At 39.7% G+C, this 243,793-nt stretch overlaps 3 protein-coding genes and 1 pseudogene across 5 annotated transcripts; 2 read left to right on the top strand and 2 right to left on the bottom strand.

Moving 5' to 3' along the window:
- The first annotated feature begins 5,350 nt into the window (after positions 1-5,350).
- On the top strand, positions 5,351-9,114 carry LOC127623215 (forkhead box protein L1-like). Its single transcript, XM_052097548.1, has one exon. The coding sequence runs from the start codon at positions 5,512-5,514 to the stop codon at positions 6,631-6,633; it is 1,122 nt and encodes a 373-aa protein (XP_051953508.1). The 5' UTR covers positions 5,351-5,511; the 3' UTR covers positions 6,634-9,114.
- A 7,874-nt stretch (positions 9,115-16,988) lies between these two features.
- On the bottom strand, positions 16,989-42,053 carry LOC127622638 (uncharacterized protein KIAA0513-like). 3 transcript variants are annotated; one of them, XM_052096652.1, is made up of 14 exons: positions 41,988-42,037; positions 35,214-35,284; positions 27,973-28,464; positions 27,067-27,166; positions 26,813-26,886; positions 26,572-26,642; positions 25,730-25,934; positions 25,591-25,631; positions 25,109-25,187; positions 23,380-23,457; positions 22,875-22,904; positions 19,140-19,220; positions 18,788-18,882; positions 16,989-18,635 (listed from the first exon to the last, which is right to left on the bottom strand). In XM_052096652.1, exons 3-14 carry the CDS (start codon positions 28,344-28,346, stop codon positions 18,586-18,588), a joined length of 1,278 nt encoding a protein of 425 aa, XP_051952612.1. In that variant the 5' UTR covers positions 28,347-28,464; positions 35,214-35,284; positions 41,988-42,037; the 3' UTR covers positions 16,989-18,585. The 3 variants fall into 3 exon arrangements, with proteins under 3 accessions (XP_051952612.1, XP_051952611.1, XP_051952613.1); XM_052096651.1 differs by lacking the exon at positions 35,214-35,284 and having other exon boundaries at positions 41,988-42,053; XM_052096653.1 differs by lacking the exons at positions 22,875-22,904; positions 35,214-35,284 and having other exon boundaries at positions 41,988-42,053.
- Positions 42,054-42,792: 739 nt separating this feature from the next.
- LOC127623014 (cocaine esterase-like) lies at positions 42,793-47,470 on the bottom strand (annotated as a pseudogene).
- Positions 47,471-54,580: 7,110 nt separating this feature from the next.
- On the top strand, positions 54,581-179,735 carry LOC127622671 (zinc finger protein ZFPM1-like). Its single transcript, XM_052096695.1, has 9 exons — positions 54,581-54,964; positions 120,211-120,354; positions 126,502-126,633; positions 159,786-159,919; positions 172,325-172,427; positions 172,521-172,739; positions 174,071-174,301; positions 174,455-174,682; positions 175,273-179,735. The coding sequence occupies exons 1-9, from the start codon at positions 54,925-54,927 to the stop codon at positions 177,660-177,662; spliced, it is 3,621 nt and encodes a 1,206-aa protein (XP_051952655.1). The 5' UTR covers positions 54,581-54,924; the 3' UTR covers positions 177,663-179,735.
- Positions 179,736-243,793: the final 64,058 nt, after the last annotated feature.

Here is a 243,793-nt window from a genome sequence, read left to right as displayed (position 1 = left end):
CCTCCCAGGGCTCTTCCTCTCGAGCCTCCTAAGGCTCCTCCTCTCGAGCCTCCCAGAGCTCTACCTCCCAAGCCCCCCAGGGTTCTGCCTTTCAAGTCTCTCGAGCCTCCCAGAGCGCCGCCTCTCAGGGCTTCTCCTCCCGAGTCTTTCAAGGCTCCTCCTCCCAAGCCTCCCAGGGCTCCTCTTCTCGAGCCTTCCAAGGCTCCTCCTCCCAAGCCTCCCAGGGCTCCTCCTCTTGAGCCTCTCAGGGCTTCTCCTCTCGAGTCTTTCAGGGCTCCCCCTCCCAAGCCTCTCAGGGCTTCTCCTCTCGAGTCTCTCAGGGCTCCTCCCCCCCCTCAAGCCTCTCAGGGCTTCCCCTCTCGAGTCTTTCAGGGCTCCTCCTCTCGAGTCTTTCAGGGCTCCACCCCCTTCCAAGCCTCTCAGGGCTTCATCTCTCAAGTCTTCCAGGGCCCCACCTCTAGAGCCTCTCGAGTCTTCCACAACCTTTTTCCCCGAGCCTCTCACGGCTCTACTCCCAGAGACTCCAGAGCTTCCTAGGGCTCCGCCTCTCGAGCCTCCTATGGCTCCGCCTCCCGAGCCTCCCACGGCTCCACCTCCCGAGCCCCTCACGGCTCTGCTCCCAAAGACTCCAGAGCTTTCTATGGCTCCGCCTCTCGGGCCTCCTACGGCTCTACCCCCTGAGACTACAGAGCCTGCCAGGTCGTCGCCTCGGGACTTCCTGACCCTCTCCCTGTCCTGTGGCCTCTTCCCTGGCCTCTGGACCCTATTCCTGTCCGCTGGTCACCTTCCAGACCCCCGGACCCAGTCCCTGTCCTCCAGTCGCCTTCCAGACCCCCTGACCCTGTCTCTGCCCTACGGCTGCCCCCTAGATCTCCCGACCACCCGCCTGTCCGCTATGTTCCCCCAGACCTTGCCTTGATACTGCCCATTGACCCCATGGACTGTCTCATTTCCCTCTGTGCCCCTTGGACTGCCCTCAATTTTGTTTGTGTGTTTTGTGGGTTGTCTGTTCAGGGTTTTTGTTTGTTGGGTTCGTCCAGCACCACTTCCTCGCAACCGAGTCGCGGCCGTCAGGAGCCGTCCGTTTTAGAGGGGAGTACTGTCACGAACCCCGCTCCCTCCGCCCCCTCGAGCTTCCACGCTCGTTCCGCCCCTCGAGCTTCGCGACGCTCTTTTTGCTCGCTCGAGCCCTCACGCCCACTTTGCTCCTACTCGCTCACATGCTCGTGAGGCAATCTCCCTTCCTCGAAGTTTCTCACGCGTTTCCAATCCCCCAGAACATTATGACCACCTGCACTCACGTCATCTGCACTCCTGCACATTAGTTTCACCTGCACTCGTCTCATCACCTGTCATGGTTTACACCTGCACTCGCCCCTATATATATCACTACCCTTTCGTCCTCACGGTTGTTGGTTATTGTATTTAGTTTCCGTATCTTTGCCCCCGCTAGTCTCGTCTAGTTTTGACCTCCTCTCGTTCACCTCTTAGCTTGCCAGCTCCCCTTGTTCCCCTGTCTTTTGCTCCCACTAGTCTCGTCATTTTCCTCTTGATTCCCCGGCTTTCGAGGTCCCCTTGTTCCCCTGTCTTTTGCTCCCTCTAGTCCCGTCTCGCTGATTCTGATTACCCCGGCTTTGACCCCCTACGCTCTCGTTGACCACTCTCTCCTGGATTTGCCCCTTTAACTTCTTGATTCCCCGGCTTCGATTTAACGCTCACCCTGACCATTCTTCACTGGATTTGCCCCTTGATTGTACTTTTGCCTGCCTGCAATAAAATGCAGTTTGACTTACACTGTGACTGTCTCTTCTTGTGCGGGTTACAGGAATAAACAACCTCTTTTAGTGTATTAGCCTTCATCAACAGGAGAAACTACTTTAACACAGTCTCATGCTGGCAGTTGTCAAAAACTTTATGAATCACCATATTTAGAGGGAAAGGACACACTTAGGAAAAATTTTAAGATTATCCACAGAAACCTCCAAATGGGTAATGCAATCACAGGCCAGCTGTGTGCACTTGTGAAGTTGTTATAATCCCTCTCGTCCCTATAAACAGGAAAATACATAATATAAAGCATCATGCGTGCATCCACAAATAATACAGTTTATCCTAACATCCTGCCAAGTTTGCCTTTTTTGGAAAGCACTGCTCTTTCGTCTATTGTCAGCAAACTGGTTAATTTTTTTATGTCATAAAATAAACAGACTACACTGTAAAATCTGTTACATATATGGCAAAATACCGGCTGCTGTGATTGCCAGAAATTTGCCATACAAAATACAGTAACCATTTTTTCAGGTATGAAATATATTTTGATATCTTTATATTTTATAAAGATATCAAAATATGGAGTGGTGGTGGTGTAGTGGCTAAAGCACAGGGCTGTTAATCAGAAGGTCACAGGTTCTAACCCCACGGCCACCACCACCATTGTGTCCTTGAGCAAGGCACTTAACTCCAGGTTGTTCTGGGGTGATTGTCCCTGTAATAATTGCACTGTAAGTCTCTTTGGATAAAAGCGTCTGCCAAATACATAAATGTAATGTAAATGAAATAAACTTGATATACTAAGCTTCTAGAACTATAAAAGTCTGCTTTTCACTTTAAAATTTATTGCTAATCATCGTAGTTACTACAAAAGGTCACATGATTACAAAGTTTATCAAGATTATCCCTACCAGGAGCAAGAATTACACATGTAGAGACAGTGCACAGATTCACTCACCCAAACACAAAACACCATCAATACATAACTGATATTGAAAAATAAAAAGAAGCATAACTATTCCCATAAAATATAATTAAATGTGATGGGTCACACAGGGACTTGAACACCCTATTACAGTTTTTACCATAATTTTAAGAAGGTGTGACAGGGTGGAGGGTGGGGCCGGGTCGTGATGCTGCACACCCGGCCCCTAATCAGGCTAATCAAGCCTCCGATAGGGATAAAGGCTGACAGGAGGCTGCAGTGTGTGTGAGAGAGAGAGATTTACAGGCAGCTGTCTGACACATTTGTGTGTTTGTCTTTTTGTTTAAGTTCCTTATTAAAATATTATTTATATTGTCAAGCCGGTTCTCGCCTCCTCCTTTCCATTAATCCCTTTACTCTGGTGCCGAAACCCGGGAAGGAGGAGAGATGTCCTCTTAGTGGACCGTAGTGAAGTTCTCACCGCTACCATCCACCCCAAAGGAGCATTTCCGCCGGAGGATGGAGGAGCCCGGCTGTCTGGAAGTGGAGAGACTCCCAACCAACTGCCTGGAGCAGTTACTGCTGCCAGGGGCGGGGGAGACCCCTACCGTCCATCAAAAAAACGGCGGGGAGTTCTGTCTGCAAGGGGCCGGAGGAATGCCTCCGATCCACCTGGTGAAGCTCTGCTGTCGTCCGCTAGAGGGTGGAGGAGTGGCCGAGGACCAAGCTACGGCATATCAGTGAACCGGCTTGACAATATAAATAATATTTTAATAAGGAACTTAAACAAAATGACAAACACACAAAGGTGTCGGACAGCTACCCATAAATCTCTCTCTCTCTTGCACTGCAGCCTCCAGTCGGCCTTTATCCCTCTCGGAGGCTTGATTAGCCTGATTAGGGGCCGGGTGTATAGCATCAAGACCTGGCCCTGCCCTCTGCCCTGTCACAAAAGGGTTTACCATAAAAAGCGCTTGTATTTTAATCAAATTAATATACATTTTTCCCTTGAATTATACAGTAAAATCATAATAAATTGTTTTAACAATAATTTACAGTAAAACGACTTTGTCTTGTTAAATATACTATAATATTTTTCTGTAAATGTTAAGGTAACTGCCATTTTTACTGTAGCATGTTGCAAATGGTTACAAATAACTGAAAAATCTGTCTACTAATACAAACAATCTTAAAGCAAATTCCTGTTCTTGTTCTGAGTTCTACAGCCTACTTCAGTGATGACAAATTCATGTTGCATTAAGACAACTGGAGCAAACTGTTGACATCAGAGTGTATTTAATTGCAGTTAATCATTTTTAAAGCTGCTAATAAAGACAATAACATGTAATATGGAAAAATAAATGCATTCAATCTACTGTAGACCAAATAAGCCACACTCTTTCTATTGTAAAAAGAATAAAACATTATAGGAAGGCAATTTTTGCAGGTTTAGCCATATTCACTGTAGCATTTTTACATAATATTTTTGTTATCATATTCTGGAAATTTTTTTTTTACAGTGTGCAGAAATCAAGAACATACACCGCCATCATTTGTGTACAGACAACCACTGCTTGACTTTGTTATTAAAGATTAATTTGAAAAAAAAAAAAAAAAAAAAAAATATATATATATATATATATATATATATATATATATATATATATATATATATATATATATATATATACTTTGCAAAAGTCTTAGGCACATAATAAGTTTCACAAAAGCATTTGTCTTAAGATGGTTATTTATATTTTCAATTTTAGTGTTTCAATGGGAAATATACATTTTAGAAAAAAATTCCTTTTGCAAATATAATATAACAGATTAGAAGAACAGGGAGCCCTGCAACAGATGACATGGGCCCCCACAGTGCCCATCACTGAGCTTTGAGTCAGTCTGGGATACATAAAGAGACAGAAGCAATTGAGACAGCCTAAATAGATAGAAGAACTGTGGTGAATTCTCCTACAAGCTTGGAACAGCCTATCTTCAACAACCAAGAAAAACTGTGTCCAGGTCTACCCAGGAGAATTGGTGCTGTTTTGAAGGCAAAGGTTGGCAAACTAAATATTGATTTAGCTTTTTTATGTTCACTGGACTAGTGATCAATGAAAACTATTTATGGCATTACTTTCGAAGAAATGTTCACTATGCAACATTTTTCACAACTGCCTAAAATGTATATATATATATATTGGGCAAAAAAAATGTGTGAATGGGATTTGTGATCGTTTTTTTAGCTGCAAGGGGAGGGTGATACTGACACTAACTTATAAAGAAGTTTAAGTTATTTCCCCTTTACATCGCCCGCTTTGTGTTCTTTTCTAGTAACCCAAAGCAACTCCCAGAAAGAGCTCTGTCATGTTTGCTTGTTCTCTCTGTGCGAGCAACTTTCAGCGTTAAGGGTGGACGTGATATTTCAAACATCAGATCAGTGCGTTTATGTATTGAGTGCCCGGAAATTTTTCCAAATAAACACAGCTTGATTCAACTTGGGTGGGCAGACTTATCAACAGACTAATTCTATAAACAAATGAAGAAATAAGCGAGCACACCATTGGCTGGTAGGAGAGGGACACGCGGAGGGAGAGAGAGAGTCGGGGCTTTCGGCAAATGAACATTTAATTAATGTGGGTGGGCTGAGAGAACACAACGAGTGTTTATCATAGACTATTTATTTTCCAGCGCTAAGTCAACATAAAACAGCAATACGGACAACAATTATTTAACATTTTAGATTCATGGAGCGTTCAGTCACTGCTCAGGCCTGCCGGTGATCTCCACAGACCGAAACTGTCCTCGCTGCAGTCATGAGTTTATATCGCAATCAAGTGTCCCAGCCGACCGGCGTGTCTTCAACTCTAGGCTTATCTAATTCCTCCCTAATCTACGTGTACGGGGGCGAAGTTGGGGGCATCATTCCCGCTTTGGGATTCGCGTCCACCCGACAGGAGCCTCCGCAGAAACCTCCCTACAGCTACATCGCGCTCATCGCCATGGCAATTAAGAACGCGCCGGACAAGCGCGCGACGCTCAGCGGGATCTATCAGTTCATCATGGAACGCTTCCCCTTTTACCACGACAACAAGCAGGGCTGGCAGAACTCAATCCGCCACAACCTCTCGCTGAACGACTGCTTCATCAAAGTGCCCCGAGAGAAAGGGCGCCCGGGCAAGGGCAGCTACTGGACGCTGGACACCAAATGCCTGGACATGTTCGAGAACGGGAACTACCGGCGACGCAAGAGAAAGTGCAAAAGTCAAGAGACGCGCGTAACCAAAATGAGTCCTAAGAGAATCCGAGGTGCAACACTTCACCACAGCGTTCACTTGGAAAAAGAGGACTCACGTTTAGTAGCGAAGCAAACGAATACGGACGAAAAACTCCTCGAAAGAGAGCAGTCGCACAATGCAACTCCAAGTGTGGCCACGCGCACCGAGTTTTGCGCGTCATCCGACTCTACGAGAGACTGGTGTTTGACGCGCCCTGACCCACGATGCCCGAAATTCGAGTCGCTGAACCCGACAAATCGCACCGACACACAGACAGACCATCGAACGCTGGTAACCGTGGAGCGACCGGACGTCGTTTTGACAGCTGCAAGTGGGAGCGCGCGAACTGGAGACGCCAGATCAGAAGACACGCATGCTGAAACGCACCCTAGAAAAACGACAGACAAATCGAAGGAGTTTAGCATTGACAGTATTCTATCGAAAAAGGAGAATCACCACCAACGGAGGTGCGATGCTGCTGCGGGAGCGCCGGTGGCTCTTCTGGAGTCGCGCGGTTACGCGCTCACATCCTCACTGATCGCGCACGCGCACCCACAGCTGTATCCACGCGGAATCCCGCTCTGCTCGTACCTGTCTCTCACCTGTCCTGAGAAAATGCTGAACTTTAGTGAGAAAACTGGCGAAAAAATATTCTTTTGACTGCTCGAGGCTTTTATGGCATGACATCAGACTGACGCAAATAAATTAATCAAAGATGCATTGTTATGATTAGACAAGATAGGCTGCAATAAATTCAGCCCAGTAACATTCACAATTCTTGTTAATGGCAAATAAAATAGCCTACAATTTATAAAACATTTACGAGGGATTAGGAATAAAACTGTTGTTATTATTGTAATACTGTTGTTATTATTACGGTTGTTGTACTCATGGGATTCAACATGGGTGGCCCACATACAGAACAGTAACAGCAGTTAATTCTTATGACGTAGGCTATACTATTATCAAGATGGGACTCTTTGCAAACAATCCATAGCACAGATGTCTGACTTTGTTAAATGTTAATGTTTATTTGAACTATGGTTATACTGCATATACTCCTCCCTGCACATTTGAGAAAGAGAAAGACAAACAATCTAGATAGTACTGTTGTTCTGGTCCTTTCTTTAACAAATTTATACTGTAGATCGCAGGGGTCATTTACGGTTGGGACAGGTGGAACATCGACCTTCCACTTTTTGCCTCTGCTAATTTTGTCCCCACAATTTTAAAAAAACAAATAAAACACTTTAGTCAGGTAAGTGCATTATGCAGAAGAAACATCTCCAGTTATCAGTGGTGTTGAGTGGCAGCAGGCTGCGATGGTCGCTAGATGTCATCTCTCAACAGAATTCTCCCTTCCCTTTCAGACCACAAGGGGGCACGCTATAACTCTCTCATTGAGCCGTTACAGCTGCCTGAGTCTTACTGGCACCTTTTAGTAAAATACAATTTAAAAAAAGACCTCGCTTTGAGGGCCCCTTGGTGGCTCGAGGGCCCTAAGCGGGCACTTATAGCGCTTATAGCTAGAAATGTACCTGCGTGTATTTATTCACAAACTCAAAAAATTATCAAAGTTATCAAATTAATGATGCAAAATATTTATTGGAGTGCTTGAATTGTTCATTAAGAATGACTATTTATCAAAACAGTCAAATATTATTTGACATTGTCTGCACATAACCTAATTAATATTAATGAGTTTCAAACAAAGTTATGCCCATGCTGTAGATACTCAAACAGATTCACATTGGGGCAAAACAAAAACCTGATTTGTACCGTGGACATATGACCATTTACTTCCCCAACCCAGTAAATATCGGGTTGAATTAAAAACACATTTCCTTAAATAAACAAGCATGTGTGAGAAAAATATTCAACACATTTCTACAAATATTCAAATTCCTTAAATTTCAAAATAGCTTGAGTTGTGCTTTTCAATCATTCTGAGCCTATTAACTGAAACTTTAAAACCCCAAGGAATGCTGTTTAATAAATGTAGATTCCCTTATTAACATAAGTTTTCTGTTTGTTTTAATTAATGAACAAGTGCTTGGGCATGTGGAATTCTGAGTTTTGAGATTTCTTTGAGATTTGCTAAAACTCTGAGAGATATAATTAAAACCCCACTAACAGTATATACAGTATGTACCTGAATCCCAGTACATCTGGCTAAATATGACTTACTGATAAATATACAGCATAACCACTCTAACAGCATAGAACTAAGAATAATGCTGAACTTTGAAACTAGTGTCCTGCATGTAATCCTTGCCACCATATATAGCCATAAGTGGTTTTTGAACTGAAAGGTTTAAGTCTCAGAGAGTGCAAATCAGGAATGTTGTGAAAATAAATAAGCTTCCCCACATTCGAGAAGAGTAACATCCACAAGCATTTCCTGTGTATAGGATTCTTTTGGTCAGAAGTGTAAATAGAACGTCATCCATCCGAAGGTTTGTAGAGAGAAAGAGACTACATCTCTCAATCTACTGCCTCCATCTGTCCTCCTCTTCACAGATGGACTCCTTAGATGGAGCAGTCTGCATTTCCATTGGACTGTACCACAGCCATGTACTTGCCATACATGATTATAATGAAACATTATGATCCCATTGGTTCATTTTACACTTAAAAAACAACCAGTCCTCAATATCATATTTTCATCACTTGAAATCAGCTGAATTATTCCATAATTATACCTTTATTTTGTATTATTAAGACTAATTTTTAAAGTCTAAGTTGAACAAAGGTTCATTCGGTATATTCAGTAAATGTAATTTATAGATGTTTTTGCACTGTATTCTCACACTTGGGACTAGATATATCATAGTCCATTTAAACACAGTAGGCTACTAAAGAAAACTGCAACAAAGAGCATTGTGCCCTCTAGTGTTGTCCTTTAGTACAACAGAAAGTACACCATGCAGGCCTTAACATACACATGCATTTTTAAAAGACATGATTAAGAAAATATTTGGATTGATTTAAATTTTAAGTTAAGTTACATTAAGATTCAATTATGTAATAAGGATGTATTGCTAATTATTTAAGAACAAGATATTTGGACAGACCATTCTGTAAAATCTTTTAGATCTTTTTTTGTAACCACAAACAATTTCACATGTGGCAAATGTTTTTCTCAACAGCTTGCAGCAGATGGACAACAGAGTTTGTGTTCTGTTCTGTCCTTCTCAAGTATTATATTAAAATAAACAAACTGGAAAAATTATCTTCTTAATTGTAAAACAAATCTGCACTCATGTTTAACAGGGAAACTTTGCCTCATTTTCATTTATTTTAATTGGAAATAGAGCACACTTTCTGTGGTCACAACTATAAGTGCTCTACCGTGAGAGATGTTGCCTTGAATGTAGAGCACATTTTGATAAAAGCAGTTGTCTGAAACATATAGTTTGGCTCACTTAAAGTCATTACTCACTCAATTTTGTTGTTTAATCAAACTGACAATACCTTTAATTGATTCAAGTCAACAAACAGCACTTTGCCACCCTCTCATGTCCCAATACGCTTCAGACCTATGTTTCACCATAATAAAGAATTTACCATTGGTCCAGTCATGTAGCGTTCCATGGTTCATAACTTGGATCTCCTCTAATAACTCATCTGAGACAGAGTTGACAAGGCCTGATAGGTCTGATAGAAGTCAAATCAAGAATGAGAGAAATGGAGCCAGAATGCAAAAGTGTCATCACCCTTGTTTCATGTGCAATCAAATCTCCAGGCAACACTTAATCATACCATCTCAAACTGCTTGCATCAAAAGAGTTTTAATCTTTGTGTTTATTATATATTTTCACTCCTAGCGTAAACCAAACTCACTTGTCCAAATATGCTCTCAGCACTGCGGGAGGGGTGGAGCTTTAATGAAGATTGATGGTCCCTCTGGGAGGAACATTAGCTCCTAATCAAGTTATGTTTCCTGGTGCTCCGTTTTATTCATAGACATTTGCATGCAGAGAGCACAAGACCCATGTTTGCCATCAGGTTTGCTCATGAAACACACTCACACACACAATGCTGTCCACCCAGTCATGCATGGTTAATATCATTTAGATTTTTTAATTTAGTTTTTATTTCTATTCTATTTTTAATTTGTCCTTTCAATTTAGACTTGCTTTTGCTCAACAGCTGTTACTTTTAGTATTTGTATAGTTGATTTCATGCAAATTAAAAAAAGTATTATATATAGTTTTTTTCTTTCCCTCACATTTTTCTTTCTCCTCCTTGCCCAGGAGGTGGTGAAGAATGTGTGAAGAATATGAATCAGCAAAGAAACAGAAGCAAAAGAACGTGGTCCTCTTGTGAATGTGCATAGGAGGGCTGGTAAAAGTGTAGATTTATTCAATTTATTCAAAAATAGTCAATTTATCTCACCCACACCTATCATATTGCTTCTGAAGACATGGATTTAACCACTGCAGTCTTATGGATTACTTTTATGCTGTCTTTACAAGCTTTTTGGAGCTTCAAAGTTCTGGTCACCATTCACTTGCATTGTATGGACCAACAGGACTGAGATATCGTACACATCTGGGATGACATGAGGGGGAGTAAATGAGTATTTTCATTTTTAGAAGAACAATCCCTTTAACTGAAATTAATTAGAAGCCATTTTTATTTTATTTGAGTAAGTTTTAGTGTCAAAAAAATATATATTTTTTTAGTTTCAGTTAATTATTTTTTTTCCCTTTAGCTTTAGTTTTTGTTAACAATGCTAACACTCATACCAGTATTAGGAGATGCTTTGTTGAATAAAATAGTCACTGTGTCTAATATTAATGTGAAGTTTAGTATATGATTATTATATTGCAGGGCTGTCAGTGTTGGTAGAATGTTTCTGTTTCTTTTCCCTTCTCTCTCACTCTCCTTTTCTGCCTAATGCTCACCAACATCCGCACGCACATGCAAATAAACTGGACTTGAGGTAAACCAGGCTACCCCTCATTTCATATGCACAGTTTTACCACAAGCACTTATTTGTGATGCTGTTCAGTGTGTCAGGCATATTTTGGGAATATGAGGTTATATTGGCATTCATTTGGAACGTCCAGGAAACCTCAATGCTCCATACAACCATTTTAAAGGTGAGATTCAGCAGAGCCTTACACTGAATTCAAGCTCTCTCATTAAAGGTATACAGTACAGCAGTTTACCCCAAAATGTAAATTCTGTCATCATTTAGTCACCCTCATGTTGTTCCAAACAATGCGACTTTCTTTCTTGCATGGGACACAATAGGAGATGTTAGGCAGAATGACAGTCTCAGTCACCATTCACTTAGCCTATACTTTTGGTGTACCAAAGAAGAAAGTTTTGGTTTAGAACAGCATATGGGTGAGTAAAAACCAACATAAACTTACCCTTTAATAGCCTGACGAGGCATACTGAGTAATGCTCACGTCAACCGAATTTGCACATGACGCATGCAAAACACAGATGGATGCACATGTGACCCGCTGCGCTTGAATTAAATGTAAAATTTGCTCATTGAAATGGAACAGCATCATGAAGCATTCACTGATGATTGTGTGTTTACATATCTTTTCAGATCCCTGGCTGAGAAGCTGTAATAGGAGGTTAGCACAATAAATATCTCTCTCACCTGCACAAATGGCAGAGCACAGTAATTGACATGATTACTCATGTGACTCGTACCGTGAAAATAAAATTTTTGAGGGAATAACATAGAGCCATTTAGAAATAAACTTTCAAGTGTTGTTCCACGGGCCAAACTAAATATTACACAAAATCAACATTTCAGTGGATTATGCACCAGCTGGCTTGGCTATAGTCATTTTCCTCCAGTTTAGCTCACACAAACCAAGGAATTTAAATTGACTAACAGCTGCTGAATGAGCACTTTTAATACCAAATTTCCTAAAGCCCACCCTTATCCTTCAAAATTCCAATCATTTAAATCTAAACTAAATTAAGGGCCAGTGGTAGGACTACAGTTTTTTTGGTGCTTCCTATGTCAATGCCTGATTGCACCTGCATTTTTAAAACGAATGGAGTGGATTTTTTTAGAGTGGAAAACAAATTCTTCATTTGGTGTCCTCCGTTATATTCTGTCTTTGCCAAAGATCATAAAATTCAGAGAAACACAATTATGCACAGGAATTTTAATTGAGTTATCAGTATGATACAGATCCAAAAGTCAGAGACCACATTAAAAATCTGTGATTCAAAATCTAATTTAAACCTGTGAATAAACAGAAATTTCAGGTGTCTGAAAAAAAAACAAAGAAAAGTTAAATACGTAAAATTTAAAATACATAACATTAAATATTTAAGATTCTGCGATTTTAGGATCCTAAAAAAATAATCAAATAGGCATATTTGTGACATTTACTGTGTTAATGCATTTGTAGAAAAGGTCAGAATGTCTTGCATCCACTGAAGCCCACAAGATGATATTTTGGAACATTATCAAATCATGCTGTACTTGTGGAGTCCATGTCAGCTTGAGTGCATATTGTTATTAAAGAAAAAAGTGCAACATACCAAATACAAAGAAATTTTTTTCAATTAAACTTTTAACTCAGTTTTGTATGCTGAAAATATAACTTGTAATGAAAACATCTGTATTGGTCTGAAACTTTTTGACCATACTGTATATGGTGGAGATCATGATATATGATCAAAACAACTAAAAACGATGTGATGCTTCCACTTATTTAACTAGTGCTTGTAAAATCATATTATTTGAGGATGGATATAAAGTTAAATGTATTATGATTGCATTAAGATCCTTGTGTAACTCTAGCTATGAAATCAGACCTTAAAAGCCACAGCACATTAAAAGAGAAAATTTAAAGAGATTACTATGCACTGATGGGATTATCACAAAAGACCTACATGTGTTACACACACTTCCTATAATGAGGGATCTTTTCAAGCAACATAAGCTATCCTCAAACAAACAGTTCAAGTTCTAAAAGCCAGATGTGCCGGCCAAATGTTGTCTGAATGAAAGTGTCTATGTATGTCTACACATGACTTTACAGTTGAGTGTGTACGTGACTGTGAAAGCTCCCAAGACCCATTAGCGTGGGTTTGTTGCCCCTGTTATAGACCACCCAGCTGTCTGGTTCACACTTAATATAGGGAGAGAAACTTGACTCTAGTTTAGCCTCCCAAAGAGGGCTTGAAAAGTGCACTGGACTCAGAGGTCCACTCCAACTGACCGACTATATAACTGTGTGTAGATGACCAGCCAAGCATCACACACAGACACAGTAAGAGGGTGAGTATAACAAAGAGGGAATAAGATAGGGGTTCAAAGAGAGAAGCTGACCATCTTTATGAATGTGAGGGAGGATACATGTGTGGGAATATTCTCAGAAAACTACCATACTGCTGTATTTGTGTCCCATTTGTGGTACTAAAATAAACCCTGAAAAATATTCAATGTTACAGGGTTGTCAACACAACATGTTTTAATGAAAGAGATATATCATTGCTGTTATTGCTGTCTTTTTTTTTTAATTATAATGTGTGGTGATTTACAAGGCACATAAAAACTGAGTGACCAACAAGAAAGTAGTCAATTCAAATTTTAAGCTTGTGTAAAGGGGTTGAAATTAAGTACACTGAAAAATTTTTGAGCAAAAGAATGTGCTTCATGTGGTAACATCTAAATTAACTGGCTTGATAGACATTAAAAATATTATTAAACATCACCAAGTCACCCTTAATACATTAAATTAGACCAACAAAATGAATTTAAAGGGTTAGATCAAGTAGAAATAGCTTCTTAAGGTCACAATTGCAGGTTACATCTTTTTATAGTGTAGTGCTTTAGGCTTAGTGTTATGAATAACAAATAATGAATTGTACTTGCAAGGTTGTAACCACATATTTAGGATTGCAGGTAAGAGTTGAATAATTTGCAATTGAAAAACCCATATTTTGACCACTAATCTGAATATATGGTGGTTTTCCAATGTTTATGGAAGTTGTAGCCCTGGTACTTTTGGTCTGAGGTGGGAAAATATGTGTGACGAGGAGGAGGGTGGAGCCGGGCCCATTTGAACCCTCCTGCAACTCCACGAGAGCGCATCCTTCCTCATTCCCGGGTTTTGGCACCAATGTAACGGGGTTAAATGGGAAAGGAGGAGGCAGGAACCGGATGAACCATCAAAGTAATATTTACTTTAAACAAAAAGACACAAACATAAACACACACACACACGGCAGCTGCGTGTGGCTCTCTCTCTCCCGAACTGCCGCATCTGGCTTGTCTTTGTACCTCTCCTTGTCTGATTAGCCCGATTGGGGGGCGGGCGTTGGTACTCACGGCCCGGCCCAGCCCCACCTTCCTCCTTATCACAATATGTTTTTTTTGAAAGTTCGTCATACTTTAACATTTCAAATGAATAATTATTACGAGGACAGCAACAGCAACAATAATAACCCTGACATTTCTGGTGTAAATTACCTGAGACTGACCTATAAATGGAGATAGGTAGAGAAATAAAGTAGTTAAGAGCGAGAGACAAGAAAAGTTAATTTTAAAACCAAAGAAAGAAAGAAAGAAAGAAAGACAGATGAAGGTACACAAGAAGGATGCAATCATTTAGTTACTGGTTGAGATAAGAGTATCACAATTGTTGTACGGGATCTGGCATTAATTAGCAGTAGTAGAGCTCTCATAGTGTGACACCAGTGCTTGGCCTTTCACAGCTCATTACAGTGTGTCCAATCAGTGTAGACCAGTGTGACTGCTGTTTATTTACACACACAGCCAGCCATGGCAGCCATTTGGCAGCTTTCTCCACCAAGGACCCTTAAATACTCCCACATTGAGCTGAATCTGCACAGACAAATTCAGAAACACATTATCAGACACGCTTGGAGAACACACACCATCACTTATGTTAACCCCCCAAATACGCAAGTCTAAAAGGTGTACCTCAACACAGTCACCAAACATTATAAGTGCATATCCATGATCATGTCTGTTTATTTCTAGAGTACTTAAAACTTTTAATTTGCATTTAATTGGCCACTGTGCCATTACATTTACATTTATGCATTTGGCAGACGCTTTTATCCAAAGCGACTTACAGTGCACTTATTACAGGAACAATCCCCTGGACAAACCTGGAGTTAAGTGCCTTACTCAAGGACACAATGGTGGTGGCTGTGGGGACCGAACCAGCATCTTTCTGATTACCAGTTATGTGCATTAGACCACTACACCACCACCACTCCGTTTAGGTTACTTTAGGCCAGGGGACAGTAAGGTAAGTAAAAACAAGTTAATTTGAACCAAAGCTAAATTTAATTTTGTAATGTTCAGTTAATTTATTCAAGGATATTTCACCTAAAATGGAAAATTCTCTCTTTATTTACTCACCACATGCCATCACAGATATGTGTGACTTACTTTCTTCTGCAGAACACAGAACGAAGATTTTTAGAAGAATATCTCATCTCTGTAGGTCCTTACAAAGCAAGTGAACTCATAAGGCCCAAAAAGGACATAAAGGCAGCATAAAACTCCAGTGGTTAAATCCATATCTTCAGAAGCATTATGTGGGTGAGAAACTCTCTCCAATATTTAAGACCCTTTTTTTATTTTTACTATAAATCTCCACCTTTGACCAGCCCCAACCATTAGGGGCCTGAATGTGAAAGTCACTTCCACACCAGAATATGGAAGTGAACATGTAGATTTACAGTAAAAAAGGACTTTAATATTGATCTGTTTTTCACCCACACCTATCATATTGCTTCAGAAGACATGGATTCAACCACTGGAGTCTTATGGATTATTTTATGCTGACTCTAAGCGCTTTTTGGACCTTCAAAGTTCTGGTCACCATTCACTTGCATTAAATGGACCTACAGAGCTAAGAAAACCATCTAAAAAATCTTTGTTTTCCTGCTAAAGAAAGAAAGTCATACACATCTGGGATGCCATGAGGGTGAATAAATAATGAGAGAATTTTCATTTGCGGGTGAACTATCCCTTTAAATTGTGAGAGAGCCCACATCCCTTGGATGAAAAGCAACCCCACACATGGATGGTCTTAGGATGCTTCACTGTTGGCACGAAACAGGACTCTTAGTGTTCACCTTTTCTCTGGACTATCAATTTTCCAGATGTCCCAAACAGTCGGAAGGGGGCTTCATCAGAGAAAATAACTTTGCACCAGTCTTCTGCTGTCCAGTCCTTATACTTCCTGCAGAATGTCAGTCTATCCTTGATGTTTTTCTTGGAGAGAAGTGGCTTCTTTGCTGCCCTTCTTGACACTAGGCCATTGCCCAAAAGTCTTCGCCTCACAGTTCGTGCAGCCTGCTGCCAATATTGAGCAAGCTCTGCACTGGTGGTGACACAATTCCGTAGCTGACTCCTCAGGAGGAGACGGTCCTGGTGCTTGCTGGACATTCTGGGACGTCCTGAAGCCTTCTTCACTGCAGTTGAACCTCTCTCCTTGAAGTTCTTGATGATCTGGTAAATGGTTCTTTCAGGTGCAATATTCTTTGCAGCAATTTCCTTGCATGTGAGGCCATTTTGATGCAAAGCGATGATGGCTGCATGTCTTTCTTTTGAGGTGACCATTGCAAACAAGAACACAATGATTGGAAGCACCTTCTAGACAGATTTCACCTGACTAGTATTCGTTTACACTTTCCCAAGTGCTGCTGATATTAGTGAAATTATGTTAGCTGGTCATTTTGTACCAGGGCCAATAAAACTGTGAAATTTTGGTTTTTGTGATAAAGTAAAATTTTTTTGGCCAATGAAGCTTTTTGCAATTATTTAAAATGTTACTGCCAATACTTTTGGCCACGGCAGTGCAGTCGTCAACCTTCGTGCGCAATACATATGGAAGATGATCAATGTTCGTTTGTGAGGATGTCAATCTATGACGTACAGATGTTAAGGATGCTTTCACACTCCACACTTATTTTGATCCTAGAATGGAGGGGACTTCATAGAAATGCACATAACGAGACAAGAAAACAAGTAACATTTGTATTTTTTTTATTATAAACAATATACACATTAGAGACAGAAAAACACCTCTCTCATTGTTTTTCAGGTATGTTCCAACAGGAAATTCAGGGCACTTGGGGAAAAATATAACGCAGACCACAGAGCTAACCATTAACATACATTTACATAGTCAGCACAACAGTAACAACATAATTTGAAATGCAAATACCAGACCAAATCAAACTGGATCCAGCACATTCCTGATATGACATGCACTCATAAACAACAACACACACAGACATCAAATAAATAACTGCCTGGAAATCTGATGATCCCTTTAAACCAGCATATATTTAGCATGGGATTTATCAAAACACTCTGTATTTACAAACCAAATATATTAATATTTTCTCTCCTCACATAGAGTACAAATAAATCAAAACAAGCTCTTGAATGCCCTACTTGGTGGTTGACATTCACCTCCACTGATCTACAGTCAAAGAAGAGGGTTCTGATTGCCATCTATTGGATTGAAATATAATTGCACAACAGCATACGTTAATGGTAAACAATGCACATGCATTCACAACAGACAACAACAAAACAGCTCTGCTTAGAGAGCCACATGGTACTTTTCAATAACTGACTCTTAATACAAAACTTCAAGCATTATGCAAACACAAACACATCTACATATGAGCACTATGCCAGTAACAGCTTGTCTTGTGGAGATGCAAATGAGGATAAGAGCATGCTGACATCGTTTTTTTTGCACTAAAATGGACCAGGGAATATCACTGCTTATTAATTGACCAAAGGCACTTTGAACGGAAGGGAATAGACAAGTCCTTTTCCTCATGTATTAGGCTTTCAAAAACACTATTTATATTGAATCTATCCATACTGGAAGAACACAAAACAAGCAAGGTGCGAAAGCTAAGAGCATATGACAGGAACAGGCCTAGTGTAGTACTTTGCAGATCAGATGGGTTCATTGATTTGAGGGAAAAAACAAAATGGCCTTTGTCCTTTTTGTTCAGTAATGTTTAGTGTATTTGCTCAATGAACACATTAGTAATACATTTCTGAAGTTCTGTAAATGTACATTAGACTAAAAAGTAAACCAGAGAATTTTGACAGATCTAAGAGAGTATTTTAACCACCTGGGTCTGTGGGTATATGGGACCTGTTAAACAGAACCACATTGTCTATGGTATATCTATTTGAGAAAATAACAACACTAACTTGTAACATCAAGATCACGTCACACAATATAACTCCATATTATATAATATGACTGAGATACTGAATTGCAATGATGCACGAGGACTTAAGATGATACAAAGTTAAGCTATATTGCTATTCCAGTATATGTGCATATTCCGTAATATTAGAATAAACTGTAACTGAACAACAATTAAATGTCCACACGGCAGCTGTGCACTGACGAATCATGGATTGTGACTGATCTATGTCACCAGTTTGTGTATCATACATTTCTAAACTGTTTGGTAGTAGGGTGATAAAAGAGGTGAAGCCGTGTTGGCATTTGAGGAATACTGATCATTAGAGACTGAATGGTGAAAGTTGAATTGATGTGGGTGGTAGAGTTTGGATTGTATCTGTCTTTGATGTTCTGTTCACTCCGCAGCCATTTGCTCAATATGATCGCACAGCAGCTTGTATTGCTCTGAATGAGAAAGATAAAATATGTAAATCATACCTACAAGGAAATAGTTACGGTACAACCTATAACTTAAGAATGTAACTATTCAATTTGGTGCAGAAAATCACAAAAAATATTTAAGAAGTATTTTATTTTTTATGGAAATGACAATTTACCTTCATTAAGATTTCCAATGACTGCCTGCTTCTTTAAAAAGTCATTGCAGAGTTTTTTGCTCAGTCCAAAAGCAACCATGTTATGGGTGAATGTCCTAGACAAACATAAACAAACATATGGTAATAAACATAAATCTGTAAACATACAGAAGCAAACGTAAACACAAACAAACATACATGAAAGGCACAAAAGAAGTTGTCTTATACCCCATTTCACATAAGCATCAATAAAAATTTTAATAGCGCAAAATAAATAAATAAATAAAAGGACATTTTAAAACATGTTAAAACATCACCTGAAACTAGACATTTATATCAGCGAATATTGTGAAACCAATGCCATGCAACTCACCCCAGCTGACCAAATGTAATGTTTTCATCAAATCTGGAGCTATCCTCTTTCTCTTCCTGGGTCATATGACACCATTTTTCTCTGAAGGTACAAAAGAAGAGGTCAAGGTTCACTCACATTGTCACCTGTTTTCTTTCAATAGGCATACGAGAAACCATCAAGAACCAAGGATAACATGATACATCATTTTTAATGTTAAAATATTTAGATTTAAAGTAGCATCTAAAAATACAAAAAAATGGTAGATTATGGTTTTAAAAGGGTGTAATAATCATACAAAGGACATGTGTGTATTCACCAAACATAATGCTCATGCATATTGCAACAACATGTCAGAATATGGTTTAGTGATTAGTCAGCTGTAGCCAAGGTTCACAATCAAACAAAACAAGAGACAAAAATGTAATAAAAAGCATAGGAGCAACACATAACCACAGCATTGATCAGTTCACAAACAGGACAAAATGCTCAGGCAAACTAAACAATGTGTGTTTTAAGTCAATGTACAAAGCATTCAGTGCAAACTGCAAGTGGGCATGAGTGTTTGGACTATCTGTGGGTGTCGGCACACAAACGTGGTGGGTTTTGTGTGTTAATGAAGTAGAGCAAAGCTGTTTCATTTCGCTAAGATGTTTTGAGAAGCACGTTTGTTTTCAGAGCAAAGTCTAAATTCAGTTCCTACAATTGCAGTTTGGCGATTCCACCAGCAGGTAGAAATAAAGTTCATATTAAAATTTTGAAAATATAGTGGAACATTAAATTATGTCCCTGACAATCACTGTTTACCCGTTTTAGGAAACAAAAATTTATAAGATTAGAGTAAAAATTTCTAGAGGACATAGGTAATTTTTCAATTATAATTATGTTTTTATTTATAATTGTATCAATGATCTTATTTGATGTTTTTATTTATAATTGTATCAATGATCTTATTTGATGTTTTTATTTATAATTGTATCAATGATCTAATTTGATGTTTTTATTTATAATTGTATCAATGATCTAATTTGATGTTTTTATTTATAATTGTATCAATGATCTTATTTGATGTTTTTATTTATAATTGTATCAATGATCTTATTTGATGTTTTTATTTATAATTGTATCAATGATCTTATTTGATGTTTTTATTTATAATTGTATCAATGATCTTATTTGATGTTTTTATTTATAATTGTATCAATGATCTTATTTGATGTTTTTATTTATAATTGTATCAATGATCTTATTTGATGTTTTTATTTATAATTGTATCAATGATCTTATTTGATGTTTTTATTTATAATTGTATCAATGATCTTATTTGATGTTTTTATTTATAATTGTATCAATGATCTTATTTGATGTTTTTATTTATAATTGTATCAATGATCTTATTTGATGTTTTTATTTATAATTGTATCAATGATCTTATTTGATGTTTTTATTTATAATTGTATCAATGAACTTATTTGATGTTTTTATTTATAATTGTATCAATGAACTAATTTGATGTTTTTATTTATAATTGTATTAATGATCTAATTTGATGTTTTTATTTATAATTGTATCAATGATCTAATTTGATGTTTTTATTTATAATTGTATTAATGATCTTATTTGATGTTTTTATTTATAATTGTATCAATGATCTTATTTGATGTTTTTATTTATAATTGTATCAATGATCTTATTTTATGTTTTATTTATAATTGTATCAATGATCTTATTTGATGTTTTTATTTATAATTGTATCAATGATCTTATTTGATGTTTTTATTTATAATTGTATCAATGATCTTATTTGATGTTTTTATTTATAATTGTATCAATGATCTTATTTGATGTTTTTATTTATAATTGTATCAATGATCTTATTTGATGTTTTTATTTATAATTGTATCAATGATCTTATTTTAGGTTTTATTTATAATTGTATCAATGATCTTATTTGATGTTTTTATTTATAATTGTATCAATGATCTTATTTGATGTTTTTATTTATAATTGTATCAATGATCTAATTTGATGTTTTTATTTATAATTGTATTAATGATCTTATTTGATGTTTTTATTTATAGTTGTATTAATGATCTAATTTGTATTCATATTCTTTCACCAGTTGTCTTAAATCACTGCAAAAGTGGCCAGTGGAAGAAGTTGGAGAGGGTAAAATGTTTGGATTTGTGGAGGTTATTATATTTTTTATATATATATATTTTTTACCACTCTGTCATCTTAATTACATTTTAATAAATATTTTTGGATTTAAGTTTTTCGTATTTCAATAAATGACTAAAATGTTTAAAGCAAAAAAAAAAAAAAAAAAAGAATAAAACGATCCTTCGATCCCCAACCTAACTTGGAAGGCTGATACATTCACTGTTAATACTAGCCATGATTTCTGTCACTTCATCAATATGATTAATAATACTTACATTCTCTATAGTTTAACAGAGCCTACAACCAAAACCTGACGAGAACTACATTTTCCATGAATAACAAGGATGCAGTTAATGCACAAAAGATCTCAAGCCCATATTTCGATTCTTCTAATTAATTGCATACAGAATTAATTTACACTACTAACTTCATATGAATGTGCAGTCTTTGTTTATATTGTTAGTGCTTGAGGGAATGGACAATATAATAGGATACAGATGGTAAAGAAGAACCTCAGAATTAAATTGCACTTGACACAGTCCATTAGTGCTCTGCGCACACTGATTCCAAACCCACTTGTGCCTAGACTTAGCGTATGCTTGCAAAAAAAATACCAAAACTTCATGGTCATCATGCCCTTTCACTTAGCGCTTATGATTTATCAAAGTGCTGCACTTAGCACTCTTAAAACAGGGCCCCACATGTCATACACTCAATAAATAAATGTTACAATATTCATCTATTTTAAAACAGTCCATACTAAGACTTTCATGATATTTCACTTTATTTAGATTTTACATATTTAATTGCGATATTTATAGAATAGAGGAAAGATCCATGCTTCAGAACTTACATTTTTCATCTGAAAAGTGCTTGCTAGAGACAGCAACGTAAGGGCTGCTAAAATCATGAAAAGGATTTTTAGTGAAGAAATTGTGTGTGATGCTTGTCCATGCAAAACTCCCGGCCACGATGCTAGAATGATGTGGGTGGTTGCCAGGTCATTGCTATGGGGTTCATTAGGTGACAACTAAATATAATGTTTCCATCTAATTGCCCCATTTAAATTTTGAGCTTGTACATACACAAGTACTTCTTATTGAACTTGCAGTCATGCATGATGTGTAGGCTTGAGTAAAAAGTCCACAATGCGTTTGAGATCAGAAATTAAAATTGTGTAATGCAGACATAAAATGGACTCAGAGAATTGCACCAAAGTCAAATGTAACCAACATGAGTCAGTGCTTTTTTGGTTAAACCTTCATGACCTGAGGTTTCCTTTGCAAAGTGATGAAAATGTTATCAGAATATTACATAGCTTCCTGTCTGTATACAGCCCCAATACTGGTAATTGTGACTTTCAAGTGAAATGCATCACAACCCACAGTGTGTGAATATGAAACTCTGGCCCAATTCTGTCATGTTATAATCTCTTAACTTCCACCCCATTTATCCTGTTTTCATTCTTTACACGTTTACTCTCCATTTAGTTCCAAGTCATCTAACTTTCTCCATCTCTCCTTTTGTATATTCCTATTTCTTGCCATTACCATCCCTGTCTAGTAGTGTCAGCAGACCGAATGAAAGACAGACCTTTCATCTTTCTCTTCCTCAGCCGTCCGCCTGCGTGAGGCAGCAAGTCACAGGGAGATAAAGGGTTAAAGTCACATGTACAGAGAGACAGAAAGAGAGAGTCACAGAGAAACAGAAAGGCAATAGGGAATGATGAGCAGCGTGGAAGAGTAAAACACACAGCATAAAGCTGCAGATATTTCCACTTCAAATCCTCCGAAACACTGTCATGCGGACCAGGCACGCAGTCACACACCTCAGCTGAAATGCTTTAGCAGTTTATTGCAACATCATTAATGTCGTCATTCATCTAATCACAAACAATTTACAGTAAATGCTGAATCTCCCCCTCTGGCTCTAACAGACTCACAAACAAACAGTCTAAACAAACACACAATCTATCATGTTCATTAGGTGCAATGCAAAGCCTATTTTATTTAAAAACACAATATATTAGGAATGAGAAAAGAAGAGCTTTATAAATATAATTACAGTAAATAATTTGAAAAACGTTGCACTCGCTCACCTGGTGGTGGGAGATCTTTTATTTCTTTCACAATGGACGGCATCAAAAAATGCAGCGTTCCAAAACCTCAAAGTGTGCCTTTAGAAAGAGATAAAACAGATATGATCAGACCACAGAACTGCTTCAGAGATTTCTAGCTTTAATATGCAGACAAACCTGGTACATTAAACCCTCATGCCCGCTTTTCTGTTTTAAAGACCATAAATAATGTTTTTTGCATTGTGTCATTATTTTCATGACAATTAATCACCTCCTTCCATTCTCATCACCATAATAAAATAAAACGTCGCATTACCGTAATGCCAAACAAACAAACAAACATACATGCATACATACACTGTATAACATTTAAATTATACATTATTTATACATAATTGTATTGTTATTAAAGGTATAGTGGTTGCTTGGTTTGAGGACTGAATGTGGTATGGAGCATTTTTTAAGATCTGTAGGGAGCGCTTCTTTAGCAGCAGAATATGCTTGTTCATTTCCTGGGATCCCACAATGGCCAGGTACCCAGCAAATGTATATATTAAAATTCTGAGCCTCAAGAGCAAACAGTTTGAATAAAACCTTTACAAGAGCTGGATGGTCATTTTTAGTGATGTGAGAGCTTGAAGACATGATTTTGAATCTGTTATTATTAAGAAATGTCTCTGTTGTGTGGTCTTAATGTAATCCAGAGCTAAGATGATAGCATTGGCCTCTGCTGTAAAAATTGAGATTTGACTGGAGATCCTTATGGTACTTTTTTGGCGATTGCATGCAAAAGCACCTGACACATGTTCTCCAGACTTTGATCCATCTGTATATATAAGAGTGTGTGATGGAAAAATCTCTCTGGTAAATAGTTGTTCCAGATGTTAATTCGGATAAGTTTAGGATTTTTTTGTTTCTTGTTATATCCAGGATTATTTGTATTTTTTTGAGGTACCAGGGAGGAATATTGCAATAGCGTGTCTGTTCCAGTAGACTTAAATCAGCTTTTAGGTTCTACAGCAAAAAGTTCTTAAAGGGAAAGTTCACCCAAAAATGAAAATTCTCTTATGAGCAATATGAATATGAGGGATGAGAAACAGAACAATATTTAAATATTCACTTTTTTTTATTTGAAAGTCACATGTTGTGCCTGTTTAGTTTCACGGTCACATCTGAATGTGAAAGTTAAAGTGGAGATTTAGCGTAAAAAAGACTTAAATTTTGTTCCGTTTCTCACCCACACCTATATCGCTTTTGAAGAAATGGATTTAAACACTGGGGTCTTATGGATTATTGTTATGTTTCCTTTATGTGATATTTGTAGCAACAAAGGTCTGATCACCATTCACTTGCATTGTATGGACCTACAAATCTTAAATATTCTTTTAAAAATCTTTGTTTGTGTTCTGCGGAAAAGAGAAAGTCATACACATCTGGGATGGCATGAGGGCAAGTAAATGATGAGGTGAAATATGACCTAAACATTTCTTTGAGAGATTCACCTAGTTATACATTTGAAACAGTGTGACTTTTGTAAACATTTTGTAAAAATGTATTAATGTTGCTACCAGCATTCATCTAACCTGAGGGACAAGATCAAATCATTTCCATCGCAATTGACAGTGAGTCACAAATGCTGTCCATAGAAATTAAGTTGTAAATAACATGAAATACTTGGATAAATATGGATTACTTAATGGAAATGAATACATGTGTAACAACTTACGCCGTTCCTTTTTTGACAACCTACCAAATAGGCTGCTGTTTGAGGTGTGTGTACAGGTAAATCTTCTCTTCTTCCTTCCTCTCTGGGGAAACTGGGGCAGAAACTACAGTGTACACAAGCAGAGACAAGCACAGTTAACAACTTATTTCTTTCACACACTTGTAAACATTATTGCACTTCTAAAGTAATTTTTTTTTTACACCCGACACAATCATTGTGAAGCAACCTAGGCTTAAGTATCTTGCTCAAGGGCACAAGTGTGGTAGCACATGAACCCACAACCTTAGGGTTACCAGCCCATTTTCTTAACCACTAAGCCACACCTCCACTATACACAATATAACTTTGATTAAGACATTTAGACTGGTATTACACATGATGAGAGGCTACAACAGGTGAGAACGGAGAACCTAAGCAGACTTTAGATTTTGTCCAAAAGAACATGTACAAATAGAATCAGTAAAATCAAAAAGGCATTAGTAAATTAAACTAATGGAATAAACTACCGGGAGTTTTGGTCTTCTGCACAGCTGCTCTCTCTGTGTCCCTGGGGTGAACGTGATGAGAACAAGATGATTTAGTAAGGAACAGTGCCTTCATAAATAAGACAAAATGATTAGGACAGAGATGATGAATGATGCTTACTCATTCTTTTGGCCCATGGGTCCTCTCAGTTTGCTTTCAAGACCCCCAAAGAACCCTTTAACATCGGTCTTAGTTGAGGTGTTTTTGAGCAGCCGCTCTGCGATATCCTTCTTCCCAGAGAGCCAGACCTTTCCACTGCGCAGGAATGAGTCAATCCCCCCACTGGGCCTCTCCAGCAGCTCTGTGGGAGACAGCTGGGATTTACCTGTCACACACACATATTTTAATGAGAAATTGAAAATAGAATTAATTACAAAGTCATACTGGGCATACAAACACTGTACATTAGGAGTGTCAATCTTTAGGTTGCTAAAGAGAAAGGAGTCACAAACTGATTCCAAAACTGATTTAAGTTGTCTTGATGCCATCGTGTCCAAAAATTTCACAATAAAGCCTAACTAAAATGTTTAAGATGACCAACTCACATAAATAATTCTGTGTGAATTAAATGCTGTATCAAAGTGGCTTTAAATTGTGGAATTGCCAATAAGCACTTGTTTTGTTTTCAAGGTTTTAAATGTTTGATATATCACGTTTTTGTGGATCGATACAGAGTCAGTTGAGAAAGAATCACGATGATTGGTGGATACATTTTTCCCCCATTCCTAGAATATACACCAGGTCACTGTGCTGACACAATCAAACTTCCCTTGAAAGCATACTGAAAATGCAATTGCCTAATTGGCTGTTATAGAAACACCAAGAGGCAGCAAACCCTGCAAGTTACATCTGAGTCATCATTTGTAACAGGAACTGGGAGGAGGTCAGGACATTTATTCATCAGATTATTAAATTGTACACAATATCACAACATGCCTGCTTAACATTGCAGACAGTCTTACCCATGTAGTAATATGTGAAGCACATAGTCATGAGATGTTTGGCGGGGCTATAATCATCCATCTGGTAACATCTGTCAATAAATTAAATCTGGGTCACATGCGAGCATAAAAACAGCATTAAACCTGACTCTCCAGGAAGTCTACAGAAAATTGTTGGAGCAGCTCTCAGTCAGACTGTTTGGAGTAGCTTCCAAGTAACATCAAATATAAACACCAGATATGTCATCGTTGATGTACTTACTCAAACAAGACAACAGCAAAGGACTGCACCAGCCTGTAGAATGTCTGTTCGCTCACACATTTGGAGTGACAGCGCTGCAAACACAATGCACTGTTATCATCGCAACTGTGTGTATATTAACATATATATGTTATTATACAGGAAGTCTTTTAATCTTTGGACAAACTGAATGATCTGGTACAGTATACACAGTAGTCTATTTGAACTGTTTAAAATGTGCTTGATGTCTATTAGGTTGGTTATTGCTTTTTTACCTGTGCACTGACATATTTGGCAAACCAGTCCCTGCCCTTCCCGTTCTCTCCAGTGCACAACCCTCCAAAGTGAGCCTTCTCCTCCTGATCAAAGTCCTCTCTGTGTGTGTGTGTGTGTGAGAGAGAGAGAGAGAGAGAGAGAGAGAGAGAGAAACAAGAAGTAGTGTCAGGGAGACAGGGAGAGAAAAGGAGAGAGCTAAAAAAGCAACAAACGTTTAAGATCACACTACCCCCCACACATTAATTCACTTTTGAATTGAATTTGAATTCAGTGGTAAATTTAATTTAAAAGATAGTTCATCCAAAAATGAAAATGAGAACCTAAAGTTGCTTAAAACTGTCTTTAGTTGGACAGAAAATGAGATATTTTCCAAAATGTTCATGTTGTTTGTGTCCATACAATTAAAGTAGACAGTGACATTCAAATTCGAAAAAGGACAAAAATAAAAAAGTACCAAAAAAGTAGTCCAAATGACTCGTGTGCTATTTTCAAGATTCATGATTGCTTTGTGGGAGGAACAAACGTAAATTTAAAAGTTGTTATTCATGTCAATGACATCAAATGTCATTGGTTCGCAAGTACGTATCTCATGACCTATAGAGACATGCCAGGTTTGAATATGCACAAGCGATTTGAGATCTAAAGGGAGCTGTGGCAAAAGAGAAGGTTTTCAGTCTTGGTCTGTTCCTCACACAAGGTTATTGTAGAGCTTCAGAAGATTTGGAATATAGTGCATGAGTAAAATGGACTACTTATACGGTGCATTTATGGAGCCGTTTTATCCTTTTTGGTGCATGACAACCTCTTGTCACCACTGGTCGTTGTGTTGGAAACATGCAGCAAAATCTCCTTTTGTTTGTGTGGATGAACTATTCACTTTAGCTGTAGTTTGTAGTGCACATTACCTTTCATGGAAGAGCCTGTGCACATAGGTTTTCATGAATGCTCGAATTTCTGTCTCCTCTGCGTCCTCTGCACTGTGACTAGAGCAGGATGAGGAACGCCGTGTGCTTGAGACACGCGATGGGGATTCTGTGCCCTCGTTCTCACTGTCGGCAGATTCGGTAGCGTCACTGACATTTCCTTCATCTTCTCCGTGGTTGGTGTGTGTGGGGACCATAGGCTCTGGTAGAAGGGGCTCCATGGTGGTGCCACTCATAGGCTCAGGAACGAGAGGCTCAGCTGAGAAAAAGTCAGCCCCAGGACCAACATAAGAGGGCGCTGTGCCTTCTGAGGGTGAGTCAAAGTCTATGAGGTTGCTTACCACAGCACCCTCCATGATGTGTTATGGGGGTATTACAGTCACTAAGATGAGCTATGGTGATGTCAGTACAAAAACCCACAGAGGGTACCCAAGTTTCTACAGTAGCTCCAGAATCTCTTCACAGTAACTGGACCTGAAATGAAAAGGTTTTCTTTGAAAAAGGAAATAATAATAATAATTTAAAGAGGTCACAACATGTCCCTTTTTATTAATTGAATATGTTTCTTGAGATTAATTTATGATTTTAGTAGTGCTGTCAGTCAATTCAAATGTTTAATCATGATTAATTGCATATTGTTTCACGATTTTTCACGATTAATCATATTAATGTTTTTCAAACAAAGCATTCCACAGTATAAAGATAGAAATTCACTAAAATAACACCAACTCAAGTAACATTAAATGGTTTGTTTACCTAAAAATTTAAATTATCTCTTCACTTACCCTCATGATATCCCAGGTGTGAATGACTTTCCTTCTTCACCAGAACCAGAAAAATATCTTAGGTCTTTAAAAAGGAAGGAGATGGTGATCCGACTTGAGAATCTCCAAAAAGACAGACAGCATAAACATCATCCATATGACTCCAGGCTAAATTAATGTCTTCTAAAGAGTCACGATCACTTTTGGTGTGAAAAAGATCAATATTTAAGTACTGTTTAACTCTAAATAATCGCTTCCGCTCAGCAGCGGTATGTGCGTGCCATAATTGCATTGGTGTGTGAGACACGCAAGAACTGACACATGTGCGACACACCTGGAAGTACAGCGCGGCTTACAACAGAGTAGAAGGAACGCTGCACACAAGCTTAATTGGTTTTGGTTTAGATCTGTAATTGTATCTGTTTCTTTACTCACAATGGTGCATTTGTGTGCCTGGATGTCACAACCGAGAGAAGAACATGAGATTAAGTCTGTAACATGCCCAAGCGAATGCGTCACAAGAGCACCAAAAGCGATCATATCACTTTTGAAGAAATTAATTTAAACCACTGGAGTCGTATGGATGACGTTTATGCTGATTAGCAGTTCTTTTTGGAGCTTCAAATGTCGAATTACCATCAACTTGTATTTTGAAGACCTATTGAGCGGAGATATTTTTCTAATTTCGAAGCAAGAAATTCATATATTCTTTGGATATAATGAGGGTGAGTAAATTACGAGATCATTTTTATTTTTGGGTGAATATGGTTGGCTATCCCTTTTAATGTTTCCCAAAGTTTAAGTGGAAGGTTGACTAATTAAAAGAACTTGTCCCCATGGGTTGTGTATTCATTGCAATGGGCATTAAATCTCTTAAATGCTAATCCTCCACAATATTAATCGGCTGGCAGACTGTGGCAATCTGCTTTGTTACAGTAATCGTGAAGCTGCATTCACAATTTGCATCACGGCATCACCAGCGTCAAGTGTCACTATGAACTCCACATGAAATGCGCTTGCAGACAACGTCTTACTCTGCATTTTAGCGATAGAAAAAATTTAACGTGAATCTGTGGTCATTAAATAGCAACTTACAGGAGCTGAAAAGTCCCATCTGGGCTTGTTTTGTACAACAAACAGCACTAAGAGGCCTTTTCTCCATCACTTGATCAATGACAAGGAATCGCTGTATTGTGTGTGTGTGTTGTAGTGTGTTGTAGTGTGTATGTCAGTGTAATGACTCCAGGCGGATGCCTCGCTAAATTTCCACCCTACTCCAACAAGTGGTTAGAACTCACATGAAGCTGGATAAAATACCAGAATCCAATGTGAACCAACATTTTTTTTTTTTTTAATTTTGATCAATACAAATTAATGTGTTAACCATTTTAAATTAAATCGCATGCATTAACGTTTCAACTTTGACAGCTCTAATAGATATTTTAATAGATATACAGTATCTATGGATATTTGTTTTTTGCACAAAAAAATTTCATATATTTGTAAAACATGATAATTTTCCACCCTCATTCTGTTATGATCCCGTGTTGTCCGTCCCGTGTTTTCTGTTTTCACTTATCACGTCCCGTGTCACGATCCCTTGTTGTCTGTACAGTGTTTTCTGTTTCACTCATCACCGCCCTCTCCGTGTTATTGTCCGCACCGGTTTGTTATTTTGTTATCACCATGTCCGTCTATTTAAACCCGCTTGTTCCCCCTTTCCTCTGTCTTTCGTTGACGCTTGTATGTTGAGATTACGTTACATGTTCGCTATAACCTCTCTCCCTGTTGTTCACAGTTTATTTTCGCTGTCTGCGTGTTCTTCCGAGGATCTCCCTGCTGTTCGTGTTCCCCGCTGTTAACCCGTTCGTGGATCTCCCTGCCCTCCGTGTATGTTTCATTACCCACACCCCGTCTGTATGTCATCTAGTCTTTAGTTTCTTTTACCCATCGTGGTCCTTTTATTTTGCTCCTGTTTTGTACTGTTATTAGTTGTTTGTCAATAAAGAAACCGCATTTGGATCCACACTCCCGTCTGCCTTCTCCTACTTCCACAAGTCATAACACATTCTGACCCTCTGTCAGAAACACTGTTTCGTTACTGCTTCTCCTTTAAGACTTGACAGTAAACGCCCACTGTTATGATTGGCTCTCTGCTCTTGACTGACCTGCTCTCTCTCCTTGCCATCTCACTGCTCACCACTACTGGCAGACTACTGGGTGGAGATACGGAAGTGATAAAGTAAATTAGGCTTAGATGTGTTGTGGAGGCGGTCAAATGTAAATATATACCACAATGAGAATCTCCAGACATCTTTTAAAGCCAGAATGATGCTCCGATCAGCATTTTTGGGGCCGATCACCGATTACCGATCACCAAAATCATGATCTGCCGATTGCCGATCACAGAATGGCAGGGGAATGGGAATCTTTTATCAGTAGAAATATGCTAGAGTCAAGAAAATCTTAAAGAACCACCAATGTTTATTTGATTGTAGTTAGAAAACAAGATAACATAAGGCTACTGTATGCCATCTTTTCCAAATAAGGCAGAGTAACATTTTTCAAAACAAAGAGGGGTCAGGCAGACTACAATGGATGTAGCTGAGGAACTAACTACATCAGATCCAAAAAATAAAATAATGTATAGCTAGATTAGCTACTGTAAGCCAATGCCATCCTTCATAAATAACAAGGCAGAGAAACAAAAGGAGGCCAAGCAGATAGTTACCAACCCACATGAACTTGGGATAGGATGAGGTCACATTTAGGCCCAGGCTACTTGTAAAATGTAGTGTTTTTTAATGTAATAAAATTAAACAATTGGCCACAAAATGTTTCAAACAAAAACTTGCTTGGCCTCACAAAGGACAAAATCATTCAGGTCTCAATCATAAACTAAAGGCAAGTTTCTCTTGATGACTATGAGCATCTCTGCATTTTTTCATGCTTTCTGCATGTTTTTGGCGTTGTCGGTTAGAATTGTGAGGATTTTCTCTTTTTGGATCCCCCATGACTGAAACATGCCGCTAAATGCGTTCACCAAAGCCTCCGCAGAATGTGACCCCGTGAAATCCTGACAGTGTAGCACAATGTTGTGTCTTTTGAAGTTTGAGTCAATAAAGTGCGCTGTTAAGCTTAGCAGGGACATTGGACAGGCGTCTGCACTCCATATATCGCTTGTGAAGCTAATATGTACGCTATCATTCAGAAGCTTGTCAATGTGTGTGTGTGCACGGATTTGTACAACGCGGGGAGACACACATCAGGTAGATATTTCCTGCCTGGGGGGTCGTATCGTGGATCAAGTCAGGTTAGCAGGCGACGGAACCCTTTATCCTCCACAACGGATAGAGGTTGTTCGTCGAGGCAAATTAATTCCATGATACTGGACGTGATGTCTTTCCATCTCTTACTATCCCGGCTGTATGGTTCACGTCGTTTAAAGGCATCACTCACAGTCGGCTGATTGAGGGATGGGGATGTTTGCGTCGGCTGGTTTAGTCTCTCATACTCTGCATATTCAGCTGTTGTATGGCGTGTTCGAAGATGCCTAATCATGTTGGTTGTATTAAAATGCCGTTGGTGTATTCCACCTCGAGGGATTTCAGCACGACATGTATTGCATATGGCTAATTTTATGTCTTTGTCTGACACTTTGAAAAACCTCCAGACGGGAGAAGGAGAAGTCATTTTGCTGCTGTCTAGCCAGCTCTGCTCTGCTATTGTGTTCCCGCGCGCGCCACATGCAGAAAAGTTGCGCGAGTTATTTACATCACGTGATCGGCTTTTTTGATCGGCGCTTTTGGGGGTTGCCGATTGAGCTATTTAAAGCCAATATCGGCCGATCATGATCGGCGGCCGATCAATCGGAGCATCACTAGCAATTAAGTGTAATGCAATGCAATAGTGTCCTCCTCAGTCAGACCACAGCAGAGAAAAATGTACTGAGAATAATTTGAATCACTTGTGAATCAATAAAAGCCCTCACGCAAACCCAAAATATCAAAACCCTCACACTGAATATGATGCATGGTAATCCTAATTGATTTGGTAACATTAATACAGCAAAATGTAACCTTATGAAGACTGATGAAGTATTTCATTCTGCCCCTGAGAAAACACCATCTGCTTCTTATACAAATCACTAATGTTTTAGCCCAATGACACGTTTCCTTCTCATACTAAGAGGCAGTGGGCCTTGCAAGCATTTCTACTATGACTTGAATTGCAGCTTTGGGAAGTCAAATTGAAAAAAGAAAAGCCTATATAAATTCTGCAAGTAATCATTAAAGTTATACCTGCATTGTAACAACTCTTACTCAGAAAAGCCCTGAAACTAGGCATGTTACATCAAAACCCTGACAAATGCATAAGGATGGATAGGACAGTTATGTAATGCAGTGTTGGAAGAGCGTGACTTGGCTGGCGCACGCGCACGCGCACGCACGCACGCACGCACGCACGCACGCACACACACACACACACTCTCTCTCTAGGCTGGACTCTGTGAAAAATTATGCCTGCTTCTTTGCGTACTAATGAGAGGCACAATAAGGGGAAACATTTATTTATTGTGTTATTGATTATCCAGTTTCAAAATTCTAATAGAAAAAAGGAAGATTACAGTAACTATGAAGTGCTAAAATCAATATCACTCATATACTCATTACTCAATATAATTTTGTGTCAACCCAATCAGAGATCCCTGGCTAAAAATTTAATTTGTGATAAATACATTAATGAAGATGAAAGCCAAAATATGAAATGCCATTAATCATTATTAACTGATTACTCCATTATTTCATGAGGGGGCTTGATATAGGTAGGTTTTGCACTAACTGAGTGTTGCTTATTTTTAATAATAGTGTATTTTTGGATATTGTTGTTTTTATGTGAATAAAAAAAAAGGAACATTTAAACTAACATTATACTTCAGAACTTTGTTTTGTTAGACAAGTAAAACAATTAGACGTGATCTACATTTGGATTTTGACCATTAAAATGTGTTACGTTTGCTATAAAGCATATTTATGCATGAAGCCACATTGGGAGCCCACATCTCTGGGATTTAACCATATAGATTTACATTTGAACAAAATCAGAAATAAATATAAATTGTTTATTAGGCTATTGATTTATTGTTTATTTATCTATTGACAATTGAAAGATTTTGAAACTGACTTATTAACAAAACAAAAAATAAGCAAATAAGGGGCAGTTCATCGGCCTGGCAGATACATATTTGGTCTATCACCAGCACATCACCAGCATACACAGCTCAGTTTAACACATTTTACCATGTTTAAATTTATGTGGTAGAATTACAAAGATTTCCCCCAAAATCAGCACAAAAAACATGAAAAAGTCTACGGATTCTGTCTGGGCCTACTAATAACTCAATACCACCTTTGGGATCCCATCTAGAAGATACCAATCTCTAACACATAACTGCCTCTCAAAGAACACAGCCCCTTGTGTTGTGTAAATCTCAGCATTCAGCAGAGAGAATGCCAAAGCTGCAATATTCCTGCTTCCATGAGCAGAAGCAGGACCCCCCTCCTCCTACTGTATTCCATCCATCCATCAAATGCCCCCTCACTGTGAGCCTCAGGCCCAGCAGAGAGGATCTGCTGTCAGAATGACACATGAGAGCAAGATTGAGTGAGTCCACTGGTTTAAGAAAGTAAGAATGGTTAGGGTTACAGACTGCTGTAAATTCAGTGTCAGCAGTGCAGAGAGAAAAACAATTAAACGTGTGATAAATGTCTCAGGAAGGCAGATGGTAGGTCGGCTCGTGTGCAAGGTCAAGCTGGACGAAAGGGGATCTAAACATGTAAAACAAGTGAGTTAGAACCCTTTTTTCCACTGTAATTCCAAGCAATGTCTGTACTACAGAGACTGCATCAAATTCTAGTGTAAAACCAAATAGTTCTGATGCTAAATTCTGATTGGACAAGCCGTGTTTGTAGTGGTTTTACTGTACCAGTGACCGCACATTTTATACTGATATGCCCACAGCCCAGTTGCTGTGTTGCTGTGTTGCTTTGCAATCACAAACTTCTACAGTTAGGATAATGAACTGTATTGCCAATTATTATTAATAATAAATTTAACCGTTTACTGAACATTGGTGACTTTTAACATTTTGTTTTTGCCACCTAAGCCACGCAAATCTGTTTTTTGCACAGCCTCTCATGACTTACTGCTTTAAAAAAAAAAATTCAGATCAGTTCTGAAGATAGATCACAAATATATCAGCTGTGAAAGGTTATTGCACTCTGAATGTGAAACCAAGGGCACAAAGAGTTTAATTTACTGCTGCTTCCTGTGCATTGTTACGCAGCATTCCATCCCTTTTCCTCCAGGGAAACCATTCGTATTTCTCACAACATCAGACACTGTGAATTTAAAGGAATAGTTCAACCAAAATGGCAAATACTCTCATCATTTACTCACCCTCATGCCATCCTAGATGTGTATGACTTTCTTTCTTCTGCAAGAAAATCTCAGTTCTGTAGGTTCATTAACTACAAAAAGAAAAAAGCATATGAAGGCATCTTAAAAGTAATCCATACGACTCAATGTTTTTAATCCATGTCTTCTGAAGCGATATGATAGGTGTGTGTATTCATGCACTTTACTAAAAGTTTTTTATACATTTATACCAGCCCCAACCAGTAGATGACGATATGCAAAGAATGTGAATCATATTCTGCTTCTTTCGGTAGCTCCCTTAAGGGATCACCACAGTGGGCCATCTGTGATCGAAGAATGTGAATCACCAAAAAACTAAATAAGAATGTGTAAGTGAAAGTCAAGATTTATCGTATAAAATTACCTAAATATAGATTTGTTTCTCACTCACACCTGTGTAATCAGATATTAGAGGTGGGGGGGAACATCGATATGTTATAATATTGCATATTTTTCCTCACAATATTGTACTGATATTCACATGCCAAAAATTATATTGTAAAAAAAAAAAAAAAAAAAAAAATAATAATAATAATAATAATAATAATTGTACAACAGTCCCTTATTTGGTGCAGTTATTATGCTTTACCACTGAAACAGAACGGAGCTCCTATGACGTCACTCACAACATGGAAAGGTTGCTGACAGCATGTACGTTTCGGAGACTATTAAAAATCTGCCTTCCTCTTTCAAATCCAGAGTTTGGTAGAATTTTGGTTTGTCAAAGATCCAGAATTTTTTTTTGTTTATGTTGCAAGTTAAAGTCCACATTACCAGAAGTGAAGTGATCGCTCTTTTGCAACACAGGGTGGCTGTGACTCAGGTGGTAGAGTGGGTTGGCCACTAATCGCAGGATTGGTGGTGTAATGCCCGGCCCACACGACTCCACGTGCAGAAGTGTCCTTGGGCAAGACACTGAACCCAAAGTTGCTTCCAATTGCAGGCTAGCGCCTTGCATGTCAGCTCTGCCGTCATTGGTGTATGAATGTGTGTGTGTGAATGGGTGAATGAGTCACAGTGTAAAGCACTTTGAATACCGTTAACGTTAAAAAGGCACTATATAAGTGCAGAAAACTTAAAAGCAGACCATTTAGGTCATTAGTGCACTTTCCAACAGTTTTCTGAAGTCCTATGAATAAGAATGAAAAACAGTGAGTAAAATATGATAAATAATCACAATATATCGTATATATATCAATATATATATTTTTTTAATGTATCGTAATTATATTGTATCGTGGACTAGATATAATATCATATCGCCATTTACTTTGTGATTCACACCCCTAGTACACATGGATTTAATAACTAGAGTCATGTGGATTACTTTAATGGTGCCTTTATTTGCTTTTTGGTTCTTCAAAGTTTTGGTAACCATTCACATGCACATGCATGCAACTACAGAGCTGAGATATTCTACAAAACATTTCTACAAATCGTTGTGTTCTGTATAAGAAAGAAAGTCATACACATCTAGGATGGCATGAAGGTGAGTAAAATATGTGAGAATTTTCATTTTGGAGTGATCTATCCCTTTAAGACTGTCATTTTGTAAAATAAAACCACACAGAGCATGATTAGCTAGCCATTGACTGAGGCACCCTATCACAAGACATAAACAAAACCTAAATGGATCAATGCTCTTAACCAGAGTGCATCAGATTCAATAAATTTCAAGTAAATTACCCTTTTATTGAGACATTCCAATAAGTCTACAGACTGAGAATTGCTGTTAACAGTGAGCTTTTCATCAAAGGCCTGCAGTTAAATAGGACTAGAAAAATGATCCTCTACTTATTTGAGAACAAGGGCACTCTTTTCTCCATCCTTTAGATTTGACAAATATGTAGCCATGTTCAATAGCCAGGATTCCAATTTTATCAGAGAAGACGACTATAATATAGCACAATTAGAAGGGAAAATATACACTTATTTTACAAGGTAATGCATATTCCCAGAATATACTGGTGTTAATGGTTCCAATTAACACTCACAATGCTGCAAGACACTTCTTTTTTTACGATTTCTTACAATAATAAAGCAAAAACATGTATACATAAAATCAACATTTAAACCCCACAACCACCCCTCCCCCTCCCAATCCCAATCCCAATCCCCAACCCTGCCTCGACCCCCAACAAACATCTCAGTGGTCACACACACACAAAATAAAAGCAAACAAACACACAAACAAAATACACACACACACACACACACACACACACACACACACACACACACACACACACACACACACACACACACACACACACATATATAAAATCATACTAAATTAAAACTATACTACTCTCTCCACGCCCCACCACGAGAGCCCTCCAAAAACGAAATAGTTGCCCATTTCCCAACAAACAAATCCAAGTTAACTTGTCTTCCAAATGACACCTCTTCAAAAGCTGCCACCCTCCCCATATCCGTGCACCACTCCTGAAATAGGGGCACACCTGCTGACCTCCAACCCCTCAAAATAATATGCCTGGCGATCATCACACTGGTCAGAACCCAATTCTCTATGTGACTATTCCCTAGATCAATGACTGCCCCATCGCCAAAAACACAGAGTCTGGGGCAAAATGAAACCAGAGTGCTCAACATGTCACACACAAAACTCTGAACCTTTAACCAGAATTCCTGGAACTCAACACCACCAAAAAACATGGACCGTGTCTCCATCTTCCAGTTGGCATTGCCAGCAGGTGGGAGTGTCTTTAAGACCAAGCCTATACAATCTAATCCAATCCAATAAAATCTATGTAAAATCTTGAACTGCATAAGGCGCACCCTTGCATCTCTACATGCAGACTTGACTTTTTTTAAATCCTATCCCACACTACCTCTTCCAATACCAAGTTTAAATCTTTCTCCCATAATCTCTTGAGAGAAGCCGAAGCTCCATCCCCCAGACTCTGAATTAGTAGGGAGTAATACACTGATGCCTCTCGACCTTTTCCAAAAGCAGTAATCACCATTCCCAGAGTATCTGCCGCTTTAGGGGGGCATATGCTACTCCCCAAACTAGTACGGAGCAGGTGACACAGCTGTAAATACTTATAAAACTGAGATCTGGGAATCCCAAAATGTTGAACTAAATTTTCCACATTTAAAGATCTCAACACTCCACTGTCATATAGGTCACAGAGCATATTAACCCCCCTCACAATCCACTCTGTCCAGCAGAAAGGGGACTTATTAATACATAATTTAGGGTTCTGCCATATGCTCGAGGCAACATTTAAATAAATGTCTGAGTTAAACACTCACTTTTGTCCATACCATGTGCAAATGTGAGATAACGGGGTGTAACTTATCTTCTCCGGTAAGTTTGATAGAAAAGCTTTGCAATGGCAATATATTGGCAAGAACTTCCTGTTCAATACAAAACCAGGGAGGGGCTCTCTCAGGTGGAAGCAACCAATGAGTCAAATGTCTGAGACCGAATGCATAATAATAAAACAAAATCTTGGATAGGCCTAGCCCACTTTTGACAATCAGCCTATGTAACTTATTGAAATGTAATCTGGGACACTTACCATTCCAAATGAAGGACTTCACTATGTTATGAAATTGCTTGAAATAAGAGAGAAGGACATCTTCAGGGAGAGATTGTAGTAGGTATTTCAATTTTGGAATACAGTTCATTTTAAGAACATTAACTTTCCCATTCATAGCTAAATGTTATGAAGCCCACATCACTAAAAAATTTTTTTATTAATGGGTCAAAATGAACCCTAACTAAATCAGACAAATTTGCTGGGCCACTAGAAGGTGCCTGGCTGAAAAGCCATTACTAAGCAGTACGCTATCAGAGCCAAATCTTCAGATTTACACCAATTGACTCTGAATCCTGAGAACTTAGAAAAGGAATGAATAATTCTGTGGAGACAAGGCATAGATCTAGAAGGGTCGGAGATGAATAATAAAGTATCATCTGCTTAAAGCAAAAGCTTATGCGGCATACCTCCCACCACCACCCTTGAAAAATCATCCTCCTTTCTTATTTGCTGCTAATGTTTCCAGGGCAAGACAGAACAACAATGGATGCCCTTGCCGGATGCCCCTATCCAGAGTAAAATAATCTTGAAATAAATCAATTTGTTTGTACCACCGCTAACGGGTGTCTATAAAGTAACTTAATCCATTCAATACAATTTTCCCAAACCCATACATTTCCAAAATCTTAAATAGATAATCCCATTCTACCATATCAAATGCCTTTTCAGCATCAAGTGAGACGGCAGCGACCGGAGTCTGATCATTTGCCACTGACCACATAATATTGATGAAACGCCTAAAGTTATCAAAAGAGCCACGGCCCCGAATAAACACCACCTGATCTATACGTATATGATATGTCATAACTTAATCGGTTAGCCAGAATTTTTGACAAAATTTTAACTTCTAGCTGGATCAGGGGAAATTGGACGGTAACTCTTACACTCGCTTGGATCTTTGTCCTTTTTTTATCCCCTTTTCTCCCCAATTTGGAATTCTCAATTCCCACTACTTAGTAGGTCCTCGTGGTGGCGCGGTTACTCACCTCAATCTGGGTGGCGGAGGACAAGTCTCAGTTGCCTCCGATTCTGAGACAGTCAATCCACGCATCTTATCACGACTGTGCATGACACCGTGGAGACTCCCAGCATGTGGAGACTCATGCTACTCTCAGCGATCCACACACAACTTACCACAAGCCCCATTGAGAGCGAGAACCCCTAATTGCGACCATGAGGAGGTTACCCCATGTGACTCTACCCTCCCTAGCAACCGGACCAATTTGGTTGCATAGGAGACCTGGCTGGACTAACTCATCACACCCTGGACTCAAACTCGCTACTCCAGGGGTGGTAGAGCTGAGCTACCAGTCCCCAAGATCTTTGTCCTTTTTAAGAATCAGACTGATACGGGCTTGTGTCATGGTTGGCGGAAGCTTTCCATTCTTTAATGATTTCATATAAACTTCTAACAAATGTGGAGCTAGTTCTGTAGCAAAAGATCTAAAAACATCAGTGGCAAAGCCATCTGGCCCCACAGCCTTGCCTGTAGGCAACGCCTTAATTACCTCACCAAGCTCCTCCTAGGTTATCTCAGAATCATGATAATTGTTTTTCTAAGTCATCAGTTTAGGCAGTTCTAAAGGTTCCACAAAATGTCTAATATCTTCATCAGTAGACAAAGGCGTGAAACTATAGAGATCAAGCTAGAATTATATAAAAACATTAATATCAATGGCAAAGCGTAAACATTTCACCACCAGCAGAGTGAATGGTAGAAAAAGACTCTTTTCAAAACAGCTCCGCTGTTTTGACCCCCAACTCAAAGTATGACTGTCTTTCCCTGAACATCCAAAACTCCACCTTCCCTGACAAAATAGTATTATATCTGTATTTCAACTGGGTAAATGATCTGAGGCCATCAGATGACATTCGGCGCATCAGCTCTGCCTTGGCACTTTTAATATTCACTTCCAACTCCACGAGTTCTTGTGCTTTGGATTTTTTGGTGAATGAGGCACACTGTATGATACGACCCCTAAGAACCAGTTGGTCTCCATATAAACATTGATTTCAGCCTTTAATATTTGTTGGAAATCAGGATTTTGCAAAATGGATACATTAAAGCACCAACTATATGATGTATTTCACCATATGTGGCAACACTTCTAAACACACCAGGGTGTGTTTTGAGGCCAAGATGTTTCCTGCAAGCCACTTCTAATTATATCTCAACAATAATTTAGTCAGGAGCCAAACCTTATAATGCAGTACCAGACAGTAAAAAGAAAAGCAAACTTTTAAGAATCTGAAAAGGAACTACAATATATTCCTTGTGCAGTTCCTGGTGAAACCATTCTGCTCTAGTTCTTTAGACCCTTTCTTCAAGTTCTGTCTAAAAAATAACACCTTGTAAAACACCAGGCTAAGCAAAAGACAACCCACAGGCCCTGCCAGAAACCTTTCCTCTATAATCTCTTCTAGCTGGACCCCAAAGAATAACTGCATATTAACTTATTTAACTTATTTGAGCTCTTATTTAATTACCCAAATTGTTAAGACTGCGTCTCTAGATGCTTGTCAGTGATTGAATTAGAGAAGAACAGACAAATATGAATCTGACAGTATCTGTGTCTCAATACTTAGAAAGCTCCATAACAAGACAGCATGTTTTAGAATCCTGAGCGCGAGATATGTCCAAAAATGCTTCTATAGATAGGCAGCTCACTAGGTTGAGGCACAACCAATGTATTCGAGTCTATTTATCAGACTATTTAACCATAATATGGTTAAAATTCTAATGGCCTTTTATCATTCATAATGTATTCATACCAGCACTCTACGGTTTACTTTACTCATGCAAAATGAAACCTTTCCTCCACCTTCCTAGTGTAAACAACAATGTGCAATCATATGTCACACAGATGACTTTGCTGCGGAAAATAAGGCGGAAAAAACACGCGTGAAATAAGTGCGTGAAATAAGTGCGCGAGTCTCGTTCATTTTGTCGTTCACTAAATGCATCATTTGGAATGGAGCTATGGTTTGCATACTTTGGATTGCATACTATACTTATAACTGGTATCCACCTGCCACGCAATGCATATCTATAATAATACATTTTTATTGACAACACATGTTCAAACGCATTTGCACTAAAGAAAGTAACGTGATGGAACTCAGGGCACATGTGTTCCTACTGTTAATGTCTGGTTTCCTAAATAAATCGTGTAAGATTGATACTTACCATGGATGTTCCAGGTACAGCTGCGTCTTTACAGCTCGCTTCGTTTTCCAGGCTGCTCTGAAGAAGTCGAAATATGCGCATGCGCTATACGATAGCTGGATTTGGATGGGGGAATCCAATGACGTAACTTAGCAAACACGTGACTACACACTGCGCATTTTTTTAGGGTTTACAACATTTTACAGTGAATAGCTGCCACTTAGTTGCTAATGGTTGCTTATGCATATTTATGAGTGTTTTTTTAAAGTGTAGAAAGAAAGCTTACATTTGTTTTATGCATTGGATCTGGCAGATTATTTGTGAATGAGATTTGAGTACTATATTTATCAAATAAAATTGTGCGTATTAACCTTTCTTTTGAAACTGAATTGTAAATATGTTATAGATAAGGAATACTTTTTGATTTGACATAGACTATATTATATATGAAATTAGACTATACATATATATATATATATATATATATATATATATATATATATATATATATATATATATATATATATATATATATATATATATATAGTTATATATATAGTCTGTAATGTTGGCTAAATGTGTATTCCTTACTGTATTTACGTGAACACACAAAAAGTGTTTACTCTCTCTCTCTCTCTCTCTCTCTCTCTCTCTCTCTCTCTCTCTCTCTCTCAAAACATCTTTCCAACACACATTCACACCAACTGTTATCCATGCATGCATGCAATATTACTGGACTCGGGGAAAAATAGATAATAATTCAAGCATAGAAGTGTGTTTGCTAAATTTATTGTACAAGCATTATGTTTATTGGTGTAATGGCTCGTTAGGCTGTGCTGAGTGCGGCAATCTTTTGAGGTACTTCTACACTGATGAAGTGCAATTTGTCCATCTTTAGACCTTGCCCCTCTGTTTGCTGCAATCCCAGGTTCAAATATTTATTAGACTGGTCGTACACAGGCCAATACACTAGGCCGGTCCATTTGGTGAGCTGTAGAAATGAAATCATTATTTGACAGAATAATACATTTTTGGAGAACTGGCTCCCTCTCATCAAATCAGTTCTTACACTCTTAAAATAAAGGTTCAAGTTAGAATCAAAAAAGTTTTTAAACCCTGATGCTTTTTAATAATTATATTTGAGTTCCACAAATAACATTCTATGTACTAGTTCTTTGTAATATCATCTATGTACTGATGATTTAAAGAATCCAGAAACCAATAAGCTGATCTAAAGAACTTAAAATATAACATTAGGAACTTTTAGTCTCCAAAGAACCATACAACCAACAGAAGTTTAATGATACAGCCAAATATGTTTCTTGCAAAGAAGATGAGCTGCAAAAAGAGTAAACTTTTTAGGAGTGTAGACTGGTCTCTCCAGTTTATGCATTATTTTTTATTTTTGTTTATTAAGTTTGTTAATGGGTCAAAATGGACTCTATTTGGAACTGAAAAAAAAAAAAAGATCTTTAGTTGCATCCCTTGGATACAGATTGTTGTGCAGCCAGATTATGTGCTCTGCAAATCATTTACATTTATGAATATATTTTATACATTATGCTACATTACGTACAGAAAACAATGCAAGGGCTGAAGGATCAGTAAAAGATCCTTGTGCTCTAATGTGCTCACCCATTTCGATTAAAATTTGCCCAGTATCCCATGACTGTTTTGCACAGTTGGTTTTCTTCCTCACTGAAGGTGCCTGTGGATGATAAAGAGTTAAAGATAGGTAATGCTGTACATCATTTGCATGGTCATTTGTGATGACTGTCAATTGTATAACCACATGTTCTCAGTTGAAATCTTGAAAGACATGAGCACTTCCAACCACTTCAAATACTATAGTTGAAGGGATAATTAAACCAAAAATTGTTTAGCCACTTGCTTGTTGTTTCAAACCCCTAAGATTTTCTTTTTTTAGTGAAACACAAGGAGATGTTATGCAGAATGTTAGTGACTGACAACCTCATTGTATTATAAAGAGCTGTGTCAACGTTCTTCAGACTTTCTCCTTGTGTATTCCAGAGAAAAGAACGTCATACAGATAAGGAAAGACAGGGGATGTAAATGATTATTTTTCGGTGAACTATTTCTTTAACTGTCAAGAATAATTCTCTTGTACCAAATGATTGTTTTGTCAGTGTTTAGAAATACATTCTCAGATCTGCATACCTATGATTTTGATATGGCCGTTCCAAATGCAGGCCCCAAACACAAAACCAACATCATCTGCATGGTCTGCCTTTACAAAGCTGGGTCTGACATCTTTAAATATACTTGGCCTATGTTGGAACTCATACATATACACAGGCACTCCAGCATCTGTGAAATTATAACATTGGGTGATGGAAAATTATAAAGCCAACCAACAAATAAAACTCACAAAGTCAGCCTATTAGTGAAGAGTATTTTGCAAACAACCTCTGTGGTAAGCTGCAGTTTTAATCACAGGGAACACCATAAAAAGATCTCTCATCTTCTCAGTAAATGCGTTGTGAATGTCCTCTGGAGTCTTAGCATCTTCTAAGTATTTATCTGCTATGATTTCATTGGCTCCAGAAGACTAGAATTAATGTAAACACCCAGTTAATTACACACAGACATCAGGACAACAGATTCATTTTGACTTCAAATGAATTTCCTTACTTGATTTTATACGCTATGTCCACTAGATGTAGACAAATACTAACATATTTTCCCGCATGCACTGAGTCTGAAATAAATAAGTGTTTTCAAAGCTTCTACGCCTATTTCAGTCCGAATTAATATAAAACAATGTGAAAAGAAAGTCTGAAACATTTAAAAAATGTAAAAAAAGAAAGTCTTGACATTTACTTGAGCTAAATGTAACATGCTCAGCACTGCTATCACTGATGGTCTGTTCATCCCTTTTTCCCATCCTGGTGAGGCAAAGGCCTGAAACACAAATTAGCACATTTTACAGGGCATATAAATCCAAGAATGTAACATGAATGACCGTTCCATAGGTTACACATTTTATGTGACTTACCTGAGTGAGTAACCATCCAAATTCATGGTTTGTCATACCCATAAGAAAAGTCTTTGCGCTTCATTACCTCATCTGCTGTGTCTTTAAGAAATTCCCCACCAGCTGTTGCTCCAAAGTAGATCTTTTGCTAAGAAACTCATTCAGTCAAAGAAATTGATTATTTTTGTTTATAAAAAATATAATCAACAGATTAATGGATTGTTTATATCAACTACAGAAGAGATCTAATCTAATTTTATTCACAAATGATCTACTTCTATACCTTAATAGATGCATTAATGATCTGTTCCTGAGTCAGTTCTTTCATGCATTTGACCAGCACTTCATTAGTAACATTCGCCACCATCTGGTCAAACATAATACAAACAAGTTTTTTCTTTAAAGGTCAAAATAATGATACATCAGATCATTTTATTATGCCAGTTATGCACATTCGACTGTGATTGATGCTAAACAATGCACTATTCACATGATAAACACTTGCACACTTCTTGAAGTTCAAAACCGTATGAAGTGTAGTTTTACAATAAAGTTCGTTTTATTTGGTCTATATACCTTAGCATACACCAGAGGTTCTTTGGTGGAGAAACTTTCCACAGTTGCAACCCCACTCTGAAAGATGGCCCGGTGAAACAAACCCTTGGCTATTTCTGACAATGTCTAGAAGATTTCATTGCATAAGAATAACATTGAATTCCACCTAATCAGATTAAGTAATGCATACGATTGTATGTTGTATAAAATATTTGAGTTTCAGCAGTTCACTTTTAATTACACTACAGTAGATTATAAGTAATTTCTGACTGGGTTGACCAGCATAGATACACTGATTCCACCTGCAGACTCCCCAGCTGGTGACAGATTGAGGGTCTCCTCAGTCAACTATAAATCTGATGGGCGAAATGGCACATAATTGCACATAATTGTCTTGCTGCACCATCAATGAATACATGAAGTATCCTAACATTCCAAGTCAGTATTGTATAACAATCACAACTATGTTCTCATAGGCCGCCAATGGGGATCCATCAAACATGCAAGCTCCACCTATGATTAGGCACGCTCCATGAATCCAAACCATGACCTATTAGATTGGAAAGATTTCTAAATGATTTTGTCAGGAGTTGTGGATTAAAGAAATAAACTATAATAGATTACCTCCTAAAAGTATAGAATAAATAATTTACAAGAAAATGCTCATTAAAGTTAAGTAATTTCTTGAATTTGCATGTCAAAGTGTAGAGTATTTGATCACTACATTGTAGCAGTGCGAGACCGTAGAGTTCAAAGAGGCAGGGAGAGTAGCCATTATTCTATACTCACTGGAAGATTCTCTGATTCTGATCTTTGAGAAGGGGTGTAAAGATTTAGATACAAACAGTCTTCTGAGACTCCAGTGGCAGTTAAATCCAAAGACAGGTTTTTTGATACAAAAACCACAGTGTCTGGGTTTTTAATGCAGCTATATGCCACAAGAAATTGTGTATTCATTAATAGGTTAAAATAAGACAGATTTCTTGTGAACATGCAATCATTGAACCCAAAGTGTTATAGGGACCTGACCAAACCTGACTATAGAAATGGTAATCTTGAGTACTACAGTGTATATAGGGCAAACATATAGGATATTCATATAGTAATGTTTCTTCAGCTTTGTGCAATTTCATGTCCCAGGAGATGAGCTTTATTAAAACAAAATGTCAGCTTGTTATATGAAGGTCTTTTTTAGGCCGGTTTTGCCAAACTGAGCAAAAAAGTATGAATATGTGAGATGTGGTGAAAAGGATACTGTTGTGGGAATTTTCATGACTTTCAGGGGAAAAAATGGCTACTATTAGACATTGTTGGAAGACAAATAAAAAAAGAAGTATTGAGAGTGTGAACAAAGTTATAATGAGATTTTACTGTATAAAAGTCCACAGTGCTAAAAGTGCCCAAAGTTAAAGAAACACCCAAATATTTATATGTAAAAGTTACTTGACTATATTGCTGTACTCACATGATGTCACAGTTCCCCCTGACACTCCCAGTGCACACACGCCACGATCTCCCTCTCCCGAATTCTAATCACCTGCACCTGAAGCTCGTTCCCACATTCATCAACCTCACAGTATTTAAGCTCCACTCCCCCGTCACTCTTTGTCTGGTCCCAACTACTATCACAGACTCACTTACCTGCTTCCTTCTGGAGACTCTACGTTACATCCCTAACTCTCCTCTCCAACGAAGTCCAGTTCCAAGCTCTACTGCTCCTTCGTCCAGTTCCAGTTTACTCGCTATCCAGCGAACTGCAGTCAGCACCCAGGTTTACTCGCTATCCAGCGAACTGCAGTCATCACCCAGGTTTACTCGCTATCCAGCGAACTACAGTCATCACCCAGGTTAACTCGCTATCCAGCGAACTGCAGTCATCACCCAGGTTTTCTCGCTATCCAGCAAACAGCAGTCATCACCCAGGTTTACCCACAATCCAGCGCACAGCAGTCATCATCCAGGTTTACCCATTCCCCTATATCCCTCGATAAACTACACCTCCGGGTTTAACACTACCATCGAGTCTGTGTATCTGTTACAGAAGACCAGACCAACAAGACAATCATGAACCCGGCAGGACCCGATCCCTCTGCACCTCCATTAGCTGCCAGTGCTTCCGCTATTCCTTCGCCTGGTTATTCCATGACACCCGTTGCCAACCCAGCGCCCTACTCCGGAGTGGCGGAGTACTGCAATGGTTTTTTAACCCAGTGTTCGTTGACGATTGAGATGCAAGCACATCGTTTTTCCACTGACCGTTCTAAGGTGGCCTTTGTGATTTCCTTGTTAACAGGACAAGCGCTACAATGGGCTCAACCGCTCTGGGATACGAATAGCCCTGTGACCCAATCCTTTGACAGTTTCACGCGACACTTCCGGGAAGTTTTTGGGTTTCCTGCAGGGGATACTTCGCTTGGTGAGCAACTATTTAATCTCCGTCAAGGAAAAGGTTCTATCAACGAGTACGCCCTGAAATTCCGCACACTAGCAGCCCCCAGCGGATGGAATGAGTCAGCACTCCTCACTATCTATCGCCTGGGGTTGGAACCTCCACTGCGCTTACACCTCTCCTCCTTTGATGACACTATGGGTCTTGAACGCTTCATCCAACTCTCTATCCGGGTGGCTAATCGGATGAGGTCTTGTCTTGCGGAGCTACCTGCCTCATCCTCTAGCTACCGCTAAACCACCCCCTTCTCATTCCAATGAGCCTGACAGTGATGTCATGCAGCTGGACACCTTCCGCCTGTCCCCAGCAGAGTGCCAACGCTGGTTGACCCAGAGGTTGTGCCTGTACTGTGGTAAAGTGGGACACATGATCTCTGTGTGTCCCATTCGACCTCCTTGCCCTATGGTGAGTTACACACTCCGTGAGTCTGCTCCTCTCCACTCTTAACTAGTGTTTTGCTTACTGTCTCTGATCTCTCTTTCTCAGTATCTGCACTCCTCGACTCTGGGTCAGCAGAGGCCCTGCAAACCCCACCTACAGATCCAAACCATAAATGGAAAACCCCTAGGTAGGGGGTATATCCGTCACTGGGTCGGACCCATCAAGCTACATACTGGATGCCTGCACACGGAGCAGATCACCTTCCTGGTACTCGACAATTCCACTACTGATATCATCCTAGGCCGACCCTGGCTCATCCGTCATTCCCCTGTCATCTGCTGGTCATCAGGTGATGTTCTGAAGTGGGGAGCCCAATGCTTCCCCACCTGCTTTCCTGAACTTCCTATTCCTCAACGCCTTCCTACTGCCAAAGAACCCCTGGTCAAATTGAACACCACCACGATCGAGAGCCCGACCAACTCACAGTCCGTAGAGGTCCCCTCCTACTACTCGCACTTCAAGGATGTTTTCTGTCCCCTTCAGGCCTCACGGTTACCACCTCACCGACCCTGGGACTGCGCCATCGACCTCTTTCCAGGCGAACCGCTGCCCAGGGGTAAGATCTACCCCCTCTCAATCCCAGAACAAACCACCATGAAGGAATACATCAAGGAGGCTCTATCCCAAGGGTACATCTGTCCTTCCACTTCCCCTGCTGCCTCAAGCTTTTTCTTTGTGGCTAAGAAGCATGGAGGCCTCCGCCCCTGCATTGATTATCGCTCCCTCAACAAGATCACAGTAAAGTACCGGTATCTGCTTCCCCTAGTACCTGCTGCCCTGGAACTGTTGAGGGGTGCGACAATCTTCACAAAACTAGATCTACGCAGCACGTATAATCTGATTCGCATCCGAAGGGGGGACGAATGGAAAACAGCATTCATTACCCCAACTGGCCACTACGAGTACCGGGTAATGTCGTATGGCCTGGTCAACGCCCCATCAGTATTCCAAGGCTTCATGAACGAGGTTTTCCGGGAGTACCTCAACCAGTTTGTCATCGTCTACATTGACGATATCCTTGTGTTTTCTGCCAATGAATCCGTCCATCGTCAGCATGTCAAGCTAGTGTTGGGTAAGCTGAGGGATCACCATCTCTACCTCAAAGCCGAGAAATGCTCCTTTCATCTGAGGACCCTCCAATTCCTCGGGTACCACATCAGTCCAGAGGGTATCCAGATGGATGAGGGCAAGGTGGAAGCAGTGCGAACCTGGCCCACTCCCACTACGGTTAAGGAGCTCCAACGCTTCCTGGGTTTCTCCAACTTCTACCGCCGGTTCATTGAGAACTTCAGCTCCCTCTCTTCTCCGTTGACATCACTCCTGAGGTCCAAGTCCAAGTCCCTTGCCTGGTCCCCCTCGGCCTCACTGGCATTCCAACGACTTAAGGTAGCTTTCACTACGGCACCCCTTCTCTATCACCCTGATCCCGACAAACCGTTCCTAGTTGAAGTAGACGCCTCCACCACCGGCGTGGGAGCTGTCCTCTCCCAGCAGCAAGGAAAACCAGCCAAACTCCATCCGTGCGCCTACTTCTCCAAGAAACTAAACCCTGCGGAACTCAATTATGACATCGGTAACCATGAGCTTCTGGCTATTAAGTTGGCCTTAGAGGAGTGGTGGCATTGGCTCGAAGGAGCAAAACACCCTTTCCTAGTGCTAACCGACCATAAGAACCTGGAGTATCTCCGTGAGGCTCACCGCCTAAACCCTCAACAAGCACGATGGGCACTCTTCTTCTCCCGCTTTGTCTTCTCCATCACCTATCGCCCCGGTGACAAGAATGTTAGAGCTGACGCTCTCTCCCGTCTCTTTGCTCCAGAGGAGGCCCAAGAGGTTCCAGACACCATTCTCTCTCCCGACATCGTAATCAGTCCCATTCAATGGCCTCTGGACGAGTACATCGCGGAAGGGACTACCACTGACCCAGCTCCTCCAAATTGTCCCGCAGATAAGACCTATGTCCCCTCTTCCCTACGTTTAACCATCATCGATTCCGTACACTCCTCCTTGGGCACTGGTCATCTGGGGAGTAATCGAACGCTCTTCCTTCTCCAGGACCGATTCTGGTGGCCACGCATGGAACAAGACGTCCGAAGATTCCTACAAGGATGAGTTGAATGTGCCATTTCCCGTACCCCGCACCGACTTCCTGCTGGCAAACTCCTTCCTCTGCCCGTTCCTCGTCGCCCCTGGTCCCATCTGGGAGTGGATTTCATTACGGATCTACCCTCTTCCGAGGGTTATACCTGCGTCCTGATCGCAGTGGACCGTTTCTCCAAGGCCTGCAAACTTCTCCCTCTCAAAGGACTCCCCACCGCCCTAGAAACTGCGGAGGCCCTCTTCAGTCAGGTTTTACGCAACTACGGAATTCCTGAAGACAGCGTTTCCGACCGCGGACCCCAGTTTATCTCCCGAGTCTGGAAGGCCTTCTTCTCTCTCCTCGGGGTAACCATCAGTCTCACCTCAGGTTATCATCCTCAGAGTAATGGGCAGGCCGAAAGGAAGATCCAAGAGATCGGTCGTTTCCTCAGGACCTTCTGTCACCACCGCCAAGGTCGCTGGGCACGTTTCCTACCTTGGGCAGAATACGCTCAGAATTCCCTTCGTCAGTCCTCCACCAAACTTACCCCTTTTCAATGTGTTCTGGGTTACCAACCTCCGTTATTCCCATGGTCCGGTGAACCATCTGAGCTGCCAGCGGTCAATCACTGGTTCAAGGAGAGTGAAGGGGTTTGGGACTTGGCTCACCACCACCTGCTACGAGCAGTACGCCGCCAAAAGGGTTCTGCTGACACCCGCAGAGCACCCACTCCGACCTACCTTCCAGGACAAAAGGTGTGGCTATCCACCAGAGACATCAGACTGCGTCTTCCTTGCAAAAAGTTAAGTCCCTGTTTTATTGGCCCTTTCACAATCTCTAAACAAATTAACCCTGTCACCTTCCAACTCCAACTCCCGCCAGAATTCCGCATCCACCCTGCTTTTCATGTCTCTCTGTTGAAGCCTCATCATCCGTCTCTCTCTCTCCGTCCCTCGGAACCGGACCCTACTGAGGTCCCTCCCCAAGCGTTAATCCTGGAGGACGGCCCGGCCTACGCAGTCCGAGATATTTTGGGCTATCGTCGCCGGAAATACCTTATCGATTGGGAGGGGTACGGCCCAGAGGACAGATCTTGGTTCCCCGTGATGACATCCTGGATCCCACCCTCCTCTCCCACTTCCACGATACCCACCCAGATCGTCCGGCCCCTTGTGGCCATGGGCGCCCTCGCTGCCAGGTCACACACCCCTCTGGAGCTGCTCCTGGAGGGGGGGTAATGTCACAGTTCCCCCTGACACTCCCAGTGCACACACCCCACGATCTCCCTCTCCCGAATTCTAATCACCTGCACCTGAAGCTCGTTCCCACATTCATCAACCTCACAGTATTTAAGCTCCACTCCCCCGTCACTCTTTGTCTGGTCCCAACTACTATCACAGACTCACTTACCTGCTTCCTTCTGGAGACTCTACGTTACATCCCTAACTCTCCTCTCCAACGAAGTCCAGTTCCAAGCTCTACTGCTCCTTCGTCCAGTTCTGGTTTACTTGCTATCCAGCGAACTGCAGTCATCACCCAGGTTTACTCGCTATCCAGCGAACTGCAGTCATCACCCAGGTTAACTCGCTATCCAGCGAACTGCAGTCATCACCCAGGTTTTCTCGCTATCCAGCGAACTGCAGTCATCACCCAGGATTGGCCGCGAAACGTGCCGAATGGGAACAGACAACAAAACGGCACCGCAATTATCAAAAAATTGCACTCTTTCATTATTAAGGATGTTCGGGGCTCAGATTTTTTACAGGTATAGGTTAATAATTCATGCCATTTCACTATTGGCAGTTTTATTGAACAGAGTGCTGGCAAGAAAAGCTTAAAGATTACAAGGCTGAGTTAAAAGCTGTATCCAATGAACAAACCCACTTTGCAGCCATTCTCCTCAAGAACTTGTTTAACAAGATCTAGGTTGCTAATACAAAGGTTGCAAATTCAATGTCAAGAGGGAGAAGCCTAGAAACAGCGGTAGTATTAACATCTCAGTTGTTTCTTTTTCCCCATCATGAAACAACAGGTGTCTGCAAAATTACAAGGAAAAATGTGGCTATTGCTTTAGTCTTTCAAATGCCACTTCATTTCCAATGAAGAAGCAGAATAAATGCTGTCAGTTTACTAACATGTGAACTTAATGTTAGTTTTTACATCACACTTTATTATAGAAATTGAATTATCCTACCCAAATCTCACATAAACAATTATCACTCTAATAATTATATTATCAATTTATAATAATAATGATGATAATAATAATAACAATATTGATATCATAAATTGCTGTAAATATTATTTAGTCACAATTCTTTTCACCATTCTGTTTGATCTAAGTATATTTGACCCTTATAGTTCCACCTTTCATGAAAATTATGAACTTTAAATTTTTTAATTTAAAGCCATGGTTCATGTTTCCACTAATCTACACTGTTTCAGTCCAATTATTTAATTTTTTATCAAATCAAATTATGTCTGTAATTTTTAATTAAGTGTGCAGATTCCTTTTTGTTTGTTTTTTATATTAATTTTGAATTGACGCACCCAATTACTATTTACTCTTTGTATTTTATTTATTTATCTGGCGCAGAACAAATTTATTTCTGTTTTTGTGTTATCAGGGTGGCTGTCATTGTTTAGGGGTTAAAGTGAATCTTCTAGATGTGGTCATTCAGGCTTGTTTTGGTATTGACTCCTAGAATGACTACAAAATCTAATCTGAGGTGACAAGGTCCTAAAAAGTTTTTCAATATGATCATGATCAGCATCAAAAAGGCAAAATATTACAAACCATGGATTTTCTCCTGCAAATGTTTTACAGTAAAAACAAGATAACCTTCTATAAATGCAGCATGCACTATAGAGTAAACGTGCATCTTTGGAACAGGTGTTTTACTGATGGCTATTAATTTCAAGTAAGCATTGTGTATTGTTTTATTAAAGTATTTCATTATTTATTGTCAAAGAATTAGTGCATCACTTTTTAGGGTTTAATTCTTGATTTCATCATGTTTAATCATGACAGGATGAACACTGTTCCTCCACCATCAAGAATAGCTAGATCAAACATTCAGATAAAGCAACCCCAGAGTTTGCTCTGAACCTTCTATGACAATGAATGTTGACAAATCATGTGGACAACACTGAGTGTAGAGCACCATTTTATTCTGATATTTGCGGTTGCTCCACCACAACCTGTTTACCTGCTGATGTATTAGACATGATCAATTTATCTGACTCATATTCCATTTTTTGTGATCTGCGAGGAATATCACTCATTATAACCATGGCGGCCTCTTTTGTGAGGGATTTTATTAGTCACTAGATGGAAGTAGTGAGTTTTTTTTGTTTTTTTTAGAAAGATCCAGCACTTTTATACCACAGAAGAGTTACTGTGGCACCATTCTCTCTCCACTGTTTGGTAACCATAACACTATGTCTGACAGCTGTAATAATATGACTTCTGCATTTCAGAAAAACACCACCTACCAGTTTCCATGACAATGGACACATAAACAATAATAATAAAATAATAAAATAAATTAATGTAAGTAAATATATTTATTTAAATAATAAAGAAATTAATTAATTACTAACACTCTAGAGTAGAGCAAATTTTAATTTATCCTGGTAAATAAGGGTGTTAAATTGATTCATTACAATTTGCACATACAATTTGCATAAATATATACAGTAGGGTGTACAAGAAGAAAAAATACATTTACTAATTATATAACTAATAACGTAATTTACTTGTATCATTATTATTATTCATAATAATAATAATCATTAGTCCTATTAATAATAATTATTATAATAATCATTATCCCACTTGAGACCTTTTAGAATTTCCCGTTCATGCCAGAAAATTATTGGACATGCAGACCAGACATAAATGTAATGCCTTGAATAAATGGAAATGTGATGTTTGGAAGGATCTCAGAGCTTGTTGAACGCGCGGGCGCAATGAGGAGCGTGCGGCATGGCATCATACGCAAGGGGCGTGACGGAGGCGTGTCATAACATATCAGCGCCGCTGTTTCATGTGTCGATCGAGCCCTGTCCACATGATTTGTCAATGTTGATAACTGCCTTCTGTCTCTGCGCTTCAACGGAGTAGACCTAAACAAATCATTAAAAGATAAAGATTTTGTTTTCTTCAAAAGCATATCCTCTGTCAGTGTTACGCCGACAGTGTTTATGAGACACGCGCATATTGTGGCAAACGGAGAGGATAGATCGCTCATTTGGGAAGACGACGAAAAGTACTTAAAAGGCTCACTCGGCCACGGGTAGCTCAGCTCTGAACATCAAAGTACAGGTCATGCGGGTGTGTTCGGACAGGAAGAGAACTGTGATCCAGTGCTGCTGCTAGTCGCCCCGGTGGACTGATCGCTTTTGGCGCGAGCTGAGCAGGAACGACGGAATAAGTATGTCCCGAAGAAAACAGAGCAAACCCCGACAGATCAAGCGTAAGTGTTTAAAGTTTCACTGGTCACAGTGCTGTTGTAATGATGGTGACACCTTGTAAAAAGTTCGTGACATTATTCATAAGACAGGTGTCATATAAGCGCAGTGTAGTTTTGCCATTTAACAATTTCGTAGAAATGACACGCGTTGTGTGAGTGCGCTCAGATAATAATCATTGCATTTTATTAGTTTTTTTTTTTTAAATATCTTTAGGCAGTTCCTAGTAGAAGATTAAGAATGTTTAAATACTTTTTTGTGTTACAATTGCCATAGTAACTAGTTGCTTTTAGAACGCGCAGTTAACTTAAACATATACAATGTAACGGCACGAGCGACATATTTAAGTAGCACTGTCTCAAACTCGCGCGCTTCCTTTTTCTAGTTCAATGGCGATAGTTGTGCATAATAAACGAGCTGTTCAAACTGCTTATATTGAGTTTTCTTTCTTTTCTTTTTTTTTGTAGAAAAAAAGTGTTTTCGCCAGCTCCATAAGCTAACTGAAGTGTAACTGTGGCTTCCTGTTTAATACTGTTGTGGAAACGTCACTGTTCTCTGAAAAGACGATATGAGTTCAGATAAACAGCGATCCGATCCCAGTCGAGATAAGGATTCAAATTGGATCTTTTATTTGTTTAATGTCAGTGGCTGCACCGAGGCTGGTGTTGCATTTTCCTCCGGCTTTTCAGTTCTCTTTCCAGAGATGAAGCGTCAGATAGCGCGCCAGCTGATCTCTCCGAATGATAGTGGATTACAATTGGATCTTAGAATGTTCAGGCACCTCTCAAAGCAGACCGTATGCATTCATATATTAGTTTGACTTAAAAATGACATTTCTACTGACTACATGCAGGCTATAGCTACTGGACGTTTTTAACATTCTGTTTTAGTTCAAATTTATTAAAATACAGTACATTTAAGCCTCTCTCTCTCTCTCTCTCTCTCTCTCTCTCTCTCTCTCTCTCTCTCTCTCTCAAAAGAACCAACAGCGCTGAAAAGTCGTTTTGCTCTGGTGCCAGGCGCTGTTTCAGTTCTTCATCCAGAAAAGATGCTTTGAGCCGATAAGTGCAGTCGCAATATCTTGGAGGTTGAGTTTGAAAGGGCTGCTCAAAAAAATAAATATTAATGTGTTTCGAAGGCAGAAAGCGACTCTTGAATAGGAAAGAGAAACGATAAGGCAGTATTAGCATATACCACTGAGTGTAAAAGGGCCCTATCAAGGTTTTTTTTAAGTGACTGCAGAGTTATACAAGCACTTTGGGCAGTAATGCCTGTGATCTGATGACCCATGAAGTTGTCTTCTTAATTGAGATATATAAGGCTTATCTGTTATCAATCTCTTGTTTCTGTAGCGCTCCTCATTTTCTCACCCGGTGTCAGCTGTTGATGGGTGAACCAGCATTACTATGTCAGGCCCGGGCACACTGCATTCATAGCTGATGTTTTGAACAATCCAGAATAAACATTTCTTATCTTTCCTTAAAATTGTGAACCCCATGAAGATGCCATATCTTGTGGCTTTTGAAGCACACATTGTTACAACTTCAGAGTTTCATACAATATGTCACCCAGCATTGATGCTGATTAGACTAATGAAGATGGTGGAAAATAATCTTAGATTCAGCACTAGTTAAAGCCTCTGCTTACACCAACATGTAAAACAGAGGCGGTCCCCAGAGGTGCTCTCACCCCCCAGATGTTTGGCATAGGAGTGTCTCCTCACTCTCTTCTCTCTTGCATGTGTAAACGTTCAGACATCTGTGTATAATAACTGGGTGTGCTTGTATTGTTTTGTTACACTCCTACTGGAAGGATTAAGTCCTGGCCCGTCTAAAAGAAGGATCCGGTATCATGGAAGTCTATGTTGAGAGGAAATATTTTTGTTTGTCTTTTGTGCGTCACTCTCCCAATGGTGAAGATCTCTCTGATAGATTATCCATCCCTCCCTGATGTAGAGATTAGCTCACGGCCTAGTGAGGCCACATCCTAGGCCTTATATTTTGGCGGTTGAGATGGGAGACGAGATAGGTGAAAGGCAGTGATCGCTCTGCAGATAGTGCCAGCATTAAGGGTGGGGGTTGGGGGGAGAGATTGGGATTATAATTACATTTGGCTGAAGCATTCCCATCTTTGTCATGTTTATGTTGTTGTTGTTTGGGATTGGCTGGGTGTATCTCTAGATAAGTTTAAAAAAAAAAAGAGAGAGAGAGAAAAGCTGATAAGGGGAGAGTAGGATAGCAGGGCTGATAAGAGTTAGGGAAGAGAGGCAGAAATACAGAAATGGTAGATGGATGTATTCTGCGTTTTAAAAGCAGCAGCCTCAGTGAGATAGTGGAGGCCGATAAGGCAGCCGCTGAGATGATTGGTAGATAACAAGAGAAGAGATCTCCGAGATAATGGTAGCTCTGCTGCGAGTGACATCATTCAAACTGCTCAGAGGTCAGGTCAGCGTGAATTATTCACGAGGTCCCAGAATTTGGAAAAAGCAGCCCTTGGATGTTTGAGAAGCAGGGGCCACTGTGCTCTAGACAATGCACTTGTATGAGTTACCACCTCCTGTACCTTGGGGCTGCACTTTTGAAAGTGTGGACAACTGATGGGATCTCTTCCTGTTTTTGTTGAAACTGTTCTCAGAAGTTTGCTGCTGTCAGGTTCAGCTTCTCAGGGTCATTTAACTTGAGGGTTAGTTTAATACTCAGCCAAAAGTATTGCACAGAATGAAAAGAATTAGAGATCACAGGCTTGCGCACACATATTTTCACACGTTCACACAAACACACACACCCTTGCGTGTTATTCGCTTGTGTGTTTTTCCTCTTTGTTCTGCATTTAGCTTGATGTGAACTTTTGATAAAGCCTGGGGCCTGATCTCCGGTACAGATAGAGATTGCCAAATGTGATAAGAGTTGTTATCAGCACAGAGCAGGCAGGAGCTGAGGCTTTGCTGCAATAACAAAGCTACACGAAAGAACAGCAGGACCCTGGACCCTGGCAATCAGTTCCAGCCCTAATATGATTAATGTTGTTGTATAATTAGATGATAGGTGTGAATGCATTTTTTCCCTCTTAGTTACCCCCAACCCCGGCACCCTCTTCCCACCCTTGTGTGTTTTTTTTCTAACAACCATTGTAGTAGATTAATTTAATTAAAACTAATTCCTCATATTACTCACTGTAGATCTTGCTTTAGATAGCTTTGAGATGCAGGTTTTTTTTGTTCCTTGATGGTAATCTGTGGAGTGCTTTTTGGTAAAAAAAACAGTGGAAAAAAGCATTCAGATCTTTGCCTTGTGAAAGGAAACAAGAATGTCGCATCAGCAGTATGGCTGTTGATTTGCAGTTAGATATTAGATACTGAGTGATAGTGCATGCACTGAACACTATGAGAAAGTTATTACATTTTTATAACCTATTGCAAAGCCAAGGACGGTTTTTGTAAATTTGATAAAGACTTATAATTTTTCTAGGATCTGATCATTTTTAAAGGAAGGTTGTTAAGGCCTTCAAAATCAAGTCTTTCCTACTTTTAATTATGATTTATAATTGTGCTTATACATAAGAATAAAAAATGAAAAGTCAAAATTGTAAATAATGTTTGCAGAATTTGACAGGTAGTCGTCCACCATCTCTGAGATTTTCATATTGTTATATAAGAGGTGATGAGGAGTACATTTTTATCTGACCTACACTATTTGTAATGGACAAGAACTTGTAATGAATATTTTGTGGTTAATAACTCTCAATAACTCAACAGGTTAGACACCGCTCTACTGGCAATGTATGGTTTATGTATAGCCTACAATGCATTTTATTTTCTGCTCATTTTAGGGTAACCACAAAAGGTTTCCAAGTGAGCCAACAGACATCTCTTAATCTGTTGATGTAAGGATTTTTTATATCTCTTTGTCTTTGTTGCTTTCTGTAGCCAATCTTTAACAGTCAACTTGCTGAAACAAGTTTTAGTTTTATTCTTAAATTTAAAACCTTTTTATGTGTACACCTTATCCAGTTATTTCTTTCTTATTAAAAGTTGTTGAAGGGCCGATCGGTTGTTCAGTCATCAAGCTCTCCAGATTGGACGAGACAGCTTGGGCTGTGTGAGCTGAAAATTACGTCATAAAGCTGTAATGGTTGATTAGAATTACTGTGTAGGAAGTGCCTGCTTGTTGCTAGGGTTAACTGAAAAACTTTTAGCTGTTTTGATGAATTATTGCTCTTTCCTAATGTTTGCGCAAAGGGAAGTCAGAGTGACTAATGATGACTGAACACTCATTGACCCATTAGCACTCCTAAATCCTCACTACTTCCTTTTGTTATGCAGGGCCATAAAAAGCTTGAGTGACAAACAGACTGCATGAATAAAGTTTTATCTAAGATGAATATGAAAAGCAGAGATAAATACATGTATATTCAGTGAAAACACAACACTTACACACAGAATCAACATTTAACTTTTAACCCTCACTAATATCCCTCCCCAAACACCAACCCCAAAGAACACCCCTGTGGTCATAAATAATACACACACAAACAAATTAATAAAATATATAATAAACATGCATCATTAAACTTAACTTCATTCTCCTCCTCTCTTCCACAAGAGTCCCCCAAAACCGGCAAATACCTACCCCACTTCCCGAAAAACATTTCCCAAAACCCCATTCTTCTTCCTGCCATCTCCTTAAAAGCTGCCACCCTCCCCATCTCTGCACACCACTCCGGAAATGATGGTCCGCACCGTCTGACTTCCAACCCCTTAAAATAATTTGTCTGCCAGTCATCATGCTAGTCTGAACCCAATTTTTATATTTTTGTCCCCCAAATGTATGACTGCCACATCTCCCAAAATACAAAGTCTGGAGCAAAGTACAATTTGAGTGCCCAAAACATCACACAAATTATTCTGAACCGTTACCCCCAAAATGTTGGATCTTAACACATCCCCAAAAGGCATGGGTTGTGTCTCCAAATTCTGATTGGCCAGCAGGTGGGTGTGTCTTTAAGACCAAGCCTATATAATATAGATGGGGTCCAATAAACTCTATGTAAAATCTTAAATTGCATAAGGCGAACCTTTACATCTCTAGATGCAGGCTTGACATTTTTTTAGAATCCTAGTCCACACTCCTTCCCCAATACAGAGTTCAAATCTTTCTCTCATAATCTCTTGATAGAAGTTAAAGCTCCATCCTCCAGACTCTAAATTAGCAGGGAGAAATATACTGATGCCTCATGACCTTTTCCAAAAGCAATAATCACCTCTCCTAAAGTGAGGGAGGACAGTACAGAGCATCTGTAAATACATATAAAACTAAGATCTGGGAATCTCAAAATGATGACCCAAATTCTCAAAAGTTATCAACACTCCACTCTCATACATGGGGCAGAGTGTAGTAACCCCCTGCACAATCCACTCTGGCCAACAGAATGGGGACTTGTTGATACATAATTTAGGGTTCAGCCATATGTTTGATGCAACATTTAAAGAAATGTCCTAAATAAATACTGGCCACTCTTGTCCATATCACATTCAAATGTGAGATAACGGGGTGTGACTTAACTTCTCTGGTTAGTTTGATAGAAAGTAGGGATGCACCGATCCAATACCTGGATCAGTATCGTCTCCTATACTGACGTTTTTAAATGGATCGGGTATCGGTCCGATGAGCCAGATCCAAATCTGTTACTGTGTGCTAGTCATGTTCGTTACTGTCAAGCTCCAAAAATGACATAAGAACTATAAAAACACAGCAATAGTGCAATAGCTCTGTGAATCACAAAAAGCTGTGTTTCATAAGTAAATATATGAAATGCACGCGCAGCTCCAGCGAGTCATTGAATGGCACTGCTCGGTTTAATTTTTTTTAGCCTTCACGCGCTGCGCAATATTTGAGTGCTACTCACGATCCACATCTCAGATGTAGATGCTCGAAAGTTCGGTTCACTTATAATATGCATTTAGAACGGCACCTGAGGTGCAAAAAAAAGGGCTTCTTTTCTGCTGATGAATTATACTGTAATTACTGTTAATTTTGCTGCTACATTATCCAGTATACTAGTTAACAATAAAGTTTTTCTTAATAAGCTATACATTTATATTGAAATAATGTGTAGTTACAGGTTTGTGTTTCTTTACATATTAAAGGGTACACCCACTTATTTCCACAGAGTAATGTAAAGATATTCTACACTGATTATGAAAAAAACCCAACAACAATGGTATCAGATCAGGATCGGTATCGGTCGATACTAAGATTTCCGATATCAGATCGGAATATAAAAAGTGGTATCGGTGCATCCCTAATAGAAAGGCTTGGTAATGGCGAAATAGGGGCAAGGAATTCCTGTTCAATATGAAACCAGGGAGGGGCTCTCTCAGGTGGCAGTGACCAATGAGACAAATGTCTGAGACTGAATGCATAATAATAAAACAAAATCTTGGTTAGGCCTATCCCACCTTTGTCAACCGGCCTATGTAACTTGTTGAAATGTAATCTGGGACGTTTACCGTTCCAAATAAAGGAATTCACTATGCTATCAAATTGCTTGAAATAAGAGAGGGGGACATCTACAGCGAAAGACTGTAGCAGGTAGTTGAATTTTGGAATATAATACATTTTAATAACATTAACCTTCCCAATCATAGATAAATGTAATGAAGCCCACCTACTGTCATCACTTGAAAAACTTTTTATTAAAGTGTCAAAATTAACTCGAACTAAATTTCACAAATTAACTGTGAATAAAATGCCCAAATACGTAATGCCCTGTAACTTAATTTGTTATTTATTTTAACTAAAATTTCAAATGAGACTGGTAAAAAAATAAGTGTGTTGTTCAACTATTTGAAAGATGGCTTTACAACATTTGTTACCATTTCTCTGGAAAATATCCTACTTCATCAGTGCATTCTATATTGGTCAGATATTTCATTGTCTGGGGAAATACATCATGTGTGTGAAATACATTTGTTTTGTTACCTCCTTCAGGATAGTTTATATACTATATATATATATATATATATATATATATATATATATATATAATCGCAATATCCAACTTCCTCAGTCCATATGTTTTATGCTTGTTGTGGGTGTGTAAATATTTTGGTATCCTTTGTATCTATTCTCAATTCTCAAACATCAGTGCAAAAGCAATCTTCCGTTGATGTAAAAGTTTCTTGCATTCCTTGTATCAATCACAATTCTCTCTTGTTGAATTTGCAAAATCTGGGAACAAGAAAATGCTGTGGTTTTTCCAGGAAAGCTTTCCTTTGCACCTCGCCTCACGCAACACGAGATATTTATTGGATGATCTCAGAAATTTGGCCAGAATTGATCAGGTCTCCCTCAGCGGATCTCCAAGCCGGGACTCTCGACGTCTGACAATCTTGTAACCAACTCCGAGAACTTCGTATCCATCACTGTAATCGATCAACGTATTACAGCGTGATCCTCCAAGACAGCAACAACTTTCATCAGAATCACTATCATTCTGGACATTTGATGCTGGATTCCTCGCGCCGCACTGTCCAAACTGATTCCCTGATCCGTATTTCCGTCAGAGGTTTCAGCTTCAGCACACAAGTGTCTTTTAATATCTCCAGAGCCTGAGGATTTTCACTTCTTTGCCATGTTGACTTGAAAGTACAGATATGTAACCAGGTGTATCGGATCTCACCAGATTATAACATAAAAATGATTAAAAACTAGCAAAGTGCGCAGAGCTCGTCGTTCACACATCCGCTCCTGGCATGGCGTCACCTGACTCCCAAATTTATTCATTCTTTAAACTTTTGCTTCGAGTACAACTAACTCACAATGATCAAGTAAACAATTGCGGCTGTGTGAAATACCTATAAGCCCTTGCGCTTGAATAAATTATGTAGAAATTGCTTTTAGTTTTTTAAAAATATACTTGTAGTGGAGGGTGATTAAACCACATCATAAACCCCTGTTTTCATTCGTAAACAAAAGTATAACTAGATGTCTATATTTTCTATAGAATATGTGAGTGATGTTGTGGGTGGTTGCCAGGGCATTGCTATGATGTTAAGGTGTTCTCATTGTATTTGACAATGTTGCCTTGTGATTGCTAACTTGCTGTTACGATTCAGACGAAGGTAGATGAGGAGTGAGGATCCAAATGCAGTTCTTTAATGACTGAAACAACCGGGGAACAGGATAACTCAGAACGAGTGAAACAAACGGTGAACAGGATAACTCAGAATAACTAAACAACACTGGAACAAACAAAACATCCACGAGGGGAAAACGAAACATAAACACGAGGAACATCCACGGAGAACACGGGCAGGAATACAATCAGGACAACCATAACATTACCATTTGGATTTGACGAACGACAACAAATGAACAAACAACAGGGTTGAAATACAGAGGGATGATGATGACTAAATTACACACAGGTGAGAACAATGACAGTCCAAGGGGGCACAAGGGGCAACCAGACAGTCCAAGTGGGCACAAGGGGCAAAGAGACAGTCCACGGGGGCACAGAGGGCAGGTAGGCAGTCCAGGGAGGCCACAAGACGGGGACTGGGTCAGGTGGCCTGGGAGGCGGCCACCGGACAGGGACAGGTTCAGGAGGCCTGGGAGCTGGCCACAGGGCAAGGACAGGTTCAGGAGGCCTGGGAGCTGGCATAGGGCAAGAACAGGTTCAGGAGGCCTGGGAGGCGGCCACCGGACAGGGACAGGATCTGGGGGCCTGGGAGTTGGCCACAGGACATGTTCGGGAGGCGGAGCCGCGGAAAGCTCAGGAGGCAGAGCCGTGGAAGACAAAGCCGCGGAAGGCTCGGGAGGCGGTGCCGAGGGAGGTGGAGCCCTAGGAAGCTCTGGAGGCGGAGCTGGAGGAGGCTCGAGAGGCAGAGCCCTGGGAGGCTCGGGTGGCTTGAGGGGCGGAGCCCTGGGAGGCTCGAGAGGCGGAGCCCTGGGAGGCTCGGGAGGCGCTGGCTCAGGGACGGTCGAGGCTACAGGCGCTGGCTCGCTGACGGTAGGGGCTGCAGGCGCTGGCTCGCTGACGGTAGGGGCTGCAGGCACGGGCTCGCTGACGGTAGGGGCTGCAGGCACTGGCTCGCTGACCGTGGGAGGCGTTGGCGCTGGCTCGCTGACCGTGGCAGGCGTGAACTGGGGAGCGGAAGCCCTTCTTCTCCTCCTCCTTCGGGCGGACGAAGCTGGCAGCACTGGCTCTTTGACCATGGCTGGCATGAAGGGACGAGCCATGGACGAATGGGAGGTTACCACTGTGGGAGGAGAGGCAGGGTCCTCCTCAACGACGCCCACAGTAAACGGCGAGGCGCAGGCCAGCAGGGTCTCCTCAATAAAATCGCAGAGAGTCCAGCCGCGCGTCTCTGGTGGCAACCGCTCCTTGAGCACACCGTTCAGGTTGGCCCGGAGAAAACCCACCAGGAAGGAGTCTGGGAAGTCCGTGACACTCGCCAGCTCGAGGAAATCACGGATGTGGTGCTCCATCGGACGGTTTCCTTGCATTAAGCTGAGCAGACTACAGTTGGCTTGTAGAACCGCTGGATCCATTATCGGGTCGGTCGTTCTGTTACGATTCAGACGAAGGTAGACGAGGAGTGAGGATCCAAATGCAGTTCTTTAATGACTGAAACAAACGGTGAACAGGATAACTCAGAATAACTAAACAACACTGGAATAAACAAAACATCCACGAGGGGAAAACTAAACATAAACACGAGGAACATCCACGGAGAACACGGGCAGGAATACAATCAGGACAACCATAACATTACCATTTGGATTTGACGACCGACAACGAATGAACAAACAACAGGGTTTAAATACAGAGGGATGATGATGACTAAATTACACACAGGTGAGAACAATGACACTGGCGGTGATGAGGGCAGCGGATAAACACAGAGCAGACAACGGGGAATCGTGACACTTGCTAGGGTATTCTGGTTATTTGCTTGGGAGTTGCTAAGTGGTTGCTAGGTTGTTCAGGCCCTAGATATGGCTTGTGTCCCTACTTTAATGCAAGCCTATGGGATTTTTTACCCCATTCATCATCTGCCTGGCAAATTTAATTTGATTAGTTTTGTTAAAATCACGCTAGTTTGAGCTCCACCAACAAATTCAGCCAAAATTCTTTTGAGTCAGATTAAAAGCCGATGCCACTTATCAAGGAGCAAATCATCATGATCTTTTGTCATTGCAGTTCTGCATCGCTTGTGCAACTATCAAGCAAACCACAATTTATTTTAAAGTTCATCTGTTGTGCGTATGTAAATCACTCTTGAGAATGATGCCACCTTGAACTGCTGTCTGGGTTTATCTGTTCCAAACGTCTGTATGTTCAAATCTCACATCAGTTCCACAGAAGTTGTGAGACAGTCTTTCACCCCTACCAACCACAGCCCTGCCAAGTGTCAACCGGCAGACACTCCTAAATGCAGCTGGATGTGATTCTACTGGTGGATGAGAATAAAATATTAAATGTTATTAAGGATCCCGTAGCCTCTGGCCCAATGCAATTAAAAACAAGATGGGAACAAGGCGGTAATCTTTTAATGCACTGTTATCACCGCATCTTATGCAGAGGACTTATTCTTATGTGCTGATTGGAATGAAGGTGATATTTGCCATTGCAGGATGGCAAACCCCCCTTGAAAGCTGTTGTAATGGAGTTTTCTGTGCTTTTTGGTTAGAGTTAATGAGTTGCTTCTTAAGGAGAATAGAGATATGATAATTTGTCTGATGTGGAGGAGCCATACTTGATGTGGATCATGGCTAATGGAGTGGCGGTTCCTTTATTGTTTTAGGTTTTTAGCCAAATTTTTTGTTAGACCAAGTTGAGATAGGACAGCAAATCGAGGGTAGAGAATGGGATGAGAACATGACCCAGGACAGACTCAAACACCGGGTCTCCCACATGATAACAACCACTCTGTATGTCAGAGCATCTGCATTCTCTATAAGGCCACAGCTCAGGCTCTGTTCTTTTCTTTAAAAGGATCTTGAGGGAAATATCTCAAGGGGGATTTTATGCAAACAGTTGAACTGGGTGCACTTGTCTTATCCATAAGGCCATAGATAAAATCTATAGGCCACTTTGCAATGGCATTAAGGTGAGTTTCTTTCACAGAGTGTAAAATATAACTAACTGGGCAAACAGTCTTGACTGGCTTATAGGGGTGTAACGGTTCACCCAACTCACGGTTTGGTTCAGTTTAAGATTCTTTAAACTAAGCCTGAATCAAGAAGAGTTAAGATTGAAAGTTGTATTATTATTATGTTAAAGACATATAAAATTAAGCACTGTTATTAAAAGCACTGTATTATCCATTAGAGATGTACTAGGATTAAAAATCAGACCAGGACAGGGCAATGGTGATGATGACACCAACTGGAAATATTAGCTAATAATTTTTCTTACTGAAAATACATAATTATATTAGATACATGTGCTGCATACTAGAGGTCGACCAATATATCGGTTTTGCCGATTAATCTGCATCGTTAACAGATTTCTGGAACTATTGGTTATCGGCAAAAATCCACACCAATAGTTATTCCCCATTGCGTCCAGTGCTTGAGTGGCTGGGGAGGGTCCGCTGTCGTTATATAGTATGAGAGCAGCCTCTAGAGGCGATCACTTCACTGATGCCTTGTGGTGTTTGTTTTGACATGTGTGACACTCTGCATGGAGCGGAACAATTCAGATGTGGATTTAAAACATCAACAACGAAAAGTTATGTATACAGTACACATCATTATAAAGTAATTATTTTGCTAACTAGATGCTGCAATAGAAAAGAACATATGTTTGCCAACAAGGCTGAGAGGACGCTAACATTAAAGCTAACCTCAAGTGGTTAGAACAATGTGACAAAAATACACACAAGTCCTACCCAAATGTTTAAATCTCACGATTGCTACCACCTATTTGCATTAGTTTATACCCAGCTGGTCACATTTATGCACTCATTAGCCAGCTAAATTGCATATTTAAAGCTAGTGGTGTGAGAAAGCAAATTAATATCTTCATGCAGCCGAGAGAAACTTATAAACAAATCAGAAATGCATCTGAAATTGTATTATCCTCACTGTAATAATATGATTCCAGATCGATCACATTATTGCGCTAAAAAGGCTAGACACAACGCAAAGCAGTTGTTTCAAGATGCTTTTTACATTTTTTTTTAATTAGACACAGCATCTAAAAAAACAGCTCTCTGCACGAGACGCTGAATAAACGAAAACAAAGAGAAGCAAAGACGTTCGTCTAATGCACGTTAGACGTGTCGCGTTCGAATCCAGACTGTTGTGTTCCGTCTGTTTGAAATGCTCCTAATCTGAGCTGCTTCACCACTGATTTCAGCCAAATATCACTGCTGTCTGTAAATATTGGTACTCTACATACAACTGTACTGAATAAAAACAATGTGGTTTTCACTGTTATTATGAAGTTTGAGTCTGGAGTAGTAGGAATTAGTACAAGTGTAACACCATGTGAACCGTCTAATGAAGAGTTTTCCCCCCTCATTTAACTTTTGACTTAATATTTGAGAATATGGACCGACTAAAACTTTACATTCATTTATTTTACGCACATTAATTGAATATTACTTTATAGGCACCCAGTAGTAGTGGTACAAATTAATGGATTCATTTCATATTATTTTACTCTGGATAGGGGCACCCGGCAAGGTTGCCCTCTTTCCCCTTTATTGTTCTGTCTTGTCCTGGAACCATTAGCAGCCACGATAAGAAGGATGGATGATAGATGGATGAAAAAAATATTAGAAAATGGAATAATCTTTTTTTTTTTTTTAACAGCCAGGATAGGAATGTTCTATGCTATAATATAATGGTGCTGAATGGTTTATCTATTTATTGTGCCCTCTTGTGGACTAAGGAATCTTCTTCAATTTAAAAATCAGCTGACTTTAAAATTTGAATATTAGTTCATAAATATTCATATTTATATATTTATTTTATTTAAAAAAGTACAATACATTTCATGGTTCAGTCAGTACTGTTTAGTTTTGTAATAAAGTTAAAGCACTTTTATTTTGAGTGTTATTTTTTTAATTCAGAATCCATTTTAAAAACTATAGGTTGATTAATCAGTTATCGGCAGGTACTGCCCAACTTGGTTATCGGTATCTGTAAAATCCACTATCGGTCGACCTCTACTGCTTTAATTCTGTCTCTGATTACATCTGTATATTATTTTCAAAAATACATATTTAATGGAAGTGCATGCTTATCCAGTTAAATAATGTCCCTATTTAAAACCCTACTGAAATGTACTGATTAAATCAAATCAGATATGACATCAGACATTTGACATATAGGATTATTGTGCATATTTAGCATTATACATGTAAATTAATATGGCGCTATCATTAAACCGCTGTAAACGTTTTGTGCAGTCAGAGCAGGTCACTCTTGTGCATCAGATGGACATTCAGATCCCTCCTGCCTAAAAAGGCTCTTCTCTCCCACTCCCTGTATTACATTAGCTTTCATCAATGTTTCCCAACCATTACGACAAGGCACACTTGTGTGCCATGAAAGATTGTCAGGTGTGCCGTGGAAAATTGTCAGATTCCACTAAATAAATCAACCCAGATGAGTCAGTGCTGCTCAATGGACAGATCAGCGCAGAGACGTGCATTTACACATAGACCGGTCTCGAGCATTCAGCCATGCAGATCATCATAAACAGAACTTCTGTACCACAACTTCTGTGGAACTGATGTGAGATTTGAACATACAGACGTTTGGAACAGCTGCGAGAAGCACAGGCAGGGGAATTCGGCATTGATTATCTGTTTAAAACCTCTATGAAAGCTCATAATGCCATAATTTGTTTTATGGTTACTGCTAATCATGATTTTACTTATAATTTTGTTTACTATGATCCTATTGCAAATGCCACAGTTAATATTATGGATACAATGGAACTTTTCTTCTGTGTAAAATTTTTTCTAATTCCCTCTGATTGTAGAAAAAGGCTTTGTTTGTCTTAAGATGACTGTATTTTAATCATCAAGATCAGGATAAAAAGAAACCGTTAAACCAGTGCAACTCAAGTGCTGGTGCGACCATTTGTAGAATTTAACACCGGTGCTATCACTCTTAAATGTTAGTCTGGAGCCATGTAAATAAATAGATAAATACTTTTTTTTTTTTGCTGTGGCATTACAATAATTAATTTGCAAGAACAAATTTAAAAATAAGAAAAGATGCAAATTTGTTGTTTTATTCATTACCCAATTAGCACTCTTGCCAACTGTGAACTCCGTACCTACGTGACTTCCTTTTTTGCACAGCTGAATTTCAATCATTACAAGTAAACACGCAACTTAAAGTTCTTGAAAAGAAAATCTATCAATGATGGTTATGTGGGACAGTGGGATAGAGGTGTGCCATGGGATTTGTTTGATTGTAAAAAGTGTGCCGTGGCATAAAAAAGGTTGGGAAACACTGGTTTCACTTTCAGTTTTCACAGATTCAGCTAGAAATAGCATTTTAGAGCTCCTTGTGTGCATGAAGCAATTTCTATGTGAATGCCCATGTTACGTATGCATAGGATGTTGCACGTATTGGATAGAGATGCATGTAATATTATAATAAAAACATTTATTAAATCCCACAATGCGTTGTCACATTTTTGAACCACAATGTATTGTGCCACCCCAACTGATTTACTTGTTATGGCTGTCAAGAGCTTCTTCACAGCAGAATCCTTAGCTAACTGTATCCAAGTGCAGTAAGTCAGGTTATTTTTATTTCTTTACTGTTAGTGCTCCATTTTCACTCATAGAAATATAAACAAGGGATTGGTCAGGAATAAGGATGGTCGACATGTCCATCAGCTGACTAGCCAGGTAATGAGTTCAACTAGATGTTTTTGAAAATATTTAGTTTGCACTGTACCTATGACAGTGTGAAAGATAATAAGACTAAAGAACACAATTGGCTCCCTTTGAGTTAAGAGAGCTCAGGCTTGGGTGTTATATGGCAGACAGGAGGCTCTTGTGGGAAGGGAACACCGGGCATGTTTCATAAGGAGAGGCGGAAAGAGAGGAGATAAGAACAGAAGGGCAGCTGGGACAAAGGCCTTAGAAAGAGGAGAGGTTAGACTGCCTCCAGGGAGCCACCTCTGAACAGAGGTGGTCAAGACCAGAGTGGCTCTGCTCTCAGCTCTCACACACTCCACTTGGCCAGCTCTAGAAAGAGAAGGGAGACTGCTCTAAATCAATCCTTCCACCCTCTTTCTGAGAGATGTGTGTGTGGTGTAAATGAGCCTCAGGATTGGTTAGCATTTTGTGTAAGCCATGTGAATCATTGATTGGTAGCTGACCTAATTGTCCTACTTAATCTCATTCATAGGTATTCGTAGAGAAAGTGTAAATTGTTTCACGTTTGGATTGACATACTGTGCATTCAAATTATACATTTTATCAGTTTGTGTGTTCCCTGGGAATAGAACCCATTATCTTGGCATTGCTATTACCATGCTCTACTAGTTCAGCTTCAGGTACACCTAAAACTAACACCTAAGACTAAAACGCATGTAGTAGTGCTAGGCGATGAAACAATCTAAAAATTTATTGTAAAATTTCATAAAATAGTTTTAGATATTTAGCCTATGCTGTACATCTAGACGACCAGGTGTGTGTTGCCTAAATGCAAGCAGTTTTGCAAAGTTATACAGACAACTAGCTAACGAATCACAGTCACGAAATCAGCAGGTTATGAAGTGTTAGCTGGCTAGCAACCAGGGCTGGACTGGCAATCTGGCATACCGGGAATTTTCCCGGTGGGCCGACTCACTTTGGGGCCGATCAGGGGTGAACTGGCCAGCGGGAGAACCGAGCGGTCCAGTGTGTCGGCTGCGAAATGAGCCAAATGAGCAAAAATGAGCCAACCCTATGCTGAAAAAACACCCACCCCCTCAACAACTTTTGGATCAACCCTTTTCCAGAAAAGCATACAGTCACACACCTACAAGAAGGTCATAAGGATTGTTTTATAGATAATATATACACTCACCTAAAGGATTATTAGGAACACCATACTAATACTGTGTTTGACCCCCTTTTGCCTTCAGAATTGCATTAATTCTACGTGGCATTGATTCAACAAGGTGCTGAAAGCATTCTTTAGAAATGTTGGCCCATATTGATAGGATAGCATCTTGCAGTTGATGGAGATTTGTGGGATGCACATCCAGGACACGAAGCTCCCGTTCCACCACATCCCAAAGATGCTCTATTGGGTTTAGATCTGAGTACTCATTGTCATGTTCAAGAAACCAATTTGAAATGATTCGATCTTTGTGACATGGTGCATTATCCTGCTGGAAGTAGCCATCAGAGGATGGGTACATGGTGGCCATAAAGGGATGGACATGGTCAGAAACAATGCTCAGGTAGGCCGTGGCATTTAAACGATGCCCAATTGGCACTAAGGGGCCTAAAGTGTGCCAAGAAAACATCCCCCACACCATTACACCACCACCACCAGCCTGCACAGTGGTAACAAGGCATGATGGATCCATGTTCTCATTCTGTTTACGCCAAATTCTGACTCTGCCATCTGAATGTCTCAACAGAAATCGAGACTCATCAGACCAGGCAACATTTTTCCAGTCTTCAACTGTCCAATTTTGATGAGCTCTTGCAAATTGTAGCCTCTTTTTCCTATTTGTAGTGGAGATGAGTGGTACCGGTGGGGTCTCCTGCTGTTGTAGCCCATCCGCCTAAAGGTTGTGCGTGTTGTGGCTTCACAAATGCTTTGCTGCATACCTCGGTTGTAACGAGTGGTTATTTCAGGCAAAGTTGCTCTTCTATCAGCTTGAATCAGTCGGCCAATTCTCCTCTGACCTCTAGCATCAACAAGGCATTTTCGCCCACAGGACTGCCGCATACTGGATGTTTTTCCCTTTTCACACCATTCTTTGTAAACCCTAGAAATGGTTGTGCGTGAAAATCCCAGTAACTGAGCAGATTGTGAAATACTCAGACCGCCCGCCTGGCACCAACAACCATGCCACGCTCAAAATTGCTTAAATCACCTTTCTTTCCCATTCTGACATTCAGTTTGGAGTTCAGGAGATTGTCTTGACCAGGACCACACCCCTAAATGCATTGAAGCAACTGCAATGTGATTGGTTTAGGGCTGGGATAAACGATTATTTTTTAAACGATTAATCTAGCGATTATTTTTTCGATGCATCGATTAATCTAACGATTAATTTTTTCCAGTCCGATTCGATTTCGATTCGATTAATCGACTTGTGACAACACCGGTAATACCGGTTTCATCGGGGGTGGGGGTGTATAAAATGTAAAAAAAAAAAAAACATTTGCTGGGAGTTTGATTGACTGGCGATCTGATCAATCAATCATAATACGCCATTTTTGTCCGACAAAGTAGTCAGGAGAGAGAAGATTAACGTCGGTGAATTTGAATAATGGATTGTAGGCTACTGTACTGACATCTTTCCGTGGTTAAAACAACAGTCCTTCTGATGTAGGCTACATTCATGTTTAGCCTATTTGATGCTATAAATTAACCAAGGAAAAGATGATCGGTTCACGAGCAGCTTTAACTGAGGCAATCTGTCACGACACATTAAAGAGCCACAAAATAGTAGGCCTATTTATGGTTTAATTTTCTTTGAATGTCCAAATTTGAAAGTTGAGACTTTATTAAATGTTACCTGCTTGGTCCTGTCTGTCAGTGCGTTGTCAGTGACCTCTATGTATTTTTCACGATATTCATAGCTATAAGCTTATTATTAATAGCTATAGTTTAAAACTTTAGGTGTCGACAACGTATTATAGCCTACTCCAACATCGAGTGCAAAGTGGGGAGTTGAAAAAAACTTACAGTGCTCTGTCATCTGCGGCTGCTCCCGGGTGGTGCTAGAATGGAAGGCCATCTCCATTTTGCAAAGACGACATATCACGGAATTGTTTCCTGTTAAATTAAATAATTCCCATACTTTAGAGGAACGAGTGCATGCCGCCTTGCACTTCTGATAGTCTGAGGATCCACTCGTGTTGGTGCCGGCGCCGCCATCTTTGTTTTGGGTCTGACAATTCGACGCGCATATTTTGCGTCGACGTATTTTTTGCGTCGACGTCATCCCAGCCCTAGTGCTGGTGCATTGCCGTGGTGCTAGAATGGAAAGCCGTCTCCATTTTTTAAAGACGACATATCACATAATTTTTTCCTTTTAAATTAAAGAATTCCCACACTTTAGATGAACGAGTGCGTGCCGCCTTGCACTTCTGGTAGTCTGAGGAGCCACTTGTTTTGCTTCTACTCTCCGGCGCCGCCATCTTTGTTTTGGTCTGACGAATCGAGGCGCATATTTTGCGTCATCGATTACGTCGACGCGTCGTCCCAGCCCTAGATTGGTTGATTAAATAATTGCATTAATGAGAAATTGAACAGGTGTTCCTAATAATCCTTTAGGTGAGTGTATATGCTGAATTGAAATGGCTCAATGAGGACTTTGCTGTGTTGTTTAGGAATGTATTGTTTGGCCAAAGCCTATCATCCATTTTTTACATGTGTAATCTTTGTGTTGCTCTAATTCTAGTGCATAGTATCAGTCTCTTAACGGTATCTTAAATTAAATCTTGCCTATCAAAGGTCATTATCCATAGGGAAATCACAATGAAAATATAATTTTTTTGGAGATGATTTTACAATAAGACTGGTGGTATTAAATCATCTGTGGTATTAGTTTGATGGTTGTGATTTCACGATTGTCGATGATTTAGCCTAGTATTTTGGCCTTCCTGAGTCGCTTGTCTTGAACATTGAATGTACTCCATTCTATGTCAATCAATATCTTTTTTTTTTGTGAGTAACATTTTTTTATTGATTCCTACAGTAAATAAAGAAAAGAAAAACATATAAACATAGAATCAACATTTAAACCCCACATTTACCCCACCCTGACCCTTAACAAACATTCCTGTGGTCACACATTAATATATGCGCACAAAAAAGCAAGCAAACAAACAAACGGAAGAAAAAATGTAATAAATAAAAATACAGAGGCTGGGGCATAATTTAATTTGAATGCCCAATATGTCAAACATAAAACTCTGAACCTTCAACCAAAATCCTTGGATCTTAACACACCACCAAAAACATGTCTCCATCTTCTGATTGGCATCGCCAGCAGCTGGTTGTGTCTTTAAGTCCAAGCCTAAACAATCTAAAGGTGGTCAAATAGAATCTATGTAAAATCTTGTTTTGCATAAGTTGCACCCTTGCATCTCTACATGCAGACTTGACTTTTTTTTTATCCTATCCCACACTCCCTCCTCCAGTACTAAGTTTAAATCTTTCTCTCATAATCTCTTGATAGAAGATTCAAGTTCTGTACCCCAGTCTCTGAATTAGCAGGGAGTAATACAGTGATGCCTCATGACATTTTCCAAAAGTAGTAATCACTATTCCCAGAGTATCTGCTGCTTTAGGGTGTTGTATGCTACTCCCAAATTAGTACAGAGCAGGTGGTGCAGCTGTAAATACCTAAAGAAGTGAGATCGGGGAATCCCAAAATGTTGAACCAAATTTTCAAAAGATCTCAACACTCCACTCTCATATAGGTCACCAAGTGTATTAACCTCCCTCACAATCCACTCTGTCCAGCAGAAAGGAGACTTATTAATACATAATTTAGGGTTCAGCCATATGCTCGAAGCAACATTTAAATAAATGTCCAAATTAAACACACTGGACACTTTTGTCCATACCGAGTGCAAATGTGTGATAACAGGGTGTAACTTAACTTCTCCGATTAGTTTGATAGGCATTGCAATGGCAAAATAGGGGCAATAACTTCCTGTTCAATACAAAACCAGGGAGGGGCTCTTTCATTTGTACAATTCTGTATCTCGAGAAATTAGAAAAGAAATGAATAATTCTGTGGAGGCAAGGCATAGATCTAGTAGGGTCGGAAACGAATAATAAAATATAATCTGCGTTAAGCAAAAGCTTACATGCCATACCTCCCACCACCACTCCTGGAAAATCCTCCTCTTTTCTTATCACGGCTGCTCTGGTTCCAGGGCAAGACAGAACAATAATGGGGAAAGAGGGCAACACTGCCGTATGCCCATATCCAGAGTAAAATAATCAGAAATTAATTTATTTGTTTGTACCACCGTTACCGGGTGCCTATAAAGTGTTTTAATCCACCCAATAAAAGTATTCCTGAACCTTTACATTTCCAAAATCGTAAAAATATAATCCCATTCTACCATATCAAATGCCTTTCGGCATCAAGTGAGATGGCAGCAACCGGCAGCCACTGACCACATAATATTGATGAAACGCCTAATGTTATCAGAAGTGCTATGACCCTGAATAAACCCCACCTGACCTATATGTATAAGATATTTAACTTAATTTGTTAGCCAAAATTTTTGCCTGTAGGCAAGGCCTTATTTACCTCGCCAAGCTCCTCCAAGGTTATGTCAGACTCAATATAATTTTTTTGCTCAGCTGTCAGTATAGGAAGTTCTAATGGTTCCACAAATTTTCTAATATCCTCATCAGTAGATGAAGACTTACCTGCAAAATTACAGAGTATTTTGGTGTGACTTGCTTCTGTTTCACAAATTTGTTCAACCTTATTAACTGATTAGTTCAGTGACCCCCTTCTGGGATGTCACTAGGTGGCGACAAATAAGCATGTATATGCTATAAATGAGCGAGTCATAGAATAATTTTGAGTTGTTCACGAACCAAAATCTACCATGACACTTTATAGTGTTTATGCATTGAATGAAGTATGAATTTTCATCCAATAAGACAACAATAACAGTCTAATAATATTAATGAGTATCAACAACGATCTTAGCTTCTCCTTCATAAAAACTTCCCCTCAACTCAATGCCACAGTGCCCTCCACATGACAAGCATTTTTGAAAGCATCATGGAGGGGTGACTTTAGTAGTTTGCCATGTAAAAAAAGGAGGAGATGTGCACAATAAACATTGAAAACATGTATTTGGAAGAGAGAGAAAAAAATTGGCCGTTGCTTTAGACTGACAAATAGGACTGTGGCGGTAATTAATGGGAAACACTGTGATAAGGCTGGTAATATTAAAACAACGTGGTAATAGTTTGATGGTTGTGATTTGGACTTAAGTCTGTCTGGCCTTGCTTATCTCTTTTCTTACCAAGAATGAGTTTTGAATCTCTGGTTTGAATGTCCAGGGTACTTCTCACTCTTTCAGTCAAAGTCATGACAACCTGCCCTACTCCCACCCTTTTCTCTAAGCCCCTCCCTTTCATTGTCCCACTCTGTTTTTTTGCTCTCATCCCCTCCATTTCTGTTCCTCTTTCCATTTACCCTAGCTCTTTGTCGTCCCCGATATTTACTGCCATCTCACTCTTCCTCTCTCTGTACCGTATCGGCGGACTGCCCCTCCCCCAACAACTGTCTCCTGTCTCTGTCTAACCCCCCACCCCCCCACCCCGGTTAGACCTCTAGGCTCACTGAACCAGGTCTTAGTGGTATGATAATGTGGAAAGTTGAACTGGCCCCATTACAGCTTGGCTGATGGCAGAGCTGATAAAACCCTTGATAATGGGTGCAGATAGAGCTGACACAGTGGTCCAATAGCCAGCCCTCTCTCTCCCATTATCATTCCTGCCCACCGATGGGCTCCCAGTGTACTATCTGCTCTCCATTTCCACTCCTGCAACAGATAAGAATGGAAATACTGACTTCATAGCTGACTGATTAAAGTGTAAGCCTTTCTTGATAATAGACAGATAAATTATTATTTTTCTTCTTTCTCTTTTGCTCCTTTCCTCTGTCTCTATCTCTCGTTCCCTCTCCTTCTCCCTCTATTTTTTTCACTCCTTCCTCTGCTATCTAGAAAGGAGAGAGGGGCGGCAGGGAGAAAAACATCTCCTTCATTAATATCTCTTACTTTGTAAGTTTATTTGAGAAGGATAGAGTAGGAATGGAGTGGGGGTTACGTGGAGAGATTGGGAGATGGTGGAGTTAATAAGAAAGTTTAAGAGGGCGGGGGAGAGTGCTCGGGGTGAGATGGGGGAATGACTCCATTTAAGTGCCTCTCAGGGACTATTAAATTTGAAATCATGTCGACTGACACTCAACAACGTGCAATCACATCACCATCTGCGTAAACAAGCACTGCCTAAACGCTTACTTTCCTCTTTGTATCTCTCTCATTGAAACACTGGATCACCCGATATTGTTTGCAATGTTTCTGGGCAAGTTTAGTGTTATTAGAAACGGGAAGGGATTGACAACGCTAGTAGCCATCTGACCTGTGATTTCCCACTGAGATCAGAGGAAGCAGCCGAGCAGTGCGTGGGCAGCCCTATCCCCGTCTATGACCTCTCATCTGCAATAACATGCTCTTCCAGGGTGTATTTTTATCACTGATGGCCCCATTTTGATACTGTACTGATCAAATCAAGTCCTGTTTCTACAATAAACATGTATAACTTCTCTCTCTCTCTCTCCCTCTTTCCATCCTTAGTGTCTTAGTGTTCTCCTCTTTTCTCACCTGTTTCTTCCTTTCATCCAGGAATTTCCAATGGGAATTTCCTGTTTCGAATGGTCTTCCTGGATCACATTGCTGATGGTCAGAGACATTTTTTATTTTTTTTATTTATGATTTAATTGTTTTCCAATAATCCAGTCAGAGTATATTGGGGATTTCCCCGCTTGAGCTGTGTTAGCTGAAAGAGCTAAAAATCTGTATAAAGAACTTTTACTATGAGGCTAAAAATCCCACTCAAACGCATCCTATGTAAGATTAATCTGCTATATCCACATCATAAACTTAATATTACAACTTACATCAGCACAGACAATGACGCGAATGAACATGGCAACTTCAGTTATATGCAAGTCAGAACGTGTAACTTCTGCTGTAAAAACACTACATCTTTAAAAATGCAATATTTAAACTCTAAATGTGAAAGTAACTTCTTAAAGTAGCTAGTAGTTCAGTATATACATTATATTTTATTATTTCAAAGCTCAGGTTTTCAGGACCGTTTACTCATGTTATTTAATCTTTCATATTAAACATATTAATGTTTAAATATGTTTTATTTATGTTTAAATAATAGTAGTTAATAAATGTTTTTCAAAATATTTTTATATTTTGTTCAAATTAGATCCATTACACTTTGATACATGTTTTTGTGATTTTGCACATTATCCTCAACTACAATTTTGTTTTTGTTGACTAAAATGATATGCCATTTTAGTCCTAATTTACTAAAATATAAAGAACATGATTTGATGAAATATTGACTAAGTTTAAAGGACATTTTCTATATAATATAATGAAGTATAATTATAAAATATAGTATAACTGAGCTGCCATTAACAACATAATCCACTGTACACACCATTTGCTTTACTCAGCTGAGGTAGTCCACTTTATTTAGAAACTATTGAAATCTATTACGGAAATCTAAAATCTCGATAATTGTGTTTTTGCTCAGAAATAACAAAATTTTTTTAACATAAGAATCTTTTAATTCATCTAAACCATAATTGTAGCCAAGTAAATTCAATTTAAAAAAGTTTTAATGAACTGTATTTAAAGATAACGAAGGCATGTTTTCCACAGTTTTTCACTAAATGAACACAAGAAAGAATGGTATTTAATTTATGATATAATAAATATGATTTATATGCACCAATAGAACAGTACAGTAATACAAAAGCACAATAATTGAATTTAAATATAATAATCACATACAGTATGACCATATAGTCATTTGAATATTGTTTAGGTTAATTGTAGCCCTGAAGGATAGTGAAATTAGTGTAATGTTGTGCTGGTTAGGAAACATAGTGGCCAAATAAAAATGTAATTAACATCACAATATTCACAATATTGCTAAATTTGGTATCGCCAAGCAATCATCACAAAAATATTTTCTAGCTCTCTTCAAAAATTTCAAAAAATGTGATTGGTATGATTTTTCACAACACCTATTTCAGTGAGATCTATCCAGTAATAGGGATTTTTATGTGTGGTATTCCAAAAACAATAGCTAGTTTCAGCACTTTCAGTGGCGGAAGTTTTGACTGATCATCAGAGAAATTCTGTGTCTCTGTCTGTTTTACTGTATAAAACCGTCTATCTGTCCTTCTATCTTCCTGTCTTTCTGTCTAAGTGTTGGTTCTCTGCTTACATAGAGAGCTTACTTAAACAACGCAGTATTTGTTCGGGGCACTGTAACTGACCTTGATAGATTACAAAGCCCTTTTTACATTCTGTGAGAGTATGAGTGCATAAGGCAGGAATTAATCGTTTGTGTCTGAAGCTCATTTGTTTTGTTTTTTCATACCAGCTTTTGGAATAGGAAACAGTGTTTTATTTTAATGGTATTCTGCTTCTAATATGTTTGTGAATAGCATTTGCTCCAAACATTTTGACACTCCTGACTGAGCTATGCTCGCGCAATCTCTCAGCCGCGTGTCCCAGCGTGCTGAATTATTCACATTAGCGAGCCTGTGAAAACCCTGCATAAGGTTAATTTGATCCCAAAACCTTGCCTAGATTTTTAAGGGTAGTAGACCTTTTTCAGTTGGGCTACAAAGAACAGGGAGTGGAGGCGAAGAAAATAAAAAATAAATAAATTGAAAGCATGATAGAAAGCCCTGATAAGAGAATGACTGCATTGTGTAGGAGTTGATATCAATATTATCTATCTCTCTTTTTCACTCTCTTAGTCATTCTGTTGTTTTTTATGCCTTATCTCGCTCTACCAAAATGCCAGGAACAAAAAGGGAGAAATAAAAGAAATTACTCTTTTAATTTGAATACAGATTATTCATGAGGCCTGCTGATAAAGCAGGTGATGCTGCAATTAAGAATATGCAAAGCTATTAGGCTTCTTCCAATGGCAGTTGTTTTGCAGGATTATTGTTTTTAAGGGAAAATCATGGAAAGATCAGTTTGTCTGGCTGTTTTTTTCTCTATCTCTGTCAAAGAGTGAGTGACTGGGCTAGACTTAACCCTTTCTGCTGTGTTTCTCAAATGACATTCATTTCCCTCACCCTCCCCTACACCCTCACGCACACACACACACTTCGGCACATTTTTAGAGCTGCTGGTCTCTGATAAGGCTAACTTCAGACTGACCCAAATAAAGAGGCCGAACACAGTGGACAGGCGTGTTGCAGTGGTCGACAGGAGTCTGTTGCTGTTGACGACAGCTGACTGGATGATCGTTAGGGTGCAGAAAAAGAGAAGGAATGGGTTATTAGATGTAAAATTCACCTCGTTTTACAATTTAAGCTAGTTTTGGTGGGCTCAGTTCAATGGCTTAATTTTAATATATTACTTATTAATTATGAATTAATTAATAATACTTAGACTGTTGTGTTATTATGGCTCAGAGAAATGAAGCACTTGGGTTTTTCTTGCATTCTGATCGGCTGTTTGTTGTATTGTTTGTTACAGTTTGTGTGTTCTGCAATCACAGATTTCTTTTATGTCCAATTTCTGTATAGCTCAACTGGTAGAGCATGGTGCTAGAAACATTAAGATCATGGGTTCAATTCCCAGGGAACATACAAACTGATATACAGTAATCGTATACCATGAATGCACAATAGATAATTAGTCGCTTTCGATAAAAGTGTATGCCAAATGCGTAAATGTTATGTAATGTAAAAGAATTGAAAACAGTAAGTTATTAATTTATGCATTGGGTTCAATATTTCTGTCTGTGTAAGTGTGATCCAGACAGGTGCTTATTATTTGTTAACTCCTTTTGATTTAAACTTGATCCTGTTTTTGTTTTAAGTCATTTATTTATTTTTTAGCCAAAGGTCAGCTGACACTCTAGTCCTACACCCTGAGGCTACTACCGATTTACTATTTTTTTTGTGCCTCAAGGTGCGTACACACTGCCAGCGACATCGCGCGCGACAGCGACTCAATACCATTCATTTTCAATGGGAGCACAGCGACTTCCGGCGACACGAGCTGTCGCGACCATTGGCGCTAGATGTGGGCGTGTCCAGCGACGCGACAAAGTTGAGAAAAGTTCAACTTTGGAGCGACTAACGGAAGCGACAGCCAATAGGAGAGAAGACGGGAGAGCTCACGTGATCCTTCTCTCTCTCTCAGCTCCTGCAGTAACGGAAAGATGGATGAAAGGCTAATTCTTGCTGTTAGAAATTTTCCAATGCTCTATGATATGTCTCTTCCCACGTACAAGGACATTTTTAAGAAAAATACTGCGTGTAAAGGTGTATCTGAGATCGCGGGGATTTTGTGGACCCAGACAGACCGGCATTTGCATTTTCACCGCAGATAAACAGCCACTCTGGCAAACAGCACACCTGATTTCATTCATCTTTGATATAAAGCATTTTATGTACTGATTCCATTTATATTTAGTCTTTTTCCCTCCAAAAACTTTGTTTTTAGTGGCAAGAAAAGAGATTCGCTGTCAACAGCAATGGAATGGCATCCGTGAATGTCATTTATAAACGTTACTAGGCAACCAGTAGTGGGAACACCCACTAGCTACTTCACCGCCAGCCACTGGCGACTTGCAGCGACAAAGTCGCTGGCAGTGTGTACGCACCTTCAGGCTGTTGTGTGTGTGTGTGTGTGTGTGTGTGTGTGTGTGTGTGTGTGTGTATGTTGGTTTAATTTGACCATGTGAAGGCACACGTGTGTATAATGAAATGTGCCCAGAACTGATTGAAAATTTGCTTTTATATTTACACACCTGCGTTTGTATATGTACTGTATACAGTATGTACATGTAGACACATTTTCAGGGAGGAAACTGATTTTGCTAGATTCTAAGAGACTGTAATTTGAGCAAAGTTTAGAGAGCAGGAGTTTGGATGTAGGAACCAATCAGAGATTAAAGATATCAGAAAGGAGAGGATTGAGGAAGGGTAAAAAGAAGGGTAAAAACAGAAGGGTAAAAAGGCTAGAGAGTGTTGTCAATGTAGACATTGTTTTTGTAAATCTGTTTAAACAATTATTTGATTTTGAGCACAAAATTTGACTGTGTTTTAGCCATTTGTGTTTAAAAGTTGAATTCAGAATTAGACTGTGTATGTAAACAGTTTAAATATACTGTATCTTACACTCGTTCAACAGAATCTGAGGTTTGTTTTTGATTACCACAGAGAATAATTTCAACTTGTTCCTCAGTTTCCATCATTACTGTAAATGTGTGTGTGTGTGTGTGTGTGTGTGTGTGTGTGTTTTAATTGTTTTATTTTATAAACTGTGGGGCAAGTCAGTTTTTTCTGTGGTAATTGAGGGCTGGGCAATATGCCTTAAATTATATCTCAATATTTTTTAGCCTATTGAAAATTCAATATATATCTCTCTTATTATGTATTTGCCCTAAAATGGCTCAAATGTTTCTCTTTCTTTAATCAGAGGAACCATCATTTCATCCAAATAGCCATCAATTAGATTAAAGATTAAAGTTTTTCATTAAAGAAACACAAGGGAGAATGAAATTCAATTATTTTCATTGATATGCACTTTATATCATTATGTATGAAATATAAATGTATAGTAGCTTAATAAAAAAACATTATTTACCTTCAAATGTCACTGACTTATGTCACTGAATCCCCAGTTGAACATTGCATAATTAAAAAATATTATTGTAGGGAAAGTCAGGTTATTTATTATAATACAATGCAGAGTTGTTATCATTTTTTCAGATTAACAATTTTTTATTGATTCACATAAATGAACACCGTAAAACACAGAATCAGTCTTAACCCTCACTATTACCTGACCCCAACAACATCACAGTAGTTTCAAATGATATAAACGCATGCACAAAAAAATAGATAAATAAGCAAATAAAAAATATAATAATAATCACATATCCATAAATGACATATACCTGCCCCATTTCTCCATGAACATTTTGTACCTCCCCTTCTTCAAAATGCCCCTTCCTCAAAGGCCGCCACCCTTCCCATCTCCAAGCACTACTCCTGAAAGGAGGGTGGTCTAGCCAACCTCCAGCCCCATAAAATGATCTTCCTGGAGATCATGACATTGGATAAGACCCAACACTTTATGTGTCCATTTTCAACATCGCCCCATCGCCCAAAATAGAGTCTGAGGCAAAATGATACCTGAGTGCCCAACACATCGCCAACCAGACTCTGAACCTTTAATAAAAACTTCTGTATCTTAATACCCCCCCCAAAAGACATGGGGTGTGTCTCTGTTCTGTTATTGGCATTGCCAGCAGGTAGGTATGTCTTTAAGACCAAGCCTATACAATTTAGAGGGGTTCCAATAAGAACCGATGTGAAATCTTGATGCGATGTGAGATCCCAAAATGTTGAACCAAATTTTCAAAGGATCTCAACACACTACTCTCAAATAGGACACTGAGTGTAGTAACCCTCCTTCACAATCCACTCTGACCAGCAGAAAGTGGACTTATTAATGCATATTTTGGGGTTTAGCCATATGCTCCTGAATTATCATTATTATTCTGATTATTAGATTTGCATCATACAAAAGTAATATATTTCTGTCCCGTTTACTTCATCTTCACCTGGGGGCTTTTATTTTGACACAGAAAGTGCTGCAGTATTTACTTCAACTTCACAAGGAGCTTTTATTTTGACACAGAAAAGGCAATAGATCAATAGACGCTCCAGGTTTTGGAATGTGTAAGTAAATGATTGCAGGGTAAACTTCAACAGTACTGAATGGGAGACCAGAGCAAATATTATTTTCACTTACCCATTTGCTCCAAGAACAAAAGAACAAATCCACTATTACATTTGAATGACTTTACTAGAAAAAAAAATAGAAAAGAAGCAAAATTTACTGTATGTGACAAAGGATGCACTTATCTGCTGGCAAAACAGTACATTCTTTAAGGTATGCAAGTAGTATGAATAGATTTCTGACATACTTAATTTGGGTATGTGGGCATTGTCTCGTAACCCGGATATAAGATACATGATATAACAACCGTTAAAACTTTCCATTCAGGTTTTGTTAAACAAGCACCATTTAAGCACAGGGAACAATTATCTTGGTATATGTAGCACTTACAATGGAGAAGAGCCGCCTGACTTCACCAACTCTCTTTTAAATCCAGCATTTTGAACGTGACGTTGCCTCAGCTGCTGAGGGATTATGGGATTGTAAAGTGTTCAGTCGATCTGCACTTCAGAATATCACCGAAATAGTAGGTTATACATTCCGGGTACTTCAAACCTTCTGCTTCATGAATACTGTGGATTCGGACATACTACTCCATTGACACTGGTTTAGGCATACTATATAGTAGAGAAGTATGGATATTCAGACGCGGCATCTCTCAGCAGCTGTAATTGATACCGCCTTGCAGCTGTAATAATTCGATTTTTAAAACTGATTCCAGGGTAATATAATACAAAGCATATATTTATAAACTTGCTCTCATTATTTCATATAAAAAATGTTTGCTAGATTTATGCTGCTAAATAAGGTGGAAACGCATCATCACAGTCTGTGAAAAAGGTCTGTGTGTATTTGACAGTTTAAAATGTTCTGGATATCCTGAAATGCTGTAATCTCCTCCATTTCTGCTATTCTGTGCACGTTTGTAGATTTGTATAATAACTTGTAGCGGTTACTAATGTTTGGAATTGCACGAGTGCTTGAACCTGCATTACTTTGATTTCACAATGCACTTGAACTGATCTGAGAGTGCCGCCATGCATGTGCACACAGACTAGCATGTCACTGCTTTGTTCTGTATCACCAACTTGCAATTTTGATGTTATTTTGTTTAATTGTGCAGCCCTGAAGGATCGTGAAATTAGTCTACTGATGCTCTCTTTATAAAACTTTATGGCCAAATGAAAACCCATTAAAATCATCGCGATATTGATGATATTGGTCAATTTGACCTCATCAGCAAAATTTAGATTGTAACGTTAATATTCGATATATAGCCTGGCCCTAGCTATATCAAGCAAAAGTTATAATTAGCCTGGAATATTCATTTAATGTGTTGTAGATCATTCTTTTCTTAGTAAAATCAAAGTACTTCTTTCACAGTAATATAATTCTTAAATTTCATGTTAAATCAAATCAAATCCCTTTAATCCCCTCAAATCCACTCAACGATATACACAAGTGTAACAGTGGGTGAAAGTCTTGGGTGCAGTTCCAAGCAACATAGCAGTCATGACAATTACAATAAACACCTGATTTACACAGTTTACACATCATGTTACACAACACAATATACACTTAATAATATACAATATACAGTATACACAAAATAAGAAGACTGTATACAATAAAAATACACTGTACCCCCTCACAATTTGTAATCAGTGGAAATAAATTTAAAGTGTTGAGTTGGCACTCAGCTGTCGGTTTAAAGTCAGTTGCCAGTGTGTTATTAAGAGAAGTATAAAATGTGAGTCCAGTCTAAGGCTAATAAAGTACGGTGCTGATATGTATTGTGAATGATCAATAGTTCAAAAGATTTGTTGGGGGAAGAAGCTGTCATGAAGTCGGCTGGTGCGGGTCCTGATGCTGCGATGCCACCTGCCTGGTGGTAGCAGTGAGAGCAGCCCATGGCTCGGGTGGAGTCTTTGATCCTTCAAGCTTTTTTCACACACCGCCTGGTATAGATGTCATGAAGGGAGGGAAGCTCACCTCCGATGATATGTCTGGCAGTTTGCACCACACTTTGAAGGGCTTTGTGATTGAGGGCGGTGCTGTTGCCGTACCAGGCAGTGATGCAGCCAGTCAGGATGCTCTCTACAGTACTGGTGTAGAACCGTGTGAGGATGTGTGGTTCATTCCAAACTTCCTCAGCCATCTCAGGAAGATGAGGTGCTCCATTGATGGTGATGGGGCTGTGTTCTCTGTCTTTTCTCCTGAAGTCCACCACAAGCTCCTTGGTCTTACTGATGTTGAGGGAGAGGCTGTGCTCCTGGTGTCAGGAGCACAGCCTCTCCCTCAACAGGGTGTCAGAGTGTGCATCTCCTCTCTGTAGGCTGTTTCATCACTGTCAGTGATCAGACCTTCCTTCGTCATATCATCAGCAAACTTGATGGCATTGGAGCTATGTGTTGCCACACAGTCATGTGTGTACAGGGAATACAGGAGCGGGCTGAGAAAACACCCCTGCGGGGCTCCAGTGTTGAGGGTCAGTGATGAGATGTTGCTGCCCATTCTAACCACCTGGCATCTGCTTGAAAGGAAGTCCAGGATACAGCTGCAAAGCAAGCTGTTTAAGCCCAGAGCCCAGAGTTTCACATCAAGCTTGGAGGGCACTATGGTGTTGAATGCTGAGCTGTAGTCTACAAACAGCATTCTCACATATGTGTTCCTTTTTTTCATGTGGGAGAGAGCAGTGTGTAATGCAGATGCAATGGCATCATCAGTGGAGCGGTTGTTGCAGTAAGCAAACTGCAGTGGGTCCAATGAGTCAGGCAGCACAGAGCAGATGTAATCTCTGATTAGCCTCTCAAAGCATTTGCTGATGATGTGTAATGAAGACTCAAGTGGGTTGAGATCCATAAGCGGTTTTATTGGACAGAGGAATAATCAAACGTACAGGCTGGGTCAAACCACAAGCAGACAGGAATATAGTAGGCAGGCAGATACGATATCAGAGCAGGCAGAAGATCGGGGCAGGCAGCAGACAATGGAGATCGATAAACAGGCAAGGTACTCACAGGGCAGTGGCAATCAAACAGGGTCGGAGAACAAAGCAAGGTTGGTACACGGTAAATCTCAGAGTAAACAGGATAACGCTTGGTAATGTAGCCGGAGCAAACAAAACTTCGCAGTGAAGTGGAAAACAGACATGACTTAAATAGGGAAGAGACAACAAGGCACAGCTGGAGCATAATCAGACCTAGATATGTGGGTTAATGGGCAATGTGGTTTTACTGGTTAATACACCGGTGAACATGATCTCCGATGACTGAAGGGGGAGGTGCCCTCACCAGTGTTCGTTACAGAGCCCCCCATGTGAGCGGCTCCTGACGCGACCTGCGCCGGGGTCTCCCCCGAGGTCGAGGGGCCGGTTTCTCCGGGTTGATCCGATGGAACTCAGTGATGAGGTTGGGGTCGAGGATGTCGTTAGTACTGACCCAGGATCTTTCCTCCGGACCGTACCCCTCCCAGTCCACCAGGTATTGGATCTGACCTCGGTGTCGTCGGGAGTCGAGCAGGGTTCGCACCAGGAAAGCTTCCTTGCCACCCACAGTCGGGGGGGGGGGGGGGGGGGTCCAGGGGTCACCTCCTCCTCAGCCCTCGGAGCATCGGCTGGTTTCAGCAGGGAGACATGAAAAGTGGGGGAAATACGGTAATTAGCAGGGAGTTGAAGGCGGAATGAGACAGGGTTAATCTTTCTTAGAATTTTAAAGGGACCCACATACCTAGGACTGAGCTTTTTGCATGGTAAGCGAAGACGAAGGTCTCGGGTGGAGAGCCAAACCCATTGGCCCGGGAAGTAATCTGGACCGGGACGGCGATGACGATCTGCTTGTTCCCGGGAACGGTTTATTGCCCGCTGTAGGTGGACGTGAGCTTGGTCCCACACCGCCTCACTGCGCTGGATCCAATCGTTCACTACGGGGACTTCCGAAGGTTCGCCGGACCAAGGAAAGAGAGGGGGCTGGTACCCCAGGACACACTGGAAGGGGGTCAGGTTGGTAGCTGGTTTGAGGAGGGAATTCTGTGCGTATACGGCCCAAGGAAGGAAGCGGCTCCAGTCCGACTGGTTGTGATGGCAGTACGCTCGGAGGAACTTGGTGATCTCTTGGTTCAGGCGCTCCGTCTGACCATTAGACTGTGGGTGATACCCTGAAGTGAGGCTGACGTTAATGTTCAAGAGCCGGAGGAAGCCCTTCCAGACTCTGGAAGTGAACTGAGGGCCCCGGTCCGAGACGATATCCTCGGGAAGTCCGTAGTAGCGGAAGACATATTGAAGCAGCTGCTCGGCGGTCTCGAGGGCTGTGGGAAGCTTGGGTAGTGGTATCAGCCGGCAGGCCTTGGAGAACCGGTCAATGACGGTGAGGATCGTGGTATGGCCTCGGGAGTTGGGTAAGTCTGTGATGAAGTCCACGGCGATGTGCGACCAGGGGCGCTGAGGTATGGGTAGTGGCTGGAGCAGACCTGCAGGTGGTTGTATTGGGGTCTTGGCAATGTTGCAGGTCTGACACCTACTCACGAAGTCGGCCGTGTCGGTGGCCAGCGTCTCCCACCAGAAGCGGTTCCTTAAGAGGCGAACGGTAGAGGTGACGCCAGGGTGCCCAGAGTTAGGGGCGTCATGTACCCAGCGCATTACCCTCTCCCGGATGCTGGGAGGCACAAATGTTCGGTCGGGCGGACATTCGGGTGGAGGCGGAGCCATGGCCTGGACCTGGGAGATGTCAGATAGGAGGTCCCACTGGATGGGAGCTAGGATCAACTCAGAGGGAATTATGGGTTCGGCAACGGGACTTTGAGGTTTGGCCTCGTACAGTCATGAGAGTGAGTCGGCCTTGCCATTCTTGGATCCTGGGCAGTAGGAAATGGAGAAGTCAAAGCGAGTAAAAAACAAGGCCCATCTGGCTTGTCTGGGGCTGAGTCGTTTGGCAGAGCGGAGGTACTCCAGATTACTGTGATCCGTAAAGACCAGGAAGGGATGTCTGGCTCCCTCCAACCAGTGTCGCCATTCCTCCAGCGCGACCTTCATGGCCAGTAGTTTGCGGTTGCCAACATCATAATTCCGTTCGGCCGATGTGAGTTTGCGGGAGTAGAAGGCGCAGGGGAAGAGTTTAGGCAGGTTACCTTGGCGCTGGGAGAGTATGGCCCCAATGCCTGTGGCAGAGGCGTCGACTTCCACCACGAAAGGGATGTCAGGGTTGGGGTGATGCAGGATCGGTGCGGAGGTGAAGCGTTCCTTCAACTGGTCGAAGGCCTGAAGAGCATCGATGGACCAGAGAAGCTTCGTTCGACCCTGCTTTACCATGGCAGTGAGTGGTGAGGCGACGGTGCTGAAGTTCCTGATGAACCGCCGATAGAAGTTGGCGAATCCCAGGAAACGCTGGAGCTCCTTCACCGTGTTGGGCTGAGGCCAGTTTAGAATGGCTTGAACCTTATTGTCGTCCATGGCCACCCCCTCAGGGCTGATGATGTACCCTAGGAAGGCGACGGACTTCAGGTGAACCTCACATTTCTCCGCCTTGGTGTATAGCTGGTGTTCGATCAGTCGCTTCAGTACCTGTCTGACCTGGATGATGTGTTCCTCGAGAGAGTTGGAGTAAATTAAGATGTCGTCAATGTAGACGATCAGGCACCGATTGAGCATGTCTCTGAAGACATCGTTAATGTGGGACTGGAACACCGAGGGGCTATTGGACAAACCGAACGGCATGACCCGATATTCATAATGCCCACTGGTGGTAGAGAAGGCGGTCTTCCACTCGTCCCCTCCGAATCGCGGATCAGATTGTAAGCACAGCGCAAGTCCAGCTTAGTGTAGATCTTCGCTGACCTCAGTTGTTCTAGTGCCGCGGGTACCAGGGGCAGGGGGTACCGGAACTTGACGGTGACGTCATTTAGGCCACGATAGTCGATGCAAGGACGAAGAGAACCATCCTTCTTGCCTACGAAGAAGAACCCGGCTGCCGCCGGAGAAGTGGATGGACGAATGAATCCTTTGGCCAGCTCCTCCTCGATGTATGATTTCATGGCGAGGGACTCGGGTTCCGACAAGGGGAAGATTCGGGATGGTGTAGTACCTGGCTTGAGCTCGATGGCGCAGTCGCTCGGAAGGTGAGGCGGAAGTAGTGACGCCCTGGCTTTGCTGAATGCCTCACTCAAGTCGGCGTATGCTGGGGGTATCAAGGGGAAGGCATCAGACCCCTTTAAGACTTTGGTAGCCCCCACGGTGGCAGGTAGAACGGGTTTCATGCACCTCGCCGCGCAGTCCGGACCCCACCGCGTGATTTGACTGTTCCGCCAAGAAACTTGTGGTTCGTGTAATCGGAGCCAGGGAAGACCAAGAATGACTGGGTTGTGGGGGGAGTGAATGACATAAAAGCGTGTGGTCTCAGTGTGTAGTACACCCACCTGCAGGAGAATATCGATGGTGGTGTGACACACTCGGCCGGATCCCAGGGGACGACCATCTAGTGCCGCCACTGTCAAAGAAGGAGTGCAAGCCGTCAAGGGAATGTGGTAATGTTTGCAAAAATTTTCATCAATGAAGTTGCCCGCAGCCCCTGAGTCTATCATAGCATGCGCACCGGTACTGGACGCTAGGTAAATGAGCTTAACGGGAACTCGAGGCAGGTTTTAGACAGCGTGGAGGAAATTAACAGACTCACCCCAGGCCGTTGTGGTTGTGGTGGACGTGTCGGGCAGCTGGCACGTTGATGTCCAGCTTGGCCACAGTATAAACAAAGGTGGTTGGAGAAACGGCGTTCTCTTTCCTCGGGAGAGATGTGGGTTCGGTTGACCTGCATAGGCTCCGATGTATCATGGTGTTGGTGTCCCGTTGGGAAATGTGTGGCCCGCCGGGCTGGGGGCCACTGAACTGGACGTCTGGAGCGGATGAGGCTGTCAATGCGGATGGCCAGGGAGACGAATTGCTCTAGTGAAGTTCCCTCATCGCGACAGACCAGCTCGGATTGGAGTTCCGCATTCAACCCCTGCCGGAAGAGGAGCTTATGAGTGGACTCCACCCAACCGGTTTGTGCGGCGAGGGTGCAGAAGGAGAGTGCGGAAGGAGAGTGTGTAATCCGCCGCCGTGCGGTTTCCCTGGCGGAGAGCCAGGAGCTGTTCGCCGCCGTTCTTACCGCCCTCGGGGTGATCAAAGACGTCAATCAGTCCCTGCCTGAACGAGTCAAAGGAAAACTGGGTGAACCCCTGGTTGGTCCAGACCGCGGTGGCCCAGTCGAGGGCTCTCCCCGTGAGTACGGAGCTCATAAAGAGAATTTTACTCTCATCAGTGGGATACAGTGCCAGTTGTTGTGAGAGGAAAACCGAGCACTGCATGATGAACCCCTTACACCTAGAGGGCGTACCGTCAAATTTGTCGGGTAGCGTGAATCGTGGGCTGGCGGATGTGAGAAGATGAGGATTGACAACGGCTTCCGCGCTGCTTGAGGCTCTGTCGGCGCCGGTGCAGGTACGGGCTGGTGGAAGGCTTGCATGGAGCGCATCATCTCCTCTACCGCTGACATGAGCTGACCGAGTTGGTGTTGTTGTGTAGCCAGCAGATTAGCTTGCACAGAGAGTTCTTCGGCCATGCGTGAAATCACCGCTGGATCGGTGTTTGGCGAAGTCTTCTGTAATGAAGACTCAAGTGGGTTGAGATCCATAAGCGGTTTTATTGGACAGAGGAATAATCAAACGTACAGGCTGGGTCAAACCACAAGCAGACAGGAATATAGTAGGCAGGCAGATACGATATCAGAGCAGGCAGAAGATCGGGGCAGGCAGCAGACAATGGAGATCGATAAACAGGCAAGGTACTCACAGGGCAGTGGCAATCAAACAGGGTCGGAGAACAAAGCAAGGTTGGTACACGGTAAATCTCAAGAGTAAACAGGATAACGCTTGGTAATATAGCCGGAGCAAACAAGACTTCGCAGTGAAGTGGAAAACAGACATGACTTAAATAGGGAAGAGACAACAAGGCACAGCTGGAGCATAATCAGACCTAGATATGTGGGTTAATGGGGAATGTGGTTTTACTGGTTAATACACCGGTGAACCCGATCTCCGATGACTGAAGGGGGAGGTGCCCTCACCAGTGTTCGTTACATGATGGGGATCAGAACAACAGGATGGCAGTCATTTATGCAAGTGATTTTGGATTGCTTTGGTCCAGGCACAATGGGAAAGGTTGAAAATGTCAGTTAAAAACACCAGCCAGTTGGTTTGCGCACACTCTTATGACTCGGCCCGGAATGCCGCCTGGATATTCACCAGCTCAGACAAAGGGCTCCGCTGGTCGGCATTGAGGTATTTAAAGTCCGGTTTTAGGTGTGCTATTGAATAACCAATGTCCAAAAGTGTTTGTCTATTGTAGACAATAAGGCAGACCACATCCAAGACGAAAAAAACAAGAATTGTAGACGAAACAAACAAATAACTGCAATATTGAGTTGGAGCTTACAGCACAGCAGCCATTTGAAGAAACAAGATTCTTTTTTGAAGAACAGGCGAAAGAAAATTCGCCGATGCATGTCCGATTTTATATGTGCGCACTGAGCTCTGCTGTTCAGCACTTCTCCTAGACATGCACATTCATAGAGTTCTGGGCCTCATTTCCAAATAACTATTGATCTTAGCTGTTAAGAGCATTTTCTACAAGAGATTTTATGAATGTTTTATATGTGCACCCAGGGTGTGATTTAGTACCCGCAAAATGCAACAAGACTCAATCCAGTTTGCAAACTACTTGTCCAAATATATTTCATGTGCAAGTAATTTTGCTCTTCTACCCGCAACAGGTGGGTGACCTGAAAGATGTCTCGGAGTGACACATGACAAGAAAAGCTGTTAGTCATATAGACATGCTTGAAGAAATGCACTTTATGCATTTGTTTTTAAAAACAGACAAAAGAAAAGCTGTCAGTGCTCGTGTCTGATTTTCTGTTTGTTGAGGGATGCAACAGGACCCTGTCTTGTGGAACATGCACATGTAAAGAGTTATCACTCTTTTGGTGAAACCTGTTTGGAAAAATAATGTAATCTATGAGATTGCTGCAAATAATCTCTGATCATCTAGTGAGGTACTGTGAGTTTTGCTTTATTTCCACAGAGCAGTTCGCTCTTACACATTGTGAACGCAACTCTGCAGGTACAGTAATATATAAAGGTATCTTTGTATTAAAGAAACAAAGATGAAAGTGATTAAATCATAAAATAAAACAAGACACGTTCACCTTGAACCTAAAATGTATTTCTATATTCTTTTATTTAGGCAGCATAAACTGTATTACCAAACGCAATACAAACACATTCGATAAGAACACACATTTATTAGCATTTTTGTGAACACAATTAGGCTTATTTATTGTTATGATTATTATAATTATCTTTACATTTATAATTGTCTTTAGTTCTTAATTTGTATACTATTAGTAATTTTTCACCTGTTGCCACATTCTGATACTTGCGTGATGGCAAATGTTTGGATTTGGGGTGGTGGTTATATGATTTTTTAAATCACTTTGTTATTTGAATTGCTTTTTTCATTTTGTTTAAAGTGCAATTTAGAAATGCCTTTTTAGTTTTTCGTAGTTCAATAAGCAATTTTATGGAGACCTATACAAACACGTGTACTCAATTCCATATTGCAACATGTTACCTATTCATTTTTGCATATTTGTTTGTTTTTGAGTACCGGTAGTCTATGGGCAATATAAAAATGTATTTTATTGAAAAACTTTGTTTTTGAAAGTTATTATAAGCTAACGTTTATGCCTCTTTATTTGTATAGTATAACTGTAAGTTGTTTAATTGCAGTGTGCTATACTTAAAATGTATGTTAGATTAAGTTTCTAAACATGAAACATGCTTCAACACTTTTAATGTTGAGATTTTTAAACAAAGGCAATATGCAACTTTTGAGTTTCTGTGATACTGTGCATTATTAAATCAGATTGTGATGTGAAAGGAATGTATAATCTCTAAGAAAACTGTCATTTTAAACCTGTGCTACTGTTAAAGCCCATTTTTGATAACAATCTCTTCTTGAATATCCCTTACACACACACACACACACACACACACACGCACACACACACTTGGCTCCTTTGCCCTTTCCTCTTTGTGCTCATTCTCTCTCTCCGTTCTGCCTCCATATACAGTGAGTCTTGACTAAGTATTAGTATTAGAGGCACCAGTGTCCCCTGAAGTAAAACAATCTGCTGTAATCTATCAGTGTGTTATCGGCCCTATCTGAGAGCTGGAGCGAGCCGGGCCGGGGCCATGGCGCCGTGCTCCGAGCTGATAAAGTTTCAAGAGTCCAGCGATGATAAATGTTAAGAAACTACACCCTCGTTAGAGAGGATGTGGACTTGGCAGGGACCATAGAGGGGGCCGCACATGAAAGAGCAGAGAGAACACAAAAGGTTGGCACCCGCACCAGTCACCAGGTCAAAGGTCAAGACCCTGTTATTGCACAGACAATTTCACCTTCTTAATTGTCTATTTTGGTAAAACAATCTTTTGCTATATCACCTAGACTGCCAGTCACAAGCTTTGACACACCCAGTCATTCTTTATTATTACTATGGTCCACATTTTAGATTGTCTAAATTCATGGAACATGTATAGTAATATCTATTTCTATTACAATTTCTAATGCTCTTTGTGACTGCCATCTCAATAAAATGTTTTTTTTTTTTTTTTTGTCCTCAATTCTTATCCAGCAATAACAAACATCATGGAAATTGATGGTATTGAAAGTGTTCCCTTGTAGGACTGCAACGATTATTTTGATAATCTACTAATTTAACAATTATGCGGTGGTTATTGCCACGATTAATCATTAGCTTTTTACCAACAATTCAACTTGTTCACCAACTTGAAAGGTTGTAATACACTTGCTTGCTAACAATAAAGAAGACAAAATCATCTTTTAAAAATATTTCTAAATGTCATTCACTGAATTAAAGGGAAAAAATACTAAATACTTTTTTTTAATTTAATACTGTAAAACATTAATTGCAAAAAATCCCATTCTTATCAAGTGTTTTTGTCTTGTTTCCATTAAAAATGGTCTAAAAATAAATTTAAAACAAGATACATTTACTTGAGAAGCAACATATAAGAAATATAGACTTGATTTAAGAGAATTCCCCTTAAATATACAGTAAGTGTATTTTGTATACAAGTGTATTTTTTCACTTTATTCTTCTGTGAGTGCAGTAAAGACAAAATATACTTCTATTTAAGATCTATTCTCTAAAAGCAATTCTAAATATCTTAAATGCAGCTTCTCAATCTTTTTTTTAAGTATTTTTAGATATTTTCAAATATTTGTAATTTGTATATTATATTTAACATTCTCCGATAACAATTTTTTCTTCTGAAGTATAGCTGCTAAAGTAAATGTACATTGTTTTAAAGGAGTTTTAGATATTTATATTGGGAAAAAAGCCAAACAAAAACAAATCAAAAACGTATTATAAACGTATAAATAAAATGTATATAATGGGGCGAAGACTACCCTCTCTCACCTTTCTGTTCAGTTCAATCAATCTTTAACTCACAATAAAACAAAACTGTCTCTTTTGTGTATTGGACATTTTCTTCATGATAAGAAATGCACAGTGACACATATTATGATCAATAAGTCGAGAGCCATCACGTTATAATCTAGCTGCAGCAAGCGTGCGTGAGGGACGAGAGTCCCCGCGACAGCGTGCATCAGCCAGGTGCAGTTTCAATCTCTCCTGCCTAGATCGAGACACTTTGTGCAACTCGTAGAAGAGGTGCTAACCGCACAGAGAAATGCCAGTTTCGTATTTATATACATGACCTGCTTCATTATTATTTTAACTTTATTAAAGCTAAATATAACTGCATTAAAGATGTAATGCCAGGGTGTTTCCTTTAAAGATGCTCGACGCGCAGGTTTTGCTTATGCGGAGCGGCAGCTCCGGCTCCACATATTCCACGACGAGCGTGCTCCTGTATTTACATATTTTGTATTTTTGTATAATTCCCTCATGTTTTGCGATCTACATCACCTGAAGCTGTGAAAGTAGAGTGCATCTACACTATGAGCTGTGTCATCTTCCTCTCCTCGCTCATCTGCGAGCTGCAGTGCTGCTCTAGTGCACCATCAATAGTTTCATATTTAATCTCATGTTCCGTTAAATGAGATCAAATGACCATTCATTTTTTTTTAATTTTTTTTTTTTATTGTCGACGATGTTGATAATGTCGAATAATTGTTTCAGCACTATTCCCACGTATGCTGGAAACTTGTTGGCTGCCTTTCATTCTTTATCTGGTCTAAACTTGTTTTGCATAGAAATTCTTACATAGGCACAATTTATATTTGGCTACAAAATGTATTTCAAGCATTTAAGCATAAGCCTTTAGATCAAACTGTTTTGAAAATCTTGAGAAACATCAGTTCAGTCAAGTGTCTCCAAACTTTATCTTGATGATTAAGTTCTCTTTATTTCTAACATGTTGCTGTCAGCTGAAGTTAGGAAGTTCGTAGAATCTCTCATAAACTAGTATCTAAAAAAGCAATAATTTTCCTCAGGAGAAAGTTTACAGGGAACCATTGGGTGTTGTCCATTTTAACAGCTGTGTTATCCTCTGTCATGTTACTAGCTATTTATTTTTTGTTTGTGAAGACCCAGCTTCTTCCAGACTGCATCCCCCTATAAAACTGCAGAACTGGACCCAGACCAAACATACAGCGTGTCCCGGCCCATTTGCTGTCCTCTGTTCCATCTTTCCAGTGACCTCTCTGCCTGAAGCCAGCACATCAGCTGCTCAAATCTATCAGACTGTGTGTCATGCCTCAGAGTCCCCTGATGACGATGCATTTGATAAGAAAACAGTACTCAGAAGTTCACAGTGCAAATAGCTGATAAAGCATTATATTCCTGATAGATATTAAGTGCTTAGAGTTCAGGCGGAAAGCTTTTCTAAGTCTTTACTCAAGATTTTTTGCAGTGTAACCAGAATAGCTCAGTCTTGAGAGAGATACACACAGGGGCGAATTCACTAAACCGTTATGTCACTTTTGCGCATGGTATGTCAGCACATAAATCTGCGTCTTATTCACTAACATGCAATTCGGTTTAACCAAGCACTAAATGCACTGCACCATGAGTATGTAAACTCTCATGGTACTCTCATGGTCCCACACATCCACTCCCCATGCAAAGTCATTTTTAGGTCTTCTCTGATAAATAAAAGTCTTAAAAGCTCTTAAAAGATGTCAGTACCATTGTGATCACGACAAAGTTCATGAGCGTATAATGGCAGCTAATGTGACTGCAGGGTCCGGGTAGCTTTGTTCGCAGAAGTGCAGAGCTTTTAATAGAATCTGATAGGCGTCTAACTGAGGCGTTAGTCCCCGGGCCCAGAGGACGGAATGGGGACCACGTGCTCATCAAGGAACTCTTTGCTCATCAAGGGAGTCGGGAGTGCTCTGAATGAATAATTTGTCAATAATTGGCCGTGTCAGTCTCGTCAGACATTTGATAATATTCTGTTTCTTTAGGGTTGGCCTGGCAAAATATCTCCAATTGAAAGCAGCGTGTGGCAGAAGATCTCTGCTTTCGATAGCACCATTAAGGGCTTTAGAAGTATTTTAGCTGAATTCACACAAAGCAAAAATAGATAAATAAATAATGAAAAAGAAAAGTGGAACATCAACTGTCAGGGAAGCGATATGGACTATAAAAATCATTGGGGAGGGTTGAGAGATAAAAGATTATCCTTTTTTTTTTCTGTCGCCTTATTGCCTCCTCAGCCATCACTGACGCTAATTCGCTTACTCAAGCAATAGAGCAGACTTACAAAATGCTTACTCTAGCACTGTAGTATGATATCTGACTTTACTCTACAAGTGTATGAAAGTGTGCAGCAAAGGTGCGTAAGTTTCTAATTTCTGCAGCACTAGCATTGAACAAACAGATAGTTCCACCCCAAACTCCACTGGTCAAGCCAATGTTGCAATGGGATGCTCAAACAAAGCCATTTTTTATATTGCCACAGTAATTACAGTCTTTGGAGGAATCATACTACAAATGGCTTACTGTTAGTTGTCTCTGCATATTAGGTTGGGTAGGAGAAAGTGTTCTATCATCCAAAATACTGTACTACATGCATCACCTTGTGCATTTTTTTAATCTTAATTTAGTCATGGGGAGTCTTTATTTTGCCCACCCCTGCCAAATCTCAAATCACTTGAAGTATGGGATTCATTAACCCTTTGGAGATGCTGGGCATTCCTTTCTGTATACATATGTGGGAACTTCTATCTTTGAAATATCTTAGAATAGCTAACCCTCATCAAATTGCCCAAATCCTTGATGGCAGCCACATTTCAAAGACATGTTCAGGTCTTCTTTGCTTTCTTTTCAGAAGAGTAGCAACATAGTTGATGGGGAAACATTTTGACAAAAGCATCTCTCTTTTTTTTTTTTATCTTACACTGACCTGCTTTGATGTTTTTATGTAGTCATTTTCCAGGCTTGTATCTAAAAGAATGCATGGTATCATATTAATCTACAACAGTGCCATGAGATTGTCAGAGTTTGTCTGAGGTCCACATGTGGACAGGATCTCTCGCCTGGCCGTAGTTTTGGAAGGTGTCCCTATGTCTCTGTCAGAGCGAAGATCAGCCTGATACTAGCTGTCAAACCCTGCTCTTGTTCAACCTGTGACCTTTCAGTCAACTGGGCCCAGTTTGCAAGCACTGTTGCTCTTTCCCTTTTATGCAAATACACTCTAAGAGGTTGCTGCGTGGAAACTGAAGGGTGTATTTGTTTCAGAATGGACCTGAAGTTAAACAGTGAAGATATAAGTTTCTCAATAAAGACAAATAAAACATAGAATATGAAAATATACTTATTGGAAAGCCTATGTTTTTGTTTTCCTTTACTTTTCGTGAAGTTCATTGTTGATTACTATCTGCTAACTGACCAGAAACTCAATTAGAATGGAAAGTGATATTGGCCTCACAAATTTGCATCTGCCTTTATCGCAGAACAAACTACTAATTCATACCTTTTCTCATGCATCTATTCTATATTTTATTCTTATTCTCACATATTTCTATTGATATATTTAAGATTACCAAAGAAAGCACTTATATTTAAATGAATATTCCATGTTCAAAACAAGTTAAGCTCTATTGACAGCATTTGTGGCATAATGTTGATTACAAAAAAAATAAAAAATAAAGTTTGACTTGCCCCCTCTTTTCAAAAATCAAGGTTACAGTGAGGCACTTACAGTGAGAGTGAATGGGGGCCAAATTTTTTTAACTTTAAAATACTCAAATGTATAGCCACAAGACATAAACAATATGCATTTTAATATGATTTTAGTGTGATTTAATCACTTTTCTTACACTTTTCTGTATAAAGTTATATCCAATTTTAAAACATTGTTGGCCTAACGTTGCAATGTCAACAATCCCTAAACCCTAATTTATACAACTTTACAGCTCAATTATTTTTAACAGAAGAATTAATGTAAGTGCTTTTATAAAGTAATAATCTTCACATTTCTGCTTTTAAATCTTCCAAAAATTGTAAATTGTAAATTGTAAATGTCCATTGTAAATGTCTCACGTTCACCTTGATTTTTACTTATTTTTAAAAAAATTTTTTTAAAGAAAAGGAGGGACGAGTTGAAATAAATTTTGTGGTAAGCAACATTATGGCACAAATGCTGTCGCTTGAGCTTAACATACCTAACCCCACTCTAACCCTAACGTAACTCCAACTTTTGCAGGCTCTAAAACATACATTAATTAAAATTATAAACTAAAATCTTGTTGATAAAATGTTGAAAAATTATTTAATTTGACATGGGGTGAACTATCCAATTCCATAAATCTTTCAAAAAGAACCCAAAGGTCCCTCATCCTATTGTCGCCACGCAGATGTGTTCAAAATCCAGCTATGACGGGGTTACATGCTAAATGAATTACACATGTATGTTCACAACTGCTGTTATGGATTATGCCATGTTCTCATATAAAGTAGGAAAAACTATTACTCTCATTGGGGTGCTGAAGTGCTGGAGTTCATATTAATCAGAAAAGCGATAAGTCTTTAAGAGATAAATGAGGGGATTGCGAGTAGAGGGCTTGGCTTGGGGGGAGGAGAGAGACAGAGGCATTAATATTCTCTCTCCCTTGAAAGTCCTTCACAGATAAAAGGGAAAAGAAAGAAACGAGACATCTCACCCCGCGCTTTTATTTCCTATTGCCTCATCTTAAATTTCCATTATTCACTGCAAAAAAGCCAAGCCTATTCACAGTCCTCTCTGACACTGAGGCCCCCCCAACATTCACATACATTCACTTCAACCAAACACCATTATTAATCATCCCTATCAGTTTCTTCCATCTCCCTGCTATTTGCTGTTTAATCACTAAAATAATATCAAGAGGGGGGTAGAGGGCCTGTTACCATGGTGACCAAATGGAAAAGGTCAGGGTGAGTTTATCTTATCAACGATAGAGAATGGTTACTAATTACAGATAGGTACTACCAGTGCTCAGTCCACAGGGCCCTGCCTTAAAATGCTATCAGCAATCCACACCAGCCTGATATTAAAATTATCTACAGTCATCCACATTCACAGACACACCTCATCCTGGCACACATTGGATGACGTGGGCCTTAGCTTTCTCTAATGTTAGTTAACACAACTAACTCGTAAATTACAGTTAATACTACTGATAAAAAACTGCTATGAAATTTTACTTTATGGCTGGAAATCAGCAGCGATACAATTATGATAAAATTTGAATTGTAAAATTATGATTAATTATATTTTGTATATAGTTATTGTGATCTTTTTCTCACTGGATATTCTTTCATCTGTATTGGACTTTGGTGCTTTGCACAAATACTATTTAGCTTGTTTTGAGTTTTATCTAACACAAATTATTGAGTGTGATTCAATGCATTAGAAATAATGCTACCTCTGCACACACACACACACACACACACTCACACACACACACACACACACACACACACACACACACACACACACACACTCTCTTAATCTGAGTGGTGGTCAATCTTCAAATATCCATTTGAAAAAAATTATGACAAATTTTGATTCTTGGCTTGAGAATGTCAATACAGTATCATAAGATAAAACATTGCAATACTTTGATATATACTTTTCCCCCACCCCTTACCTAAACAAATTCTGTTTGCTGGACAATGGCTCAAGCTTTACGTTATCACACTGATCGTCTTGATTTATGACAAGACCTCACATAGATACTGTTAATGTCCCACGCTAATGTTCAAACCTTTATCAGTTCAAATAAAGCATCGTCAAATAGAGGCTTTATTAGTATAATTGCTGTGAACCTAATACCTAACATCCTGACAACAGAATACTGTTCACCAGTGACAAGATGTTCTGTTCCCCAGTCTACTAAACTGGCTTTTGTAACCACTGAACTGTTGACCCAAACTAAAGCAAGAGTGTTTCTTTTAGTTGGTTCAGCGGTCTTCCTTCGCAGTGAGTTGACTCGCTAATGTTTCCTTAGCATCATTCGCCTTAATGGCAAACCAGTTGTAATTAGATTTAGTGAGGCTGCAGAGATAACAGCACTAATTAATGGAAGGTGTTTGTGTACGTGCATCGGCACACATAATGTTAAACGTGTGAGGGCGGATGTCTTCTGTTACACAGTATCCTGTGTAACTTTAAAGGATTAGTTAATTGAATAAGGAAATTGGGTCTGAAATTCTTTGACCGCAAAAGATGAATTTTTAAAGAATATCCAGTCCACTTTTTCCATAAAATGAAGTTGAATAAGAACTGGGGCCTCCATAATGACATAAAGCAAAAGTGGTCCATACAAATCTTCTTTCTGAAGACATATGATAGCTTAAGAGGAGCATACCAAGAATTGTCATTATTCACTGAAAAAATAAACATCCACCCATCCTTTGAATGTTCATGAGAGAATTAGTGATGCCAGATCTGTGAACGATGCCACCTTTTGAGTCATCTTTTCAATGAATCGTTTGACTCAGTTCACAAAAATGGTCAAAGGATTAATTTACAAATCGGACTGATCTGAATCAACTCTGGTCAGAATGACATATAGGGTAAATAAATGATTGCCGAATTTCCTATTTTGGGTGAACTAGTCCTATAATCCTAGCTTTCAGTTGCAAAAAGACATGTTCTGTTTGTTCGCATCTTAGACATGCACATCAGAGTGTGCTGGTGTTTCCATGCACTCCTTCATTTATCATCTTTGACATTTGGCTGTGCTCTCCCTATCTTCCTCTCATCTGAAAAGAACACATTTTTCCCATCAGAAATCCTGCTGTGACTTTTGCGTTCGAGGGGTGCTGATACTTCCTTTTGCAAACGGCATCTCTGTGTGTATCTTTTCCGGGCTGCGTTCCCTCATCTCCCCCCAGTCCTCTTCTTCTTCCTCACCCCTGCCCCCACCTATTCACACATTCTCACTCTTTACTTCTCAACATGGATGTTATCAGAAATAGTTAGGGTTCTGGTGATGCCCTGCCTCTTGAAAATACCCCATTTCTTCTCGGCGGCCAGCTGTATGGTGGCTAACATGCCTACTCCATTTGCCCTCACCACCCTATGTTCTCCACACTTACCTCTTCCACTGTCACACATTGTTGTATTTGAATTTACTTTTAAATGTTTTGCCTGTGCGACAATGGTGCCAGATTTCAACCACCATATTCGCATCAAGTTCCTGCTTTATTCCCTCTCTTGTGTACCTCAGATGTGGCACATACATAAGTTAAGTCTTTGGCTTGTGAATTCTTTCGAACAAGGTTTCTGTCAGCAATGGTTGTGGTGGATGTGAACAGCCTGAGGTGACTTGAACTACAGCCTTTTAAATGAGTATGTATTCCATATATAGATAAGTAATATTCACCATTTTGAAATTGGAATCGGTATAATAAATATAGACTTCCAAAGTTCTCACTTAGCAAACTGTGATGAACATGGTCGCAAATTTGTCTCAAAATCAGCTGCAGATAAGTAGTTTTGTTTTACAAGGGTTGCGTTATATTTGAATTGAGGTTTTCTAGACATTCTCCTGAGAGCATTTAATTTAATACTCTCTAATATCTTATCTAGCTTGTTTTTAGAAATGTAAATGTAAGGTGAATGAATATTCAGTACTGTATGTTTGTAATAATTTACTGGAAATTTTTATCAGGGAGAGGACCGATCATGCTGTATTGTTTTGAGGCAGTGCTGGGCTGGCTGAGGAAGACAGCTGAAGTGTTTTAGTGTGTGTGAGTGTGTGTATAACCTCTGTGCGTTTGAGTCGGCTCCTGGGCAGTAGCTCACTGTGTTGTCTATTTTATGTGCTTTTATGGTGATTAAGTCATAACAATTATACTAGAGCCATAAAGGGCTTTTCACTGCCTCTTTACTAGGAGAAAAGAAATGCATGCCTTAACGTCTTTTAGCACATTAGATCTTTTGAACACATTTGACAATTACGATTTAGTAAAAACTAATTACACAACAGAGTTGTGGCCTGGTGTCAGACACACTGAGCTGTGGTGATCATATGAAAGACACCGGTTCGAATCTGCAATTATGATGCAATAAAAAGTAAAAGGGCAGTGCAGTTACCACATGCGCTTCAGGCACATTAAGTCATGGTGCTTATACGGAAGACAGAGGGTGTTATCCCCTCTGTACAATCATTATCAGTAAAAAATGGCAAAAAGACCCCCCAAACAAATAAAATAAATAAATAAAAAATTGGCCCATATTCTAAAGTCCCAAAGGCCTTAGTCTAGGCAGCACCCTCTGCTTCTAGGGGACACCTGGTGCTCTAGTGCCCCAGTCGGCATGTTTGTGTGATCTTCTATTTAGTCTTTAGTCTGGGCAAGCACAGCTGGAGATGTGTCTGCAGGGGGGAGCTGGAAGATCTGCACAACCCTTTGTCTTCATGAAGCTCTGATCTCAGGGTCAGAGTATGGATAAGCAATGAAGGCCGTATTCCTGTGTGTGTGCGAATCAGTTCTAGTAGGCGGTTGATGATGGATATGCAGTGTTCTGTCTGGTTAGAAAGTGAATGGCATGATGGAATGATGAAAAGAGGGAGGCAAAGAAGAATGAGAGACCTCTCCTCCACATACCATCCCGATGACCATCTCTCCCTTTCTTCTGAAGCATCTCAGAGCCGTTCTGGGTGAAGATGAGTCCTTAAAGGGATAGTTAATCCAAAAATGAAAATCGTATTATAATTTGCTTGCTGATTTCTCGATGTTTTTCCAAACCCGTATGACTTGCTTTCTTCTATAAAACAGAAATGGAGATGTTAGGGAATGACAGCCTCAGTCACCATTCACTTTCATTGCTCCTTTTCCATACAATTAAAGTCATGCAGGTTCACTTTCATTGCTCCTTTTTCCATACAATTAAAGTGAATGGAGATTGAAACTATCAGTCCTTAACATTCTGCCAAACATCTCCTTTTGTGTTCCAAAGAACTAAGAAAGTCATACCGGTATGGAACGTCAAGAGGGTGAGTAAATTATGACAGAATTTTCAGGGGGATCATTCTTATCCTTCCTCTACTCTTTCAACCCCTCCGATTCACTGACGAATTCTCTCCCTGACACATTTTCGCTATTAAATATTGTATAAAACAAACAAATTGCAAGAGATTAGTATGTGCAAACATGCAAAAATATCTTAGAGGTTACGGATGCCTTGATATTAATGCATACTTTTGACATGAATTTAATCTGTGCTTGCTTCTTTTGTTGGCTCCGCTCTTTTAATTGAAGTTTTCATGGGAAAAGAATGTGTCTTAATATTGCTTCAGGCTTATCCAAGGACAGCTCATATCAATCAAGTTAGGGCCTGATAGCAAATGCAACTTTGAGAGGCTGTTCGTCAGTCCTTTGGGAGGCTGTTTTACCTTGTTCGGTATTTGATAAGGTCATTTAAGAATACTTCTTCCCAAAATGAAATTTATTCATATATAATATAATGCTATATAATGCAATATGCAATATAATGCATTTATTCATCCTCATGTTGCTCCAAACCTGCATGATCTTTTTTCTTCTGTAGACTACAAAGGACAAATTTGGATCAGTATTTAATTCCTTTTTTTTAATTCTATAAATTATCCTCCCTGCCTAGTAGGTGGCAATATGCACAAAGAATGCAAATTGCCAAAAAGAAAAGAAGAATGTGAAAGTGGAGATTTATTGGAAAAAAGGACTTAAATATTGATCTTTTTATCTCCAAAACCACATCGCTTCTGAAGACATGGATTTATCCACTGGAGTCTTACGGATTACATTTATGATGCCTTGAAGTGCTTTTTTGGATCTTCGAAGTTCTGGCCACCATTCATTTGCGTTGAATAAACCAACAGAGATGAAATATTCTTCTAAAATTCTTCATTTGTGTTCTGCAGAACAAAGAAAGTAAAATGTTGATGAGAAAATGATGAGAGAATTTAAAATATTTGGGTGAACTATCCCTTTAAATGGATGACATTTTCAGTTTAAACATGAATGTATGCTAACATTCTCAGACCAGAGTGCCTGTGAGCCTGTGTGTATTACACTTGAATGTATATTAACAGGTTGTGACCCCCATTTAACCCCACACTGCTGTTTGCCCTGATGCTCATTATTCAGTTAGACGCGTCTCAGCAGCTGTTGTCCTGCCCCTTTTCATAGACAGAGAGCCTGATGCTGCTTAAAGACTTTATCTAAACACACATGCACACATTTGTGTATTGATCTGAACCACATTTTAGTGGTAGGATGGTGGAGAACAATGAGGGGTGCTTCTTAAAAAAAACAGTCAAAAGAACTGTCAAAATGTGTGTCAAGAAGATTAAACATGACAATGCTTTGTGTCAATATGCTTATCAGATTCTTTTTATGGTGATTAGTTTTTTTGTCAGTGTCACATGACCACAATTTTGCACTCTTTCTCCATTCTGCAATTAATAGGAACATTTTCTAATTTCGTGGTAATTAGGGTGATATCGCATTACAAAATCAAATTTTTTGCATTTAGCTGATATTTAATATACATCTCAATATTAGCGTATTTGCCCTGAGATGGCTTATTATGTTTCTTTTCTCCAAACATAGACATTTAAATAAGTAATTGTTTTTTTTTTAAATAATCAAGACATGTTTTTAAAGACATGAATTGAAGGAAGAATGATATTTAATAATTTTCCTTTATTCGTTTATGCATTTATTTAACTTTACATGTTAATAAACAGCATTATATACCTACATATAGGAACAATTCAGGAAACTTAATAGTGAAATATTAAGCGCATTAGGGCTGAAACTAATAGTCTGCATATCGACAGCATCTGCATTAAAAAAATTTTACAATTTCCTTTGTCAAATAGTCATTTGGTGTCATATAACGTAACATGAGATCATATGAAACTCTCTTGATTGTGCACGAGAGCAGCACTGCAGCTCGCGGATGAGTGCGGAGAGGAAGAAAACACAGCTCACAGTCCAGATGCACTCTAAACTTTCACTGCTTCAGGTGATGTAGATCGCAAAGTATGAGGGAATTATACATATTAAGTAAATGCAGAAGCACTCTCGAAGCACTTCTTGCGAAATAAGCGGAGCTGGCACTGCTACTCCGCTGAAGCAAAACTTGCGTGTCGAGCGTCTTTAAAGAGCCCATATTTTGCTCATATACAGGTTCATAAATTACTACTAATTTAGGTTTACTAGACTACTAGAATAGGTTTACATGCTTTATTGTTCAAAAAACACATTATTTTTCTCATACTGTACATTGCTGCAGCACCTCTTTTCACTCTGTCTGAAACACTCTGTTTTAGCTCCTGTCTGTTTTAAAGACCCTCTTTCCAAAAATCCCAGTCTTCCCTGATTGGTCAGCTGGCCCAGTCTGTTGTGATTGGTCAACCACTTAGAGTGTGGGTCAGAAATGTAACGCCTTTTACCATAACCGAATTTCAGCTTAAAGTAGCCCTTAGGCTGTCATTATGCACATGTTTAACTTAGTGACATAGCTATGTCACGGAACTGATGGCTGGGCCAACCTGATCTCATGAAAATTCGTAAATAATTTATGAGGTGGCTATTTCGTGTGATGTTGCATGATTTTGTTCTCATGAACTCCTACAACTTTATCAAGTGCAAGTTCCCGTATGTCTAATGCAGAAGTAATCGTGAGTTTCACAAACGAGGCGTTAAGGACATACTTATTAATATTATACCCTTACCCAAACCCCTTATCTAAACATAAATGGATGTAAACGATGTCCAATGACATCATTCAAACAAGTGCAGTCGCATGATATCATATGAATTAGCCAAATTTAGAAAAGTTGTACGAACCCTGATGATTTCGCTGTGAGAGTGTGTTGGGCTGGACTGCAAACCAGGCATTTCTGGCAGTTCAGGAGCAGTTTTTTCTGTGGGAGAGAGTAACTCCCTTTGGCATGGACTTTGTGCTTTGTAACTTTGCAGACCTTTTACATGCACAAACAGCTCTATTACACACTAAAGGAAAAAGCATAATAGGGCCTCTTTAAAGGAAACATCCTGGTGTTAAATCATTAATGCAGTTATATTTAATGCGTTATAGCTTTAATAAAGTTAAAATAAGGAAGCAGGTCATGCAATTAACTACAAACTCCCAAACTGGAATTTCTCTGTGCGGTCATTGCCTCATCTATGAGTTGTGTGAATATCCCGATCTAAGGGAGAGATTGAAACTGTACCCGGCTGATGCACGCTGTCGCGGTGACTCTCGTCCCTCGCGTACGCTTGCTGCAGCTAGATTATAACGTGATGGCTCTCGACTTATTGAATCATAGTATGTGTCACTGTGCATTTCTTATTGTGAAGAAAATTGCCAATATACAGATTTATTAATAAGAGAGTTAAAGATGGATTTAAGTAAACATGAATGTAAGAGAGGGTAGTCTTCGGCCCATTATACACTGCAAAAAAATACATTTTGATTTGTTTTTGTTTTGGCTTATTTTCCAAAAATAATATCTAAAACTCCTTTAAAACAAAGTACATTTACTTAAGCAGCTATACTGCAGAAGAAATAATTGTTATCTGAGAATGTTGAATATAATATAAAAAATTAAAAATATTTTAAAATATCTAAAAATCATTAAAAAAAGAAAAGCAGCATATAAGATTTTTAGACTTGTTTTTAGAGAATAGATGTTGAATATAAGTATACTTTGTCTTTACTGCACTCACAGAAGTATAACAAAGTGAAAAATACACTTATAATTAATATACATTCTCTTAAAGCAAGTCTAAATATCTTATATGTTGCTTCTCAAGTAAATGTATCTTGTTTTAAGGATTTAGACAATTATAAATGGAAAACAAGACACTGTTATCAAGCACATTGTAAGGGGGTTCTGATGGGCAAGGAGGAGGCGAGAACCAGCTTGTCAATATAAATAATAATTTAATTAAACTCAAAACAAAAGCACAAACATACACACACACACATACATGACGGACATGCCCGTAATTCTCTCTCTCTCGAACTATCGTCACCGGCTGCCTTTGTCCCTCGCGCGCCCCATCAGGCCAATTGGGGACCAGGCGTGCGACATTCTAACCCGGCCCCGCCCCCCTCCGCTCCACATACATTAATATACAAGTCGGGGCACAAGCTGAATATTCAGTTAAGTGCTAATGAGTAAGTTAATAATAATTGTTAGTTGCAGCCCTAAAGATCATAAAATTCATTACAATATTCACAATGTTGCTTAGTTACAGTATATATATTGGCAGCAAAATCATGTATCAGTACCAGTGATTCAGGGGAGGAGAGAATGAATTAGGGGGGAGTGAAGTTGCCAGGCAGCCAGAGTGGAGACCCTGGACTATCGAAGCCAGGCATGCAGACAAGAGCCAGCAGATAAGCTGTCTGATAAAAGATAGAAAATAGCAGCAGATTTCAACTTTCCCACTATCCAAGATCCACGGGCAGAAGGGGTGGCTGAATCAACTACTTCATCCATCTGTATCTGTCTCGCACCACAAACAACTTGCAAGGCTATTGAGATGGCACACATACACACACACACGTTTAATTTCAACGATGGGCATTTCATACGTAATGCATACACATGGTTCCAGACTGCCAACATCTTTCCTGACCTTCAGGAGAAAAGGCTTCTCTGCATTCCATACTGAACAAGAAATAATTTTTCTTGCACACAAACTCTGCACAAAGTTTGTCGCAATTAGGGCTGGGTATCAAGTTTGATACATTTTAGGCATCGACTGAATTGCCTCTAAACAATTGAGTATTGAAAAATGTCATGACGTTCGGTAACATATTTCGATACCTAATGGGTTAATCTCGTCAACGTCAGTGATAAGCATATAGCATGGTAGATGTGCCCAAATCTAAAAGTGCCGGTGATTCGCTGTTTAGGCATCAAGGAAAAACACTAGTTTACACCGGTTAAACCCAGCGGCTCACATGTGAGACTGTAGTGTGTATGCATCCCAACACCCATAGATGTGAAAGATGTGGAAAAGATCAAAAGTGTGGCTACATTTCACCAGGCTCAATGCCAACAGCGTACGATGCAATATTTGCGAAAAGATAATTGCTGCCAAGACCGGCAATACGACAAATCTGATGAAGCAGTTGACAATGCATGGAATAAACTTAAGAGCAGAAAGTTGCTTTGTCTTCGACTGCAAGAAGACCGAGCCGGTGCAGTCATCCTCTCAGCGTCCTGCCACAGAGCTTCCTTCAGAACTACTGATGAATGCAGTGGCGCTATGACTGGGACACAGACAGTTAAGGTTAACATTTAGCAAATAAACCAACAAACAACATTGGCTAACTTGTAGTGGTACATGCTTGTGTACTTGTTAAATTAATGTTTCTGTGCGTGGTTACGTAGTCCTGTAAACTGGGACCTACATAACATTAGATACTGTTTGGATGTATGGCTATAAATAACTAGCTAAATCGATGCTAAAAATGCTTTTAAGTTGACTGTAACTGATCAAGTTTAACGTACATTAAACTAGTTATCTTGTTAAAACTACTTATCCTTGGGGTTGGCTGAATTAACAGTTTAGGTGTCTTGTTTTTTTTTTTTTTTTCCTCTTCACATTAATGTTATAGCCTCTGCCTCTGCCCCTGCCGACCCTGGCATGAGGAGACCAGAAGGCTCAGGAGATGAGTCTGAAAAAAAAGTCAACAAACTGCAAAAATAAAACCAAATCTTTTTTGAGGTAAGGTTTGTAATCTTGTTAAAACGGATTTAATAAAATTGGTATCGGAAAAATTATTGTTTAGGAACCGGTATCGAAGTCAAGGTATCGATATAATTTTTTTTTTTAAAAACCCAGCCCTACACGCATTGCACATGCAACTAAATATTCGCTTCCTTTTTTCTTCCTTTTATTACTCCATTGCTCTCATTCAGTCTCAGATGCTCTTTTTGTCAAGAGGGGTAAAAATTATCTGAAAAGTGGGGGGCACAACATAAAATCTGCTCAGTTTTCTATCATTCTCTCACACTTTCCTCCATTCTAATCATATCTTTCTCACTCTGCAAACAGACATAGGCACACATGTTCAGATAGGAGTCTATGTACTCACACATATGATCTGTTTAGTCTATTCTTGCTGTTCTAGTAGTGGGAGGAAGTTTGGAGGTAGAGGTCTGCACGGGCAGTTTCCTCTATGCAGCCTGAACTTGTTCAGAACGTTGAATCATTGTGACAACTTTGCTAAATACAATCTATACGCAGTGTAATGAATGAAACGAAGCACAGGTGTCTCGATATGAGTTTTTGAAAAACAAAATGTAATTTGAAGTTAAACGGTGCCGGCCTCCTGCTTGAGACACTGAAGAATCAGCGAGACACGGTGCAACAGTCAAAGACATTTGTCCAACATGTGTTTACATAGGAAAACAATGGGAAAACAGAACAGACATGCGCAAAAACACGTTTGGTGTGAACAGCCCACAACTCGTCTGTTCACACTTGTCTGAGTGTGAGCACGTGCGTGAAACAAGTTTGGTAGGCTTGTTTACTTTTTCATTAAGTCCTACTTGAAAACTGACCTGAACCCGGCCCGAAACCCGCCAGGTTCTCAGGTCCTGTCGGGCCTGGGTCGGTTGGGGGGGGGGGGGTGAATGAAGGATGATGTGGCTTAGTGCAGAACTTTAGTCTTTCAACAGGACGTGTGTGTGATGAGATGCCAGCTGTAGGGTGTTGAGCGCTGTCTCTCAAGAGGGGAAATTTGTCTCTCAGCTCTTCAGAAAATAGGGGCCAATCGGTCCTTCTATTTCTCAGAGAGAGAGAGAGAGAGAGAGCTGTGGGGCGCCTAGTGGCTTTTGGGTTTGAAAGGTCTATCTATTGTCATATTATTAGATTGAGATTTATGAAGTAAATATCATCATAGTAATGCTTTCAGAGATCTGAGAAATTCAGCCTTGATGCTCATGTGTGCAATGGGAGTTCGAATCTTGCTCAAAAAATGTCTCGATCCCAATCCCCTTTGGGTTTCCTGGCTTCTCTTCACTGAATGAAATTATGAATGATAACACTGAATTTCATATATGAATGAAAGTGGCAAAAAATCTTTTAAAAATTAAAAAAAATATATATATTTGTAAAGTTGACCTTGTCATGTATAGAGTTTCCACCATCATGGAAAACCTGTAAATATCAGGGAACTTTATCATTGTGATTTCCAACCCTGGAAATAAGTAATGTAAATGAATAAAGTCATGGTAATTTGTATAGTGAATAATTTTTTTTCTAGTTATGTTCCACTGTGTCTGTGATCACTATAAAATTATAAACAAAAATCATTATGCTATAATTGAATTCCTATTTATTTAATTCCTAAAATCCTTATCTTATTGAAAGCTGTGTGAACCTTGCATGTAATCATGTTGAGGTTGAAGAAATGTTCCATGTTCAACACAAATTATTGTAAGCTCAATCGACAGCATTTGTGGCATAATGTTGATTTCCACCGAAAATGATTTTGACTCATCCTTCATTTATTATTTGTTATTCAGTGAGGCATTAGTGAATTGGGAAAGAACATAAACGCTAAAATGCATACTTTAAAAGTTTGTCTTAAGTTTTAAAAGATTTGCCACAAGACAGAAGCATTATACATGTTGTTGACAGAATTTAATGTGTTAAAATTATGTTAATTCATGTCCAATAATACAAATCAAATCAAAATCAAATGAAATCACTTTAATGTCACACAACCATATACACAAGTGCAACAGTGGGTAAAAGCCTTGGGTGCAGTTCCGAGCAACATAGCAGTCATGACAGTGATGAGACTGTTTTATTGAATTTACAATAAACATCAGATTTACACAAAATAATATGCAATGTACAGTACACTTACAATATAGAATACACAGTATACAATAAAAATAGTATATATAAACTATATAGTAGGATGTATTGTGCTGTATTGACATTCAGGCTGTCGGTTGATGGTCAGTTGCAGGTGTGTTGTTAAGAGAGAATATAATTTATGACAGTCCAGTGTAAGATTAATAAAGTGCAACTGCGTGGTCCTGAAGACATAATGATGGTAAACGCTGTAATGCCAGTAAATCCCTGATGCATCACACTTAAATTAAGTTAATACGTATTATGTTTGTGTTTTGTGGCTACACTTTTGAAACCGTGTGTATTTGAACATTTATGGACATTCAATTCCATCGTAAGCGCCTTAGTGTAACCACAATTTTAACTTCTTTTTATTTTTTTAGTAAACAAGGGACAAGTCGGAGTAATTTCTTGTGGTAATCAACATTAGTCCACAAATGCTGTAGATTGAGTTTAACTTGTATTGAGCCTGTAACATTCCTGTACAGTATATTTTTCAACCAGAATGTGAAGTGTATGGTGTTGTGATATAGACAGCAGGTCCCTATCAGTACAAGTGTTCAAACCGGGAAAAAAGTCATCAGACGTTTTTTAGCTGGGCTTTTTTCTCTGAAGGAGGGGTCTGATAAATGGATGGGAGCAGGTTTGTTGATCTGCACTTGCCGGGGTAGTTTTTCTTTCAGATGGGCATGAGAAATACTTTCAGACGTTCCATTTATCTCTATGGTGACCCGGCTAGCTTGTAACCTTAGAGATATCATTGCCAACAATCGCACCTGTCCTCTGTGGACACAAAGAACAATTTCCAGCGGGGGTCTGGAAATCTGATTTTTCCCTATTCCGGGTGAATCCATCTCGCTGTTTTTATTCGTTTGTTCTTTCTTTCTTTCTCTCTCATTCTGTCTCCAAGCTTATCGCCTCTCCTTGACCATTATCTGGCAGACAGCTCCTGCTCATTAAGGAGTTAATTTTCTCCTCTCTATCTGTGATTAGTATAGTGAACCTAAAGCACTGTGAATTCCTTAAATTTTCCCTCACTGTTATCAAAAAGAGAAAAAGGGGAATGGGGGATATTTAATCGTATAAGTAGTCTTCCTGGGGAACTGGCGTTCTATTTTTTCCCTCCCTTCTCTTCCCAGCAATGTAAAGAAATCCTGCAAAAGCCGCCCAGCTCAGTAATTCAGTTTTTAAAGCATGAAAAAAAAAAAGACTTGATGAAATTCCACTATCAGCTCCAAACCAATATGCAAAATATCTTGCTAGAAATCAAATAGCTATTATGTTTTCATTTCCACGTCGGCGTATTTGCTTAATGAAGAGGAGACAGATCAGACCGGTAGAGAGAGTCTGCAGAAGCCGATAACCGGGAACGGCTCGCAGCTATCCACACAGAGTGACGCTCCCAGTCAGAGAGAGAGAGAGAGAGAGAGAGAAAGAAAGAGAGAGAGATGGAGAGTGAAAGAAAGCAGAGAGTACTGGGGAAAGAGCAAACAGACAGTAAAGTGATGGAGGGAGGTAAAAGGTAAAGCAGAAATGGAAGGATAGAGAGAATAATGCAGATAAGGGAATAGAGGGATGTCTTTAAAATGTGCCTCGTTGCAGTGGCCTGGGCTCAGGCCTGTTTGAAGTGCTTGGATGCCCAGCACACATGAATATCATCAGCACTGCATATTATCACCTTACAATAATCAGTCATTATCATAAGTATTGTAATCACTGACTCGTGTGATTTGACTGATGAGAATTATAACACTGTCTTCCTGCTCTGCTTACTCTTTTTATTTCATTATTAAGAAGACTTGTCGAGTATAACTATACTGTTTGTTCTGTGTTCATGTGAGTTTTTGATTAATTGTGCTTCATTGTTTGGCTGAAGTTCTTACTCTTTCCATTCATGCTTTCAAGGTTTTTAATAAATATATTGTAGTCCCAGCAGTTTATTTTATATCTTTAAAAAAATATAAAAAATTCTACAGGAATATTCTGGGTTTAATACAAATTGAATTTAAAGTCAGTGTGTCATTTCTGTGCCATTAGCAAAAATAATTTATCTTGTCTGCCATTTGGTTAAGCAGACAAGACCTCAAACCCATTTCCATTGGTGAAGACTAGTGATGCACTGAAATGAAAATTCTGGGCCGAAACGAAACACAAAATTCAGGATGCACTTGGCCGAAAACCGAAAATGACATTATTTTTTTCCTTCCCCATATTAAAATAGTTTTTTATTTATTTATATAATTGTATTAATAGTATACTTTTTAATTAATTTCATGAATTTAATTCATCTAAATTGAAAAACTACAAATCAATAAAATTATCACACTTTTTTTTAAAGTAACACACCAAAATTGGACAGAAAATATAGTATTACAATATTAAATATAATATTCTTTATTCGGTTCTTTTACAATCAAATGTAAAAAAAATTTAAGATTATTTATTTTTTTACCAAAAACATAAATTTAACGTTCTAGACAACTCTAATAATATGCAAAACAGCAGTCAAGTAATGAACTTAGCAGCTCTAGTATAGCATCTTGCAAATACAAAAAGTTTAAATATGCTACCAAACTGAACTGTAAACGACAGATGTGTCCTCAAGTGAAGAACAAAGTTTTTCAGGGCTGAACAAATTTTACTGTAATTGCTAAACACAAAGCAAATTGGACTGCTTTCTCTTTAAGTAAAAGTGTCAGGTTTCTGGCAACTCAAGAACATGAGATGCTGCACTGAATACTCTCTCTCTCTCTCTCTGTGCTGGTGCTTGGGCAGATAAATACCTGCGTGCAATCTGCACAAGTAATAGAAAGCGATCTTTGTTCATGCCCCAGTAGTCAAGAGGATTGTCGCGTTCGCAATATGAGCGTGAAGCGATCGACTGTGTTCCGCAACTGCTTTCGGGTCCTTGAATAACGTATAACATGCGAGGAAGGGCATCCGGTGGACTTTCTGGTGTCCTACTAGGGAAAGATTGTACCCTCCTAGGGAGTTGGTGCCCTACACCGACTGCGTAGTACGCGTATAGGTTGCGGCGGTACTGCTTATTAATATTATATAGTATTTCTACACCACTGACATTGGCCTTTGCCTGGCAGCGCCGTGATTATTAGATCGTTTGAGAGTGAAACTTGAGCATTGAGGGGCAGGGAGGCATATAAATTGGCTCATATTTTCAGCCTTTTTTCTATTTCGGCCAAAAACGCCATTTTCGGCTGAAAATTTCCGGTGGCCGAAATTTCGGTGCATCCCTAGTTAAGACAATGTCACTCTGTTGGACTGGTCAGGATGCTCAAACAAATATGATGCAATTTGATACCGCCACAGCAGAGAATTCACTTTGCACCTGGTAAAAGTGAATTTGTTGCATGCGCTCTCTCTGCTGATTTAGCCCCTTATTCACTTTTTATGCAGATCAGGCAACAGTCCAAACGGAGCCATAAAATCGCTGCAGAGCACAATTTGCATGCACAATTCTGAAGTTGCGGGCCTATTCTGAGCACTATACAGTATAGCGGAGGATGCAGCAGACCACCGTGATCTGAAACATGCTTTACTCCATCATTTAATAATTATTTGAAGAATTACTGCTGATGTGATTGGAAGAAAATGTACAAAACATCTCTTAAATAATTAATAATTATTAATAATAATTTTACCGCCTGCTTTCATTTGGTGGTAATAGTGCAATGTAAATCGGGCTGGGCATTTCTTGCAAATAAAGCGTAATCTATAATAAGCCTAATTTACATAGTAAGAAAGCATGTTTGGGCAGAAAGGATTGACAATGATTAATTGTCAATCAATACTTAATTTCAATACTGAAGATGCAGTGAAATTTTGGATTGGTTAGTGAATAAGACAATTTGCACTAAAGTGTTCACTAAAGTGATTAGTAAATTCCTCCAAAGTATTCATACTTTTTGTAGGGGAATCAACCTACAAATGACTTGCTTACAGTTTAATCTGCTCATTAAACTAGGATAGGGGACAGTATTTTAACAAAAATACAAAACAATTGCTTACCTCAAAGCTCTATCAAAAGAGAATAACGAATGTAAAAGAAATGCGCTGTACTGTGTACTGTCGACACTTTTAATGTTTGTTTTTACATACTGTGGAATGAGTCATTATTATTTTCTACAAACCTTGTGTTTCATGCTGAATCTTTCATTTTATAAAAGTTTGTTTTACAGCTGATTGATATTGTATGGGTTGGAGATTCCACAATAAAGTTAAAGCAAAATTATGTAAAAAATAAATAAATCAATTTAAATACTGCCTCAATTTCATGCACTGTTCAAAGGCCTGTTTCTTATTGTGAATAGTGCCTTGTCAAAGAAGAGAGTCTTTTGCCTTATGTAGGTGAAGTCATAGTGCTCCAGTTTTCTGAATGAACACAAGGATGCTAGTCAGTACATCATTGTAAGCTTCCTGCTCTGGATGGTGGAAACAAAGTTTGTGTGAGTCTTGGCAAATCAAGTGAAAATCCACTTGTGTACGCAGGTGTCCGCAGAGCTTGTGCCTTTCTGCCAGTGAATCGTAGAAGCCCTGAGGCTCCCAGCTTATCTGTGACTCCAGCAAAATACTGACTCCATCCAGGCTTTTGTCTCAGCACTACACTGGCTCATCAATCATTTCAGCACGTTTTCAGCTTGCAGATCAATTCTGTTTTTTGATTTTCAATTGTATTTGTCCAGTGCTTTTCACAGTGCACATTGCTCCATAGAAGCTTTACAAAGAACAGTGCTTCACAAACTCCCCTCAGTGAGCAAGCCAAAGGCAACAGTGGAAATGAAAACACCATAAAGGGATAGTTCACACAAAACTGAAAATTCTCTCATCATTTACTCACCCTTCCCAGATGTGTATGACTTTCTTTCCTCTGCGGAACATTTTCAGAAATTTTTTAGAAGAATATAGAGTCAGCATAATCAATGGCTTCTGTAGCGATATGATCGGTGTGATCCTTTTTAATTATAAATTCTGCTCCCTGCTCACTCAATCTCCAGTTTCACTTTCACATTCTTCTTCTTGTTTTTTGTTGATTCACATTCTTCATGCATATCACCACCCACTGGGCAGGGAGAAGAATTTCTAGCAGAAATGGACTTAAATATTGATCTGTTTCTCACTCACACCGATCATATCATTACTGAAGATATGGATTAAACCACTGGAATCGTATCGATTACTTTTATGATGCCTTTGGGATTTTTTATGAATAATAATTTTGGCACCCATTCACTTGCATTGTATGGACCTAAAGAGCTGAGATATTCTTCTAAAAATCTTAATTTGTGTTCTGCAGAAGAAGAAAGTCATACATATCTGGGCTGGCATGAGGGAAAGTAAATTATGAGAGAATATTCTTTTTTGGGTGAACTTCATAGTTCATCCCAAACTGAAAATTCTGTAATGACTATTCGTATGACTTGATTGGAGTGATGGGGATGCTATACTTTTCTTGGATCTTGCCAATTAATATTAATAAGATCGTATTATTGCCCTCAGCTCTGATCAATATGTGTTGCCACTTGTGCATGAAATTACACCACAGTTCAATTCCGGTACCACAGTTACCTGAACGCGCACACATGCAGAATCTTACAAAGTTCTCACTGCTCTCCTCGAAGTATCTTACTTCAAGTCCCTGATTTCCTGATACATGTGCTGTTCTTTCTTCTGCTGAATTGGGGCTGTGTGGTAATGTGGTGATTAATGTAAGGGTGAGAGAGTCTGTTAGTTTAATCAGGGCTCAGGTTTGATGTGTTGTCTCTTAGTTTAATCACTGCCGCTAAGCACACTGGTTTGATGTGGACGTGTCTGCTTAATAAAGCCCTATCTCCTCCGCCTTCATCAGCCTTTTCACTTTGTTCTGCATGTTCGAGTGCCAGTTAGGACTCAAAAGTGTCCGTCTCTCTTTCTCTCTCTTTCAGTCCGTCTTCTGCCTATTTTTTTTTAAAGTGAAACCTGTCTGTACATACAGAGTTTTAGCAAGTTGAAGGTGTTTTAGTCTCTAAACATGGGGAAGCAAAAAGTGAACTGCAAATATATAGCAGAAAACTCTCACATTTATTAATGTTACTTAAAATATTTTGGAAAAATGCATCCATTTATGGCAAACAAGTTGTCTGCTGACATTTTGAACATAACTCTTTATCTATGTTCAGTTCTGTGAAATGCATATATTATTCCTCCCATAAGATGACGAGAGAGTGAGTGAATGAGGTTTTTTTTCTGCACATTTGATGTCTGAAAGCAGCGATGCGGTGATTTACTCATTTAACCAGAGCCGTAATAGGGAAAGAAAATCATTAATTCAAACTCGCATTTAAACAAGTTGGCAAAATGTAATTGGAATTTTAAACTGAGAAGTCCCTTTGTACAATTATGATTAAAGGAAAATTAATTGTATGAAATGTCGCCACAGATATAGAAAATTAGATCTAGCAAGGCCCGGACTACATTCTAAAAATATGGCATGTGTGATCGATCTTTTTACTTTTCTCTCTCGCGTCCTTTATTACTAAGGTCCAAACCTAAGTGTGTTCATTTTATCTGAAATAACAATGAACCATGCAGCCATGGAAGTTGAAATTAGCCTAAAGATGTTTCATTTACAAAGACAGAAACACTTTGTCTGGGAGTGATTGTTTCCGAGCATTATCTCCGCCTCGTTTTAATTGCTTTGGAAGTGAAATTAACAGAATTAGAAAAATTGCCTTTGCCTTTTTCTACAAGGCTCTTTATTCACGGGTATTGTTGTGTGCTTTGTATAGATTATAAGCCCCTTTGTTCTAGGAAGTGTAAATATATATGCCTCCAGTCACGGCTTTAGCTCCGAACAATCCCCTCTCCGTTCATCACAACTTAATGAAAATCAATTTACAAAAAAACGATGGTAAAATCCGATTTTCCAACCCCTGGTAATTTGCCTTAGATGCAGATGCATAAAATAGTGGGTCTCCTCGTTTAGTTAAGCGCAATGAGAATTTAACACATTGTAGTTTTCTTCATCTTAAACCTCATTAGAATAACAATGCAGACGGCATGGGTTGAATTAACATGCAAACCGCAGTGGTGTCCACAACAGCCCAGACTTTTCTGTCACGGATTGCATTATGATGTTAAAGAAAGGACAATATTCTTAGAGAGCTTGTTCGGAAAATATTGTACTGTTTGTTTTCTTTAAAAGTAATGAAATTAAAACGGCTCATCATACTTCAAAATAATTGTTAGTTGATGCAGTGTCTGTTTTATGTCAAGACCTAAGCTAAACATCACTTTATATTAATAGAAATATCTTTAAACATTTTATTACAGTGTAATTCAAAATGATAAACTCTGGAGATATGGTTATTTTTAGATGAACATTTTTTAAACATTTCTGGAACTTATCTTAGTTTCCTCATCATGGTTGGATAGTGTACGGTTTTGTTCATCCCCTGCCAACTGGGAATGTATTGAGTTATACAAATGAGTTAATCACCCTGCTCACTGATACAACACATACACCCTGTTCATTTACTTCCTTGTGTTTGGAAGCTCTGGGATTTCCAACCAATTAAATCTGTAAAAAGCATGTAGCAAGAACTAGAGGTTTGAAATTAATCCGAAATGTCCTCTTAATAATAGACTGTATCGTTCTGTATTCAAAGAACCCCCAAATCCTTTTAGAAAAAACAAGGCTTATTCACACAACCTGAATCCCTCATAGTGGCCTTTCTAGATTGAGGCTTTAGCATGATATGAGATCTTTAAAAATGCCCATTAATATTAGAAGTCTTTTTTTTTTTAATGCTTATTACAGTGTAATCTATTACAGGTATGTAGAACAACATATTCCAATTTAATGACTCCTCTCTCTTTCTTATTATAATGACATTGGTTTAAGGTGGTTTTGTTTTGTTATTTGTTTTTTTTTGTTTTTTTTATTATCGTTTAGTTTTTTCTTTTGTTTTGTGTAGACTTTAAAAGGTCTGAATAGATGACATTTTTTTTGTGAACTGACAGATTTAATAAAGTGGTGTGTTTTATACTCAAAATCTTTTTCTCTCTTTCTGCGTAGGATCTATTGGGGATCTTAATGGGAGTGAAGATCCATCTGATGATGTAAGCATATCAGGAGAGGAAGGCGGAGCTTCAGACCAGGAAGACTCTGCTGAGTGTGACGGTTCAAGTCCACCTTCATGCACACCACTTTATAATGAAGGTGAAAAGACACACACCAAAACATAACTGTCATATTAAATCTGTCTAAAGCCATCTAAAAATTCCATTTAGTCAGTATGCAGTCTGAAATAACCTGTATTGTTTTGAGATGAAACAGTTTTAACACTAAAATCTGTTGATAACAGGAGTCTTAGACATCTAACTTCTGTAAAATAGGTTCCTTTGGGCCTTTGGCTTAAATGAAATATATGTGCTGTTCAGGGAAAGGAAATGCTCACTGGATAAAGTCGAAAGCTTTGTTTAATCAGGTGTCCTCTGAAGAGATTCCAGATAACTCAAGATTAGATTATTTTGATACCTGGTTTAGTTCCTGGAAGTGTTATATATTATCTTTTTTTATATTTTGTAGACTTCAATATTCAAACCAGTTGTACAATTTCATTTATGTTATTTTATTGGGATTAATGACGAGGGAGAGCTCATTTTTCATGCTAATTTAAATAAGGTGTAATAATTGTTTTTGGTTCTTGCATATATTGTGTTATATATATATATATATACAGTTGGGTACAAAAGTCTGAGACCACTTGTGAAAATCGTTCTTTTTGCATCGAATTTTGCATTCGTAATTTGTTTTTCATGACAAATTATAATTTCACAAAAAAAAACAATTTCATAAAAATCTTCATGCATGCCCTCAAGCTGGTATGGACTCCATGTACAAAGGAGTTAATAGGTCAATGTCACAAATGAGCTTTTTTGATTAACAATTCTTCTTTATTTTACGTGTTAAGTTTTGTTTGTTTTACATTTTCTAAAATCCTAAAACATTCTTTTCGTTTCCAGGTTTCAATAATGAATATCCCAGATTTCCAATATGGTCTCAGACATTTGTAACCTCTCTACATATGGTTCTCCTGCTGCACATTGTGTGCGTTTTTCCAGCCATTCAACATTTAAGCCACATTCTTAGTTAGATTTCTGTTTTTCCCCCTTTTTTATCTGGAAAATTCCTGTTCTTGTGAATTTTGGGTCTGAAGAGATAAGAGCGGGCTTGTTGGCTGGTTTTGATAAATGCACGGAAATTCTGTCAGGTGCTAATCGTGACTAGTTTGGAGATTGTCCTGGTTTGTTTGTGTGTGTCAAGTCAAGTGTTTTTTATTGTCGTTTAACCATATACAGTTAGTACAGTACACATTGAAATGAAACAATGTTCCTCCAGGACCATGGTGCTACATAAAACAACACAGGACAAACACAGAACCACATGAGACTACACAGACTAAATAACATACATATATAAAGTGCACGTGCAAACGGGACAGTACAATAAATTACTAAAAATGAACAGGACAGTGGGCACAGTGAGAGACAGTGCAGCGCCGACCAGTACACATCAGTGCAAAAAGATAACAGTTTCTAAAAATGCCAAATGTAAACAACATACTATGAAATAGTGTTCTATGCACATAGCAGTTATTGAGTGTGTGTGTGTGTGTGTTTAGACACGGATGTGAGTATGCGCTGTTCATATTTTAGTTTGATTTTTGTCATTGTTTTATTTTACTATATTCCTATGTGAAAAGCAAGCCTACGCCAACATTTTTAGCTGTATTTTTCTCTCAGTCTCTCTCACCCCCACCTCTTGGGGCTTCACTGTTGCCCGGTGCTGCTATTATCAGCCTCTGTAAATCAGCCATGTTTGATGAACCTGCTCTTTCAACCTCCGATCAATACCAGGTCTTTATCAGGCCAGCACTGGCTAATAAAGGCAAGCTCCCCTTATCCACCATCTGGGAGAGAAAGACACAGGCGATAACCAACTGATAACTGCCTCAGAAAAACACTCAACCAGTCACAAGAGACACACTACTGATAACCACCTGTAAAATCTAAATATAAACTAAAATACCATGCTTTATAAATGGAAAAATGCTCATTAATGGCAAAGAAAGTGCTGATATCCATGTAAAGAGTCAGTCTGAAGTCATGTATACAGTATGAGATCTTTCAGTGATATAGGGAATATCTGATGGTGAAACCCTGGAATTGATATGGTCCTTGTCCATATCAACAAACACGTCACATCTTGGCAGAGCTGGTGAGGAGGTCTGATCTGGGCCTGATCTTGCTTACGATTTAGCCAGGGCCATAATAGTTAGCCGACATGTGATTAAAGGTATAATTTACATTCTGTCATCATTCACTCACCCTTATGTTTTTCTAAACCTGTATGACTGCGATGTTAGGTAGATTACATCCTCATTAACCTTTCACTTTCATTGTATAAGAAGATGATGCAATGCAAGTGAATGTGACTGATATTAACGTAGTCAATAATTTTTTTTATTTCGGTTCGTTCTGAGCAGAAACAGTATTTTTTTCATTCTGGTTCGGCCGTTCCACAGACTTTTCCAAGTGGTTACCGATTAGAACAACAACAACAAAAAAATAACTGTTAATAACATTCTTTAAAAAGTGACTGTACTCTGCACTAAGGGGTGGGTGAATAATAACAGTGGCAGTGTTGCCAGATCTCAAAAGAGAAACAAGCGACCTGGTCTGGAAAATAAGCAAAAATAAGCAATTAAAATGTTTTTCTGTGTGGTGGATTTATCAGCATTGAAATCATAACAAGCATACGGTTTATTCAAGTATTATTTTAATTACAGACCTGCTTCTCAGTCAAAGCCCAGCAGCATCAAATCTGTACTAATGCACCATATCTAACAACAATTCAGTGAAGAATTAGAAACATCTGAGAAATATATATTTTACCTCTAATAATGTTTTCTTTGTGTCTGGATTTGCCATGCACGTATATCTGTAGTAATTATACATAGTTGTTAAAAAGGTCTTCGTTCACAGAATACGACATCCACAACGGGCAATTAGACATAGAAATGTGTGATGCAGCAATTTCCTTCAGGATCAAAGCACATTTAATTCTTTCAGGCTACATGAAGTGGTGTAATTCCAAAAATGTACTGTGATAAAACCTTTGGCCTTAAGTCTATTGAAAACATTTTTGGAACAAAAATGTACTGGTTTAACCGGTTACCAGCATTTAAAAATAACGTTTTCACTCCGGAATACTTGAAAATGTCTTCCGTTTTCAGTTTTCTTATATCATATTAGTGAAAATATATTGGCATGTTAAGGCCCGGGCATACTTTGTTTTTGTGCATTTGATCACGTTGCTTTTTAAAGTATACTTTTCTGACCACGAATAAATACAAACACGTTCCACACATGCACACTATTTCTGCTTTGCGATACTCTTTTAGTACATTCAAAGGCAGGCACATGCACCAACGATGCGCACAGTCGAGGGACAGTGCGTGTCGAGAAAATCTGGGTCTTGGCCATTCCAGGCTGTGCTGATGACAACATTTTTGTAACTGAGCAATCACCAATGTGGACAACAGAATTATCCTTTTGGCCTTTAAACTTGCAAGTTACAAGTGACCTATTTAAGTCACAACTTTGGACTTAGTGGTCCACAAGAAACAATCAGAGATGAAACGCTTTAACCTTGTGTACCTTACAAGAAAAGATCTTGACCCTCCCACAACCACTTGTTTGTGAGAATGTGAAAAAGAGAGAAAATTGGAAGAAAATGACTTTATAAAAAATTAGGCCAGCCAGGAAGAATGGAGCAAGTTGGGTGACTTTGCCCTCCAGGTGTGACAAGGGAAGTTGCTGTTATCAGATGAAGGGAGGTTGTTGGGTTGGAGAAGGGGTGTGTGTGAGTGTGTATGTGTGTTTGCATGTGCTTGTAGAGTAAGGAGACTGCTGAGGAGCCAGGCTGGTAGGAACCCCCCCACCCCGCCCTCCAATCCTGATACCTGCCGTCTCTGCTCAGATGATACGGGAGATTATATTGATAATATTAAATGCAATAACTGTGGCTCCAGCTCCTCTCCCAATGCTGAGCGCTGCAGGATAAAATCAATGTGCCATTCAATGTGATTTATAGCTGAAAATAATAGAGCTTCTTTGGCAGGGAGGGGGTCGCATCACAGATCGGCATGCACTGGGACAGACCGAGAATGGCGGTTTGGCCTAGGTGGAAGTTGGGCTGACGATAGGGGCGTGTGCATTTGTGATTCATTTGATGATTAAGATCTAATCTCCAACCTGTTACATTAATAACCGCAGCTCTGACTGCATCACGTGGACTGAGATTTATGGTTGGTATTGATCGGCAGCTATCACTGTTTATCGCCACGGGAATGCAAGGGTAAACATGCCCTTTGTGCACCACAGATGAGCTGTAATCTAGGCGGGGTGATGGGGAAGGGGAGAAGGAGAAAGATAGAAAAGTGTGTGAGTGTAGGGGGCATGAAGAGTGACCATTCCCGCCATTCCATCTTAAAAGGAGAGTTCACCCAAAAATTAAAATCTGTCATTATTTACTGACCTTCATGTTGTTTCAAACTCATTTTATCTTCTTTCTTCAATGGAACACAAAAGGAGAGGTTAGATAGAATGTTACAGACTCACTCACCATTCACTTTCATTGTATGGAAAAACGTAACATTCTGTTTAACAGAAGAAAATAAGTAATATGGGTTTAGAAGATCAAGAGGTTTCATATTTGGGTGAACTATCCCTTTAAAAAAAAGTCAATTTATTCATCTACATGCTATAGTGTCACTCAGCCAACTGAGAGATAAAGAGACATGGCTAACAGCAAGGTGATCACTTTGATCAAAGGGAATTGCTAATCATTGGCATCAATGCCTGGGAGATCTGCACTCTGCCTTTCACACTGATGAAACAGATCAGCCTTTATAAAAGGAAGACGCTCACCATCTGTTGGTAGGGGTTTTTGCTTCCAATTCTTGCTTGGCAAATCAAAGGGGTGTATGTTGCTAAAATACGTGGGCCTCTCTTTCAACTGCCTTTGATCTCCAGAGCGGGACCACCGCACATTAACCACCCCTGTGTGATAAGAATTTCATGAAGAACCCAAACTTGATATAAAGCGTTTTTCGGTGGCAATGTAACATCAAAGTCATAGAAACTTTTAGTAGTTACACTTTACAATAAGGTTCTATTCATTAACATTATTAAATGTATTCGGTATCATGAACAAACAATAACAAAAATATATTTTTGACATAATTTATGAACTTTTGTTAATGTTAGTTAATAACAATATAATCATTCATTGTTAGTTCATCTTACAGAAGTTCATAGTGCATTAGTTATTGTTAACAAACACAACTTTTGATTTTTAAAATGTGTTAGTATATGTTGAAATGAACATTAAACAAGATTAATAAATTCTGTAAAAACATATTGTTCGTTGTTTGTTTATGATGAATGTATTAACTAATGTTAATGAATAGAACCTTATTAATAATAATAATAATAATAAAATAACTAAAAGATTCTTGTTGCACTGGGATTAGACCGTCGTGAGACAGGTTAGTTTTACCCTACTGATGATGTGTCGTTGCAATAGTAATCCTGCTCAGTACGAGAGGAACTGCAGGTTCAGACATTTGGTGCGTGTGCTTGGCTGAGTAGCCACTGGTGCGAAGCTACCATCTGTGAGTCTAAGTCAGAATCCCCCCCTAAACGTAATGATACCGCGGGACTCCGATTGGCCTGGGATAGCCGGCCCGCGAGGGCTGGCGAGGAGAGCCGTTCGAGGCGGTCGAATGAGTGCCGCCCCTCACCCATCACGCACTGTGGAGGACCTGGTGCTAAATCACTCGTAGGCGACCTGACCTCTGTTTTGGCTAATACGTTTCTGATGCTATTGAATATTGTAATGAATATTTTAATGCAGTGCTTTTTGTTCTGCTGTCTCCTTAAGATGAATCACTTATGTTTCTTCCTTATTTTGTAAGTCGCTTTGGATGAAAACGTCTGCTAAATTAATACATTTAAATGTATTCTGCTTATTAAACAGCTATTTTACAAATAAGGAAATTGTCATAAAATATTGATTTGAGTTGAAATAATTGTATTATGCGAGAACAAACGGTGAAGTGCTATGAGAGATCTGAAACTAGCACAGCTGTGTAGGAAATCAGTTGCCTGGGACTGCTGTGCAATTCAAGATAATATAGCACAAAAATCTAAATATTACATATATGGGCTCAAAACATGATTAATAAACATATTAAATATTAATTCCAAGCCGTCACATTCTTCCTCTGGCCTTCCACAGAACCAAGAACGCACGAGTCTCTGGCAGGGCCGGATGAGGCTGAGGAAGATGAGAAAGGATTTAAACACTGTACTGAAGATGAGGAGGAGGAAGTTGGAGAAAGGGAAGAGGAACCCCAGTGGAATGGACCAGGTCAGTCTCTATCTGTCCCTCCTGTACGAGTGTTTAATTGATGCATGAGTCACTGGCTCCTCAGGAAGGACCAGCCGTAGCCAAACGGTCAGCTACCAGCCATAAAACATGACTTAATCATTTCTGTTTTGAATGTAATGCTTGATAAGGCCTCAGCTGTTCATACATTTTGGAGAAAGCACGGTCCTACTCATATGAGGCGATGTAAAGAAGAAATTGAATCAACTGGACCTATTTTGCTTGGTAAAGCTACACTTCCTGACACTTACTTTTTCACATTTATTAGACAAAAAAGAAAATGCTTTCTGAGATGGTCCAACACAACCCTATAGAATCATTCCTGTGGTATGCACAATTCAGCCAGTTTAGATAAACTTTCTGATATGGTGCCTTGTTGAACACAATACCTTAACTTCAGAGTCAAATAACGGTATCATGTAAATTGATGGTTAACTGAAAAAAAAAAAAAAACCTCCAGTGCATATATTGCCCACACAATGACAAAATAAAAGTCTTTTCATTTACATTCTGTCAGAAAAAGAGACTGATCTGCAGTAAGATAAGCAGTGCAAATGGATGCACACTAAGCCATTGTAATACTGGTCACTTTTTCTTGATTTGTGGTACAAAGTAGCTAACAGTGGCACAGAGGCACAGTTAGTCCTGTTTAAACTTAAAAATATATTAGAAGTATTAAAATACTTGAACCTATTCCAGAGAAAACTGTAGGTAAGCAATTGGTAAGTTGATTTCTCGAAAATTATTAATACTTTTACTCTATAATATTCTCAAAATATTCCTCTATACTAGTGCTGTCAATCGATTAAAATGTTTAATCGAATTAATTACATGGTGTTCCGATTAATTAATCGTGATTAATCACATATACAAATATTTGCTGAGAAAGCCCCTCATATAAATATAATTCAATATATAATGATGAAATAATGATACTTAGAACTAGGGCTGTCGATTTAAGGCGTTAATAATGTGCGATTAATTTGACAAAAATTAACACGTTAAATAAATTAACGCACTTTAATTGCAATGCTTAACTGAGAAATGCAAGCTTGTAGTACCACCTGTTTACTCCAGAGGGCAGTAATTGAAATTCCAGCTGTGTGAGCAACACACAGTTTATACAGTGAAGAAACAATTTCTTGCGTTCAAAACACTTGATGGAGCGCAAATGCGATCTTTAAGGGATCTTAAGATGTGTTTAAAGATTGAGTATTAAACTATATTTAACTCGACACAGTGACCTAAACATTTTACTTTTATGACGCAACACACCCGAGACCGACACAAGCATGTCTGACACAGGTCGTATGGTCTTTAACTCATACATATTTAATTACCAACGAGGTTAAGGAGGTGTCCTTTAAACTGTTACAGCGTTTTTACCCAGTCAATCTTTATTTAAGAAACATGCTCCCTGAAATAGATCCACTTTGCTGCTTCTGTAATGCTGTAGATGAAAAGTTTGTTTGTACGTACCTCTATTTTAACTAGTTTTTCTTTGCTTTATAAAGACGTTTTATTTGGTTTTCACAGATTTGATAACTTAAGTTAATATTTTCTGATTAATCTGTTTATTGTTCTTGCCAAGTTTTTAATACATAAGTGTAAATGTATGTCTATAAAGCCCCTATTTGCACTTTTTTGTAAAGACTTGAAATATTATTGAAATACTCTTTGTACCTCCAACAACTCCAAAGCATTGAAAACCATTGCACTATGTAATGAATATAATGTCTTGTTATTATTGTAAAATACATCTATAGTATTGTGCACTATGTACCCCTGGCTTGTTTCTAAAACAAAATGTCTAATGCAGGTGTAAATTGATGGTCCCTAAACAAGCCCTCATAATAAATATCCAACTGATTGACAAATCAGTCAATGGATTGCTGTATGTCAGTGATTGACTTATGATCAATAATATGGTAGTAAACAATAAAGCTGCTTTTTATATTGTCTTATCAATGATGAACTCTTCTGCCACAAGAATGTAATGCATTTTAATTGTCTGAATATTTGTTTATTTTATATATATATATATATATTTAATTCTTTAATATTTAAAGATACCAAGTATAATTATTTCATCATTATATATTGAATTATTGTTATATGAGGGGCTTTCTCAGCAAATATTTGTATGTGCGATTAATCGCGATTAATTATTCGGGACACCATGTAATTAATTCGCTTAAAAATTTTAATCGATTGACAGCCCTACTTAGAACACATCTTGAGGTCCCTTAGTTCGGATTTGCGCTCCATCAAATGTTTTGAACGCAAGAATGTAACGCATGTTTGTGTTGTTCTGCTGCTCAAGGGAGTTTTTCTTCACTGTATAAACTGCGTATTGCGACACAGCTGAAGTTTCACTTACTGCCCTCTGGAGTAAACAGGAGGTACTACAAGCTTGCATCTCTCAGGAATCTTCCATATCATTGCGGGCATTGCGATTAATTGCGTTAATTTTAGTCAAATTAATCGCACTGAATTAACGCGTTAAATCGACAGTCCTACTCTATACACATCCCGACTAAAACAACACAGCACCATTGTCTCAACCAATGGCACTATATTTTCTTTATCTGTTTGTCGACCAATAGCAGATGATGGGAAGTGTTTGGGGAACCTGTTTAAAAAAAACAAATTATGATTTTTTGTAACTGGACAATGTTTCAAAACCCCCACCCACCCCCAACAACATCCCTAGTCCCAGTAGAAAAGTTGTGTTTGCATTCCTGCCCCCAAACCAGCTGTATACAATCTGAAACATCCTAAGGATTTGTGTTGACAGAAAGATGCTGTTTTTACTGACTGCTGTTCGGTAAACAACAAATTGGCAATCTTTTATATCTGTCTGGATAACATAATAGGGGTTTCGCTATCTTTCTCCTAATCTTTTTCTCAGGACCACACGCCTGAGCTACACAGCATAGTGCTAGTGCAGATCTAATAGAGTATGACATGATTTAATATGAAAGGCATTTTCTTTATCTAGAATATTTAGAAATTGCCTAAATATGTGTTTTAATTTTTCATGTCAAGGATGTGTTTATTATCGTTCTGTTCCAGCCTGTCCTTTTAACAGTAATTGGAGTGTTATTAATTGCTGTGCGGTTGCCGCCTGATGACAGCACTGACGATGTGAGCGCGATAGGCATTTTTTCCCCTGTTGCAAACTAACTGCCAGGAGAATGAGGAAGAGAGGGAGAGGGGAAGAGAAAGAATGAGTGGGGGGCAGGAGAGAGATAGGCCTTCTATCAGTACTGGAGCAGGCGCTGCCTTTATCAGAAGCACGATTGGCAGAAGGGAAACTTAGACTGGTCTGAATTTTTCCCTTATCATCATGACCCCCCAACACACTCACACACATCCCACCACCACCGGTCTCTCCATCACTACTAACAGCCCCTACCGAATGCAGATGTGCACTTTTCCTTTCTTCTTATTTTTCTTTTCAGTGTCATAAGTGGAGTCGCAGTGGACGGGTGCTCATTCATTTGTTTGATTGATGTTTATTAGCCATTTTAAATTTGGCTGTATGGAAAAGCTTTTTAGCAGTTAGTGTTTTCTCACTATCACTTTGCAGATCTCTATTAAGGACCATTCAGAGAGGTTTGGGCAATGTCCGATGATGTCACATCTTCTTTTACATTGGTTCTTCTTACTTGAGGGCTTTGGATGATCTGATAGAGGTCTTGTGGCTGTCTGCATATTTATCAGTCTTTCTTGTTCTTTATTTGCTATCTCAGTTTTTACTCATTCTGTACATGCATGGTTCCCACAGTCATGGGAGAACCTGGAAATATCAGAAACATTTACAAATTGTGATTTCCAGGCCTGAAAAAGGTCATAGAAATTGGTAATAATATAACGTTAGTCTAATGTTGCCCAAATGCTCTATTGTATTTGTTTTCAGCTTACAGGTTCTCAGGCTTTTTCTGACAGTATATTTAAAGCTTTACTGTCCATGCATACACAAACACATAGATAAAGAGATATAGGCCATACAAAAAGAACACATGCCATAAATGAAAATTTATGCTTTCTTATAAATTCACATTTAAAAAAAATAGCTATTTAGTTTAGCATGAAAGTAGGTACAATTTACTTTGTATTCTAAATGTAAAAGAACAAAACATTTGAAAAGGTACAAATGTAAATTTAAAATGCTTTTCCTTCTCCATATATATTAGTGCTGCACGATTAATCATATCGCAATCGCAGTTATATGATGGCAAAATACTGCGATTATATTAAATAAATAAGCGCATGTGTGGACGTGACAGCCCATCCTATCTGAGAGCTGTTTGCCCATTTTCTACTCCGCTAATAAAAAAATGACCAGTCAGTCTCAGTTTAGGGAGTGGCATGTGTGGTCATGTCATGTCATGTCACTTTCCGGTGTGCAGCGTGGAAATCAGGTGAAAATGGATGCCGAGCAGACCGACACTGAACTGGTGGCCAGAAAAAAATAACACAGATCATAGCTTGGCGATATATCTTTATTTCATGCTTGAAGTTCGCTTCAACCAGTTGCGGAAGAGAGACACAATCTGAGCGGGAGTCGAGACCGGGAGAGATTTAAAGTTCTGCCGGGTGGTGCGCACTCTAACACGGAGACGCTCGTCTCTCAACCCCGCTGTCTGCAGCGCAACGTGTCGCATCATTGATGAGATCATCATGATAAGATCAATCTTATATATATATATATTGGTTTTATTGGTATATTGGTTTCGGATAGACAAGATTGACAAATGCTTATCAATAATACTCTTATGGCTAAAATGTTTACAGTGTTCAGTGGCTAAAATATCAATATGACTAAATGTTACTAAAATATGACTAAAATGTCAACAGTTTTCATTGACTAAAACTACATTAAAAAGCCCAGTAAGCCAAACAAAGCACAATTACAGATGTGTTTGCGAGTGTCATATGACAAGTCTTCACAGAGATATAAAAAGACATGATGCACCGTTAGCAAAGTGGGATTTCACACACTGGACAAGAGGTACCAGCGATAAGTAGAATTTTTTAGAAAGAGAATTTGGAAATACCAGTTGGTCATTTAAAAAAAAAAAAAAAAAAAACACAACAGCAGTTTTAGTGGTTTGAGTGAACCACACTTTTATATCCAGTTTCCTTTTCAAAAGAGTTTATACAAAGTAAATGTTGCATCCTGATTAAATGTCCCTGTTTGTTTGGACAATCTTATTTTCATGAACATGTGTATGTTCTTATTTATTGTTCCATTTTATTTAGGTGTAATATTGAGAAAATATCAAGTTTGCAGTAATGCAAAGATGTTATTATTTAATTTTGTAAAAAATATTATTTTAATTTGAAAACACTGCATTTATAGTTGTTGTTGTTGTTGCTAGTTTGTATGTTTGAGTTGAGAAATACACATTTCAGATTTATCAGTAATCTATTTGTGCATTTTCCTTGATAACCAAGCAAGTTGACTCATGATTCTATTTGTTTATTATATCGCAATATTAGCCTCAATAATCGCAAGATGACATTTCCCCCAAATCGTGCAGCACTAATATATATACATTTAGAACTCTTGCTCAAAAATAGGGCTACAATGATTCTTTGAATTAATTTTTTTTTTTAATCATCAAAGGATTGGGGATGTCGCAATCCAAAACCTTCCACTGCTTAAATTACATGGATGGTCTATCCATGTCTAACATTTGTGGAAAACTATTGCTTGTTGTTTGTTAATTGCTATCATGTCTTTATAAAATATTTTTCAGGGTGGGGTTCTGTTGAATGGATTGATAGGCAGTGGTGAGGCTGAAGTGTCAGGAATGGGTTGATATAGCGAAGCAGCTTTTTAATCTGTAGCGTGTCCTGCTGCATGATATGCAAAATAAATTATCATGAAAAAAAAATTATCTTCAAAATGACCTTGCTGGCTGGAGGGTTTGATATTTTCCTCTCTGCTTAAAATTCTTGATATGCAAATGGTCGTCACAGTAATCCTTTCTAGTTGGCGGACCGTTGCTCCTTCATTCTCCCCTTCTCCCCCTCTTTCTGCCACTCTTTCTCTCTGTCTTTCTCTTGTAGAGTTTAACAGGATGGAATTAGACCTTGACTAAACTAGCTCCCACATTATAATGTTACTGCCTAGCCAGCATTCTCTCCCCACTAGCATTCCTTATCCATGCAAGTTATTCAAATGACTCCAATAAAACATTATAATGGCAATGATAATGACGATTATTATTATTTACCCGGTGTGGTGGGATTTTATCATATTTAATTATAACGGATCAGAGGGAGCAGTGTGTGCATATTATCAGAGGCATTTAAATGCTGATAAATTATTTGTGGGAGCAGGAGCTGGCATTGATGAGGGGGCTGCAGGGACGCTGATAGACAAGTCAAGTCATTTTTATTTGTGTAGCGATTTTCACACGCATAGTTTCAAAGCAGCTTTACAGAATACCAGACATTAACAGAAAATGAAACTAATATCTAAAAAATCTTGATGTCAGCATTGTATAGTTTGATTAAAAATGATTGTAAATGGGGGGCCTGAGTAGCTCAGCGAGTATTGACGCTGACTACCACCACTGGAGCCGCTGAGTGACTCCAGTCCGGTTGCTAGGGAGAGTAGAGTCACATTGGGTAACCTCCTCGTGGTCATGATTAGGGGTTCTCGCTTTCAATGTGGCACGTGGTAAGTTGTGCTTGGATGGCGGAGAGTAGCATGAGCCTCCACATGCTATGAGTCTCCGCGGTGTCATGAACAATGAGCCATGTGATAAGGATCGCAAATTGACTGTCTCAGAAGCGGAGGCAACTGAGACTTGTCCTCCACCACCAGGATTGAGGTGAGTAACTGCACCACCACGAGGACCTACTATGTAGTGGGAATTGGGCATTCCAAATTGGGAGAATGTATTTTTTTTTGTAAATCGTGTATAAAAATGTATAATTAAATACTAATTGTATTTAGAACCCCTGTGAGCAAGCTGAAGGTGACTGTGGCAAGGAGCACAAAACTCCATCAGATGTTGGTTAATGGAGAAAAAACCTTTGGAGAAACCAGACTCACTGTGGCTAACATCGTGAATATAATGCCAACATTGGTTATTTGTGTGCAGTGCAAGTCATGGTTTAAAATTTGTAAGTGTTAAGGGCCAATGTTTAAACAAAAATTTTGTATGAACTGTAAGATTAATGACTAATGTCTTTTGAAGTCCATCCTAGATTAACTGCAGAAGTTCACATAGATTCATTGCCCTTTGTTAGTCTGCTGATGACGGCATATGTTGGCAATGAATTGATAGTCTATGTATTCCATTTCAAGAGTGTAGTCCATCAATAGATCAAGGTGATGCAGGCAGAGTGAGGTACATTGCAGTTCAACCAGCGGCAGGTCATTCCGGTGAGGTCTATCCTAAATCCCAGGTTCAGACAATGGCATATGAAGTATCCCATGTCTTATGTTTGGAGTTGGCAGCAGTTCATCCTCTTAAGTCCATCGTAACAGACTGAAGTGATGTCTTGCGTCGTCATCACTCAGAGACATGTAGCAGTGGAGTCCGACACCAAGCAGGAACGAAGATGGATCTGGCCAGCTCTGGTAACCTCAAGATAAGAATCTAGAGGTTGAGACAGTGAAACAAATAGAATAATATTAGCGTAGATGCCATTCAATTTTTTTGCAGCGTTATAGAGCATAATAAATGTTTCTAGTTCCAGCAGACCTAACTAAAGAAGCCTAATTGTGAGTTGATGGATAAATTAGGTGTATGCCTGGCTGAGTCTTTAGTCTAGATTTAAACTGAGTGAGTGTGTCTGCATCCCGAACAGTGTTAAATGTGGATTTTGATCTTCTAGGAATTATTAACAGGCCATAATTTTGCTATAGAAATGAACGTGTGTGTGTGCGGTAGAAGGTCACTTAAGTACTGCGTAGCTAGAGCATTCAAAAGGTTTGTATGCGGTTTGAAATTGAACAGGTAGCCAATGTAATGATGATAAAATGGGGCTAATATGATCATATTTCTTGGTTCTCGTCAGCACTCTGGTTGCTGCATTTTGAACCAATTTAAGTTTATTTATTGATCTTGCTGGACATCCTCCCAGTAATGCATTACAACAATCTAGTCTTGAGGTCATGAACGCATTAATTCGTTTTTTGGCATCAGCAACAGAGAGCATGTGTAACTTAGCAATATTTCTTAGGTGGAAGAATGCTGTTCTACAAACATTGGAAATTTGATTTTCAAAGGACAGATTGGTGTCAAATATAACACCTAAGTTCTTCGCTGTAGAAGACGATGTAACAGTATATCCATCGAGATTGAAATTATATTTTTTTGATAGGTGCCAAGGTGTTGGCCAGGTTTTACAGCGTCAGCAGAGAAGAATGAAAATATGCATAGACCTCCTGAAGAGTCCTGAGCACTGGAAAATTAAAAACATATCAGCACAGCTTCAGCTAGAGAAAAGAGGTGCCACAAATGTACAACTAAAACTACATTTAAATGTCATGATTTGTTCCTACATATACAGTACATTCAGTAAATAATTGCTGAGGATGTTACTGAAAATTATTTTTTTTTATTTTTGAGAAAAAGCCTTTTTTTTTGCAAACATGTTAAAGACGAATTAAAAAAATACAAAAATTAGATAACAAATCTGTTACAGTTAAAAAACTCATGGTAATCAGATTACAATTACATGAAAAAATGGTATAACTGTCATATTATGATTTTAAATTTTTGACTAAAGTGATACAGACAGCAGTTAGTTTAGAGTGCGAGATGGTTTAGATGCGAGTTCTCTCAGGAGCCAGGTTCACCTCCCACTGTCGCATGTGCAAATAACTCCTGTCTCACATCAACACTCTGCTCTCGAGGCAATCAGCTGCTTCATCACGATGGCCACGGAAGCACATGCATTATTTTCTTGGAAATTCCAACATTATTCACTCTTTAAAAGAGAAAAGTTAAACAATGTTAAAGTTCAGTGGAATTTATGCCTTCCAGCTGTGAAGATGCTCTCATTATCCAAGGACCTGAGAATTTGAAGGTAATAAGAACCACACAGAAATCACATTAGCAAGGTTAGCTAAAATGAGTTAATATAAAAATGTGTCAAAATGAGTTTGTCTTGTGCGCAAAGAAATCAACCCAACCGTGGATACAGGTAATTTTAGGCCTAGAACCTGGAATTTTTCTAAATCTTCTATTTCTTTTTTCCTTTTTCCTATGCTAATGTTGTATTTATACATTGTTTTTAAAAATGAAGTGTGCAATTTCTAAGCCTCAAGCAACACCAAACTCAGTTGAAAAAAATAATAATATTCTAAGGACTCCCCTGTCTGTAATTGGTTGGACATGCAGATAGTCCCACCTTAAACTCAGGCCATTGGCTGAGCCAATGTTGCTGTGTTGGGCTGTTGAGGATGCATGTTTTGATTGTGCCACAGTGTTAACACCTCTCGTAGAAATCAACCTACAAATGGCTTACTTATTTATATTTGTCTGCATATTAAAGGGATAGTTCACCCAAAAATTTTAATTCTCTCATCATTTACTCTCAAACCCTCATGCCGTCCCAGCTGTGTATGACTTTATTTCTTCAGCAGAACACAAACGAAGATTTTAAGAAGAATATCTCAGCTCTGCAGGTCCATACAATGCAAGTGAATGGTGATCAGACATTTGATAGCTCCAAAAAGAAGATAAAGGCAACTTTTAAGTGATCCGTAAGACTCCAGTGGTTTAATCAATGTCTTCTGAAGTGATCTAATTGGTTTTGGGTGAGAACAAATGTAAAAATGTAACTCCTGTACATCTTGACGCACGCACGCAGCACTAGGAAGTGTAATCGAGCTCAAAATCAAGATAGCCTAGGAGACTGCCGATGTCAAGATTTATAGTGAAAAAGGAGTTATATTTTAGTCTGTTCTCATCCAAAATGTATTAGATTGATTCTGAAGACATGGATTCTTAACTTATTCTTAATATTTTTCCTATTCTTAAGACTCTGAAGTCTTATGGAATGCTTTTATGCAGCAAAAAAATTACACACTTCAGCTTTAAATTAAATGTAAAAAATTTAAAAAAGAAAATAACTACTCAATTAAGTGAGGTTCCTTTTGAATTTTATTACACAGAGTAGCGTGTGGTAGTCCTTGTTGAACATATTTATATTGTTCTCAGGGAGACAAAAGCACCTGCAGTCTTTGGCTTTATCAGACGTGTCTACAACACCCGACTGCAAGAGTGAAATGCTCTGCCGAGTCATTCAATCTCAGCCCTGGACCCATTGTTTCGCCGCTGAATGAGGAACCTTAGATCAGAGTGCCACAGTGTATGGATATTATATCCAATTCTGCTTCGCATTTCAAAGTGAATTCAAAAGATTCATTCACAAGTTTATTTTGATCTGCTGTCACTCTTACTGCAAGGATATCGTGCCACTGATGCTTTCCTAGACTTTGATGATCTATCTATATCCTATAACGCACAAAGCTTCTTTCTTACTTTTGTTCTCTGTCTCATTCTCATTACTTGAAAGTCTTTTGGTAACAGCTCTGCTGTTATTGTATATGCTAAATAATTTAATGGAGACCTGCGATCACAAATGGTGGAATCTGTCCAAACAAATTCAGCTCAACCTGTTACCCAAGCAGTCCCTCCAGGCGTTTGCAATCTTGTGATTGCAAGAATTCTTGCAAATTTAACCAATCTCTGCATTATTTGCAGTAGCTTGCAATTTTTTTATAATTACCGTAAATTTTCTGAGGGAATCTCATTGCTCTCCTTTATGCTTTACAGCAGCGAAACACATGCTTGAAAATCTTGAAGCAGTCGCAACATATTCAAATACACAGCTGCCAATGTATCATCTCCATAGTAACGGTGTAAGCATCTCTACTCATTGTGTGTTCCCTATCAAAATCCTTGTCTAAAATTTGATGTGACCGCAGACAGCACACATACATCACAGCTAGCGTTTAATCTTCACCCTGAGTGCTGCGAATGAGACACAAAATCCTGCGTTTATACAAGAATCCCTAACATTCACTTCAAATCCCCATTAATGGAGTAGTAAAATGTGATTTGAATTTCTTTATACAGTAAGCTACGAATCTTAAAATGGCAATTTATGCTAAACACTTATATGCTCAAAATTAATTTTCATAAATTATTTTTACTGATATAAAAAGGTCACTTGTATCCATACAGTATATGCAACATACAGTATATTTCAAAATAACAACCTTTGCTGTTTTCATATATGTAACATGATGTTTCAAAAGCACTTGTGGAATTAAATTTTTTTACATAAATGCTCAAATACATGAACTATAATTGTATTTGTATGGCCATATATCAGATTTCAATATCAGACAATACAATAATTGCAACAGGCCTAATTATTGAATCCTCATTTGTGTTTTTAGTTTACAGATTTATTGCACACCTTTTTTAACCTTATAGAAGTTTTCTTGCATTGTCTGATGCAGAACATTTTAATACAAAAATAGCTCCAATACCCACAGGTTTCACCTAAACGTGTGGTATTTTTGTGTGTAATTTGTGTTCTTTTTTTCTTCTTGCTAACTGCATATTCAGTTATTTTACACTAAAATATTTACATGAAATTGCATTTACAATGTAATTAGCACAGTTACGGAGGTATATAATGATGATTTTGGAGTTATCACTGCAAAACAACCCAAATAAATGCTGAAGGTTGCTTTGAATTTGCTACGGCTTTTCTCAAATTTTGCAGTCATTTTGGGCTACCAAAATTAGGAAAAAGTGGTCCAAATTCGTGGTGGGACTTAAGTGTTAATAATATTGACATGCTGTCATACTTATCAGTTATGTGGTCAGTGTAGTGAAGCTGATTCTGTGTTGTATTGTTTTGGTTAAGAAATACTGTATAGTTCATTATTAGTACAACTGGTAGAGCATGGTGCTAGGTTCGATTATTAGGGAGTACATTTAACTTTTGTTAAATCTGCTTGCCAAATGCATTCATGTAAATAAACGTAGTGGCATTTTAAGATGATAATCTTTAGATTTGGAGATTAACTTGCAACCTTTTACTTTTCTTCAAACCCTTTTGCATAGTAAAGGAAATTCTGATTTTATTGTATTTTTTATAGTTCAGAATTGTATACTACATATAGGGACAGAAGACCCAAAAAGCTATTTGTTGTAATGGGTTCATGGGAAAAAGCAGCATTATAGCAGATGTTTTGAGAAAATAGAGAATGTTACACAAATTTTTTTCATATAGCAAGAATGTTTTGGCAGAACAAGCACATCAGAATGACAGCCTAACACCTTGCAAAGTCGATGGTTTTCAGTTATTCTGATTATCTTGCTTTCTTTTGCAATCTTTCATTATTTCTTCCTGAGATCAGGCTGTGGTTGTTCTGCTCTATGAGGGACTCAGGCGGAGCTGTTATCTGAGGCTGAGCAGAGCAGCACCAGTGTCAGACCGTTAACTTCCATTCTCACTCTCTCTTACTTCCCCACACTACCCTGTTATAAAAGCACAGCATGTTCCCCAGATTCCTGACCTGACATGTGGGAATCAACCTTTCTTCCTTCTCGCCTCGCTCATTGGTTGTCATCTCGATTCCTACTATTTCGGCATGTATGCTTATTTAACATTTCAAAAAGAGTATAGAAACGCAATTCAGCTCTGTTGTGTTTCCAAAAATCTAATGATCTGATGCACTTTTCTAGGTTTATTTAAAGGGATAGCTCACCCCAAAACAAAAATTCTCTCATCATTAATAAACCCTTATGTTGTTCTAAACCTTTGAATTCTAACCCCACAATGCATTGCAATCTTTATTTGAACAATCTCAATATTGATTCTTAAATCCCTAGTTCTTTTATTCTATGTGCAACCCTTTACTACAATTAGTGAAAATCACTTCCATTTGCTACCAAATTTCATGCTATGTGACTAATATGTCTGTTATCAGCCAATGGCTGGTAAATGTTCAGATTTTACTAACCAGTGATTGTGTAGTATAATGAGGAATAAGTTAAGATCGAGAGAAAAATTTTGGTTTGACTCGATCAATGTAATGTGTGTCCAAAGATGAGATCCACACCATTTGTCAATGAATTATGTCTCTTTTAATACCCTTTCTGTTCTTTACAGTAAGTTATTGGTCAAAAACAACAAAAAAGAAACATTTTATTCTAATCACGCATAGCATGGATGAGGTGAAGCCATACGAGTCCTCTCTCATTAACATGCTCATTTACAGACACTCTTTTCAGAAATGCCGGTTTTCTTAAAGAGACAGTAGGTTTTTAAATCACATGTTCATCAAATCATTGTAAATACTTGTAAATAGTACAAATTATGCATGAAAACAATATTAATGTTACAAAATGTAATATATGCAATATAATATATTTATTGATTGAATACATAGATTTGTTTACCATTTTAAAAAGCTAAAATGTAACCAAAATGATGAAAAACGAATAAAATATAATTAGTAAAATTTATATTTTCATAATTTTCCTAGCAAGAAGGTCCCAAGCAGGGTTGAGAGGGTTACTTTTGTTTTTTGTTGTTTTGTTTTATTGTTAAATGCAATTTGTAACATATTCTGTTAGATTAGTAACATGTTCTAAATACTTTGGATTACTTCTTCAGCACTGGCAGATTTTTTTCTCTTGTTTTGACTATAAAAATTCTGCCAGTATAGTAAGACAAAATACACATTTTAAAAATACATTCTCTGAAAAACCTAAATATCTTATCCAGTGTTGTTTCTAAAACAAGATCAATCAAATGTATCTTGTTTCAAGGATTGTTAGATATTTTTACAGGAAAACTAAAATTATTATCAGGAATATGATTTTTTTTTACCTAATATCAAAGGTTTTACTAGAAAATATTAATTATGATCCAATGTGAATTTTCGAGATAAAAAATATGACCGTCCCTGGTAACACGTGCATGTAAAATGGCTAGAAATCTAATTTTAGCTTAGCATAAAGGTTTACACAAGGTTTATTTCTATTTCTTCTGCAACAAACGTACTACTTTGTCTGCTCGTATGAATGTAACGCATCATAAGAAAGTGTTTCACCGCTGTTCAAATGCACTCTGGATTGCATCATTTATATTTATAACTTTTTCCATCTGAAAGGACTACATATTAAATGAAACAAATGACAATAAAATACAAAGTAATCTCTTCAGTAATAAAAATACTTTTTGAATGTAACTGTATTCTAAATACCAATTATTTTTATTTTAAATACAAACTCCTTTACTCGTTACTCCCCAACCCTGGACACAAGTATAATTAACAGCATTATCTGGGAATACAAAGTAGGCATTATAATTTAAATATACCCATATGAATTGATATTGAATGGAATCAAGAGTTTGTGAATGGAATCGGAAATCTGTATTGTATCAATACTTAGCCCTAGTGGAAAACAAAAGAAGTTGTTCAGATGAATTTGACCTTTCACTGTATGGAAAAAAAGAGAAGAACTATCCTTAAGATTCATATCGTTATGTGTTACAACAAAAGAGTAGGGGTGGGAATCAGTAGGGACCTTGCGTTACATTGTAACATTTATAACTGTTTCACAATATGATAATATTGTGATTCGTTACGTTTAGTGAAATGTGAACATTGTGATCTTTTACTCACTTGTTTTCCATTCATTTACATTGAACTTTGCTCAACGAGAACTTTCAGCTTCATTGTAGAGCCGTAGAAATAGCATAGAGGATAGGCATAGTAGTGTCACTAGAGTAACAACATAAGGGGATTGCACACCTTGGTTCCAGTGTATTTATCATCACGAAACCCTTGCAGTCTATCACACTGTACGTATAGAGATCCATACAAATGTAACAAGTTAGAACTTGTTCTGAGCTGGTAGAATAGAAATAATCAAATGTTCAGCTTCTCACATGCTTGATGCTCAATCTTTTTATTTCCTAACAATATGAATGTGAGAAATGTAACCAAAAATATTAATTCTTGATGTGAGAATATCTCTACAGTGTTGTACAGACATGTCATTTTTCCCCCACTAAACGGTCTTAGTTTGTCTGTTCACATTCTCTCACTGATTCTGTGAGTTGTATCTCTTTTTCTTTTTCTTGGCATGTGTCCAACACACACCTGCATATTGCTAGAACTTTATTTCAAACAGTGGGCTGTGGTACAATCAACCCACTCTTGTGGTTAAACGGAGCTCAACGGCAATCTGTGATACTGTACGTCACATGAAAAACTGCTTTTGCTTGTATCTCCGGCTGAAACAATTTATGTTTTGAAGGATTGGCTTGTGTGAATGAGTGAGCGTTCCCCTTCCACACAATGATGATTGACTGTAGGAAAGTTTATCTGTAATTAAGAACATACTCTTCCTTCTCTGTCTGTCACTCTCTTCCTCTGCTGATGATTGAGAGGTGTGGGCTTTAATCTAGAGTAACATTTCTCACTGCCGTCCCCATTGATATCTCTCCAGCTGTTCCATGAGGCCCACGAACTGGTGGCTGTAGCCAGGACACTGGCACGGTGATTACCAGCCCTATCAGATGCCTGGGCTTTTCTGCTGCTTCCTGTCTCTCTCACTACCCCACGTTTCGGTTGGTCTTTCCTCCCTCTTGCTGTGTCTGTCTTCCCTCCACCAGGCTCTCGCCTGCCTTTCACTCTGTCTCTCGCAGACCTGCACTCATTGTGTGCTTTCTATATGCTGTTTACAAGCATGATTCTTAGATTGAAAACTGTATAAAAAAAACTTTCTTGAAGTGTGTAATATTTGCAATATTAAAATATTTTCTTCTGTTATAGTTTATTATGCAGAGCCAACTAAATAATGTCCCTCAAAAGCTTTTATTTATTGCTCTGTTTGTTTGAGTATCTTCACCAGCCCTACATAGCAACATTGGCTAATCAATGCCTTGAGTTCTTTGACAAATGGCTGATGGTGTAAGTGTTCATTATTTTGCAATTCCATTTGGTGATGCTAATGGGGTAGAAATTGTACACTTCAAAGTGTGAGTGGAAGATACTATAATTTGTATATCGTCACCTTCCTAAAATAATGTCCTAAGTCATTTTTTGACCAAAATGATTTTTTTGCCTAAATCATCTCCTCATGATGCTGGCCACCTCTGGTAAAAGTTCTGGAAAAAACAGAAAAAATGACTTAGGACATTATTTTAGGAAGATGACAATATTGAGTCTTTGTCTAGATTGGCGGTGGATGGGCCATTTAGTGGAATTTGGAGATTTTTTTTGGCATTTTATTTTAGGAAAGTGCAACAAAGGGCTGTTTTGTCACGTCTCCTAATTGCAGTGGATTGATGTTTGATTACTAATTTGATTAAATAATTGCTTGGTTTAATATTTAGACAATTTCTTCATAGACTTGCAGTCATAGTTTCCATTTTCAGTTTGTTTATAAAGAACTGCAAACACATTTTCCACTTCTAAATATATTTGAATATACATGTTACAGCACGTTATGTTTTTAGTGTTTAAATTCTCACACTCCCGTATTTAGTTTCTCATATTTTATTTTCAGTATCTGAATCTTTATGCCACTATCATCAAAAATGTCCTTTTTCCTGCCAGAAGGAGTTGCTAAAGTAGACATGAAATAATTACTGAATTAATTATCAAAGTCACATACCGTACAATTAATTTGATGGCTTTTCCCGGAGTCTTTTCCCCTGTCTATGCAGCGAGAATGTCAAGAAACATTTTCTAATTAATTTATGTGTGATTATCAGGACAAGTTTCTGGAAGGTCCTCACTTTCAATTTGTGAAAGGGTAATGGTGGTGAAGACAAGGAAATCAGAACGCACACACACACACACAAGCTCAGGCCTGGAGTTATATGAAAGATTATAGTTCATCTATACAGTCTGTTAACCAAAAGACATTCAAATATATTAATTAACTACAATAGCAGCATTAAGAGGCAGAATTATATGCAAAAATATTCTCCCAAAGCAACATACCACTTGTTTATTACCTTAACAAAAGTAATGCATCATTAATCAATTTCAAATTTGTATAATACTCACAAAAAAGAATGATAGCTTAAAGGAATATTTCAGGTTCATTTGTTGAGCTCAATCAGTTGCATTTTTTAGCATAATATTGGTTATCACAAAAAAATATTTCCACTTGTACGTCCTTTTCTTTTAAATGTAGGTTACAGTGAGGCACTTACAATGGAAGTGAATGTGGTACATTTTTGAGGGTTTTAAGGTAGAAATGTGAAGCTTAAAATTTTAGTAGTTGTTTCTTCTGCTAAAAATTGTGTATTATTTGTGCTGTTAAGCTATACAAATCAACTGTCATTTTAGGGTTTACAGTGTTGCATCATCATGGCAATAGAGTTGTAAAATTGGATACAACTTTACACAGAAAAGGTTAGTAAGCAATTTTATCACACTAAAATCATGTTAACACGCGTATTGTTAATATCTTGTGGCTTTACTTTTGAAAGAGTGAATATTTTAAGTAGGGCTGAAATGATTAGATGACATTAAAAAAATGTTGACCAAAATGTTGTCGAATAGTAATTTGATCTCATTTAACTTCAAATAAGATCACATTAAACTCTAATGAGGGCGCACGAGAGGAGCACCAACCACAGCTTGTGCCTCATTTAGGAGAGTATGAAAACACAGCTCACAGTCTATACTTTGCAAACAGCTTCAGGTGATGAAGATTGCAAAGTAATGGGAAATAATAATAAAAAAAAATAATAATAAACAAGTAAATACAGAAGCACTATCGTTGTGAAATAAAGCAGAGTTGCTTAAGCAAAACTTGCATGTCAGAGTGTCTTTAAAATAAACACATTGTCGAGTCATTATATCTTTAATGCATCTTTTATTAAAGTTTGAATAATAAGGAAGCAGGACATGCAAATAAGTACAAACTCCAAAACTGGCATTTTGGCAAACTATGAGTCGCATGAAGCTGCTCCCGGCTGATGCACACTTTGACGCAGAGATGCTTGTCCCTCGCACGCGCTTGATGCAGCAAGATGAAAACGTGATGGCTCGTGACTTATTGAATCATAATATATCTGTCACAGTGTGTATCTTATAATAAAGAAAATCAACAATGCGCAGCTTTATTAGGAAGAGAGAGTTTGTTTTTTTGGAGATAAAGATGGATCGAAGTGAACAAAAAGGTGAGGGAGGGTAGTCTTTGCCTCATTATACATTGCAGCATTTTATTTGTTTTTGTTTTGGTTTGTTTACCAATATAAATATATAAAACTCCTTTAAAACAATGTACATTTACTTTTACAAGTAGGCCCTCATGGTGGCGCAGTTACTCACCTCAATCCGGGTGGCGGAGGACAAGTCTCAGTTGCCTCCGCTTCTGAGATCTTATCATGTTGCTCATTGTGGATGACACCGCGGAGACTCACAGCATGTGGAGGCTCATGCTACTCTCCGCCATCCACGCACAACTTACAACACGCCCCATTGAAAGCGAGAACCACTAATTGCGACCACAAGAAGGTTACCCCATATGACTCTAGCCTCCCTAGCAACCGGGCCAATTTGGTTGCTTAAGAGACCTGGCTGGAGTCACTCAGCACGCCCTGGATTCGAATTCGCGACTCCATGGGTGGTAGTCAGTGTCAATATTCGCTGAGCTACAAAGGCCCCCTAGTATAAAATATTTAAATATTTTTAAATATCTAAAATTCCTTAAAACAACATACATTTACCCAAGAAGCAACATATTACATAACATCATACAAGATATGATTTCAGAAAATATATCTTGAATAGAAGTATATTTTGACTTTTCTGCACTGACAGAAGTATAAACAAGTTCAATAATACACTTATATTCAACATACATTCTCTGAAAGCAATTCTTAATACCATATATGTTGATTCTCCAGTAAATGTATCTTGTTTTAAGGATTTTTTTATATTTTAAATGGAAAACAAGACAAAAACAATAGAATTGTTTGCAGTAATTTTGTTTTTTTTGTGAATTCAGTGAATGTCATTTAGAGGTATTTGTAAAATATGATTTTATCCTCTTTATTATTAGTAAGCACGTTTAATACAACATTTTATGTTAAGGCACAAGCTGAATAGTCGATTAAGAGATGATGATTAATCGTTTTAATAATCGCCCGAATAGTCGAATAATCATTCTAATAATTATATAATTATCAAAATAATTGTTTGTTGCAGCCCTAATTTTAATGTTTACGGATTGGCCCCTTTCTGTACCCTTGGTTTTTGTTTAAGAAAAATCAATTTTTGTGGTAATCAACATTATGCCACAAATGAGGTCGCTTGAGTTTATCTTGAATTGAACCTGGAATATTCCTTTAAAAATTGTCCATTTAATTCATCTTGTCATTAAGTCAAATGTGAGAAGGGTTTTAGTGTTTGTGGCCCAGAGTGAGTTTTGCTGCACCTTAGTTTTAAATCTCAAAGTCACAATCTAAAAACAAACCCTACTGTACAATTTTTCCTGTTGAAATTCCCCCCTTTTGGTTTGAGGTAATTGGGTAAAAGTGGGATAATCTAGTACATCTAATTATCTGATCATAAAACGGTTTATTTAGTTAGTTCTGCCGGTAGTTATCCCCTTCACCTTCCACAAATTATTTCTCAAGTCCTTGGTTTCTTGTTATTTTATCATGATTAAACTTTATCTACATTTAAAGCGGTTGTCCACCTCAAAACTACAAATTCTGTTGTAATTTATTCACCCGTTTGTCATACCAATACATTATGACTTTCTTTTGTGGAGAAAGTTTTGAGAGCATTGATTGATGTTGCTTTTTTTCCTCCACATAATGAAAATGAATAGGGACTGGGGATGTCTAACTGATCTAGATGATGCCAGAATTAAATGGGTGAGCTATCCCTTTAAATGTGTTTTCATTGCGCCAATCTCACCTGCATTTCTCTCATTCCTGTTAAAAACTTAACACCAGAAAATAAATGCTTTAAATATCTGTGTTGACATAAAACATACAGCATGCTAAGTCTTTTATTTGTTTCTCCAGGCATGTGTCTTCAAAGACACATCTTTGGAGCGTTGTGGAACACTTTTGAGCATAGTTAATCTTCTCTACTCCTTTGCATATTTGCTGTTCGGCATCTGCCCTTCTCCGGGTCTTGTGTTGGTCAGATAAAAGTTCAGAAGTACAGTTAAGAAAAATTAGTTGTGTAAATAGTAGTAAATGTCAATGATAAAGTTCTGTAGAAGCTCATCTGATGAGAGTGGCGACACAGGTGTCTTATCTCTACCCAGCAAAAGAAGGGTAAAATGTAAATGATGTCGTGTTGAATGTGATGCGTATCCCAGAAATTTGTATCTTAAACTAACTATTTTGAATGATTGGGTGAGTTTAGCTGTCAGGGACTCCATGTGTGTTGGTATGTACGTGTGTGCGTATTAGTTGATCACTGCTGATGAACTATAAAATAACAATCCTCCAGTAGTGAAAGCTTCTAGCATTGCAACCGGTTTCATTTTAAAGAAACAGTCTCACATATTCTTTTGCTGTCATTCACACAACACAAAAGCTTGAGGTGGGGGAAATTTTTTTTTTCACAGTATTTTACCTCATAATGCTATATTTATATTCTAATGCCAAGAATTGATATTTTTAGAAAAAAAAATTCACATGAATATTTTTTTTTAAATGCCCTTTGCCACACTTTTGCAAGTTATACATTTATGCCCCACACAGTAACATTATGGTAACACTTTACAAAAAGGTTCCAGTTGTTAACATTATTTAACAACATTACTGCAGTTAACATGAACTAATTAACTTAATTTTAGTTACAACATATACAATAACATTTTTAAAATTAAATGTTTTATTAGTTAACATTATTTAATGACTATGAACAATTGTATTTTATTAACTAACATTAACAAAGATGAATAAATGCTGTAAAAATATAGTGTTCATTGTTTGTTCATGATATAATGCATTAACTAATGTTAACGAATGGAACCTTTTTATAAAGTTACCAAAATGACATTTAATTATGAATGTCTAACATTTATTTGAATTGAAAACCGTTTTGAATAGTTCTGTTGTCGATATCAAAAGGTCATTGTGACATACTGGTAACCAAAAACCATGAGAGCATCACACACTGCAAAGATACTTTCAAAAATAAGAAAAACTGTCTATCCCATTACAAACTCTAAAATGGCTCCAGTGAGAAATCATTAAAATCTATGGTTGGTTTACTGTCTTTGGTGTCTTGTTGTAACACAAATCACTAATTATTAAGCAAATGTGTGAAGATCCGGTGCCGCTATTGAAGGTTAAACAGTTAAATCTTTTATTAGTGGTATTGTGACTAACATTAATCTGATTTAAATAGGAATCCTCACAGAATAGCACTGAGATGAGTGACTGATGAGATTTTGAGAGCAACTGGAGAGGGTGCATATTGATTGACACCGTGAGTGAGCATATTGAAGGGAGTGAAGCTGAAATTGCTCTCTCAGCGCTCTTTGACGCTCAACAGAATACATTACAGCACGTATACTCTGATTTGTATACACCCGATTATTTGTTGTTTAATTCGTTTTTATACCCGTTTGCCATCTTTTTATCCTCTCCGTGCTCACAGTGCAGTGAGTCAGAATTACTACCGTAATGACTCTAGAAAATGGGCAAATTAATATTCATACACATGTAATTCCAAATAGTAGTAATCATCTGAATAGCAGCATCTGAAAGTTTAAATTTGTGAATACTTAGAATTGCTAACAATTCACCCTCCAAACACCACTCTGTCATGCATCCAGTGCTGAGAAAGTACTCATTCATAAGAGTAGCAGTGTATGTGCGATTCTCTCGTGCTGCAAAAAAGAACAGCCCTGATTCTAGGCACGATTGGCAGATCACAGACTTAAGAAGAAGATAGACCGATTTAGACCAGTGGCCGATTGATCGAATAGCACCCCTATTTTATTTGTGCATACAGCTAGACGGCAAGGGTTTTTATATAATGATAAACATGCTGGAACCAAGGTACGTTATTTACACACAAAGGTTTTTTTTCTGACATGTGATATACGCTACTTTATGGCTCCATGATAAATTAAAGCAGGAAGTTGCGCACTTGTTGCGCAAAGCACTGAAATTCAATAAAGATAAATGAGAAACATTCAGTGAGTAAATATTTTCACATTTTTAATTGCAATACACTGGATTTAAACAAAGACTAATAATATTATTGTCTTCACCAGGCTGACATTCATTTAAATAGGTAAACATGCCATGTTGCTCTTTGCACTAAAGAAAAAATGCAGACCTCTGATTTGTAGATCAGTGGTTATATGGACCACTGATCATTTGACTGATCACTGCTCATTTGATATCAACAATAGTCTTTTTAATAATCAATTAGTCCTGATCGAGAAGCCCAAAGAGCCACAAAACACTAGGGTGGGGCCAACTGGGTAACTACACGCTCCACTTAGCCAGTGAGGAGCTGTCAGTGGAAGTTCTTCTTCAAATGACAAAATACAGAAATGAATGAAAGTGGATGAGAGTGCTGACAAGCAGTTACTGCCATTCTATGTTGTTTGCAGATGCATGTAGAACAAATAAGGAGATGTTTTGTTATACACAAGTCCAGATGTTTATGTAGTTAGAACATACATGATATGAATTTTGTGACTGTCATAGAATGACCACCAAGTACTGTTTGAACAATGGTATCAATCTAAACTGTTTGCAAAATGCCATCAAGCTTATCAAGTAAAATAATGTTTTTTTATATTCTATGTGAAATTTGTCTTTATTCACAGTAAGACAAGATTGATATCAAAGATCAGTCATATAGTCAGCAACATTAAACAATGTAATTAATAAATATTGCTTTGTATCCTATTATTGGGGATGAGGACATAGCTTTAACCTTTACATCTTCAAGTCACACAGTGTTGAATACAATTAAATGATTTAAAAACTGTATAAAACACAGGGAACATTGTGCTTGCGCAAAGTTGTTGAATGCAGACATGAACAATAAAAGACTATCAAATGATTTAATATACACATTAACTAGAGGGACCATACACAAGAACATACAGTTGAACCAATAAACCAATGTTCCAGAAGTATCCAAAACCGAAGACTGCCTCATCAAAGGTGTACTGTGAATATAATAATACAAGTATATAAGTAATATATATAAGTGTGTAGCCAGTCGCTCTCTGGGCTGGTGGCATGGAAGCAGATTTGAATCTCTTTAGTTTGATTACGTCAACATTTGACACAACATTGTGTACTGTAAGGAGACGTTTTTGACTAAAAACCAAAATTGACCAAAATTTTGGTAGATAAATAACTATTCACTTGCCGCGATTTTGACAATCTTGGAAGCTTGTTTGGTATAAACTGGCCATATTTACTGCGGAATGTTGATCCGCAACATCACAACCAGCAAATTTTGCAGCCCCCTCACCAACATTCACACCCTTCTGACGCTCTATTTCCACCATGTGAGTGTTTGGAAAGTGCGGGATTTGTCATTCAGCAGAGGTTAAACCCCACCTATTAGCGAAGGGTCAGAGTGTGACTCAGATAAAGATTTCCTGTTGTACTGTGTCAAAAAATCAATGGCCGCAGAGCGATCTGCTCATTTGATATCAACAATAGTCTTTTTAAAAATCAATTAGTCCTGATCGAGAAGCCCAAAGAGCCACAAAACACTGGGGTGGGGCCAACTGGGTAACTACACGCTCCACTCAGCCAGTGAGGAGCTGTCAGTGGAAGTCCTTCCTCAAATGACAATCACTAATAAGTTTTGTTGTTATGAGAATAAAAATATTACTGTTAACCATTATCATGTTAAACTGATTTTGAATGTATTTTCAGAAACATGTCTGATAAGGTTGTACAGCTAAATTGGTTATTAAGATTGAGGCTGTTACTCACGAGGCAGTTTATGTAATAACAATGGATAAATAAAAAAAATGTATGCTATACTTATAGTGGACAGCAATAGCCGACTTTAATAGAACAACGCAAATCACGCTGATGTTTTTTTTATCTGGCACATTCTATAAAATGTTTTTTGCACTAAATGTAATTGTAGTAAAAAGAATGACAATTCCTTTTATAAATACACATGGCACAACTCTATATAAGTGCACAGTGCCTGGTTTAGCAAATTTCCTTTTTTCCTGAGTGTGGCTGCATTATAGACACTTTTCTTAACTGCTTTTGACTGGAAGCAGCATATAATTATTTATTTTTCCTCTCATCTGGCAGTTTGGTAGTAGAGCTAATCTGGTTTTATATCCACCAACATGCCTTTGTCTCACTAATCATAGGCCTAACGAACAGAACTGTCATAGTAATCCAAAACCTCTTTCAGCCACAACAATCTTATACCATCAGTGAGGCATGAAGGAGTAAGTGATGCACAAATACAATCATTAAAAAAATGGCCGTTATAAAATGGAAATTTTGGATCCCACAAGGTTTTTTTGTTGTGTTTAGCTGAGTTATAACCCTTCGCAGAGGCAAGTATGCGGGCATGTAAATTGGGAAAACAACTTCTCACAACGCTCACCAGGAAGTGATTTATGTTGCCTTCAGTGTATTTACCACACTGTTCCCTTACATTTTAAATGCGGTTGAAAACAGCTTCCCTACCATTTCTCTACTCTTACCATGTTACTCATCTACACTCTCTATTCTCTTACAGTTTATGTCCACAGGGTGGAAATGTAACTTTTTGCCACAACTGCAAATTGTGGTTGAATTGAAAAAAATTTATGTTTTTCAAATTATTCTTTTTTTAAATGTTCATTTGTCCCTTTTAAATTGTGATTGTTTAGCCGTTTTTGTTTTCTTGCATATTTGTGACAAATTGTGCAAGCCAGGTTTTATCTTTCTTTCTTTCTTCGTACTTGTGTAATGGCTAAAGGTGGTGCTTTAATGATGGGGTGATTTATTTTTATAAAGCAGACTGGTGAATTCATTGATGTCTGTGGAGGCAGGCATATTAATAAAATGCTGTTTAGACATTGCCAGTGTGGAGTGGTATTGATAAGAGCTGTGTGGACGCATCACTATCAATAAGACGGCCGTACGTTTTTGGGAACCGGTCACACAGTGCTATCTATAAGGCTGATGGCCTTATTGTAGGGGAGTTGCTGTGGCCCAACCAAAGGGCAGCGTCAGAGTTGTTGTTAGTGTATTGTGTGGGAAAATGTTGGGGTTTTAAAGATAAGACTTGTTGGTCTTTGGAGAGTTGTTTTTTGGGGGTTATTCGCGAGGGCCGGAATTGTGAATTGTCCGCCAGAGACCCCTGAAAACAATTTAGCTCATCAGAAAGGTAAAACGTTTCAGTAGTTACATACTTTAACCACTTTATGTTGGGAAGGGCCACATTTGAGTAAACCTCACAAAACTTTCAAACAATAAGTCTGGATCAAATTTCATCCAAAATCAACATGAAAACATTTTAATAATAAGAAGTATATGCTTTATAACCCCATTGTCTATATTATAAATCTATAATATATTATTTAAACTGTTAGGTAATTATAAATCATGGTAGTATTTACTGTATTGCATTTAATTTATGCAGATTTGTTTTAATCATTGTATTACAATACTGTTTTGTTAATAATAACAATTAAAAAAATTGATTTTAGAATGAAACGCAAACTAGACATGTTTTCAGGAGATTCCCCATTGAGATTATATTGTTAACTTGTCAAAACATCTGAGATTTTACTTTTGAAGACATCTATCTGTTGACAGTAATATAACTACTCAACAGATAGAATTGCTTATGTTGGAATTATTTCAATGCTATTTTACAGTTGTTTATTGGTAATAATGGCTGCTGTATCGGCAAGGTTGGGTCATATGAGGGGTCAGGCTGGGTACAGATGTTTGGCTTCAATTAGGGGACACAGTTAGGAGTCATCGGCTCTTTGCTGTGGAGAGACAGAAAGGCAGAACGCATGCTGGACATCAGACCACTGATAGGAGCCCAGCTTCTTTTTACTATTGACAAACCTTACCCATCACTGACTAACTTCAAGGTCCAAAATTGGACTGCAGTGTCCATAATTTTGCTTTGGTGAGTAAATTATAACAGTTTGCTTGTACATTTATTGAGAACTGCAACATATAAGGCAGAGTTTCCCAACCTTTTTTCTGCCACAGCACACTTTTTATGACTAAATATTTCTACGGCACACCGCTATCCCACATAGCCTAACCTAAAAATTTTTTTTGATAGTAGCGTGTTTACTTGATTGAATGTTTGAAATTCGGCAATGCAAAAAAAAATAAAAAAATAAACAAGTCACATAGGTAGGCTACGCTGTGTGAGGTCACATGTGGCAAGAGCGCTAAATGGGTAATAAAAAAATAAAAAACAAATGTGCTGCTTTTCTAATTTGTATATTTGTTCTTGGAATGCCACAACAATTGACAGGGATCTGAACTCATGAGGGGTGAAAAAGGTTAAGACAATCACTGGTCCACAAACATTATTTCTGGGGATATTTTTTTTTAAAGAATAAGCAGAAAGCACCAATTCCAACTATTTTAGTTATTAAAGTTTATTCAAGTTTAAAATTGTGCAGAATTAGCTGCAAAATAAAGAGTATTTTGGTGAGGCTTGCTTCTGTTTCACAAATTTGTTAAATTTTATTAACTGATTAGTTCAGTGACCCCTTCTGGAAATGTCACTAGGTGGCAACAAATGAGCATCTTATGTGCTATTAGTGAGTCAGTGAATCATTTTGAGTTATTCATGACCAAAATCTACCAAGAGTGTTTACCATTTAAAGGACAAAGCAGATCTCTAGTCTTCCTTCAGTCTGAGCATTATTTTTCTTCCAATAATAGCGAGTTTCAATAACGTCCTTACCTTCTCCTTTATTAAAGCTTGCATGGCTACAAATCGAATGACTTCAGTATAAGAATTGTAAACACAAAGCAGATCTATTGTATCATTTTCCTACAGTAGCCTATTTAAACTACTGAGCATGGCTTTTATCAGAAAAGATCACAATAATATACAAATAATAATCATTTTGAGTTTCAATAATGTTCTTTCATTGTAAAGTCCATTCACATGATTTGAGTCGAGGCGTCAATGCTCCGTTCAATGCCAGAGTCAAGTGCCGGATCGCCCTCCACATGTCAAGATTTGCAGAAAGCGTCACAGAGGGGTGATTTTACGAGTTTGCCATGCAAAAAAGAAGGAGGTGTGCAGAATAAACATTGAAAACATCTATTTAGAAGAGAGAAAATAAGCTAGCAGTTGCTTTGATAGCAGAAAGTAATAAAATAACTTGTTTGTGTTTAGTTCTAAGCGTTTTCTAGGTGCATTGAAATTAGTTCAATAACTGGGGTCTCTGATATTTGTAAATGATAAGGTAATATTTAATTAAAAGAAATTATGAGACATTCAATGTCTCTTCACAAATGTGGACAGTTTTAAAATATTTCTTGTTTCTTAATACTCTCAAAGACATTATTGGTGAAGCAAAAACGTGTGTGAGAAAAACACTTTGGTGTAAAGTGGCGTCTCTTAATAGACTTCATTATATTCTGCAGCGCTGACATGAGTCATGCGAAAGACCTTTAGCGTGTATAAATATCAGTCACATTTGCACATTAATCATTGCTCTTCACAATTACAAAAGTGACCGATTATGGTTTCAAAATGGCAAATTTCTTGAAAGGTGAGGAATTTGGATCCCTGAAATAATTTTTCATTATAATTTTCATGCATTTATTTATTTTGTGGAATTTTATAATTTTCTACAGCACACCTGACAGTCTTTCATGGCACACTAGTGTGCCACGGCACAGTGATTGGGAAACACTGATATATGGTTTAGTTCACCTCCCAAAAACAATCTATATATTTTTCCTGCGTTCCGCTTTCCTTCAACCCTGCCACTGAAAAACACCCTCACAGTACCCTCACAGCTACCTCCACCATGCTTCACCATTGGGATGGTATTGCACAGATGATGAGCAGTACCTGGTTTCCTTCAGATATGATGCTTGGAGGAGAGGCTTCCGTCTGGCCACTCTGCCATAAAGCCCAGATCGGTGGCATTTTGCAGTGATTTTCAGAAGTTTCTCCCATCTCCACACATGATCTCTGGAGCTCAACCAGAGTGACCACTGGGTTCTTGGTCACTCTGGTTGAGCTCCAGAGATCATGTGGCCCTTCTCTCTCGATTGCTCAGTTTGGCCGGGGCGGCCAGCTCTAGGAAGAGTCCTGGTTGTTCCAGACTTCATTTAAGAATTATAAAGGCCACTGTGCTCTTTGGAACCTTCAATGCAGCCAAATGTGCCTCGATACAGTCCTGTCTCTGAACTCTGCAGGCAGTTTCTTTGACCTCATGGCTTGGTTTTTGCTCTGATATGAATTTTCAGCTGTGAGGCCATATATAGACAGGTATGTGCCTTTCCAAATCATGTCCAATCAATTGAATTTGCCACTGGTGAGCTCCACTCAAAGTGTAGAAACATCTCAAAGATGATCCGAGAGAAATGGGATGCACCTAAATTCTAAGTGTCATAGTAAAGGGTCTGAATGCTTATGTTAATGTCTTATTATAATTATTTTCTTTTTAATACATTTTCAAAGTCATCCAAAATCTGGCTTTTTCTTTGTTGTGTAGATTGATGTGAAAAAAATAATAATAATTTAAAGCATTTTAGCATAAGGCATATTCACATAACAAAATGTGAAAAAATTAAGGATATCAATACTTTCTGAATGCACTGTTTTTGGCATGTTCCTTGCATTTAGTCACCAAAACAGAAATCACAATGTTTCTTTATATTTGTGACAGGTGCACTGAAACTAAAATGTGATATATGAAACTGCGAGTGATACAATGACCTGCGCTGTTTGTCACAGATATCTAAGGATATATGCAATATGCAAATATTTAAAAGCTAAACAGTTCCATTGTGCTAGGGACAAAATAGATTAGAAAAGAATAATTATAGTGCAAAATACTGTTTAATGGTTGCTTAGAAATATTTATGGCTGGTGTCATGAGAAATCGAGTCCCCCCTGAAAATCTGGTCTCTCTCTGACGTCACAGCAATTCTATTGTCTGACGGACCTATTAATGGGTACTATATTCACTGCTTGAGTAGAAATCCTTTCAAATCTATATAACTTTGTAAATACTACATTTAATGTCTTTTAAACCTTAAGTTACACATAATAGTATATAACTGAAGTTATAGATTGTGAAATTAAAGATGTGTTGTTTGTGTTTTTCAGTTTGCTGAACTCCAGCAAACTCCAATGACATGCTATCATGATAACATGATAGGTTTTTGCTCAGGCATTACAGGCATCCCATGGGGACTCTATTTAGCAGGTGGACTCTATTTATCATGACACAGGAAAAATTTGCAGGTGTGGCAAAACATTCTTTTTTTCTCCCTGCTTATTTATAACTAATACTTTCATGGAGCAATGAAGACTGTTTACTGTTGAGCCTCTTTCAGTCTTTGTGCTGGGTTTCCATCCAGTATATGTCCCCTTGTTGAACTTTCCCATTGCACATATGTACCCTTCTCTTTCTACCCTTGCTCACTCCCACACACCCTCCCCCGCTCCACGTCTTGGCTGTGGGAAAGCTATTTTATCAGCGTCTGTCTGTTGTTCTCTGGTGGGGATAGATATAGAGAAGATAGATGAGTGTTTTGACATGGAGAGTGTTAGACAAACACTGTTAACTGTCCCAGCACTTAAGCCCGACCCCCAAAAGTGAGGGGGGTGGACAGTAAAGGAGTAGTTAAGCAGAACTGCATAGGGATGGAGATGTAGGAACTGACTAGAGCACCACTGCAGGTCAACATCAACATAGAGCCCCTTCTGGGATAATGACCTACTGTAGTTAGGATGTAGTAGTGCAGAAGATGGCATATCATTATTTTTTATACATTTATGTATTTTTTAGAAAAAAGGTCATGACTCGTGAAGAATTTTTGTTTACTGGAATTTTTTGTCATTGCTTAATTTAAATATTTTGTCAGGTGAGCAATCAACACAAAGGTATTACAGTGTACATCCCATTGAAAAGACTGTACGTCTGTCCCTCACCACCTTGTTTTCATTCTAAAAAAAATGTATATGTTGTCTACCCCAAGATCTCTAATCATAAAAATACATAATTTCACAAAATGCACAAATATTGGTTCACGATATTCACGTGTACTGTATATCTTATACGGTATATTTAGTGAACGGTTGGGTTCTGTGTCAGCTGTGTGATATCTTTATTTGTGGAGCCTGTGTCAGGCCTGCATTTGACTTACCAAAGCCTTGATGCCCATAACTTTTCTGCACCTATCTCTCTCTCAAAAGTTCTCCATATTTTGGTCCAGTGTCAATGCTCAGTCAGCAGCAAACTCCCTCTAGTGGTTATGAAACAAATTATTGTTAGACTCAACTAGATTTATTTTTATTTTATTTTTTTTAAGAAAATGTGAGTGCTGCCACAATGCTAGGGTGGTGTGCATGGTTGCCAGAGTGTTTCTTTGTGGATACTTAGGTATTCTGAGTGGTCTTAGCATGTTGCTATGTGGTTACCTGGGTGTTCTGGCTGGTTGCTTACTGGCCAAAAGATTACACCTATATATCTCTTTGATATCCCTAGATATGGCTTGTGTCCCTTGTTCAATGTAAGTTTAGATGGGAGTTATGTGGTGCAATGCGAGGGTTGGGCGAATGAACGGCGCACTTTGCTAGTTTTTAATACTTTTTGTGTCATAAACTGGTGAGATTCTATACACCCTTTTCCACAACTGTTTTATGAAGACAATATGACAAAGAAGTCAAAATCCTCAGGCTCTGGAGACATTAAAAGACACTTATGTGCACAAAATTTCAAATGTTAATATGAGCGGATTGTCTCTCTCCACGTGGAATGTTTTATGGGTTTGGGCACCCCATAAAAAGAAGGAAGGTTATTTATTTTCTTAAACGTAAGAAATATGATATTGTGTTTCTTCAAGAAACAAATCTTTCCCATCAGGAAGCTAAAATATTTGGGAAGATATGGTGTGGACACGTTTTCTTTAGTGCAGGCTCAAGTAAGAGCAGGGGAGTCATTACACTGTTAAGAATCTACAATTCAAATGTTGCCGAATGTCTTCTGATGGCCTCAGAAAATGTATCCGATTGAAATACAGATATAATATAATAAATATAAATATAATACTATTTTGTCCGAAAGGTGGAGTTTTGGCTATTCAGGGCAAGATAGTCATACAATGACTCGGGGGACAAAGCAGGGAATCTTTTGTCTAGAGATATAAACCAGAGAGAGTCTTTTTCTAAAGAAATCTGCTTGTGGTGAAATTATTTACCTCTGCCATTGATATTTATAATGCTTTTAAACAATTTTATCTTGATCTTTATAGTTTCAAGTCTTCGTCTACTGATGAAGATATTACATTCTTTGTGGAACCATTAGAACTTCCTAAAGCAAATAACTTCTCTTGATTCTGAGATAACTTTGGAGGAGCTTGGCGAGGTAATTGAGGCCTTGCCTACAGGCAAGGCTCCGGGGCCAGATGTCTTTGCCACTGAATGTTTTAGATCTTATGCTACAGAATTGGCTCCACTTTTGCTAGAAGTTTATACAAAATCAATAAAGAATGGAAATATTCCGCCAACCATGACACAAGCCCGGATCAGTCTGATTCTTAAAATGGACAAAGATCCAAGCGCGTGTAAGAGTTACCATCCAAATTCCCTGATCCAGCTAGATGTTACAATATTGTCAAAAAATCTGGCTAACCGATTAAGCAAAGTTATGACATCTCTTATTCATATAGATCTGGTGGAGTTTATTTGGAGCACATTCAGTGGTGAATGATCAGTCTCTGGTCGCTGCCATCTCAACTGATGCCAAAAAGGCATTTGATATGGTAAAATGGGATTATCTTTTTAAGATTTTGGAAATATATGGGTTTGGGAATACTTTAATCGGATGGATTAAGTTACTTTATAGACACCTGGTAGTGGCGGTACAAACAAATAGATTAATTTCAGAATATTTTACTCTGGATAGGTGCACCCGTCAGGGTTTCCCTCTTTCCCCATTAATGTTCAGCCTTGCTCTGGAACCATTAGCAGCCAAGATAAGAAAGGAAGATGATTTTCCAGAGGTGGTGGTGGGAAGTATGGTACATAAAATATAATCTGCATAAAGCAAAAGTTTATCATTTGTCTCCCACTAGATCTATGCCTTGCCTCCACAGAATTATTCATTCCTTTTTTAATTTCTCAGATTACAGAGTCAATTGGTCTAAATGCAAAGCTTTGGCTCTGACAGCGTACTGGCCAGGCACTTTTCAGCCGTATTTGGGCATTTTATTCTCAGCAAATTTGTCTGATTTAGCTATGGTTAATTTGACCCCTTAATAAAAAGGGTTTCAAGCGATGTGGGCTTAATTACATTTATCTATGATTGGGAAGGTTAATGTTATTAAAATGAATTAGATGTCCCAGATTGCACTTCAATAAATTACACCGGCCGATTGACAAAGGTGGGCTAGGCCTAACCAAGATTTTGTTTTATTACTATGCATTTGGTCTCAGACATATTTGGTTTTCTATTGAACAGGAAGTTCTTGCCCCTATTTCCCCATTGCAAAGCCTTTCTATCAAACTAACCTGTGTTTAATTCGGACATTTATTTAAATGTTGTCTCGCACATATGGCTGAACCCCAAATTATGTATTAATATTAATAATTATATATAGTGGGGGTTAAATATTGATTCTGTTTGTTTATGTTTTGCTTTGTTTTGTTTAATAGATTTTTAATCACACAAAAAAAAAACTTTTTTTATTTTAATTTTTTACCTGTTTTATCATCCACCAAGCAAAATTCCAAATGCTTAGAAAAGTAATACCACAGCTCCTCTGCACAGATGATGCAGGGTGGGTTATGTGCCAGGGTTTAATACATGTGGTTAGAGGTTATAAGAAATCTAGAATTGTTTTTCTGATATGTTATGATATATTTACACCGTTTCGCCCTCTTTGTGTCTGTGTGTAAATAGATAATCTGATGCTGAGTAAGGGTGCTGATGACCTCAAGGTCCTGACCCTCAGGGACCTGTCAGCTGACACTGTGTGGGGTCCGTTTTCTGGCAGCATCCAATCAGAGGAGCCCACTGATGGAGTAGCCAGTGAGGTAAGCGGGAGAATACGTGGGGGTCAATGATCAAGTTATGGGGACATTTGGTTTAGATTCCTATCTTAGTTCTAACATTATGTTAACAAAAATCTGTTATGGAATTAACATCTTATTTTAGACATGGTACCATGGGAATACAGTGGATTTAAGATACTTCCATTATGGCAATGCCATTGTGTTCTTTGAAGTACCATACAAATATCATTGTATGTGAATATCATTCATATGAGAATGGATGTGATATAAGTAATCAGTAGTGCCATGATATTCAGTTGTATATCTAAGTACCATGGTATTCCCATCTGATACCATAACTATACCATGGTACCACCACAGTATTTTTTGTAAGAGTATACTCTGTTTTCCGTTGTTCTGTTTTTAAATGTTACATTGATAACTCTTGAGTTGCAGTGATCACTTTGCCAGGGTCACTGTATTTGTATAAAGAGCTTTGTGTTATATCATAGTATAAGTCCATCAGGAAGACACACACTCTTCCTTCAGGCATGTGCTGGAGGTCAGTCTGATCATGTGATGTGAGGTCTGGGAGAGGTTTCCTGGCTAAGGCCATGTTTTCGAACATTTCAAAGATAACACTCGCTAACACACAGACCCATACACACTTTTACACACAGGCTAAGTTCTTCACTTGGCTGATTTTCACAGAAGATTGATGCATATGTTGCTAAACAAAACAAATGCAAGCTTTAAAGTGATAGCTCACCAAAAAATGTGATTCTGCTATCACTTACTCAACATCATATTGTTCCAAACCTTGACTTACTTGAACACAAAAGGTGTTAGTCGGCATGTTTAGTTTCAATTACCGTTCACTTTCACTGTGATTAAAAAAAAAGATGCAATGAAAGTTAAATATGACTGAGATCAAACATTGTGCCCAATCTCTTCTTTTGTGTTCTACAGAAGAAAGAAAGTCATATGTGTTTAGAAAAACATGAGGGTGGGTAAATGACCAAATTTTCATTTTTGGACAAACTAATCTTTTGCCAGTCATTATAAACCGATTGAGATCAAGACAGCATGCGCAGTTTATGAAATACATGTTTAGTGTGAATGGAAATGGAAACACAAGCATTTATCACTCGCTCCCCATGGCTAACCTATTAAATTGAGGATAAATGGGTGGATGTCTGCTCTCTCTCGTCTATTTAAAGTGAGGAATAATCTACGGGAGTATGGGTGTATGCAAATGGCTGTTCATGTCTTGAGCGAGTGTCATCTTTTTCCCCTAAACTGCGCTCAGCCATTCCGGCATGAGATTGCCTGCTTCCCCCACCCTCCAGACAGACGCTTCTCTTTTATCTCAGCATGGCGCCATCCTCCTGGACAACAAACCCCCAGTGATTGATTTCTACTTGATAGGCTCTCATTTCTAAGATTTCATTTATTATGAGAATTTCTAAGGCTGCGCTCTCTGCGCTCCCTCCCATCCCTGCACCTTTCCTTCACCTCCTCCTAATCTCTCTCCCTTCCTCTCTCCCTCTCCCTCTTTTTCTTTTTTTAAATCTTGTTATCGAGACTGGGCTTTGTTGATGATTTTAGGCTCAGAATTTTCACATTCGCATTCTATTGCGTTTGCTCTCGCGCCGCTATCTCTTCGCCGAAGGATATGTATTTGGCGGAGATAGTGTGTCGAATCTCACATTCCTACTGCATCTCTCGCCATCCCTTTACATCCTCCGGAGTCTGGAGCTTCTGGGGTCACCGGGCGACAGGGTCCGTCTTGTCATGGCTGCGCTTGTGTATGTTTTAGTCTCCCTGCCATAAAGAGACTTAAATGGACTTGATTGTAAAGGCTTTTAGGTTTGAAATATGTTGCGTCAAGGCAGATTTGGCTGTTTGTGAACATTTGAGTCTTTTACGTTTTCAAAAACATACTGAATTTGATTGTCATTGCAATGTTTCATAGGATTGCCGTTCATTCCCTCATGAAATACGTTAAGTATGCAGCCATGTACCTTTGTCTATTTGTCCGATTTTCAAAACCTTTTTTGCTTCAAATCAAGTTTGCATTAATGTAGTGATTCACCTCAGAGCTGGTTGGTTTGTTTCTTGGCTTTGAAATCTTGAATGAAATCCCTATGGAAGAAATGAATGGGAAAAATAATTCATATACAAGGCAGCTTAAAAAACGAGCAGCAAATGTTGTGCTCTATTCCATTTGGTGACATTAGTGGCATAGAAATGACACATTTCACATTTAAGATTCCTTTTTAGATACCCAAAGTACACTAATTGCAGTCCTACAGTACCAACTTCTTACAACTGCTGAAGTGCTTTTTCTTAAGGCACAGTAGTAAAATGTCTGAAGGTCGCTGAACCACTCTGTGTAAGCTTTCCTACTCGACTGCTGTATCTGTGTCAGGTTATGGATTATGCAAGCTTCTCAAACCACTGTCTCAAATCACCAAGTTTTACTGAAAATTAAGGATTTCCCATTGCAAATTGTTTTCAGTTTGAACACCCCTTAGATTTGTAACTCTTTGGCTCTTTGATCTTGTGGCATAAGATACCCAACAGGCAGGCCTGGCACACCTGCCACACATGTATGCTTTGTCCTCACTCTGCAAATTGCCCTGCAAAGATAAGATATTAATTGTGTAACGGGTCCACTAAAAAACACAAAGGGACTACTGGATCATGAATGGAAACATACTGAGACACAAAATTTATTGTTTTCCCCACCTAATCTATTTTAACGGTTTTGGCCAGAAGTACATTTGTCAAGTCTGTTTCATTATTTGTTTATCATAACATGTAACACATGAAAGAGCTATGGGGTTTTCGTTTAGGGAAATAAAACCTGATCATGAAACTTCCTTGTTTTCACAGATCCTTTTTTATTGATCACTTTCACCAGGTTGTGTTTTATGTAAATCATACTATTTGCATTTTTACTGAAAACCCATTACTTGTCCTATCTATTTGAATACCTTCTTGATAACCTAAAGATATCATAGGTTTATACAGTATGATCACACATCTCAGTGTGCCCAGGTGTCATCATTAAATTGACTGCTTTGTTAATCTTCGGTTTAGTCTCAGATTATCTTTTTATGAAATGTATCGTTCCAGCTCTGTAATATGATTGGACAAGCCACATTTGAAACTGTTGTAAAATAGCCAATATACTGTATGCGTGCTTGTTATTCATATGCAAGCCATGATTAATTTACCGTAAACAGTTTACAGTCACACTAAAGCTATATTTCTTGGCATAACATTGGTGTTGTTTATCTTATTGTTATTGTAGTTGTACTGTGCTTAACACAAACCTTTTACACAGACAACCAATGTCCTTTAATGGCCCCATTCTGTGTTCTGACCAGATATAAACTTCGACGAGTGAACAGACATTTTGTCGATCGCGTGGATTCTATTTCTCTGGCGCCACACTGGGTGTGAAATCTCACTGGTCCAAAATCACACTCCTTATAACCGTACATTAGGGATGCATCGTCCACTGATATTTATCGGCCAATTATTTACCGGTTATTGGTTATAAGCATCAAAACACCAATATAAAAACTCATGGTTAAATTATAATTAATTATCAACACACTTTGCAAAAACTCTGTAAAATCAAATGCGCAATCCAGAAATATTTATATCTTTATGAGGACTATCTGGCATTACAGACGTAACAGTTTTGAAAGCAGCACATACCTATACATAATGAGGGAAACCATCCAAAATGCTATTACTTCTTTTGACTTCTGAGATATTGGTATGGTATCCATTAAGGCTGCATAATTTATTTAGTTAAGATTAAAATCGCAAAATGGTTTTCTTGCCCAATTACTCAACCTTAAAATGTTTTGTTTTAAAATATAGTTGGCATTTCAGTGCTTCTGTCAGGGCTTCTGTCAGTGCTTTGTGAGCAATTGGTGCCCACTTCCGGTCTGCCAATATCCATTATCCATTACAGTGTATTTGTTTTTTAATCTTATTTTAATCTTATTTTTATCTTTCATTGAGGCTGGCTGTCTTTAAAATGTTCTCCTGTCATGTGTTCAACAGATCCAATCCATGTTCAATTGGAATTATTTATTGTTAGAGCAGTGGCCATCACAAAGATCTGACCTCAATCCAACAGAAAATGTGTGGGCAGAACTGAAAAAGCGTGTGTGAGCAAGGAGGCTTACAAGCCTGACTCCATTACACTAGTTCTGTCTGGAGAAACGGGCCAAAATTCCAGCAACCTATTGTGAGAAACTTGTGGAAGGCTACCCAAAACATTTGACCCAAGTTAAACAATTTACAAGCAATGCTACCAAATACTAACAAAGTGTATGTAAACTTCTGACCCATGGGAATGTGATGTAAGAAATAAAAGCTGAAATAAATCATTCTCTCTACTATTATTCTGACATTTCACATTCCTAAAATAAATTAGTGATCCTAACTGACCTAAGACAGGGAATGTTTTCATCGATTCAATATCAGGAATTATTAAAAACTGAGTTTAAATGTATTTGGCTAGGGTGTATGTAAACTTCTCATTACTGCATGTTCTCATTGGCTGTAATTGTTTCAGTTTGCGTAGCAGCATTCAGTGAGGACTGACAAATTGTTTGTCGCTGGAAACTTTGGTTACTTTGGAAACCTTATGGTAAATGATGGCAGAATTATCATTCTTGGTTGAACTATTCCTTGAAGACATGGTGTGAGATTTTTGTTTGCACATTATCATCTCATATCATCTCCCATAGTTATCTTTGCAGGCAATCTAATTTCTTGTTATATTTTGCATATATTTTTATCTGACAGCTTGATGGACCATTCCTTGTAATGTATACATGCCATTGATACCATGAATAGCCTAGTTTTCATACTGATATGAGCACAACAGTCAGTCATACTTTGGTGTGGGAAAGAAAATCTTACACTAGACACGAGCATGTGCAGGAAGTCTCCCACTTCTACATCGCTATTGTTCTTTCCACTTAGTTTCGTGGAATGCTGCCTTAAGGCACGATAGTAGCAGGAGCGGGTGGGGAGTTCAAAGCGTTATCATGCACCAAGCGCCTTTTCATCATGTTTTAGAAACAAGCATCCCAACTAATCCCCCAATAATCTCTCCAGGAGAACTGCTCCGATAAGCCCTGCCACCCAGTGCTCTCCATCACACTTTTTGGGGGGTAGTCCCCCGCTCCCCTTTCCCCCTCTGCCACCCTACAAAGGACACATGAAGGTGAGTGCCTTCATCTTTCCCTTTTTCTCACACTCATCCTTCTTTCTTGCTCCAACAGGGTTTGTTTACCCTTAGTCCAATCTCTGGTTTATCTACATCTGTCAGTAGAGTGATCTCACAGAGTCACCCCTCGGTACACATGCTTTTCCCTGAAAAGAATGCATGAATACATTTAATTATTGCCCCTCTCAATTATCTGCAGAATGATAAAAGGGGAAGAAAGTCAAGCTTCAAATAGGAGTTCAATTGGGAGTATCACACATTGGCACCTGTAACCACTCTTTGGACTGTACTCTGCTCTCAGCACATGGATGACACTGTTGTACTAAAATGTTGGGGACATGTTTGACACATCAAAAGGTGGTGTTGGTGGAGCAATGGATCAATAACAAATGCAATGAAAAATAGGGGGAAAAGTAACAAGAAACGACAAAGAGATTTAAAACTCGATCACTTGAGCTACACTCCATGGGCAACAGTAAGTAGAAACCACCTTAACACATTTGTCTATTTTAGCCAAACCCAAAATCAAGCATATAGCCAAGCAATCTCTTTAGACAAACATTTTTAGTAGAATAGAGCATACCTTTTCTGTTCCAGCGTGACAATTCCTCTGTGCACAAAACAATGTATACAAAGAAATTATTTACTGAGGTGTGGAAGAACTTGACTAGTATGCACAAAACCCAAATCATAACTCTTCAGGATGAAATAAAACACCCTTGCGAGCCCATCCTCACTGATGGCCTCTTGTGTCTGAATGGGAACAAATCCCTTCAGCCATGTTCCAACATTTAGTGTAAAGCCTTCACAGAACTGTGTAAGTTGTTATAGCAGCAAAGGGAGGACCAACTCCCTATTAATGGATATAGTTTTAAAATTAAATGTTCATCAAGCACATTTGGGTATGATAATAGGGTGCCCTTAAACTTTTAGCCATGTAATGTATATGTAGGCGTGCGGTGAACATCTGTTTGCCATTCATACTTGGATTTGCAGCATTTATGGTGGAGAGAAAGACAGGAGAGAGGAAACCTTCCTCACAATGCAAGTGAATAGTAATCCATAAGAGTCCAGTGGTTAAATCCATGTTTTTTTGAAGCATTAGGATAAGTGTGTGTGAGAAACAGATCAATATTTAAGTCCTGTTTTACTATAAATCTCCACTTTTGTTCTCACATTCTTCTTTGGTTTTTGGCGATTTGCATTCTTGCTCTCCTGCGCAGGGAGGAGTATTCATAGTAAAAGATGACTTAAATATTGATATGTTTCTCACCCACACTTATCATATTGCTTCTGAAGATATGGATTAAAACCCCTGAGTCTTATGGATTACTTTTATGTGCCTTTTTGGAGTTTAAATGTGTGTTCACTAGGATTGTGTGGACATACAGAGCTGAAATATTCTTCTAAAAATCTTTGATTGTGCACTGCAGAAGAAACAAAGTCATACACATCTGGCATGGCATGAGGGTGAGTAAATGATGAGAGAGTTTACATTTTGGGTTGAATTATTTCTTTAAAAACCTACTAACTAAAAAATATTAATGAATAAAAATAAAATTAAAAAATAAAAATTAAATCAGGAAACTCTTGGAACTCTTCAACTAATTGTCTAGTCTAGTCCACCATTCTGACCTCGCCTTGTTAAAATACACATACATGAATCTAGGTGTGTCCGGATTTCTGAGGGAGAGAGGCCTGAAGAAAAAAAACGATGGAGTAACGGAGAGGGGAAAAAAGGCAATGTGTGTGTGAGAGAGAGGCGGATGAGAGAAGGCGTCTGATTATTATCGCCCTTCCTTTTCTCCGCTGTATTTTTGGAGGATTCATACACTGACCTCTTTGTTTGGGACAGTATGAACCCCTTTTCCACCCCCCACCCCCTTTTGTGAAAGAAACCATTTCCTGAGAGTGGGGCAGATGCAGGGATAGGATTGGGAGAAGGGGATGGAAAAGTGAGAAAGGGATGTGCGGAGAGATATGGAGAGGAATAGATAGCGAGAAGGAGATGGAGACAAAGAGTGTGGCAGAGCATGACAAGAGGGATATGGACAGATGAGGAGAGGGATAAAGGAGAAGATGGAGAAGCAGGAGTAGAAGAAGATAACTGTGGAGTAAAACGCTGAAAAATTAGAGAGAGAGGACACAGAGTACTGAAGGAACATACAATGGGGTGCCTCTCTTTACAAATGTTTTTTTTATAATCCATGGTATACGTACATGCTAGGTTGAGCCATTGGATAAACTCACACCATTGGCTGAGCCAGTGTTACTGTGTCGGGTTGGATAACTTTGTCATTAGCAGAGTGCCTCTTTTTCATAGGAATCTACCAAGGAGGTCTATAATACCAGGAAAAAGCTGTCTAATAATATTTGCAATTTAAATGGTGCTTGCAATAAAAAACATTTCGTCAGGGTACACGATTACTTTTCAAAACTTGAAACGCGACACTGAATGCTCAAGCAGCACACTTCAAACATAGAACATCTCAGATGTTGCTATAATGCAAAAAGCACTTACCAATTTATTTGAGGTGAAAATCAGTCCTCCTTTCCTGTTTAATAAATTAAATAATCACACGATCATGCAGAATATCTTAGGTATTTTATACCATAAGGATCTCTTTCTCAATGGCGATAGTAAGCTTGATCTCGCACTCTTCGCTTTGAATAATATATATCACTTAAATGCGTGATTATGTCACTCGAGGCCAGCTAGAAGGTCTTGACCATGACATTTCCTAAACACCACACCAACCAAGAACAAATAAATCAATTTGATTGGCTGATGAATTGGATAATCTGACTTTAGATGCCAATTAATTTGCACTGTTGCAGGATTCTATAGAAATTCTGAAGGCCTAACAGGGTTTGCATCTAGAGCTCAGACGCACGTGCTGCTTCTGTTAACAAGCTGGGCTTCGGGCATACTTTTTGTTAAACAGCCATCATGATTTGCTTGTAAGCATCAAGGAATAAATTCTCATTGGACAAACTTTTCATTTTTTGCTATTTGTAGATGACATAGGAGTGGAAAGTGATACCACTGGTATACTGTATATCACAATAAAGCTATTTTTGCTGGAAAAATAACCAAACAACATACACTGTGTATTGGATTTTTAAATCATGCTGCAGATATGCCACAGTATAAACGGTGTAGTAGCATCGGCACATTTCTACCATTGCCCCGTATATAACGTCATACAATTTATTTTCTATTCATAAAGTGTTGCCTCCCGGAACACTGCAGGATTAGACATCGTGAGATAGCTACATGCTCTCATATCTTGAACAAACACCTTTAAAACCTTGTTCCACACTATCATAATGAGCATCAGTTTTACTGTATTTGCACACTGTTTAATGGCTTTCTACCGTGTTAAACATTTACATGTGGTGCATATGGAGTGTGCGTTCCACAAATGCATACATCATTTCTAAGAATGTCAAAAAGAGTGGTCTGTCCTTTGACTACAAGCCAATGACTTCAGTCAATTTGATGGGTTTTAAGTGTTTCTGTAAACCTGCATGGATTTGACTTGGGGGGTCATAATATAGGGTCATAAGATAGGGCCTTCAAAGGAGACAGTGAAAGATTATTTTATAGTTTCTCCACCTCTGCCAAAGGGGAAGGGAGATGTGCGAAACGAGAAATGAAATAATAATTTGCATTCAACTTTTATCAGTGTGAGAGGGGGGTGTTTTTATGAACGATAAATGCATCAACGGCACGCACTCTAAGCTTTTGGGAGTGTGTTTAAGGTGGTGCAGTATGACAGTTGTGCAAAAGTGTGTGTTTTTGTACATCTGACTTAGAAAGGTGCATCTACCTCTTTTCCTGATGGCGTGCGGAATGTAAGTAGGAGGAAGGGGTAGGGGGGCTGCTGGTTAATATCAGACCAAATAATTAGATTCACTATCAGAGCGGCGGCAGCAGTGTGGGGATCAGGCAGATTAAAGCACGGCCATGGTCATTAATATTCATGAGTGAGCAGGGCTCGGACGAGGGGGCTTAGACTGTTCCTCAAAGCTAGGCACTCTGTGGGACTCAAAGCAGTGTACTCGTAATGCCCCAGTGCCCTATGTTTGAGGGGTTGGGGGTATATTCACCCACAAAAGTCTCTTTTTCACCTCTTTAAACCAGTCTTTCTTTCAGCCACACACATTGGACTGGCATTATATGTCACCTAAATTTTTAGGCCTGTCACAAAACAAATGCAACTTTAAGAGTGATGATCATTCTGCCTTTTTTTTGACTGGGCATGGAAAGAGGGCATTTTCTTCCCTACTCAAGACTTCAACCAGGTCGTAAACACCACAGCTATGCCCCTTGCCCACGTTCAGATTAGTGGTTGATAAATATGGGTTCATCGATGGCAAGTTCTTACATTTTTGTAACATGATGACATGATGACATCCGTAAACTCCATGATAGAGATGTAGGAAACTACATGGGACAACACAAGCACTCCAACTGCCTATATTTGTTTTGTACATAACAACAAGACATAAGAAAAAAACATTTACATCGGACCTTGGTGTGAATGTAAGAACCAGTTCAGAAGAATATTCTATGCTGTGATGTGACCAGAATTTGGGGACTCGATTCTAAGTGTATTGACACAAGCCTAAAATAATATCCCCACTGTAAATTGCTATGGTGCTGCTTGTAGCTTCTCTATAGCAACAGCTGGAAAGTTCATAAAGATAACAGAATAATGAATACCATTAGGTGCAGACGAATACTGGAGGACATTCTGGATAGCCATATTCACAGAGGAATACTGTTATGGCTATGAACCGTTTCATCCTCACTTTTCACAGTGGGTCATAACCATTTACATCTTCACTTACTATCCATGTGCATCTGCATGTGTGAATATGACTGTGTGTTAAAATATGTGCGTGTGTTTAATCAGAGAGCGCATTTGTCTGGAAGTGTTTTGTCAAAGGCGAGGGCTGACCATGCTGCCCTCTCCTTTTGTGAAGCTTAAAGTCGAGTCGTGTAAATGAGTCTGAAACAAATTAGTACAATCACGCAGCACTTATGCCACAGACGGCTCCAGCATTGGGTTTCAAATTAAAACAAAAGGAGCCCTATCTCCTTATCAGCACTAGTTCCCCATGAAATACAATACGGACCGTATCTTCAGGCAAGAACAGACAGAATTAGAAAGAAACCCCTCAGTTGTCCTCCTCTGCTGCCCATCTCTTCCCCTCAACCTCGTGTTAGGTGGCTTTTTATCCTCCATAACACTGTTTAACTAATGTCTTTTCATTTTCTTCTGTCTTTAAAGTTGATTTGGGAACATGTCAGGGATATAAGGACTAGTCTCCCCAGGGGCAAGTCTTTAACTTCAGAGTCAATGAATTGTGTGAACCTTTTCTTAAATATGAGGCTATTAATGGTCTGTCCCTGCAGATATGCTGCCACCTAGTGGAATGGATCAGTCTCGCTTGACTACTGCATGCAAAATCTGGTATAAAACAAGATGTTAATGAATTTTGGGGAATTTCAGCCTGAATAAAAGAGTTATGTACATCCTATACTCCGCGATTGCTGTATAACGCCTTTATCGATGTTGGATAGGGATCGAGTCATTTAACAGTTTTACCATTTTTAATGTTATGGCAAACCTTTTATCAAGAAACATAAAATATGTTGGTGAAAGTGCTTCGTTTCACATTAAAGTTATACATTTTTGTATGCTCGGGTGAATATGGTGTTCTTCATAATTGTATTAGATCCAAAGAAGTTCAATTCCTCAGCGGGACAAATAAATTATTGTGTAGAAGACTCCAGGTGTTTATTGTGATATTTGCCAGTTGCCGGCACACACTCACACCTTTGCATACTGTGGTTACTTTACAAGACTGTTTACATAAGATTATTGTTAACTGTTACTCTGCTTTCCCTAGGGCTGTTTTCCTTTTTTTCCCCTTCTCACTTGTCATGGCATACCTGTTCACTTCTCTGTGGCAATTTATCTTTGTGATCCTAGTGTCACCTTCCCCACCGTTTTGTGTTTTTGGGCTATCTCTGTATAGACCACACCCTTAAAACTTATTTCATGTTTGGACTGTATTTGGTCTCTATCTATACTATGTAACCTTAAGGAGTTAATGAAGCTTGAAAAAAACTTGCCTTCTTTGTACAATGTACTTTTATACATTTTTAAACATCTGATTGTTCATCAGTAGTTCAAGATTAGGTTGTACAGTATGATATTAAAACATAAGTGGAAGAAGATGCTGAATTTAATGGCTTATTATCAAGAAGGCATGTGGATGTGCTTTTGTATTTCCCTAATCATAACATGTCTTAAGACTCAGGCTAAAAAAACTGTCATAGTGGTTTTAGTAAACTGCAGCAATGAATTCAGCAGAACTGTCTAAATTTGTCTCTCACAGAGTTATGTGCTTGTGTCTTGGAGGGTGCGATTTGAGAGCAGTTAAAAATCCAAACAGTTTTATGAACGGACTGCTGAAAAAAAGGGCGGATGGGGAAATAGTGTATTCTTCATGGCACGATGCTGTGCAGTGCATTACCACGTAGACTATTTTAACAAGTTAAGTGTAACAATTAAATAGTGTGAGAATGTTGCTTGGAACGTTTTTAATTGGTTTGAGCCAGTCTATTGCTAGTTCTGTCAGTTCACCTGGACAATGATTATCTTACACCAATGGTCTTCATATGACCAGTAGGAATGACTTATTTATAAACAATTAATTAATATCATGCAAAGCAAATGTATTTCAAGGAAGTAAACATTTCAGATATAAGTGTAGATGTCAGCTTTAAGGGCAAGTCTGAATAGCTCTATGGGATGTTATTTTATTAACACATATTTCCTTGTGCAAGTGATATTGTTGTACTTTAGAAAGTTTAAAATTAATGGGCAAATATGTGAAACCATTGTTTTTGCTGTAAATTACTCCTTTAAGTTTACAAAATTAGCTGTTAGACCATTTTAAGAGAAATTATTTTATATATAAGAGAAACATATGAATTGGTCCTACTAGAAGTGTCCCACTGACTCCTGTCCCAAATCTGTCAGTGTTCTTTTAAAATCGCAAAGCTGACCTTGTTTCTCTCTCTGTCTCTGTCGCTGTCTCTCTCTGTGTGTGTGTGTGTGTGTGTGTGTGTGTGTGTGTGTGTGTGTGTGTGTGTGTGTGTATAGAACCCTGTAATTTCTCTTGAGTGTGAGGAAGCACACTGCTGGCTCAGAAAGGTTCCTGTGACCTCTTGCGCCAAAGACTCAAACTGCACCATCTACAGTCAAGGTACCAAAACAACACCACATGTACCTCTCAGATACACAAAGCTGTCTAAGAATTGCTAAATGGAGAGTCTAACTATGGCTGTTTATTTTACAGAAGGAGCATTATTCTGTAAGCTCACACAGGAGCTGCCGAGTGGAGATGCACTTCTTGCAATTCTGTCCTCCTCCAATGAGGATCAGTCGATGGCGACTCAGACCCCCAGTGTGCTTGTGAAGGAGGAGCCTGAGTATCCTGCATCTCTGCACTCTGAGATACAGCTTCTTCCACAACAGGCTGGCATGGCTGCCATCTTGGCAACTGCTGTCGTTAATAGTGAGTCATAGCTTGCTGATAAACACAACATGTTTTGCAGTTTCCTGCAGGTGATATAAGATGTTAGGACACATTTATTTTATACTGTATATAGTGTGTGCTATATATATATATATATATATATCATGCAACATAATGAGTAATATGGTAAAATCAATGGTTGGAATTGTTTTTTAAAAAGGAGTTTTAAATGGAAAGCTCTTTATCCCACAAAAAAGGGACCAAAAAGCAGTGTAATGGTGTTCATTCAGTACCATAGAATATATCAAAGTGCCATGGTATTACCATGTAATGTAGTGTTCACTATCACCACAATATTTTCACAATATCTCCCTCCCCACTCACACACACACAAAAATGATTTCCCAATAAGTTGCTTGTAATTTCATGCGACCGGTAGGTGGCAGTATTGTATCAGTTCAGACAATAATCTGGAGTTAATTGGCTGATACTGTGCAGCGCTCTCTTTCCCTCTCCTGGCTATGTCAGCTAAAATGTATGAAGAGTGGGAATGGACAGACATGAGCACATTAACTACTCCGCAGTTCCAGCAGCATTAGCTGGGCAATAAGGAAAAGAATACCTGGAAAGCAGCAGTTGTTATCAAATAGATTTGTGTAAGCACACTCTTGCGCATCTCACAAACTTGCTGTGCCCATTGCCTTGGAGATGAAGGAACAATTCTGATGCTTTATTTTTCTTTTAAATGTATCAAATACATCAGTTATATGTGTAGATTAAATGTGATAAACAGCCTATCAGAAAGGCATTGTGTTTGGTTATGCAAGCCATGCTTGTCATGGTTAGAAAAGTCGAAAGTTCAAGTCATACTTCTTTATCTAACTTAAGTTTGGACAAGAAAATTAGAAACAAGATTATGCAGTTTATGATAAAGCATGCTTTTTATGAAATGTGGGCAACAGCAATATGATAAAAGACACCAATGTTCAATAAACAGATTTATTATTAATAATTCTAAATAAACAATTATTCTGCCAATTAATATATGGCACTTAATTATCATGTCTGTATGAGTTTGACATAGCAACTTGGCACATTGATATTGAATATGGTCACAGGTGCACATTTGTGATCATTACAATAGCACTGAAGACGGCTCATCCAATTAAAATTTAGATTCTGAATTATCCTTCTTATAATACATGTTTTGGCCTTTGTACACTGCAAAGCTTCATTGCATACACCACATTCAAAGAACACTCAGCACCAAGAAATGGTTCCCTCACCTTTTCGGTAAGATATTTTTGTAAGATAATTAGTTGTGGTTTCCCTTTGTTCTAACTGGCCATATTTTGTTTTTGTGTTTGCAGAAGACATTTTCCCATGCAAAGACTGTGGGATCTGGTACAGAAGTGAGCGAAATCTCCAGGCCCATCTTATGTACTACTGTGCAAGCCGACAGAAGCAGCAGACTGGAGCTTCACCTCCACAGGACAAGCCCAAAGACTCATACCCTAATGAGAGGCTGTGTCCCTTCCCACATTGCAACAAAAGCTGCCCCAGTGCAAGCTCCCTGGAGATCCACATGAGAACACACAGCGGTGAGAATTTTCCCTGAAGGTTTCTTTTTACATTCTTGCAAAAATGCTTATCAAGCACACTTCTGTTAATTTTAACAATGTTTCAATGATGTGCTCTGTAATGTCTTTATTGTGAGTAATAATTTATTTATGATTAATGTGTCTATATTCCAGGAGAGCGTCCATTTGTGTGTTTGATTTGTCTGTCGGCTTTCACCACTAAGGCAAACTGTGAGCGACACTTAAAGGTGCACACGGACTCACCCAATGGTGTGTGTCACGGCTGTGGTTTCATCTCCACAACGCGAGACATACTGTACAGCCACCTGGTCATCAGCCACATGATTTGCCAACCTGGCTCTCGCAGCGAAGTGTACTCACCCAAACTCCCTCTGGTTACAGGTAACTGCTTGGCTATCTGAGCTCTGCAGATCACAAACAAATCCAGATCAACTTTACCCTGTGTAGATTAGTCTCAAAGTTGATTTACTGTTTAATATATAAGTACTTTAAAGCTTTCCAAAGTAATATTCTGACATATAATGCTCAAAACATTATCAGAGACTAAAATATTGGCATGTCCCCCCAATAGAATACATTTTTAACTTTTACGATAAAACCAATCAGTCTGAAGAAGAAAAAAAAATATGGAATTGGCATAAGAAGAAAAACATTTCGGTACATCTGCCAATACAATTTATTGTTTATGAAATTTATTTTTAATTCTCTTAAAAGTCAAAATTTTTATGTAAAATGGGAAAATAACTTGTGTATTCATATACTGTATATACTTATTTAATCATATTCTCTGTACTCGCATATAGTTTAGCTCAGATATAGCATATGTAGCAATAGAAAGATGAGAGATTAATCTCTGCTTAAGTCTGTCCCTGAAATGTCTAGTTTTATATCTTAAATTACAGAAGTATTCCAATTTGAGGGACTTAAGTGAGTCATCTTGAATTTAAATATCGGTCTTCTCTTTGTGACAGGCTTGAGTCCAGGAGACTCTGGCATTGTTCTAAAATGTCAGGTTTGTGGCTACTCTGCAGATACACCTTCCCTTCTCCAACAGCATGTCCACACACACCTGGAAGTGAGAGTTCCAGCTGAAAGGAGCCCCACGCCTCGCCAGAGCAGTCCTTTCTCCACTGAGCTCCCAGAGATGCAAGATAGAGAGCCTGCTGCCTGTGTGCCCAGACCTGACTCTTCCAGTCCTGGAGCCAATGGCAGCTCAGCCACCTCTCATGGCTGCAGTCCCTCTAACCCACTCAACATCAAAGAGGAGCCATGCTCAGACTATGAAAACAACTCCAAGGAAGAAGAAAAACAAGTAGGTAGCCCTCAAAGAAATGCAGTGGAGGCGAGCTCATCTCAGTCCACTTCACATAAAAGCCCCCTGGAGGTGGCAGTTAAGACAGAGCCCACTAGTCCCACCCCAGGTTCCAGTCCCATACACCCAGAAACAGGGGGTTCAGTTCTTCCTGGAGGTGCTTTGTTCTTGCCGCAGTTCATGTTCAATTCTGAGGCTGCCATAATGCCACAAGCATCTGAGATTCTGGCTAAGATGTCTGAGATGGTTCACAGTAGGCTTAAACAGGGACAGGGACAAGCAGCTGGACAGCATGGTTTCTTCTCACCTGGTTCTCCTGCCAGTGTTCCTAAGGGAGCCACTTGCTTTGAATGTGACATCACCTTCAATAACATCAACAACTTCTATGTTCATAAAAGGCTTTACTGCTCTAGCAGGCATCAGCAAGGTGAGGCAGCAGGCCTGTTGAAGGAAGGGGCAGCTGCTGCAGCTGCACCCCCCGCTGCTCATGCTGCTTCACCACAGGCCAGGCCAGTAAGCCGTGCCGCCTCTGAATCTCCTAACTACTCTGATCCTGCAACAGGAAGCACAACCTCAGAGCCTAAGTTAGTGGAAGTAAAAAGTGAGGATCCAGGGCTGAAGGAGACTACTTGCTCCTCTTCCTCAGAGGGAGAGGGGGCTGGGGGAGGACAAGTCAGCGAGGGTAGCCAGAGTCCTAGTGGTTCTACTGAAGATGCAGATGATGATCCCACTCGTACCTTCTGCCAGGCCTGCAACATTCACTTCAGCCGTCATGATAACTATATCGTGCACAAGAGGTTCTATTGCGCTTCAAGACATGACCCAACCAACCAGCGCTCTCATTCTGGCAAGGCTGCCTTCTTGCCCCAGCCAGTACGCACTCGCAAGCGCAAGAAAATGTATGAGATCCATATGGCTCAAAGTGAGGCTCTTGCTAATGCTACCGCTTTAACATCGGCAACAAGTCTGGGTGTGAAGCAGGAGGGAACCGGAGGCCCTTCCATTCCTTCGCTATCCCAGGTGTCCACTCCAACACGTGGCTCCAGTCCTGAAGGTGATGGCCCTATTGACTTGAGCAAAAGACCGCGAATGAGAGAGAATCAGAGGAGGAGTAGCATTGCCGCTTTGCCCCTTACTGACTACCACAAATGTACTGCCTGCAGTATTAGCTTCAACAGCATTGAGAACTACTTGGCCCACAAGTCCTACTACTGCCCTGCAACTACTCTGCAGCCTCATACACTGGAAAAGCTGAACCGGCTGAAAAGACCTGCCTCCACCTCTCCCAAGAACCGAGCTGTGGACCTGCACCCTGATGCAAAGGGGCATCAGATGGGTAAAACTGCAGCTGTTGCACACCCATCTGCCTTACCAGGCCCAGAGTCAACCTCTCCTAACTCTACACATGGAGCAAAGATCCCCAGCACCTCCCCAGTGATGTGTCCCTACTGTCCTTCCAATAGACTGCTGACCTGTGATCTGGTGGAGCATTTTAAAACAGTTCATGGTCTGGTGCTTGCACTAAAGCAGCATCCTGAGACACCGACAGCTGGAGTCAGTCCCAGTCCTAGCCTTAGTCCACATGATGGAACCCCACTCAGCCCTCCTAAACCAAGCCCCTGTCCACGTAGAGACAGTGTCAATGGCCGGAGTATCAAGTTGGAGGCAACCTCTCCATCCTCACCTGTGCTCAATGGAAGCCCACTTGAACCCCAGTCTGTAGGTGCTGGTTCTCCAAAAAACACACCCCATGGCAGCATCTCCCCCACAGGAGATTCTCTAACTGTGTCACCTATGCCTGAAGCTGTAAGTGAGGTCGGGCAGATGAGTCATACCCCCATCCCCTTACCCCTCCCTGAAAAAGTGGCCCTTGCTCTAAGCCATGCCCATCCAGCTCCAGCCACCCCCAAAACTTCCCTCGCCTCCCCTGTGCAGAATGGGAACACACGCTATTGCCGGCTGTGCAACATCAAATTTAGCAGCCTCTCCACCTTCATTGCCCACAAAAAATACTACTGTTCCTCCCACAGTGCCGAACATGTCAAGTGAACCCTCAAACTAGTCAATTCTGACATTCCAATCATGCATAGAAGTGCCAACCATGGCACTGCCCAACCTGATCTGGACAGAGTACAATAGCGGGACTGTTGCTAGCCAGACACGGAGGGTCTCCGTGCCGACCCCATTGTTTCTGGTGTTGTTACTATGGTAACTTATTACACGTTATGGGTCAAGTTTGTATTACACTAAAAGATGAGACTACCTGCACATAGAATGTGCCCAACTGACCTATTTCCATATCCCTGCAAAGTTCTTCTTTCACCCTTGAGTTTTATCATTCATATGATGGATCCTAATTATTTTGCATTTTTCCCTTTAATTAGCTATGTGCATGACCTTGGTTTAAATAATCAATGGTATTGTATATTGCTAAAAGATTGTTCTCCTGAGCCATACTTTTATATTTTTGTTTTAAATCACTGATTTGGGGTGAATTCAAACCCTTAGTGGAGGTCGCTGTATAACTTCACCTGCAATTTTTTGTCAAAACACTGACTTAAAAATAAAATAAATAAACCCAGTTGAAATTGGTATCACCAGGTTACTAGTTCAAGATGAAAGATTAAAAAATTACAAAAATGTGAAGCTATTTATCATTTATCACATTGAGCATTTCATGTCTGAGAAATACAACCTAGTGTCTTTATAAATAAATATTTTATTGTTTTTTTTTCTCTCCATACTGTCAGAAGGAACCATTTCAATCTTGGTGTGATATGTTTTCTTGGTTCTTGAATATGAAAATGTGTCATATTTGACTTTTCGCATTGATAATTGGGACATAGATCTGTAAGTGTAGTTCAAGTATAAGAAGGCACTGTCTTACTATTTGGTCATGGCTCCTAGAAATCAGGTGTCTCTTTGGATGGATCTTTTTACATAACTGTCATAAGGTTTTAGGGACTGGATTTTGAACAGTGTAAGAAGTTTGTTTTGTCTTTGGTTACCAGCTACTTTGTCTCTGCTCCTAACACAAAACTTTCACTCATTACTTAAAATCTGAAAATACTTTGACCTGCTGAAAGCATGTCATATGTAAGATACTCTACAAATTTTACATTCAGGGAAATGCTTAGTGAAGTCATGTTTGTTTGGCTCTTTTTATTTCTCCTTTTTTAAAACCTGGAAATGAAGTATAGCATAGAAATTATGCATTTCAATGTCTTGCACACTGGTGAGTGATGTTGAAGGCCACTAAAAGCAGAGAATTTACAACTGACTCATAAATAAATTTGCATTGCTTCTTAAATTTCACTGGCAACTCAGTGCCCCTCTTCTCCTTCTCTTTCACTTGATTTCTCTCTCTTTCTTTGAATTTTGTATTCTCTGACTCAGTGATGTTTTATTATCGTCTGTATGTGTGTGTGTGTGTGTATGTTGAAAAGAACAGCGTCATGCAATCTATCCTAAGCAGGCTACCTTGTCAAAGCCTTAACAATGTCTCTCAATATGTCTGAAACAATGGGTCACTTCCACAATACTCCTCTCTCTCCCCTTCCAAGTGGACTTTGTATATGTTACCAGTGGTGTTTCCCATTTCCTGTGTTACAAAAAGCTTCAGTCCTCTCTGTGGTAAAAACAGGAACACATAAAACTGTATGCGAATGAGAACAGTTTTAAATTCTCTCTGCTGTTGTGGGTTTGAAACAGTGCTGTACTCATCATAAATTCACACAGAGGCGTTATCAATTGTTTTATCAATTAGAGACTGTCAAAAGTCCAAAAGCCCTGTGTTAAACCCCAATTTTGACCTTTCAGATCCCTTTTCTATTGCACTGTGTTGTACAAAAAATGCTAAATGTTTTAGTTTTAGAAGGTTTTTTGTAATGTATTTATGTTTTTATAGCACTTTCCTTAATCATACCTATCCCCAAGGACTTACTCGTTAATTTAAAATATTCTAACAAAAGTTCATTCAAATGCTTTGTGGAATAATTAAAAATGTTGATGGAAAATAATGAATGTCAAACTTTTGCGTTTTTTTTTTTTTTTTTTTTTTATCTTTTTATTTAAATTTTTTCAAGCTACAAAAAGTTCCACTACACACTTGTCTAAACTATGCATGGGAAATAAAGAGTCCAGAAGGACATTCAAAGTGCGAGAGAACTTGTCTTACTCTTCTATCTCGTAGTTTTTAAACTTCAATGCAACATGCTGAGTTCTAGGAACTTTGCATAGCATCAAAATTATATATTTTTCTCTTGCAGTTTCACACTACTATTTATTTGATGCATATTTTTACCTTTATGCTTGGAAGAAGCAGAATTAAAGGGATAGTTTGCCTAAAAACGACCTACTCAGTTCCATGTCATTTGAAAACGTTTTTCCTTCAGTGGATCAAAAAAGGAGATCTGGTTATCAAAAGTGGTTGATTTTATACTGTCAAGCTCTAAAATGGACAAAAAAGGCACTACAAATGTAGTCCATATAGATACATTATACCAAGCCTACTGAAAATACATTACGTAGCTTTACATAAAGACACCTTTAGTAAGGGACAGACCGAAATTTAAGTAATTATTAAAGTAAAATCTTGCCTTTCATGGTGCTTTTTTATTCTTTTTGGAGCTTGAAGGTAAAATATACTTCAATTATGGAAAAGAGCAGCTTAGACATTCTGATATACATTTTTGTGTTTCACTGAAGAAATAAAATCAATAATACATAAAACTTTTCCCTAAATCCGACCTCAAATTTAAAAATGAAAATTTCCCCTCACAAAAGATTGATTGTACAGGGAAAGATGTAAGAATTGTGAAATATCAGATGTACCTGTCATCAGTGCTGTTATGTTCCGTACTGACAACTCGAAAAACAAGCTTACATCAATATTTACATTCAATGTCAAGTTTATGTTGTGACTTGTGCCCAACCCAGGCTTTCTTGCCTTAAGTATCAAGGCTATTCTGCCCCGCTCTTTCAAAACACTGTTGGGTACCCATACCTGTGAATTGTTCTTCATCATGACTTTGTTACCCACGATTTATTGCTAATGATAATTCTCAAAAAACAAATAATGTTTTCTGTGTCCTTTTGACATCTCTTAATAATCCAAGGCTTTATATTATCAGTTTAGACCAAAGAAAGCTAGTTAGCTGAGGTTTTTATAATGATATGTGGGGAGAAAGGAAGAAAGTTGTGGAAAAAATTATTATATTTCATTAAATTAATCACTGTTTCACATCAATTGAGGTTTAGGCAATAAATATCTTGACTGTTTCTTTAGGATTTAAATAATACAGTGGCTTATGTCCTGAGAGAAGCCAGGGGCATCATGCACCTATTCTTTTTAAGGGAGGCAATCTTGGGTCACTTGATGCCGTGGTCAATAAAAGACATAAAAAAGAAACACTTTAAAAATATTGGCTCTGCACAAGTGTTAGTCTAGTGGTAAAGGTTTTATTTAATGTGCAAGACCCGGCCACAAATCCTGCCCTAACCCTGAAACCAATTAAAACTGCACCTGAACTTGACAGCCACTGTAATGTTTGTATGAAAAATTACATTTAGTAATTTTTCCCCCTCAATAATAAATGGAAAAGTAACTGGTTTTGAGCAACATGGGGGTAGGTTGGTAGATATTGACAACATATTTAATTTAAACTAAATTATAAGTGGAAAATGTGACATAATTAGACTCACCAAGTTTTGACATGTGAATAAGTGATTTCTGCCATGTCACTTTAAACAAAAAATTTTTTTTCCCTACAATAATCATGCAACTTAAAGCTGAATTGTTTAATGTCTGAGCCACTAGCATCAGCAAAAGGAATTGGAAAAAAAAAAAAAATAATCACAGTTTTCAAACTCTTCATCTTCTATTACTTGCACATACAAATAGTCTCACGCCAAATTCACACCATTGTGTCGAGACAGTGTTGATGTGTCGAGCTGAATGATCATTCAAATAATCAGGCATGTTTTGAAATCACCACAGTTATAAACAAAGTTTTTGCACTTGGCTCACAAATCTGAGAAGGGATGGGCTTGGAACTTTACCTCCCAACCTCTAAAATTACACATTCTCAAGGGTTAAAATGTGCTACAGTAAACCTACCAATCACACATTTTTGAGTGCTTTAGTTTGAAGCCAAGGTGAGCCCTTGTTTCCTAATGTCAGTCAATAAAGTGACTGAGTGCACCAAATTAACACACGTGAATTTATGCTGCATTATACAATCATAATTCAACCATTTGCAACTGCTATTGCCAGATGCTAAACATACTGAGCTCATTTCACCTTTGGTCAATTGCAACTAATAACTGAAGACAAGTGGGTTATGGAGTTGTGACCCAGAGGTCTCCTCTTAGGGACAATAACAAAGCCTGACATTTCTCTTTGTACCTTTTACTTTGTACCTCTATAAGATTCATTTAACGTATTAGCCGGTTATAAAAGAGACATCTTAATTCTGACTCATGCAGATCTCCCATGAATAAGAAGATGTGTGTGCAAAATACAACAGAATTCAATCAATATAAAAATAATAAGAACTATCTGCTCTCACCTGTAGTGCAAGAGCAGAATTTAGCACAGCATGTAATAGACAGTGATAATTATAATCAAGTGTGGCTGTCACATGTAATTAAACCGATTTATGAAGGTCAGGTTATGTTTAGGTGGTCATTATTTAGCTTTTAGAATCTGACAGCTTGTGTTTGGGTTCTTTCTATCCTCCCACCAGATTTAGAGAGTTCTCTGAATGCTGCAAAATGGCACAGCCTTTACTGTGACAGCTGGCAACACAGATAAAGTCAATGAATGCAATTTCAGATGCTGTGTATTTTCTAGCATATTCCAAACAAATTCTGAATGGCTTTCCAATCGTGTGTTGTAATGTTGCTGTATCTCAGGTCTGCCACCACTTGTCTGTTACTTATACTAAACCTTCCAAAAAATGACATCAAAATGAAGGTGCTGTTTTGAGTGACTTTAGTAACAAATGATCCAAATCAGGTGGTCTATTATATGAAGTATCTGAAACAGATAGCTGTCCACTTTGGCTTCCTCAATACACAAAGTGTCAGATTTCCAACGACTCCCCTGGCCTACACTGCAGGTCATCTTTGCCTGCTTTGGCACCACTTTGTTTTATTATGAAAAATGGCAGATATGATGGTTTTTAGCTCATACTGGTTTTCATAATGACTGGTCTGGTCAAAAAAACTATTTTTGTTTGTTTTTTGGGCAAGGTATAAGTCTTGGATCCATCACTTCATGCACATATTTGAGTTACCCTACATCTCACATTTTACATCCCTTTAAACTCAAAGGTCAGGGCTGGGAGTTTTAGAATACTTTTGTCAATTATTTTTGAATGTTCAGTGTATTACAGCAAACATCCACATTTGTTTGCTTAAAATTTCTGTAGGCTACAAGTTACCTAATGTAGGAAGTTATCTAATGTTAACCTACCAACACACACTTCCTTTGCTTGTATGATAAGGTGTCTGCCACTAGGTTCTACACCAGTTCACATGTTGTAATATGGAAAAACACTGGCATGGACATGACTGCTCATCACCACTATTGTTGACAGGTAGGGGTGTAAAGTAACAAATTACAAATACTCACGTTACTGTAATTAACAGATTTTTCCCAAGAATTTTACTTTTTAAGTAGTTTAAAAATGTTATACCTTTACTTTTTCTTGAGTATATTTTAAGTGCCGTAACTGTACTTTTACTGCGCTATTTTGTTCGCTACTTCCCTGTCCTGATTTTATTTTTATCTCTCAACACGATTGGCTAGAGAGTCTCGTGACTCCCGTCCAATGAAATCACGCGTAAAAAAACTTGAACAATAGCTGCAGATCTGGCGCCAACATTTATGGATGTGGAGAATACCTCAAGCATAGATTACAGCTGAACAACACAGCCACACCTGGAAGGGCTTTTCACAGTGAAAAAGGCCAATTGCTTGATTGTGTCATGTGAGTTTATCTTGCTCAAGCCAGATATCAGCATTAATCCTGCCTCTAATTTGAAGAAAAATATCAAGGTAAATTTCATATTTCTGCTTACTAGATTCTGCGTCTATAATGTAGCCTGTAAATTAACTATCTATCACTGAGATTATTGGGCTGCTTTGAGAGATTAATTCCATGTTATCAATAGGGCTGGGCAATATAATGATATAGATGTTTATCTGAAAAAAGAGAGATGTCCTCGATCAAACTTTTGAGTCGTTTTCTATATTTAGCCTGTTCTACATCTAGAACAGGGGTGTTCATTACATCAATCGTGATAGCAAGAGCACAACTGGTTGGTTGATCTAGATGAAATATAAAAGATTTACTTTTTATTTCCTGACATCTGTTGCTGCATGCTGTTTGATTGACAGGCGGCTGACAGCTACAGTTTGAGCGCTAATGCTCTAAATGATCAAATACACTTTATAATTATGATTCCGTCTTGATGAGGATTTAATGTAAACACAGACGTTTATGTCTAAAGTGAATTTAAACAGTGGGTCAAAATACGTATTTGCATCAAAATGTCAGACTTGAAGTGTACATGTATCCGAATTCATCACTTTCAATGTCTTATAATCAAACAACATTAACAATGAAAGGAGAAAACCACTCACTACTATTGGCTGAATAACTTGAGTAGCTTTAAAAGTATTCATGTAATAGAATAAAACAGTGACATTTTTAATAATAATATTTTTTGAAAATATTGTTTGTTTTATACTAACCCCTGATGTAGAGAATGTGTTAATTGGTATAATACATTACCAGGAAAGTAGAGATGATAAAATAATTTATAATCATGCTTAGCCTTTATAAAAATAGAAAAGTATCAACATTTGCAGAGCAATACTTCAGCAGAACATCCCACCAGTTACAAACTTCATGCATTAGAATGAGAAAACAAATATTTCTGGGCTTAAAAGATACAAGAACTAAATCATTGTGGATTAGTGTATCTCAAAAGGAGGACAATGTGGCCCCCCATGTGCTACTTAAAGAAATAATTCACACAAAAATGAAAATTCTCTTATCATTTACTCACCCTCATGCCATCTGTCTATGATTTTCTTTCTTCAGAAGAACACAAATTAAGATTTTTAGAAGATTTCAACTCTGCAGGTCCATTCAATGTAAGTGAAGGGGTGCCAAAAATGTAATGCTCCAAAAGCACATAAAAGCAGCATAAAAGTAATACATACAACTCCAGTGGTTTAATCCATGACTCCAGAATTGATATGACAGGTGTGGGTGAGAAACAGATCAATATTTAATCAATATTGATAAATATTGCTAGAAATTCTTCTCTCTGCCCAGTAGGTGGCGATATGCATGAAGAATGTGAAACATCAAAAACACAAGTAGTAAGTGAAAGTTAAATTGGAGATTGACTGAGCAGGGAAGAGAATTAATAGTAAAAAAGGAATTAAAGATTAATATGTTTGTCACCACATCTATCATATCACGTCTGAAGACATGGATTAAACCACTGGAGGCACATGGATTAGACTACTTTTATGCTTATTTATGTGATTTTTATGAGCTTCAATATTTTAGCACTAATTCACTTTCATTGTATGGACCAAAAGAGCTGAGATATTCTAGTAAAAATCTTAATTTGTGTTCTGCAGAAGAAAGTCATACACATCTAGGATGGCATTAGGGTGAGTAAATGATGAGAGAATTTTCATTTTTGGGTGAATTATTCCTTTTTAAGCATGATGTAGCCCCTGTACCAAACAACATTTACCATGCCTACTCTATCTCCTCTATTGTGCAGAACATGACGTGCCGAGTGATCCTGCTTATTTAGCATTCTTTTGCATTCCTTGCATTGTTTGATGGCGGATCCAAAATGGTGCTATTTTTGTCACTTAGTCCGACTTTTACGGCACAAGGACATTGGAGCAACAGGTGTTCCGTGTCTACCATCGCCAGACACTGTTAAAATATAAGATTCATGCAACAACTAAGCTGCATGATGATCTGCAGGAGTTGCTACGTGAACAGGCCTCCAGTCCTCAGTGTCGCCTGATGCCAGGAGCCATCTCTGCTCTTCAGGACTTTTTGAGTGTACTGACTGGCACATGTTCAGGGAGGCTGCAACATATGGTGACTCTACCAACTTGGAGGAATACACAGCATCAGTGACCAGCCACATAAGCAAGTGCATTGATGATGTCACCTTCTCCAAGAACATCACCACACGCTCCAGCCAGAAGCCATGGATGACTGCGGAGATGCTTACGCTGCTGAGGACCTGAGACTCCGCCTTCACAGCAGGTGACAAAGCTGCCCTAAGAACAGCGAGGGCCAAACTGTCCCGGGCCATCAGAGAGGCAAAGGGTGCACACGCCCAGAGAATCCACAGTCACTTCCAGGACAGCAGCGACACGTGGCGCATGTGGCAGGGCATCCAGGCCATCACCAACTACAGGACAACATCAGTTGCCTGTAAAAAAGATGCCTCCCATCCAGAAGTGCTGAACAACTTCTACGCTAGGTTTGAAGCACAAAACAACGTGGTGGCGAGGAAGACCACCCCTTGTCTCAATGACCAGGTGCTCTGCCTTACCACGGCTGATGTGAGGAAAACTCTACGTAGAGTCAACCCACGGAAGGCTGCTGGACCAGACAACATTCCTGGCAGGGTGCTCAGAGGATGTGCAGACCAGCTTGCAGATGTTCTTACCGACATCTTCAACATCTCTAAGCAGCGCTGTCGTTCCAACGTGCTTCAAGGCCACCACCATCGTCCCCATGCCAAAGAAGTCTTCAGAGTCCTGCCTCAACGACTACCGTCCCGTCGCACTCACACCCATCATCATGAAGTGCTTCGAGAGGCTCATCATGAGGCATATTAAGACCCAGCTGCCCCCCTCACTAGACCCACTGCGGTTCACGTATCCTCCAAACCGTTCAACAGACGACGCCATCACCACCACCCTCCATCTGGCCCTCACCCACCTACATAAAAAGGACTCATACGTTCGAATGCTGTTCATAGACTTCAGCTCAGCATTCAAAACAATCATTCCTCAGCACCTGATTGGAAAGCTGAACCTGCTGGGCCTGGACACCTCCCTCTGCAACTGGATCCTGTACTTCCTGACTGGGAGACCTAAGTCAGTCCGGATCGGGAACAGCATCTCCACCACCACCACACTGTGCACTGGGGCCCCCAGGGCTGTGTGCTCAGTCCACTGCTGTTCACTCGCTGACTCACAATTGTGCAGCAATGCACAGCTCGAACCACATCATTAAGTTCGCCGATGACACGGCCGTGGTGGATCTCATCAGCAAGAACGACGAGTCAGCATACAGAGAGGAGGTGCAGCGGCTGACGAACTGGTGTAGAGCCAACAACCTGTCCCTGAATGTCGACAAAACAAAAGAGATGGTTGTTGACTTTAGGAGAGCACAAGGTGAACACACTCCGCTGAACATCGACGGCTCCTCTGTGGAGATCGTCAAGAGCACCAAATTCCTTGGTGTTCACCTGGCGGAGAACCTCACCTGGTCCCTCAACACCAGCTCTATTACCAAGAAAGCCCAGCTGCGTCTCTACTTTCTTTGAAGGCTGAGGAAAGCACATCTCCCACCCCCCATCCTCACTACACTCTATAGAGAGCATATTGAGAGCATCCTGAGCAGCTATATCACTGCCTGGTTTGGGACTTGCACCGTTTCAGACTGCAAAGCCCTGCAGAGTATAGTGAGGACAGCTGAGATCATCATCGGAGTCTCTCTTCCCTCCATCAAAGACATTTACAAAAAACACTGCATCCGCAAAGTAACAAGATTTGTGGATGACCCCACACACCCCTCACACAAACACTTCACCCTCCTGCCGTCTGGCAAGAAGTACCAAAGCATTCGGGCCTTCATGTCCAGACTGTGTAACAGCTTCTTCCCCCAAGCCATCAGTCTCCTCATTACTCAGAGACTGGACTGACACACACACACATGTCCTGAGTTGCACTTTAATTATTGTAACTTTATACCTGGCTGCTACCTCAATAACTGCTATGTGCATAGAACACTCATCTCATAGTATGTTGTTTACATTTGGCATACTGGTCGGCGCTGCACTGTCTCTCACTGTGCCTATTGTCCTGTTAATTTTTAGTAATTTATTGTACTGTCACGTACTTTTTGCACACGTTTGCACGTGCACTTTATATATGTATGTTATTTAGTCTGTGTAGTCTCATGTGGTTCTGTGTTTGTCCTGTGTTGTTTTATGTAGCACCATGGTCCTGGAGGAACATTGTTTCATTTCAATGTGTACTGTACTAACTGTATATGGTTAAACGACAATAAAAACTACTTGACTTGACGACATGTTTTATGCACAACAACAGAAGAGACACTCTTCTGTTGGCATTCAGGGAAATTTAGACCCAAAACCTAAACTGATTTTTATGTAATTATTTCATACATTACAATTTAAATTGGTGATCAGTGTATTTAAAATAACTTTTTCATCTTTAAATTTCTGTTATCTGGTCTCCCTTTTATTTTTTGGAATCAGATTCATGTAGTGTTTATCATAAATAAGGCTTAAAGTGTTCATTATAATAGGGCATAGGTTTTGCAACTTGGTTCTCAATACTCACTTCTCATGAGTACTTTTAAATGAGCTACTCTTTTACTCTAACTTGAGTAGTTTTTAGGACAGCTACTTTTACTCTTCTCACTACATTTTTTGGGAAGTAACAGTAATTCTACTTGAGTATGATTTTTCAGTACTCTTTCCACCCATTTATGATGCAACGCAAACGAGTGTACATTGACACATCCAATCCATTTTGCGAATTCAATTGCAAAATGGATTGTGTGAACTGTAGTCCAATTATATGCTCATGTTCAATAATATGGAAATAACCAATATATTTCACACTAAAGACACTTTTTGAATGGTCTTTTTGGTAACACTTTAAAAAAAGGATATATTCGTTAATATTAGTTAATGCATTAGGTATCATGAACAAAACGTTAACAATATATTGTTTACAGCATTTATTCATCTTTGTTAATATTAGTTAATAAAAATACATTTGTTGATTGTAAGTTCATGTTAGTTCATAATGCATTTACTAATGTTAACAAATACAGCTTTTGATTTGAGAAATGTATTCGTATACATTGAAATTAACATTAAGATTAATAAAAGCTGTAAAAGTATTGCACATTGTTAGTTCATGTTAACTAATGTTATTTACTATGTTAACAAATGGAACCTTATTGTAAAGTGTTGCCATCTTTTTTAATGCTTTACTCATGTGCCACAATGATGTAATACTTTTTAATTACATATATTATTATTATAATTATTTAAATATAACTATTTATAAATATTTAATCATTATTTATTGAATTATTGTTATTTGAGGGGCTTTTGAAGCAGATATTTATATATTCGATCAATTGCGATTAATTCGATCAATTAATCGGCTTACAATGTAATTCATTCGTTTAAAATATTTAATCGATTGACAGTCCTAATATATATATATATATATAAAATTACAAGAGACGCTTATGTGTTCACATTTTTTTAAAGATGTCATTCTGTAAGTGTTTCTTATGCGAGGGACACTTCCCGCCATTAGATCAGCATGAGAGCTGCAGTCAATATACATGCACAGACAGACTGCCCTCACTATGAGGGTATGAGTCTCAACACGCTTTGCTCCCGAATCACCCTCACTCTGAGGGAAGATGCAGCCTCACGCGCCGTCCCACCCACCTCTTCTTTGACATGGGATCACACGACGAGGGGCGGTGAGGCCACGAGGTCGAGCAGGATAAATTTGAGGTGGACCTCATGACGGCACACGCCCCGCAAGCCCCTCAATCTCCATATACTGCATCTATGCCAATACAGTATGTACATGACGAGCTTCGGCTCTCTGCAGGAGCACACTGCCTCGTCACATTTGCCGATTCCTCTTCATTTTGCGGCATTGACTGGTCAGTGGATGACGTTGCCACCCCTTCCCCCAGCGAGGGCAAGTAGCATATACGCGCCACTGAAAAGGACATGATTCATGTCCTTTCAATAGCGGTCGAAGAGCTCGGTCTTGAATAATCTCCAGAGAAACCTGAAAAATCTCACCTAGATGAAGGTTCATAGTTCGTGCAGTCCGGACATTGACAAGCTAACGCATTCTGCAGATCTGCCCCGCTCTTCCCAGAAGTTCCTAACGAACTGACAAAATCTTGGTGCGTGCCCTATTCAGCTCACTCGCACAGTGATTCCACTCTTCTCAATAAAGTGGACCTTGGGGAAGACAAGTGTTATGCCCAACTACATCTCCTGAAAGAGGCAGTAGCAGCACATCTCTGCCCGGCAAGTAGCAGGGAGTGGAACTAATGCTCCTTTTATCTTTCTAACTGGAAAAGTGTACTCAGCGGCGGGCCAAACTGGTTCAGCACTCCACGCGATGGCGATGCTCCGAAAAAAACCTTTCCAAGTTTAGCTCCTCAAACAAATGAACGAGCAAGTCTACGATCCAGAGATGTTCAAAGAGCTCCGCAATACCATGGACTTAGTGCTGCGATCCACGAAAGTCACTGCACAGGCCATTGGCAAGTCAATGCGCAAACTGATGGTTTTGGATCATCACATCTGGCTGACCCTCAAGGAAATGCGTGACATGGGAAAAGTCGCTCTATTTGCTGCTCTGGTGTCTCCAGCCGGCCTTTTCGGAGGCTCTGTGGATAATTTGCTGAGTGTGGATAATTTGTAAGCCTTTCAAGATAATTACGCTATCAACTAATCGTACGATATATGACATGACCTTGATCATTTTTGCTGACCTCAATATTGCCCATTGTGTTTAAACGTGTGTTTGTTTATATATGAACGAATGTCACCAACATTTTAGCCAGTCGCATTGCTTCTGTCCTCTCGTCTGCTCTCTGTGTTGAAGGCGGGGCTCAAGCAGCTACTCGACACACACACAGAGTGGACAGCGACAGGTGAAGATTACGTGTTACTCGAGGCTAACAGGTGTTTTAATAGGTGTTTTTGTCGACAACTACATAATTCCAGTCAGAAAGTTTGGAAGATTAAGTCAAAATGTACTTGGTTTCAAAGCTGCATTCCACAGCTCCGGTGTGGGAACATTTTGGCTTTAAGCCAAATGAGAGAGGAGAGCCCATTGACGATATGTTGATTTTGTTTAAAAACAGTGGCAATGAAAGGTGGCAATACAACTAAACAAAAAGCTCATCTAAAACATAACCACCAGTTTTTCAAGCTGGGAACAAAAACCGCAGTTGGAGCAGTCGGCCTTCCCAACCTAAATAGTTTTTTTTTATATTCTAATCCCAATATCTCCTTTTTAGGAGTTCATGAATGAGCCCATACAGACATGTATGGTATGTCCAAGACAGTATATATGTCCAAGTGGTCACTGAAGAATGCTTCAGTGTCTGTTTCAGTTCAAACTGAAAAAATATTACCACTTAAGTCATTTCATTTTCATCCTGGTGACTCACCACTGTCTGGCTGCTCTAAAACCATAGACAGTGCCAGCCTTCTATCAACAGGGTGTTATGCTGGGTCAAGTTTTCAGAAGGAAAGTACTAACCACAAATGGATCCAACACAGGTTGGGGCACAGTGTGTAATGGACAGGTGCAAAACGGCTGTGACATGTCAACCACCTAGAGCTACTGGCTGTCTTTCTAGCTTTGAGAGCTATTCATTCCGACATTTTGAATCACCACATTCTGATTAATTCAGACAACACAACAGTAGTGGCGTATATATGTCCAAGTGGACATGGAAACAGTTCTGTTAATTGCGTTGAAATACTGGACGGGCCTCCATGGGAAATACAGCTTAAGAAAGATTTTCTCTATCTAAGAGAGAGGGAAGGGGCACAGAATTTTTACATTAGAATCCACATTCATTATACATACAATCCAAGTTGTGTTAAGGGTTACATACAGGTATCAGACAAACTGCATAGATCATAGAGAGCCATGGTTCCTCCATTTTCAGGCCACACAGATCCCATAATGAAGCATTTTTTTGCATTTGGGCCAAAAACTAAAAATAAAACAGATATCACTTAAATTATTTCCATCTTCCTCAGTATTGTATAAAATCATACACTTGAATTACTCCTTTTGTCTCTTAACATCCATTTTCCCTTGTGTGTTGAACTTTTATCAGTACACTATCTCAATGAAAAGGTTAGTGCTTCCATGTTGTAAATATTGTTTACAATTGCTTGCCATTCAAATTTTGTTGGAGGTTCTTCCTTCAGCCACTTCTTAAGTTATTGCTTGCTTACTGGCTGCAAATGAAATGTTAAAAAAGGTATCTGTCATTCCTTGTTATGTTTGTAGGAGAAATGCAAAGTACATTGCTTTAAAGCTGCACTCAAGGTTTAATCCCATTATTGCATTTTGTGACAGGGTGGAGGGCCGGGGCCGGGTCCTGATTCTACACACCCGGCCCCTTATCAGGCTAATCAAGCCTCTGAGAGGGATTAAGGCAGACTGCGGATGGTGGTGCGACAGAGAGAGAGCGTTTACGGGCATCTGTCCGTCATATATGAGTGTTTGTGACTTTTTGTTTCAGTTTTATATAAAAATATTGTCAAGCCGGTTCTCGCCTCCTCCTTTACATTAATCCCTTTACCAATTTATTTCTACGTTTATGTCTTTCCAGTAAGCATGAACAAGCAAGGGTTTTCGTCCAACAATTTAATCTCTGAATGTGTCTGCTGAAAAGTTATATCTCCTAATATTGATTGGAGGGGTATCTCAATTTGTGTTTGTTCAAACTCTTTCCATTTATCAACATATTCATCATTACACCAGCATACTAAATGTCTTAGTTGCGCTGCCTTGTAATAGTCTTCCAATGATGGGAGACATCCGCCACACTGATCCTTGGGGAGTTCAGTTAAGTTGTACTCCAGATAATTTGCCTTTTCAAACAAACCTGATTTCAATCTATGCTACTCTTCAATTAATGTATTTTTGTACCTCTACTGGTAATGCTTGAAAAAGAGTAATCTTGGTAAAATGTTCATTTTAATTACCTCTATTCGATTATACATATCAAAGGGCAAAAGAGACCAACTGTTTAGGTCCGCTTTTATAAGTCAGTAATAGGACTGTAATTATTTTTGTAAATGTTAGTTAGGTCAGAAGGACTTTGGACCCTTAGATATTTAAAGCTACACTATGTAACTTTTACATAAATAAAACTGCATGTGCCTTGCAGAAGAACATTCTTTTGGTTACGGTTCGGCTCTGCTCCTCTGCGTGGATAAATGTGTTTCGAGGCACCGGTGCGAATGGACAAATAAATAACGAAAGAAAGGAAAAGACAGATATCTGAATACATGTCATCTGAGCAGGTAAGTGGTGTGCCACACCTTATGCTGTTGTTTAGACTTATTGGAAACATTGATGTTTTGAAATAAATTACGTTACAAACGTTAGGCAACATTTGTTAACATTAGACACAATGATTGCTAGAATGATAAGATCAAACTTTGTAAAGTTTTTATAACTGCATGTTCTGGCCAAATAGACCATGGTAGAAACTAATTTATAGATTGTCATTGTAACCAACCAGTGTTCAACATTATTTCAAGACTCACATGTCCTTGGCAAGCCAAGCCAAGAGCTGTCACTACCTCTGAAAAGCCAAGCCGATGTTGATTCGGGTTTTATTACGGACTCTGACTCTTTCCCTGTTTGCTTGTAGACTCTGCTCTGTTTGGGGGTTTTATTTTTTACAAAGTGGTTTCCTGGAGGTGTGGCATTTTGAATGATCCATAGTAAATTTTTCTCTTTCGTTGTGACAACAAATTTCAGCTACTCCCACACATGCGCTACAGTATTTTTTGAGAATGTTATTACTTGGTCTATAATTAAACAATAGAGTTTGGGTTTTATATACATTTAATTTATATAAATGACATTTATTTATACAAATATACATTATATATATATATATATATATATATATATATATATATATATATATATATATATATATATACATTTTCAAGGAATACATCACTTTGGAAAGACTAGATTCAGGCTGTGTGAGGAATAAAAATACATTGTCAGCATATACAAATTTTATGTTCTGTAACTTTGATTACCATTCCTCTTATCTCCATGTCATCTCTAATTAATTGTGCCAGTGGTTCAATAAATAATGGTAAGAGAGTAGGACTCCCTAATTATATATATATATATATATATATATATATATATATATATATATATATATATATATATATATATATATATATATATATATATATATAATTATTATGTAAAGGGAAAATGTTCTCTAGGCATCTCCCCTGATCTAATTTATGCATATCGTTAACCTTTCAAAAATCATCCTGCCATCCATGAGATTTGGAAAGGAACGGGCCTTTCCAAATCTGATAGATGGCAGGATGAATTTTGAAAGGTTAATAAATTATTCACATTCCTTATTTTCCCTCATGAAAATCATAACTGATTAATAATTACACATACATTATATCATGGCAGCCACTCCAGTTAAAGGTGGTAGAATAATGATTTTTGACAGATTTCTTCGGACAGTCTCTGATAGCGCTGATAGAAAATGGTCTTTATTGTGTTCTTTACAAGGCATATTTAATCAACATTTAGCTGGTTTATAATGTTATAGCAAGAGCAAAGACATTTTTAAGCAATTACTGTTGGTTTTAACAAGGGCGTATATTTGGCTTGAACATTGCGGGGGTTACAGTGTTAAGAATTTCCATGTTTCCATTGATCATGGTATAAATATTTGGGAGGGTAAATGTATCCATAGAAACATGGGAAAGCTGGAGAGAGGACTCTCAGATCTATTGTTATATCCTGAGTCAAATAGAGTTGCTAGCTTCAGAAGATAGCTTACTTTCAACTGCTTGATTGGAAAATTATCAGCCTCAAGCAATACCCGCTGAGCTTCCTGGGCTCTGTACATTAGATGAGAGCTTCTTAAAGAGAGGACGTCTCTTCAGAGTGAGTGGTCTGGGTCAAATACAAGCTCACAGCCTGGAGAGACTGGAGTGAAGTGTTGCTGTCTCAATACTCTAAAATGGTTATTACTGAAAATTAACAATGCAATTAGCTGTCTTTTATTTCCTCGTTTTATATAAAATTTGTAATGCTATATTCGGTAAAACAGTGGTTAGAAATATGACGATGACCAGTCTCTGAAGTCTTTTTCTTTCAAAATTATTATTGCTGTGTTTTTAAAGGAAAATCGTCTAGGTTACTGTTGTAACCTCCATTCTCTGATGGAGGGAACGAGAAGTTGTGTCGAATGAAGCGACACTAGGGGACTTTCTTGAAGGCCTCGGTTACCACTGAACTTGAGAAAAGGCCAATGAGAAATTGGCAGACAGAATTTGCATGTCCCTCCCACAGACATACAGGTATATAAGGAGGAAATCGTGCATCTGTTCATTCAGGTTATGCACTGAGGAGCCGAGAATAAGGTTCAGCCATTACAGTGGCTCATAATGAAGCGACACTAGGGCTCCCTATTCAATCACGCCATGGGCTGAACTGTGTGTGAGCTGCTGATGCAGGTGCGGGCAGGCAGTTGCATGCCAAAGCAACAGGCTGCGTTAGACTGCACGTACCCTTCCCCAACGCTCTATAAAAAAAGTCATACATTTTTTAGGTTCCCGGCATCCGAAGGGGGGGAACAAGCGCCGAGCCAAGCATGGGAGCAGGCCGCACCTTTTCTCTCTCTGTTTCTCGCATGGAGTTAAAGGGACTGGGGCCATTTAAAAATATAACATGCATCAGGGAAGGCGTTCTTTTCCAACTCCTATTATTTCAGGGGAAAAAGACCCCGTGGAGACCACAAACTGCCCAGACTGGGGGGAGGTAAAACGTGGCAAAATATATCACATGGGTTTTCAGGCCACATGTAGAAGGGGCGCTGTGGTAGATCCTACCTGCTGAGAGGGAGGAGTTGCTACAAACATGGTTACCAGGGGGCAGTGGGGACTGCCCCAAGGGAGAAACAGGTCCGTCGGTAGGGGGACCGTACTGCGGAAAATACACACAGGGGGATTAATCCATGAAGGCCCATCCTATGGAGCACATATTCCAGTACAGGGTAATTAGTACCCATAGTGGGTCTGGTCAGGGAATTCCTCCGTTGAATTCGCAGACCAGAGGGCTAGGGAGGAAGGACATCCAGGGAGCGCTAGTTTAGTGGACTCTCCTGGGCGAAAGAGTGCATGTGATCACCTCAGAGGAGGGGAAAGTATTACAGAGTTCTAAGTGCTCTGAAATGAGGGTACACAGGACGAGACCAACTCAACCCTGAGATTTGTAAAATTTCGTAAAGGTATTGGGTGTTGCCCAGCCCGCTGCTCTGCAGATGTCTGCTAGGGAGGTGCCGTTGGCCAGTGCCCATGAGGATTCCACACTTCTCGTTGAGTGAGCTTGAAACCGCAAGGGGGCAGGCATGGCCTGGGCGTGATAGGCTGACAACCCAGTGGGCTAGCCTCTGTTGGGAGACAGCGTTCCTTTTCCGCTGTCCACCAAAACAGACAAAGAGCTGCTCAGAACATCTAAAGTTCTGCGTGTGGTCAACATAGGTACACAAACACGCACCGGACACAGCAACGATAAGGCTGGGTCTGCCTCCTCCTGGGGCAGCTTCGGTTGCAGGTTCACTACCTGGTCCCTGAAGGGGGTCAAAGAAACCTCAGGCATGTAGCCCGTTCGTGCTCTTAGGATGACGTAAGCATCTGCTGGACCGGACTCCAGACAAGTGTTGCTGACAGAGAACGCTTGCAGGTCCTCAACCCTCTTGATGGAAGCGAGCGCAATCAGGAGGGCCATCTTCAAGGAGAGGACTCTAAGCTCAACTGACTCTAGCAGCTCGAAGGGGGGGTCTCTGAGGGCCCGAAAGTACCACGGAGAGATCCCATGAGGGGAACAGGCATGGCCTGGGAGGGTTCAGCCTCCGGGCGCCTCTAAGGAACCTGATGATCAGGTCGTGCTTCCCTAAGGACTTGCCATCCACTGCATTGTGGTAAGCCAACACGGCAGCTACATAGCTCCTGCAGACATGAGAGCACTGACCCGAATGCGCATCCCTGCATCCCTGTGCTTTGCCGAACCGCTCCCAAATCAGATGGACCGCCTGGGGGTGGAGCCTCCACTCTCTGCTTAGCATGCCGTGACATGACAGTGCATCCGCTGCCATGTTGAGGTTGCCCGGGATATAAGTTGGGCGCAACGAACTGATTCGCTGCTGGCTCCAAAGGAGGAGATGGCGGACGAGTTGCGACATGTGACGAGAGCGCCCGCCGCCATGGTGATTTATGTACACTATCATGGTGGAGCTGTCTGAATGAATCAAGACGTGCTTGCCCCAAAGTAGCACCGCAGGGCAAGAATTACATCCAGCAACTCTAGGCAGTTGATGTCCCAACCCAGCCAGGGCCCTGTCCAGGAGCCTGCGGTTGCGTGTCCGTTGCACACAGCACCCCAACCCTGTTTGGAGGCATCTGTGGTGACCTGAACGCACCTGGACACCTGCTGTAGGTGGACTCCTGTCCACAGAAAACAGAGGTCTGTCTAAGGGTTGGATGTCTGGCGGCAGAAAGGGGTGATGAACGCACGGTATGTGCAACGGCGCCATGCCCATCTCGGGACTCGTTCCTGGACCACGAGTGTGGGCGTCGTCTGACATCAGCATCAGATGCTCGCGGGGTCTGAGGGAGGGAGACTGGCCGTGGGACAAGCCGGTCTTGCGTTGGACCAGGACGGAAGCAATCGAGCATGCTGGAGGTTGGGTGGTTTGTGGTGATTTACCCGGCAAATCGTTGCACTCCCCAGATCGCCTTCATTCCCAGCTGCGCCAGCCCCAATCCAGTAGGAAGGAGGTTGTGACGCCCAGGGGGGGCTGAAGTGGCTTTCTCTCCGAGGAAAGGCTATGTTCTAGCACTGAGAACCTGAACCATTCAAAAAATGCTGCCTATGATTTTTGTATGATTTTCTTTGTTCTGTGAGACACAAAATGAGTTATTTTGCAGAAATTCATGACAGTTCCTTAAAATTGCCATATAATGAGGGGGAATGTGGCTGTCAAGCACCACAAATTGACAAAAAAGTGGTCTAGAAGACTTTTGTGCTCATTCGAAGTCTTCTGAAGCCATGAAAAAGCTTCTTGTGAGGAACAGAGCTAAATTTAACTAATAATTCACTGAAAATCTTCCCCTCTGCTGTAGCCATCATATCTCAAATACAGCATGTCCAGATGTGTCGTACCAGGTTTGACGTCAATTACACGATTGGCCCTTGTGTGTCTCGTGACTGATGGTCAAAATGGTATGGTGTTTTTTTGTAATTTTTAGAGCTTGATTTTAACCATCCGTTTCCACTGTATGGAAAAGAGCAGCCAGGGCATTCTGTCTAACACCTCTTTTTGGGCCTTTGGAAGATAAAGTTATTTAGATTTGGAACAAGTAAATGATGACAAAATTTTCCTTTTTGGGTGAAATTTTGCTTTAAAATGATAAATTAAGATGAATTGCTTGTGTTGGTATGTTTCCACATTTGTATGCCTCTTTGGATATAAGCAGGTGCTGAATGAATAAAAGTGAATATTATTTGATATTACAAACTGCATGGATGGAACAACTATGAGTTAACAGATGTTACAGTACCATTTATTGAGAGGAGAAGGAAATGGAATTGGATGGAATTAGATTTTCCCTCTTTAACCATTTGTTGTGCAATACAACCCTATTATGCAAACACATGCACACACAAATGCATTTTAATATCCTTGGGTTAGAGTGTCTCTGACAGTCATTGCTACATGCAATACTTCAAAAAGTGCTTCAGCAATATCACTGAAGTTTTTAAAGAGATTTTTTGATGTAAGAATGATTTCAGTGTAAATATGTGTTCTTTGACAACTATGACTCATGTAATAACATGTCAAATTATTGGGGAGGTAAGGCAGAATAAAATCTAACTCCTACACACAATGCCTATATTTATTACCTGGATTGTCGGTTTTTATTAACCAGTACCTGCTTTAACTCCTCTGTGCTGAAACTGATGAGATCACCTGCAGTAGCATCAGTAAGTTGCCCTTTTCACTTACAGAAAATGAGTAACCAGTCATCAAATCTGCTCTTTCTCTCACCTCTATCTGTTGCCATGGCAGTGACTCACGATGCACCATACATTGGCAGTATGTTCAGTTGTGCTTCAGATGTGTTGTAGAGTAACTGTAACATACCTTGAAGCTCTACTTGCTTTTAACTTGTTCAAAGGTCAAATTAGAAGGCCATCAAATTAGAACAGTATTTGCATTGGTTCCGTTTGTGTAAACCGAACCAAAGCAATTACTGTTCTAATTTGATGTCATATAGCTACTAAAAACTAACTAATTATGTAACATTTATACATTTATCAATATCTGTGTAGCATAAGTATGTAGAAATGTTTTTCAATATTTCTACTTCAATATGCTTATATGTATATATATATATATATATACTGTATATATAATTCAGGCATAAAGAACATAAAAAGTAAACAAATTAAAGTATATTAAAGGTTGTGCTGAATGGCCATCAGAGGCCTCATACTCAAACTCATTCAAAGCATTTTTTAACAATTGAAGTTCCTAAACGTAATTTCGGGAGGAGCGAGTGCATCTAATTATTCAATTAACAGACAGAGTACATAAGCAGCCATTTACATCTCTTCTGTCTCAGCTGTTTCCAGCAACCCTCCAACTCCACCTTAAACCATCTTGCCCCACTTAATCATCTCCTATTAATAGTCCTAGGGGGGATATTTCAGAGCTCGAGTTGAAGCTGCATCATTAAGCCCCTCCTCTGTCGACAGCAAGCCAAATAACTTTAACCTTAATAGCTTAAAGATTATATGGGCAAACAAACTTGTGAATGTGGATTTGGAATGGAACTGTATGTATCTTTGTATGCGCTCTCTAAATAAGAGTTACTGGATATGCATGAATACCACTGGCTGTCAAGTTCAGTTGTAATTTTGCTTGATTTACCACTACTACTACAAAAAAAAAAAAAAAAAAATAGATTTGAACACTTTTTTTTTTTAGTCATCCTTATCTCGCCTATGGTCACAAGTGAGCCAGAACTGCTTCTGGTGTCCCCTCAAAAAAAAAAAATGTCCTCTTTGGACATCAAAAGACAATAAATCACCCATCCACTTGCTGACTCAATTTTCTAAATTATCTAAACTATCTAAATGATGTGCACCAGCCGAAAAACGGTGAATGTGTTGTGAATTTGACATAAATCAGTGTAAATTGCACCACCTTACTGTCTGGAATTGGTTTAAAGAGAAACTTGGATGAGTGTAGATGTGTGAGATTGATTGAGGAGAGAAGAGTCATTTTGCTGGTGGTAAACTGCATTGGCCTCCAAGGATGATGATGATTGAAAACTATGCGCTGTCAGTTCTGAAACCTGAAAATGGAGCTCAGCATTAAAATGACACTTTAATCTGTTTTGAATACTATTCTGATGCTAGTGAAACTCTTTAAAGGGTAACTAAACCCCTGCTCAGAGTCTGACTCCACCCACTAGCAATATTTGAAAAATGCTCGAAAAGTGGGCAGACCCCAGCGGGGATAGAGGGGACGAACCGAGGGCGGGGATGAGCGGGGGGCATGCACCTGAGACCCGTAGTGACAGATTAATTGACAGCTGCTGTCAGACTCTAAAATGGAGAGTGACTGGAGTGACGCAAGTAGCTTTGCCACGGAGCGGTCTTTTGAAGTCGAGGATCTTTCTCCCCCACCTTCACCTGAAGTGGAGGAGGGTGAATTGTCTGTGGACACAGGGCCGGAGCCATATCAATTCGAGCCGCTGGCTCAAACTGCGGTTTTAACTCCCTGTTGAGCATCCGAGTGCGCATTCACCTTCACTCGCGTGCAGGAAAAACAAACGAAACGCTGTTCAGTGATGTTTATCCTTTTAGCAGGATTTTTATTTAGCAAGCTTCACTTGAACATAACATCAGTTAGCTGTTCTCTCAACTTAGAAGAATGTGACGTAAAGCGTAACGTCATCATGTACAAAACCATATACCTCCAAATAAAACTATACAGTCAATACCGTAATACAATGTATAAGGGTGCAATACGTTTAACACTCCCGCATCGCGAACGCGCGTTTGTCGGCCCCAGAGGATTAACTTTAGCCTAACCATAAATTGTGATTCAAATATATATGATCACTCACCTCAAGGCGCCGCTGAGGTGGTGGAGTCCATGCAGGAGGAGCAGCGTTTGGCACTGCGTCGCTATGCTATGCTAAATAGATGCTAAAATACTCTATCCTGATCGTTTTCAATACTCGCAATTCCAACTCCTGACTCGCTACAGTGGTTTTGACGAAACAAGATGGTTTTTATACTGCCATGGGCGTGGTAGCTCGTACCAAGGGCGTGGTGAGCTGGAACCTGCATACGTCAGCTGTCACCGCTTACGTCACGAAGTACCGCAAACAGCCAATAGGAAAATTCAACTGCAGTAGCCACCGTTCAACCTGAAGAGGGCAGCACTCAGACGTTTTTACACCATATATTGTAGAATTAAAACACTTTATACACAAATGTCAAAAAAATTACTTGAATCAATGACCAGTACTAATAAAGCCCCATTCTTACAGATCATTAACTAAAAAAAGTTGGTTTAGGGTTTAGTTACCCTTTAATATGGCACTTTTCATACCACTGTCTCCTTAAGATTCGCTTATGTTTTCCTCTCTTGTAAGTCACTTTAGATAAAAGCATCTGCCAAATGAATAAATGTAAATGTAAAATACATTTTTGGCTGACAAACGTGACAGATGTCTCCTCTCTTTCTCTAGAACTTTCTTTCATTTTCCCCTACAGTCTCTCTCTCACCCCCTCAAAGTTATATTTATTCACAGTGACCTCAGGTCAGATGCAGAAGCTGTTTGCTAGCTGGCATGATTTTGCCATGCTCTTCCTTTGTTCTTCTGGAAGACAGTGAAATGATCAGTCCTGGTAACTGTGCAGAAAAGTTTAAACATTTGCACAAAGTTATTGCCTTTATCATATATATATATATATATATATATAAGAAACACATTTAGTGTAGGTTCCCTACATTTATGAAGTCATACGGGACAAATTCACTAAACAGTATCTCACAACTCTTATTCATTAGCCACCACCAATTCAGTGTAACCAGGTGCTCAATGCACTCAAATTCGTTTTTAACAGATACGTTTTTCACTGTTTGCTCGCAATACTTCCACCAGAAGCATGCAGCAAATGGAATTTTTATTAAAAAATATTTTTATTTTTCTATTCTTTACATGGCAGCAGAAATGTATTCATAGATAATCAAATGATGGAGAAGATGCATGGTGTAGTTGAGTGCGCTTTCATACTGTGCATTCGAGCACACTTTCAAAACAATGCATACAGAATGTCCACACAAACACTATCAGCAGGTGCAATTCTTAGTAAATTCATATATCTCTTCCCAAGTCAAGACCATAGTGTGTTTTCATGTACTCATTTAGAATCCAGTACATTTTAAATGAAAACAGCCTTTATTAAAAACTCACTGGCAGCCCAGCAGGCTTGTCTCAGATAATACATTTTATCAGTGACTGAGATTTTAACTGAAAGACTCATATCATAATGAATGTTTTTCTGTCTAATTCTGCAGCCTTACAGTTGCAATATATTGAGTCACAATCATGAGCAATATCTCACCAGCATGTTACACTGAGCGTTAGGAATGACATCTCCGCAGTCTGTCGGTAGAATATCTAATTAACAACATAAAGGAGAGGGAGAGAAAAGTGTTAATGGCGACCAGGCTCTTACCAGATAAAAACTCATTTTCATTAGGCACAGAGTGACATGCAATCTGGGAACGGACCCGTGTGAAAGTTCACTGATACGGACTTCGTTTCATCCCCGTTTCCAACTCTTTCTCCATTGATTTTCTGCCAATTTGCAGCTCAACGCTGCTTCACGAGACATAATTAAAGACATTTGAGAATATCACACACAAGGGGGTACACTTGGCTTGAACATGGGACATTGAACATTTAAGCATTTGCATGTTTCCATTGATCATGGTATAAATAATGGGGGGGTGGTACTTGGTTGTTTTGATTATTGTATTTTGATTATAACTGTAGTTTCCATTCAAGGTGATTGCATTTACCTGCAATTTTTATTTGGTAAGGTAATAAATGGTATAAGCAAAAACCAGTTGGCACATGTAGGTTTTTGCCATTACCCTGCTTTACCTGATTTACATTACCCTTGTTATCCGGACATGTTTCAAGTTTTCTTTTTATGTTTAAACACTCACACTTTTGCGAGTGGTAACAGTTCAGTGGCCCTGCAGGCAGCTGCCAGTGGCTGGTCATTTTGTCTGTTATACTTCACTGCTTCAGTTACCACTATAGGTCATTGTAAGTTTATGTACTATACATGCTGTCAGGCGTTTGCAAGTAACTGTAGTCTGGCTGTCAGTCCAAGTGTATGTGTTTGCTTGAAAGAGTGCATAAAGGGACCAAAGACACCCAGATCTTGTCATCCTCAGACAACGGGGCAGTCAGATGAGTCTGCATTTGCTGGTCTTTGGGCCTCTGGCAGAGGCTTAAAGAATATTTCACCCATAAATAAAATTGTAATTTAGTTACAATCTCATGTACTGTAATTTTTCAATGGAACACAAAAGGAGATATTTTGAACAATGTTCTGGTAACTCGTCCAAATTGTGTCCAACTCATTCATACTGGTTTTGTGAACCACATACATTTTTTGGAATTGCATGGAAATGTACGTCAATACACATTCTTCAAAATGTCCCCTATTGTGTTCCACATAGGATAGAAAGTGATATGTGTTTAGAATGAAATGAGGGTGAGTAAATTATAACATTTTCATGTTTGATTGAACTATTCCAAAAGGCTGGGCTGGCAATCAACAGTGAAACAAAATGGAAAAATATTCAACATCTTGACACACTTTCAGAAAAAAAATGCAAAACTGCACCTTTAAAGTTAAAATAGCCACCGATTCCTTGAGATCATGTTGCAATTGCATGATACAATAATGTACTTATTTTTCGATCACTCTGCGAGAACATTAATTAGATGTTACCTTGTTTCTTTTGCCAGGCAATTCTTTTTTTCTGTAAAATTATAAATGGTTAGCATAAATGACTGAGAAACTCAAGACTCATAGCAGACAATTGAAATAAATAGCAGTGTCTGTGTGGAAGAATGTCAGCATCTGAAATGGGTCCATGGAAGGGGGAAGGTTAATATTTTTAAGTGGGAAGGTAAGAGAGCTCTTTTCTCTACAATATATAAAGAGAAAAGTGCTCAGGAGGTCAAGGATCTTCTCCTCAAATGAGCTCTTTAAGTTTGAAGGTGTGTTTGGTCTGACATTTTAAAAGTTCAGGATTGTCCTTTAGGACTGACCTCCAACAAGGAGGAACATCCTTTCTAAAGTTAGTTTCAATTATGAACCCTGGGAGTCATGACTCCAGTCATTCTGCCAGTGAAGAATTGTTTTCAGATGGTTTGTAGAAATTCAGCAGGGATGATGTTGTTCCATCTTTTAAGTGTATAAATGTTATGCCACTTAGACACTAGACAGAATAATTCAAATTTTAAAATGGGTTTCTCTGAACAATCCCCCTGCATTCCATTGGTTGAGCCCAGGGGTGTAAAGTAACAAATTACAAATACTCACGTTACTGTAATTAACGTCTTGGTTACTTCCGTAACCTCCATTCCCTAATGGAGGGAACGAGATGTTGTGTCGATGAAATGACACTAGGGGTCACACTTGGGAGCCCAATACACCTCGAATTGCTGTGTGGTATTTGCATGCAACTCCCCAGAACATATTGGTATAAAGGAGCATACCGCTCATTCAGGTTTTGTGCTGAGGAGCCAAGAGTAAGGTCCCGGCCATTTCAGTGGGTAGTTCAGCGTTATGGCAGGAGGGACACAACATCTCGTTCCCTCCATCAGGGAACGAAGGTTATGGAAGTAACTAGAATGTTCCCTATCTGTCACTCACTCGACGTTGTGTCGATGAAGTGACAATAGGGGTCAACTACATAAACGTCACAACTAGCTAAACTGTTACGTGAACCGGCGGTGTGAGACGGGCAGACTACTGTGTGCTCCATAGCCAGTGCACCAGATCGACACGCCGACTGCTATGAGCGTCGAACGGCCCTTTGAGGACAAGTCAACTGCCAGCAAAAATTGGGGCGGGTTAGCCCAGTCGTGCCCTTTCCCTCTTTTTTTCATTTTCTCCCCAAAAAGAGTGACATTTTTTTCTTCTCCCCAAAAAGAGTGAACATTTTTCAACCGACTGGGAATGAATCAAGTAATGTCGAGTGGTTTTTATTGTCGTTCAACCATATACAGTTAGTACAGTACACAGCGAAACGAGACAATGTTCCTCTAGGACCATGGTGCTACATAAATCAACATAGGACAAACACAGAACCACAAGAGACTACACAGACTAAATAACATTTCTACATAAAGTGCACTTGCAAACGTGTGCAAAAAGTATGGGACAGTACAATAAATTACTAAAAGGAACAGGACAATAGGCACAGTAAAAGACAGTGCAGCGCCGACCAGTACACATTTGCAATCGGTTACCTATGGGGATCCAGCACATGCGGAGCACCTACCCCAGTACAGGTCTTAGATAGCACTGAGCCGGAAGCAAGCTTCTTCATAAACTCGTCTGCCACAGGGCTAGGAGGAAGTCATCCAGGGAAAATATTTTGTGAACACTACTGGGAGTCAAGAGCGCACGTCTTCAGCTCAGTGAAGTTGAAAGGCGCTAAACACAAATGATACATCCAGCTGACTGTCCTGGACTTACCTGTTCGTTCCTGCTAAGACACGGGATGAAACTGGCTCAACCCGGAGATTGTAGAACCTAGCAAAGATGTTGGGTGTTGCCCAGCCTGCTGCTCTGCAAATATCTGTTAGAGCGGCGCCACTGGTCAGGGCCCAGGAGGCCGCCACACTCCTGGTAGAATTGACTCGTAGCCCTGCAGGAGGTGGTCAGTGCTAAGCGTGGTATTCCATAGCTATGGCGTCAATGATCCAGTGGGAGATCCTCTGCTTGGAGACAGCGCTTCCTTTCCACCAAAGCAGACAAAGAGCTGCTCAGAGGCTCTGAAGCTCTGCGTGCAGTTCAAATAAATGCGTAAAGCGTGCACCTGATCCCTGAATGGGTTCGTGGGAACCTTGGGCACATAGCCCGTTCTGGGGTCTCAGGATCACATGAGAGTAGCCCGGACCGAACTCAAAGCACGTTTTGCTGACAGAGAGTGCTTGCAGGTCAACTACCCTCTTGATGGGGGTGAGCGCCGTCAGGAGGGCAGTCTTCAGAGAGAGTGACTTAAGCTCAGCTGACACTAATGGCTCAAAGGGGATCTCTCGTAGGCCTTGCACGACTACAGAGAGGTTTCATGAGGGATTCAACCTCCTGGCACCTGATTATCAGGTTGTGCTTTCCTAAGGACTTATCACCCACTGTGTCATGGTGTGCTGCTATAGCGGCTACATACACCTTCAAGGTGGAGGGGGACAGCAGGAAGGAAAGCATCGACCCGACTATGCATAGCTGGGTGTCTTCGCATCGGGAAGAACATAATTTGGCGAACAGATGCCACTTCAAAGCATACAGGCGCCTCGTAGAGGGGGCCCTAGCCTGAGTGATTTTGTCTACCAAGGCAGGTGGTAGGCCACTTAGGTCTTCTGCGTCCCATCCAGGGGCCAGATGTGGAGGTTCCAGAAGTCTGGTCGTGGGTTCCAGATGGTGCCCCGTCCCTGAGAAAGAAGGTCCTTCCTCAGGGGAATTTTCCAGGGAGGGGCTGATGCGAGGAGTGTGAGGTCCGAGAACCAAGTCTGGGTCAGCCATTAGGGTGCTACTAGGATGACCTGTTCCTCGTCCTCCCTGACCTTGCAAAGCGGGCAGTGGGAGGATTCTGGGGAGGCGAACAGGTCTACCTGTGCCTGCCTGAATCGTCTCCAGATCAGCTGGAGTCTCCACTCTCCCTTTCGGGTAATCGGTCATGACAGGTTGTCCGCTGTAGTGTTGAGGTCGCTCGGGATGTGAGTGGCTCGCAGCGACATGAGGTGCTGCTGACTCTAGAGCAGGAGATAGCGGACGAGTTGTGACATACGACGGGAGTTTAAACTGCCTTGACGGTTGATGTATGCTACCGTTGTCATGTTGTCTGTCCGAGCCAACACATGGTTGCCCTTGTTCAACAGCTGGAACCTCCGCAGGGTGAGCAGCATTGCCAACAACTCGAGGCGGTTGATATCCCAATGTAGCCGTGGGCCAGGAGCCGGTGGCTGCATGCCCATTGCATACAGCAGCCCAGCACGTCTGGGAGGCATCGGTCATAACCACGATGTGCCTGAAGACCTGTTCTAGGGGAAATGTGAGGTCGTTCCAAGGGCTGAAAAGGCGGCGACAGATTGGTGTGATGGCCATGCAACATGTCCCGCAGTGCCATGCCCATCTCGGGGCTCGAGGTGCGAGAGCACCAGGTCCCTGTGTGCACACAAAACATCCAGTGAGTTAGGATTAGCCAGTTGTCGAGATAGTTGAGGAAGCGAATGCCCACTTCCTTTAACGGGGCAAGGGCTGCCTCTGTGATCTTTGTGAAGACTCGAGGAGACAGAGACAGGTCGAAAGGGAGGACCTTGTACTGGTACGCCTGGCCCTCGAACTCAAACCGCAGGAAGGGTCTGTGCCGAGGTAGACTCTAGACGTGGAAGTACGCGTCCTCAGGTCTACCGCCGTGAACTAATCTTGATGCTGGACGCTTGCTAGAATGAGTCTTTGCATCAGCATCTTGAACGGAAGTATGTGTAAAGCCCAGTTCAGTACTTGCAGATCCAAGATTGGCCACAACCCACCGCCTTTCCTCGGTACAATGAAGTAGGGGCTGTATACCCGTTCTTCATGTTGGCCGGAAGGACAGTCTCTATCGCACCCTTTCGTAGGAGGGTAGCGATTTCCACACTCAAGATGGCGGTGTTCTCGCCCTTCACAAGTGGATGGTGCTGAACCTGGGCAGGCGCCTAGCGAACTGAATCGCATAGCCGAGTTGGACGGTCCAGGCCAGCCATTGCGACGGGTTGGAGAGCGTAAGCCACGCGACCAAGCTCTGGGCGAGGGGAAAAAGGGGACAATCTCAATGGACATTTGGTTGCTCGAGATATTAGGTTGCTCGAGATATGAATGGCGTGCAGCGACCTCAGCCACTGCTGACACCAAAGTCATGAGATGGCGGGTGAGATGCAACATTCGATGAGAGCGAACGGACGTATTAGCATTCCCTCGACAGTTGCTCTGTGTGCACAGGGACCTGGTGCTCAAATAGGGACCCCTAGTGTCACTACATCGACACAATGTCAAGTGAGTGACAGAAGGGGGACGTTACTATCGTATCCTCCGTTCCCTGATGGAGGGAACAAGACGTTGTGTCCCTCTTGCCACAACACTGTACTAAGCCACTGAAAGGGCCAGAACCTTACTTTCGGTTCCTCAGCTGAAACCCTGTCTGAACAGATGCAGGCTTCCATCCTTTTATACCGTATGTCTGAGGGAGGGGCATGCAAATTCTGTTCGCCAATTTTCATTGGCTTTTTCTCAAAGATAAGAGGTAACCGAGGCTCTCGAGAGACCCCTAGTGTCACTACATGGACACAACGTCTCATTCTCTCCATCAGGGAATGGAGGTTACAATAGTAACAGAGATGTTTTTTTGTCTACTGAGTGCCCTTGAAAATATATTTTTTCTATGTTTTATACACTGAACGATCCAAAAACTATTTAAACTGCAGTAAAGCCCATTGAAGAGACTGTATGTCTATCCTGCTCAAAAGATACCACTGCCGTAAATAAGGTCTAGAATGTGCTGAATAACATTTACCGATCTTTTATTGGCAGATACCTATAACAAATACTTTAACAGATAGTTAAAGGGCAGTTCATTTAAAAATACACTTTCTGTCATCGCTGCTCACCTTTAAGTCTGAATGAGTTTTTCTCTGCCATGGAACAAAAAAGGAGATGTTAAGCAAAACATTTAGTCTCAGTCTCTGTCACTGCATCTTGTTTTTCATTCAATGTAATATTGACTGAAACTCCCTAATATCTCCTTTTGATATCCACTGAAATCCACTATGAAAGAAAGTCCTGCATTTTTGCAACAGCATGAAGGTAAGTAAGTGATGATCATTTACATTATTGAGTAAAATATCTCAGATAAAACTCAGTTACCTTAAAAATGGCCGTTTAAAGTTGACAAGATGTATTGAAAAAGTTAACAGATTAAATAATTAAAGAGCAGGAGAGGGAGAGACACTGTGCTGCTGCTTTCCCCCTGATTGGTCTGAATAACTGGCAGCATCATGCAGGCTGCTCTGTCTTGTCGGTCTGTGCGCTGTGAGTGTCCTCTTTGCTCCGCAACTTTATCACTGTGTGAGAAAAGGGACATGTGGCGTGAGAGCGTGTGAACAGTGTAAATTGCGTTGGCAGCACTAGATCTAGAGAGGTGAAGATGAGAGATACAGTATAATAGGTGTAACTCTGCAGCTGAGTAGTTCTGTTAGCTTTACAATTATTGTCAAAGGTAGTGTAAAATAAGGAAGCGCACAATTTGAAAGGCGTCAAAAGACCACTCCAACCTCACGCTTTGTCGATTATAAGCAAGAGCAACAGTGTTTTAGATGCAAAATAACGGCATTTGCACTTCGGATTAGCGGGTTTGTGAAGGTTTATACATGTGTAACATCGTAAGTTCAGTAAGTTCAGGGATGCAAAAGAGAGAGAGAGAGATGGTCTGAGTTTTAAGCATCTCTATTCACGCCCCAAAATTTAAAATCTTAGCAAACGAAATTTAAGACTTCTTGTGATTTATTTAAGATATTTAAGACCTTTTAAGGCCTTAAATGTATTATTTTAAAAGTAAATGTAAGACTTTTTAAGGGCCCGTGGATACCCTGTAAGTAGAATATAAAATCATAATTTAAACAAGCCCAAATGCAATGTGATACAATGGTTCAGGATCTATAGCCTAAGACTAAAGGATTTATTTATATAAATGATTGACCTTATAAAGACAAATACACGTGTGCTAGTGTGACTGATCTCTCCTCGCTTCTCCACTCTGCTTTGTGTGTGTGGAATGAGACCAGATGCCGGTAAACAACTCAACTTAGCTTTGACCGACTTGGGTCTGTGTGGATATAGGATGGTTTTCAAATAATTGTTTGTCCTGTCATTTCATTCCTCTCAATCTCAAGTTCAGTGCAGACTAACTTCAGATAGCTATAGGCTACCTACGCAAAAAGCAAATGGCTATACGGTGAGTGCTTTCTTTTCAAAATAAATGTCCCCCACAAAATAAAAGTCCCCCACAGAATACACATGAAAGTAACAAAGATGAACCCCAGAAAAAACTAAACACTCAATAACACATACCTTATTAAATCTCACAATATGGTGAAATTAACATAATATTTACATGCATAAAAATAATGTATTAATTTAGTATCTGCTACATTCACCCCTTCTGAACTTCACCATATTACAAACTCTTAATTACTTAATACATCTGGCTCAAGGTATTTAATTTAATCATATCAAATCCAGAATTGGAAGCTACTTGTTTATCAAGTTCAGTGTGATCAGGCTTCTATCCCATATAGTGCCTTATACACCACATAAAACCTTGGCACATAATACATTTTTTTCCACCAAGGATACATATAATATATTTGTGAAACTTCAAGAGAAAGATACTGTGAATTTTGCATCAGTGCATAATTGCTTTTACCCTTATTCAATCAAGTTTTTTAACTGAAATTAATTAAGAATGTGATCTTTTGTATTTACTTCTAAAATATTTTATGATATGTTTTTGTACTATACTTTCAATAAACCGGTTCACAGTCCTAACGACCCTTTCTGTTTGTGTCCGAACTGCAGGTTTTTCAGTCTCTGAGATTAAGCTACTGTCTGGTTGTTCGTCATTTTCTGTGGTGGGTATGTCTGTACGCATTTCAGTCTGTGTTTGTCCAATCATGTTGGTCTTATTAGTTGGCTCATTGTCTGCATTGGCTGATATATCTGCATCAGGTAAATTCAGTGTTGTATAAAATATCCATTTGTCATACTTGAGTAAAAGTAAAGTAACCTTCATGGAAACTGACTCCAGTAAAAGTTAAAGTAGCTCATAAGAAAACGACTCAAGTAAAAGTATTAAAGTAACTGATATTAAATTTACTTGAGTATCAAAAGTTCATGTAAACTGCATAAGTTACAGAATATTTAATTAAACCCATGTCAACTTATTTGATTGGTAGTGCTCATCGTTTACTCACCCTCATGCCATCCCACATGTGTTTGACTTTCTTTCATCTGCAGAACACACACAGGTTTTTGGAAGAATATTTCAGCTCTATAGGTCATTTCAATGCAAGTGAATGGTGGCCAGATAATTCAAGCTAAGCACATTTAGTGAGCATAAAGTTATACTACTACAGTGGTTAAATCCATGTCCTCTGAAGCAATTCAGCTGGTTTTAGGTGAGAACAAACCAAATTGTAACCAATTTTCACTGAATATCTTGCCATTGCAATCTCATGGCACGATCATGATTTCAAGCTTGATTTCACTTTCTAATGCTTGATGCATGCGGAGAGCCCTAGATGGCGCTATAAAGTGTAATCGAGCTTGAAATCCTGATCACCAAGGAGACTGCTAATGTAAAGATTTATAGTAAAAAATGAGTTATATTTTGGTCTGTTCTCACCTAAAACTAATTGGATCTATTCAGAAGACATTGGTTGAAACCACTGGAGTAATGGATTACTCTTATGCTGCATTTATGTGCTTTTTTGAACTTCAACGTTCTGGCCACCATTCACGTACATTGAATTGACCTACATAACAGCGATATTCTTCTGAAAATCTTGTGTGTGTGTGTGTGTTCTGCAGAAACAAAATAAAAGTCATACACATCTTGGATCGAATGAGGGTAAGAAAATTAAATGAACTATCCCTTTAATGGTGCATTCAATCAGAATGATCGTATTTATGTGATGAGCATAAATGAACATCACAGTCCATCAAAATTGCCACATTGAAGTGAGTCATATTAGTGACCAGAACTGAGACTTGTCGGGGTGGGCTCTTTTCATTTGGGCCAATAAGCAACCCAGAACACCCTGGCAACTGCATAGCAATGTGCTGAAACACAGTTAAAACAACTTTACAGCATAGTAACAACCTGACAACCACCTAGAACACCCTGTAAACTGCAGGGCAATCTGCAAAAACACAGAAAACAACTTAGCAACAGCATAGTAACAACCTGGCAACCACATACAGCAGAGGTCACCTTGATAACTGCATAGCATGCCCAATCAACCATCCTGAAAACACTAGTAAGCACATACTGTAGCATAAATGTACTACAAAGCAAATATAACACTTTAGCAACTACCAGAAAACTAGTTTTGCTTAGGCAAAGACCATTCACATCTTCATAAAATATCAAAATAACTATTTATGGACATTTTCACGAGTGCAGGTAATTTATTCATACACATCATACCTTGTTTAAATGTAAAATGTAAACGCATGTGTTTGACATTTATATGAACAGGTCTCGACCAGCTGATCACACGGCTTCATTATTTCACAGTTTTCATAATGTTAAAGCCTAAATGTATCAAATTAATTTATTATTTTTTATATATATATCTTACATGATATATTCGTTTCTTGTCTTCCCCAGAGGGGAACACGCAATCTGGAGCGGGCTTCGCTTGTGAATTTGATTCAGATTTGGGATTCGCAAAATGAATCTTTCAGACCGCTTTTTGAATATTTGTTCAGTTCAAAGGAATCAAATGTGAAAGATTCGACTCTTTCGATTCTTTTAACGAATCAGCTTACATTTTTACACCTACGGTTGCTTTTTATTTTTTTATTTTTATTTTTTTGCTGTATTGAAGCAGCAAAAAACATCCCCTCCTAACTTTACTTTTTTGAGTGTCTGCAGAGAAGGTAGGAGAGGTGGGGGTTTAGCGGCTCTCTTTAACGATATCTATCAATGTAAGCAAATATCATTTGGGAATTACCCGTCTTTCGAATATCTGGGTAGTGTGTTAAAAGGTGCTCCACGCATTTTACTTATCATTATTTACAGGCCTCCAAAATACTTTCCAGCCTTCGCTGAGGACTTTACAGAACTGTTATCAACAATTACCTCAGAGTTTGACTGTTTTGCCATTGCTGGAGACTTTAACATTCACATAGATAATGCAGAAACCAATATGACAAAATAAATCAAAACTGTTCTAAAAACTTTTGATCTGACTCAGCATGTACATGGACCCACACACAATCATGGACACACTCTAGATTTACTTATCAGTAAGGGTCTAAACATTTCATCGATTGTTATTAAGGATGTAGCACTGTCTGATCATTTCTGTATTTTTCTTTCATATATTGATCTCTCCTGCCATTGAAGCTAGATCTGTGTCTGTCAAGAAGAGATGCTTAAATGAGAACACTAGTGTACTATTTATGAAGGCTATATCTTTAACACCAAGTATATCTGCTGACTCTGTTGATTTTCTCCTTGATTCTTTTAACTCAAAAGTTAAAAGTGTAATTGATGATATTGCTCCTGTGAAAGTCAGGAAGAAGAGTGACAGACAAAAAGCACCTTGGAGAAACTGAACAGCAGTGCAAAATATGAAAAGACAATGCAGAAAAGAAGAGCGCATGTGGCAGAAGACAAAACTTGTAGTCCATTATAACATCTACAACGACAGCATCCATGCTTTTAATATGGAACTAGGAAAAGCTAGACAGACTTTCTTCTAGAATATTATAAACAGCAACTTAAACAACACACGCACTCTTTTTGCGACTGTAGAGAGACTGACAAACCCCCAAGCCAGATTCCCAGTGAAATACTCTCAGACAGCAAGTGGAGTGAGTTTGCTTCTTTCTTCTCTGAAAAAATCAATAATATCAGAAAGGTGATCAGCACATCCTTGAGTTGTGCTGGGGTCAGACAAATCAAACCACAACCTGAGAAAGAAGTTACTATGTCTGATTTCAAAGAAATTGATGGCAAAATTTTGGAAGAAACCGTACAGCACCTTAAAAGATCAACCGTACAGCACCTTAAAAGATGCACTTCCCACATCTTTTTCAAAAGTGTGTTCAACTGTTTAGAAGCAGATCTCCTAGAAGTTTTCCAAACTCCCTGAAAACTGCAGTTGTCAAGCCCCTCTTGAAAAAGAGCAATCTGGATAAGACCATATTAAGCAACTATCTCAAATCTACCTTTCATAGGCAAGATCATTGAAAAAGTTCTTCAATCAGCTGAACAAATTCTTGAACTCAAATGGATACTTTGACAATTTTCAATCTGGTTTCCGATCGCATCACAGCACAGAGACAGCGCTCATAAAGATAATAAACGATATTCGCTTAAATACTGATACAGTCAAATTATCAGTACTGGTACTACTCGACCTCACTGTCGATCACAACATACTTCTTGACAGGCTGGAAAACTGGGTGGGGCTTTCTGGGATGGTCCTAAAATGGTTCAAGTCATACTTAGAAGGGAGAGGTTATTATGTGAGTATAGGAGACTATAAGTCTTAGTGGACGTCCATGACATGCGGAGTCCCTCAAGGCTTAATTCTCACGCCACTCCTGTTCAACCTGTATATGCTCCCAATGAGCCAAATAATGAAAAAGAACCAAATTGCTTACCACAGCTATGCAGACGACACACAGATCTACTTAGCCCTATCACCTAACGATTACAGCCCCATTGACTCCCTGTGCAAATGCATTGATGAAGTTAACAGTTGGATGTGCCAAAACTTTCTTCAGTTAAACAAAGACAAAACTGAAGTCATTGTGTGTGGAAACAAAGATGAAGTTCTCAAGGTGAATGCATACCTTGACGCTAGGGGTCAAACAACTACAAATCAAGTCAGGAATCTTGGTGTGTCTCTAGAGTCAGACCTTAGTTTCAGTAGTCATGCCAAAGCAATAACTAAATCAGCATACTATCATCTGAAAAATATTGCAAGAATTAGATGCTTTGTTTCCAGTCAAGACCTAGAGAAACTTGTGCATGCTTTCATCACCAGCAGGGTGGATTATTGTAATGGACTCCTCACTGGCCTTCCCAAAAAGACCATAAGACAGTTGTAGCTCATACAGAACGCTGCTGCAAGGATTCTGAGCAGAACCAGAAAACATGAACATATCACACCAGTCCTCAGGTCTTTACACTGGCTCCCAGTTACATTTATGATTGATTTTAAAGTATTATTACTGGTATATAAATCAATCAATGGGCTAGGACCTCAATATATTGCAGATATGCTCACTGAATATAAACCCAACAGATCACTCAGATCATTAGGATCACATCAGCTAGAAATACCAAGGGTTCACTCTAAGCAAGGAGAGTCTGCTTTTAGCTATTTTGCCAGCCACAGCTGGAACCAGCTTCCAGAAGAGATCAGATGTGCTCCTACAGTAGTCACATTCAAATCCAGACTCAAAACACATCTGTTTAGCTGTGCATTTACTGAATGAGCACTGTGTCACTGTGTGTCCGACTGTTTGTACTGTATTTTATTTTATTTTATATTCTAAACTGTTTCAATTATTCTTTTTTTTTTATTATTCTTATTTTAATCTCTTCTATGTAAAGAACTTTGAATTACCATTGTGTATGAAATGTGCTATATAAATAAACTTGCCTTGCCTTGCCTTGCCTTGTCTTGCCTTGTATTCAGTCACACAATTAATGAAAAGGGTCTGGACAAATTTATCGAGTAAAAGTAAATTTTCTCTTCAAAATTTAGTAAAGTGAAAGTAAAAGTCCAAAGACATTTTTTAACTCAATAAAGTAGAAACATTTAAAAACTGTTCTTAAGTACAGTAATAAAGTATTTTTACTTCGATACTATATACCACTAAGTAAATTCACTATCAAGTCAGCATCATAGTCAGTAGGACGTGACTCTGAAGTCTGAGTAGGACTGCATAAGTCTGATTCACCTTCACAATCACCAGGGAAACTGGCTGCAGGTTTCACTAAAGGCATGCGACAGAGTACATTTAAGGACAGATTTGAAAGTTCATTGTTCTCAGTCAAAGAATTATAATCATCAACACTGGAACCACTAATCTGTGAATACATTTCTAAATTAATTTCTAAAATAAATTTTAATTTGAGGCTTCAACCTCAAGAAGCCTTTATTTTGGTCACACATTATACATACATTTTTGCATATACATACAGTGAAATGTTTTTTTTTCACTCTGACCCAGCTAAGCTGCGGTCAGAGTGCAGGGTCAGCCAGGGTCACCCCTGGAGCAGATATGGTCAAGGGCCCAACAGTGGCATTTTGGTGGTGCTTGGGGCTTGAACCCCCAACCTTCTGGTCAGTAACCCAGAGCCTCAATCGCTGAGCCACCACTGCCAGGAAGATCAAAAATCTGATTCTGGTAACACTGACATTGTCAACAAAAGTCTGGTCTTGGTTGTCATGAACTGGGAACACTGGCAAAAAGCTTACATCTAGAAGCAAATTTTGGTGCACAACTTTCATTCTGCCGTTGACATCTGCAATCTTGTAGATATGAGTCTGCGGGTTGTGAGCAATGATGGTATAAAGGGTCGGCTCCCACTTGTCTGCCAGCTTATGCTTGCCTCTTTCTCCTTTATTGGCGAGAATTTAAACTGACACCACAAGCCTTTCTGTTATATTTTGCAGCCTGCTTCTTCTGTTCTTTACCAGCATGCCTTTGGGCAATACTAGCAGCTTTGCTGAGGTCAGACAAAAGTGTTTTGTCATAGTGTCATAATCAGCCACAACAGGGTCTTTTCAGCTTGCTTGAAAATGACTGACTGGAAGACTGGGAATTCGTCCAAACATTAGAAAGAATGGTGCATACCCAGTCATTTCATGCATGGTTGCATTGTACGCAAAAGTCAAGGTTTGAATTTTTTGACCAATGTTCTTTGGATCTCAGGGGCAGAGTACACAGCATATTCCTGTGTGTCCTGAATCTTTATGGTAAGCAGTAGCGCGTCAACACCAAAAAGTTGGAGTAGCTCTGCCAAAAGTTCACTCTCAAAATTGGCTCCTTGTTCCGAAGGGATGCGTTCAGGGAAGCCATATACGCAGAAGTGTTGTCCCACACTGTCCTTGCCACTTGTTTTGCTGTTTGGGTTTTGCAGGGGAATGCATGGGCAGGGATATGTTTTAAATCAAAGGTTTATGGTGCGAGTTTAGACACCCAATGCTAATTGCAGGCATCAAGCTTACGCTTTGTCAGAATATATGTCAACGAATTGTTATCCGTCCGTTCTGTGAAAAAAAATAAACCTTTTGCCAATGGCTACATTTTTCATAGATGCTCTATTTCAATGCTAAAAATTCTAGCCGATGAGCAGGATATCTATTTTGAGAGTTGGACAAGGCTATGGGACGTATTTGCCTTCCTTGCAAAGGCTATGGGACGTGCTCTGGTTTTTCCTTCTGATACCTGAGAGAGAACTGCGCTGCGTCCATCAATTGAGGCATCAATAGACAAGATAAGTGGTTTTGTGAAATCTGGGTGAGCGAGTACCACACAATCTAGAAGTTTTTCCTTCAAGCAGAGCAAGGCTTCCTCACTCTGTTCAGTCCAGTCAGAGTGTTTAAGCTTCCTGAAGACACCAGAATTCTTAAGCTTCCCAACTTTTCCTCTCCTCTTCTGGCACTTTTCAGCATTTCCACTAACTGGAGTTTCACAGATTGTTTTTTCTTGACAGGACTCAATATCAACTTCTAAGCCTACATTGAGTAGTCTTTGCCTCAGGTATGTACTATCTGTGTTTATCTGTTTAACTGTATTGTTTCCTGACAATTGATTACATCACGACACTAGCCTTGGAACACAGGAATGTCCTCATCTGCCAAACAAGGGGAAACATCAGGTAGCTTGCTGTTTCTTCTCAAAGTAACAGGGTTATTTGAAGGGTTAGTTACTCTCACGGGGACCCATCCATCTCCCCATAAGGGTGTAATTACTCGTCCGATTAAAACACCCTTTAGTACGGACCTTGAACATGTTGGCTCCACAATCACAGTGCTTTCTGGGGACATAGGAACATTATTAGGTAGCTTACCCCTCACAAGTTATTCCTGCTTGGGGAGTAAAGTTACTGCCTGTGTTAATTTGACTGTTCCAGCTTTGTCAGGCATTTCAGTTCCTTTCCATCTGCTAAGACTAGTCATCATTTCAATGAACTCTTCACATTCAGAGGATTGTTGAGTTTTGCAGGCTATGAGCTTCCAGTAATCCTCCCTGCTTTTCATTTGATCCATCACATGCTTCAAAACATTGGCATCAATGATGATGTCATCTTTCTGGTTGGGGACTTCTAAAACAGGACACTTAATGCCATATAGCCTCAGTTCCACACCATATACACACTTTGGATGCATTTGTGAATCTCCACAGCCAATTAGGACGATGCACTGTACTGCTGGGAGAGTGTTTTTGGTCAAAAGTTTGTTCTGCTTCTTTGCTTAACGTACAGGCCATAGATCCTGACTCAATTTACTGAATGGCTAAATTTATTGGATGTTTTGTATGATAGCTTCACTGTCCTCTAGCATTTCACAAAAATGTTCATACATCTCTATCATATCTTCATCATTTTTGAGGGTTTAACTTCCTCACTCATACTTTCCCTCACCAGACGCTCGCGCGCGTGTGTGCGTGTGTGCGTGTGCGTGTGCGTGTGTGTGTGTGTGTGTGTGTGTGTGCGTGTGTATGTATGATTACACAACTATACGTAAACCATATCAATACAATATCTTACCTGGTGAGTAAGAAATAAGCCATCTCTGGGTCGCTTTTAAATCCTTTCAGTTGTCGCCACCTTTAAAGCCAAGCCAATGTTGATTTGGATTTTATTACAGACTCTGTCACTTGTTTTAACAACCGGTGATAATGATCCATGGTACATTTTTCTCATTCGTTGTGACAGCAAACTTTCTTCTCCCACACCATACACACTACAGTAGCCAGAGATAATTTTTTCTGTGAACGGATATGACATGAACACGCACGGGCGAATGACGTATGTATGCAATTTCCTGCAAAATCCCGCAGGTTTATCAAAGTGTATTTGGGTGAATTAAAGACATGGTTTGGAAGATGGATTTTTGTTGACACCATCTCATTAATAACATTGTGTTATTTTTTAACAAAGTTTTAGATTTAAGCTTAAAGTCTATTTGTGCTTGAAATTCTTCTTCCTGCCCAGTAGGGAGCATATGCATGAAGAATGTTAATCACTAAAAACACAAAAAGAAGAATGTGCAAGCAAACGTGCAGCCTGACTGAGCTGGGTCAGTCTAAAAACTTTATACTAAAAACTTAAATATTGATCTGTTTCTCACCCATACCTATCAAATCACTTCTTAAGACATTGATTTAACCACTGGATTTGTATGGATTACTTTTATGCTGATTTTTGTGATTTTTTTTAGCTTTTCCTTTGAACTATTCCTTTAAGTGCTAGGGACTGTGTGCCATCAGCCAATCAGCATTGTCAAGATTTAATTTTCTTGTAGCTTAGGAGTGTTTAGTCTCTTGGCAGATTTCAAATTGCTCACTCCTGGTCTTGTGCCAACCCAACTGCCATTGAGATGAATGGGAATGCTAACAGATAGCTTACTCCAGTTATTACAAACCTCCTTTATATGAAAATGTGAAAGGTCTGATCCCTATCTGTCACTCACTTGACGTTGTGTCGATGTAGTGACACTAGGGGTCACTCTTGGGAGCCCCAAACACATCTGATGTTTTAAGAAAAGGCCAATGAAATTTGGCAAGTGGAATTTGCATGCCACTCCCCCAAACATACGAGTATAAAAGAAGCTGGTGCGTAACCACCTTCTGAGCCTAGTGGTGTTGATGTGTTCCACTGCCAATCCATTCATCTCTGCAAGAGAAAGCAAAGGGTGATCTCGCTGCTGGTTTTACAGCGCATCAAAGCGGTTTCTCCCCTTCTTGCACAGATAAGTGCAGAGAAAGCCCCTGGTGCTTTGGCAGTGCATATTGAGTGCTAAAAGAGTATATTTCTCCTTGAAAGTGTGTATATTCTCTAAAAGAGTGGGCACTGATGGAAGGCGACCTTTCAGGTTATGTGTAGTTCCTGGTTACGGTCGTTGTCTCGTCACTTCTGACGGCCTTATGTGTCTGGGCATCATACACGCTGAGACAGCGTTCGTGGATGGTTCATGCACAAGTATGCGTTTCCCCCAGTGAGCCTGCTCTCACAGAAGTTGTGCAAGGTCAGGGAGGACGAGGAACAGGTCTTGTTGGTATCGCCCTACTGGCCCACCCAGACTTGGTTCTCGGAACTCACATGCCTCACGACAGCCCCTCCCTGGAAAATTCCCCTAAGGAATGACCATCTTTCTCAGGGACGAGGCGCGATCTGGCACCCGCGACTAGACAACTATAACCTCCACATCTGGCCCTTGGATGGGACGTGGAAGATCTCTCAGGCCAGGGCCCCTTCTACCAGGTGACTGTACACCTTGAAGTGGTGCCTATTTGTGAATTGATGTCCCCCTCACCTTGAAGGTGTATGTAGCTGCTATAGCTGCACACCATGATGCAGTAGACAGTAAGTATTTGAGGAAGCATGACCTGATCACCAGTTTCCTTAGAAGCACCAGGAGGTTTAATGATTTGTGACTAGAGTTCGGTCCTGCATACTCTCACATGATCCTGAGACCCCGGCTGGGCTATGTGCCTTGTCCAACGGTGCCTATCTAACAGACATCTGTAGAGCAGCGGGCTGGGCAACACCCAATACTTTCATGAGATTTTATAGTCTCCAGGTTGAGCCAATTTTGTCCCGTGTGTTGATTGGTACAAACAGGTAAGAATACGGACAGCTGGTCTTGTGTACCGCTGGCACCCATTCCCCTTCCGAGGGGAAGACGTTCGCTCTTTCATCCATGTGAGTTCCCGGGATCGGTGAACCCTGGATTCCTCCCCAGCACCTGCGGCAAGCAAATTCGGCAGAGGAATTTGATGCCAAGCCCAGTACTTGTGTCAGTATGCCCTGTTCAGGTCATCCCCTGTACTGGGTTAGGTGCTCCATATGCGTTGGTTCTCTGTCGGTAACCCCATATAATGTAATCTTCCATGATACGGTAAACACGTGTCTCCCCTTGGGCAGAGTCCCCTCTGCCACCAGTCGGCATGTTTGTAGAGCTCCGTCCCCTCTGGGTAGGACCTACCAAGGGGACTTCCTCCACATGCACTAGTAACACTATATCGACACAACATCTCGTTCCCTCCATTAGGAAACAGGGGTTACGATATTTTTATCTACTTTTTGTCTGATGACAATACGAATTATACAAATTATACATTTTTACAGTAGTAGAGTTAAAATGTGGGATATTTCTAAAAAGATAAAAAAAAAATAATAATAATTCTTCAGAGCAAGCTGCAAACTTCAGCAGACATGTCAGATGTTCTGAAATTGAGACATGTTCTCTAGAGTTAGCAGGTATGTTTTCTCTCAGTAAGAGTACTGTGAGTGAGTTTTCAATCGTCTTTTCCAGAACAATTCCGAGGCTTGAAGATCTTAGGAAGGCTTATTTTTCTGTAATGATTTGTTCGTTATTGCCTCTTTCACCTCACTTTTCAGGGGTGTGTGTGTGTGTGTGTGTGTGTGCGGCCTGTGTAAAGTTATTTTCAAAGCCACTGTGACCCTGAATATCTGATAAAGGAAAGAATGGCACCCCTCTGCCTGCTGTTCTCCACTTAATCACAGGCAAATTCTTCCTACTCTTGCTTTCTTTTCCTCTCTTTCTCCCATCCATCGATCAACATGTTGTCCCTGTCAGTGCTCATGCTTTGTCTCTCCTTTTTTCAGACCAATTCCTGATCAATGTCCTCTCTATTCTTTCAAAAGCAGGTAATCTGTTTTTCGTGCATCTGAATGAGTCATTTGATGGATCCTGCAGGATGTGGTGTTTGATGTAAAGGGACTCTTAGCTAAAACCAGGAGGACACAGAAAAGGAATACAGAGTGAGAGAGTCATCTTCTGCTGAGAAACATAATTGAAGCCCAATTCACAAATAGAGCACTCAGAAAACTGCTGCTTTCATCGCCTTTATTGCTTTTTTTATTTTATTTTTTTGTGACTGTGCTGTTTGAGAGAGTGGCATGACCCACATTTGACACTGAATGATGGCCAATCATGCTATTAGAGAACATACAGTATTACATACAAATATGTAGATTACTCAGACAGTGTTTTTGTTTTTACAGATCAGATCTGTTATGGACAAATCCATCAGTGCACACAAAAATTACACAAGAATCCTGAGGACATAATCTTTCAATAATCCACCTCTTTGTCCTTCCTCCACTAATGTTGTGGCTGGTGAAGGTTTTTAAATAGAGGACAATGGGTGCTTCTCGGATCAGAGGTTTCTCCTGTCCAGTGGGGATTTCTTTAAGACTGCAAGGGAAGCTCAGCTTCCCCTATAATGTCAAAAAAATAATGGTCAAATATGTACTATTGTGTAAACAATTTATTGACTAAAAATGCGGTAGAACACGTTCATCTCAAAGACGAGTTCGTTCAGAATCAGCTACATTACATATAGCAGGTCGGTTGACTCGATTTACTTCTCATACATTCCCAGTAGCGTCAGTGCATTTCCTGTTGAAGCCGAGCGTCCATTGACTTCAATGGGGCTGCTCTGAACAGTTTTTTTCAGTGCTCCGAAAATAGACGGTCATTGGATAAATGCTGCGATTATGTCCCGCCCACGGATGCTCAGCATCTCTGGGGGTGAATGAGGAGTGGGCTGGCCCGGACTCCGGGCTTCCGCGTGATGATTGGAGGATCTGTCGAAAGACTGCATCTCCTTTTGATTGACAGCGAATCTGTACTATAAGAAGTCAATGAAGCTATTTAGCGCTCAGTCCCATCGCGGATTTCTCAAGTGTAGTCGAAAGACAAACTGCTGCAACCTGTTTCTTTATATTTGTTTGGCGAAATTGCTAGTCAATTTGCATAATACATTTCACACACTTATACACCACATTCCTTGTTTCAGTTTTACCAAGTTTAATATATTTTGTTTTAGAGAGTTCGTTCGTTCGTTCGTTCGTTCATTCATTCATACAGTAGGCTAGGCTAGCGTCGTACGGGTGAAACTGCGCATGATGGCAGACGGTGCTAATATTGTCGACCTGATTTTGGCGAAGCCATTTGAAAGTCTTCCTTACGAGGAAAAAATTTGAATTAAACAGCAGGGCAGATCAACACCTAAGATTGATTTAGTGCAAAAAATAGGGAAAAATAACAGGTCTTTTCAGCTCTCCTGGTATGACAAAGTTAGCTGGCTGACTGGAAGTGCTGTGACAAATAAAATGTACTGCTGGCCATGCCTCTTGATGAAACCATCTCACGGATGTGTTGTTTGGTCAAAAGTGGGGTTTGGAGATCTGTCTAACTTTGACAGGGCATATAAAAGACATGAAAAGAGCAATGAACATGTGAGTGCATGTGCAAGATTAAGTTGCATGGGCAGGATCAGGGTTGAGCATGCAATCAATGAAGGTGCTCGCATTCAAGTGACTAAACATAATGAAACAGTCAAACAAAACAGGGCCTTCCTAAACCGCCTTATTGATGTAACATCCTTGCTTGGCCGACAGGAGCTGTCATTTAGGGGACATGATGAGAGTAGTGAATCATCCAACAAGGGAAATTACAGGGAGTTCACAGAAACATTATCTAAATATGACTCTGTACTGTCCACACAATTAGAGTCCTCAACTGTGTTTTCTGGTATGTCCCATACTATTCAAAATGACTTGATCTCTGCTCTTGCAGCCACCATTTCTGATCAGATCAGAGATGAAATTCAGGATGCTCCCTTTTTGGATGGCAGGTGGATGAAACAACTGATATATCCTGCCGTGCCCAACTCTCTGTCATTGTTCAGCTATGTGGATAGTGCAGGTAAAATTCAGGAGCGCTTTATTGCATTTTTTTATGTTTCTGGAGGGCTGAGATGCTCAGTCCGTTTTTGATGTTTTAAATGAGAACATGCAGGCCTACAATTTTAAGGATAAGCTTGTGGCACAGACCTATGATGGGGCTGCTGTCATGGCTTCAGCACTCAATGGTCTGCAGGCCAAAGTGAAAGCAATAGCCCCAAGTGCAATGTTTGTGCATTGCTATGCACACAGACTGAATCTGGTGCTGTCACAGGGGCTAAATGCTTGCCTGAGTGCAGATTTTTTTTGCATCACTCTCTGGGTTTGGCACATTTTTTCAAAATCCACAAAGAGGACGTCTTTTCTGGAGTCTGCAGGCTGTTCAAGGTTGCCCAGAAACGCTCCTACTCGATGGAATTTCACATCACGGATAGTGAGCACTGTGGCAAACAATTATGATGGCCTCCTGCAGACATTTGAAAACATCATTGCAGACACGACAATTGATGATGATACACTGGATTGTGCCAAAGGCTTTCTGAGGAAACTGGAGGATTTTGAGTTTGTGTTCATGTTGTACACATATGAACAAATCTTCACTAAGACTGATGTGGTCTTTGATGTTGTCCAGCAGAGGGCGATGGATGTTTTTACTGCAAGAAAAGAATTGAATCTCTTCTTGCATTTGTCAAAGAGAAAAGGTCAGAGGGGGCTTTCCAAGCTGTTTATGCCAAAACAGCAGATCTCACATCAGACCCACGAGATGAGCCCATGAGAAAGCGCCGTCTGACCCAATTGCAGGATCCCCAAGAGCACTACAGAAATCTCTACATGGCCATCCTTGATAACATCTTGGAGCAGATTCCTCAACGTTTTTCAAATTTGGAAAGTATGCTGTTCTTAGAATTAGTCAATCCAGGGAAATTTGATGACATGAGACAAGAATTTCCAGAGGAGGCCTTCCAAAGTGTCCTGAAAAGTCCTGAATGGCCATCACTTTGATTCAGGGAGACTGAGGTCTGAACTTCAAGTCCTGTATTCAGATCAGGACTTGCAGGGTAACAGGGGAAAGCTGTGTGATTGGTGTTCCTCAAAGACATGGAGTTGGACAGTGCAATGCCTCAGCTTTACAAACTGTTCTCATTAGTGGCAACAATTGGAGCTACATCTGCAGGTGTAGAAAGGAGCTTCTCCTGTTTAAAGCGTCTCAAGTCCTACACCTGTAACACAATGGGCCAAGGTCGTTTAAGCAGCCTAGCTCTGCTGGCCATTGAGAAGACACTGGTCAAGTCACTGGAAAAGACGCCTAGTTGGTACGACAGAGTCACAGTGCATTTTCTCGAAAAGGAACGTAGGGCAGAATTTACTTTTAAATAAGTTTATAATGTAGGCCGAAAATGAGCTTCCCCTCTTTGAAAGACCAGCAGCCGCCACTGCTCCTGTCTCTCCTCAGACCCTTCTGAAAAAGAAGTCTGATGGTAAAGGTTACTTCAATAGCTTCTTCCTGTTTCCCTGGAAAGACAACAAGAGCCAAGCTCTCTTTGGAACCTAGGGAGTGCAATAATTAATTATCATGCAGTCGTGCACATGCATGGCACACTCTGTGATAGATTCACTAAACAGTTATGCCACTTTCGTGCATAGTATTACAGCTGAAAAATGCAAATTTCTTATTCACTAATTACCTGCAATCCAGTTAAACCAGGCACTAAATGCACAGAAATAAAAAAAAAATGTAATTAGATGTTTGCGTACATTTACTGTTCATCATAGCAGCCATAATTCATCAAACAATTAGCAAATGTTGAAAAGGCATTATATACTGCCATATGTTTTGACTCATAGTGTAGTTGAATGTGCTGAAAATTACTAGATTACTAGAACTAGTGGTGCTTGCCTCTGCAAAACCCGTCGCCATAATGTTAGAATGTATTGTTTGCCAGGGCATTGCTTTGTGGTTGCCTAGTAACCCACACCAACGTCTCTATGATATTCTGGTCCATGGTGCCTAGATCAATTTCTGTAGAAAAGTCTATAGGCTTTTCTTCGCTCATTTTAAGTCTGATCTCTTTATGTCCTGTGTCCATAGCACCACATGATGAATCTCCATAATTGGGTTAATCTGACAACAGTAATAGTGATCCTACAGGTGTAAAGGCCATCTTTATTTCTATACCATCTATTGGTTTATTCACATCTCTCTCTCTCTCTCTCTCTCTCTCTCTCTCTCTCTCTCTCTCTCTCTCTCTCTCTCTCTCTCTCTCTCTCTCTCTCAGCTATGTTTTGCAATTTTATTCACTGCCCCAATTCAACCCAGGCAGGTCAACTCCATAAAAAGCAGGTGTTGTTGATGCAGGACATTCTACTTACCTGGAGGGGCTGTCATCGTTTTTATCCACGCTTGAGTGCACAGTAAAGCCAGTTGCACACTGCAAAAGAGATGAGGAAAATTGCACATGACCCAGATATTCTGGGACGACTCTCTGACAGTGCTTAATTTAATTTCAGGGTAATTAAAGATCAGTATGAAACAGCGAGAGGCTGGCCCCACCACAGAGTTGATTATCTCCCAACAAGGCATCTACTATACCTGCTAGCAAGACAACCACGTTGTATTAAATGCCGCAGGGTGGAGAGTTAACTCATGGGGTAGATGATGTATTAAAGGAGTAGTTCATCTAAATATTACAATTCTCTCATAATTTACTCCCCCTCATGCCATCCCAAATGTGTATGACTGTCTTTCTTCTGCTGAACATAAAATAATATTTTAAGACAAATGGCTTAGCTCTGTAGGTCCACACAATGCAAGTTTATGGTGGCACATAATAAGTTTTATTATGGCACATTAAAGCTCCAGAAAGCACAGACCGTCCTAGAACAAGTAATCCATATGTCTCCAGTGGTTAAATTAATGTCTTCTGAAGTGATATGATCGCTTTGGGTAAGAAACAGATCAATATTTTATGTGCTTACTTCCAGTCGCTCTCCAATGAATGTTCATAAGAAGACCAAGTACACGCAGCCTCTCGCATGCCATAAGTGAATTGGCATGTTTAAATGAAAGTAAATCAATGATGCTTGTAAATGAACTGAGCTGCACTTCAGGTTGTATCGTATCGGTTTTCGCGTAAATATGCCAATGCGCTTTCTTTACGAAATATATATCACATTTAACATTTAACCCCCACTATTACCCCTCCCCCTCTCAATCACCCATCCCACCCTGACCCCCAACGAACACCTGTGGTCACAACAGGACTACACACACACACACACACACACACACACACACACACACAAAACGGAAAAAAAGAAAACAAAACATTAAATATAATAATTATGTATAATAAAAACTAAACTATTCTCTCCACCGCCCCTCCCCGAGAGTCTCACAAAAACACAAAGTAGTTGCATCCTTCTGCTTGACCCGTCCTCGAAAGAAGCCACCCTCCACGTCTCCGCACACCACTCCGGGAATGAGGGTGCTCCATCCGACTTCCATCCCCTTAAAATAACTTGCCTACCAATCATAACACTGGTCAGAACAAAGTTTTTTATGTGTTTATCACCCAAATTTATGATCCCCCATCTCCCAAAATACAGAGTCTGGGGCAAAACGAAATATGAGTGCACAACACATCACACACAAAACTCTGGACCTTAAACCAAAATACTTGGATCATACCACACCCCCAAAATACATTTTGGTTATTGCTCCATCTTCTGACTGGCATTGCCAGCAGATGGATGTGTCTTTAAGACCAAGTCTCTAGAGGGGGTCCAGTATAATCTATGTAAAATCTTGAATTGCATAAAGCACACCCTTGCATCTCTACATGCAGATTTGGCTTTTTTTTTTTTTTATCCTAGCCCACACTCCCTCCTCCAATACCAAGTTTAAGTCTTTCTCCCATAATCTCTTGATAGAAGTTAAAGCTCCATCCCCCAGACTCTGAATTAGTAGGGAGTAATACACTGATGTCTCATGACCTTCTCCAGAAGCAGTAATCACTACTCCCAAATCTGCCGCTTTGGGAGGGGGGGTGAGCTACTCCCAAAAACAATACAGAGCAGGTGGCACAACTGTACATACCTATAGAACTGAGATCTGGGAATCCCAAAATGTTGAACCAAATTTCCAAAAGAGCTCAACACTCCTCCTTCATATAGGTCACCCAGGTGGAAGCGACCAATGAGCCAAATGTCTGAGACTGAATGCATAATAATAATAACAAATCTTGGGTAGGCCTAGCCCACATTTGACAGTCAGTCTATGTAACATATTAAATGTAATCTGGGACATTTACCATTCCAAATGAAGGACTTTGCTATGCTATCAAATTGCTTGAAATAAGAGAGGGGGACATCTACAGGGAGAGATTATAACAGGTAGTTAAATTTAGGAATAAAATTCATTTTAATAACATTAACCTTCCCAATCATAGATTAAAATAATGAAGCCCATCTGCCTACATCACTCGAAAACCTTTTTATTAAGGGGTCAAAATTAACTCAGAAACATTTCCTGGGAATAAAATGCCCAAATACGTAATGCCCTGTTTGGGCCACTGGAATGCACCCTGGTGGAAAGCCATTACTGGGCAGTATGCTGTCAGTACCAAAGCTTCGGATTTAGACCAATTGACTCTGTATCCTGAGAACTTGGAAAAGGAATGAATAATTCTGTGGAGGCATTGCATAGATCTAATGGGGTCGGAAACGAATAATTAAATATCATCTGTGTCAAGCACAAGCTTATGCACCACACCTCCTGACACCACCTCTGAAAAAACATCTTCCCTTCTAATTGCTGCTGCTAATGGTTACAGGGTAAGACAGAACAATAATGGGGAATGAAGGGAAATCTGAAATTCTTGTACAAATTTTAGTTTGAGTTCAGCTGAGGAAAAAATGTCATACACATCTGGAATGACAAGAGTAAATAATTAGAACATTTTCGGGGGAACTATCCCTTTAAGTTTAACACAGCAGGTAATTTAGCATTTTTGTGTCAGTATTTTAAATGAAACTGTTTGATTTTCATTGTGTCACTGTATTTAACTTTTTGTCCACTTTTCTCCCCAATTTGGAATGCACAATTCCCAATGTGATCTAAATACTTGTGGTGGCGCAGTGACTTGCCTCAATCCGGGTGGCGGAGGACGAATCTCAGTTGCCTCCACATCTGAGACCGTCAATCCATGCATCTTATCACGTGGCTTGTTGATCGCATTATTGTGGAGATATAGCACGTGTGGAGGCTTCACGCTATTCTCTGTGGCATCCAAAACACCTTGCGCACCACGCAGTTGCTAAGGAGACCTGGCTGGAGTCACTCAGCATGCCCTGGATTCCAACTCGCAAGTCCAAGTGTGGTAGAGAGCATACTTACTCGCTGAGCTACCCAGGCCCCCCACAATGTATTTTCAAATGCATATATTATACATGTTTCAAGTCACATTGGCCTCCTCACATATTTTAAAATCATGACTGTCAGCTCAAAATATAAAATGTAATTCATGGGTGGGACCTGTCCTAACCACTTTTTCCATGTCTAGTTTTGCCCCCACCACTTATTGCTTGCGTTAGGGGCATGTCTAATTCAAAAGAAACATCTCCATTTGTTCTTGAGAAGGATATTCCATTTCGTTTGTGTGTATTATACTGAATGGTGATCCAGTGCTGGAATTTGTTATTTTGAATGAAATGACATGCCATACCAGTAAAATCACAAAACAAAATGCAAACTGATGATATACATAAACTGCTCATTATCTACATCCACTGACACACAGATGCAATCATATTTTCTTAAAATAAAAAGTTCCAAATAGGGCAGATTAGAACTCGGAATTCTTCATACTAGAGGCAAAAATATTACCACTAGACTAATCAGTCATGCTTTCTAAATAGTAGCTGATCCTTATATTTAGATATTAAAATCCCAGGACAGAGAGCAGCAGATATAATTATGAAGTTCCTAAATTGTCATTAAGTAAAATATTTATTTGAGCGCATAAATTGGTCATCAAGAATGACTGTTTATCAAAACACAAAAAGTTCCCACTTTTTAATCAAAGTGATGCCCATGAAGCATACATTTTTTGTTGGAAAAATGCTCAATACACACACATATACACAAACATCTAGAGCAGGTAATCTAAGGTCATAACATCAGACTCTGGCACTGAGCCATCACTTCATTCTGCTATGATATTTTATCACAGCTGTACCTGCCACTCTCAGATAAACACTAGCAGTGCCCAGCGGCTGTGTTTTCTGTCACTCAATATCATCAGCAGACATGCACATGCACTTATGACAACCTGACTTTTCACTAGTTTTCCATCTCTTTGACATACACTTCAATCCTCCTGTTTCTCTCCATTTAAAAAAAAAATAAAGGAATAGTTAAAATGTATTTTATCACTTACTATAATATAATTCCAAACCCCATATGACCTTATTTCTTCTGTGGAACAAAAAAGACATTAAGCACAAAGTTGGCATTTTTCCATACTTTGAAATTAAATGGCTCTATTATTTTTCATTCAATGAAATTGAATGGTTATAGAAACCTGCATGGTTCATCATTGAATGGAAAAGAGCAGCATTAATATTTTGCCTAATATCTCCACAAGGTGTATGGAAGAATTTTTTGGTTTTGGTTTGGAAAAATATAAGGGTGATTAATAATGAGAGAACTTTCCTTTTGGAAAGCCCTGAAATAGTCTGACTGGTAGCAGGTGTCATTGATCTCTGATTACTTATAGTTGATTTGAGGTGCCTTGAGCTCCCCAACAGCCATCGATCACTCCTCTTACATCAGCAACTCCTGAGGTCCAGTATGAGGGTTTCTTCCAGAGAAGAGCTCAACCGTGAGATTAACTGCCAATATCCTTGCCGCTACTGCACAAGCGCTAATCCATTTCCCATCAGGAATAAACAGAAGTTGTAACATTATGTTCCAGACGGATCACAAATCTACCATACACCTCTACAGCCCACAGATTGTATAGAATAACTGTTTTACATGAGACATACCACCAATGTGTAATCATATATCACATGATGTCCCCTGCACTCTTTAAAAAGGGGATTTTTGTCTCCTGCACTTTTCCAAGTTAAACTAAGCCATACTTGTATTCAGTATTTTTTGTGTTTTGTTACTTTGGGCTGACACTTTTCATGAGCCGAAACAACCCTTATGTAATAGGCTGATGGCCCACTGCTGGCCAAATTGATGCCCAAAGCAGTGAGGGGGGGTGCCCTCCTAGGGTAAGATTGTGCCCCCCTAGGGAGTTGGTGCCCTACGCAGACTGCGTAATATGCGTATAGGGAGAAGCGGAACCGGCCGTCAGTCAGACAGTTTAATCAACATGGCTCCGTTAATTTCTATAAAGTTGCTTTCAACAATGCTCATTTATCCATGTTTTTATCGCCATTCATGTTGATCTAAATTAATAATCTAGTGATGAGAAACACCCAAACGAGAGTTATTTATAAGAACATCATTCTTGATAGCATTATGTGAAAAGCACTGCAGAAAAAAAACAAAGGACAATTCTTCTTTAAAGCACACATTGTAAGTGGAGTTTATTTCAGCACATGAGTCTTCATTATGTTATGCTTTTTACATTATGTTTGTGAGGTAATAGTTTGTACGGGTGTTTTGACAATTTAAGCAGATTACTAGATGTAAAGTGATCACTGGTAAGGAGGAGGCGAGAACCGGCTTGTTAATATCAATAATATTTTAATATAAAACTTAAATAAACACACACATGATGGACATGTCCGTAAATGATCTCTCTCTCCCGCACGATCCTCTGCAGTCGGCCTGTATCCCTCACGGAGGAGTAATTAGATTACTTACGGAGGATATTGAAACTAATAACATTAACTATAAAATGAATGTGCAGTCACAGGTGTATGAATATTAGCAGGTATTTATATTTTAAATGTATGCATTTGGCAGACGCTTTTATCCAAAGCGACTTACAGTGCACTTATTACAGGGACAATCCCCCCAGAGCAACCTGGAGTTAAGTGCCTTGCTCAAGGACACAATGGTGGTGGCTGTGGGGATCGAACCTGAGACCATCTGATTAACAATTATGTGCTTTAGTCCACTACACCACCACCACTCCTACGCCACGTATGCAAGGGCAATTCTGGGATTTTAGTGTTAGGGGGTCTCAGAACCCAATGACACTATTAAGTGGATCGCACACCAGATGTGTCTTGTGGACAACATTGCGCCTTCTAAAAAAATGTTTCGGTGAAGGTACTCACACTGCCACCCTGTGCCGTGCCCTAGTCGCAACGCAACACAGTGTGGCACATTCGGGTGTGTTTTAGATGTCTTTTCTGACTTTATAAATCTGGTTTAGGTTATTTAACTGTGACAGACAATGAATGTAACGTTCCGTCACTGCAAACATTTGTGGGGGGGTTGTTTCTAGTATTTTAGTTTTGATGAAACTCCAGGGACCCCCTCAAGTTACATTATTTTGGTCTTATGGGGGGTCATTTAACTCTTACATTAACTCTGCTGTGCATGACCATCAAGGAATATACAAAAAGACGACATAGCCTAAAAGTAATTAAAGGTTTTAATTATGTCCTGATCATAGGCGGAAATCGCCTAAATTTATAAAAAAAAAAAAATTATTATAATTAAATATTTTAAGGGGGGACAACTGAGAATTTTTTTAACTGGACAATTGAGAATTGTTATGTTTATTTCCCCCAATATTTTGATGAAATTTTCGCCCCTGGTCCTGATGTCATTTTAATGTCATTAGTCACTTTGACTCTTAATTAATTTTAGCCCCTTTTTCTCTGTACTAGTATCTGTACAAGTAATATTTAAATTAGAGAGCTCTACAATATATTTTCTACTAGTGAGAATTCCAATTACAAAGTTCTGTAATGACATTGTTACTAGTAAATCAATTGTAGACCTCTGCAATTGCAGAGTTTATATTTGCATTTCTACTAGTAAGAATGCAATTGCAGAGGTCTACAATTGATTTTTTACTAGTAAGAATTATAATTACAGAGCTCTGTTATGACATTGTTACTAGTAAGAATGCAAATGCAGGGTTTCTATTTGCATTTCTACTAATAAGAAAGCAATTGCAGAGCTCTATAATTGATTTTTTACTAGTAAGAATTATAATTACAGAGCTCTGTAATGACATTGTTACTAGTAAGAATTATGATTACAAAGCTCTGTAATGGTTACTAGTAAGAATGCAATTGCAGAGCTCTACAATTGATATACAGAGCAATTCCAATTTAAGAGCTCTGCAATTTGATTCTTACTAGTAAAAAATTACTTACTGAACTCGCTCATTCAATTTTCACTAGTAATTTTTTCAATTACAGAGCTCTAAAATTGTATTCTTACTAGTAAAAATGTGCATTCATTAGATGCAATACAGAGGCAATTACACCAATTTCCCTTTCCAAATCCCACCTGAGGTAGGCTAATTTTCAAAATAAAGATATTAGCATGAAATATTTTTCAAGCTTATTTAGCAAACATATTGATTGCATTCACATAGTGTAAAGATTGAAGACACAAATATGCTTTGTTATTGAAGGACAGCCAGTAAGTTTGAACTGTTCTTACCCAATCAACAATGAACTGACTCAGACCAGACAACTTCATTGCTGCTTTCCAAATGAAATGCTTGCACCTCTTTGTCAGGGGCGATTCTAGGATTTCAGTCTCAGGAAGTTCAGCCCCCAATTAGGGTAAATGGTGAAAATATTTAATATCCATTGCAGTATTCCACTAAAATGCATAGATGGGTAATCACTTGTGAGCAGAGAGGATTTTATGATTTGTTAATTTATCTGTGGACTTGCTTGGCTGAATAATCCAGTGTTATATCTTAGATATTTCGCAGAGGGGAGGATCTCAGCTTTCTAATGACACTGGCTTGTCCACTGCACGGTACAACTTGACTCGACTCGACTCTGCTTGCTTTTTGGGGGTTGTACACTGTGGATAGTACCTGGTAATGGTATATTTAGTACCTCCTCGGTCAAGGAAATTAATGGAGCCGTGTTGATTAGACTGTCTGACTGATTGCCTATTAGGGTTGTTTCAGCTCATGAAAAATTACCTGTGATTGGCTGGATGTTCGCTCAATCAGCCCAATCAACAAACATGCAAAATGCAAAACAAAATGCAAAGAATGCTGTATACAAATCCACCATTAGGACTCGTTATGGGTTTAGCTTGGAAAACTGTAGGGGGCAAAAATCACCTTTTTAAAGAGTGTCCCCCCCACGGTTGCTACGCCCTTGGATCAAACAATAATTTGCGGACCTCCTGCAGTACTACCGCGGATCCCCTGAGGGTCCCTCTTTTGAAGACCCTTGTCCTAGAACATTTAAATTAGTTGTCAAACATATTTAAAACAACAGAGTGAGGTGCTTCATTCATAGAGACTCATAGTGGTAACATTAACAGGATTATTATAAATGTCAACATCAAAATTTGGACCATGTCATTTGGTGACTAGATGCCTGGAACTAATGAAAATGTATTTAAAAAAAATAAAAATCACACAAATGGACATATGGACTGCAGCGGTAATGCGAGACGTAGATGAGATGTCGCACACCTTTTATCTCTGGTCTAGAGATGACAGATTCTAGCTGGCTTGTTAAGTGTATTTTTCACCACTCCCATTGTAATAATTGAAGCTGCACAAGTCACACGCTGGCAGTGTGAACATCTTAATTGATAAGAATGGGTCACTTCCGAAACGTTTGATGTCCTTTGGGAAAAGCTGTTGCCTCAAAGTGAAATTTAAAAGAACCATTAGTGACCTCTCACTGTTTATTTTCAGTTTGTGCATAAATCTTATTTGTTCTATTTTAGCCAGTCTCAAAATTTACACGCACGTCATTTTGCTTTGACAGTTCCAGGTTAGCCTATAAAATACTGCTACTGTAAATGCTTTAGGACCACAGATGTGCAGTAGCACTGTAATTCCTTTGTAATTGTTTATGTCCGTGAAATGGTCTTTATTGTATGTTATAAAATAGTAATTAATATATGCTGGTTGGTCAATACAGAAATCCATTGATGCTTAAATACACAATTTAGCGACACATGTGAAACATTTGTGCACCTAATGTGTATATCACTTCGCAACACTACTTGAAGGTGCAATATGTATAGTTCTCTTACGAAAGGTTCTCTCGTATTGCGTAAGCTAGCTTACGCTATGGGAAAGATTCATCTTTTCTGAGATAGTGAAGCCAAAAAATGATCCTTAATTTTTGTATCCATTGTCAACGCAGTGCGGCAGCTGCAGACCTTGAGCGGGCTAGCTAGCGAGCTCATAGGTTGCTCTGCGGCAACTGCTGCAGCCTATAGACGAGCTTGGGCGAACTCGCATCCAATGAGAGGCGTCCGCGCGCTCACTGCATCAAAGCCCGCCAAAATGGGCGTGACTAGAGTGCATATAAGCGTAGTTCAGTAGGCTGGAACCCTGATTTTCATCTCTTCAGCGAAGCTCTTCGCATCTCTGAACTGGAAGCCGCGTTGCCGTTCGAGGGGCATCAAGCAAGCGTGGACAGCGCTCGAAGAAGCCGGCCGTCTTCGCCACCTTCAGCCGTCCTGCGAGCTACGCCATCCGGCGACGTATCCTTTTAAAGCAAGCTAGTTCTTACGAACTTCACAAAAGAGTACGAGCGTCTTTTAAAGATGCCTCGCTCCACTTGCGCCTCATGCGCGCCCCTCTCAGCACCGGAGACCGCCACGTCATCTGCGCTCTCTGCCTGGGACTGGGGCATGCAGAGCTCGCCCTCGCTGAAGGCGGATGCGATCTCTGCGAGGAGCTTCGATGTCGACCCTGCGGGCTCGACTCGAGCGCTCAGGACTGAAGCCGCCGCGCCGCCTTCCATTCAGCCGCGCAGAAAAAAGCGCCGCTCTCAAAGGCTGCCGGAACCAGTGGTAGAAGCGATTGCCTCGCCGGAGCCCCTCCCTCGAGCATCGCCTTCACCCTCCCCGCCCACCCAGGACGCACAGTTGCCGCCGAGCAGCTGCTCTGCTGCCATCTCGGATGAAGAAGCGGAGGATAAGGGCTGATCCATCATGGCTTCGGACAGCGAGGAGTGGTCAGGCTCACACGCCTCCTCCTCGGCCCAGGAATCCAGCAGGACCCGCGCCGGAGTCGAAGGGGAACTAAGGCGCCTCCTCACACAGGCCGTCAACCGCCTCAGGCTCGAGTGGTCACCGCCCCCCTGAGCAGGCTCCCAACAGACTCCACACCGCACCTTTGCCCGCCCTCCGCAAGATGGCGGTCTAAGCTGGTGCTCCCGTCTAAGGCCTGCAGAACTACTTCCGCCTGTGTTGGCTGCGCCTATACCGCCGCCGGCCAAGCCGCATCTGCTCTGTATTCCATGGCCGTCTTACAGACAGAGGCTGTTTCAGATCTGACTAGCCGACATGAGAGAAGCTGAACGCACTACGCGCCGCTCTCCATGCCGCCGCGGTGAGTGGCATTGTTGACCGTTTCTCGAAGCCCAAGCCATGAATCTCTTTCTGCCTCGTCGCGCTAGCTCCTCTGCAGGCCGCCCACGTGACCAGCCTCCTGCATGAGCCTCTTCACAGCGCCCAGCTCAACAAGCCAGACTTCTCAGCGTCGGCAGGGCGGCCGCCCTCGATCGCGCTCAGACAGCCGCCGCAGACCGCCGCCTCCCTGTGGGCCTCGGCCTAAGATTGTACTGAAACCTGAGCAACCGAAGTCATCCTAGCGTTGTTGAGAAAACGACGGCTCAGTCACGCCACGGCCGGACCACCGTCAAAGCTTCGCCCCCTGTCAGTCCCCTTCTCTCAGGCTACTGCAGTGGTGGATTCAGCAGCCAACAAGCCGGTGATACTACCCGTTTGCCTGCACTCAAACGCCGTTTTCACGGCGACCCAAAGAAATCTTGTAAAGAGTAAACATGCCTTATGTGTAGAAAATGTGTCCACAATCCAGTGCTCACCCCTACACACAAGCATTACACATCCCGTGTCCCTATCAGAGCACAGTCACATAAGCGGTTACGACCCGCTCGAGTGTTAGAGTTAATAAACGCGCCCACGAGCCCGTGCGCGCGCCCCTCTTCTGCCCGCTCTGTCACAAGGCCAGCTGTATGTAAGTCCCGTACGCCCCCTGTCAGTCCCCTTCTCTCAGGCTACTGCAGTGGTGGATTCAGCAGCCAACAAGCCGGTGATATTACCCGCTTGCCTGCACTCAAACGCCATTTCCACGGCGACCTAAAATAAAGCCTTATGTGTAGAAAATGTGCCCACAATCCAGTGTTCACCCCTACACACAAGCGTTACACGTCCCGTGTCCCTATCAGAGCACACTCACATAAAGCGGTTACGACCCGCTCGAGTGTTAGGGTTAATAAGCGCGCCCATTCTCTGGCCGCTCTGTCACACGACCAGCCTTATGTGTAGAAAATGAGCCCACAATCCAGTGTTCACCTCTACACACAAGCATTACACGTTCCGTGTCCCCATCAGAGCACACTCAAAAGCGGTTACGAACCACTCGAGTGTTAGAGTCAATAAATGCGCTCACGAATACGTGCGCGCACCCATTCTCTGCCCGCTCTGTCACACAGCCAGCAAACACTTCTCTGTATGTAAGTCCCGTGCCCGTGGCTATGCTTGCGCACCACTTAACAGACGTGACTCTTTCCCCATTCACCTCAATTGGGAAGTCACTCACAGAACAGCCTGTCCATGCTGTCTGCGAGCAGTCCAGCATAAGCACAGTAAGCACGCTCACACATTCTGTTCAGCGCGCTGTGTGCGGCAATCAGAGCGATTTGGCCATTCACCCTCTAACATCACGCTTCAAAGCGTGGGAAGATATTCCAGGGATATCCGAATGGGTGTTAAGCACAAAAAAAACAGGGCTATTTGCTACAGTTCGATCGCCGTCCTCCTTGCTTCAGAGCTCGGCTCGAAACTACTGTGAACACGGAAGCAGCGTGCATGCTTCGTTCAGAAATAGCAAACCTTCTGTGCAAAAGGGCCATAGAGAGAGTGCCGCCTCCCTGAGCGAGTCGGGGTTTTACAGCCGTTATTTTCTTGTCCCCAAGAAAGACGGCGGCCTCAGACCAATATTAGATCTCAGGGTTTTGAACAAAGCGCTTGCAAAAAGACCGTTCAAAATGCTTACAACCAGCAAACTCCTCGCGCATGTGCGCCGGGGACTGGTTTATTTCTCTCGATCTGAAAAATGCATACTTTCAGATTCAGATAAATCCCGTCACAGGCCATTCTTGAGATTCGCCTCGACGGCCAGGTTTATCAATACACCGTCCTTCCGTTCGGCCTGTCCTTAGCACCCGTACTTTCACGAAGTGCATGGACGCGGCGCTCGCACCCCTCGCGGAGTCAGGGTTTGCAAATTCTGAACTATTTGGACGATTGGCTGATTTTGGCACAATCACATACGGAGCTTCTGTCTCACAGGACAGTTCTCCTCAGTCATCTGAACAGTTTGGGCCTTGCAGTCAATTGGACCAAGAGCTCACTACAGCCCAGTCAGGCAATTTCCTTCCTTGGAATAGAACTAGACTCAGTGGCAATGACGGCTCGCTTATCTACACAGCTGCGCCGTGTGCAGCGACTAGCCGCGTCATTTCAGATGAACAGCCTCACACCTCTGAAGAAATTTCAGAGAGTGCTAGGCTACATGGCCTCAGCCGCAGCAGTACTTCAGCTGGGTTTACTGCACATGCGCCGCTTCAGCATTGACTAAACACCCGGCGTCTCGCCGGGCTTGGGCCACAGGCAGCCAGCCCATCAAGGTGACTCAGACCTGTATTTCAGCTCTGCAGCCCTGGACAGTGGCCGAATGGTATCAGCGGGGAGTGACAATGGGAGCTGTATCTCGCCGAAAAGTCATCTCGACAGACGCGTCCAACACGGGTTGGGGCGCGGTCTGCGAGGGCTCTCCGGTTTTCGGCTATGGTCAGTTCAGGAAAAGCTCCTTCACATAAATTGTCTGGAAATGATAGCGGTCGAGTATGCGCTCGTGCGCTTTCTCCCGGTCATTCAGGGTCACCACGTCCTGGTCCGTTCGGACAACAGATCTGTGGTATCCTACCTAAACCGTCAGGGCGGTGTCAGATCCAGGAACCTCTTCCATCTGACGAAACGCATACTGAGTTGGTCCCAGTGCCACCGGCGCTTGCTGAGGGCGACACACGTGCCAGGCCACCTGAACGACGGCCCGGACAGACTGTCCAGAGACAATATTCCCCCAGGGGAATGGTCCCTGCATGCTCAAACAGTCCAGACGTTATGGCACCTATTCGGCAGAGCAGAGATAGACCTCTTTGCGTCCAAAGAGAACTCTCACTGCCCAATATTTTTCTCGAAAAGCGAGGACGCGCTCCCGTCTCGCTATTGCCACAGGTAATGCAGAGGATCAGGGAAACGCGTCACTCGGTGCTCCTCATAGCCCCGCGTTGGGAGAATCAGACATGGTTCCCGGAGCTTATGCAGCTGTCACTGACAGCGCCGTGGCCCATCCCAGTGAGAGCAGATCTCCTCTCTCAAGCTCGCGGCACAATCTGGCATCCCCACCCAGAGCTGGGCGCTGCATGCGTGAGTGATCAACGACTACCCGTCGCTCTGCCAGAAGGAGTAATAAACACCATCATACACGCTAGAGCCCCTTCCACGAGAAGACTCTATGCGTCAAAATGGTCTGTGTTCTCAAAATGGTGCACCGACAGAGACCTGGACCCGCGGACATGTGGGGTGTCGTCGCTGCTCGTATTTCTACAAGAGCTGCTGGATAAGGGCAGATCCCCATCCACGCTCAAAGTGTATGTGGCGGCCGTTGCGGCGTTCGCTGAACCCCTGCAAGGCCAGTCATGGGGTAAAAACGAGCTGGTCATCCGCTTCCTCAGGGAGCTAGAAGGATGAACCCCGCGCCCCCATCGGTTCCTATCTGGGATCTTTCTATAGTTTTCGAAACTATGAAAGCCCCCTTTCGAACCACTTCAATCCGTGGATTTGAAATACCTTTCACTCAAAACCGTTTTTCTGACTGCCCTGTCATCAGTCAAACGTGTGGGAGACCTTCACGCGCTGTCTGTCAGCGCTGCGTGTCTTGAGTTTGGACCAAGTGACTCCAAGGTCATTTTAAAGCCTAGACACGGCTATGTTCCCAAGGTGATCGGTACTCCTTTCAGAGCACAGGTCATTTCCCTATCGGCGCTGCCAGCACCGATAGCTGAACGCGACGCCAATCTCCTTTGCCCGGTCAGAGCACTGAGATTGTATACTGCGCGCTCCGCCGCTTTCAGACGCTCTGAGCAGCTTTTCGTTTCGTTCAGAGGGCGCACCAAAGGTCTCGCCGCTCGAAACAGACACTATCTAGATGGATAGTGGACGCTATTGCTGCTGCATACGCGTCAAAAGACCTGCCATGCCCGTAGGGCATTAGGGCTCACTCCACTAGAGGCATGGCATCCTCGTGGGCATGGTCCAGCGGGATTTCCATTCACGACATATGTGTGGCAGCGGGATGGACTTCCCCCTCCACCTTTGTCAGATTTTACAATATGGAAGTGCCCGCTCTGCAGGCAAAACTACTAGCGGTTTAATACGCTACAGCTCCCCTGGTGAGCTGCACTGATGGGACACATTCCACACGGACCGGCACCGCCGCTCTGTCGTTCCCTTCCCACTATGTGCTTATGTATTACACAATCAATGACCCGCATTCTTGCTGGTCAAATATTATTTCCCCACTCATAAGGGCTCCCCGGGTCCCCCTTAATTCCCTGGGGCTCATACAGTGGATGCTTGGCGCGACGGCGTTGACAATGGGTTCCGTAGCGTAAGCTAGCTTACGCATATACTGAGAGAACCTCTCGTAAGAGAACGTATCGGTTACCTAACGTAACCCGGTTCTCTCTAGATGAGGGAATGAGTATTGCGTAGCCGGCCGTGCTTCAGCGCCTACGGCGACTTTTCGCTTCAGTCAATGAAAACCAGGGTTCCAGCCTACGAACTACGCTTATATGCACTCTAGTCACGCCCATTTTGGCGGGCTTTGATGCAGTGAGTGCGCGGACGCCTCTCATTGGATGCGAGTTCGCCCAAGCTCGTCTATAGGCTGCAGCAGTTGCAGCAGAGCAACCTATGAGCTCGCTAGCTAGCCCGCTCAAGGTCTGCAGCTGCCGCACTACGTTGACAATGGATACAAAAATTAAGGATAATTTTTTGGCTTCAATATCTCAGAAAAGATGAATCTTTCCCGTAGCGTAAGCTAGCTTACGCAATACTCGTTCCCTCATCTAGAGAGAACCGAGGTTACGTTAGGTAACCGATACGTTTTTCATGTAATATTTGCCTATGTGTGAACGGCTTTGTGTAACGCAACTTAAAAAATGTGCCCTTCCTGGACTTCCTATGTTGCCTATTAAAGCCTGTAGACTGATTTTCATTCGAAGGGAGCGGGTCGCTTTTGCTGGGAAAATCCAAAGGATGTGACGTTTATGCTAAAAGCCAGGTTAATCTCAATGTTAATCTGTAAATATTCAGCAAGGTTAACTACAATAATACATTAAATGAATGCTAGACAATGTTCAAGATAATGCAAAAATACCCATTCATTAGTGTAACGTAACTTGGTTATACAGAAAATATATACAATCTATTATTATAAAACAATAGTGCATCGAAATATCAAAATGACATTTGTGATGGTATCACATCAATACTGAATTATGTCAATAAATATAGCTGGCTGCAATTCACTTAATGGCCTCAGGTGTCATTATTAACAAGGGTTTCTAAATCTCACATACTGCACGTTTAAAGGTATCATTATATAGCATAAAAGTAATAAATTTAGATACAATCAATGAATTGCATAAACCAATGCATTTATTGCTTAAATAAAGAAGTGAATTATTATTAAATGTATTATAATTAATAATATATTTACTAACAAATTAATAATATATACATAGAGAGAGAGAGAGAGAGAGAGAGAGAGAGAGAGAGAGAGAGAGAGAGAGAGAGAGAGAGAGATGCATGTAGTTTATCAGCATTTGAAGTTTTGCTGTATGTCAGTACACTGTTATGTTTTTGGAAAATGCTACATCTTTAAAGACAGAGTCATAAGGAATGCTCTGCAGGAACTGTGTTGATGTGCTGTCAAACAGCCTTTCTGCTCTTTACATTCTCTGATGGATGTTTTTCTTTAAGCCTGGCTGTGTCAAAGGACTCTGGGGGTCCTCCTCCTTCTCAAGATGTGGTTATCACCACTACATGGGCATGCAGCTGTGTTCCTGCCATGTTTAATTCATAAAACCAGTATGCCATGTGACTGCCTTTCAATAGTTACACTATTTGGTTTTTGTTAAACCCTAAATAACTCCAGCAAGCCCCCACAATACACCACAACTCTCACTTGTCTTGCTTTTATATTTTTATAACCTCTCAGAGGGGTGTCCTCATTGATTAAATCTACATTATCTTAATGTTATGCTGTCTCACAAGATACAATTTTGAATAATTAAAATGTAAACGCTTATGGAAGCCACTTATGGGTGTTAAGTATGAACATTATAGTATGTCTGTTTGTTTTTAATCCTTTAATAATCTATGATAAAAATAAAAATTCTCTCATTTTATTTACTAAATCTTTATGTATAAGTTGATTACACAGGAATTTTCAGAACAAAAAGTGTGTTGATAGTTTTGGTTTTAGAAATACTTCACTTGGAGATCTTTTTTTATGTTTGTCTTTGTTAGACCGTGTGAAGCGTTCCAATTTGAGAGATAAAATGTGAACTAGACTCAAGAGAAAATAGGTTAAGACTTGTTTCCATTGCTACTTCTACATTGCATCTCACAAGGTCCCATGTACTATGCAGGTGTACAACAGTTTTGTGTGTGTGTGTGTGTCTGTGTGTGTGGTCTGGCTAAACAACCCCCTACCTCCGAGTGGTGCCGGACGGGCAACATTGTGGGCAGCGCCATGGGGGGGGGCAATAAAGACTGTTCCCTCCCCTTTCTGTCATGGTGCTTTACAGCGGCCAAATGGGGCTCTGGACGGGTGCGAGGGGCTGGTAACCCCTCTACCTTCAACAGATTACCACTAAACCACAAAATAAATCTGCGATTAAGCTAGTGCCGGAGGCCCTGGGGGGACAGGCGTCTATGACGTCTCCTGGCCAAACTCCATCAGGCAGAGCCAGGAGACTGAATCCTCACCCTCGGGGCACCTCCAGAAACAACAAAAAGCCACTACGGGTGGCCACGTGGAATGTTCGAACGCTCACAGCGGAGGAGAGGCTGCCACTCCTCTGTCGGGAGCTGGACCGGTACCGCCTGGATCTTTGTGGTGTTCAGGAGGTCCGGTGGACCGGCTCTGGCTCTTGCCACTATGAGGGGTGGACTGTCCTCTACTCGGGGCAGGCGACTGCCAAACAACAGGGAGTGGCTCTTCTTCTGAAAAAAAGAATGAAGGCAGCGTGGGAGCGTGGCAGTGAGGTGTGGGAAGCTGTGAGCCCCAGGTTACTTTGGGTTCGCCTTCCCATCAACCAGAGGCGAGGAGTGGTGGTCGTGGTTATTTATGCCCCCACTGAAGACGAACATCCGTGGAGGGAAGCGTGAAGAACGATGAGTCGGATGCCTTCTATGACCTCCTGTCACAGGTGTTGGCTAAAGTGGCCCCTCGGGATAGAATCATCATGTTGGGTGATTTCAATACCCTAGTTGGTCATGATGCTAGCACCTGGTCAGGAGTGATTGGAAGACATGGGCCTGATCAGCTCAATAACAACGGCAGGAGGCTGCTAGATTTTTGTGCAGCCCATGGACTTGTAATTACCAACACACTGTTCCAGCATCGGCGCATCCACACAACA

The sequence above is a fragment of the Xyrauchen texanus genome, chromosome 29, assembly GCF_025860055.1.
Source record: "Xyrauchen texanus isolate HMW12.3.18 chromosome 29, RBS_HiC_50CHRs, whole genome shotgun sequence".
NCBI lineage: Eukaryota > Metazoa > Chordata > Actinopteri > Cypriniformes > Catostomidae > Xyrauchen > Xyrauchen texanus.
This window is presented reverse-complemented; position numbering and strand designations above follow the sequence as displayed.

Coding starts and splice junctions, on each gene's coding strand:
- LOC127623215 (XM_052097548.1), top strand. CDS start 5,512: ATGAGTTTATATCGCAATCAAGTGTCCCAGCCGACCGGCGTGTCTTCA.
- LOC127622638 (XM_052096651.1), bottom strand. CDS start 28,346: ATGGAGGGTGCTGTGGTAAGCAACCTCATAGACTTTGACTCACCCTCA. Junction 26,643..26,812: donor TTTGCTGTTGTCTTGTTTGA/GTAAGTACATCA, acceptor ATTTATTGACAG/ATGTTACCAGATGGATGATT. Junction 25,188..25,590: donor GCAGAAGACCAAAACTCCCG/GTAGTTTATTCC, acceptor TGTACACTGTAG/TTTCTGCCCCAGTTTCCCCA.
- LOC127622671 (XM_052096695.1), top strand. CDS start 54,925: ATGTCCCGAAGAAAACAGAGCAAACCCCGACAGATCAAGC. Junction 120,355..126,501: donor CACACCACTTTATAATGAAG/GTGAAAAGACAC, acceptor GGCCTTCCACAG/AACCAAGAACGCACGAGTCT. Junction 174,302..174,454: donor CCACATGAGAACACACAGCG/GTGAGAATTTTC, acceptor TCTATATTCCAG/GAGAGCGTCCATTTGTGTGT.